The 250,845-nt window shown below is 48.4% G+C and overlaps 4 protein-coding genes across 12 annotated transcripts; all 4 read right to left on the reverse strand.

Annotated features, from left to right (window-relative positions):
• Nucleotides 1-19,422: 19,422 nt before the first annotated feature.
• Nucleotides 19,423-35,884, reverse strand: RCC1L (RCC1 like). Its single transcript, XM_067309643.1, has 11 exons — nt 35,600-35,884; nt 34,846-34,975; nt 32,397-32,525; nt 31,448-31,514; nt 30,138-30,189; nt 28,739-28,823; nt 27,493-27,674; nt 25,177-25,261; nt 23,929-24,102; nt 22,534-22,619; nt 19,423-20,851 (listed from the first exon to the last, which is right to left on the reverse strand). The coding sequence occupies exons 1-11, from the start codon at nt 35,882-35,884 to the stop codon at nt 20,774-20,776; spliced, it is 1,353 nt and encodes a 450-aa protein (XP_067165744.1). The 3' UTR covers nt 19,423-20,773.
• A 1,072-nt stretch (nt 35,885-36,956) lies between these two features.
• NCF1 (neutrophil cytosolic factor 1) lies at nt 36,957-46,733 on the reverse strand. The gene is made up of 11 exons (XM_067309724.1): nt 46,398-46,733; nt 45,557-45,637; nt 45,264-45,339; nt 44,309-44,474; nt 43,323-43,378; nt 42,825-42,947; nt 41,867-41,974; nt 40,863-40,980; nt 39,802-39,909; nt 37,971-38,113; nt 36,957-37,639 (listed from the first exon to the last, which is right to left on the reverse strand). Exons 1-11 carry the CDS (start codon nt 46,467-46,469, stop codon nt 37,521-37,523), a joined length of 1,170 nt encoding a protein of 389 aa, XP_067165825.1. The 5' UTR covers nt 46,470-46,733; the 3' UTR covers nt 36,957-37,520.
• A 4,408-nt stretch (nt 46,734-51,141) lies between these two features.
• GTF2I (general transcription factor IIi) lies at nt 51,142-133,463 on the reverse strand. 5 transcript variants are annotated; one of them, XM_067309962.1, is made up of 34 exons: nt 133,232-133,463; nt 123,513-123,618; nt 121,957-122,095; nt 108,151-108,285; nt 107,285-107,468; nt 107,068-107,096; nt 105,795-105,843; nt 104,991-105,034; nt 103,426-103,503; nt 96,574-96,630; nt 92,284-92,346; nt 90,267-90,368; nt 85,254-85,319; nt 81,488-81,671; nt 79,586-79,644; nt 76,173-76,244; nt 75,221-75,404; nt 74,841-74,899; nt 72,615-72,686; nt 71,913-72,096; nt 71,364-71,422; nt 70,579-70,662; nt 70,030-70,125; nt 68,325-68,390; nt 67,321-67,504; nt 66,642-66,694; nt 65,278-65,388; nt 64,440-64,523; nt 63,405-63,588; nt 62,275-62,303; nt 60,753-60,848; nt 59,540-59,578; nt 56,785-56,860; nt 51,142-53,580 (listed from the first exon to the last, which is right to left on the reverse strand). In XM_067309962.1, the coding sequence occupies exons 2-33, from the start codon at nt 123,609-123,611 to the stop codon at nt 56,802-56,804; spliced, it is 3,003 nt and encodes a 1,000-aa protein (XP_067166063.1). In that variant the 5' UTR covers nt 123,612-123,618; nt 133,232-133,463; the 3' UTR covers nt 51,142-53,580; nt 56,785-56,801. The 5 variants fall into 5 exon arrangements, 4 of the variants coding, with proteins under 4 accessions (XP_067166063.1, XP_067166064.1, XP_067166061.1 ...); XM_067309963.1 differs by having other exon boundaries at nt 60,789-60,848; nt 96,574-96,633; XM_067309960.1 differs by having other exon boundaries at nt 96,574-96,633.
• A 9,642-nt stretch (nt 133,464-143,105) lies between these two features.
• On the reverse strand, nt 143,106-240,933 carry GTF2IRD1 (GTF2I repeat domain containing 1). Of its 5 annotated transcripts, none has more exons than XM_067309958.1 (29): nt 240,862-240,933; nt 221,084-221,191; nt 203,035-203,163; nt 199,979-200,120; nt 193,396-193,542; nt 188,846-189,029; nt 187,159-187,435; nt 186,307-186,391; nt 185,347-185,430; nt 184,368-184,551; nt 182,102-182,127; nt 180,134-180,254; nt 174,508-174,545; nt 173,043-173,123; nt 171,032-171,121; nt 170,019-170,081; nt 167,949-168,014; nt 165,971-166,154; nt 164,427-164,485; nt 164,147-164,212; nt 162,731-162,814; nt 161,366-161,549; nt 160,509-160,537; nt 153,879-153,926; nt 149,651-149,728; nt 145,944-146,136; nt 145,233-145,270; nt 144,465-144,601; nt 143,106-143,846 (listed from the first exon to the last, which is right to left on the reverse strand). In XM_067309958.1, the coding sequence occupies exons 2-29, from the start codon at nt 221,171-221,173 to the stop codon at nt 143,778-143,780; spliced, it is 2,976 nt and encodes a 991-aa protein (XP_067166059.1). In that variant the 5' UTR covers nt 221,174-221,191; nt 240,862-240,933; the 3' UTR covers nt 143,106-143,777. The 5 variants fall into 5 exon arrangements, with proteins under 5 accessions (XP_067166059.1, XP_067166057.1, XP_067166058.1 ...); XM_067309956.1 differs by having other exon boundaries at nt 170,019-170,078; nt 186,307-186,396; nt 187,125-187,435; XM_067309957.1 differs by having other exon boundaries at nt 164,147-164,209; nt 186,307-186,396; nt 187,125-187,435.
• Between the last annotated feature and the right edge of the window lie 9,912 nt (nt 240,934-250,845).

Below are 250,845 nucleotides of genomic sequence, written 5' to 3' on the forward strand. Positions count from 1 at the left end.
GCAGCTGGAGAGGGCATCAGAGCATCCATAGGTAAACGCGTGGGTAGCTTCCCTTTGTAGGCCCTAACGGAGTTAAAGCATCGCTGCCCGGGAGCGCGTAGGCACACGCCGATGTACTTTCCTGAGCAGGATTTCTGCCGTTCCTTTCCAGGGGTTGTCAAAATTGCCCTGTGGTGTATTGTATCCGCTCCAGATTTCTGGAGTAAAGGTTTATCCCAGGTGCGGCACGGTGCATCTCCAGATGTTTGCTCGCAGCGATGCTTGGGTCCGCCGCTGCCTGCCGTCAGGCCGCGGGCGCCAGCTGGGCAGTGCAATAATCCGGAACGCACCCGGAGCGCGGCACCGCGGCGGCGGCTTGGCACGGCGTGAATCGCTGAAGGGTTTCTCCTCGGCACAGCAGCCTGCGGGTTTGTTTTGCGCCGATTTTTTGGAGGCAAAAACCAGTTTGCTCGTCAGCGTACGGCTGTGTCGCGGCCACCCAAGGTTTCGGATCAGCCGCGTTGAGTGTGCGCTGGCCCTGCGCGTGTGCATACGGTCTTGTTGGGACGGGGTCCGGCTGGTGCCTGTGGGTTTTAGCAGCTGCTGGGAAAGGATTATCAGCCACTGCTTGTGTCGGAGCGATGTTTGGTGCCCTCCCCACGTGCTGTTGCTGCTTTCTAAGGATCATGACATTTATGGTAAGGGATTACTTGAAACGAGCAACAACTTTACTGAGCCTTAAGAGAAAGAGAAAAACAATAATCTTTAAATTTTTTTCTTTTTGAACTTTGCACTCAGGCTGTTTTAGATGGTGATTCTTTGATTTAAATTTTCCTTTTATTTTTTATTTTTTTTCTCCCTGAGGGAGTCGGCCTTAAATTTGTGAAGCCTGTGGATGGCTCTGGGGTGCTTTAAAACTCTTCGCAAAGCCGGTTGATGCGCTGTCACTGAAAAGTTAGCCCGAAGAATTCACATGGGGTGAAACACTGTTGAGGGCCTCCGTGTCCCTGCCGTGTTCATCGGATTCACCTTTCTCTTTCCTCTCTCTTTTTGTCTCGATAACCGAGAAGGTTGTTTCAGACGACCGTGGAAGTGCAGCGCGCGGTTGGGGTCGTTGCAGCCTTGCGCAGTGGTGTCGCTTGGGGAGACCTTCGCTTGGTAAGAGGTCAAGGCAGGATGGGGCCTTTGGTGGCTTTGTAAAAATAAAAAATAAATAAATAAAGCACCGCAGCGCTTAACTGTGAGCCCAAACGAGCGTGCTCGGAGCTGGGCGAGGACGTGCGGATTTGGAGGAGGAGAGATGCGAGCTCCTGTGCTCGCTCTGCGGCTTCCCCCGGCTTAGAGCTGCCCCCGCTCTCCCAACACCTGGCTTTCGGGGTGGGGGAAAATTGAAGGATCCTTTTCTTTTTTTTCTTTTTTTTTTAATGCCTTACTATGATAATGTCTGTCTCCAAGCATCGGTGGCATCGCGCCCTTTCTGCAACACTGTGTAGATAAAAGGAGGAAAGTGTCTTACGGGGACTCTCCGCCCGCTGGGCGCTTGCACCCCTGCAAACGCGGTTTGCCTGCGGCCCGCCGGCGCGGTCCTGAGCCGCGCACGAGTCTCCTGGCGCGGCTCGTCGGAGAGTTGGGTTTGGCCACGGTTGCTGAGCTAATCAGGGATCACCTTCCCTCCGCAGGACCCTCTCCGTGCCCCCCCCCCCCTTGCTTCCTGTCTCTCGTTGCACAAAAATTCACCAAACACCGAAACGCGGCTCCATCCCTGCGAGGAGGGGTGGCCGGGGAAGGAGAAAACAGCTCTCAGTCTCCTTCCTTGTTTCTCCGAGGCCTTTGTTTTCTTAGAAATCTAAACCTTTGTCATGTTGTGTGTGTGTTACTATGTAGTTTTTCGTCCTTTTTTTTCCTTTTTTTTCTGATTAGATTTCGGCTGCAAATTCCTTTCTACTGTGCAAGTGTGTGCGTGTGCGTGTGTGTGTTCATATACTTGTATAGTGTTTACATAGAAATACTTAGTATGTATCTATTGTACACATATAAATACCTGTGTTTTATGTTCGTATGGCTATATACTGTACATAGCATATATACTTGAGCAATATAGGTTAATATATACTGTGTGAGTACATGTGTGTATACTCTAGGCACACGCTCTGTGTGTGTGTATATATGTAGTAAGTGCTGTATGCACACATGTACTCACCATATATTTTTAATTCAAGTATATAGGCAATATGAATACTGAGATACGCTGTCTGGATTTCTCTACGCATTTTTAACAGAGAGCAGCAGCAAAGCCAACTTGAAGCAAAGCTGTGGCTCTCCCACTCGCTGCAAGCAGGCAGAGACCTAGCACGATTTGCGGAGTAATGCATCTGCAACATCGTTTTTTCTTGTCTGCTTCAGAAGCACCCTGTTCCTCCTCAGTTTGGTGCACCGAGCACAGAGACTTTAGAAAAGTTGCGCCTTTTTCTCTGTTTTAGTTGCTGCCCTGAATTGCTTCAGCCTATATGCAGCGGTGGGTCGTTTGCAAGTGCCTGTTCGAACCCCAGGGACCAACTGGTTTGCAGCGGGGCTCCCCCTTCCCGCGAGCACAGAAGCGGGACGTGCGCGGGCCGGATTTCCCTGGCGTCCTTCGGCAGCGATTGCAATGCCGGGCGCTCGCCTGCCCAGGAGCACCACAGGGAAGCACCGCACAAAACCTTCCCCACGGCGACGTCTTTGGAGATGACGGGGCGCGTCTTCGTGGGTCCGAGGGTGCCGGGTCGGGGTGGACCTCCCCAGGCACGCTGGGTGCTGGTGTGCACTTGTCTTTTTGCTCGTGAGGGTGTGCTTTACTGGCTGCCTTTTACCAGCGTGGGTTTTCGCTTTTCCAGAGAGGTCTTTTTTTGGTGGCTGTTGGTGGTTTCATGGCCAGAAGACTAACCAGTGCTAATGCAGATGTTTGGTATTTATTGGAAGCCTAGCATTTGTCGGCCTGTTAGGAAGTTTAAATCAGTGGGTTATTTTTAAATAGATGAAAGTGCAGGAGGGGCTTTTTTCCGTTAAAAGTAACAGAGGCTATTTGAACTCAGTAATTGGAAATGTGTGGTCTTTGCATCTTGTTGTTGGAGTTTCCTGCTGAGCAGGAGTGCTGTTTGCTAGATTCCAGATGGGAAAAGGTTTCTACCCAAAATGTCACCTAGTCTGATATTTCAGTTACGCTTTATCATATGCAACAAGCGTGTTTGCTGGGGGTTGTTCCTTGCAGCTCATATTTCAACATTAAAAGTTGCTAATTTTCTGCCTGTCCCATAAACGCATCCTTTAATAGGTTTGTGCATCTTTCTTTTTCTTTCAGAAACTGAAGTCAGTTTGGTTTGCAGTTGATTGATAGCATTTCTGAAATATTCTGCTCTAAGTGATATGTGATGATCTTTCTGGCAGAGGGAGGTTTTAATGGACGTGTTCTGCTTTGACTGGAATGCAGAGATTGCGGAACCCACAGTGGATGACATTAGTATTAAGGCTGACTTAATGGCAAACCCATTTATAAAGAACATTCACCTTATAAACAACATGCTGCTGGTTCCAAATTTATTTTTAACGCCAAGTTTAGTGTTACCATTCCCACAGGCACAGGTAGAGATTGCTTTTGGGCAGAGATGAATCAATCCGTGTCTGTAACAAAAAGCATGTTGATGTCAGACCCTGCTTATGAGATTGCAAATGGAATTTAGCAGTAATTTAGTCTTTTAAGATGCGCCATGTGGAGCTGACGTGGATTTTCAGGGCTGACACTTAAAGAAAAACATTACTGGAAGGTCGTGATTGCTTTGTCCAAGAAAAGCATCCAACAAAAATTAATCGGGTTTAATTTTTCTGAAGCATTACGTTTTGTTCTGCCAACTCTGGAAGGAAAATAAGGCTGTGCAATGCAGGGGGCTTTTAGCGGAGGAGCTTACTCAAGCCCTAGCAGTAACTGATAGCACGTGGTTGTTTTCCTGACGCTCTTAATGCAAGCAGGGTGTAAACACCTGAGAGAGAGGCCAGGCAGAAAGCATCTCCGTTCAGAGGCTGCATGTGCAATGAATCTGCTGGCATCATCTGCACAGGGTGTGCGACACTCGCGTGTCCCTGCACCAGCCGGCCCAGGTCTTCAGCCCTTTGCCTATCCCTGTGTCCATCTCGGCTGTTTCCGCCGCGGGAGCAGCTGCTGGTACCGGTACCAAGCCAGGGCAGAGCTGCGGTGTGCGGGTGTTGCAGTTGGCATCGAGGGTTGCCACCGTCTGTCATCCGAAGGACGTCCCCGAGCACAGGGTGAGAGGTGCAGCAGCGAGGAAAGGCCAGGGGAAAGGAGAGGCTAGCAGGCGTACCGAATGATGCAAAGGGAAAATGTCAAGTTCCTTTTTTAGTTTTGCAAAAATGAATGCATGTGGTTAGTCACTGTGACTACAAAAGAATTTTCATTCCTCTTTTTCTTTTTTTTTAGTTAAACAGCCATCCCCTCCCTGCCCAGCCTCCCTGCTCGCTCCAGCGAAACCCCCTGGGATGCATTTGTCCTCTAGTGCCATCTTAGCAAAGGTGGCATGAGCCCTCGCAAACCCCAAGTGGTCGGAAGATCTCCTGCTGCTGCGATGTCTCCGGCAGGGAAAGCCTCGGGGTGGCTCCTTGTGTCGAGGTAACAGCTGTGCAGGGCTGTGACCTGAGGGGGTTGGTCGCATCCTCACATCCGTGTGGTTTCTCTGCCCATGAACCCCCATGAGCTTTAAGAAAGCACCAGGGCATTCGAACTTCTTACCTTAAAGATCAATGACCTGAGTAAAAGGGAGGTGCAGGAGAACACGGGTTCCCTCTCGGCGACAGCCTGCAGTGCGTTCCTCAGTGTTTCTGCCTCGCCACGGGAGCAATGGTATTTTCTGATAGTGATTAAGGGAGAAATTCATTGTTCAGCCCAAGCCTGAACATCAGCTGCTAGCTCCCAAGTGCGACTGCCTCACAGCAGCACGCGGCAGCGGACAAGAGATCATTTTTTGATGAGCATTTCTTTTTCCATGTTATTTTCATTATTTTTGTGGACCTCTCCAGGAAGCAGCTTAAGGCATCTCGCTTACCTGGTGCAGTCCTGCCTGCAAATGTTGGAATGGATTAAACTTCCATTACCTGCTGGAGAGTACAACCCAGTAATCCTTTTGCCAAATAGTATTTACATTTTACAGCATGCGCTGGGGAGTGTTTACATTGGCCGAGATGTGCAGATCTGCCCGACGGACTTGGACACCTCCTCACCCCGAGTGCAGGTGTGTCTGTCTGTCCGACATCCCTTGGGCATCTCTGCAGCCCTGGGCTGGTACAGAAACGCTCCGCGTGCATACGCCGACAGGGATTGTAGGAGCCTCCCGGTGCACCTGGGAGGGAGGTGCTAAACTGTGAATCTTGTGTTTTTCCTGCTGTTTCCAGCCCCCTCTTTTCCATTCCTCTGCCTCCTTCCTTACCTGATGCCCCAGAAGCACAGCCCGTGCAGCTGTGCTGGCGAGTGGTGTCTGTCCTCGGCCGCAAGCCGGCCGTCTAGCCGTCGCACCGCTTGTCCGCAGCAGCCGGAGGAGGCGGCCGGAGGCAGCGGCAGACCCAGAGCCCGGCCAGGCTGTTGCAACACCAGCTGCCAAGGCAAAGGTGCGAATGCGTGATGGGCAGCGCAGTGCTGCTCGTGCTTCCCACACGCCGCTGCAGGGCTCCAGGGGGACCGAACTCCTGCTGAGGAAGCACAAATTTAGGTGGTAGCGTCCCAGTTGGCACAGGGAAAGAAAAGAACTGTGTTCTGCAATACAGCACAAACTAATGTGCGCTTGAATTTAATCAGCAAATCCTTCTTGCTGCAGCGGGTGGTTTAACCCCTGCAGAAGCTATGGGGAACTTGGAGCAATGCACAGGCTCGGTTTTATACAGGGGAAATAAATGAAGCATGTCTCAAGCAAAGTACGTTACTCTTTTAGGGTGTGAATGTGCAAAGAAACATACCTCTTTGGAACGTGTATAGCCACAGCGTCCCTCACTTGGTCTCTCTAGACAGCACCAGCCATTGCTCCTTCTGCTTGAGTAGATAATTTATACATTGAGGGCTAGAACTGAAACACTACCTTGCAGATTACCCGTAATAGCTTTTCCCCACTCTGTAATTCCTTCTCGGAGATTACGGCTGCCCAGGGTGCAGTCGGGGCCGGGCTGCGAGGCAGCGGTAGCCCCGGGTATTCGTCTCCGTTTAGAAACCACCCTTTCAACAGCAGAAGTGTCAGGGAGCAGCGGGAGAGACGTCAGTCGCGTCGGCCCTGACTCCCCCGTCCCAGGGCGCCCAGCTGGAGGTGCGAACGCACGGTGCTGCGCTCCGCTCACCTCCGGCGCTATCCCAGGCAGGACGAATGTTGTTCTAGTTGCAAACCAGCTGTTTAATTCCCTAGTCTCTGTTGTTTTTATTTTCATCCTTTTTCAGCTTTCTGCAGAATTTTGTGCGTGAAACGTGGGTGGGTTTTGGATCTGGGAAGGCTGGAGTTGCCCAGCAGGAATCCAGTGGCACTTGAAGTTTTGAAATATCTGCGAGAGGGGAGAGGAAGCACTTTGCTTCCCTCTGTCCCCTCTATATTAGGTCTGTCCTCTGCATATACCATAGGAGAGCTGATCTATATGTCCCTTTCTAGCCAGGCCTGGTGGTTTTAGCTGTGTCCCCCCCAACCCTGAAAAATGATGCCAAAAAGTGGCTCCTTCCATTTTTCATTTTTGGGGGTGGTTTGTTTTTCTCCTCCCGGGATGCGACGCTGTGCTGATGTGGGAGAGGCAGTGTCTCTTTGCACTGCGCATTTGGAAAGACGCTTTCGGAGGGTGGTTGTAGTTCAGGGTGCCCCCTGCTCCCCCCAGCTTTCTGGCAGTATCTCAGGTCGTTGAGGATTGGAAACCAGCCTTCTGCATTTATAAGAATAAGCCTTTCTCCCAAAGGCTTCCTACCAGCTCTTTTGTAACCTGACAAATGTAATTTTGCAAGTACCTAGTTTCCTGCCACCGCCTTCGAAATAGAAACGTTGCTACCGTTTTCCAGGGCCTGGTGTGCAAGGAGCTGTCTCACTGTTGTGGCCACTCTGAGTATCCTTAAGGCCCTGAAAGAGGAATTCGTTTGTTCAGTCCTGTTCGTGTGCTTAAGCTTACGCTCATCCTGGCGGGAGGCTGGTTTGACTTGAGTTGATGGCTTGGAGGCTGGATGCCTCCCCGGGCGTGCTTCTCTTTTTGGGCAATTCAAATTTCTTTTTAACGGGCATTTAATTGCTTAGAGCACAAGGGTTGCTGGAAAACTCTTTAATTCAGGAATTCAGGCTCCTGTCTGAAAGTTGACGTCAGCTTTTGTTTCTCCGCTGTGCCTGTTGCCGCGGCTGGCGGCGCTCACTGGGTCCCGCCGGGCTGCAAAAGCCCCTGGAGCCGCGGGAGAAAGGGGCCGCGGGAAGCACCGGCTGCCTCCAGGTGCTGTGGGATGCCGGCTCGCACGCGGCGGGCGCTGGAGATGGCAGCGGTCTGGGCTCAGCCGTGGGGTGTCTGTGCAGTGATGGGGCCAGGCAGGAGGCTCTCGGGACCAGGCTCGAGTTCACCGTGCGCCGAGTGTCCGCAGACCCTCTTGCGCCGAGCAGGGCTTGGATGGGCTTGCTGCCTTCCCACCTGCGGCAGCCTGGGCTTGGACAGGCACGGGAGGCATCAGCAAAGCCCTTGCGTGGGCACAGTTTGGGTATCAACAGGGCCGAGCCTCGGACACAAAACCCCTTTTCCCAGGAGCTCGGGACATGCAGTTTAGTTCCCTGGGTGCCTTCATCGATGCGAGGTTCCCCTTTGCTGAAAAGACCAGTATCCCTCTGACCCTCGATCTATCACGGCTGCTGGGAAAAGCTAAGGAGCGTTAGCCACGTGTGAAGCTGACGGGAAGGGAAGAGGGGATTGCATTCATAAGGAAAAAAACAACAATTTCTTGTCCTTGCTTCTCGTAATTATTTTTGAATTACTGAGATCAGCAAAATTGAGACCATTGCCCAAAGAGTTGGCTCTCCTGGTACGCTTCAGGAAGTGCAAACCTTTCCGCGGAGAGCTTTACCTCCCGGCAGCGCTGGCCCATCCGCTGCAAGAGAGACCCTAAAAACAGCAGCGCGTCGTCTCGGGGACACGGGGGCGTCGCAGGGCCGCTCCGTCGAGCCCCTCAGCTAACCTGCAGCAATATGCCTGGCTAGTCCGTTCACCTGGTCTCGTTACTGAAGAAGGAATTGAATTTCGGCCGTCTCCTTCGTGGGAGCGGCTCTCAGTGTTTTCCGTTCGCTGTTCGTGCATGTGCGGTGCCGTTTTACCTGGGCTGCGGTCCGTCCTGAGGAGCCTCCGCGGTGGCTGCTCGGGCTCGGAGGCTCCCGGAGCGAGGAGCGAGGGGGGGAACGGGGCGCTTTGAGGGCTCCTCCGGAGGGGCCGGGGAGCCAGCTGGTTTTCCAGCAGATCCGAAAACCTTGCTGCTGCCGCTGCTGGAAATAATCACGCTGATGTAACAGCCGTGGGCAGCAGGAAGGCGCCCGCTGTGTGGAAGCGCTGTTGGCTGCGGGGCTGGAGGCGTGGGGTGCCGCCATGTCGGCCCGGCCTCCCGCCCACGAGGTGCTGCCGCCGCCGCCGCTGAGGCATGCCCAGCCGGGCTCCCGGCATCCGACGGCGCGGCAGGCTCCTCCGCCCCGCTTGTACCTCGCCTCCAGAGCGTGCGCTTTCCTTCGAGGTTCGTTAAGCGCTAGAAGCAGGCCGGTGTCTGGGCCGCTGCCCAGCAGCGTTTCCCCCTTGCCGTGGCGGCGGCCATTTCCCGCCCTGACGCATCGCCACGTCGTTAGCGCTTCGGCTCGCCCCAACCGCACAGTGGGCTTCTTCTCCCTCCCCCTTCTTGTGGACTGAAGAAGCCCGAATTTTCCCCAAACGCCCCGGGAGGTGGTCGTGTCACCCCGAATTTCTAGCGAGCTGCAGGCAGAGTGGCGGCTGCTGCGGTGCTCCTGCCCTGCCGCTCGCCCCTGGCTTTGGGCAGCCTGGCAGGGCGGCCGGTGTGTGTGTGTGTGTGTGGGGGGGGGGGGGGGGGCGCATATCTTCAGGACCTTCTTAAAAACCCCGTGTTTATCCGTCATTTTCTCTCTGAGCAAAGTACCGCTTACGGCCCCGAACAGGCTGGCCAGGGGGAGACGAGGGCAGAGAGCCGGGGGTGCCCCGGCAGCCATCCTCCTCCTGCTCAGAGACACAGCAGCAGCCTCGCCCGTGGCGGGAAGAGGGACGCTAGGGCAAAAAGCGATTTTTTTTTTTTTTTTCCCTCCCCACCTTTAATCACCGTACTAATGAAAACGAGGAGGGGGGCGCGGAGGAGGAGGCCGTGGGTCGCCCCACCGGGAGCCTTCGCGGCGGCCTCCGCACAGGGGGAGCAGCGGCGGCAGCCGGGAGTCACGCGCGGCACCGCAGGGTGGAGGCTTTGCTTTCCCGGCGAGCGCGCACGCTTCTTTTCTTTGCTGGTCTTATGCTGAAATCTGAGATTTATGTACTGTATGGGAAAAACAAAAAAAAACAACAAAAAAAACAAACAAAAAAAAACACAAAAAATCCTAATGTTCCAAAACAAATGACAGTATATTTTGTACTTTGTAAAGTGTTAATTAAAATGAAAAATGAGAAAAAAAAAAAAAAAAAAGTGACACACGCTGTCTGCTTTTGTACTGATCAAACTGATGAAAATAAAGCAGAGCTTGGCATTGTCTTTACAAGATGTGGCTCCTTTGCTCGCCCTCTCCGGGGCTGTAGGTCCGGGGCCGTGGCCCACGCAGCCGGCAGGGGCCTGGGGCGGCAGGCTCGAGGCCGCCGGGTTCAGCCCCGATGGCCGCAAAAGCCATTTTTGAGCGGAGCGGTGATGTGCCATTGCCGCACGCTCGGCTCTGCAAGGGAGAAGCATTGAGGAGTCAAGAACTGGGCCCAAATTTGCAAGAAACGACGGTGGAGTTAAACGGATCGGCCACTATCGCAGCCTGCGCGTGCTTGGCAGCCGGCTGTGCGAGTTAATAAACAACAGAAGTTGTTTTCTGCACATAAATATGAACAATTTATAATGGAAGCTTAAAGTGAAGCAGCCAGTCTGTATAAACTCTATGTGCATATTCAGGAAAAGTGTCTTTTCTTTAGGTTAACATAACCCAGTTTAGCCTCGTCTGTTGTAGTATAAGAGCATTCCCATAAGCTAACGTGGGATAGTTAATGTGGAAAATTTCCATCTGGAAACAAGCACTAAACATTTATAAAATGCATCCTTAATGCAGAGCTTTGAGTTGATAGTTTAATTCATTGGAAAAAAAAAAAAAAAATCCCCACATGAGCTGCCACGCTGCCTTCGCACTGCCTTTCACCGGCCTGCTTCCACCCTTGAAAGCAACCACAAATAAGACTCGAGCCTTAGGGTAAATATGCGGGATTTCAGTTGTTTTATTGGAGCTTAGACTCTGAAGCCAGTGGATACACTGACATTTTTATCGGGAGGCTTTTTCCTACATTTGCCCGAGCAGGCTCGCACGTGAGGCCAGCTGGGTGTGCAGTGATGCAAACCAGGCAGACACCTCTCCGCCTGCGCTTGCACGCTCCAGCAGTGTCGGCCCGCGGCTCGCTCGTGACGGTGCCTTCCTCCCCGTGCAGGAGGCCGAGCGTTTTGCAGTCATCCTCACTGCAAGCGGTACAAATTGCTGTCCAGGCCGCAACCCGCCGTCTCCTTGCCCGGGCTCAGGAGCCACTTTGGCCATATCATGTTGTTGGCACAGCGCTACAATTTCTGGGGTCTCATCCCAGCTGCAGCTTCAAGCAAACAGCCCCACACACACTTTTTTTTTTTATTTTTCCCTCCTACACTAAAAGGCCGTGGGGTTGGGAAACTGCATTTAAGCTTCAGTGACTGAGGTCATGTTCCCCACCTCTTCCCCTCACCCCAATCCCCCCCACACCCCCCGGCCAAATGCTGGGGCTCGGGATAGCGGTTGAATCCCTTTGCAATGCTATGAAAATAGATTCTGATGAGTCACGACGAAGTAATATTATTTCAGGAGTATTTTGAATGCTTCAGGCTAATTATTAGTTCTCTGAGTCATTTGTTTTTGAAGGATTCCTCAGGGAAAAGAGCCTTAATGTAGCAGGTGCCTAACATCATTGTTGTTTTAGAGCCGCTTACGCCCAGGTATGCAGTTTATGGCCATGCGAGAAGCGCCTTGCATTGCTGCACCCATCCTGCTCGCCCCGGGACGGGAACACCGGCCTCTCTGGCGCGGTTATTGCCTGCACCGAAGCTTTGCGTTAGCCAGTTCTCTGCAGCAGCCCTGCTCTGCCGCTGTGGGCTCGGAGCTGCACGGCTGCATGGCGCTACCTGTGTTTCTTGGCCTGAAGAGCTTTCAGGCTATTTTAAGCCAAAACTGAAAGCGCAATAGTGGTTGGAGGGCAAATTACTCTTGCTAATCAATGCAAAAATCAAGTAGGTTATTTTAGTTCTAATTTAAGCTGCTTTCCTGGCCTGTTTCTGCCCTCCCCACAACTGCAGGTATATTTATGGCTAATTTGCTACTTTGAAGGACAAGATGGTGCAAAGGTGCTTTCCACTGTATCGCGCTTGGGCTCCCTGCACTGGGGCTGCTTTGTTAATGGTGCTACCAGCAGTGCCCCTAAACAGCCCTAATCCATCAGCCAGCAGGCAGGGAAATAGAAACCTTTTAGTAGGTGGGCTGCTTAGGTTAAGGGGGAAAAAGTGTATCTATTATTTTTCTATTTTCCATGCCCCCTTTTTTTTTTTTAAGGCTTTTACGATGTGGAATTGCACAGGTGTTTAGCAGGGTCTTGAAAAAACATTTGTCTCAGTGATTTCCTAGCTAGAAAACCAGCATGGGGAAGGGCTCTGCCATTTTTTTTTGGGGGGGGGGGGCACTGCTAGGCAGGGCCAGGAGCTGCCCTGCCACAGCTGCACGCACACTGCTACGAGCTGGCACATTACTTTCTTGCACTGCTCAGCCTTTCACTGCTAATCCGTCCTTTCATAAATGCTCTGGCTCCTCACTGCTCGCCCGGCTTTATCAGCAGAATCCCTAAAAATGGGCTGGGAACCTGGGCTGGTGATGGGGAGGAGGGAGAAAAGGCTGAAGGCAGGTTTTTTTCCTGCTCTACTCCCAGCCATCGGGACTTTTCAGACCAGGTCCCCTCGCTGTGCTGCCCCCTCCTCTCCCAGCAGCGACGTGATTCATTCCTGCCTGCACAGGACTTAGAGGCTTTCCCTTAAGAGGAGCTGTGAAAGCAAGATCTCTCGCGCTGCTTTGTTTCTGTACAACACGCTGATACTCAGCGGAGAGGCAGTTTCAGTGCGTGTGCTGCCCTAGCGGCACGGTCCCCACGGGACGCCGCTTGCCAGCCCCCGGAGGAGATGGTGGCACCCGTCAGTCTGCAGCGAGGGCTGGACCGCCGCTGCTGTCCGGGCCAGCTCTTGCAGCTTGGCCATTTACAGCGCTGGCACGAGCCCCCGAGACAGCACTTCAAGAGGCTCAAGTTATACTTTGGTTTAACCAGACTCACTCTCCTCAGCCAAGGGAAATTTTTTTTTGAAGCTATTTTTATGTAGCTGCACTTAAAAAAAAAAAAAAAAAGAAAAGAAAAAAGAAAAAGCTCCCCCCCCCACACACACACACCATAAAAGAAACTTGCTTCTAATGGCATTTTACCATTTCTTTTTGAAGTACCACTGCCCAGATTTTATAGCAAGAGCCTGAGCGCATTGCCATGCCTTCCTTTGATCCCTGCATTAAAGCATTTGCCTTGGAGCCTGTGGGCTGCGAGCTTGGTGCACACTGCTAACGGTGCTGGGAAGCAAGCGCTCGGCTGAGCGACAGCAACGCGATGCCGTGCCCATAGCAGCACTACCAGCAATGCCTTATTGGCTTCCTTACTGGTAGAAAAGCCCTTAGCTTATGGCCCCAGTGCCAAGAGGTGAAATTAGAGGCAATCCATCTCTCAGGCACTTCATGGCGCAGGTAGGCAGCCCTGTGCCGTGCTGCACCTCCCCTCTTGCAGGAGAAGACCTGGGGTGCAGCGAGCCGGGGCTGCCCCGGGCTGGGGGCCGTCACCAAGCCCTTGGCAGGGCACACGCTGGCTGGCGTCAGGACACTCACATGGGACAGGCGTGAGCTCAGCCAGCGCGGGAGCGGGCAGTGGGTGCCTACCTGCTACTTAGAGCTGTAAACCCCTTGCTAGCCATGCCCACCGTTGCCTTTCCCTGCCTGCATGAGTAGCTCTCCTTCAGCTGCTCGTTGGTAGGAACGAGCTGTTTTTACAGATATCTAAGCTGCTCAAAAGGCGGGCTGGGATTTGTCAATCCCGTGTCTTTTGGCATTAACTAATGTGAACTAGCAGCTGCTCTTCCCCATTTCGACGCCTGGTCTTTAGCTAGAGTACCAACAGGGCATCACATGCCTGTTTTGTCCTCCTCCCCCCAATGTGACATCTCTGACAGTGACAGACAGCAAGTGGCCAGAGGCCCCTTGGCAGGCTCAGCCAACAAACCCTGGCCAAGGAGGAGCCGGGCAAAAGGCTTGCTCCATCCCGAACACCTCAGGCACAAAGGCAGCAATGGCCCGTGCTGGGGGGGGCCTGAGCCGTGGGAGAGGAGTTGTTGCTTTGAGTTGCACACGATCTGGCTGCACCTGCAGAAAACGCTGCGCTCCTGCACTGAGCAGGCAAGGGAAAGCCTGGTGGCCTCCCTGGAGACTATTTTAGTGGGGTTGAGGTCTGCTTGTACTGGTTTTATAAACAGCACAAAATGAAGCATATAACTGTCATCACTCTTGGGGGTTTTGTTTTGTTTGCATTCCAGCAGTTCTGGGGCCCTCCAGTGCAGGACCTGGATGCTGGTGCTCTAGCTATAGCCAAATATGGATGGAAAAAAACAGGCCAGGCACAACATCAGGGGCTTCTCCAGGAACCTTTTATGAAACTGTTTTGCTCCAGAAGGGGGAAAAAAAAAAAAAAAAAATCTCCCTGCTCTAGCTTTCAAGACCACCCTTGATCTTTTTTTTTTTTGCCCGATTCAGAGCGAAGAGCCAGGAGGAACGCATTCTCCCATCTAGTACGCATCCCACAGAGCCAGCTGCCTGAGCAATGCACACAAGACCGGGTGCCTTGTGCTCAGGACTGCTTTTGTTGGCTTTAGCAGAATAGTCTGTAGCCAAAAACCACAGCACACAAAATTCCTGCAGGCAGGCACAAGATAGATAGAGGCGCGATAGCAGCGCTGGGCCCCCTGCCCCAGAGTCGCAGCTCCACGGCTGAGCGTTGGCCACGCAGCTCTTCCTGCACTGGCTTAACCAAGGCCTTCAGTTCCAAGCACCTGGAAGAAAAGTCTTTTCCTCTTAGCATGGATGTTTTTTTAGCTGGCTGAAGGGTTCTGCCTCCTAACATGCTTCTGGTTGGGGGGGCTGCAAGCACCCAGAGAAGCCTCTGGTCCAGAGGACCTGAGCACCATGTACACCAGTGGGTGCTTTCTGCGAGCGCCTGGTGCACATGGCATGCAGCGCACCCTTAGTGACCAGAGAAATTAAAAAAAAAAAAGGTTGTTCTTCTTCAAGTGACCAGATTTAGTCATAAAGTTCCCTTCCTTTAATAAGAAATGAAAGCATTTTACTAATGGCAAGAAAGTCTGGTTTAGAAAGCTGGCAATAAAGGCAGCTTGACTGTGCCGTGGGAATGACCGTTTAATCCTACGGAATATCGGGTTTCTGGCCGTAATGCTCACGCTCTTCACAAGTCTGTAGCAAGCAGTTTCTCTAGGAGGAGCTTAACCAGAGTGGGAAGGAGCTGGTTAGCCGAGACAGTGGCTCGAAGGAGGTGGATGGCTGGAGATCTATAGCCTGACCCTGCTGTTAGCCCGTTCCCACTGCTTACTTTGAAGCTGGAAGCGGAGCTGAGCTAGCGAACTGGGAAGGCTAAACGGCTCCGTCTGCGTCCCGGCCTCTTCTGAACGAAGGAGGCCTGCGATCCCAGCCCCTCTGTAAGACGGAGCTCCTCGCTGTGCCTAGCATGTCAGCAAGGCGCTGTCAAGTCTCGCGCGCGCTTTCCCAAGCAGCTGGTCCTCTTGTGCTTTTGGAGCGGCTCCAGAAGAGGCGCTTCTGCTCTCCTGCCCCGAGCAGGCGCTGGGCCACGCGGTGCGGGCGGCAAGTTCTCTGGCTGAGATCTCGCAGCCTGCCTGGAGGGCGAGATCAGAAAAGAGGGCAGGTTGTCAGAGAGGCTCAAAAGAAAGACGTGAAAAATTGGGAGTTGGAAGCTGCCCCTCTTGCTCCCCCCTCACCCCGCTGCCTGCTCTTCCTCGTGCTCGATTTCAGCGAGACAGGGACTGACTGCAATGCCCATAAGGGCAACAGCATGCAGGCAGCCCACTGAAAAGGCTCCCTTTAACCCAGCGTGTTCCTGCTGCCCCCAAAGGAAACCCCTCCTTCTGTAAACATCTTGTTTTGTGGCAGCTCCTTGGAGCGGGCAGCCTGGAGCCCAGGCGTGGAGCCTGGTCTGCTGAGCCTCAGTTTCCTCTGCCGTAGGAGCTGGTGCTATGGGGCTGCTCGCGAGGTTGCGGACACGCACGCTGTGATGCCATGGGAGTACTGATTCTTGGCCACCGCCTGGACTCCCTGGTCCTTGCGCTATGGCAATTATTTTCTGTCCCCGCACACCTGACTGTGCAGGTGCCCAACCCCACAGAGAAGCTGATGTGGGCACTGCTTAGCTCCAGGTTCCTCATACACTGGTTTAGCGTGCACGTGCAGCTTGAATCTCTTCCTGCCTGGTTTCAAGAAAGGATTTTTCTCTAGCTTACACAGAGGAGCTGTTCTGGGCTCTCTCCTGTCCTTCTTCCCACTCCCGTTCTCAAACTTGCCTTGTGAAACAGTCAGGTCAGATGCATCAGGGTCAGCTAGCTACAAGCTGCTCTGCTCCGACAGCCAAGTAAGGTTTTGTCATTATCCCTCTTGCTGGCAGTCTTTTTTTTTGCTGGCCCAGGCCTGTGCGTATGGCAAGCCTCAGTGAGACAACAGTCCTTTGGCAAAGGGCAGCTCCCGACTGTGGAGCATCTCAGCGGCAGATCCCTGGTAGCCAGCTGAGCTTGGACACCGAAAACCTGTCCTCGTCAGCATGGCGTCAGTGGAACTGGTTGCACAACGCTGTATTTGCTCTGTGGGCAGAGGAGATCCCGATGCTGAAGTATTTATTTAAAAAAAAAAATCTAAATTTGTTGAAGTGATAGAGTGGGAACCATACGATATGGAACAGGTTGCATATATTAGAGGTGATGCTAGTAAACTTAAGAATATACCCTAAAAAAAAATCAGGACAGAAGTGTGAATGAAATTCACCCTCACTGACGTGGAAGGCACTGATGCTAGTGAAGCAGCTTCCTGGCACCACTGTCCCTGGCAGAGACATTTTTTGGACAATGCTTCCATTTAACAAACCTGTGGTTTCTGAAGGAAAGGCCTCCAGCTAAACCGCATCTCCCATTGGCTGCACGAGGTTGAGGCAAGCCAGTGCCACGGAGCGTGCCAGAGGGCTGTCAGAAGCCATGAAACGCGCTGGCTAAGACACTAGCACACTTGTGTATCTTCTGCCTCTGCACCGTTGTTTCTCCATGGCTTGCAGGCCAAAAGATTGAGCAGAGCAGAAAGCCTGGAGCATCCCACAGCGAGTCCTGTATGCTGCAGTGGTGCGGGGTTAAGGTGCACAAACTCTGCAATCACCATTCTGACTTCCAGAACTTTAAATCCTGGTAACAGCTCCTCCAATCTGCCTACTTGGAAGAACATCTCCCTGCATGCGTGCTGGCAGAAGGCTTAGAGGAGCCCTTTCAATTGAAACGCCTGTCAGTTGTCCAACATGGACTGGGACATATGGTTTCCATTCATTCTTTCTTTGTTCTTAGACAAATACCCTGCTGGCAGTGCAGCGAGTCTCCTCAGCTGAGCAGGATGCAAAGATGTTGGCCGAGCCCTCCCCTCCCTCTGACTGCTGTTTGCAAGGGCCTTCTGGTCTGTATGTTGACTTACTGCTTCACACCGAAGGCTTGCGGGGAACAGAGGCTTTCTTGACATGCCTTTGGATCGTACGGTTGTAGGAGACAAAGCTTTCAAGCTCCTGGGACCTCTACCCAAGCTATCAGCGTAGAAGTCAGCACTCCCTCTACCCCTGCAATGGGCTCTGTAGGGAGGGCAGCTGGGCCGATGAATGCCAGCCTTTTTCCACCTGCATTTCAACATTCTCAGTATGATGCTGCTAATTAGAAAACATGGTGTTGCAGACAAGAACCCCATTCTTCTTTCCATTATCAGTCAGAGTAACCTTCTGTCACTTAGATTTATTTCCCCAGCAACCAGAGGAAAAGGGCTCAGCTTTAGCCCAGCACAGCTGTCACTGCCGTTTCAAGCTCCCGTCAGTACAAGACAACAGCGCAATGAGCAAGCAACCCGGGACCTGCAGATCCCAGGTAATCACAAGGTCATCAGTTTCCCCTAACAATTCTGGTTTTGACATGAGACTTGCCAAAGTACCTGAAAGCAGGTCAGGAGAGTAACAAATACACAGTTTAGTGTTACTTCAGCCACAGACTACTGCTGCATGAGCATTATTGTATGAACTATGTATATGTAGTCCTTGCTTGCTGTCATGGCTATAGTCTAGTAGGATGATGTGGTTTGTTTGAGCTGGGTAGGAAAAGAAAGTATAGCTTATTTCTTAACTGAAGAGAGTACAACCTGCTGATAGATGGAGAGCATGAAAGCTGGGCTTTGAAGTTACAGGCAGTAAGCGCAGAGAGCGAGTGTTACAGAAGATGTTTTTCGCTAGCTAAGGTCTGCTGTACGGGTTTCTGCGCATTCTGCCCCTAACTGCACCCCTTGCATGGATGGAGGGCCCAGAAACAGTTCCAGAAAGGAGAAGTTCAGCTTTTGCTAGCCCCATCCTACCTGCACAGCCACCACAAACAGGACACTCTGTGCTGCCAACACACTTGCTGCAGAGGGAAAACCCCATTCCCCTTCCTACAGCCTCCAACACGTTTCTGCACAGCCAAGGCCACTCAAGGCAGCATCTTACACTTGCCACCAAGCTGGCAGCTATCACCTTCCACTTCAGTCACTGGCCTTGTAGCAAACTGCTGGGCAAACAGTATTACACTGACAACTACAACAGGAGCTTGGTGTTAGGCCTGGGTCTCCCAGGCCGTATCTAACTTAGCAAGCAGTGCAACACACTAGGAATAACCAAACAGCTGGCGTCACGTCCACACGAATGGCTCACAGGGTTAGTTCTGGACGAGCTCTAGTCTGGTCTTGTGGACCTCATGCGATGCCCACTCTAATCAAACCAAGGGCCAGTACAGATGTTTGGCAGACAGTAGGCTCTTTGCCACTACCCCTGTTCCCACTCAAAGAGTATGTTAGAGCCTGCCCAGCCCCTGTAATGAAAGTGCAAGCACTTCAAGTTCGTTAAGCCGTATAACACTTCTGTTTAGGGCTAAAGGCCTTGCTGGCACCTAATTAACACACAGACTTTGCAATTCATTGCACAGCAAGACTGCAACACAACCAGGTATGACATGGCATTAGTTGTCCTCACCCCAGCTCCCAAAAGGCCCTACTCCAAGTGGCATCAGGAATCACTGTGGTGAAAGACAGCAGCTAGAAGCCTGCAGTGGTCCCAAGCACTAGCCAGCAATTTTGTACAGCCCTTGTCAAACAGCAACATGCAGGAAAGGGTTTGTCAGAAACACCTTCTTACCATACTTTCTTACATTTGTTGTCCATGTTTTAATAAGCTTCCTCATTCTACTCCCCATGGGGCCAACAAGACATGTTTGGGCAGCTTAGGTTAACCAAGTCACATATAAAAGAAGGTATAAATTTAAGCTAATTTAATGGAAATTCACAACAGTAAAGGTCTGTCACAATTTAACACTAGCTTTCTGCTTTGGTCTACGTCTCAACCCACAACTAAAATACCAGTTACATAGTAATGTTAAAAGCAACTCATATATATAACTATTTCTGTAGACTTTGTTTAACCTTTCCTATACATTTTGCAAAGCCCTCCAAGAGATATTTCATCCAGGTAAAGCTTAGCCCTGAGTTTTGTCAGTTATGTAAGAACAGAATTGATACAGAGATTCAGCTGAAGGAGCCAAAAAAGGGAGAGTATGTGGTGTCCTCAGGGACCATGGATATATACCATGCCTACCACAGTATCAGTCCTGCAGGCACGGAGGCGTCTTAGTTGACAGAAGAGGTTTCCTGTCACATCACTTTGTACTGAAATGTTTAAATTTAAATGCAGAGTGCAAGACAGAGCAGCTTGTGTGTGAAGTCAAGCTCAAGAATATTTCCATTACTACTGATATAAAGGCTTTATAATCACTTTATTTGAAACATATTAGCTTGGATTTTGTCAAAGTAATTTACACAGTGCAAGTATCCAGTACAGAGAGGGAGAAGATACAACTCTGAGTGAGGTACGCAGTACATCACAGGAAACAATCAGTTTCCCACACTCCAGCGTGAGATTTGCTAAGCGGCTGCTACACCAAGAGTATGTACGGCTGCTGGATCCCATCTCCTTTAGATACTATGTCCTAAATGCACTTACCACAACTTCTCTCCTAGGAAGATACCAAGAAACAAGGCTTTGCTGTAATTCTGCTTTTTGCCCATTAAGTCCCCTTCCCCACTTAGGCACTACAGAAAAGGCTGACTAATTTAAAAGGGCTCTTTGTGACCGAGAGTCACTATACTGCCAAAGAGAGGAAAGAGTGCAGGGACTCCCAGAAATCAAAGGCAGTGGTTTGTGATCAGCATGCAAAGACAAAGGCAGTTGATGAGAAAAAAGCTCTGCTCATTTCCACTGCCCGATCACCAGCCGCGCATGTAGTTAAGAGGGAGCTTTGTTCCTGACCTCCGTCCACAAATAGGTTAGATTCGCTGCTGTCACTATCTATCAGTCTGTGCACACAGCAACAGCAGTGTGGACAGTATATGATTTATCCTTCCATGCTGTCTTATTTAACAGTAGCTTCCCCCTGCAGACAAGCCCTTCCTCTTCCAGTTTCAGGAATGCATTCCTTTGGTGTTCAGCCTTTAGAGTCCACGTGGAGAGCCTGCAAATGCCCATGATGAGAGCACACTATCTGCCTCCAGGCCACTAGCTGTGCGGCCAACATCCACACAGAACAACAGCCTGGGCAGAGCGCAGCTGGTGGCAGACGTCGAGGACAGCTCGGCTGGATTCCAGAAGCCAGTGCAACTTCCCTTCCACAATGAAAAATGGTAATTAAAAAGCTTTCCCTTGAGAAATAGTTTGTCTCAGTCCAACACTGACAGCAGAGAGCTGGTGACAGGGAGAGCCAGTCCATAAATGAACATTCTGTGCTATAGATTTCATCTCATTCCAGTCTTCCCTGAGAGATATGTTTGTCATCCTTTTGCACAGACTCACCTCTGAGTCTGGGCCTCACATTCTTCAGGAGCTCGTCATGAACCAGCCAGAGCACTCCCTGCATTCCCTCTCTCCTTGGGGAAAGCACTTCCTCCTGCAGCCAGCCAGCCTGGAGCATTTCAACGACGCAGAGGTGACAACACATCCACGCTGCCTCTGCTCAGTCACTTCTTGCCCGGTTCCACGGAAAAAGTCTTCCTTTCCAAGAAGCTCATCACCAAGTTCCCACATCTTCTAAGCACAGCGCTGAGCAATATTACTAGGTAAAAGACTTGACCAGGCTTACCATATGATCAACTCCGCATGCAACGTCCACCACCTCACCGGGTACAGTCACCTGTATCAGACACACAAGAGTGGATTATTTCTCAAGCTGGCACTCTGCACCTAACATTTGTTATTTCTCATCCTTCCTCTACTTAACATACATGCCAGTTCCTTTCGCAGAGATTTGCACCTAACAAAGTGCCATCTTGAACACCCAGAGAAAGCAAGATTCAGCACCAGGCATGCTTGTGCGTTGAGCTGTGAAATGCCATGAGCATACTAGTAGAATATTCCCTTTCTCCCCTCACAGAAGGGCATAAAGCTTTTTGAAGGACAGAAAGAGAGGTCTAACCAGCAGACAGTGAGGAGACTGTAGCTTCAATCCATCTGTTCAGCAGTAGAAACTGCATGACTGAACAGAGCATAATCCAGACAACATGAAGAGGATCTGCCCAAGCACCACAAGGATTAGCCTCTTCTCTCACAGCAAGGACAGGCAGAGCATAGTTGACGTTTTTGTCTCTGTCCAAAGGCAGTTTTTGCTTCGATGATAAGCAGACCCAGCACACTCACTAGTGTAATTATAGCTCTTTCACTTAAAGTTGACTTCAAACTAAAGGGAAACAGAGGCTACAAGCAGCAAGAGGCCAGTTCTTCCTTAGGCATAAGGAAGTGCAGAGATGGCTCATTCCAGAGTGGAAGGTTAAAGACAAGGAGCCTGGTGACCGCTCTTGTTTTGATACACTGCTGTAGTTATGCCAGAGAGGAGTTGGCCATTTGGGGGAACATACTCCTCACTGTCCACTCTTAGGAAAACCCAGGTGTGCCATGCATGGCGAGTCCAAAGAGAATCTACTCAGCCACAGCAGTGCAATTTTAGGCAAATGCTCCAGAATTGGTCTTTTTCGTTCCTTTTTAAAGGAAGGAGAGAGCATGCCAAAGAAACATCCACTGAAAGTTCAGACACGCAGAAGGGGACTCCAGGGTGGTCCAACTGATTGCCTGCCTCCTTTCCTACTTGGCCTTGGAGGAGACTGGGAACATCTGCTAGGCTGAGTGCTGAAACCTAGAGTCAAACACTCTTCTACACCCACAGAGTCTGGCTCTCAAAGCCATCTGAGAGAAGGGAGTGGAACCGGAAGCACTGCAAAACAGCTAAGAAAACAGCTCAGTGGCTAAGTATCTCCTACTGAAATGACACGCGGTCAGCCCAGTGACCCACCACCATAGCCACTTGATTTGCAAAAGGAGCAGGAGAAGGGAGCCCACTGCTATATGGACCCACTTCCACAGTGGTCTGACCACCACAACCGAAATGTTCACCTAATTTAAACGTGTAACTCAATTCTTATGGGTCACAGATGACCAATACTGGCTGTTTTCTTAGCAACACATACAAGAGCGAAATGCAGGCTAGAGGGAGAGGAAAGAAGCAGTAAAGAGTAGCTGGTAGGAGACTGGGGACAGCAGGCAAACGGAACTGTTCAGGAATGATGACATGGCACCAGCTTTGGCTTTTGGATCTGAAATTGTACTGAACAAGCAAAACCAGAAGATGCAGGAATTTACAGAACACCTCCATCCCTGAATAGGCTAGGCCAGGATCTCTGGTGAGGAAAGCATTTATATAGTCATTTTACTTCCACTTTCAAAGTTACTCACCAGAACTAGGCAGCAAATGAGGTTTCTTGCCCTTGTGATAACAAAGGCTAGCTAAAGAATATACTCTTGCCTTAATGCCACTGTCCTTACCCTCCATGGGAAGTACTGGTCTTCCATTCTTCCAATTCCCAGGCATCCTCTTAGATTCTTGCCCCACACAAAGAGTTCTCCTCTGTCTGTAGGGAAAAGGAAAAAAAAAAAAAAAAAAAAAGAGAAAACCAGGGCAGAGTCATTAAAAAGGAAGTATTTCGGTATTTCTATTTGCAATGCTGGCAAGTGTGGCTACAGGGCTTCTGGGGAGTATAAAAGGTTACATAATGCAGCATGGAAAGCCACCAAGTTCAGTTCCAAGTACAATAAATGAATTTGTGCATGGGGAAAATGATGCCTAACGAGCAGGAAAGCAAACTGTGGGCACAAGTCTTTGCTTCCCACTTTTACAACTTTTGCTTTGGAATTTGATTTGAAGGAAGAAGTGAAGTGAGTCATTTGTGTTGGAAGTTAGACAATTATAGTTAACCCATATCAGCTATCAGTACAGCAAACAGAGTAAGCAAGGTTTATTCTAATGATAACTGAGGAAAACAAAAGAAAAAAAAAAAACTTGTGTTCTACAGAGCTGGAGAGAAACCATTTCTTTTAAGCCCCTCAGTAAAACATGGAGATCTCAGAAGTGTTCAAATGAGCCCCATAGCAGAGAGACAACCAAAACAATCCAATAGCATAAGTACAATTTAAATGGAATACAGTTTGCAATGCTTCCTGAATAACAACAGGAGACCAGTTACAAGCACCCTCTAACCAGACTGACAGCGTCACGTATACTGCCTTCTCAACAAGGACCAAGGACACTGGTAAATTATTATTTTTGCTATCAGGTACATGGTTTTTCTGCGCTGCTGCCCTCTGCTGCCCGTTTTTAATGACCTTCAGATTCAAAACCTCCTTTAAAGGCTGGTATCAAATACACAGCGTACATACCGGAGTATCATGTCCTCTGCATGTTAAATGTGTATGTTTTCCCACCTCACATCACTTCTGAGTTGGCCAGAAGGACCAAGAAACCCTGACAATCTACCTCTGATTTAGACTCTCAGTTAAGTTTGTCCATTTACCACAAGAATTCCTAATGTTTCTAAAGTGCAACTAACTTAATTATTCTGTACAAGTAAGTGCAAAAACCTTCCTGGGTTTCCTGTTTGAGATCGTTGTCTTGTTATAGAAGTGCCACACCTTCTTAAATAAACCTGTGATTTTTAGAAGGTAAACTATGCAACAGAGCCATATATTCACATCGTAACAGGTTTTATCACAGCAGTACCTAGGTTTAGAGATCACCTAAATTCTTGCTGACACCTGTAAGTATCCCTTCCTGTTGCACTCCATCCGTGTGGTCTAAGTTTAAAAAATGAAAGATGGACTTTTAAGACTGCCCAATTAATGTGGCAATATGACTTCTCCATGACCTCAGGACTAGAAACTTACTTGTAAGTGCCGCAAACTGGCTGAGTCCACAGCGAACGTGAGCAACACGGACGTCCGGATTGAAGTCTGACCAGCCAAAGAGGCTGGGTGGGATCATCTCTGGCACTGCTGTTTCCATTAGGTTTGGTCCTTTCCCAAGGATTCCATATCCCCAGACAAAAACATTTCCTTCTTCTGCATTACAATAAGAACACATTCTGTAAGAAAGGCTGTGCTCGTGAAATTCATACCATGACCAAGAGTTAAGCAGACCTAAACAGATATTTTCCCTTCTCCTAAAGCAGTCTAGCACCTTTTGATTATTTAGAAGTAGCAAACAATACACTCCCATCCAAATTCCTTACTTTTTTCCCTAATCCATTTAAGCAGATCAAGCTTCACAGGCAAAGCTATCCTGGGGCGGAGGGGAAAGCACACACTGTGGGCTGCACAAAATACTTCAACCTACTGTCTGATGGACAGAGGTTGAATGTTTTATCATCATTACTTTTCCCTTTGATGTATGGCCAAACCAGTGGTAGGCTAGTTGCTCTGCCTGGCACTCCGCCTGAAGTCGGGTGCCTGGGAGAAACAGCAGTTGGACAGCATAAAACAGAAAAAATTGCTATGATTGCTAGCTCCCTTCATGCTAAAAGCTCAAGTGTCTTGTCATCACAGCAACTGCATCATATATACGGACCTCTTCTTCGAGAGGATCCTTCCTCACAGTAGTTACAATTCTACCCCTCACTCCTTTATTCGGTGACTTTCAAGCTGTGCTCCTCTGACCACTGGCAATCCAACAAAGGATTCAACAAGAAGCCCATTGCAGAGTTTCACTGTTCTCAGAACTCTCTACTTTCCTGTCCATTTAATCAAATTTATTTACATGTCAGATTTATATCAAGTCTGAAGGGCTCTTCAAGTGTTTCCTTTACTTCCTCCACACGTCCATCTTCATTATAGGCCACACATGCATTGTGTGATCAGAAAACAAGGGAACAGAACAGCAAGCAGCAAGCCTGCTCTTGTTTGCGTTAGACTCTCATGAGCACAAGTGATCACAATGGAACATACACAGCTTCCCAAAAACATATGCTGGGGAAAATACCTCTCCCAGTACATTCTTAAATCACAGCTTTTTCAGTCTCCTGACTGTCATACAGACGGTACTCCTTTGTTTCCAGTAAACAAGATGCTTGATCAAATACATTACGATCCACGTACTGCATGGCCTTGCACCGAAGAAGATTGTAAAAGTGAACTCACCAGTTAAAACAATATTGCCAGTCCCGCCACATGCAGCCTCCTTTATCTTCCCAATCTTGAATGGCAAGTGTCTGGGAACATTCACCTGTACAAGGTCGAAAGCGAGTCTTTAGAGACAAACTAATAAACTGGAACCAGACATACATTTTTAACTTGTTCTCAAGTTCTGTTTATACTTTACATGCACTGAACTTCTAACACGGATATCCTGCACTGCATGAACAACTCAAATAACACAAGATTGGGGGGAAAAAAAAACTGTGAGAAATTAATTAAGGTTGAGAGTGCCAACAAAGTTTAAAAAGTTACCAGGTAGGAAGCATACATGTAGGGCAACAAAGCTGGAAGTGCTTAAGACCTGCTTATATCCCAGGCGCTGTAAGCCAGACAGAACAGGTAAGTCAGTAAGACAACACATTTGCAAGTATTCACAACAGACAAGATCACTAAAATTTGCTCTGTGTTGGCATTACTTGAACATACCAGGGGAAAACGGAAGAAAATCTCTTCTTAATTGGTACGGTTCAATACAACATAAACCTACAGAGCATGACATATATAAATGCTGATCTCAGATTTCACAGCTAACATCCAGCTCTGCCATTCCGCAGTTTGGACATTATCTATATGGCACCTGAAACTCCAGCTTTGGCAAACATGCCAGTAACTTGTTTCAGGTCCCTCCAACCCCAAAAATACCCAGTCAGGAAGCTACTACACTACTTAACCTAATTGCTGTCTTCAGGCCTTGCTAGTCTAATCAGTAATTAGCCCTACATTAAGGATACATCAAAAGTAGCATGGAAAACAAAGTTACCTATTTTACCAAAACTGTACTAATGCAATGGTCTGTTCTTAGCTTTCTGCCAAGAACAGCTGAGTATTAATTAACTTTCTGACTCCATTTTCCACACTAATTCCAAGAGGAGACCATCTGCCTAATTACCTCAGTACTACAATGCTTAGTGTCTCTCTTCCTTTCTGGGGATCTTAGGAGTGCCTTATAAAAGAGCTCTCTGTTCTTATTTTACAAGTGGCAAAATTGTAGCCCCCCAGTCTACTAGCAAACAACAGTCCAATACTCTATCCTGTAGGTCACACTGACTGAAAAATCACAAGGTGATTCCCCTTGCATGCCTTGAATAGAAATTGTAAGTGTCCAAGAAGCTATAACAAACAGTTGCTATTCCTAGCAAGTGTGCATTAAACTTCAGAAGAGCCAGAAGTGAGATCCTTTCTCAGAGATTCTTGGAACATTCAGACTTTCTCCTACAGTATTTTCATTCAGTTTTCCTCCACACTGAAGCCTAACACTTAGAAAAGGGATATAATATATTACAGTACTACAAGAAACAGTATTACCTTTTACCAGTGCACCTGTCCACAGTATGAGCAATCTCTACTTATATAGAGTTTTAAAAAGCATACAACAAAGTTCTTTGGGGACTGCTCCAACAGGGGAAGAGCAGACAAGCCACTGAGAGCTTCTGTCATGCCACAGAATCAGTTTATAAACTGTCAAAGGAGGATTTTCCACTAAATGTTGCACATAAAGTGTCAACCAACCCACTTTCTGTGGGATTTTCACAAGGAACCTTGGGGAAAAAAACAAAACATCAAGCTATGAAATTGTTGGAGTTGGCTATTTTGAAAGCTAGCTTTGTAACCAGTCAGAAGTTGATCAGTACAGTTATCTTCTGCCTTAAAATAATGAGACATTGGAACTGAATGGCAATATCAAACAGAGATTCAAAAATTCTCACTCTATTGTTTTGGCATCTTTTTATCATCAGCTACCTTCTGGGATGGGGGAGAGGGTAAGGTGCTCTCACTGTCAGACTCTAAATAGAACCACAGATTCACACAACTGTTGGTTGGAAGGGAGTGCCAAAGATCATCTGACCAACATCCTCCTCAGAGCAGGACCACCTGAAATTCTCGATTAGCCAGATGAAGAGACTGATTCCTGTCGCAAAACCAGCACACTCAGGCACTCAAGCTGGACTCCGCTTTGTTCAAAATCCCTGGGCTGAGGGAAAGAGGACAGAGGGGTGCACCTCCTTTATAACAAACTAAAACCAGGAGAAGTGGCCCAACCCTTTGCCTATCAACAGCTGGGAATATATTATACTACAGCTATACAACTGTTTCAGACAGGCTGGCTTTGTAAGTATAGGGAAAAAACAGTCTGCTAGGGGTTTATATTGATCCATACCGTTGTTAAAGAACTCAGAGCAGGAAGGAGTGAGTAATTTTTAACTCAGTGCACTGCAGCTGAACTGAAACATGTAAAAACTCATTCCCAGGCCAGCTGACCTGTGTGGTCTCTGTGACAGATGCCAACTGCAGGTATTCCGAGTTTCCCCAGCCAAAGAGGTCTCCCTCATCCGAAACAGCCAGACAACAGTCCCCATAGGAAGTGACCTGGATAATGTTTACTCCGGCAATGTCGCCATGCAGCTTAGTAGGAACACTGGTGATATTGTAGTGTCCAAGACCTGAAAGGAAAAAAGGAGAGATGTGATCAAGACATTTTTTCCAGCGATACCATGAACTACTGCCTACACAGGACCATTTTTTGTGTAATAAACTGCTCACACTTTCACTCCAAGAGAACTATCTTTCTGTTCACATCTGACCGGCTTCAGTGGACAAACAGCCACAGACACCAGTTCTGCTAGCCAAAGTAGGCAAGATACCCCTCCGCAGTCTCAGTACCAACCTTACACAATCACACCGGGGAAACAGTCTAGGCCTATATCTCTCCTTTCCTGCATGGACAAAAGTGTTTGAGAGAGGAGTAACCCAAGCCAGGCAGACACCCTGACGGGGGGAACTTTCACAAACTAGCTGTATCCTGTCTTCTGCAAGGAGAGCCATAAGCCACAGCACACTTCACAAGCTATTTAGACAACAGCAGGTGAAGCGGCAAGAGATGCTGGGAAGCAAACGCATTACATGACAAACAGCTCCCTGAACAAGAGGCCAGAACGAAGATGACAAAAAACAAGAGAACCACTAGTCTACAGTACATCTGCGCAAGAGAACCAGAGGAAGAACCGAGCTTCAGGGGCAGCAGAAGGAATAAACAGTAGGAAGGGCTTAGAGGAAGTCCTCTGACAGCAGAACAGGGGCCTGGCCAAAGATCCAATGCTAACACAGCATTAGTAGTCAAAGGCCTCTGTAAGTTCAAAAGGAGAAGGAAGCAAAAGGGACCCTGAAACAAGAGAACCAGAAAGCAAAGTCTGTACAGAACAGAGGAATTTACTTTCACATGCCATCCCCACATGCCCTCACAAGCCTCACACAGTAAAACAAGGTCACATTCTCCTCAGATTGCATGCTTGGATTGCCAGCATGGCATCTTAAAGCTCCTCTAAAAAAGGAACTAGTTTGTCTCAGTTCAGCTACACAAGGGCATTGAGAACATCTGCACATAGCTGGAAACATAGTAGCCCCTTTCTGTCCACATGTGCAAGACAAGTCTCATCACCGGCTCCGAGTTAGGACAGCTTGCTATAGTTATCAATTCACTGAAAGGGAAGTTTAGCTGAGCGCCTACCTGTTTGTCCATCAGCTCCCCATCCACACGCATACACTGCACCTTTCTTTGTTCTAAACAGACTGTGGTCCTGCCCACACACAACCTGCACACAAACGAAAAGCCAGAGCTGGTCAAGAAACATGACATGTTCAGAACCGATTTAATGAAACGTTACTGGCAGACAAATTGAACCATGACCCTCTACTACGCCTATCAACTCAGGTTTTGACCCTTCCCTCCAGATCAAATGGCTCTATGCACCATGGGGAAGGCTAACAACAGCATGATGCAACACAAGAAACAGCAGAGTTTTCTTTCTGAAAAAAAATGCTGCACCTGATTTGTTCCGAGATCCAGAACAAGGCCTGGTTAACAAAAAACTCAATTCGGCAGCCCAACATAACAAAACAGCAGAGGGTAAATAAGATCTCCCTTGGCAGAGTGCTACCACATGGCTCTCAACTCCAGCTACAAACTGCGATTGATTCCTTGCCATGCAAGCGCTCTAGGAACACATCTGTTCTCAAATTGACGTTTGTGCTGAACTTCCAACCATGTCTGCCACAGGCTTGGCAGAAATTAAAGCCAAGATTTTCAAAAGCAGAGCCTAAAAATTAGCCAGAGATTAAAGGGATTTAACACACAAGATATTGATGATCCAAGAGTACTAAGCACTAAACTGCTTTCATCAGGGAAAGAACAGGTCTCAATTATTCAACCCCCTGGAAAAAACAGCCATGAAAAGTCTAAATAGAAGTTTAGGAGCCTACTTTCAAACACAGTTAGGATGGATCATGGCTCTCTCTCATCCCACTGGCCTAGCTCAGTGACCCTTGCTTTCTAGGATACCGCATGGAACAGGAACAATGTTTCCACACACACAGTACTGCTATAGGGGTATAGAGACACCAGCCGACTGCTCCTGCGCATGGGAATACTGCAGCTGTGGGCAGAACCACTGGCATTTATGCTGCTCTGGAGTCCCTTGCTCTCCCAGAAGCTTAGCTTAGGGAAGTGCTAGGTAGTCTAGGTGGGCGCTCTCAATAGCTCACTTTTGAAATGAGACAGACAAAATTCAAAATAAAACAGTTCCAAAGTGACAGAAAAGTACCCAAGGGGAACAAGAGCAAGAGAGAAGTACAGGAAAAGATGACATGTCAGAACAACCTCCCTGTCGTGCAGGTGTTAGCTAAGTAATCAAGCAAGTGCGTGCTGCACTGGCATTCCCATCAAATTCTTCAGTAAATTCGGACCCTGCGTTGCCATTTGCAACTACTCTGCAAAGCCACGGAACAAAAAGCCATCTTGTGCTTTATATAAGCAACCATAGAGTAGCTCACTCCTCACTTCAAAAGGCTTCAGCTAAGTGATCTGTATCCCAATTTTCTTTTTAATTAGATTCAGAAGATTCTCTTACCTGGACAACTCTGCTGTCAAACTCCTTCAGCTGATGAATTACAAGGCTTTCACTGGACACCATCAATAATGACCAGAAAGAGAAAAGGCAACACAAAGGATTTCAGAGGATTGCAACTGAAAAATGTGAAGGTAGATCTGCCTTTACTGAAAGCCACTTTGCCACTACAAGGAGAGGGAATTCTCTCATATATTCAGAGAACATAGTTTCACTGTACAAATACCACAGAAAGGAGGAAAGTAGTTTTTCATTATCTCATTTAAGAAATTGAAAACTCATTTTTTAAATATAACATTTCATGGGAATGGGGTGGGGGGGTGGTCCTCAAACACTTTCCCTAGTCTGGAATAAGCACAGACATTAGATAATACTGCATCACCTATCTAAAACACTACGCTTTACTAAAAATCTTTCTGCTTGTTGTTTCACAAAGGAAAAAAACATACGGTGAAGCAGAGTAAAGCAGCACCATGAATATCCACTGGGGAAAGCAGTAATGCACAACAGAAAACTGAACAGTCCTGAAAAGACTGAGGAGCCAGCTGACCGGACAGATTTCAATCCCAAAGAACAAACAGAATAACGTTAGTATCCATTTCATTCATTCATAAAAATATGAATTCTGAACAATCCAATGACTAACTTCAGCATAAAGATGAAAATGAACTAGCTAAATTACAGATATTTTCTTGCACTTTACAGGCTCCAAGTCTTGTGGATCACACATAGTATATTCACACAGCAATCAAGTTCTGTTTAGGCCCTATTCAGGGAATCAGTAACTTTCAACGTATTATTCCCATTCTCCACTTATATCACTACTGTGTTACAGAGCATTTTAAAACCTTGCTTTGGTGTGGCCCATGAAACCCTGTAAAGGAAAAGCATTGTTATAAATGTTTTCTCTCACTTACAGATTCAAAGGCATTAAAACTGATTCAGCACAAGGACATCTCTTTCACGATTAAATGGCATTTCTAACCCACCCTCATAAATAGCACTCGCACACCCCCTCTGAAAGGCTAAGGGGAGAAAGAGTGACTACTAATGCTGATTATCTCAGGCTATTTAGGAAGGTTGGGTTTGCTTACTATACTCTATGAAAACAGTCATGTGCTGATGTCTTTTTGTATTTTGCGAGCACGGCCAGAAGAGTGCTTGCGCCTTGCTTAGGTTTAAAGCCAGACCAACACCCTACAGGATGCCTGCATCATATTACCATCATATTTTTCCCTCTCCCAGGCTTTTCTGAAGGATTGTTTTAGCAACAATATTTTTCTTAAGAAGGTTTGGATTCTTTGGAGTCTCACCTGTAAATTTCATCTTCAACAACTTTCCTGCCACACTGTCCATACGAGTTGTTCCCCATGCTGAAGACTGAAAAACAATGATAAAATGCTCGTCTGATTAATGTTGAACCTCATAAGAGTCCCTGCACAGGTACACAAAATATTTTCATGAGGTCCTTGGTACAAAAGGTTGAACACAGTCCTGTAAAATAGATCTAAGCTTTCTTCAATCAAGTCCACTTAAATCCAAGAGACCGAATCCATTTTAGGCAACAATAACGAGGCGACATTGTTGCAGGCACTGCAGCAGTACCTGGAGCCCACTGGCCATTTCTGGGTAATTGCCTAGTTCATCCTGCCATTGCCAAGGAGACTCACAAATAGATCAGCATTCCCACAGGAGCATTAAATCAACCAGCCAACCAGCTCTCCCAGTGATAAGCAACACCGGATCGCTCAGGACAGCGCTGAAACGGCTGCACCAGAGAATTCCCAGCAAAGTCACGAGCCAATTCACAAAGAGGATCTTCTGTATAAAGGCCTATTAATTCACTGCTTTTATAAATGCTGCACTCTAGGGCTTCATGAGGGAAATAACACAGAAGTATTGGCATAGCCATCCAAAACGGAATTCAAAAACACATCTGACTGAACAGGACAAATAGCCCACACTTAAACAAGGCCTGGGGCTAGATAAACAAGCCATATTTTTCAATATTAGCAGTGAAAAAGCTTCCAACACATTTGCAGCTTGAGCCAAACAGAACATAGAGCTCAATGCAGAGTTATCAGCTCAGGGCTCTCCCTCTTGGAGCAATCCCACAAGGATTAACAGTTACCTGCATCACATTTACAGTACAGACAGACAATCTGGCATCCAGTTTTAAAGGACAGAAGACAATCTTCTTCAGAGTTTTTATGAAAACATAGATTCAGGTGTCCCTTGTCACCAGCAAAAAGGATACTATACCTCCTTCACTATCTGTCAGGATCAGGGAATGGGCTCTCCCACAGGACACCTGCAAGACCCGAGTCTGCTGCGGCTTCTCCAGTGGTAATGCAATTGGAGATGGTTCCAAGACATATTCGTAGCCTTTAGCTTAAAAAAAAAGAGAGAGAAGTTAAAAAGTCAGTACCTTCCACAATGCAGAGTAATCATATGTTGCAGGTTATTTTGTAGACATTGATTCCTATTTTGTTACAGAAGCAGACATATTTTAGAAAGCAGGGACACTAGTCCAAGTAAAAGGGTGGCCGGGATTCATCATGGGGAGGAATAGACTAAAAACAACAGTGATGCTTGAAACCAGCAATCACTGCATAGACAAAAATCCACTATACCCAGGAGCTGCATGGTATTAAGGCTTCAGGTGGCTGGAAGCAAGAAATCTAGGCTTTCAGCATATGTTTGACTACTTGGGTGAATTAGGCTCTATTACTAGGGAGCTTAATGCTAAGCACAAACTTAACTACTCTGTGGAACTGGGGATTTTGCGAACAAGGTACAATAGCAAATAATCACAAAAGGACAGCATGAAAGGTGAACAAAAAGTCTTAGAGCTTCATCTTTAAAGAACAGCAGAGTAAAGGCCCTATCTGAAAAGGGAATGCAAAAAGCAGAAGCTAGCATGGCTCCACCAGAGATCAGAGATCTAAGATTTGGGATAGAAAGTGAAAGGCTGTACTAGAAAAAGCAGATTTAGTAACACAAAAAGAATATGCAATCAGTTACGGTCAACAGGGGCGGGGGGGGGGGGGGGGGAAGAACAGCAAAATGCAATTAGCACTATGTAAAAGGTTAAGGAGAGATGAAGAGCTTTTATACGTATATCAAAGCAAGCCACTATAGCAAGTGCAAGCAAATCCCAGAGGGCCCAAGGCAGTATTCTGCTCACATGTAGCAGTACTTTAACTAGCTCTCACTGTCTTCAGTTGAAAACAAACAGAAACCCTGCACATTCCCTTTTGCAGTAAGACACTAGTTGATGTGAGGACACACATCACAACTGGCTGTCTGAAAACAGCGGGAGCCTGCAATGCAGTACAGCAGGAACTGAAAGGCAGCAAAGTTTGGATCTGCCTGAAGAGACGTAGAAGTCACAACACAAAAACCTCTTTCCTCTCTCTCTTTTCCTTAGAGTACAGCCACACAAGTTACTGAAGCCTGTGGTACTGAACTCAACCATATCATCGCAGATTGTATCAGCAGGATTTTAAAGTAAAAAAAAAAAAAAAAAAAGACAACAGTGTGACTAAGGCAGGGAAATATATGAGAACTAGTAGTAGTTTAGCTTAGAAACAGCTGAGTTTGGAGCATGAAACACAATCATCTACAAGTCAGAAGGCTGTAAATGCACCTGAAAATAAATCATCTGGCAGGGACACACTGTTAGAACTAGCAGGTAACAAAACGAGGCTGCAAAGCTGAGTAACAAGCATCATGTCCAACAGGATGCTTGTCTGCGGGAAGTCAAGTATGAAGCAGTAGCAATCCCACTGATGTGCTCACCACTTTCAACAGACCATGCAGAACACTGTACACTCCCTCACTTCCAAGGATTTGAACTGCATAACTATTTAACCTGTTTTCAGGTTCTCTGGCAAAACTAGATTTGTAGGTCAAGAAAGAGACAGAACACTCCCGAGACATCAGTAGTTACAGCAATAGGAGAGAGTTAAGTCGTCAAATCTTCAAAACCAAAAGGAAATAAAATAAATGGAAGCTTCTGTGCAGCTGCCGTTTAAGTACACACACACTTGCTGCACACACGAACCCTTGGAAATCTATACAGTATTCCGGCAGCAACGCACTACAATAGCACCACTGTAAACTGTAGCCTCCCGCACAGTAGCAGTAGTTTTCTTTTTGTTCTCCTCAAAGATATTTATTCTTTGGCTGGTACCAAATACACTATACCTTAGTGGATTATACTCTTTCCCTATAGAGGGAAATAACTGTTTTTAACATAGTTTTCCCTAAGTGGTTAGAGAGGCAATTTTTCAAAACATAACAAGCTTTTTACATTTAGAGACAAGAATTCTATATGGGAATGAATTTCATATTTTTCTTATCTGCCTTAAGAGGAAGGTGACAGCTTCCAGCGCAGAAAACATGTTCTAAAATGTGTATGACACACCATATGCAACAGACATTTGCAGAATAAACAGTTGTTTAAATTTCCGCTACATCTGGAGAAGAGTGCAGCACACAGAAGAGAATCATGTCTGGACCACATATTTACCCACCACAAACACAACTAAGTTCTGAAAAAGATTATTAAAAAAAAAAAAAAAAGCCAGCCCACAACCTGCACCAAAGCTTCTTGCATATTTTTCATTATCTCCTAACCCAAAGTTTCCCACACCACATGTATCCTGCCGTGCCATCCTGTAAGTCCTTACAACACCTCAATCCTTACTTCGATCTCTCATGCTTCTCTGAAATCCGAGCTGGGAATCCTTGTTGAGGCCCATGCCCCATACTTTGGTAATGTCAGTGGTAGTAGAGGACAGCAGCGTGAATCCATAACCACAGGCAGCAGAGGATATCTTTAAAGACAAACAACAGAAACAACAAAAAGAGCATTCAGTTATGAACTACTGCTTAGAAAACTGAGTCTTACACTACATTATTTGTTCATTGACATTCATCCTTATTTAGACCACGTCCAAATACGGCCCAAATTCATGACCAAGTAGCATCTTTACAAAGATGATCATAAACATTCTTTAGTGTTAAGCACAACGGTCTAAACACAAGTTTGGCAATGCTGCTTTGGGTTGTTGTTTTTGTAGGTGTACATCTTTAATCTACTTTTGGATTATTTTGGACCCATTCAAACACAACAGCAAGACCTATTTACTGATCCCCAGTAGCAGCGGATTAAGAAAAAAGAGAGACATTAAGGGAAAACCTTTAACCTGTTTTACTATCGCTCTGCTTAATAAAGCCCAGGATAAAAGCTCTGGCCTTCTTTGAGTCGAACTGCAGAGCATGATGTTTGAAACATGAAGAAGAGAGAAGCTAACAACGTTGTTTTCAACACGAGCTTCTAATTTTTCCAGGGCGAAAGGGGCCCTGCCCCCCGAGCCGCAGGTCTGACCCCGGTTCCCCCCCGGGGCCCGGGCAAAGCGGAGCCCGCACGGCCGCGGCGGCGGCACGGGCGGACCCACCTTCTCCTCCGTCTCCAGCCGGTAGGGCGTCGGCTGGATCCGCCGCGGCTTCTTCCAGCCCGCGTCCGGCTTCACGAAGCTGGGGACGCCCAGGGCGCCCGAGTGGCAGAAGCCCCACACGAAGACGCGGTCCTTCCGCTTGGCCGCCTTGCCCACGTACTGGAACACCGGGGCGGCCTCCTCGGCCTCCCGCACCTGGCGGATGCTGCGCGGGCCCGCCGCCTTGGCCAGGCCCCTGCAGAGGGGGGGCGGCGGCGGCCTCGCTCCCCGCAGCGCCCCCCACATCGCCGCCGCCTCCGCGCGCCCCGGCGGCCGCCCCCGCGCCGCTAGGGCCGGCAGCGCCGCCGCCGCCGCCATCTTGCCGACCTTTCCACTGCGACCCCGCATGCGCGCTGGGAGGTCACGTGGGGCGCGCGGCGCGGGACACCTCCCCCCGCCCGCCTCCGTGGCGGGAGAGGCGCGAGACCCTCCTCGGCCCCGCGAAGCGCGTTTCTTAAAGGGGCGATACCACCCGCACAGAGGGTGGGACCCCCCGCAACCAAACCTAACCCCCGACCCCAGCCCGCCCGCCGCAGCAATGGCCTCGGTGCCCAGCGGCCCCGGGGCTGGCTGCGGTGGCGTCCCAACACAGCCCTCATGACAGGCGCCCTAGGGCGGTGGCGAGGCTGCACTGTCCCGCCGGCCTGGCCTCGACGCAGCGGCGCTCGTAACATGGCGGCCTGCGCTCTCCCGTCATGGCGGCCGTCGGGGCGCGCGGCGCCGTGCTGCCCGCGCCGTGCCCCTGCGCCTCGGGGCCCTGCTGCCCTCGGGGCGCCGCTTCGCCTCGCTGCCAGCCGGTGCTGGAGCCGCCCGCGGGGCCGCGCAAGCCACGCTGCCCTGCCGCGGGGGCACCGGCCGGCTTGCGGCGCGCCGCTGCTCGCCGCCGCGTTACCACAGCGCGGGGGCCGCCGGCGGCCGGCACGGTCCCGCCGAGGCACGCACGCCAGGCCGCTGCCGTGGCCGCCCGCGCCTCGGCCCACTCGCGCCGCGCGCGGTGCCTTCAGCACAACGAGCGGCTTCCCCTCGCCGGGCCGCGGCTTCCAGCAGAGGGAGCGAGCAGGCCGCGTTTCGCGAGAGCCGTGTCGGTGCCCGCACGCTTTGCAAAACTCGCGCCGCCACCATTTAATCTCCCCGGCGAATTTCCTCTGCGATCAGCATCTCTTGTAAGAAGCCCTGGGTCAGGCCTCACGCAGTGACCTCCGCGAGAGGGACAAGGCGCCTGCCGTGTGCAGCACCGCAAGCCGTGCAAGCCCTGCAGCGCTTGTGTGCGCGCAGCTCTTACCCCGAGAAATAAGGCAGAAATGCAGCTGCTCTCCACTCATATGTTTATTAATCAGCCGTTTGGCTGAATTAATAAAAGCACTGGAAGCCTATAAAAAGCACCGAAATACATACATAAAGTGTCTTTTCTTGCTGCTTTTGTCTTTGTACAAATTATTTACATGTTAGCTTACAAGTGTTTTCTCACTGAAGACTTTCCCCAGTGTCTACAGAACACTTTCTATAGAAAGCTGGTAATTGGCGAACACCATAAAATCATTCAAAATACAAATGAGGGATAAAAAAAAAAAAAAGTAACCTATTGATTAAGAATATCTGCAACAGGCTCCGGGAATCTTCAGCCCCCAGAAAAGCCAACGGAGCAGTGCTCGCTCCGTTTCTCATGTTATATTTAGGACATCTCAGACTTCTTATGCTGTTGAGTTAATGTGGGGCCCTGGACTGCAGTCTCCCGAGTCCGCAGCTCCCCAAGGCTTGCAGCTATTTTCAGAGCCCTGTAGGTTCCCCAGCAGAGTTTCCTGGTCTGGCTCCGAGTCCCTTTTTGCACAGGAGCTGACAGAGATAAAGCATCTACTTGCTTGGTTTGGGGGGGCCAAGGGCCTCACATGATCTTTCTCCTGGTGCTCTCCGTACAGCGATTCATGATGAGGTCTTTGCTGGGCCGGGGGGGAACAGCAGGTTGAGCCTTGGACCTGTTTTCTTCCTGTTCGTTTTTCTCAACTGCAGGTAAAGCAGACATACAGACGGGTCAAGAGCTCTGTACCACCCCACGCCTTCGCGTCGCCATTTTCTGCTCCTTCTTTCTCAGACTTATACCCAGGGGTAAACAACCTCATCCAAATAGAAATACCTCCCTGCACATGCTTTCCCCACGGGAGAAGAGGGCTGCACAGGCAAGGTGTGACCTGTACGTGCAGTCCTACGGTGTCATCTCCCCTCCTGTGACGAGAGCAGAGCCGGAGTACCCCCTGCGGAGACTGCCGGTGGCTGTAGGGACAGCCTAAGCCTCGGGGCGTAAAACGCAGAGGGTTTTGAAGAAAAGCAGACTCACGGATAATGTTGGCCTTTTCCTTGAAATTGCCCTTCATATTTCTCCGGCTCTGGATATACTTCCTGCTGTTCCGCCTGTAGGTCTCCTGGCTGATCTGCTTCCGGCTGTGCTTGTGGATGCTCTTAGCATTTCGGATGGTGGATCTGCAGTGAGTCAATAATGAAACTTTCAATTTCCATTGTTGCAGCTGTCGCTCCACACACTTTCTCATGCAGGATTTCCCCGTCCCTGCCACTCGCAGAGACCTTGTGCAGATGGAGGCAGCGCTTCCTCTTTTGACTCCCCATACCCTAACATCTGCTTTCCATTTTTGCTTGGCAGAAGGCAGCAGGTTAATGCCAGCCCTTGTGGGCAGCCATAGGTGAGATGTTGTGTACAAAGTGTTAGCAAGCAGCTGGAGCAGTGCTTTGGAAACAAATACTGAAGGGTGAAACCCGAGCCCAAGCGTGGAAAGTAACGATGGGGTTGCCAAGGTAGATCAGGCATAGCTCTGAAAGGACGCGATAGGCCTGAGGTTTTCCAGCATCCGTACTGGCTGTAACGCACGCATCCCTGGGGTGGCAGTGACCTCCCCTGACTTCCAAGGATCAGTCCTTGAGCTAGGGGGAACGGAGTTTGGGGACATGCTTCAACGTGCAGCTCTTTGTGCCATGTTGAGCACGCAACAGAGAAACTACAGCAAGAAGTGAAAGCCCAAGATGCTGTACAGTGGCACGCTGCTGCTGGGAAACCCCCAGGCTGTGGGACTCTCCCCGGGCAGCCAGAGTGAGGCCACCACCTCCTTCTCATTATCAGAGCCTGAGAGAGGTGGTTTCTGCTGTCTGTCTCACGTCTTAGTCTTCCTTGGCTCAGGGGCACCTGCAGCCCTTCGCTGAGCCCATCTGCCTTCAGCCTCTCCCCAGTTTCAACATGAACGCGTGCCCAATTTCGTAGCAACGTGTCGTGGGAGAGCTCTTTCCCGCAGAGGCAGATCTCAACCCTGGCAACTGGGCTCAGCCTTGGGGGTGCTCTGAGCTTCAGGTTCTCCTTGGCTAGTGCCAGCTGAGTCTCCCTCCATTTCTCCTACATGCTGCCATGACCGGTGCTATAGAGACAACATCAACTGCTCTTCCCCGTGGAGGAGGCAAATCCTCCTGTCCTTGAAACAGGCCACGTCACCTCCCTCAAGGCTATCAGTAAGCATCATTGCACTCAAATAGGTGGATTTATGTCAGTTTACACTGGCTCACAATCAATCCATGCTCCAGCAGGGCTGGATTTTGAGAGATTTTGTAGCAAAGCTGCCCTGTTTTTTTGTAGGAAAGAAAAGATACAGGCAAGCTCTGCCCTTCCTAGCAGTTGTCATTGCATCAGCATTAATGAGTTATTATTGCTTTTTATCTTTTTAATCAAAATAAAATCCCTTCCATTAGCTCAAATCCTCCCATCAGATTAGGCCGTTTGGCAGCTCTGATTACTCAGATCTCTCCTCGCTCCTCAAAGGTTCAGGGAATGCACTTAGGAGGAAAAACGCAGTTTGAAAATTAAACAAGATTAGCCCAGAAAAGAAACTTTGCAGAAGGACAAAGAGAAATACGGCTGACTGGAGGCCCTGCACCAGAAGTGCTGGGCTGCCTCTCCTCCCAGGGAAGGCAGGGAACAGAGCTATTTTTGCTGGAATCCTGCAGGATCTGCTTCTTGGCCGTTCCTTCCTCTGCTCACGTCTCTCCTAGGCAGTTCCGTATTACCCAGATGGGCAAGGGATGTCTCAAACCACTGTCTGCTTTCATTTCATCACCCCCGAAAAAGAGCTTTCTTCTTCCTCCCTCCCTCCCTCCCGAGGCTTTCCTACCTCCGAGGAGGGGCACTTCGGTTCCTCAGCTCGCTCTTCACAGGGCTGTTCTCCTCCCCGGATTTCTGCAGGTACATGGAGGGGTAATAACCCGTGTTTTCATCCTTCCTGCAATACAGCACAAAGAAACATCACTTGCAGTCACAGCCCTTTGATCACCGCAGCTCTGCGCCTGTCCCAGGCAGGCTCGGTGATGCTGGGGGGGTTAGTTCTCATGGCCGTGATGTTGCTTGCAGCGATGGGAGTTTGCACTGTTCCCCCAGCCTGTCTCCTTGTGGCTCTCCCTGAAAGTGTGTTTTGAGTCCCAGAAGCAAGTAGGCAGCAGGATCAGACAGAGCAACAGCTCACACCATCAGGGCCTCACTGGCTTTAAGCATAGCTCAGGGCACTCTTGCCAGACAGCCGCTGTTTGCCCAAGGAATGCTTCCCAGCCTCTGTCCTAGCTGCCCCCTCCAGCCTCTCCACGGTCCCACCCTTCTGCATTCAAGTCAGCAGCTTCCTCCACTTCCCTGCTCAGCCCTGCAGCAGGTTGTACCTTGGGCTCCTGCTTTCGGTCGCTGCCTGATGCCAGCACACCTGCAAATGCTGTGAAATCCTTCCGGTGCCATTTGTGTGGGCACAGGCTGGGGTGGAAGGAATCACCTGGATTTGTAGCTGCTACTTGTCCCTGCTGCGAATGTGCAACTCGTGACTCTCCAGAGCACAAATGCAGCTGGGGTTCCCCTAGGGAAAGTCCAAGTCTGCAGGCCAAGGCTGGGGTGGAAGATGACATTTTGCAAAGCAAAACATGCCAGAATACTTAGAAGTACACAAAATAATAGACACATTTTTTCATCTGCCTCATTCTTGGATATATCTGAACCACTGGTAGAGGAAGCACCAGCCACAATGTCTAACATTTAGCAAAGCCACAAGACTGTTAGAAGCAGTTCTGCAAAAGGAAGCGTGAGCAGCGGCACCAAACAGTCCACACATTTCACAGCCCAGCTGTGGGGAACGACTGGTTTGTCCTTCCCTCTCCCCAGATCCCACTTGTCTGATTTATTTTTGGCATCTCTCACCTGATGACCCACCAGCCATCGAGTAGCTTGTGGATGACTTCTATAGTATCACCCTCTTTGAGAGTCAGCTCGTCCTCCTCAGCGGCTGTGTAGCTTTTCTGGACAATGTAGAGCTCACCTGTGCACACAAAATCGGGACAGCTTGATGGGAGGGTTGTGTGTTACCTCCACGCGGTGCTGCCCCCGCTGATGGGACTCAGCCTTTCCAGCCACTGAGGAGAGGAGGCACTGGAGCATCCACCCCAAATTTTATGCAAGACTAGAGTGCGTCAAGTCTCTGAGTTTGGATTGAGACTTCCCCTAGCCTTGTCTGTCCCTGTGGCTCTGTTCAGGCCCCTCTAGCACCTCGCCAGTAGAGAGCTGGGTAGTGGAAGTACCATCTCTCTGTGCTTGAAGAGTGTGTTTATAATTCAGGTTGTCAAATGAGGAACAAGGAAGTGTTGTGCTAATAGAGTCTGTTACAGTGTTTTGAAAACCACAAAGATAAAGTCATGAAAACAGTAAGCATGAGTTTGCAGGAACCTTCTTCCGTTCTGTGCAACAGGGACCCACTATCATGGTGGGATGACACAGAGGGTGGATAAGAAGAGTACAGAAGCTGAGTGCTAGAAAAACCCTGTGCCTCAGTTCGGATGCTGCTCTTCGCTCGTTTGCTGATGCAGCAACACAACATGCACCCAGCTAGCTCAAGACACCCACCGGCAGGAGCTGAAATGAAGAAGTGCATCTACGATGAAACAAAACAAGCATCTAATGCTGAGCTGCAGGTCAGGTCACAGGAAGCTCCTGAGGTTGAGAGTGAGGCACCAAACCGTTAGATTTATCCCTCCTGGCAGCTCCTACAGCAATATCTCCGTGCCCAACAGTCCTGCCCCAGACTGTCTGACTGGAGACCCTGCAATGAGTCACTTTTGCAGGTTTGGGCAGGAGTCGTGTGGAGTTGTGACTCCAGGCTGTGACTAGCTGGAGCTCTCATGGGTATTCTGGTTATCTGAACATTTTACCTGCATAGTTGGGCTCCTGCTCTTCAGATTCATCAGGACCATCTATCGGCTCCAGGTAGGCAGCTGGGACCCAGCCCCGCTTATTCTTTAACTGGCAAAACCACCAGCCTGTAATGAAAGCAGCCACGGGCAACAACCCAGTCAGTACCTCCCGCTGACGGGCCCTGCAGCCCCCACGCTGAGCCAGCGAGGAGCCTCCGTCCAGATGTCAGATGGGGGGGAGAAAGCGGTGCAGAGGGTGCAGCTGAGGGAGATGCGTGGAGCCCACAAGGAGCAGCCAGCCAGGTTGCGTCAGAAAGAGCAGAGAGGGAATGGTGCGCGGAGAAAACAACCCAGTGGCGTGGACGAGTGCAGAAACAGGCTCCAAAGCCACCCCGTTTGACCATGGGTTGAGGTGCTTCTGCTCGGGTGAGAAGCAGCTGGTATTTCCCTGGGTCTGTCCCCCGCAAGGCAGCACAGGAGCAGGCGTACGTGTGTCCGCCAGCCGGAGGGGAAGGCGCGGGGAGCAGATCTCTATTTACGTGCTGTAGCCAGGGGCACCGCTCGGTTCACGCTGTTTCCTCCTAGGGAGGAAACCTCACATGCTGAGGCATGCGAGGAGGCTGCAGGGTTTTCTAGGATTGCCTCACAGCCTTCCTGGCCGGCATGTACTGTCATGTGAATCCATGTGAATGTGAATGTGTCCCCCCAGCGGGACGGGAAGCTGTGAGAATTTTGTTGCTGTTGTTTACATTTGCTCTGAGCTTCTCCACTCCGTCGGGAGACCCCACACAACGCAGCCTGCCCCTGCTACCCCTTAACCAGTGCACCAGTGCACCTTCCTGGGGGTGCCACAGCCCCACACTGGGAGCAGAGCGGCACCGTGCCAGGCGTTCAAACGCCGGGCGGAAGGTAATCCTCGTCCCAGCCGAAAGACAGCCCAGTTTGAGGGTGATGCTCCAGAATGACAGACACATACCGCTCTCGCTCTTCTCCACGACGTCCACCATCTCCCCAGCTGTTAGAGCCATCTCGGACCTGGAGCTCTTCTCGTAGTCGGCAATCACTCGGTACGTTTGCAGGACGATGGGACCCGTGATGTCTGCGGGGGAGAAGCGAGAGACGTTCCTTTACCCGGCCCCCCAGAGCAGAAATACTCTTTTCCAGCCAGGCCAAAAGCAACTTCCGCAGCAGTCTAAAGCACTTTCCCATCCTCTTCTGGGCCCAAGCAAGTTGGATCCCAGGTTGCAGACTCAGTCGCCCCCAGGATGTGGTTTCCTCCCAGCTGTAGCATTGGCACAGGCAAGGCTGGCACTGCTCGGTGAGGGGACCTGCCTGGGGACAGCTCTCCTCCCACTCAGCACTGCCCCATCCTCCCCGGAGATGCCCCTCTCCCTGCTGGGCTCTGCTGCCGTGGAGGGAGCCACGTGCTCGCTGCACCACGGGCGGTCGCTCAAACCCCTCGGAGGCCTCTTACCGGTGGGGTTTTTCTTGGAGTCCTTGGGCAGGAGGAACACCTCGGGCTTCTTGATCCTAAATGGGTCAGAGCAGAGTCAGCGCAGTGCTACACACCCTTCCCTGCCGGCAGCAGGTTCCCCTCCCCACTTGCTGCAGGCTCCCGGGAGGCCGATAAGGGGTGGAGGTGCCCTTGGCGCTGCCGGTGCTGGGGGCACCTTCCCAAGGGGAGCAGGGCGCTGGGCACCAGCGGTGCTGGCCACCGTGGGCTGTGTGGCTGCAAAGCCCTGTGCCACGGCGTCACCCTCCGTGGGGGTGAAGTTCAGGCAGCAGGAGATGTCCTCAGCTTGCGCTGCTGGTTATTATTAGCGGCAGCACTCAAAGGGTTAAAAAAGCCTGCGGGTGCTGCAGCGTGGCCTGGCACCGCGCTTCCCCGCAGCTCAGTCTCGCTTTCCAGAGGAGCAGGCACTTCTCACCCGACCTGACCAGATCGTTTGCTTTAAATGTCCTCTCCACCACCGGGGCTGCCGCCAGACCCCCGGCAGCAGGGGTGGTACGGGGCACCGCAGGCTCCACGGCACCGCGACCCAGCACCCCGCGAGCCACCCCGCGGCACCAGAGCAGCGCTGCCAGCATCCAGCGCCCGGGACAGGGATGCTCCTCGCCGCCCGGGGCTGCTCCCCACCAGCGCCGCCTCCCTGCCTGCTCCTCCGCCCCGGCCGTGGGGCAGGCAGGGCAGGTTTCAGACATTTCCAGTGACTGGAAACAGGTATTTAGGCTGCAAACGCTCAAACCGCCTCTGCAGACAGCACCGCTGCAGTCTGTGCTCTCCCTGTATCTGCGTGCTGGTGCTGCCGGCAGTCTGCTCCCTCTCCTCGGGGTCCGGACCGCACCAGGAGCCCCTACCTCCACGCGTAGATGAGGGCAAGCAGCGGGCAGGGACGTGGGCAGGAGCCTCTGATGAACGTGCCCCCGAAGCGGCAGTGCTGGGGAGCTGCCCGTACTCACTGGCTGTCTGTGACGGGGCTCGTGTCGTCGGGCCTGACCTTGAAGAAGTTCATCACGTGCAGGCAGCGGGAGATCTTGTGCGGCAGGCTCACCAAGGTGTAGCAGTACTCGGCCAGCGTGCCCTGCCTGCTCTGCGTCGTCCGCTGGCCGTCAAACCACTTGGGGGCTGGAAAGGAGAGGAGAGGAGTCGCAGAAAGCAGACGGGGAGACTTGTTTTTGCACTGTGCTGAAAAAGAGCGGATTTGGCTGCGGAGCCATGAGGCGAAGGTCCCCGGGAGCAGAGCAGAGCCTCCCCCGTCACCGACGGACGGCGCTGAACGTGCTCCGGAGACGCTCCCCGCACGGCCACAGCCATTTTGCAGAAGTGCTGCAGCTGCAGCCTGCGGTTCCGCATTTTGCCCGCGCGGCCGAGGAGGCGAGCGCGACGCGCGGCCCGGAGCGGGCGCCACGGAGGAAGGCGGCAGACAGACGGCGGCTCGTGCGGAGCTCGTCCCCTCCGACCCGCAGCCCTTGCAGGGGTGGCGCCAGCTCCCGGGGAAAGACTGGCTGAGCCCTGTTTCTGTCGCCCAGTAGCGCCCAGACCAGCTGCTTCGGGGGCACCGTGGACGTCAGCTGCGGAGGGAAACCACCCTGCGAAGCCCTTCCTGGGGCATGAGACCTGGGGGAGCTTTGCTGCGCGTACAGGATGGGCCAAGATGGATGTGGGGCAACAGCAACAGCTGGCCACGTGCGCAGTGACTCCGCCGGTCCGAGGCGCATCGAGGGGTGCGGGGACCAGCCCGGCGGCTCCGGTCACATCTGGTGCCGTTCCCGGCTCGTGGAGGCCACGGTGTGTGCGTGCGTGTGCCCATGCGTAGGCGCCATGGGGACGGAGGCCGGCGCCTGGGGACACACGGACGCAGCCACACGAGCCCCCCACATCTCCCTGCGCCGCCCTGGCCGCCCGGCCGCTTACCGGGCAGGTGAGGGATGATCCGGTTCTCAGGGTTGATGTCGCCGGACTCGATGGGGAACATCTCCTTCAGCGCTTTCTGCGGGGCAGAGCCGGGCGCGGCGGTGAGGACGGGCCCGGGAGGCGCCGGCGGCGGAGCCGGCATCGCCCCACTGCCACCCGCGCGCGGGACGCCCCGAGCCTCCCCCGCGCTGGGCCTGGGCCTGGGCCGGGGCGATTTCGCCTTTCGCCTTTCGCCCCCGCCAGCCCGTGGCCCAGCGGGAGCCGGGCGCCGCGGCCGCCGCGCCGTCACTCACATGGAACTCGTAGATCTCGGTGAAGCGGCGGTAGACGAGCTTTTCGGAGAGGTCGTTCCACTTCACCAGGAACATATAGACCTGGCGGGCGAAGCGGAGGTTTGCGAGCGGCGGGGGGGACCCAGCCCCGCGTCACCCGCCCGCCCGTGCGGGACCCCCTGCGGCAGCCCGGGCGCCCAGCGCCTCGCGCATCCCTTTCCAAGGACGGTGTCTTCCGCGGGGCTGAAACCCAGATCGTCCCGCAGTCCCGCCACAGCTACAGAGGGCTCGCGGGAGAAGTCGGTGTTTATCCACTTACATGGAGTTCGATATATTTTTGCATATCAAAATTGTAAAAAAAAATTCACATTTATCGTCCTGTTTAAAATATTGTTATTCCATTAGTTTTCATTGGAGAATTGGAAGATTCATCGCCATTGAAGTGGTCTTTAGGAAGCTTCAATTTGAGAGAAATTGCTTGTTTTTTTAGAGCCCCCCCCCCGCAGTGAGAGCAGCTCTGCTATAGAGAGCGAGCCGGGAGCTAAGGAGGTTCGGCAGGGATGGAGGGGGGCAGAAACACTGACGCTGGTGGGAATCAAAGAGGGAAGAGCCGCAAAAAGCCCTTTCCAAGCCTGCGAAGTAACCAAGAGCTTGCAAAGGAGGTGCCCAAAATCTTGCCTCCAAATCTTACGGAATGGACATTTCACCCTCCAGCTGCCTCCAGCTCAAGCCATCAACCACAATCCCCCCCAAAAAGGGATGCTCTTAACCCCTCAGCCACATATATATAAAGAAATACGTTGGCTGGAAAATGTCTGCCCCAGCCAGTCCTCTCTCCGTCTGACGGTCGCTGGGTACTTACATAGTGTTGGCTGGGAAAAAACCTCTTCTCGTAGCCCAGCAGCTCTATGTGCCTGATGAACGCATCCCCCATGGCTGCTCCCGGCCACGGCGCCCAGCCCCAACCGTGCTCCTGCGCCGCTCGCCGCTCGCCCGGCCGTCCCCGCGCCCGCGTCTCCTCTCTGCCTTTGCATCACTCCGCTTTCCTTTTAAAGCCCCCCGAAAAGGGGAAGTCTCACTGCAATCGTGCCTGCAATTTTTTACCCGCTGTGGTTTGCGTTGACCCGGTGTTTCCTGCTGGGAGTCTCCAGGCCCGGCCCCTTCGGCGGCTCTGCGCTGCCTCCGGCCCCGGGGGCTGCACGGGACGGCGGAGCGGACACCCCTGGCAGAGGTGCGCTCGGCCGCGGGCGGCTTCGTGAGCCTTTTCCGGAGGCAGGGAGCCGCTGACTCAGCTGTACGGGGTGGCTGCCGCAGCAGAGGCAGCCCGGGGGCCACCGGACCGGCCGAGAAGGGGCCACCTGGGCACCGCGGGCAACTCGGCATGAGGCGGGTGCGGAGGATGCTCCCTGTCCGCTCCGAGGCTGCATCCGCAGCACCAGCCAGGCTGCTTTGGGGCAGAAACGGGCTTTTCACGCGATGGGATGCTCAGCTGGGGGGGGGGGGGTTGGCCGATGTGAGGACTTCAGGGCAGCGGATTTGGGTGGGGATGGCCAGCAGCGAGGCTTTGGGGCTGCCCGGGAGGCACCCATGAAATCAGAGGATCGAGATGGGGCATCAGGCCGGTTGCACCCCAGCCTGCGGATCCAGTCGAGCCTGAGCGTTTGCAGTGAGTCCTGCACGGATTTTCTGCCCACCCGCCTTGCACCGTGCCCGTAACTGCCTGATCCCAGCTCTCTCAGCCAGCTTTCCTGTAGAAATACCTGCGGGACTTTAAAACCATCTGTATCCGCAGAGATATCATAACAGCTCACCTGTTTCAACACCGCTTCTGAGAGGAAAGCGCGAGGCTCGTTTCTCAACCCCAGCAGCAGCCCCGAGGTTATCAGCAACATCCGCGATGATTGTACCATTTTCGGCCCTTCGCGGCGCCTCGCTGCCCGCCGCGAGAGCTGGGCCGTGGGGACGGCGGGGCGCCCTCGCCCCGGCACAGCGGGAAGGCGCCGGCCCGGGGGTGCTGCTCCCCGTCCAGCCCAGGCTCAGCCGTTACACGGCTCATGGCCGGGCAGTCCAAACCAGGATTATTTTCCCGCCTCGGGATAACGGTTTGGGACGGGGGCGGGATGGTGGACGGGGGCCACCCGCACTGTCGCCTCCGCAGGACCGTCCGCGCAGGCGCTGGCGCAGGGCAGGGTGTTTTCTCCTGGCAAACCCGCTGGGATTTCCCCCCGCGCTCCCCGGCGCAGGGGAAGGTCCCGGTAGCGTCTGCCTCGACTCCTGGCAGAAGCCCGGCAGACGGGATAACACCAAACCCAGCCGCGCAGCCATTTCCCTAGTGTTGCAATAGCCAGAAAAGCCACGGGAATGTCAGCAGCCCGGGGACGCTCACGGCATCCCTCCCTGCCGCGGCCCTTTTTTTCCCTTCCGGCCCCATGCCTGCGATTTGAAGCCAGGCCACGGCGCTCAGCGGGGAGAAGGTGGCAGGACTGGTCTTGCCGTTCCCCTTTGCTTTTGCAACGTCGGAGGCTGCAGACTCTGGGGAGCGAAGCCTGCCCGCGCCCTCTCTCGCAGCGCCGAAGGTGCTAAACACGGTGGTAACACGCTCCCGAGCCCGGGGAGACCAGCACCGGCCTCCTCCCTGCCCGGGCACCGTCCGCAGCTCGCACAAGAGGACAAGACAGCAGCTAGCCACGAACGCGAGGTCTCCAGCCCTTGCGCCACGGTTTCCTCCCAGTTACCTGAAGCTTCTCAAAAAAGCAGCCCCTGAAAAAGCTCTCGACTGTCCCTTGGGGGCCCGAGCCGGGTGCCGGGGCCGCGCGTGCTGAACCCAGTGCTTCTCGTGGGCCAAGGTGCCCCCGGGAGAGCAACGAACAGCCTCATCTCGTCACCCCCGAGGTGCGCGAGGATGAGCGCGTTGTGCCGACAGCAAGGGCTGGGCACGCTGCAGGGACTGGGCGCGAACACCAGGCAATAAGGAGCCCACGGGATCTGCTGCCACCCCCCTTTCTTGGGAAGGACAAGAAAGCTGTTTCGTCCCCAGCACGGGCACCCTCGGTTACAACAGGCGTCGGTGGTGTCCCGCTCCCGGAGACGGGGCTATCCTGCAAGGCCAATGCAGAGCCCGTCCCCCCTGCCCACGCGGCAGGCAAATAGCCCATTACAGCCCCGAGCCACAGGCCTGAGGGACGTTTGGGAAGAGCCCAGCTCCAGCTCCAGCTGGCTGCCCGGGTTGTGTCCACTCAGTCTCCTCCACCATCCGCCCTGCCGGATCCCGTGCAGGAGCCCTGTGCTTGGGCACAGTCGGTGTCTCAGGGCAGGCCCAGCACTTCACAACGCGTCTGGTCTTCACAGCGGGTCCAGTCCCATGCTTAACTGGGAGCGGAGACACTCTTGGCCATGGAGGCAACGCCTACGTCTTCGTTCCTGGCAGGTGGAGCTAGCGCAGACCCTCCTGACCGATGATCGACGGCAAACCGTGGCTCAGGGAATGGCCCCGGGGGCCTGGGGAACGAGGGGGAGGCAGAGCCGTAGACTAAGGCAATTACAGCTCTTGTAAAGGAAAGCCGTGGCTCTGAGTCCAGCATCAACAAAACGGGAATCCTCACGGAAGCCAAGCAGCTGAGCGAGAGGGAAGCAAGGACCGTCCTCCCCAGCACGCAACGCTGCCGGAGCGCTCAGCAGCCTGCGTGTGTCCGACCCCCCAGGTGCAGGCTCCTCCTTACACGGGTACGGAGGGCCTCGGGATACGGTACCGAGCATTTCGGGGTGATGCTACCTGCCACAGGAGCAGCGAGGCAGCACCTGCGGGGACAGCACGCCAGACCACGCCACCTTGCAGCATTACACGCCACAGACTTTGGATTACATTCAGGGGATATCAGAGAAAAACCTGAAATGACCGATTTTCTGACGCTGCAAGCAGTGACTTGCTGCTGTGAGTCTTGACCCAAGAGCTTTACCGCACTGCTGGATGGGCTCATACCCTCATTAGTGCAGAGACAAAAGCTGGCCTTGGCTGCAGTCAAAAGATTAAACACTAGCTACAGCTTTCCCCTGAATCTCGGGTACGGTGCGTTGCAGCTGTTGAGATACTGAAACACAAATATGGTAATTTAAAATTGGTTTCTTATTATTTTAGCATGCAGCAGACTTCCCTGTACAGGAAGAAAATTATGCAACAATGTAACATTAAAAAAAACCCAAAAACTCCAGGTCTATTCGGGTTCTGCTGTTAATAGCTGCACTGCTGCTTCATATGCAGAACTACCAGCGACTTTTTCATGAAAGCTAATTTCATAATTATCATTGTTTGTACTAAATTTAAAACCGAGTTACATAGTCCATTACTGGAAACCACTTCATTCACATGTTTCTTCCAGTTTCCTCATTCTTCATCTTGTGATGTGAGAAATGAAACAGCTTGTAGGCCTTGCTGTTGGCGATGGGTTAGTCTACCGTGACAGGCAACAGGCACCTCAGTATGATACACAGCTCCGTTACTCCACTATGTCCAGTAGTTACTAGATAGGAAGTAAGATAGTTTTAGAAGAAAACTCTCAGAGGCCCATCTGAAAAATAAGCTGTTCCTAGTACACTAAGCCCAAATGATTCATGTTTTGAAATCTGGGAAACTGAAGGTTGGCATCTGAATACAGATTTTGAGAGCTACTGAGAACTTCCATTGGTCTCAAGAGCTTTACATTGCTGCACTAGGAAGAAACAGGCTACTTCTCTAGGCGGCATGTCAGACTTGGTTTAAAATACTATTTCCTTCCTCGGTCTGGAGCACAGAATTAATAAAAGTGTTTTGCAGCAATGCACAACTGTTTTAGAGTGAGAACAGTGAATACAGGACTTAGGCTGACAGATTTCTGTACAATTAACAAGGTCACTGAAGACAAAGTGCCGGAGAGGTCCAAAATTTCTTAGAAAATGGGCTATCTTCTTTTTTGCAGTGCCACATCCCTAACTGGTACCAAAAACTCCTGGAAATTAAAAGCTGAAAAATGAAACACTACCCTAATTTTGTTCAACAAGTAGTTTTTGATTTTTAGTAGTTTAAGCTTTATTCAATCCAGAGTAAAGGGAAGTCTTGTTTATGTCACTGATGGCAAATTGTTCTGTGTATGGAAAGTATTAAATGCTCTAATAGCTGTTGCAAAATCACCAAAATGAGATGAAAGCCTGTTCTCTTCCTCAGCCACTGATGAGACAGATATAAAAAAAAAAAAGAGAGAGAGAGAGAGAGAGAGAGAGAGAGAGAGAGAGAGAGAGAAAAGAGTTCAAGTTTTGTGTATGGAAATCTTTAAATCTCAAAGGAAGAACATTGGCCAACAGCTGCACAGTCAAAGTGCTGGACCTCATCTGACACCTAGTGGTTATTCCTGTGACAAGCCCTGGGGAGGTGCCGTACACAAGAAAGGTCAAGCTCTGCTATAAAAACCTTGAATCCTACACTATTTGGAATCAAAACTCATTTAAGAGAAAGGAACTGGCCTAAGGAACATGACTGTCTTTTAGAGTTTGGTATTACTGGAGAATACATCCGTGACATCTACTCCATCACCACAAAGTTTCTCTACTGGAACAAAAAATATTCAGAGTTCTGGTAGGTTGTCGCAACTTTATTTATTTACGTGTTTATTAGTACAGCCAAGGCTTTTTAGGGCATGATCACTCAATACCCCAAAAGTGAAATACCTCACGTATTACTGGTTTGGAAATGAGTGTGATTTTCATGCATGGTCATATCTCAAAAGTTTGCTACCCGTTATGACTATATGTATAGATAGATAGATGGAGAGAGAGAGATTCTTTTATATAAAACTGATATTTGGAAGGTATAAATATCGGTGCAATTATTTTGTCAGTCTGATTTCCCTCTACTGGATATAACTCAAAATGTCTGAGACCAGAAAGAGATTCCAGTGTTGGATGCTGATGTGTACATCAGCCTTACCACAAATCCATCAGAGGGATGGACACAGTGCACCATTACTCTAACTCCCAATATTATGCAACTACTCCAGTACTTCCAGTAAAGCCATTGCATTGGTTTTCATTTCATTTTTTTTGGCTCTTGTATGCGAGTTACACGACAAACCTGCAGGATCCCCACGCTCTGCCATTATATACTGGACAAAGGCCTTAGTCCGAGTCACTAATTTTTACAGTTCTTTGGCTACGATGTCAGTCCCACATTTTGAGTTAGCACTAATGACTCTACTAGCAATATGCAGCCTTGCCGGGCAGACAGCTGTGCAAACGGTGCCTCCCAAAGCGAGCTGAAGGATGAAGAAGGGATGGACCATCCTTTCCCTTTTGAAAAAAGGCAAAGTCGAGCCAGCTCAAAACTCAGCGAGAGCTGTATTAACACCTCTCCCCATTCTAAAAACTTTTAGCAGCAATCATGAAACCGGCCTTTGCTCTGACAACAACATTTATCATGGTATGTTAACTGAGCATGTCTACGAAAGTAATCAGCAGTGAAATACTTCCGTGGTTATAATTTGGGACAGTACCCACATGGTTCAGAGTTAACAGTAAATTCAATGGGTGAATTCACCTGGGACAGGGATGGAGGCTGTCTGCCGGCTCAGAAAGGCAGCAGGCCCTTCAGCTGCCACTGATTCCCATCTGGAGAGCTTTCTTTGCAGACCTGCACCGAGCAATTTTGAAAAAGCGAGCACGTGTTTTATAGCAATCCCATGCCTTGTCCTGAATTCATTTGCAGAACTTCACGGTGCTTCTGCCGGATGTTCCCAGGGAACATACAGTATATCCTGTTGAATTCAAGGCTTCAAAAATTTTCCTTAAAGATGCAACAACCTCACCCACTCAGAGCTTGATTTTTGTCTGAAAGGCATGACTTTCTCTTGAATTAGTAACTATGCTAAAAGCATATTCTACCTGCCTACAAAATTACTGCCAGAATGTCATTCGTTGCAAAGTATATAAATGTATACTGCATGGACAGTCATGAAAACATCAGAAATGCCTTTATTTCTTTATCAGGGAACAAGGTTTACCATTTGTGCATAATGCAGTCATCCCAAACTCATGCCAATAAAAGAGAAACCTTTACAATAAACTGTATTTTCTCTATAGAGGTTATCATATAGCCAGAACTTTACATCTCTTACGGTTTGTGAAGCTTCAAAAAATGCTTACATTTGTCTCTTACATAATGTGGGGCGCAATCAGGACTATAGGGGACTTACTTTGACATAGTAGGACTTACAGCAGCTTAATTGCATAAGTTTCCATAACTAGTTCTAGATGAAAAGAAGGGCATTACCCCACAGTCTTCGGCAGAAAAGCTCTCACAGGTCCATGTGAGTTTTACCTACGTTAGGACTGCAAGACTAGACCCATCATACATAAACCATGTGATATTTTGATAAAACATGCACTTACTACTTTGAATTACGGAGCAAACTATAACAGGGTTTCATTTAAATTGGTTCCTAAACCACACACTGAAATACTGACCATTTCACAGTCCATTTCATTAATGCATACTAACGGTCAGGTGAACCAGTTTATCTTTTATTTATGAAAAACATATTAATTGTGATAGATATCATAGGAAAAATTAGTTCAAATATACAGATACTATTGTCCAATCAGCCATTAAAGGAGTAAGAACCAAAAATTAATTACTTTTTTCAAAGTAAAACTAACAAACTGAACTACTGCAGGAATTTTTCTTCATTATAAAAGCTGAGATGCATTCAGATACAGTAAAATTCAGCTTTATTGGGAAATGTAGACAGCCTCTGTTAAGTCCCTGTTGATTTCAATCCCTGTCATCTCTCCAGCAATGCTGCATCAAATTTAGTCCTTACAATATATTCCAAAGTAAAATCAGCCATTCCAAATCTACAGTCTTTCTTTGCTTTAAGTCAATTCACAGAACTGCTGAAAAAGTAGACATTTCTATCTAAAAGTACAAAAAGGGTTTGTATAGAAGGTACTTCTCTTATACAGTTATATTACACAGCTCAGGACAGTCCCAGCAAGCTCTTCTCAGAACTGGATGCTTCTGACTAGATAAGAAAAATTACAGAAGTGAGTTAGTTTCATTGCAGCTCTGCATCTTATTGCAAATACTAGTAGTTGGGACACTTTTTGAGTTCATTAGGCCTAGATTCGGAAAGCACCTAGAAGGTGAATATTGTCCTCAGTAAACATGAGATTAAATGTGTGTTTGAGTGCTCTCTGTAAGAATTTAAACCAACTACTTGCTTTGGTATAAATTTGCTAGGTAGCAGATAGCTTAGAGTATCCGGAAATCCAACGCACTGCAGCACCAAATTGTGCAGCCATTGCTCAAGACAAAATTTTGATAAAATTTAATGGTCAAGTCAGATAGCTTTATATTCCTCCACCCAATGAAGTACTTCCGATTACAAATAGAAAGTTTTTCTTTAATATATTTTCGAACGCCATGTTCAGATTTATGAAAAATATTTCCAAAGCAGGCTTCAACAATTTATTACAGAATCACAGAATCACAGAATCGCTGAGGTTGGAAGGGACCTCTGGAGATCATCTAGTCCAACCCCCCTGCTCAAGCAGGGTCACCTAGAGCACACTGCACAGGATTGCATCCAGGCGCGTTTTGAATATCTCCAGAGAAGGAGACTCCACCACCTCTCGGGGCAACCTGTTCCAGTGCTCTGTCACCCTCGCAGTGAAAAAGTTTTTCCTCATGTTCAGATGGAAGTGTCTGTGTTTCAGTTTGTGCCTGTTGCCTCGCGTCCTGTCGCTCGGCACCACTGAAAAGAGTCTGGTCCCATCCTCTCAACACCCTCCCTTCAGATACTTGTACACGTTGATAAGATCTCCTCTCAGCCTTCTCTTCTCCAGGCTAAACAGGCCAAGCTCTCTCAGCCTTTCCTCATAAGAGAGATGCTCCAGTCCCCTAATCATCTTTGTGGCCCTTCGCTGGACTTGCTCCAGTAGTGCCACATCCCTCTTGCACTGGGGAGCCCAGCACTGGACGCAGTACTCCAGATGTGGCCTCACCAGGGTTGAGTAGAGGGGGAGGATCACCTCCCTCGACCTGCTGGCAACACTCTTCCTGATGCACCCCAGGACACCATTGGCCTTCTTGGCCACAAGGGCACATTGCTGCCTCATACTTAACTTGGCGTCCACCAGCACTCCCAGGTCCTTCTCCGCAGAGCTGCTTTCCAGCAGGTCAACCCCCAACCTGTACTGGTGACTGGGGTTATTCCTCCCCAGGTGCAGGGCCCTGCACTTGCCTTTGTTGAACTTCATGAGGTTCCTCTCTGCCCACCTCTCCAGCCTGTCCAAGTCTCTCTGAATGGCAGCACAGCCCTCTGGCGTATCAGCCACTCCTCCCAGTTTTGTATCGTCAGCAAACTTGCTGAGGGTGCACTCTGTGCCTTCATCCAGGTCATTGATGAAGAAGTTGAACAAGACTGGACCCAGTACTGACCCCTGGGGGACACCGCTAGCTACAGGCCTCCAGCTAGACTCTGCGCCACTGATCACAACTCTCTGAGCTCTGCCATTCAGGCAGTTCTCAATCCACCTCACTGTCCACTCATCCAACCCACACTTCCTGAGCTTCCCTATGAGGATGCTATGGGAGACACTGATATTCGAAAGACACTGATGTGTTTACAATTCTCAGGGCACAGAGAGTCACCTCTTTGCCAGACTAAAATGACCAAACTCAACCTTTCCTCGCAGGTCACGTGCTCTAGCATCCTAACTGCTGATGTCTTATGTTCAGTCAGACTGTTTAGCTGACCCTGCTGATTTGACGTCCAGCTCATTCGTCCAGGCTGTTGAGATGTGCTGGGAGCACTTGAGAGTTGCTCTCTGGGAGCCCAGACACGTTGTTCCAAATCCCAAGGGAAGTGGAAGATCAGAGAGAACAAACTTGCTTTCCCCTAGCTGAAACCCATCAACTTGGATGTACCTAAGCATACTGCCTTCACCTGGGTGCTAGAAGCACCAAGAGCAGACAGAAGACATCTGCCAGGGAGCACCATATCCTGGAGGAGGCTGTGGTTATGCTGCACCTGACAGAGGACACGGCCTGGGCTGTCCTTGTCTCCAGAAAAGCCAGAAGGTGCCAGGAGCCCAAAAACACATGCTCCCCCAACCACTGCCTCAGGTGAGCTGGAAAGACCACTGCCTCAGGTGAGCTGGAAAATTGCAATATTAATGCCAAAATTAACGGTGAACCACTGCAGCTCGGTTTTGCTGAGTGCCTGTCTGTGCCCTCAGAACTGGAATAGGATTCAGAAGTTTTCTTCTCTGTGATGAATACAATCTTTGTGTCTTGCTATAGCTAGACAGATTACAGCTTGAACATACCAAACGAATGCATCCACTCTTACGTCAATCAAATCAAACCACTAAAGTATCAAAAAATAAACAAGGAGGAAAATATTTGTTCAGAGTATTATCAAAAAACTGAAATTGGAAAAACTAACAGAGATCTGCTACTGCTTAAAATTGCCATTTTTTCTGAACGAAGTACAGTTCTAAACTAACAACTGCATAGGTAAACCTCCTTATATTTGGTTACGTGCCAAAGACCCTTGCACTGTCTCTACCTCCACCAAAATTCCATTTTAGCAATGAGTGAAGGAAAAAACAGTTGAAGAGACAGAAAAGATTCAGCCACATTTTTGCACTGTAAGTTAAACTAAGCTTTTTGTAAAGTTAATAGAAAAGAAACAAAACTTTTAAAGCAAGTTGATTTTTCATCGCAGCTAGTTATTTTACCAAGTGTCCCAAGGTTAGACAATATTGAAATCCTAGTGAAGAGCTCTCCTGCACAGTTACAAGTTGGAAATATGTAGGCACTACCAAAAACAATGATAATACTCTTTCACACAAGCTTGTCACAGCTCTTCATAAACACTAATCCCCTAAGCTTTCATTTACTCTGCCTCTAAGGTATGTAATTACCATCATCCATTTTTATTTACAGGCTGTGTTACAGTCCTCATTTTCCTAAGACTGACTGTCTCGCAAATGCTAACACAGTATGCTTTACATTACATTTGGAGGATGCAGTTAAAATGTCCTACATTTTACAAATATGAGGACTGAGACAAATAAAATAATTCATAAGTCAAGTAAAGCGCTGACATTTTCTGGCATTCAGTCCTATATCTCAACCACCCCTCTTCTCCCCACCCCAAAATATAAAAATACTATTCTTTAACAAGTGTTGACTTCCAACAAGCAATAAATTATTTTACCCTAGTTTTGATGAGGTCTACCACGTTGGGTCCGGTTCTTGTTTTATTTGAGAATTTTCTTCTGTTTCTGTAACATCTGTTGAAAAAGCAGTAATGAATGAAGAAAAAAAAAATCTTTATCAGTTCTGTTGTTACTGTTGTACTTAATAGGAAAAAAATTACAGAACAAATATGAAAAGCATTCATTTACCATTTTATACTATTAATGATAAATTAATATCTATTCAAAATAATCTGATTCTATTGAAATTACCATGTTGACTTCAATGTAAAGCAGCCTGGAATCTAAGAGAACTCTATTTTTTAAAGAACAGAAATAAAAATCGGTATTAGAAGTGTATTGAAACTTAAAAAGGCTTTCTATGGAGCTGAAATACTCAGTGGGTGAGAAAGGAACTTAATCCAAAATAGAAACAAAACATAATCAGTTAAAAAACATCAGATATATCACAGTTTTGGTCTGCAAAGATATATTACAGTTTTTGTCTCCATCCTCACTGTTCTTCAGTCCTCCTTCTCTTCTTTGTCGCTCCCCAGGGTCGTTCTTTCTCCCATTCACCTCACTTGACATGCAATGTTTGGAGAAGCTTTGACAAATACTCACAGGTAAATCTATAGCCCATGACCACAAATATAATCTCATGTAGGGCTTCCTTTACTAGAAGCTTAGAGTATGAGCACTGCTTCACGTTTAAGATGCAGTCTTCCAAAGCTAGTAAACAGCATCTCAACCTAGCTGTGCTCCAGTTATGCCTTCTGCAACAGTGATCACATTAACATTCACTGCACAAACTCTTTTTCCCAGCATTGACCAATTTTCAGAAATTTTTTTCCATCTCCAGGACCACTTCTCTTCTCAAGTAGATACAGACTTCTTCGTTATTGTATTTCGATCTGTCCAAAACAAATTCTGGCTCCAGCTAATTTCTCTTCTTCAACACACAGTATCAAACAGACAGGCATTATCATATGCTTAAAAGAAAGAAAGAAAAAGAAAAAGAAATCTGGTCTTGTTGGCTACAGCATTCATCATCTTTTGATACGATTTTTTTCATTTCCAGGAGACTTCATTACAAAATCTTTGCCTTTTCTTGTTCACAGTGACACTTGGAGGTAAATCAAAGAAGTCCTGTGTCTGTATAGTGCTGCCTATGTGACTCAGAACTTAATTTTGTTCTTTTTATAAACAGAGAATATGATGCTGGAAGGAAATTGGCTTTTCACTGAAGCTGTTTGGAAGGTTTGGGGCTAGGCTAATTCATCACTACTAAGCCAAGCCACTTCATCACATGATTGTTTCATACCTCCCAGACTAGTTCTGAAGTGATTTTGAGTTCTTTAGCAATTGCATACCTTTTTTCAAGATCATTTCTCTGGTAACTGGATCTGAATCCAGTTTTGGATGACAAATTCAAAGACGTGTTTGTTTATTTCTTCAAAACTATTACTTCAAAGGCCCATAACCAGATTTCCTCTGCATGAGGGTACTCAGGAACAACTGTCTCACTCCATCACCTAACATTTTCTGTTTGATGTTTCAGCTTTTAATAACTGTGAGCTTAAAATCTGCATCTTAGCTGTTTTGTTACTAATGCTTGCCTCCTTTTCAACAGGTTCTTTTCTTCTTGATTACTGCAGCAAGATTAATCTATATTCAGAGAAAAAACTACTGAAAACACTCAGAGTGAACCTGTAGCTGAGCTTATAACGAGCTTTGGTTGAGCATGTTGGATTGACTCAGAGTTCAGTGACATTTTCAGGGAAACTGAAGCAATGGAGATGGGAAAGGGCATTTCCCTGGAAAAGGAGAAAGAATGGGAGTGCTAAGGCTTGCTATTTGCTTTTCTGGGGGAATTTAAGCAAGATTAGAGAGTGAACTCAAGTTGAGAGTTTTAAGAAGACAAGTACGGATGCCCAGCAGCCTCCAACCCACTGCTGCTGGCTATGATGCTGTCAAGCTGTTACAAAAACATCTGAGGGCTGTCAGATCTCAGCAGCCCTTCAAAGTGACACATTCAAAGTGACACAGCACTTTCTGATGACCAAAGCCCACCACTGCAGAGGCAGACACAGCCATCTAGGGCCACAAAGAAAAGTCGAGGTTAGCTAAGGCAGCATTTACAGGACCAGAGCGCACAGCAGACACCAGAATCCAAATTCTAAGATCAACTCAGTATTTTAATGCTCCAAGACTATATGCAAAGGCATAAAGGGAGTAGGAGTACTACACTCTATTTGGTCTCACATATATCAACATCTGAAAAAGAAACAACTCAAGTATATTCTTGGACAATAGGAAGGTCGGATATTTTTCAGAGCGTAAGTTCTAGAAGAACAACAATACCTCCTCTCCCGACAAACCCTCACAGTAAATTCAGGCCAATATGCCATTTAAACTTCCTGAGGATGCCAGTCATTCAGTTGCACAAACTGTGGAAACTACTGCTCTTAATAATAGCTAGATGCATCGCTCAGGATATGAACAATCACTCAAACCCTATATATAGTCATGATTCACCAACCAAGAATAACAATTTGTAAAACTCTTTTGTAAAATTATTTGAATAACAACTTTTGCTGCAGAGTTTTCTTCACATGATGCAGTATGATATTAATACAGATGAAAACATTTCCTGGGAACCAGTAAGTCCCTTCTTTTTGTTTTGATTGACCCTCCTCCTTTAAAAAAAGGATGCAGCTTTGTTCAAAGCAATTTAAAAATACTTGTTGATAGTAACTGAAGACAAAGACTTACCTCCTACAGATACTTCTATTTGGCTTGGTTCAGCTGGCTCTTAAATGAAAAAGTATACAGTCAAATGAATATGCATACAGTTTCAACGCTATGAATCAGATAAGCATCTTAGCAAAACTTAGAGAAAATAAGTTTTCTCTGAAAAAAAAATCATTGTTTTTCTCCGATAATCAGACTCAAATATGCTTGTCTGAGATACAGATCTGTAACTTGCTATACAGTCTACAGCAAAACATAAAAAGTTCAAACACTTATTATAATACAGTAAGTAACATTTCCTCTTCAGAGTATGATTCACTGTGGTAGGCACATAACTGAGTCCTAGCAGAACATAACATGTGCTTGTACAGAATATACAAAGTTTGGACCAGTTGTATTTAAACCTCTTAAATATAAATCTAGATTTCAAAAAACGTCACCACTTCTGGTTAATATTGTTAGGTGTTCGATGGTGATTGAGTGTGTTTTGGGGGAGAGTGGGAAGGTGAAGAACAGAGGGCAAAGAGTAAATTTTGATTCCATAATGTTTTTTCTATTACCTGCGTAGATGAACAGGTGTTGGGAAAGCTTTATAACTTATTAACTGCTGCAATTGAATTAACTACAGGTAGACTACAGGAAGTTCACTAATAATCAACAGCTGCTTTTTTCCCTCCCATCACTTCCAAATATAAGCAGAGGCAGCAGTAGCTTCCTTTAAATTATGTCTATCATACAAGTGGTCACTTGTTTCTTACTCTTAGAATGTTTATTGAATTGTTTTCGCTCTCTTAGTTCCTCAGTTTTGTTTGATAACAGTTTATTCGGCAAATTGCAGAAGTCTTTCCTTCACTACAGGCAACCTTATTTACTTATTTATTTTAACGGGCAAACTTAACTTGGCTGAACTTCTATCTGACACAGAGACAGACATGCGCGTACTTTTGAGTTAAACAGGTACTAATAAACAGATACTGAATTAGCTTTATGTTTTGCTTCTACTAATCCTTCTTTTCAGCTCACTCATCATCTGCAAAAATCACATCAAGAAAAACACCAATGATGCAGCTGGAAAGAAGCAATGTTTTTTTCTGTTAATCTACTAATATTTAATAGCTATAAAAGTCACCATTGCACAATCTTTCAAAATAAAACGGCTCATCATGAGCAGTGCATACCTAAGGCATGACTGCTAATACCATCTGTCAGTAAGATCTTGAATTCCATACCCTACCCGTTCTGAAAGGATGTGTGCTACACTCTGCATCACCTGGGAGTACTGGTGCCGGTGCCGTTGGTGGTGCTTCTGCTTCAACTTTCTCCATCAGCTCTAAGATTAGACATGATCACTGTTCAGCTTTACAATGAAAATGGTCCCACACATTCAACACAATGACAATTTTACTTCACTGTACATTCAGATCCTGAAACTGCTGCATGAACAGGTTACACTCACTGTAATGGAGCTTTTTTTTTTTTTTTTTTTTTTTTTTTTTTTTTTACAGAAAAAATATTCCATATCTTGCCTTCAAGCACCAAAAATTTCCTCACAAGCTCCCATATGTTCTTCAGAACAAGAATAATGCATTATAAGCAGTAGGCTCAGAGGCTTTCAATATTCACCTCACTGTCTATCAGTATCGGTTCATCTTGACCATAACGAATGGACATGGATACTGCACAAAAATCATTTGTTCCAATGACCAATCCCCCCACTCCAGCGATGGAAGACGAGCAGACATCCGTGTTGTTCTCGTTCAGCTAGCCTCAGTCCCATTGCCAATTACATGCTGACAGTCGGTTTTTCATAGATCCTTTCATTCCTAATTCAATTCTCTGGGAATGCTATGAACTATTTATCTGCCTGGAAGGTTCCCTCTACAAAGTGACATCTTCCCCACCTACGAAGGTGTGCCTAGGACTGATGAGCAGGTCGATGCAAGTTATTAACTAGAATATCTTCCTGAGAAAACGTCATACTTTCGGTTCACAGATCTCGGCACGTCAGCTGGAATATACTGGCGGCTGGATGCAAACCAATGAACGCTAAATCACTCAGGCTTAATCATGATAAGGCCAGACTAATGACACTACATTATTTGGCCTCTGACTCTCTAATCTCACATTGGCTCAGAAACAACATGACACAAGGGACACTGTAATGACTGTATTTTTCGGTTTGCTTTTTTTCTTTAAATAAGATCTAAAAAACAAGGCCACAACTATTTTAGGCAACTGAAAATACGAAGACATCATTTTTCCAAACAAGATTTGAGCAACAGGGCCAAATTCCACTTCAGCTAATTACACTCTGCCTCTCTAAACTCTTACTATTTCAGCAGAATGCAGAATTTTTCACTGGAACACGGTTGTGCAGCTACCGGAAAGTTCTTGCTTATTAACTGCTACTGCCATGGATCCAAACCTAAAATGTAGAGACTCCCATGCAAGTCAGTTGCTCAGTCAGGGTCCTAAATCTCTTTGGGACTCTGCAGCTGAAAAATACAAAATCACTATCTTGCATTTTCATATCAAAGTTAACGCTAATCTTACACCATTCTGCAAATTTATCACTCTGCTCTCGTGTTAACTGGGCATGCATGTTTAGTCAGGAAATTTTAATGAGATAGAAACAGAGAAGAGAGTTATACTTAGAACTTACTGCTGTGGAGCCTCTGCTACTAAGCCAAAATGTGGAAACTAATCTTGGTAAGTGACAAAAATGCATTTGACATCGATGTCTCATAAATACTTACGGTTGTTAATCACAAGTCCTGGAAATGGTCTGTAAAAAACAGAACACAACATCTACTTATTCTAAGATCTGTTGCATAAGGCCTCCCTCCCAAGGCAGCCTCACCTAACAGTTCCTAACAGAGGTCATACCGAAAGAAGGAACAGAAACTAGGCGAGAGCAGAAGGAACCATCAGAGTATCTCTTGGGCACTGTGGTTTGTTCGCTAGCGTTTTGAAAAGTGACACGCACGGAAAGATCTAAATCCTTCCCTCAGTCACAACTAATGAACAGGGGAGTCACCTCTTCTTCATAGCCCAATCAATCCCAAACTGAGGGTGAGCAAGAGTCCTTTCAGGTTGGAGCTCTTTAGAGATTAACAGTCAAGAGTTCAGACTTCTTAGTAAAATGGCATTTTAAAAATTTCTCTCTCTCTAATGGAAGTAAAGCTTTTAAACTCTTGTGAGGTGGTCTGTAATTTGAGGAGTTACAAAAATTGAGGAATTTTTGCTTTCAACTCCTGAACTCCTTTTTAGTGTGGTTCCAAAGTGCTTTCTATTCTGCTTCATGAATGAAAATATCTCTTGATAAAATTCACTTACACTGTAATTGGACAATATCAGATTGTTCAAATACTGTAGATAAATTGATTTTAGAGGAGAAAACATTTAACAAAAAGATTACGTTAATTCAAGTATCTTAACACAACTGAAATACTTTAAAAATATTATTAGGAATACCACCACAAACATACTATTCACTGTCAAAAGCCAACAAGTTCTGGACCACTGAACTGTCTTGTACGAAGCAAAGTCAAAGCTTGATTGAGGCTGTGGGACAGCAAGGCCCACTGCATGTCAGGACTGTGTTATACAATACAAATAAATTGCAACTCAAATGATAGCTTGCTGTAATATGCAATATTAATACTATGACTTTTGTCATACCTAATTGGGCACGTCCTCCAAAGAGTTACCATCTTCATTCACGCTATGGATATCTGGGCTTCATTTGACCTGCTTTAGTTATCCAAAACAGTCAACTTCTTCCACTAGATGCATTGAAATTTCTGTTCTTTTGAATCTTCATTTATTCAAGTTACAGGGCTGTCCTCACAACATGTGTACAATCTAACCAATGATAACTACATACCGAATGACAGTAAACTTGATAAACTCTGCTGATTCCAAAATCTTCCTCATTGAGCTGATTTCCAGATAACTGGGAGCTTTAAATGCCACACCAGGAGGCATTCCATCCACCACCACACAGCCAGGGTTGATGGTGATTTTTCTGTATGGGACTTTCACAGGGAAATTCATACCAATTGCTTCACCTAAGTGAGAAAATTAGGTCATGTTTATTTTCAAGTCTACATATTCATGATTACATTGAGGAAAAAATTCTCAGACAATTAAGAAACTAAATGCAAAACTAAGCCATTTTATCAGATCGGTAACTATAAAAATCTACTTGAAGATTAAATAATTACAGTGGTATTTTTCAAACAAATAGATGTTTTGGATTACACTCATGAATACCACTAAGAGATCCCTAGCTCCAACTCCAATTCTAACATGTTCACCGTATAAAGAACCAAGATCCTGTTTTTACTAAAAAAGGTATAGAACAGGATATCTAAGGAAATAACTACAAGAAAGGAAAGCAAAGCACTTCCTGTAATGCACACAAAAATGCACACATAGCACTAGTGAAGGAATTCCAGATATAGAATCTCACTAAATCGTTATTGGTGTCCAATGCAAATACACAGTGAAATTAAAAAAAAAAACTATACACAGGAAAAAGATAAGTTGGATTTAAAAAATTACTCCAGTCTCGAGTATTAACAGGTCAGGACTACATAGCCCTAAGAAGAATCATAGTTTACAAGCAAAATAAACATTTCATCCATGTTTACACAGAAAGAGGGAGGAACTGGAAGGGAAGGAACACAAAGCAGTCTATATGCACGCGACATTCTCTGTTTAAAACACCAAGCAACCTACATCCCTTATAAAAGATTCTTTTTGAAGTCAAAACACAACATTCATACGCAATTCTCACATTTGCTCATTTTAATGATTGCATATATTGTTCACCATAAGTGACAATTCAGTAACATCAACATGAACAACATTAGTTACATTCACATCTGTGTAAAAATGGGGGGTAAAAAACAATTACCAAATTTCCGGCTAAACAGATCATTTACTTGTTCTCTCAACTGTCTGGCCTTTTCTACTTTTGACAATCGCTCACTTTCATCATCTGAAAGAAATTGTTAGAATAGCATCAGAATTAAGAACATTACTTTTTCCTGAAGGTTTAGCAATGCATGAATGAGTACTTGAAGCAGGTATACCTGAATGCTTTGAAACAGGGACTTTGTTCTTAGTTTTATCATTAACGCAGAATTGCATAAATAAGCAAAAATGCACAGCTGTTAAGAAATCTGTAAAAGGCTTCAAATTATTTACATGATGCACATTAGATATATTATCTAAAGATGACTTTCTAAACTTATGTAAAAACACAAAGTACATCTAATGGTGGAGAAAGGTAAGAGTAAACTGACATTCAATAGATAGACATAGTGTGCAAGGTTCCCCAGTCTCTAATGAACATCACATACGCCCAAGTAAGTAGTAATCAGTATTGTTTAAGACAAAGCAGTTCAGCCTGCATGGTTATTAAATTCAGTCCGAGTCCTGGTCTCCTGAAGTTGCCATGCAAGTTGCAAATCAATATTTACTTTATTACATGAGGAAAAAATGGAAAAAATAAGGATATTTCTTAACTTGGGACTGGACCAAGAATATTCTGGAGATGTCACTGAATTGATATTCATAAAAGTTAGAAAATATTTAACTTATCAGGAAAAGCAGACCACTAAATTATGCTCTTTGTATATTGTACTTGTATTTCAGCAAACCAACCAGACTGTAGGAAAAAAACTTCAGCAGACAAAATATACAGAATAAGAGCACAAAAGGTAAGAGGTGTAACCGGACAGCATACGTACCTGGTATAGTTACTTGAATGATGTTAAGATCTTCAACACCTGCAGCCGTGTTCACCACTGTATTGGTTGTGGTGCTTGCTGTAATGGCCATATTGGACGAGTTATTTTTTCCTAGATGTAAGAGAATGAATTTAAAAGACAATTGTGGAGAGCCCAAAATCTTGAATGCTATATATAAAGAAAATATTGCGAAGTTAACAGATACGAGGCAACATTTTCAAAACAGACCCATTCCCATTTTCAAAATGGGACCAGCTTTCAATGAGACATACTATACCTGCTGCAGGTGCTCAATACTATATCTTTCCCATTACACACTCAGGAGAAAGGACTAGATTAAAGATTATGTTAATCATTATCTAGCAGGTTTTCTAAAAAGACTTTAAAAAACAGGAAAAAAGACTATGTGAAACACATATTTTGTTCTTTTTATTGAAGAGGAAAAAATCATAGCACTTGTGGTTAATTTAGTTACATCTACTGATCCATTTATTCACTGCACGCATTCACAAAATAAATCCTTTAGAGCTGCATTTGTGAGCCGCACTGTCCAGGGGCATAAACCAGCATAGTTCAACTAACTCAGTGGAGTTCTGCCAACCCTTAATAACAGATAATAATATGACTCAATTCATTTAATCCATGACATGCCTTTTGCTGACACAATTTTCTGCTGGCTATCTTCACTCATTTCTATGGAGCACTTCTCACTAGAATCACCTAGGCATCAGGAGTAATTAATTCATCTATAGACCTGAATTACTTCTGCAAATCACACGCCATTTGTCACATTTTGATAAAAGGCAGTAAAACACAGATTAGAGATAAGATTATTTTATTGAGAATAACTCAAAAATTTTACTACTCCCTTGCCAAAGCTATATTCAAACTGGCAATGGCTATTATCTTCCCCATCTCATCAGTGCAATTCAGAAGCTACGATTTTTGATATACCACATTCTTTTGTTAGAGTAAAAGCACTGTAACATCTATATAAAACATAAGCAGTGTATCTAATACTGTTATATTCAATTACAAAAAGCTGCTCAGAAAACTAGAAAGATGTATCAGAAGATAGAATAATGCAAGAGTTAGGGAACTATGCAGAAGACAAGAAAATACAGCAGTCTTACAGTCCTGAAAGTAGATAGATCTACTAGACATATGGACCAGCGACACAGTACTTAAGACTGTGCCTCAAATTCAGCTTGTTAACACTTTTCTTTCATCTAAAAAACCCCTAAATCAACCACAATATGGAATGAAATTTTCAGGAATTCATTAACACCAAGCAGCACTTCTCATTTGTATTTAATCCTTGAAAGAGACTATTATCTAGAATGTTAAGCAGTTGTAAAACTCACTTTGGGGGCTTCTAGCAGAACTTTCCTTAACGGCTGCCTCAAACATCTCAGGCCTGCAAACAAACAGATTGAAGATTTCACGTACAACAACAAAATTACACTCGCTTCATCAACAGTAAAGAAAATGCAATATTCAAATATTTATATTTTAAACACAGGAACCAACACTGTACACACAGCATTCTTCTAAGCCAAACAGACAATCTAGGATGCAATGGCTAAGCCTCCAGAACTTCTCTTGCCACTTCATCTACACTGGGACACAGATATTTAAGCCTATGCTAGATGAGAAACATCAGTTCTTACAATCCCAAATATACAAATCTACATTTCTCCACCCTTAATATATTGCTGCCAAGTCTTAGCTAAGAGTAACCTATACGCACTCCATGTAATAGGAACTAAAACAGTGATGTGATAAGTGCAATGAACTCAGAAATCTGGACTGGCTCTTCCCCACTAAACAGGCTGTGACTATCTTTCAGAACAAGAGAGATGAATGTGTCTTGCTCCACATATATAAATGCTTTCTGAGCATTTCCTGGGTTACCAAAAATATTCCAGTGTGTATTTTAGACTGTTGAGAGAGGAATTTAGCAATTCAGCAAATGAATTTTATTTCTCAGGCTACAGTTCAGTTCCGATAGAAGAGATTACCAGAGACACATGGGAGTCTTACTTTTTAATAATGAATTTTATCTTAGATTTGTTTCTCAGGATCTTCTCTAGTCTTGGAATTCCAAAGGTAGAAGGCCGACGGAATGGCACTCCCTCTGGTAGGCCTTCCACAAAGAAATCTTCTGGGTAGGATTCAAACAATGCAAACGGGACCTTCACTGGTTCAGTCAGCCCCAGTGCTTCCCCTGAAATGCAACAGAGCAAATAAGCTACCAGCTAGACCACTGATGTGTTTATAAACAAAACATATCAGGTATAAACTGTATATAATAGTTGGCACATACATACTAGATTAGGAGGAAGCAGCAGGCTTTGGTTTTTTTGGTGATAGCTATGAATAGGCAGGAAGAAAATACACATGTAGTACCTCGAACGTAACTCATTCTCTTGTGATAAATTAGACCATAATTTGCATTTCAAAATATTAATATTTATAGACAGCTTATGCCACTGGCTTGCTCTACGTTCAAGACTCTCCCATTTGTATTCTGCTTTGTTACAGACAAGGTATCCTGTCTCTGTGATACGGGATTGCACCAAAACCAAGTGGCATTAGTGCTACTGTTCCAACAACCGCACTCAGAAGAGTAAAGACCTTAGTTTCCAAACAGCCCGCAGCAGAAAGAGACTGAATACGATGGGTTACATGTTTCTCCAGATAGCATCCATGATGAACGAAGTCATGCAGCAGCTGAAATCATGCAAATTCTCATTCGTAAGTAGAATGAAGAATGCTTAGAGAGATGTGCCAGGACGTGCAATGACTAGGTCTCTGGGTCATTAAAAAAGTAGCAATCAAACCACAACTTCTCCATTTCCAAGCCCAAATAAAGCAAGTGGAAATTTGACACAGAACTTCAAGCAAGCTGTGTAAGAATGACAGAACACAACCTAGACTATGCAAGGATTGTAGGACTTTTGAAATAAGTGTATGAACATATCCATGACACATCTAACTGCGTGTTCATAAGAAAGGCATCTCGGTAAAGGAACTGGTAAACTTACCGCATTTTTCATTAAAAAGGTTTTCAACTTTCTGCTTTAGGTCAGTAATTTTGGCATTCCAAGCCTCTGGCAGGAGAAAATGGGAAGAAGTAAATCAACATTCACAGAGTGAATCTGTCCTCAAATAATGTTTTTATAAATGTTTAATAAATTACTTATTATGCTTGATAACAGATTATCATTAAATTAAAATGAACAAAATGGCTATCATTCTGCAAACAGCATAGAAACATTCTGCCCCAGTCTAAACCTATATCCATATAAAGCTTCATTTCCCTAAAGCTTTGAAAAATACTAACAGATAAGGAAGGGCATTTACTGAAATTAATCCAAATGCAATTCAAATTTACAGCATCAGGAGACATACAAATTACTTACCCAAATGAGCACCCAAATTACTGACAGAAAGCTCTTCATTTATTCAATGACATAACCCTGAGACACATGCTTCCCCTTTGCAAACTAAGCTCTAGAATAATTTCAGCCACAGTTGGTAAGAGTAACCATCTGGCTAGCTAGACATTTTGCTGCTGACACTGGTCAGCAGCAATTCCTAAACTGGTTGTCTTGTGCCTGCAGCAAGCGGTCCACAGCTGTTCTACAAAACTAAAAATTCATTTGAAAGTTTAAAATGATTGCAGAATAATACTTTAAAAATCTTAAGTTTGACAATGATGAGAAAACTGGAAACAACTGTGAACAGTAATATTGTCCATGCCAACAGAAATAATCATTCCAAATCAATATCTTACATGCATTCTAAACTCTGGCTGAGTATGAGTAAGGAATTCTTCTATGACCATAGGGTCAAAAAGAAAATGTGGGGGACAAAACAAAGAATGACAACAAATTCCTATATATGATTCAGGTGATGAATTCAGGATGTAAGCATGCTGAAAAAAAAAGATTTGATGACACTTGTGAACTAATTACAATTGCTCTGAATACAGTGATTTTGTTTAACCATGGGGAAGTCACAGGTGTGGCAAATTAATCTTGCTGTAGCTGTAAAGATCTCTGGGCTAGACCAGTGCGCAAACAGATCTGGTCCTGCACAGTGAAAAACCTCAGACCCAATGCTCATGAACACAACTATATGGCTTCCGGCGCTATCTGGCTGCTCCTTGACTGATTTTCTGGAATTAGCAGCAAAGGAGAGGTGTAATGGTGATCTCCCCAAATCATCTCTAATAGATCATGGCTTATTAATGTTAGTTCAGATCATCTGACTTCCCACATAGCTACTCGGCTATCCCTACACAGGGATCCTTAATATTCAGGTTTGGGGAGGGCTTAAGCTTATGCACAGCATCAGATCTGGGCTGGGTGTCTGCACTCTGGTGGTACTGCGCACCAGACAACAAAACCTCGAGGAATTCGAAGCATTGTGAAATAACATAGCAGCCACCCACATATTTGCCAGGAGACAGCAAAAGCCTGGAAGGGGAGATTCTGAACGGTAGATAAGACCTCATGGACCTGTGCCGCATTTGTACAGCATTTTCTGTACATCACCCCGGACTTCTCAGATGTACATTATTCTAAATGATTGAGAACTGAATGTACATGAAAACAAGAACTTCAGTCATTCACTAACTGTAGAATAAAACATAAATGCAAATAATCTCTGACATTACAAAATGGCCAAAATTGTCAATGCTGACATTAATAGAATGTATGCATGCTAAATCCCGTAAGTATTTACCAAAAGAAAACTCTCTTCCTCGTGGCTTGAAACCCATATTGGATCCATTGGTTTGAGAATTAGTTCGAACATCTGTTGTTTGTGGTTTATTAGGACCTGTAGAAACACATTACATACATTCATGCAGAGAGCAGAAGCAAGCCATCATATGAAAAGGATAATATATCACACTACTAGAGAGAACTCAAGTTCTACACTAAGAGTGGAATAAAAGCCTTTTCAAAAATTCTTTTAGGGTTGAAATTAAGCATGTCATATTATTCCTCACATCTGTCATTCTCTGCTCAGGACTTCATCAGTTCCCACATCACTACTTGGAATGAAAGGCCCAAGAAAGCTGTCAAACTTGAACATTTTACATAACCATCACTTTCTCAGAATCCAATATTATTCAGAAATGAGAAAAAAACTGTATCTAAATTGGAGTGTATCTGGAGTCCTGAAATGAAAGTCTGCTACATGAGGTAAAGATTAGAACTTGCATAAGTTAATCATGGGGTATGAAAACTTCTTCCACTAAAACAGTATTTATTAATATTTGTTCCATACCTTCTTCAACAGTAACTTCAATCTCTGGGACCTTTGAATTGCTTGCAGGACTTCGTGACCTTTTTGAACTCTTTGGACTCATTGCTAAAAATGAATACAATACAAGCTGTAATGAACAAACTTTCTATAAAGTATACCCTACACAGCCAACAAAAAACATCTGTACTCTGAAAATTTCATCAGACTGAATAACTTGTGCCTGTACTTAGTATAGTCTGCACTGTAAAATCTGAACAACACAGTGAAGCTCACAGCCTTAAAAAGTGCCTTCAGTGTTCATCAAACAGGCAGGTATCATACTCCCTTAAATTTTCACCCCATTAATTTAGAGCAGAAGACATCAGGAAGGTTGTTTTTAAGTGTAAGGGACAGCTTTAGTACATTCTATTATCTAAAAAATTCAGAAGTTAATAATTTTGTTATTATTACAGAGAACCTAATTTAAAAGACTTTTTTATTATTTTTTAAAAAACATCACTGTTATTTACTTCAGTTCACAGGTAAGTTAAATGATGCTTTTAATAAGCAAAACAGAAGTTGTAGAAATTGTATAAATTCCAGTTTCTGCATTTGAATAGTCTCAAGTTAAAAATTCCAAATAAATTGTTTTGAGTAAATTTTTTTGGTAATAGTTAGTAGAGAGGCTACTCTGCAAGTTCATCTTAAGTAAGGCCTTTTGTCTGCAATCCCCATATTTTCCAACCATAAAGATCCCTCAGTTTGCTAAGAAAGCAGAAGGTGTGTATTCATGAAGTGACAGCAGCAAATAACATTTAAGCATTTACCTTTAGTGTTTATTTTACTAGCCAATCCTGGAGGCAAATAGGAAGTGACAAGCTCAGGCCTAGAAGTTGAACAGAATACAATCCAATCAATTACATAGGCAAGAAAAATACAGCATAATACTATATATTTACTGGAATTCAGATGAGTTCAAATTTATATAATACCAACTGTCTATAAATTCCTACTAGAAGTAGAATGGTGACTCTCCATATACTATAACCAGAAGAAGTTAGAAAATATTAAGCTATGTATTCTACTCTACAATTTTGAGCTTTTTTCAGGCAAAAAAAAAAGGAAAAAAAGAAGGAAAAAAAAGCTTCCAAGTACAGGCCATTTTTTTCTCCTAGATCCATGATTCATGCACACAAATTATGCATTTATCTAAATTTATAAGGAGGGTATATCCTTTCATGAGATAAAACATATGCAAAATGTTTTTTCTGTTTCATGGAAACAGAATTTTGGTAGCATTTAAAACTTAAAATTGCTGAGAAGAAAATCAAATCATTTGAAAATCAGGAGTAAAAATAACTGAATTACAAACATACTTTTTAACAACAAATTTGATTTTGCCACTCCCACGGACAATTCTTTCAAGGCGTGGAATTCCAAACCATGTGGGACTCCGGAAGGGGATTCCTTCTGGCAAGCCTTCGACGTACAAGTACTCAGGGTTTGACTCAAATACAGGATAGGGAACTTTCACTGCCTCTGAAAGCCCCAGAGCTTGGGCTGAAAATAAAGATTTAATGATAGTTTACACACTCAAATGGGTGGTATTTTATAGTAAGTGATTTTAAGAAGCCTGGCTTACAGAAGCTCTTCTACTCAGAGACAACAAAAAACCCCCGAGAGAAACGTTTAAACAGATTTTCCACCATTTGCTGTAGAATCACTGCAAATGGGGACTTTGTCCATCTTGTTACAGAGTCTCCTTACAGCTGTCTAAATCTGCAGTATATAGTATTTTCCTCATTGAGGACTTCTTTGATCCAAAATCCTTTTGTACACATAACACTATCATTGTCCTACCGTTGAAAAACTATGGCCTAGGATGTTGTTATAAAGTCATTAAAGTCAGTTTATAGGGAAGAGTCAGTAAAGAGTAGGTAAGAGGAGCCAAGATTTCCTTTCTCTCATTCTAGCACACTTTTAATCTTTAATTATGTACAGTAAAATTTAAAACTCTTTTACAGAAGAGTTTTAATCAAAGCAGCATTATAATGTAGTTAATTTAATATTTAACTTACCAAATTTCATATTAAATATCTCTTCTACTTGCTTTCTTAGTTTTGTGATTCTGACATTCCAATCTTCTTTCACTGAGAACAAGAAATGGACACATGTTATAGAGTATTATCCCATTTCTAGATAAAGTAGTACATTTGAACACATTTCTTTCAATTCAAGAACTTGGAAACTTTCAACACAGCCACATCTGAGTAGACAAGGACATGCAGTGAGTAATGATTATTAACAGAAGCTTAAATGATGTACATAATTCCCTATACATAATGGAAGATCTGTCTAAATGTAGTTACAAATTTCAATCATCATCCCAAGTGGGAGAACTTGCTCTTCAGAGCCTTTCGATGAAGGGAAGAATTATGCTAGTAGCTCTGATACAGTTGGAATTATTAATGAATTCCGGTGCATAATAAAAACAGTCTTTAGAACAGAACGTGAAGATTTAAGGAGTGCTTTGCTAAACATTTTGATTAACATTAAAAAAATCATTTTCAATCCTGTTTTCTGCTATAAATAGAAGTCAATTACAGGAGTGCCAGCCAGAGTAATTTGTAGCTCAGGTGGAGAATGAAGCAAAAGACACACTAGCAGAAATAAAAGGCACTTCTTTCCCGAGAAACAGCATTAAGCTCATTACTTGTTGTCATCAGCCACTGATAACAATTAACTGGTATTGAGCTAATACCACTCCGAGCTGTAAAAAACATAAATGAAGGAAGGTATATGGAATTTTTTTAGGTTCCAAATCATATTTTCAACTAACAAATTACATGATCTGGTTTATTTCTAGCTTTTCATATTATCAAGGCAAGTAGCATTAATACTTTTTGCAGTCTGCTCTGCTTATTTCATAGATTTCACATGAGTCCCCGTCCTGCAAGTGTTTAACATTTGCATGTGTGTTTATACTTACTCACTGGTTGAAGTCTAACTGGCAATGGAATTACACTGAATAAGTTACTTAAAAAATAAAAATGTTGTTTGTAAGCTATCTGTTGGGGGCACCAGATTATTACTTTGCAACAGAACAATATTTTGCTTTAAAAAAGGCTAATATTATTCTTTAGCCAGATAAGGTTTGCATTCAGCAAATAATAAGATCCCTGGCCTTTGCCTGAGGAAATGACTTGCACTGGGTTCTAAGCCTAAGGGAACATTTGCTGTGTTTACCTGTCTGACATCAAACCCTAGACCCTGATAAGGTTTGTGGGCACTGGTAATACCGAACTTACCTAAAAGTTAATGAAAAATATGATAACGAGTATGAAATATGAAAGTTATTCTGAACATTCAAATAGTTTGGATTTTAAGAACCATAACCACTGCATGTCAGTTCTTTCAGAAAGAAGATTTTGCTTTTTTTACTGCTATCATGTCTACTTACTGCTATCGCTATATTGTCAGACTGTCAGTTACACCGTCATATTTGACAATATTCAGGGCTTTAGAGAGCTGAAAAAACAGGTGCTGCTTTTCCCTTCTGCTCCACATTTAACACAGCCTTTTCTACTGAGCTACCCTCTTGCTGAATATGAACCTTTTCCTGAGGTCCAAACAAAATCCACAATATGCTGTGGTGGTATAAGGAGACTACTGATTGCATGATTATATCATATTCTTTCCTTTTTCTTCTGCAGAAAACTCACAGTTATCTCTTGAAATCACACTTTGTTTATCCAGTGGTGGGAAAAAGCTAGGAAGCCCTGGATCTTGGTTCGTTATTACCATAAGCAGATTCATTCTCTTAAAAAAATAACAAGATCTGGGTTAAACATTTCTATAGTAAGAGAATATCAATAAACTAAGTCATAGCACTCTCTTGTGCCAGGAAATAAAAGGAAGCATTAATCGGATTCTTTTCCTATTTTAAAAGCACTTCATGTTTTTAGAAGTCATTATAATTCCTTACCAACAGAGGCCTCAAAATGCCCAACACAATCAGCGGTAAAATGCTACAGGGCTTCAGAGCTTTAGACGAGGCCACAGTAGTAACTCTAGTTCTCTTAGGTTGCAAATGTGATCCGTTCTAGTTATTCAAAGATGTTGGACTGTATCATAATTCAGAAAGCCATTCATCTGCATAATGATCAATTTAGGCTTTTAAAACCTCAGGAAGAGCATGGCGTACACTCATCACGGAAGGATTACTTTAAAAAATGATTTACTGATCCACATTTGTTTTCCAACCAATCCCTTATATTCCCCCTTGGAGACAATATCTGTCTTACCTGGTGTGTTTGACCTTGGCTGAGGAACTTCGGTTGGACTGACAGTTAGCAGTTCCGGTCTGTAATGAAAGTACATAATCTATCCACTCTTAACACAAATTAAATAATACATACTTTTTATGTCAGTAATTGAAAAGTTTGGATTTTTCTATTATATATTTCACCCTCTTGTAAAAATGCTATAAGGATCGTTTGGGAGATTCTTTTTTGGATTGCAAATATCCATTTCCTTTATTACGCGGAACATTTAATCTGCCCATCTGGTAGCCAAAGACTGAATGCTTTAGGACTTAATGAAAGCAAGTGCCTGATTAACCAAAAGGAAGGTTGTTTGCCCCCCCCCCCTTTTTTTAAGTTTAGACATTAAACCAAACACTTACCTTTTGATTACAAATTTGATTCTGTTGCCCACTTGAATTATTTTTTCAAGGCGAGGGATCCCATACCAGGATGGGCTCCTAAATGGAATGTTCTCCGGCAGACCTTCGACATAGAGGTCAGTAGGATGTGCCTCAAATTTCTGGTATGGAACCGCTTTAGGCTCAGTGCTCCCCAAGGCCTCAGCTGTTAAAAGAGAATAAATCCAATAACTGGACGGTTTGGCCATCTATCTTTATTAAAAGTCAGCTAAACTGCAAAACCTCCAGGCTATTACAGTCATAATATTAGAACGTGGAACAATACAGAATAGCAAAATCCAACAGACTCCAAGCTTCAGCACATCAAAACCATAAAGAGTTATCACAGTGTATGATGTTATATTGGGCAGTCACAAAGCCAGACTGAAGATTAATAGGTTCTTCACTGGGGCATAATGCAGTGGTTTTATCCAAAGTTTTAAATCTATTATACAGCATCATGAAAAGTTTTATTCTAGCTCTTATGAAGCTGTCCATTTTTTATACTGCAGAGGGCATAAAAATTCAACAAACCCAGAAATGTTCCAATTCTAATTTTAATTTTACTGCAATGGATATAGATAAGTAAATGGTCCTTTTATTCATCAGAGAAAAAAAATCCAAATAAGAAGGAATTGAAAGCAATTAGAAGAACTTTACGTATGAGATTTAGAAATCTTTCTTTTACTATGAATTTAGCTTGTTGTATAAACTGTAGGGTAATACTTTTTTTTTTTCTCCACTCAACTGCCAGGATTTTAAATATCTGGAAATCACTGGATCAACTGGATATTTGATCACTGGATCAAATTGGATATTTGAAAATATTTGGATCAAAGGTCTCATTCATGCTGATGTTCAAGGGAAATAAGTAAAGCAACCTTCAAGAAATACAAAGCCATGAAAGAGAAGAAAAGAATAGTATTGTGCTCACCAAACTTTTTACAGAAGAGTTGATCTACCATCTTTCTCAGTTTGGTGATTCTGGCATACCACTCCTCTTTCACTATATTTGAGAATGACACAGAAGAGAGACAACATTCCCTTATTATTCTGGTTATCATTTTCAGTCCTGCAGTTTATATCAGGCCTATGCAACCTCCTTTAAAATACTCCTTTTTGAACACAAATACTCTCAATAAACTACATTTGCAGGTAACCCAAGTAATACTATACTAAAGTACAGATTTAATTAGGAACCAGAAAAAATGAACATAATTCTGTCAAAGATGACTGAGCTTTAAAACTGTAGAAAAATTTCAATCAAATCCATCAAACCAGAGACATCACTCTTGTTGCAAAACACACCCTGCACATTGGCATCCAGCACTGCAGTGCTTTCACCATCGCCTCCGATCTGCAGGTCCCACTTGGAGCCGAAATTAGTTTTTTGCCAGTTTCATTTTCTAAACATTTATCTTGATATTCGATGCAGAATTTGGCATGCATACGTGATGGAAAGTCGCTTTCATGCAATTTTCACTATGCACCGACAACCCAAATGCAAGCTTTTACAAGAGCAGCACATTCCACCTTGCTTCTTGCTGTATATTCATATTGAACTTCCTGCATCCATTTCTCTCATTTTTTGTGGATAGTGTTTTTAAAACAGCTATTAAAAGCTACATCAAATGACTGTAGTAATTTTGTTGTTCTCCCCTGGATGACAAAAAGCGTGTTCTAACTCTCTGAAATGTTTCCCTGACACTACCTAAGACATGAGTTAAGACATAAATGTGACACCTTTGTAGATTAGCATGTCCTGGGTGAATAAAACAACAAGTTTAAATCCAGGTTGTCACCATTTAATCCCTTGACCATTTCTGCTCATTGGCTCAGCATCTTCAGTAGAGTTCCTGAGACAACGCTTTGCACCTGAAGAGACTCACAGCTCTGAGTTTTGCTCCTCCAGCAGAACAGAACACAGAGATAAAGTTAGCTTTGTCATATTCAGTATTAGGGATGGTAACGGCTTTTGTTCCTGTTTTGTCAAGTGTGCTGTCAGTTGGGATCAAAGCACCGGGAGGTTGATCCATATCATACAAATTGCTTTCTTCTTCTGAATAGGTGTTTGTGACTAACAAGTGGAAGCCCATCAGTCTTTCTAACAAGCTACCAGAGAGCTGCCATGCTATGGGTTTTAATTAGCATGCACATGCAACAGCTTCTGCTCCAGAAATGCATTGCACCAGCCTAGGTCATCTTTATAGTCACCCGCTTGCACTTCCTCAGCCATTTCCTGAGCCTTCAGCCAAATCATGACTGGTTTGTCTTGGAGCTAGTATCGCTCTTCTCAGGGCTTCGGGGCTGAGGCTATTTAACAGAACCATCTTGATCATCTTTCTCCTGCCAGTCACAAACACAACTTTCATCCCCACGGCATTGCCCTCCCATTAGGAGGTGAGAGCTAGCCAAGGCTACCAAGAAAGCAGGACCTTGGACAACCAGCTGAGAGCAGGGGCTCGTGCTTCACGGCTCTCCCTCTCCTGAGATGGCCATGGGACCTGTTCTCCCCAGCAGGGATGAGGAGCAGCAGAGGAGACGACGAACTACGGGGAAATAGGGAATCCAAATAGGGAGAAAACTGAGGGAAAGGAAGCTCTGAGCCAGCTGCTGGGTTCTGAGATGGGTTCCCGAACTGTTATCAACAGCTTTCACACATTTTCTTTTCTCTCAGAAATAACCCACGGGTTACACATGAAAATACAGTCGTTCCAAATTTGTAAAGACAGGCAACATGAAGTGACTGTTCATAACACAGTGCAATCTAAATGGGTTATCACTAGTTTTCTTAGCTGCAGGGGTTTTATGGGATATGTAATGTACCTGTTTTGTCTTCATAATCAGTATAACCATACTAAATATGGCACAAACAACAGAAGAGGACTAATTTAAAAACCCACATAAGAAGACAGTTAAGTATAGGACTCAGTCATTAACCTAGCTACTATTTTTACAGTCAAATTTGGTGCTCTAAGGAACGGTAGGTTATTAAGATTTAAAACAGTAGGTTAACTTATACAGCAGGAAAACCTTAATTCCTGCACACACATTAAAGACAGACATAATTTCTTTGCTTAACTTAGATCCTAATGTTCACTTTAAGTACAGTCTTTGATAAACTTTTTATAACAGAAGATTATGAGTATATAATACAACATAACGGTGCTGCAGTAATACAGATACTACCATTTATATGCTCTTGTATCCCCACCTGAACTAAGAATTTCTCGGATATTACTGAAAATTCACAATTCCATCAGGTCAAGCTTGCCAATTAACATTTTGGGTTGGGAGCGATTTGTTTTTTACCACAACTTTAGACAAACAAGCTTTCAACACTCAGCTTACTTGGACAATCAACAAAATGCAGCCCAGAAGGGCTGAGAACAAAACTGTCAGTAGAATAAAACTGAAGAGGAAAACAAGGCCAGGGAAGTAATTTACCAACTACGGCCCATGAAAAGCCACAATTCCTTCAAAACTTGATTTTTTTCCATACTAAATGTTTTTTATTCCAGCTGGAGGCAAAATGAATTTATGCATGGCAACTGTAACAAAAATCAGTTCTTGTGGTCTTGTTTTCACTTGGTGATTTTTGTTGCCTTTGGATGCACACTAAGTGGAGTCAGAAAAACGTAAGAGCGTGCATCTGCTGAAAAGCATTACTTTCAGCAGTAAAGTGGTCAGAAAGCACTGCCTTTGCACTAGTGCATGAAAATACAGTCCCGTCATCCAAGCAAGTCACATCCTACAACAATAAATGTCACTATAACCAGAATGTTCATTACTGCATTTCAGCTAATCTAATTTTAGCAAATACTAAACATAAGCAAATGGTACAGACGTGTCTCCACGGTACAGACAGTTCCCTACCACCCAGTAAACTTTGTCAACCATGGAAACTATTGCCTTTTCTCAGTATCTCAACAGCTCATTGGTTTTCCTTCTGGCCTGCTGAGTCAAGTCAGCTGGTGGAGTGTTAGTATTAGTACAGTACTTTTAAAGACAAAAAGACAGGACAGCCAATATAACTTTTCACATCCTACTTGACCTTCCTCACTTTCCTTTAAACATTTCTAAGTCACCGTAATTATATTAATTTAGAAAAATGTACTCTTGAATAAAGAACAAACATTGAGAATAACTGCTAGACTTTCAAAATATTTCCAGGATTTGGGAATTTTACTGGAAAATTGCTGCTAAGTTGTACCTAAAGAAAATTCAAAACAAGAGGAATTATTTGCAATGTGTTATTAGTAAAAGCAGATAGTAGCCACCACTAAGACCCACAGACAAGTAGGAAACCACACTGCATTCACACAGCTCACACATTTGAAGACCTACCTCCTGCAACTGGCTTGTCCAACGGTACATCTTCACGTGTTGAATTCAAAAGCTCATGCCTACAAGATTTAAGATACATGCTTCAACAGTGACATATGTTTTTATAAACCACAGTCACAGTCTATAGTTCTTTAGCAAAAAGAACTAGCAAATACAACTTATCACCACAGGATTAAAAAAAAAAGGGGGGGGGGCTATTGATCCCCAACATTAAATTCCTAATCACACCAAGAAATTATCAGCGCTGGTTGGAATCCTTCTGACAAAAACATTTTTTATTCCTGAGATACCCATATCTGTCTGAGCCATAATATTCCTTGAAAACATACAGATTTCAGTAAAGTTACCTCTGAGGTTCAAGATGCACTCCCCAGTCAAAACTACCATCAGAAATTCAGATCCAAATTGAAAATTTAACCTTTAAAAATAAAAATCTAATAGCAGATATTTCTGTTTTGCAAATACATACAGTTTTATCCACACTAGAATTAAGAAAAGTTTAGAAACTGGCATTTCTCACAGAGCTGAACTGGTTTTTGACATGGTCTGGTTACCACCAATCACTGAACTGATGAACAGCATAAATGAATTACTGTTAATAACTAAGACAAATTTGACAGGAACAGGCACCGGCATTACATAACTACCTAAATCTGTGCATATTGTCTGATTTTAAGTGAGACAAAAAGTGGCAGATTAACATCTCTTCCTCTCTTCTGGTTATCTGCAAGCTTTAGAATTCAGACAGAAATCAAACATACAAGCTTTGAAATTTGAAAAATTAACATCAGTGCTAAAGGTGACGTGCCCAGAGGCAAAGGCCCACTGATTCAGGGCTTGACCACTGCAATCAGCAAATTCCCATCTACTTCAGAAACTTTGGGATTAGGCCCTACACCACTGAACAGCAGTAAAGTGTCAGCTGTTACTCACAGTAGCTTCATTAAACTGTAAATACATACCTGTGGTATGTAACACCATGTTCGCCTGAAGCGAAGCACCAAACTGTAAAAGGTAAATATCTGTACACTATCAAATTTGCATACCAGAGTCTAGGCCAAAGTTGCACCTGCTATGCTGGACCTTCAAGTGCTCCGCAGCCCAGGCTACCACTGAGATCACTCAGCATCCATATAATCTCTCCCTGTGTACCCTGAAGCCAAGATGGTTTCAGGTTCCCTTCAAATTCCATCTGCCTTTGTAGCAAACAAAGTCAGAGATCTTCTAGGAAAAACACCAGGGCGAGAAAGGAGAAAAAGATAAAGAAAGAAGCCCAGATATCACATAAGCTGGATGTCCTCACTTCAAAGGCAGATGATGCACTGTCTGGCCAGACATGGCAGGCAAGCAAGCCCTCAAGCAGTCTCTACACACATATAAGGTCTACCTTCACATATACTATCTGACATACCTCATGATGACCCCAAAGATGCATATGCAACTAAACCATAAGGACCAGTAGCTGTTTTGGCCTCCAGCCTGCCCTGAGCAATACTCTACATAGATATGAACATAGACACCTTGAAACAACATACTAGCCAGAGAAAGATAAAAGCACAAGTGAAAAATTAGGCCAGGATCCCCAGCTAGCATAAAATGGGACAGTCCCAAAGTCAATGGCTTTCAGCGCATATTACAGCAGCTGAAACGAGATATTACAAAGAGATCTGCCCATGATGTAAAGTCCCTAATATTCAAGAGATCTGCCCAGATCTCAGCCACCACTGTGGTGCTTTAGTGATGTGATAAGCTGAATTTATCAGAGTGAACCTGAACAAAAAATTACTCATCAGTACTGCAAAAGAATGAAATCAATCTGGAATTCTTGAAGACCAAATGAAGCAGAGTAGAACCAGAAGAAAATAATGTGTAAAATAGGGACAAAAATGCAAAACTCCTTACTTCTTAATCACAAAGCGGATCCGCTCCTTTGCTAAAAGTATCCTCTCAAGACGGGGAATCCCATAGGTGGATGGCCTTCTGAAGGGAATTCCTTCTGGCAGTCCTTCCACATATAAGTCTTCCACGTGTGACTGGAAGAGCGGGTATGGGATGGACACCGGCCCTTTTGCTTTTATAGCTTGAGCTTTAAGAGGAAAGGAAAATAAGAATGTTAGATGAGCTTGTAACCTTACCCAAACTCTGTTTGATACCACTCTGAAAGGCATTAAAACTAGCAGATGGACAATAACCATCTCATCATTTTTAAACACTGATATTTGGGTTTTCTTTCTTTCTTTTTTTTAAGCAAAATCACTCTAATTCACAGTAAACAAGGTGCAGGTCTGCATACATATGAACCCAAATATATATATATATACACACAGATTCTCCTCTTCTCCCTTTAGTCTGTAAATGTTGACTAACAGGCTGCAACTGTTACAGTGAAGTTTCACACTATTTTGGTTTTGTTTAATAAAACATTTTGAAACATGGAATTATCAAAATCTAATTACAAACCAAAGAGGTTTCAATTCAATAGCTCTGATTATTGTTATTTATTACAATTATTGTTTTACAAGACTCATTAATGCCTTGGGGGAGGCGTGCACATCCATTCTCCTGGGTGAATTCTAAAGCTTTGGTGTATTTTAGAAATTCCAGCATAGTAAATTCAATGTATTTGAGAAACTCAAATCGCTAATGAAGAAAAACAACACACTTAAACACCATCACAAAAAGCATGGCCCTACTAATAAAATCTTCAAAGTAAAAGAAGAGCAAACTATGGATTCACCCACAGAAAGAAAGCAACCTCAATGTATTTTTCTTCTAAATTAGAGGACCACATCAATACACCTATCATAATGGCAAATACTGGAGGATGGCATGATGGTTTGTAAATATTAGGAGGGCTAATTTCTTTATACTTGCAAGGGTACATTAATTTTGCAGGGCATGCAAGGACAATTCTCTACGACCATCTGACTGATCTGCAAGTGGTTGGGTATGTTCTGCTTTTTTGTCACAAAAATTAGATGCAAGAAATTAACTGAAGAGGAAAAGACTTTAACAGACCAAAAAGATGCCCTTTGATAACTAAATACAACTTGTTGAATTCAATTATGCATCCAAGGGGCAGCATTTGACCTTTAAAATGCACAGCAGCATGGCTATTGAAGTAACCATCCCTTCAAGATATTAAGCCAACTAAAAAACAAACCATAAGGTTTCTCAAGGATTTCTAAATTAACAAGGACAGTGCACTCACAACTAGGTGTGTAGTGATTTATTCCAAGTGGCTAACTCAGCACTTCAGGGCTCCCATGACTTGTCAGGAAGGCCAGATTCTTACAGCAGAGAAGTCGGCAAGGGCAAGACAACACGAACAGGCTACGCTCTTCCCTTCAGTCCTTGCATTGCCTCTCTACAGCAGAACTTCACACGAAGCAATTTTGTTACACTGGACATTTTGCCAGTAATTTGAAGAGAGCCTAGATGAGGTCTAATATCTGATAACAGCGTTAACTACAAAGTGAAGCAATCCAAGCAAATGCCAGATTAAAGTACGGTGATGCTGCGGCAGCATTTCTGAAAGCAAACCTACTCAGGACACCTTTTCAAGCAACATAATTCAATGTGGAAATAGCCAGTGGTTCAGACATTGGTATATAGAAAATGTTCACAGTAACTCACCAATTCTCAAGAGCAATAAAACAATTTAGGTTTTAAAAGCATTTGGCTAACATTGTTTCAATCACTGGGAAGCAAAATGGTTCTTGGTATGTTTATCAAACGAAAGAGGAAGCTTTTATTTTATATATCTTAGTCTTATATTACAATGAGCACAGAATATAACAATGTTAGAAAATTGCAATGTTAGAAAATTGTTATAAAAATGTTAGAAAATTGGTTCCAACTGCTAAGCATGAGATGGTTAAAACTATTGACAGAGAATATATATGTACAAAGAGAGGAACATGAACCTGAAGATGTATCTTAGCAAACAGACTAAAAAAAGCTATTAAACATGACTGTCGGAGCAACTTGCAGGACAATCACCAAATGCGTTGTTGTGTATGATACTAGTTCTTCATTATAGTACATTTTTATTACAGTCATTTATCTCTTCCAAGAAATTTAAAAAAAAAATAAAGACCATCACAATGCCCAGGAGGCTGTTGGGGAGAGCAGAGATAACAAATCCAGCAGACAAGCTTCAGATGGAAACAAGTGTTTGTGAACAACCGCTGGCCACAGGGAAAAAAAAAAAATCAGTACATCACTAAAATCTAAATCACTACACAGCATCAAGTAAAAACAGCTTTAGAGTAACAAAAATCCCATTTGTTTAAATAAATAACTAACAACAGGTAAGTTTTTACAAGTGAAAGTCTTTATTTTTCTTAAATCAGCAAATACTCTTCAGACAGACTAAAGACACAAGCAGCATTACAGTCTGCAGTGAAGCTTCTTAAATTTGGAAACTTAAAAGAGTTTGTATAGAAATCCTAATGTATATAGGTTTTGTTTTTATAAACTAGTCTATGTTAGTGAGCCAATATCTTGTATTTGCACTATAAAACATAATTTCTTTTATTTGACGTCTAAACACAAAAATAAAAGTATTTTCAGACACGTCAGTACTCAGGGGTGATAATGACTCACACTGGTAAAACACATTGCAGCTCCAGAAGTTCACAAGTCTGAGGAGCATTCTGGGAATTTTGGATATCCATAACTCATTGCAATAAATGAGAAATGCGTGCCCATACAGATAGAAACAAACTGAAATCTGAAATGGAATCAGTTTATGAATCAATGAAATGTTGTCACCCACAGGAAAAAGGGGGTGATTTAATACTAGACAGCCTGCTATGGGAAGCCAGGAAACAGCTCTGTGTTCAACAGGCGCTACAGGAGATTCTTCAGGGTGGTTATGTGCAAACAACAAATTCAAAATTACGGCATTTCATCGAGACTGATGCTCCTTTCTAAAGCAAAAATGTACTAAGAATCATATTCTGAGCTGTTTTTATTTGGTGTAGATTGCTTTCAATGGGCTGCTTAAATGCCACCTGATAGTGAAGGCCAAAATATGTAACAATAACAGATCAGGAGTTCAGTTTTGAAGACATCTCCGCTTTTTATGACAGAAAAGCTGTCATAAAGTATTTATTATGAAATTTTAACTAATGCTGTTTGATTCTGTGTTATGTTATGTGGACACAAAATACATCTAGATGCAACATCTGGAGACAAATTCCAAACTCTAACACGTGTGCTTCTTTTTCTCTCCAAGTATCACTAATATATAAATGTTTCTTCACTGCAAATCAATCATGATCAGAAACGGAATCAATCAGTGGTAACCTCTCCCCAAAGACATCTGAAAAAACTATTTCACTTAAGGACTCAGTGTAATGAGAGAAAAAAGGCCAACTCTCTTAAAAGTGGGTGCCCAAGACGTGAGCACATTGGAGCTCTTGGAAACTGAGCACAACTGAAAAAGAAATTCAAGGTTCAAACTTAGGTGCCAAATGTAGGCACCCAATTTTGAAAATACTCTCTGCTCATCGAAGAGGCTACTCTCCCTTGTTTCTGTGATATTTAACCCTTTGGTGCTGTCGGTCCTGCTCTGCTCCAGAGCCAACAACAAGATGCATGCCAAAATGCTGTGATTTCCAGTGTCAAAGAACTAGATTGATTGGAAGAGTGTAACACATACCATATTTTTTTTCAAAAAGTTCTTCAACTTGCTTTCTCAAGTCTGTAATTCGTGCATTCCATTTCTCTGCAAGGAAAAGAAGAGGATATGTCAGATTACAGATGAAACTGAGAACCTCTTGCAAAATGGATGTTACTACTAACCGAAATATGCAGTGTGCTTTTACTGTTCACATGCATACAGATACCTGCAGGGTATGGTATAAGCTATACCTCAAAATATATGCATACATTGAGAAAGAAAAAGGATAGAATAAAATGTTTAAGATTACCTCCAAGACTTGTGCAGGTGTTAAATCAAGTTTAAAAAAAATAAAAGGACAAAAAACAGGCTAAAATAAGTCCAAAAATGGTTTTTCTTCAACAGCTCAGTCAGCACCATCAGGGGTAAAGTCAATTTGCAGCCGCTGTTGATAGTTATCTAAATCCAGGGCCTGAAAAGCTTAATTAGGGAAGCTTGATAAAGCTTACAGGGAGCACATGAAGTTGTTCTGGCGCAAATCTGTACAACTATATGAGTCAGGAGGCATCATGCCATCCTCTTCCTTAACCCAGTATTTCCCCAAGTCCTGATGTTGCAAGACATGCACATAATTCCTACTTCTGAAAGAAGATGCAGGTTGCAAGACAGAAGTTATCCAAATCCAGCTGTGTTCCATGGAGAACTGGATTTAATGATAGTATTTTAACATCTTATTTTCTGCCTGTGACACCTTCTTCTCACAGCTTTCAGTACCATCTGAATTCCTTTAGGAAAATGTCACAATTCTTCTGTAGACTGTACCACATGCTGGCTGGCCTTTAAGAACAAGTTAATAAGCAAGCATACTTGCAGCTTATTTCTTACAGCAAGATTTTAGTCTAGTAACTGAAAAGTTCAAAGTGAGGCCATTCAAGCTATTACACTTCCTGTTGTCAAAAAATTCTTGTATCAGACAAGACAGAATATTGAATTTTGAGTCCATATCAAAAGGGTTTTAAATATTTATTTTCAGACCAATGTATACAACTTTGGTCACCATTTTTAAGCTTAAAACTTTCTAATGCAATTTTGTGGATATCAAGAGGACAGTGTGCTTCAGATGTGGGAAAGAATAAGGCCTTGTCTACAGGGAAAAGGTTTTTTGGCATGCTGCCTTGCATCCACACATAAATCCCTTATTCTAGTTACCTGGCGTACCTCCTACATCAATTAAGCTGTTTGGAGAGTGAAATTATTCTATTCCAGAAACGATTTTATATTTTAAAATAACACTTTTGTGGATAAATCTATCTACTTGCTTCTGACACCCTTTCTAATGCTATCCTACATTGCATGGCTTCTTAGCTGATAAACATGTCTTCAGCTGAATATTTTCTACTCCAGTGCCACTGTGACCACACAATATTGTAGTCTTTAACTGCAGATGCACAGCCAAATGAACTTCTTTCTGATTCTAGCAGAACCACAGACTGCATTTTGGGTTGACCTATAGAACAAAGCATTAAAGGCAGCTCTACCAGTAAGAGTCAGGAAAATGGGAGCTAGAGTTTACTGAGCTAAAGGGTAAACCCTGCTTTAACCAACAGGGCTGGTGAACGCACACGGACAGTCCTGGGACAGGGTTTGGAAAAGCATCCGTGCAACGCCAGACTGCAACCCAGGGGAAACTGCCCCAGAGCTGAGATCTCTTCAGTTCATCAAGCTCTGAGGCAGGCTCAGCAGAAGACCCCCTCTAAAACACAGGTTGGTTTTCTTCAGAGGGAGAACAGCCAGAAAGAATGTCATGCCCTACTACAATCCAACCATATAGAAGTATTTAAAATAATATTGTTCTCAATAGTGGTTGTTGCTACAGTTTTGGGAGAGGTTGCTCATACCCAGCTTCTCTCCTCTGGTCATGTTAGCATGCTCAAGAGAGCATTCCTGCATGAACCATTAAGTTGTCAAGGGTTTATTTTTCTCAGTTGTTATATTCTACAACCATGGATCAAATATTCAACACCCCCTCCCCTGATGAAAACATTACATGGGTTAACAGTCAAACACACTGCAATGCAAGCATTTTTATTTGTAATGGTGGATACAGAGAGAATAGGCAACTGAAAAAAATCAGAATTTTGCTCACATTTTGATCAGCACCCTATCTTCTAGCTACTTTTGTATTTTACGAATAAACTGCCAAAACTAGGGTAGAGAGACATTACAAAATTGAGAGGTGTTATAGGTAACTAGGGTTATTTTTAAACAAACTGTCAGCATTATTAACCCCTTGGATTCAGACCAATTACTGAAAAAAAACCACTCTTTTGTCACACACTTTTTGCCTGTGTAACACAATTGAAGACCTAACAAAAAGCTTAGCTGAAATTCTGTTTTGGTAATCACTCTGTAAAGCAATTTAGCTTTCCTGTAGACACCAAGATAAGTGGTGTTTTTGTTCCACTCCTATACCTTCTGATACCTGGGAAACACCCTCCTAGTTTAACATCAGTCCTGAACTATTCGCCAGCCCGTCCAGGATCTTTTTGAGCTAGACCATTATCTGCCACTTGAGGGCATGCTCCAGATAACACCCCTAGAGCAAGGGCAACCTGCACAGTGCATACAAAATTACACACAGTTACCAAGCATGTTCCTATTCCCCTTGACATGCCACTGGATACTGCTGCAGGGAAATAAAACAGAAAACACACACCAAGTCTAAATACACTGCCAGACTGGAAAAAAAAAGTGTTCAAATGAATTTCAAAATGGGGAAGAACTATACAGACTTTCCATCACTCTTCTCACATTGCCCTCAGAGAGATCACCTTGAGACTACAGCTAAGGGGACTTCTTTCCTCTAAAATGCCATGACACAAGCAATCAGAGGTTTTGGTCCCTGAAGCTTCTGAGCTTTTGACAAAGTCTTTAAGTAAAGCAAAAAAAGTTGTACGGAGAGATTTTCATTGACAATGTTAGCACCTTTCAGAAAAGATATTTTTCACCATAAATGGTTGGTTCAGAAATATATTTGAAATTCAACCCCCTTTCCAAAGATTATCAATTTCTATCATGCATTTTACCAGACATTTTTCATTCCTTCGCCTGGTTACAATATTTTTGTTTTCCACTGACTCCCTGTTTGCACAAAACGAAGAGCACAGCTCATCATTGGCCTGCTTCACTCACCACTTGGGGTTCCTGATCTCTGACTCCATCAAGACAAACAGGAAGTCTCTGCAACTCACAGCTATCAAACATCTGGGTCACATTAATGTTATTTAAAATCCTGAAATCATCTATCAGATGAGACAGGATTTTTCTCTCAGGCATCTATACATCCTTTTCAGTCTTTTATGTGCACACGCTATTGTCATTCTGCAGCTACTCATGATATAATTAAACATCTCCTTACTCCTGTCTAATTGTCTAAGGAAAGACTTCATTAGACGGGCATGCAAGGTCTTCTAAAATGTCCAAACAGCAGCACTGTAACCACTAAAAGTTGCTTTTTTTATTACAGCAAATGAAGTCTATTTCTCCAAACCATCTCAAGTTGATTTTGTGGTTTAACCAGACTTGCTGCACCACAGAGAAATAACACTTTCTGTAGAAGCCCAGAAGTTAATAGGAGGTGCAATAACCTCAATGCAATTTAGGAGACCTGGTCATAAAGATCTGCAAATAGACTTCTGTGAGCTGCAAAACATTAAAATTTGACCGCATAGTGGTTAAAAGCAAAATTTTCCCGAGAACAACACAGAGAGGTAACCTACCAAAGTCAACCTGGAAGCAACAGCGAGTAGGTAATCTGGGAGACAGCAAATAGCCGTGCTGCTCTTTAACTGGTGTTCTAACACTGCAAGCTCAGCACAAGCTTCTACCACCCTAACATTTATTACCTTTGCTCTTCATGTTTAGTCAACATCATGATCTATTCCCTTCAAACACTGCTGGCCTGCCAAGCTTAGATGCTGTGTTCTACTAATACATTCTAGGAAAAGCTCCTGAAGTATTAACTACTCCTCTACTATTCTCCTCTACTAATGTTGCTGTAATGTCTTCCTGACCCAGCCAAAACTAATTAATGCTACATGTGGACCTGCCTATTCATATTAATGATGTCTTGAGAATACAGCTCTCAGCAATGTTTTATTCATGTTTGCTGAAATTTGCATGAAATTGCACATGGCTCACACAAAACAGATGTCAGAGTAGGTTCCATGAGGATTATTCATTTGACCCCAAATTCCAGAATTCCTAATAAGCATATCCCAAACACTGTGGCAAAGGACAGATTCCTGATTGCACAGGACCTTACAGAAGAACACAGATCCATGGGATATCTGCCCAGAAACCAGTCCAAAAAAAGACCAAAAGGAGAGATATGGGTTTGCAACAATTCACATGGGAAATGTCTTAAACCAGAATACCTACAGCATGTGGATGCGTTTCTGCAGTGAGAACGCTACATAAGCTACTATGAAAGAACACTGCCAAAATACTCCAACTTTTTTGTGCCCACAGGGATCAACCAGGCTACCGGGTCTAATGGAGTTCTTTGATTACTTTCCCAAATGTGGTTCCCCGCAGCATATCTTTATTGTTCACAGGATGTATCAAGAAAAAACAGCTAAAACAGGCAGCTGACCTAGGGTCTGCTGTAATTCAGTATGCTAGTGATCTCAGTCTGATTTTTCCGTCCAAGAAATCAGTTGACAAAATTCTAAACTTATTTTTATTTTAGCATATTATCCTGTTTCTAACCTTTAAATTGTTTCTTCTTCATTTACAGCAACTTCTAAATGGCTCACACGCTACAACATTGATTAGTTTGCAGTGTCTATGTTAGATGGTCACTCACTTTGACTAATGAGAATCAAAAGAGGTAGCCTAAAGATCATTCTACTGCTGCAATACATCTACAAAGAGCCCTGGGCTCTTAAATGAATACTCCCACTGATGTGTCTCACTGCTGCAGTGTGAAGTTGTCCAATACCATTTTAGAAAACAAGAGAGGGACAAAATAAGCTTTAATTTTAACCTTACCAAAATTGAACTCTCTCACTTTTCTTCTCCCAGTATTGGCCGCTTCATTTGCTGACTCAGTGTTCTTCGGTCTCTTGTTAGGGGGCAAGTAGTCTTCATCATCTTAAAGAGACATAAAAGACATCACTGTTTTAATGTCCAGACAACTGATGTGCAATGTTGGAACTGTTTAGAACTTCCAAGCTCTAATGCAAGCGTTGATCTGTGCTTCATTAGAGGGCCAAATTTTGCAACAAATTACTTATCTAAGTAGCTTTTGAAAACTACTGGCCTGTGTATGAACAATTTGTGTAAGTCGGGGAATCAGCACAAGGCACAAGTTGGCAAAAGCAAGGATTTGTCTCTATCTCCTAAGGAAGACAGTAATGTGTTCTGAAACACAAGTGGTCATTTCATGATGACAAAATGACCATACAACAGCAAAAGAAACTGGAAGAGAATTGTGCAGATGTAGATTTGATTTTTTATCTAATTGGAAGTATCATTCCACCAACAAGTCTTGAAACACACTACCTACGTTTGATCTTGAAGAGCTCAAGAGCTATAAAAACAGTTTCAAACCAATATAACTCTGATGGACATAAATCAAATTCATTTAACCAAAGGTCAGCCCTACCCCAAATGCACAAAAGAGAGGGAGGGGAGAACTTCTCTGTAATTCTTAATTCCTGAAGATTTACAATATTACTGCAACAAAGCAGCAATGCAAGATTCTGACCTTCTCCTTTGTGTGTGATAGAGCTCCCTTCTGGGAGACTGGTTTTGATCCTCAGGCCAAATTCACCTATCAAACAAAAATGTGGTCAATTCAAGCAGCTGAAGAAAGATTTCAAATCTTTTAGCTGTAATGAAAACCAAGCAGACATAGAAATGTTGGTTGGAAGAGATCTCTGGAAGACATCTACTCCAATCTTTCATTTAAGGTAGCATCATTACCAATGCTATTTTAGGTCAGCTGTAGCTTTGTCCAGCCAAATTTTGACACCTGCCATGGATGGAAATTCCACCACTTTTCTGGACAACTTGTTTCAGTGCCTCACTGCCCTCCTGGTGAAGAACCTTCTCCTAATGTCCAGTCTGCACCTCCTAATACACAAGGGACCATTGCCCCTTGTCATATCATATGCCACCACGAAAAAGAGTTTGTTCTTTCACCTAACTCCCTTTCAAGTAGCCATAGGCTAGACCACTCCCTGCATCCTCTTCACTCCACTAAACAAGCCCAGCTTCCTTAACCTGTCCTCACAGGTCCTATACTCTAGGCTCGACACTGCTTTCGTAGCCTTCTGCTGACCTTCATGGTTCTCAACATCCATGTTGAACTGGGGAGCCCAAAACTGGACACAGTATTCCAGATGTGACCTCACCAGTGCCAAGTAGAGGGGCACAATAACTTCTCTCAGTCTGGCCATGCTTCTTCTAATGTAGCACAGTTACATGGTTTGCCTTATAAATGATCAGAGCACACGGTTGGCTGATATTCAACTTGGCATCCACTGTAACTAAGCCTATCCACTGCAACCCCCCCCATCAGTATCAGACAAATAAACTGAAGCTTCACTTATACCCCCTGCAGCACATCATTTCTGTTACAGTATGATTCTTCCCAGAAGCTAGTGTTAACTAGAAATTTTACATAACTACAGTGTGTTTATAAAATGACATGTTCTTCAGAATGCATGTTGTAAAAGCTTTTTAAAATCTAAATTAATGGCTTTTAAATAATGAGTATTCTTCAATACTAATGCTTGAAAAATATGTGAAAGATGAACATCTGTCAGTCATCATTTCAAAACTGGCCCAAAGAGTCCAATATGTTTTCAGTATGCCGTGGTTTTCTAAAACTTCTGGACTAGATATTTTTATGAAGCAGTGCACACTTCAGACTGCAGTCAACTTTGGCACATAATCCTATTCATTCGGTGCCAAGAAATAAAGACATGGGTGGGTGATTGTGAAATACTTCTTTGACATAAAAATGCCCAACAGACTGAAATCAAGGGACCAGAGAACTAACCTTCAATGGTGACTTCAACTTCAGGATCCTCACTTGTTTCTGAAGGCACATGCTGGGAAGAGTCTGAAAGGAGAAAAACAGTACCGTTGAGTGCTGGACACAGAAAAGATTTTTAACCAACCGTTCAGTGATTTTGTATTTAAACTTACACTTGTCAAAGAAGCCCACAGGCTCAGTGAAGTATTCTGCATTCACAGCATGCAACAAAAACAGGAGCAAAGATACTTTACCATAAGCCTTTAAGCAATTCTAGACGAGGCTAAGGAGATGAGGATTATACATGCTAAATTGCGTGTGCAGCAGTGCAGAGTTGGCGTTAATGGCAACAGGAAATTCCTTAGTCCTGACTTAATAGCATTAATAGAATCATAAATATTTTTCTCTTTGTTATCAAGAATTGTTGAAAATATAAACAAAGGCTGTGTGCCATTGCCAGATGAAGTATTTCTTTATCATTTATAGCAACTCAGAGTGGTAACAATGATTTTCATGACAGGCTGCAAGGCCAACAGTCAAAAATGACAGGGAAATTCATAGCTACAGTGCTTTTGTTGGGGCAGTGTGCACCAATATAATAAGCAGGATTAGGCCTATCAATACTCAGTGGGAGAAGGAGTGATCTAAATTTAATTTCAGTAAGGTTAAAACAGTGAAGCTGATTATATTGGAAACTAAACTAAGTATGAGTATATAAAAGAATACTTGCTAATTTTTCTGGCAGAGTAATGCTCTGTTTGTGTACTTGGAGGAATATTTTCTTTCAGATCTCTAAGCTGGTAGTTTAGTGTCACTCTGGTAGCAAGGCTGAAGGAATCTCCCTTTTTCACTGCTCTTCACATGACACCATGTATGGCAGAGAATCAGCAGTATCTACTGAGATTATCTTAATTGGAGTACATTTGAACTATGTCAAATATATCATCTAGTTCTTGAAAAGCATAGCATGATGTTTTGATCTCATTCAGATTGAGCACAGAGTAGGTAACTCAACAAATGCAAAGCAGAACAAAAGAAAAGAATTATGAAGTAATGGTCTTGTAGCACGTATGAACAGAAAGTATGCTCACAGAAATAACTATCACATCGACTGATCATTTAGAGCCTTTTTTGAGAGCATTAGAAAAGTTTCCTATTTTTTATATAGGTATATATAAAAGAAATATGATTTTGGTAAATTTTGTGGAAATTTAAGAACGGCCACAAAGACTGACAAATAGTCCATCTAGCCAATACCACATCCCTGATGAATGGTCATAATTCAGAGAAATATGCAAAAAAAGTCAAAGCAGATGGTAACAAAGTTCAGGAATAAAGTTCCCAGATAGGACATTTCTTCTTAAACCATATCCAATTGACTGGTTTTAACACCGAAGTAAATCTTTTCTAACATAGCAGTATCATCACTAGATTTTTTTTGACCTCGTAGTACTTCATGTGACCAGCAAAAAGTTATGGCAATAATTTAAATACACCAATTCTAAGCAGCAGCCTTTTTTACAGTTCTAAATGTTGTCATTCACTGGCATTGCCTCCTCTTACTCGCATGATTATAAGGAAAGAAAAAACACACAAATGTAATCACTGAGTTTACTTCTCCCGTATCCTTCATTGCTTTGTCTCCTACCTAAACTAAAGAACAGCAGAGCTTTCAATTTTTGATCATACAGAAGCTCTGCAGCTTTCTAATCATTTTTGTTGCCTCTCCATATTCTGCTGCAGACAGGCCACCACTGAACATAATCTTCCAAGCGAAGACACACTACCTATTAATATCATATTAGCACCATATCTCCATTCCCAGGCTTTATGCATGCAAAAACTGGGGTCTGTCTGTTCATTCTTTTGGGGGACGAGAAGAAAGAGGACAATCACTGCCAGCCAGACACATCCGCCAAGGGATCTATAATGATACTACAGTGTCTCCAATGTGATTTCATTCAGTTTAAAACAACTATTTTTGATGCACATAACCATGATTTTGTGAAGACTGAATTTCGACCGCATCTTTCTGCCCGCTCATCCAGCCTTACTAAGACCTCAGAAGCCTGCATCAGCTACAGCTAACCTGGGGAATCCCGTCTACATGTGAATTTTGCCACTTCCCTGTTCACCATCTTGTCAAGATTACTGGAGGGAAAAAACAGTGAAAACCACCATTGACATGCATCAAAAGATACTTTATTATATCCCTCTAACATTTTTCTATGCTGTCTACACAGAAGAATGTTACAGGGATATAATAAGGTATCTGCAAATCTTCTGCATCATACTCTGTAACCTTCAGAGCAACCTTCGGAAGAACTTTAAATATCTATTAGATACATTTCTTTAATAACAGTTAAAAGGATATTTGTCAAAGACTACATAAAATCCAAACACCATCAAAAGCTTTTTCTTCCTCAGCCATTTTTGTGAGGATCAGCAATAAATAATTTCATTTTACAGAATCCAGGCAAGACTGTCCACACTGTATGCCAATTTAAACAACAAATGAAATTTAAGTTAGACTGTTGCCTGCAATTTTTAGAACTGCCTGTAGACCTTTTCACAAATACTAACTTTCAGAAACAACAGATTTTTTTCTATTTAGCAAAAACATTCAGTATTTCTTTTGCAGAAAATCATAAAAGAGAACAGATTTATGAAAAGTACACATAAAAAAATCATATTCTGACACAAAGGGCCATACTCAGCATCTGTACCCATAAAATTCTAGATAGCCAAAAATAAAGCAAAGTCAGAGCCTTGGTCCTTTCATATCACTCTTTCCTTTCCTCAGGCTCTCTCTTCATAACTGGGCACGAACAGGTCATGACATTATGCTTAGGAAAGCAAAGTACTTAGATTCTTTCTTTTCAAATAAAGAGTGTTAATAATGCAGTCAGAAAGAGCAGAAAACCTTATTCTCCTTTATCAAGAGACATACCTCTAAATTTCATATAATGGTACCCTTAACTCTTGTGATTATTTACCTTCAAAGTGAAAACAGTGAGATTTGCAAGAATGAGTATTGCTGCTACCACAACTTGCCTTAACCCCCCCAAAATACTCATGAATCAGCTTTGAGAGTCAGGTGCTTAGAATGAAACTAGCTGGAGTATGATGCACGTTTGACGTCATGTAAAAGCATTAAATGCTGGGTGACAGGCACCTTACAAATGCAATTCATGGTTTAAAAGAATGACCGCTCCCATCACAACTTGCCTACAACAAGCCACAGGGTGTCATGATTTAGGAGATTAAAAAAAACAAAACCAAAGTAAAGCCTGAAAAAACCAACCATGTGGAAACGTGGAAAGCGAATGGTTGGAAGAGGAGATAAATGTATAACTTTAATTAAGGCATCACTTTTTCTTTAAAAATATTTCTTTAAATAAATAATATTTCCTTAAAAAAAAATCCAGTGGTGTTAATTCATTTTCAAGAAAAACGTTTCATATCTCTAACCTTCTACTGGTATTTCCACATCTGTTCCTTCACTGCAATTGGAACCCTGGTGGCTTCCTTTAGACAAATATAAAGTAAAAAACATACCGTAATAAAAATACAAAAGGAACTTCTTTTAACATCGACTATTCAAAGCAAGAATTTTCAAAAGCCAAAAATCTAGAACTATAATGTTCTCATGAACAACATGAAAAAGGCTCAAATTCTGAATCTTAAAAATGCATGACAGCAGGACCACTCTGACCTTATCAAGTAATTCACAGCTTGAAATGCAGATTAGTATTTTCCAACGCTTGCAAATGGGCAAAATAGTATTTTTTTAATACAAATAGGAAAAGTCTGGAAAAAAATGTAGAATTTTTAAGCAAATTCATTTCAGATGTTGTTCAGATCCTGTAAAGAACTCCTTCCACTAAACACAAACTCCCCATACACTTGTGTTCTGTATGCGCCCGTTCATCTCACACAAAGCTAAATGAAAGAAATTATCAAGTTGTAGTCAAAACACATAAGCAGAGGTTTATTAAAGTTTATAATCAATTACGAAACAGACTGAATTTCACGGGAAACATATAGACTTGCACTTTCAAGAATCACCAGTGCTTTAAAGTAATCAACCTGATGATCCAGAGATCTTTTCTAATTTAGCAAAGAAAGTAATTAGGTTTCCTTCTGTATGTCTCTTTAATTGGAAATTCGAAAATTAAGGCAAATGAAATTTCCAATTCTGTTTTAAAATTTAAGTTGCAGTACCCTAACTCAAACAAGCAGAGCTCTGAAAAGTAAAACTCACATATGCAACTTCCAAAACAGATGTGAGAAAAATACAACTAAAAGATCTACCTGTGTAAGTTTTCGCAAGAGCAATTTTTTCATCAATCTCTGATGTTTCTGAAGGGCCTGCTTGGGAACAAAGAGAACGTCTTTTAAATTGCGTCCCACAACAAACACACTTTCCCAGTCCATAAAGGAATTTGTCAAATAACTCTTAACTTCGTATACCATGTGCTCATTTCATACTTTCCATAAAGGTGGACTGGGGGAAGACTCTGCGAAAAACAACCTATAAATCCTTACGCAGTTCAACAAAATACAAATTTTGAGGGGCTAACGTAAGAAGGTGTGCACATTTTTTGGACTACTGAACAGTCAGAGAGACTCACGTAGAACAGCAGGTTTTAGATTTTTTATGTGTTAATAAATAAACTAAAACTTCTTTTCAAACATGAAACATTGATAGTTATACCTTTTTAATGAATTTTTAATCAGCCAAGTCTTTCTCCTGCGATTTGTTAAAATCTGCATTTCTAGGGAGTCCCTTTCAACTAATTTGTAGCTACATTAAAAAGACAAATTCTCAGAGATTAAAATCATTTACAACACTGCAAATTTATTTGCTTTTAATCATAACAGCTCCTTCATTGGCTATGTATGAACTGCTTTAAAAAGGCTTCTACAGAAACCAGCACGCGACCATTCACATGACACTTAAAAGATTAAATTAACACCACTAAAATGCTATTGTTTAATGCTATGGCACTACAGCAGTTAAACTGAAAGACTGAGCGACTTACAGCACAAACGGCTTCACGCTGAGCAAAAGATCATTTTATACTACAGAAAGAGCATAAGCGTATCAAACTAGCGTTGTGTGCGGCGTATGGGAAGATCATTCTAGAACTAACTAGAACTGAAGGATTTGGACTAATCGTTCCGGATAAATTGCACCATTTCTGTGATCATCTGCGAATACAATCTCATACAGCTCCCCAGAAATTATGGCCATATAGAGGCAGGTTTAAAAGCAAATTAACAATGGATATTAATAGTTTCACAATAGGAAAAAACTACTATTAACTCATAAGGCAAACAAAATATTTTAGACTATTTCATATACGTACTATATACATACATACAAAATAATAGAGCAGAAAACTGCTGCCATGAACAGGCTTAATGAATATTTCATTTAACTGAACAACACATGAAGCGCATCAAATATTGTGCGCTGTTCAAAAAAACCAAAGTACTTAGTGTTTACATTTTTTAAAGGAAGATAGCTCTGCTTAATTCAACTGGTCAGATTTTCAAAGGGATTTTAAATGAACGGGATTTCAAGCGAGGAACCTAGACACGGTTCTTCTGTTGGTGCAAACCCAACATTACTATGCCTGAAGTTTTACATGCATTTCTTTCAGTAAGTGCTGCTTTAAGCAGCTCCGGCCACTTCTTTGCTGGGTGCAGGGCTTGGGGTGATTTTTGGTTTGTTTAACCCAAAGGAGCTCCTCGATTTGGTTCAAAACATGGCTCCACCAAGAGCTGTAGTGGCACCACTCAGATGCAAGTCCATATAGGAGAAAAGGCAGAGGGAGGAAAAGGAACAAGGCAGATGCCGGAGTATATTGGCACTGTTATAAGACACAAGGTAAGAAGGTCTTATCAAACTAGACTGTGATTTCCAACTATTATGGGTGAGCAGGAGTATAACACAACCCCGTTAGATGTCCTGGAAAATGTTTCCATGGCCTAAATTTGCTTTTATTTAAATAAATATATTCAGTGCATGCAGCTGGACAATCTAACAACATTTCTATAACATGCAGTCGTTATAATTCATAATGCACTGAGACATAGAAGCATGCATCCCCTTATAAGCAAATATCCTATTGTAAGCATGTATTTTTGTGACGTATTCCTTAATTCAGAAATCTTGACAGGTCTGTTTTACCCAAGTATTCTGCAATAGTCTCTATATTGCATTATCTTTGCAGCAAATACATGTTTCAACACAAATAAAAATGGCAAAATAAGAATCTTCATCTTGTTCCTGACTTGAAAAAAGATTGATTTCATTTAAAAGAAACACTTACTAGGCTAACAGCCCCTGGAATTAAGCACAGAACATTCAATCCTCTCAGCTTTAATGTCAGTAGACGTATATGTAGTAAATCCATCAGATTTCAAAAAGTGACCCAGGTAGATTGTTTTATGGAACTTGAAACAACAGCTCTTTTTTCATATTATGAAGCACAGTATGAAAGAATTGTTTCAGAAAAATGATACTCTGGTAGCTTAACTTAATAAAAACTAGATGACAATATTTACAAAGAACCCTGAAATGTCTATGACCAGGAGACGTTAAAAAATCCGATACATTTCAACTTTAAAGCATTTATTTGCATGACAGGCAGATACACATGCATCACATTTTCTTACCAATAAAAAAAAGCTAAAACCAAGTAAGGTGCTGATTAGCTCCAGAAAAAAGAGCTCCATCCAGGACTAAAACTATGCAGGAAATCATAAAAATGAAATCTTAGTAAAAAAAACCCAACCCAACAACAACAACAGAAAACTCGAGAGATGAGAACTTCACGCCTCTGCAGTAAGTACAGTGGAGGAAGGATGGTGACAAAGCTGGGAAATCTAGTTACTAAAAAACCCCAAGTCTCTCACATCAGAAGTAAAATCTTCCAGTAGGGTTAAGCCTTAGAGCCTAAGCTAGAAGATCTGAAGGCAGAGCAAAGCAGCAATACTTCATACCAAAGAAAGAACCAGGCACAGTTTGCATGTAATACCCAATTTTCCTAGGCAACACAGACCCACTTAGAAGTTCTGTAACATTCAGTTAGATTAAAATTTTACCTTTCGTGAGTAGATAAAATACCCAACAGACCAGGATGCCCAAGTCATATACTTGGGCTGAGATTCTATATTGAAGTTAAATCTTTCTAATGAATAGCTACCGCCATAAATGGCAAACCTCTGAAATGCAGCCACTATTTTAGCATTTTAAATTTATTTTAAATTATATTCTCATACATATTAAATAGAAATTTTAATAATATATTTAACTTTTCATCCTGCAATTTATTTTTCTCTGTGCCAATTTTATTTTTAAGACCAGTAGGAAAAAAAAAACGCAAGAGAGATTTTACAAATTCCTTTTGTGTAGCATGCTTGTAAGGCAGTACTGCAGACTGGCACTCACGTCAATATTTTTTGTTCTCAAATGGAAGGTAGCAATGATTTTTTTTGTTCAGATGTTGTTCCTTCTAGTGTTGATTATACTTTTGAACATATGCAAATTTTTACAGTGAAAATTACAGCTGTGATACTCTTATTGTTTTGCAGCTATTGATCTCGGAATAAAAACTTTTTTTTTTTTTTAAGGAAAAATATTCTTTCTGGCTTGAAATACTCTGTATTCATTTACATATATCTTGCCAGAAAGTACGGATATTTGATAGTTATTTAATTTCCTTCTTACAACATTGTGGTTTGTTGTTTCTTCTCTACATATGCCAGCTTTCTGGATTTTTTTTTAAGATAGTATCTGCAGGCTGAGTCTTACACTACTGTGGTTTAGGTGTTGCCAACTTGGATTTGCAGTTTTCGTTGCTTTAAAATGGACATGACTTCTACTATTTTGCGCGATCTCCAGTGGGGAAATATTTTGTTGTCAGAGACATACTAAAAGATGTTCACAACTTTCAGTGCTCCTGAGTGAGAATAAAAGCACAGTTTATATTCCAAAGTTGGGCTGTTTTTCAAACTGAAGATATTTTCATCCAATCTCATCTGGTTTTGGACGAATGTCCCATATTTTAACTGGCTCACTCTAGCATTCCCTGAAATTCCCAAACTGACAGTCCTATTCGATCACACAGTGTTTTAAATGCAGTCATTTACTCATTTCTAACTGGTTTATAAACTGAACTGGTAAGTTCATTAGACGCCGGTTTATAAGCTGAACCAGTCAGTTCCCAGGACACATTGTTTACAGCCCTTTTCTTTTTGCTTCCAGTTCTCTGTACTAATTTCAAGGCATCACTGGTAACTTTGAAGACTAGCATCCATAAAATTGATGGGATAACCTGCTTCTTTCAGATAGTGCTTGGTACTTCGTCAGCAAACTACTCAGTTCTACAAGCGGCATGACTCCAAAATCCTTGTTTTACTCTGTGCTGAGGAGAAGGAATGAAGATGGTACATATCCCTGAGGAGTTTTCTTAACATATTCCTGCTTCCTTGTAAAATGAAAAAAACCCAACAACTATGCATAGCTCTTAATTCTATTCTGTTAACTGATACAGAATTGATTCAGAACTGTTCTCATTTTGGCACTGATTTTTGCCAGGAAAAGTCTTCATCAGGATAGCCTGGGTCTTGTGGACAGCCTTCTGGTAAGAAGCCAAGATGTGTGTTTGTTACTGGTCCAACAGTAACTTTTTTTCCAAAACAGGTTGCCTTTGGTGTCATCCAAAGCATTTAATATTGCAGTGACCTTCTAACACGCTGGAAAGGACACCCACTGCCAGACTGCTAATATCCATGGACAGAAAACTGCTCCGATACTCTATCAAAACACCCACCTGGAGTTTCTATGGACAAAATTCCTATTTCCCAGTCTTCTTACTGTGAACTGGTAGAACATTCCCAAATTTAGTAATTCACTATTAATTCCTGACAACATGTAAATGCTGCAGCCTACCAGACATTCATTTAATCTCCTCTCACCTCCCATCTGCAGTTGTAATTCTCCTCCTGTTTGATTAACTGAGGAATTTTATGTGCTACCATGGCGCGCACAATTTTGGTTAGCATTACAGATTTGTGAGAGGAAGCAAACGTTCATAGAAAAAAAAAAAAGTTGTGAAATGTCATTGGTATATCATATTATCCAGCAAGCCTCGAACACGTTGCTCTACTCTAACAGTTAAGTTCTTTCTTCTCATAAACCAAAGCACAGCCACAGCTGGCTTTGAACTCTCTTGGTAAGGTACCTTTAGTAGGAACAATCACCCTAGTCGTTGCTTTCTGCAGCAGGTCTCTACAAAGACAACGCCTGCACATACTCATGTCACCCCTCAAAACCACAGCTCAGTCTAACTTTTCTAAAGTTTGCTTCTCAGCCCAACACCATACACACTTGAACTCCCTACATGCCTCTTGAATTTATAACCGAATGCACTTTGTACAACCTTTGCTTCAAATCTTAGTGGTAGCATCTCCAAGAAATGAAGAGGAAGGTGAGCTGACGTGACAACTTGTCCTTTTGGCTCACAGCACCCCATCCCTTCTACCAGTATGCTCAGTTTGGTTTCACTCTAAATGCAAATCTGGAAGACTAAACTGGGAGTGGGGAAAGGGATAGCTGTTAATCAAGTATTGACTTAATCTGAAAAAATACACATTTAACTCTTCACCAATCAGAAGATTTAAATTTAGAAGTCTCTAAAGAAAGACAACAACAAAAAAAAACCCAGCAAAAATCTACATTACTTAGACTTTAGCTCACTGTGTAGATGGATTTTTTTAGCTCAGACAAACGTGCTGCATTCAGATTACACTTCAGGCTATCGGCCAAATTCTGACATTGTTACTGGGCATGAAATGGAAACCCGCGAGGGGCTGAAAGGCAGAAAGATGACAGGAGTTGGGACTTGGCTTTGGAAAGCAACGCTGATTCAGATGTCTTCAAAATATTATCTATTTTTATTACATTATATTATACCTGTAAACCCATGGCCCCTGAGGCTAGGCAATGTACAAATATGAAGAAAAGATAATCCTAACCCCAGAGAATTTACCTTTCAAATTATGAACATGGATAGTGTCATTTTGCAATACTGTATGGTTAAGATCTCATGGCACAATGTTCATATATTACAGAAAATTTGTCAGTAACAGACTATTCATTCTACAATCCTGTAGTTAGCTATTAAAATACATACGTTGGAAAATCACCTTGACAATATTTGTGTCTAAATATGCACAGAAATGTTATTTTGATAATATAGACCATTACGAAAACAAAGAAAGTGGCGGTTTGCACTTCTCTGGTGAACATACAGCTATCCCCGAGAGATTTGTGGCAGCTTCCCTGTGTTCTTTTGTATTGCTCAGAGAATTAACCTAATGACAAATGCAAACAGGCTGAAATAATAAATTTAGGATTTTAGTTATTTTATATTACCATTTGCTGTCAGTCCTTCTTAATTACTGTTCATTTCTGCCTACAGAAATAATGATTTGTTTTTTTTTCAGTCCTAGTTGAGGTTAAAGTGCAGTATTTTAGCCGGATATATAGAGCTGAGGCCAAGTTCTAAGTAACCAAAAGATACTTTAAATCATACACAGAGCCTGAACCACAGACATCACGAATGTTGCTATGTTTTGTCTATATAAATATGCCTTTCAAAACAACTTTGACACATACTGGTCATTCCATACAGGGAAAGGGATTGATACACTATGAAATTTATTGAAACTCTAAACTAAAGAAAAGATCCAACTGGCTCTAGCTAGCATCATTTGAAAGTTGTCTTCCCTGTTTAAACGGGTCTTTGGAATTGCAGTCTGCATATTGGACCCTCAGAAAAAAACAAACAGATTTCAAAGACTTTTGCCACACATCTACCAGGGTAGATGGGTCTACTAGAGTAAGTTCACCTGCAATTTCTCCTTCAACCTAAACACACACACACGGGTCTGCTGAAGTTGTACCTTGGATCTCTTCCTGTTCTTCAGATTAACTTTAATGGTAGCCAGCATGGAAATTTTGTATCCAAATAGAGTTAAGCAGTTACATTTTTAACAGAACAGGAGAAAGCAAAGAGAGGTACAGCGAGAATAACACTTAGCAATCAAGGATTTTGTGAGATAACCACATACAACAGTTAGTATCTTTACCTGGAATATTGTATTGATAGTAGTCAGGATCCTCCGATTCCTCCTTCACTGTTACTGTTGCCATTTCCAAAGAAATTCCTGTAAAAGCAACAGAGGAATCAAATATGGACACTAACGAGAACTGGATTCTTAAACACACACACGGACCCCCAAGATTCCAGCTGGTCTCTATTCCAAAAAAGAAGAAATGATTTGCAAGTGCTGAGATGAACGGCTACAACAACAAAAGCAAAGTGACATTCTGGTGTTTGTGTTTTCATGTCCGGTCCACATCAGAAGGGACTCAGACTTAAACATTTCCCAGCAAACTAGGCATCCTTGCAAACACTATCTCAGGTCTGAGGAATTAAAACCCTCTTCTTCCTTTTTGCCCACCATCACAGCCAAAAAAAGAAAGATTTTATCACCTTTTGTGCTAAAAGCACTACTTGACCTACTCCTGCTCACTTCTCTATGCATCCAAGCTCAAATACAGTCTAGACCAAATTGCACTGCTGAAGGCAGCAACACTATGGGCCTTAAACTGATCTTGGTTTCCTTAAGCTGAGCTATTCTCTCCATATGCCTTCACAGCATTCCCTAAACATTTGAAAACATTTTGACAAAAGAAGAATTACTTAAAGTGTCTACAAAGCAGCACTGGAAAGAGTTTACCTATCAACACAGACAGTAAAGAGTTGATTCCTCAGAATCTTTTTTGATGGACTTCGCAAAAAGCTAAAGTTACTTCTTTGTATATATGTTAAGCTAAAGCACGTAAGTGGGGTACGTGTGAAGGCTTACCCTATTAAAGATAACCATTAAGGGTTATCAGACCACAAGTTTAAAGTTATGAAGCGCTAAGAACTAAGGCAGAAAACCTTAACATTAAGAAACATTAAGAGCTTAGTTCTGCAAGTGCTGAGGAGTGTAGCCCAACCCAACAAAATACAAAGTCAGAAGCTTATCTTTAAGCACACCTGCAGTCTCATTGGCTTTAATGGGATTATTCACGCATTTATTTTAAAGCAAACACTTTAATATTGCTCTGCTACAGACCGTAGCGCCTTGCAGGATCACGTCCTAACTGCGTAGGAACTTATGAATGCCTGATCATTTTTTTTTACAGTAAACAACACATTTTATTATTTATTTCCATTTTAGCTACAAAATGGTATTCAGAGTTCTGGCATTTACTGTATTTTAGTAATATTAAATAAATCAAAATTTTCTCTCCACATCGGGGATAAAATCATCTTGAATTAAAACAAATACAATAAAAATCAGGATTTTCCTTTTATCACTTAAAACTTAATTATTTACAAGGATAAAATTATTTTAGTCTACAAAATTTTACAAATCTTCTCCATCCAGAAAATGGATCCTTTTGGCTAAGCTTAAATACTTGATAAAGTCTGCAACTCAAAAGTGGCCTTTTGTTAGGACAGAAAAGCTTTTCTTTCTCACAAAGGATGGCTTTTTGCTGCTTTTTTTGTTGGTGCTTCCTATCCTTGCTTAAATAGAGCCTTCTGAACAGAAACTGATTATTCAGTGTTTTGCAAAGAAGGACAAAATATTGAACATACCAGAATCCTCATTTGGTTCCGTTTTTACTTGAATAGGAGGGCAACTACAAAAACAGACAAACAAATCAAACACATTTACAATATAAAGAGCAAATGCCACACTGGGGGAAGGTTCCTCAGCTCTATGTGCTGTCTAGTAACACCAAACTTGCTGTATTGCTTCAAAACTAGGAAAACAAAAGTAAAAGATATTACATTTTGGCTTATCTGAACTAACTGAAGGGAATTGCCAGGAATGTCCTTAGCCCGCATTCTTGGGACGTGCACAATATTCTGAGCGTGTTTACCATTTCATGAGAAGCGCACTCAGAAGCACGGAAACATTTGCCATTTTCTCCCTGTTTTCACATCGATTTCTGATTTATTCCAGACATAATCTGTTCATTTGCTAAAAAAAATTTTCTTTTTTTTTTTTTAAACTGAAGGGGAAGGAAGGAACATTACATCTGTTCCCCATCACTGCTCTATCATAAAAGATCACAAACTTATCACTGACTAACAGACTTGAATTAAGAACGCTCACTGGGCTAATTAAACTGAGGGGAAACTTTGCCATCTGTTTAACTCATAACCGTGTCCCTACAAACAACGGACAAAAAAAGAAAATTCAGCTCCATGTTTTTTTATGATCCCAGGCAAGCAAAAGTTATCCAAAAGTCAGTTGGACAAAAAAAAGCACATTACAAGAAAGATGCTATATGAAAATACACAGCTGATACCAACTCACACTACACAAACTCATCTGGTTTTCAATAGATGAAATACTTGAAGACAGGCAAAAAAACTACATTATTTTAAATTCACCTTCCGCCTGGAGGTATAATTGAATGTGAAGGATCTGCCACATGAGCTCCTAAAAAATTAAAAGACAATCTGTGAGTTTCCTGTACTCCATTTACCTTAAATACAAATTAAAAAACATCGATTTCCTGAAGAAGTAAACCTGTTCACATTTGACAAGTACCTGTGCATATTTTCTGTATTTACCTAACTAAAGTATACATCTCTCATTAAATTGCTTTATTAATCTACAAAACAACTCCACTTAAAAATTATTTCAAATGTGCACAATCACTATATGCTTTTCACCACTCTGTCATGATGCTAAGTGAAAAATCTTTGGAAAAAATCTAAAGAAATCCTTCATCTAAACTCTGCTAAAAGACAGTGGATGGTTTAATATTCCTTATCTCTATGTTACAGCTAGAAACAAGTAGATTATGTTTTTGTAAAGTCATTTAGCACACTGAAACCCAGCCTTGTCTTTTCAATATGAATATTATATTACTGGAAACTCTGTAATTTCCCATTCTCTAGTCTTCTTATTGGGCACAGACAACACATTTCTAATTTCATGAATTCAGCAACAACTGCTGGCTACCTGTTTCATCTCAGAAAGCAGAACTTTTCTCTTTTGACTGTATTTCTACAGAGATTCTGGTAACCAGCATGCTTCATCCTCTTCATAAAACAAAATCTCGTATTTATGAATGTTGCAAGCAAAGCAATGTCATAAAAGGAACATAAAGGGATTTCTTCTAAGCTAGAAGTGAATCTTTGCAGTTTCATAAAAGTCACTCTAGCTCAGACTTTTGTAAATATATAAGCTTTCAGAGGCACTGTAACACCTAACCACTTTAGAAGATTAAATCAATTTTTAAAATGAGACATAAACACCAACATTAGCTACGTATTGGAACACTGAGCACAGCAAAGTCTATGCATCTTCTAAAAATGCAATGTACAGTCTTTCATCAGTTCAATTCTCCTTTCCCTAAAATGAGGATACTATTTAATTCATACTAAGTTTAAATTCTGTAAAAGGACAAAGAATGCAATAGAATAATTTTTCTTTCCAATTAACTATTCATGGCAGAATGCATAAAGGAAAAGGTTATAGTTCCACAAGTAAGGCAAACCACAGTCCAAGAATTTCTGCAAAGTTTGGCACCCTATGCAAACGTTCACATCTTGTGTCACTATTGCTACCCTGCTAAGTACTGGACATGATGTTAATGTATATTTAAAAGCAAAATTCTAATCTGTTTCTGTTTAGTCCAAATAAGTGGTAACTTACCTAGGTGTTTCTTCGGCTCTAGGAAAGGCCTGTATTGAAACAAAAGAGAAAAATCTATAGCTTTAGCAAAGATATCATCGCTTACTTGGAAGTATAACATTAAACAGGTGGCACTCCTGTTCAAGTAAAACAGGCTGCACTGTATTTAATTAAAAAAGAAGTAGAATTTAAGTCCAAAAATGTAAGTGAACAGGCCAGTAGAAGGGTGAGTAATAACCTTTTGATGATAAATGAGATCCCTGACTTATTTTCCAAAATCCATTTCAGGGTCGAAACATCGTAATTTGCTGGATGTTTAAATGCAAGTCCTTCAGGCAGGCCCTGCACTACCACAGCAGATTGGTCCCGCTGAATCTTCTCATATGGCACAGGGACTACTGTTGACTTTCCTAAAGCTTTACCTAGAAACAAAAGGAAATTTGTGAGAGGTCAAAAGTACGCAACTTACCAAAAGTTTGTGTTTAATCTCCCCCCACTGTTATTTCCAAGCCCTACAGTTTAGGAGCACTGCAAAAGAAGTGCTCCTTGTCTAGCAGAACTTGTTTTCTGCTTCAGTGGGGAAGACATGAAGCTTTGCCTTTAGAGCCATTGACCAAAGGTAGGATCCATGGAAGAACAAAACAAAACACACCCAATGCACACCTGTAATTACATGACTTCTTTGCTAGAAGATGAATCCTTCAAAAAAACCTTACTTTGGAGAGGAAACAAGCTTCCTCTTCAGCAAACCAAAACCCTGACATCTGTGCTAAAAAGAAAAAGAAAAGACGCAGATCTGTACAAGAAACCAAGTATTGCAGGGGTTAACATGCAGTGGAACCAACTGAGGTACACAGACTTTCTTAAAAGAAAACTGAATACGCTGTTCTGTGCAATATCCTCAAAGTTCACATCCTGCTAAACACATAGAAGAACAAAAACTATCCAAGATATAGGTATGTTTTAGAATTGATATTAAACGTTAAGCTTATCACATTGATAGCAGTAGAGTTGGAAGGCCAAAATCATACAGTACTTTCCCTCCAACTCAAGGGAAAATTTAGAAATCTAGAACAGCTATTCCAAAGACTTAAAAGCACTCACCATAGCAAAAGCAGAAAAAGTCCTCCACAGACTTTCTGAGAGCTTCCAGTTCCACAATATCCACTGTCAGTCTGTTTACAGGTGATATAGTCTTTGTTTTCTGCAGCTCTGCAGCCCTCTCCTCTTCTGTAACACCTGGAAGTTATTTATAAAAATAAAATAAAATAAAATAAAATAAAAATAATTAAAAACCCCAGTACCAAGTCATTTGAATTTGGAATGGACACTTTACAGGGTTTCCTGCTGAAGATCCGTAAGAACTTATTTGCCTTAGGGGCAAATGTACTGATCTATGCCGATAATATATGGGCAAAGGGTAAATTTACATTTACACCATAATTATTATATGCTGTTTATGACCTTCATAAATATCACCCTCTGAGGTATAAAAATGATGATGAATTAAGGGACACATTCAAGTAGATTGTTTTTGCATGAAGAGGTAGAAAAGACTGTATTAATCCCAAGAAGGCATAATACAGCAGGAAAAAAATGCAAAGCTGACAAGAAACAAGGACTGAGACAGCCACCGGGGAAAAGTTAAAATGCCTGAATAGAGGGTCTCGGAGCTCTCTAGCGCTATTCCTGATGTCTTACTCAGCAGTTATGTTATATCCTGTTCTGTTTATGCTGTATGTGCTTAACTGAATTTTTTTATGCAAGGGATCTGACTTCTGGTACAAACAGCTCTTTCATCTTTCAAAAGACATTTTTAAGTACATATCTCTCAAGGCTGAACAGGAGGAGTTGTAATCAAGCCTTAGCACACAGCACAGATAATGAGGAGATCTAAGCCCCCTATACCTTTTTCTTTCAGCAAAAGTCATTGCAAAAGGAGTGAACGAATAACAACTCTTTCAATCTTAAATAGCAAAAGGAAGCGATCCATTTCAGACCAGCCTTTGCTTTGTATCACTCAGCTCTTGAAAAGATTTACTGAGAATCACCCAGCAAAAATGGGCAAAAATAACCCAGATATATTCTGCATATGAAAGAAAAAGCAAGGAAGATCCATGTTCATATACATACGCAACAGAATGCTCAATGTTTAAGTTGTGTCATGTTTTCACAGTGAGCAACACAGTGATAAGTTTGAAATACTGCAATTTTGCATTGCAAACACTGCTAGCATAGTAATTTAGGCTAATACAAGAAAATAAACATTAATTTGAACAACCAATAATAAATACAGTGTGAAATGAGTTGAAGAAGCAATACACTCAGTAAAAATGCATTTATCATTTTAAAAACTCATGTCTTCAATAAAAGTATCTATTCTTTCCTCTATGGATCACATGCCTGCTTTGTGCCCCGGAAATCCACCTCCGAATGACTGTTAAATCTCCAGCTCTTTGAGCCTGAAACTATTGCCCTCCCTGGGGATAAAGTACATGGGATTTGGCAGGGCCTACCATGACACCAAAAATGACGCAAAAGGGAAATATTATTTACCCACGACACAGGGGCTTAATTAATGACAGTTCATAAGATTTGCCTGTAGACTCAAGGATAAACTATCAAAATTTCCACATATTGTAACATCCAATATTGCTTTATGTTTTTTCACATAAAAGGCTGATGCACTGAAAAAGCCTTTATTGTCAGTAACTTTTCAAAAGCATACCAACGTTTTCTAAAAAATAAGCAAAACAAAATCAAGAAGATGACACTGCTCGTGTGCCATTAAAAATGAAAAAAAAACAAAGATGAGACATGGGAACTTTCCTGCTTATCTAGAAAAAGACATTATTGTTGATTTTTATTACATGATCTTTATCTAATTTCCTGAGCTCACACGGTGCATCTGTTTGCCCCCCTAATCTCTATTAAATTTGTCAGCCGGTTGCAGTCAAATTTGACAAATGAGATCAAGTCCCAAAGATAATAAGTTCGTATAAGAGCTCTGCACAACAGATCAAACCCAGGAGCCGTTTGTTTCCTCCTCGTCTCTCCAGCAGCAAAATTCAGTTCAATCAACGTGGCCCACTTGCCAGCTAAGGGACAGTGGCTAGCTGGCCAACAGCAACGCAGGTGACACTCAGCCATCTAAGCATGTTCCTACAGGTGAGTCGACCACCATACAAAAAGCCTAGGAGTAGCCAAAGATCACGCTGCCTCTTGTCTAGCTGGAGGCCAAAACCGATAGCAAGCATTGAAATATTATTCAGTTTGGTAGGCAACCTCTTTCAGAATCGTAAAAGAGGATTATCGATATATTATTGAATGCACAGATTTAATAATGGTGGTAAAATTTTAAGGTGACTAAGTTCAGATGCTTTTGTTGTAGACAGATGTTCTGCTGGAGCCTCACAGCCCAAATCTGATCTAGAAGGTCATTTTATTCAGTCCCAAGATCATCAGTTTAAGCAAACATACACAAAGATCCTGCCAGTCAAACAGCACACAAAGTTGGCAGCATGGACAGGGACCAGCAACTGCTCTTCTGCCATGGCTTCCCTCATTTCTTACTGGAGGATGCACAACTTACAGGCTCTATAGAAGCTCTTGCCACAATGACTAGGGCACCAAGAGGAGATTCCTGAAGCAGGATTCAGGTTAGACTTGGGAGACGGGACCCCTGGGGCATGTGTTTAGTCAACCACACCAGGAAGTTAACTAAGGTTGGAGCATCTGTGCTTTACAACAGCTGCCTAAAAGAGCTAAGCCACAGCCCTATGGTGGTGATACCAGGGCAGGATAGAGGATTTGGAGACACCGTCAAGCCCAGGGCAGCTGCCCCCTTCCTCTTCTCCTGCAACCCAAGAGAGTCATGGCAAAGAGTGGGATGGAAAGAGTAAAGGACATAAATATTCCTGCAAAAAGAGCTGGAGGGGAAGTAGGGGAGGGCTATCCTAAGTGGGGGCTGTATTTATAGGGTATATGGTTTGATAAGGGGGGAAGGTTTTATGGTGAAAGAACCACGTTGTACACAGCTGGGAGCATACTGTGGTGCTAGTCCAATTGCTCTGCAAAAGCTATTCCAGAACCAGCAGGATTACAATGACCCAACTAGTAACTGTCCTCGATTTGCAGTTTGAGGCCCTAGATGGTTGAGTGTCTCTTGTCTTCTTGTATTACCCAGGGGTTTTGGTTTTGGTACCCTCTTACCTGTCTTGAACAGCAGCAGACTGGTTTTGCTAGTCCAGCCCACCATTTGGCTAGGAAAAGAATCACTCAAGCAGCATGCAGCTTTTGCCAGCCTTATGAAAAGGATATGCTTTTTTTTAAAGCCTGAAGAGGCTGTTTTAAAAGGAAAAAAAGTCCTCTTACAAAAATTCTAGGGTATCATTTGTGATAGCACAGAAAATTGAATACTTGAAGTGATAAAATTTCAATTTACCATTCTTTCTTGTAGTATGGCAGCAATTAGATAGCTGCACATTGACCTCCGCACCGTCAGACTCTAACTTCCTGTCTTAAATAGTGGCTATTATGCTTATATCTCAATGAAGAGATTTACAGCTCAGAAACATTATAAGAAACCTATTTCGAAGGTCCACTAAAGCAAAAGACATGCTCTGAGTACAGCAGAGTAAGCCAGACTCTAAAGTGCGCACATCTTCAAAACACAAGGGAGAAGCTGCTGGTTGGAGGGGGAATGCTGCATTTCTCCTACGGAGCAAAGCATGCCGAACAGGATATGCTGTAGACAGACAACGTAAAAGGAGCACCGTCCACATCGCACCAAAGAATCCGAGACAAAAAACTCAAGTGTTAGCAGATGAAGAGTTTAATTAACTGAAAAGCTCCTCAAGAATGCAACCCGATGATGAGGTGCCTCACAAACTACAGAGAAAAGGTGGCAGGATTGAGTAGCTGAAGTTTACAGAGTTCCCCACTCCTCTAACAAAAGAGGTAGTCCCACACTATTACAAGATGCCTTGCATACTATCAGAAGGTTTTTAATCTCCCAGGTGCAAGTCCAGAAAACCTGAAAGTGATTATAAGAATATGAGTGTCATTTATGTGGAGATGCTCTTGGAAGGAAATTCAGGATTTTTTTTTTTTTTTTTTTTTTTAAACAACACTCACGCATATACATTTTATCATTTGCACTTAAGAAAAACTACTCCCCGAAAATAAATATCAACAATCAAAGAGAGAAAGTGTGTGTACGTATGTAAAATAGTGTTTTGCTTTGTTTTGTAACACGTCAACCCAGGTCATCTACAAACTTTATAGGCCATCCAAGTCTGCAGCTACGGAAATTGGACATTAACCTCAAATTAAAGAAAAATCATGTTATGATTATCAAAGGTTCACTTAAACCACAAGCAAAGCAAAACTCCTGAGGCAGATATAGGAGCCAGAGATCAGCTATCTACAATAATTTTCTGTTTGTTTGCAACTCGGAGAAGGAACAAGATGGGTGGTCTCCACTGAAATATTAGTGAACTTCCTTAGCAGCCTTCCTAAACTCTTAGCTTCACAACCCTTCACTGGCTAGCCAGAGACAGAAACATGGAAGGTTTCTACTAACCAACTCAAGCGACCCATCTCCAATAAGGTCTCAGAGCCTTCCCTTGCAAGAGAGGTCAGGTACCCAGATCTGAAACAAACCTACAGAGTGCAGAGCCTTGAGCAAGCCAGGGCATGGCTAAAGCCAAAGGCACCAGAAAGAAAAGGAGAGTGAACTGGCACATGAACAAGAGGAATCGCTGTTTCTGACAAAGCCACGTATCTAGAGATACAGAAAATGTCCAAATTGTCAATGCTTGATTGGTTTTATAGGTCAAAAAGGCGGGCTGGCATTCAAAGGCAGTGAAACCTGCACCCTTGTTACAGCAAAGTAAGAACTCTTGAGAAAGGCAGGCAGAAAATGATCTTTTGAAATTCTTTAAATATAACTTGTGTCCACCCTATACAACAGAAATCTTGAAAAATGCTTTTTTCTTTTTCTTTTGAACACTTGGGAGAAGAGGTAAACTTAGTTGTAAGACAAAGCAAACTACTGGTAAAACTTAACAGATTAATTCAACCCTAATACCATGAAGAGGGCTGCAAAGGAAACTGCGGACTGACCATCACCCACTTCAGGTAAAGCCCTTTTACCAACTTGGGAAGTGAGGGGAGGAGGGGAAAACAGCTTAAAAACTACATTATGTTTCAAGCTGACCCATTTAAGTGATGGAGACAACAAGGTGGGGGGAGAGGGAAGCACAGATCTAGCTCAATAACAAAGACAACAGATATTTGTTTTGGATTTTATTGTTACTAATTGTAACTACAACTATTGGGCAAGTACTAGCAACGTTATCTTATGTCTCATCTAGGCTACCTCTTTAAATAAACATAAGCTGTGATTTATTTTGAAAAAACTGACCCAGTCTTTAAGGTTAGATGTACTAATAGCTACATTCTGCAAACAGGAAACAAAGTGGTTGAAACACAAATCTTAAATAATATAAAGTCTTGTGGATTTGAAGACTAAACACAGCTCATTTTATCAAGCAGTTAGGACTGCAACAGGAAAAAACAAACAAATAACTCCCCTCCAAACTAGGGGAAGGGGTGGAAACAGAGGCCAAATGTGAACTAATGCTTCTGCTAAACAAAGTGATGTAAATGCTTCAAGGCTGGAACAGCAGTGCTGGAGGTGGTTGTGATGCTTGCAGAAAAAGTCTAAGCTTTCCAGTAGTAACATCGGAAACTGCATACTTTCTATTAAATAAAAAGGTGGAGAAGGTACCTTGTGAACTTGAGCAATGAGGACACTCCATACATCTTTGTAATGTCCTAGGAATATAGGAACTCCCACAACTAAATCACAGCGCTAGGAATTTAATCACGTAGAGGCCTAGGCACAAACGCTAAAGGACACCTTACGCAGATAGCTGCAGAAGAGCAGGAAAGGAGATACGCAAGAGAGCCTGCAGTTACCATGCCCACAACTTTCCAAAGCAAAAAGGATTATGAAAGCGTGCCCTAATCAACTCTAGGCAGAGTCAACCAGGTTAGCGTAACACCTCACTAAACAGGCATGATGCAACCCAGTGGACAACATAAAACAGACATGGGAACACTTATGTGATCCTTCCACTAAAAGGGGATGCAAGGTCTTAACTCCTAAATGACAAGCACGGTAGGAGCAAATGCCTTATGTTAACCAGCACAGTAAGTCTGGGAAAGGGTGATGGGCTGCAGTCAGGAGGCCAGGAGCAGCTGGCTACCTCTTCTCTTCCTGCAATTTGCAGAAGTGCAAATTTTTCCAAGCCATCTGCTGCAAAAAGGGAAGTGAAACTAAGGAACATAACTGAGAGCCAGAGCTGAATAAGCTCCCATTAAAACTGACTGGGAAAGGCTTGTTCCAGCAGATACTCAAAACAAAATAAGCATTCAGCAGAGGTTGTTTTAAAGAGGCCGCTCCCAAATAGCTGAAAGGAAATCTGGCATGAAGAGTCTGAGAGTTAGAGGTGCAAAACCGCTGTGGTTTGGCAATATTAAAGCATCTAGATAGTTTCACTTTTAAAAAAAAACACTATTCCAACATCTTTTCTTTTTGGGATGTATTGTTAAACTGTCCCCATTTTAAACTGCACTGGAATACCAAAGCTGAAACAAGAGGCACAGTAGATTCAGCCCCCAATCTTCATTTAAAATAGGTAACATTAGTGATGGCACACGTGCCAACTCCACTAGTATTTGGTCAGGATTAGTTTTCAGCCTGACTCATACTGTTTCTTTCACAGATGATGCATGTCTAGTGATTTAATGAATCCTTTCTCTTCCAAAATATTCTGTAGCTTCAGGAGCAGCAAAGCCACAGAAGTCTCAGCTGACCACAAAATAGTTTATGGGCCAACCAAGTGACTGTGGGAAACCCTTTTCCCCACTGATACATCAAAGAGAACCAGTATTTTTAACTAGCTACATTAGTATCAAGGGATTAGCCTCCAAGTGACATAAAGAAAGAAGGAGGGGGAGGGAGAAAAAAAAAAAAAAAAAGGTTGACTAGTTACAGAACGGCATTTTCACTATTTGCTCTGGCATATAATCAAAGACAGAAGTGAAGATGAAGATTGTCCTTTAGGTATTATAACAAGGACAAACAAATACAAATCAATAGCAATTAGACCCACTAACAACTTCTACTATTAAAATATTGAAGAGTTTTTCATGCAGGTCAGTGGATCTGTTGTGCACTTGATTTCAAGTCAGACACATCCCACTTTATAGCTGAAAGGCTAAACATGCCATTTATTTATCTTTGTTTCTGAATTAACACAGGCAAGACAAGCAAGACCTATAGAACAGAGCTAGTCACAATTGTTAGGAAGAAGCAGATCAGCTGTTCTAATGCTTTATTTACATCATTGTTACAGCATGCAAATAAAGTATCATAAAAGGACTCTGTACAGACTAGCAGTGTGGTGCACACAGTAAGTAGCAAGCTGCAGTGTTAGGGACTATCTTAGCAGACTTAATCAAAGACATTTTTAAGCACAAGTCTAAAATTAACCTGATGCTACTGAGTCAATAAAAATATTTCACACCGCTGTAGCTCGACTCCCACCTATCATCTTCCAAACACATAAGGTATGCGCGTGACACCCTCAGGCCTGCAGTATCAGTCTGTTCAGTTTTGCATATGGCCAAAGTACACAGACAATACACAGCTAGGATCAAACACAAATAAATTCATCCATTAGAAAAAAAGAAAAAAGCAGCAAACCATGCCAATCAGAGCTTTAGCATCTTAAAACTGTATATTTATTAACAACACAGTATGAGGATGTAAAGTTTACTGAGCTCTAGTTAAAAAAAGTAATCATCTGCACCTACACCATGCTTTTTGCATTCCACCAGCTGCAAGGGCAGGTTGGGAGAGGAACACTACAGTTCAAGACAAAATACAGGATTTATGAGCTATTTAGATGCTTACAGATAAGTGTCATGGAGACTTTCAGAAGTATTGCTCTATATTTTTTAGGCACCTAAATAGCTTTGTAAATCTGGCCCTGTTGGCTAGCATTGCTTTTTTTATTGCCAATACTGGAAGTATTTGCAGCTGTGGTCATGCAGTGGAGAATATTAACACCTTTTAAACCTCAACTGCAAGAGAAGCATCAACTGGATTTCACACAATACATATAGTTTAAAAGAGAAAAAAAAACAATAACAAAAAACACAAGACCAACACTTATTATCCAGGCTATTTGGAGTACATGTACCTTTTGTCACTAATAGATGGCATATGAGAGATTGTGACAAGCAAACAACAGAAAGAAGCTGCATACAGACAACTGGAGTTTCGGGGTGTACTATCCATATGTACTTTTCCATTGGGGATGACTCCAGCTAGTGTCAAATATTCCTCCAGAAGAAAGTCATCATGCAGACAGCAACCACAGAGCTTGTACTCACTGCTGCCGAGATCTCTTGAAGGAAGCAATGCCATCACTGCTGATGAAAGCACATCCGGAGTGTTAAAAAACTGCCTCGCAGCTGTCCAGGATCTAGACATTATATATGTGATACCACCAAGCTGGCCCAAGCCCTGGTGGAGTGCACTCTGTTCACTGGTGACAGTTCCCCTCTACCTGTGGATATTATCACTAGAGACAGAAGACCACCTCTTAGAACATCTGAACAGCTTTGTCCTGTGCAGTTGTATTTTAAACATTAATTTTTAATGTAAGGGCAAGCCAGTTCTGTCACTCAAAGAACAGCAAGAGTAAGATTTCATGAGAAGAACCCCTAGAAACAGGGAAAGCAAGCAAGAGAGGAAAACTGAGATAAAGAAATGATACATTCTGTTTTCAGTGTCCAGTACAGACAGCACCCAGTCTAGCAAAATTCTAGCACTGAAGCAAACAAAGAAAGCAAAGACAAAAGAAGTGAGTTATACCCCTCTGGCATAGCTGGGAAGATGCTGCCTGGAAGACAAAAGCAGAAGAGGAAGTCAAGGTAGTAACAGACTTGCATCTAGTCCTATATAGGCACCCTCCAGGCTATGGGGATGAACAAATGGGATGAAGTCGACAGACTCTCCAGTGTAGCTGACAGATCTACATACTGACTATTCAAAAGCCAGTACACACATCTTTAAGTTTAAAGGATTGCTCTAGAGTCCTTCTGTGCATTAGAAGCCTTATTAGAGCTAAAAAAGCTCATTCTCTACTGAGAAGAAATCCTGCACAGTGAAGAGCAGCTTCTGTAGAAACCAAAACCTGAAGTCCAGATTGTCACTGCATAGCCATAAAGACAGGAATGGAGCAGGAAGCCAGCATCCACCAGAGCAAGACCCTGGACATTATGTGACCCTCTGCCAGAGAGATGCTTAATTCTCTCGGGAACCTAGTGGATGCTACTACATAGACCAAGAATGCCAGCTTCAGAAATTACAGGAGGCTCCATGAAGTTCAACAGTCGGCAAACCAAATGAAGACTTGCTACGTTTTGTTTATTTGTTTGCTTTCTACACCAGTAAGATCCTGTCTTTCAGAGTTCTGTTTTGTTTGCTTTTTGTCCTCTAAACTGCTGAAGCTTTTTGTTAGCTACAAAATCAGAGAGATAAGGAAACAATGTCAGGATGAGAGAGAGAAAAAAAAAAAAAAAAAGGCAAAATCCACTCTAATCCCCAGAGAACCTGATACTTTATACTTGCTCAGAGACCAGGAGGAATCAAGGAGACAGAAGCCTAGCCACAGATCTTCAAGCAGGTCCACAATAGCCTAATTTATGGGAAGAGTCATTTTACTTGCCTGAACAAGATGGTAGAAGATATCCAAAAGGGAACAGTAATCCAGTGACCAAAGATATTAGGGAGCCAAAGCTGAGTAATCTTTTCCATAAGGTCTTTGGAGCATCTTGTGTCATTCATTCATCATTAGCAGGAGGAATGGCTGTGCCCATTAAAAACATTCGGATTCTGATCATTCTTGAAGCTACAAGGAATTCTTGCAACCTGTGGCTGGATGGACATGGAGGTACAGATGAGAAAAATGAAAGACTCTGGGCCAAAGTCTCTAGCTGGACTTGGAGCAGAACTCTGGCCCATACCAGATGCATTGCTAAAAATCAGCATGGAACCCTGAGTCCATCAGAAGGAAAACCAAGGCTCCTTAAATAAAGGACTTATCATCCAGGATGAATAGCCTACAGATGCAAGATGGCCCCACCTCAGGCAAGTGAGCCCAGAACCCTGACACCAAAGAAGAAAGAAACAGCGTGACTGGAAGAGGTGAGAGAAAGCTGCAGAACCAGCAGGACTATGCTTCAGTGTGGCCTACATACCGATGGTGCAACAGCTGGTGCCAGTGGAAATGCTGGCAGAGGCAACCACGACTCCTGGAGAATAATGAGGTCCTTAGCAGATGTGATGGAATGCACAGTGCTGGGCAATCTCTTTCAAAGTCCAGAGCAGATGATCAAAGACGTGTTTCCATGTCAGAAAGCCCTTCCAAAAGTCCATTTCTGACAGGCAAATATGACCAGGGGATGAGCTGATGCCTCTTTTGCTTTATCATCACCTCCAGCTCCATCTGAATGACAGCCAGTTCCACAGAGCCAGTATCAACTTTGACCAAACCTCAAGGGAAACTGCCAGGATGACAAAGATGAAGACATGAAGGGAACAGTGCTCTTGAGGCATCCCAGGCACAAGCCTCCTGTTCAGGATGGCTCATAACCCACAACTCCACAGCAATCCAAAGACAGCAACAAGGCATTTCATCTTGCTGCAGGCCACCAAGGAACTGAGGACCGAGCAATACACTTCAGCATGGAACAGCAGCTAAAACAAAGAGGTACTGGTAGGGCAAGAGGTGTATGACCTTGATAGCTTACAGTGCTCAAATATCCATGCTTGTTCATATTCTGTATACGAACAGGCACTCAAAGAATATATTCTTTTTATGTACAAGAGAAACTTATACAGTCTTAATGTAACTTGCATGGTCAGTTATACATCATGCATACAAGTACAAACATAGTTTTATACTATGAGGCATGACTGAAACGCACCATTTCACTGTAGCATAGTGTTCACAGCCATCTTAATCGAGCACAATTCAAAATATATTGTCTGACCTTGTTTTAATCATTAATGCCTATTGTCTGGTTCTTCCACATTCCATACATGGCAGACACTAATGTTAAAAATTCATATATGTGTCATATTTATATATATAAATTTATTTATTTTTTATATATATAAAAAATAAAAAACCTGCATGATTTTAAGGTAAAAGGTACACGAGATGCGTGCGAGTCTCCTTCCTCCCCATGCAACTAGGCATTAAAGAATCCATGTGGGAGAAAGTCGTTATGAATGAAAGCCACAGGAAAACAGACTTCAGTTCCGCTGCTCACTGAACTGCTGTTATTTTTAATCAGACCTATACTGCTAGAAAATGCATATGCTACTTCCTTCACAAACCTGCTTCGCAATATATATTCTACCAATTTAGCCCACTAAGTTATACTCATTACTAAAAAAACCAGCATGTCTGAAACCTTAGCCCTCCAAGTTCTGAAAACTCTTCATATTTGCATGAAATATAAGAAGGGGCTATGAGAAAAGTAGAAACAAAGACTGAAAAGGCTTTTCACAAAAGGGAGAAAGTCAGACATTACCAGAGGAACGCTTAGTAAATACACTCCAGTTTACATACTTAAGAGAGATCCACACAAGTGCTCTACGCATAGATAATTCTCAATTTTGTCAGCAGCACAACACATATGTTTCAAATGAGGTCGCAGCTCAACTTTTAAAAATTTAACTTTAACAGCAATGGTAAGAATCTCTTGGAGGCCGTTATTAATCATAAAGGAACAAAAAGGGCACAATTCCAGCTTATAAAAAACAACACAGAACTGACTTTCCTGATTTTTCTGAAAAACCTAATAAAATGGCAGCTGACATCATCTATTGCTAACTTTCACATTTAAGCGAAGAAACAACGCGTGAGGGAAAAGGACCTGTTGCCTCCACAGTTCTGAACTTTAGATCAGATGTTAAACTATAAACTTCATGACCTGCTCAAAATTGCCAGAAGTGGTGATGGAATCAACATTCCCAGAAATATATGACACTATTATTCCTAAAAATTGATGTTCTGAAATCAAATTTTCTGGAATATCAACATCACAGTGAGCAACATCTTTGCTAGCAGCAGGGGAAAACTGGAACTCCAGCATCACAGTTCCCCAGGAACTATGGGCGATATGCACTTAATGGAACGCAAATGCATTGAATCTGAAGTTAGGCAGCTTTATTCACACAGATCTATACCGTAACGGTGTTCTGGGGAAAGTATAATGAAAATACTGTTTTTAAAGTGAATGTTGTTTAATCTGGTCTACCTGACAGTATAAAAACACTTTCCAAGCATGAATATCTTGTAACTGGAGTAACACAAAGGATCTGGATTATCAGAACTAACATAAGATTTAAACATATGCATGTATCTGTAGAAACCACCACTGATACAGTCAAACGCAAGCATAGATAGGATGCCAGGGCATCCCGGGGTGCAGAACCAGAACTAAGACTGCTCTCTCTCCTTTAATTACAGACCTGCCAGGGAGATCAAACACGAGTTACCAGATCTTCCAGATTTCCGGTCTATAGAAGATGTCCCCAGTTTCACCATGTAAGTATACAGAGCCCCTGGTATATCAGGGTCTAGGAAGTGCCACCAAACTGTCAATAAAACAGTATCTCTAGGCTTTCAGGGAAGCCCTTTAGGAAATAAAGCCAGGTGAAAACCTGAAATCCCCAGAATTCAGAAAGTCACTATCCAAGCATGTATGACACTGGCAAAATCCAGAGCCTCACCATGAACATGTGAACCCTTCAGACAAACTCTGCAGGACAATTTTAGCTAGCAGCAAAAACATTTTTAGGAGCAAATTGCTGTTACAGACTAAACACAGTTGCTTTTCAAGCAGTGCTCAATTAGTCAAGGCACAACATCTTACAGCTACTGTTTTTAAATCCCCTCACAGACTGAATCCTCCCTCATACCGTGCTCTTGACCTATATCTTCTCCCTTCCCTTAGGCAGGTAAACATACATTTCTTTAATGAATAAGCAGTGTCCCTCAGCAACACTTTCCTAAATGAGCACATCAGCACTGCCCCAAAGAGTCACTAAATCTGTGAAAGCTAACTCTTAAATTGTCTTGTACTCAGTGCACCATGTTTTATATGCACAAAAACTTCACCATTTTACTGTAGCAATGCATTTAAAAAGTTGTTAAAACAGTACAAACATTATACAGATGTAATTTTAGGTATCCATACCACAATGGCTTATTTCTGTCTACTAAACTACAGAGACAGAAAAAGAAAAACCCCAAGGCAAAAGATAATAATAGTAATGCCAATAATAGGTCCAAAATATGCATCTGCTTTAAAGGAAACATGAAGCAATCTGAAGAGCAAGGACCATTCGAGCTTAGAGAAGTCATCCACTACCTATTCAGTGCCCTGCCTAACCTTAATGAGAGGAAGAAAGGGTGGGGAGACTGGAAGAGAGGATGCAAAGGTGAATTAACATGCACTAGCAAACACAGAAAATATCGTTAGGGTGGACAGTCTAACACTTACTGTTATAGTTTTTCATGTTCTTTAAAAAAAATAAAAGAAAAACCAAAAACATTGTCAGCCACAGTTGAAATAACACTCTAAACAAGACCACTGTTAATCACAGTTTCTGTTCTTGAACAGCTGGTTTTCCACAGCTAACATACTTATAGTATGTAGCTACGATACACTGAACCGTGCTCCCAAAAGATATTAGTATTATGCAATATACATGAGGTAGCTTGTGAAATACAAAAATGCAATGTTGAAACTTACAGTATTTAACAAAATCCTTCTGAAAATCTTTCCTAGAATTGACAAAGGCTCTTCCTCTCTCAGTTCCAACTACAAACACATCTGTTTCATATACAGCAATACAGGCAACTTCTGCCTTGGACTTGGCAAGTTCTTTACACTATAAAGAGAAAGAACAAAAAAGCTTTTATTACCACAATTAAGAGTGTAGTTAATGGAAACGTACGTAGAATTAAGTAAAACAGTTTATTACTTCTGCAGCCACCATCCACCCCTCAGAAGGTGCTGCAAGTAACACAACATCACCCATTAGGCGAAGGATAATTTATACCTCTGGAGTGCTTTTCATCAAGAATCTCACAGCATTTCAGAAGCATTACTGAAATTAAGGCCTCGTCTAGACCCAGCAATTGTACTGGTTTTAATTAAAATTATTTATTAAGTCAATCCATTGGAAATTATCACTTCCCCTTTGCACAGTCATATTGAGTGCTTTATACCAATTTCAGCTTTCAACAGAGCCTATATGAGTTTCTCATTCACAGCACACTGTGTTAATACAAGTTGTGGTCTGTTTGGAAAGGTGTGGTTGCAAGCAAGAAGGCTGCCTGCAGTCTGCCTTACCCTGCCTGCTGCACGCTGGCTCAAGTGAAGTCTCTAGAAGAAGGGAAAGATTGCACCTTCCCTATAAACAACGAGGTGTGTTCTGCTGGGAGAAACATCCAGCAGGCAAGTAAGGCAGGAAGCCTGCAGTGCAAGGGTCAGACAGGAAGATCCTGAGAAAGACAGCGAGATCATCAAGAAGTGACCACAGAAAGTCCACTTCTCCTAGGAACTCAGATGATCAGCGTTTGCTGCAGCCTAGAAAGACACCAACAGCTGCTGCACCGTGAGAAAAGCCTGACACACAAAGGCTGTAGGAACAGAACATACCCGTTGGGAAAAAGAGTCTGAAGCCAATTTTCTTATTTTATAACCATACCACTCAAAGTTTCACTGCTAAAAAGAAAGGCTTGTTTTTGTTTATCGTTGAATACAACAATTACAGAGAATGAAGTCTTTGACAGTGTCTCAACTTTATGGAAGCAGTGCAGGCATTTCCCCCTCAAAGTTCTGACCAACCTGAAGTCCCACCACACAGTGGGACTAAATTTCCACAAAACAGGGGATATGCCAACTTAAACACAAGCGTTTTCTGAACAAGCTTTGTGGAAATGTTAGAGCATCTGCAGATAAGGCATAAGCCCCAAGACCGACTGTGTGCAAGATCACACCAGAATACATTCTTGCCTTTTAACTATCCTCTAATCAATCAAGAAGTATTTCCAGTTTGTTTATTTGACAAAAGAATTGTTAAAACAATCACAGCACAATGAGAAACAAGGCGGCTGTTAAGATCACTCTTAGCACGGATCTCCACAAGCAGAGAGTCAATAACAGGCAATTAAGTAGCACACCCTAAGGTACAGGTATAACATCACACTTTTTCCCCTCCCCAGCAGGAGGCAAGACACTGGTGTAATCTTGCATGTGCCAAGACAGGGGTGCGACACAGTTGCTTAACTGTCTCTACTAACCATTGACTCGAGCGCCGACATGAGGAATGTAACCACCATCCTGCTTTCAGAGGAGTCCTCATCGTGGATGGACATTGCTGGTGCAGTAGCTTGGGCCATTTTCCCCCTATAAAATGAAATATAAAATCTGTTCAGATATACACAACAGTGCAAGAAAACTAAATCCTCCCTTACACAAATAAACAAAGGGGATAAAAAAAAAAAAAACACTTTAAAAATCCAGAATACCCCCACATGAGCAAACATACACAGAGAAAGTAACAGAAAGAACTGTTCACTTTTCTATTCTTTTATACTTCCTGCTGTTTCATCCAAAGCTGGAAGCGGGTGTTCAAAAGTTGTAACGTCGGACCATGATGAGACCACAAACCCTTTGTGCCTAGAAAGATGCATACTAATCGATTAGGTGAATTTATATTGATTTTTCTTTCTAAGCATGCTTGAAACTTCAGCAGTCTAGAAAAGCACAGCAAAAAAATTTTTTAAAAAAGGTCAATGGTATAGTAATGGTATACCATTACAAGAAGAATAACAAAAAAAATGCAGTTATGACATAGGTATTAGAACAACCCTCCCTATAATTTACAGCATATATTTATCACAGTGTGGCAAAAAATTATGGCATCAGAGACTACAGTATCAGCAACCAGAACGTGACATTTTTATCTGCACGTTATTCAGTTGTGGGATTAGTTTCAAAGCTAAGTAGTCCCAATTAAAGCGCTAAAATTAAAAACTGAGTTTCAGAAGCGATACAAAAAAAAAAAAAAAAAGAGAGATTTAAACCTATTTTCTTTATGTCATTCAGGAGACTTTCAGCTTATTTAAGATATAAGTAATAATCAGGACTTGTTTACGCTTTTGCTGGCAGAATTATCTATAGAAAAGAATGAATATAATGAGAATTAAGTTTGAACAGCTGCTAAGAGCACATTTTTCTTTTGGAGTGTTGCAACTTGTTATGTTCACATGTATTTAATGCAATATCCTAACATGCCTGGAGGATGAAAGAACTGGTAGAGATTTAGCTGTTACAACTCCATGTGCAAGTCTTAAGAAAATCCCCTCAAAATTCAAGATAGCTCAGACAAATAAGACATTTCACAACAGGTCTCAAACACCTTGCAGCTCCCGTAGCATTCGGACCCACAGCGTGGCTCAAGATTTTAAAGGTGTATCCTGCGAAACGCGCAGACAAGTCAGGGCAGCACAAATAACCATTGCATGTGGTAATACACGCATACTTTGGAGAAAAATGGTACTTTGCTGTTTGAAAGGATTTAGAGCACTTCAGATTGCATTAGGAAAAAAAATACTAGCACTCGTGAAGGAGTGAAAGAGCCCCATTTCAAATGGATTAAGCCTTGCAGCATTTTTTTCTTCATTACTGACCCTGCAAGCTGACAACAACAGACATCCAGAAGCCTTCCGACTCGCTAGACACAGGTCAGCGAGGTTTAAACACCTTTAAAAGCACATTATGGATAAATTGGCAGTGACACAACCAGCAGCCATCTGAAGATGCAGGCAATAAAAGGTTTAATAAGCAGTAGAGTAGATGCACAAGTCCCTCTTCAGGTCTGAAAAAGAAGCTACTAAGACAGAGTATAAAGGGAAGAACAGATGTTGAACAAAGTTGATCATTTCGATGACCTGCAACAAGGTTAGTTGGCAGCTGTGGCCAAGTCACTTGGGGATGGGGAGGTAGAGGATGATGGGATTATCCTCCAGAGGGAGGGGGGCAGGTAATTTACTGCCTGCAGAATATCAGAGGTGAAACAGATGATGTGACAAAAGAAAAAACAAAAAACACCACCTTCATTGAGCCATGTCTTTTGGTTTCTAATAGTGTTCCCAAGACCATCTTTGGAAAGCGTTTCATCAGTCTCCTTTGAGGGTTAGGATGTTGACAGTGGCTTTTAACATTACAGCTTTTTGACTAAGATAGCACCTTAGTAATCCGAAATTAAAGGTGAAATTGGAGTGTAACTACATATTTCTTCCCAATCTCCCCCTTTCCTCCTGTGCCTCTCTACTCACCATCTGATGCAGTCCTTCTGGTCACTTTAATACCTCCTAAGCTAGTGGTGGCTGGAAAATATGCCCCATTTCCGAGAGACCTTGTTCCCATTCCTGGAAGGTTGTTTCTGCTCCGCAGATGCACAGTTAATCAAGTCCGGGAGCTTATCCAGGAAACAGGGGAGGAGAAGGGCTCTGCAGGAGCAGGCCCTGATCTCATTCACTGCACAGCCGCACACACAACTGTCCTGGCACAGCAGAGGACGGCACATCCTAAGCAGCCCTGCTGTTGACCATGAGACCTCAACCTCAGCATCTGGGACTTTCTTTTGGATCAGAAGTTGGGTAAAGGACTAATTTTCTAATGCAAATGGGAAGGCTCTTTCCAAAAAAATTATGAAGTCTAGTGCACTGCATGTTTAGGATACTCATTCTTGAGTAACCAGATTGCACAGTGACAGATGAATATTGAATCTAGAGACATCCCGTTGCCCTGTGCCAGCATGAGAATATTTATTCCTACTTGCTTAACAGCAAGTCACATGTGAACGATTTTTCAAATTTCACCAGTTTCTCCCTTTCAAACTTAAGTTTTCTCCATTATCCCCATCTATAGCATCGGGACACCGTTTATTTTTAGAAAGAGTAGGATACAGTTCAGTAGGTCTAATGAACCTGGCTGTTTCTCCAAGATTAGGCCCTTAAAATGTGCGTGACAACACGATTGCCCAATGCAAACCCCCAGTGCAAAGCTATGAAAAAGCATAATACCTTATCCATTATCAAAGTACTACACAAAAAGAGCAATTTAAATCCATTCTTTGAACAATTAAAAGCTGGCTGCCACTCATGATGCATCTATTAGCCTTAATCACGTATTGCCAAAAAAGAACTTCCAGATCAGTTAATATTTGTTATAAATATCCATAAATCCTTTGGTGCGACTGTGCCAAGATCAGCCTTTGCCCAAGTAAAGGCTTGTAACAAAGAATAAACCATTACAAAAAACACTGGTAGACTACCAAGGACGTAGCACTTAACTCCGTGGCATGGTGACCACCTCATCAGGCAGGAATGGTTAACAAATCTGTGTTTTTCCTTTTACAAGGGGTAAAATAATGACAAAAAAAGTAGCTCTCGGAATGTTAAATCAAACCAAGCTGTATCTCATTCCACATGCTGATTGCTTGCTTCTACTTTTGGGAGCCAAGAAATAAAAATATTTGAGGCAAGCAAAAACTAAACCACAAGACAGTTACTTTCCATCTTCCTTACGCTCATACAAGAGCACACGTGCCAATCTTGATAAACCCACCAGTAACAGATACCCTCTAACAGTCGCTCGGCAGCACGCATGGAAGCAAAAGAAAGATATCAGCTTCATGAAGAAAAGTTATTTAAGCATATAGAAAACATGGATGGAAAAACTAGGGAGAAAAAAAAAAGAAGGAATATGCTCCTCTTAGAAAGAAGTTTTAACATGCAATAGCAAAATATTTTTACCCTTCATCAGATATAATGCAAATGAGTATTCCCAAAATGACAAACTGTCTCTCTGCTGTCTGCTACTCTCCAGAAAACTCGCTGTTTAACCACAAAGCACATCTCCCTCTACTAACCCACCACCTCACATTGCACACACTGAAACAAACCCTGCCACACTCGTAGAAAGGATGCAATTCCCGAGAACGCCAAGATACATCTGGATGCGAGTCTGAGTTCATTCTTACACACCACTGCAAGATCTGCTGCTCCTTGGGAGACAGAAATGCAGCCTCTGCTAGACCACCACGGACTAGTTTTGCTGCTGGGGGGGGTGGGGGGGGAAGGGGAGTATGCACTTCATTACAAAACTGCAACAACAAGCAATATAACAAAATATAGCATTAAAAATATAACTGGAAGCCAGACTGCTTCTTGGCTGGTACAGATTTCATCCCTCAACTTCGTCTTCTGCGTCTAAACATCCTTTCAGTGTATTTACTCTGCCCAAATATTGCCCCTCTGATGAAGGACTGAAGTTTGTTCTTTCCCATAACTGCACAGATCAACACTCACAAGCTAACCGTTGAGTGCAAATGAGTCTTGTTAACAGACCTTGGCTCTGAATTTGTATTTTTCCTGCAGTTTAGATCAGTGATACTATGCTTCAATAAGAGTTAAATCTGACATTTCTTAGCTAACCTAGCACAGCAGCTTTGTTGGGGTGTGAACCTACTACCACTGTTTTTTCTGGTTTCACCTAGCACATGCGCTCCAGCTGCAGGGAGAACAGGGTTAGAACGTTCTCACCTTCGCCCCCAGAGCTTGTTCATAGCTGACCCACGCAGCCTCGGTAAAATGATGTCTTTTTGCTTGTCATGAGATTTCGGGAATCATTTTAAAATTACACAAATCTCATAGGCAGTTTTCAGTTCATTCCTAGCACTAGTGAGCTCATGCATAGCACAAAGACAGCAAACTTGATGACAACGGTGCTTAGACCGAGTGACAACACCACCTCCAAATATACACAACTTTTTTGAAAGAAAAATATTCTCACTAGCCATAACCCAAGAGAAATAAAAGCAAAGTATCTGGGATTTCCTTCACAAACACACTGCCAATTCTTCACTATCTGCATTCAGCTCATCTGGATTATGAATCAACTTGGATGAGCAATGTCCCAGTTGCCTCTGTAGAGAGCCAGCCTGGTCCGAAATATAAATCCCACTGGACTACACCAAACAAAAGCAGCTACAGATGTTCCAGAGGCAGCTCACAGCCAAAGCAAAGAAGCAGAAGCAGGTCTGGCAAGGTTTAACTCTGCCTACAGCCTACACCAAAAACGAGAGGGAGAATCAGGAACAGGAAGGAGAGGCAATATGGAGATACCAGGCAGCATGTAGTCAGCTCAGATCCATCAGGGTTTATCTCCTCCAGTTTAGTGTCAACCATTCCAGGTGTATGCTGGCTCATCTGGTGGTACCGGGGTGTCTCTGCAGCACATACCCCAAGAGCCCAGGCCCATCGGCTGAAGAGCAGCGTCACTTAAGGCACAGGGCCAGCTCCTAGCTAGTACCGCTCCCAGGCTACTAAGCCCTCCCGCAAAGCCCCACGCTCAGGGAGAGCGGAGCAGCCCTGAACAAGGGCTACTGTGCTGGGGAGGCTCCGCACTGCCCCACTCCACACTGCTCCCTGAAGCATCTATGTTGGCTTTTTTCTTCCAGCCTCCGTTATCAGGAACGGCAGAGAGTGGCTTATTCAGGAAAAGTCTACAAATCACAATTAAAGTCAATCTTCTTGCTTTTTTGCTAAAAATTATGCATCTCTCTCTAATCTTAAGCTGTGTTGCTTTCTATACTGTGATACCAGGAATACGGCGCCAGTATTCACCAATTTCACCCGAGTAGCAGGTTTCTTGGTAAGCATGCTCTTACCACTCATATATGACACCGTTACAAGCTCAGCAACGGTGACCCATTAAACGCAGCAGCTGGGACATTTGCTGTCGCCATTTCAATCCAGCTCCCGCTGCAGGGATTTAACCAGCAGCAGCAGAGTCGACAAGACGCAGTACTGCACGTTCCACACGAAGGTGGCTTACCCAAACAAAGCTAACCAGCTGCGCTACCTACAATACCGGGTCCTGATGAAATTAATGAAGCCATTCGCGGGATTGTGCCAGTCACAGAAATATGATCTTTCTGTAAACCAATACACTGCCCTAAATCCCTGCTGTAGCCTTCACAGATTGAGACTTTTGGTTTTTTTCTCCTAGGGCAGTCAAGCAGAAGGGTAGTAACCAAAGACAATCAGGAAAGAACAAGGGCCCCTAATGTCTCAAGATCCTGGGGGAGACACCTGGTGCTCAGCACACCCAATAATGCAAAAATAGCACAAAATTGCACTAAAACAGCAGCAGTTTGGGGGGGGGGGGTTTGACACGGTTCATTACATAGCTCCAAGACTCACCTAAAAAGAAAAAAATAAGAATTAGATCCCATTCTGCTAGGTACTCTTAGGATACTCAGTAGCATGCAATGACCTTTTAGCCAGCTTAGATGATTCCTATCTTTGCTACCCTTAAGAAGCATTAAAAGGGTAAAATGCAACTCCAACAACGGTTACTTTAAAAGCACCTCTGATTTCTCTCATTCATAAGCCTGCAGAATCATGTTTGCAAAGAGATACTTAAATTTGATTTTCACTATTTCTAGATGCTCCGATACAAACAAACGTCATAATCACAACGTTTCAGATAAAATTCAATATCTAACTGATACCTCACTAGGCAATTATGTAAAAATGGATGCATCACCTAATTTGGAGTAACTAAGACGTTAGCCATTAAGATAGAACTTCATTTCTCTATTAAAGCCAGACAGGCTCAGAGAACAAATCCACTTATTTTTTAAGTATGCAGAGTGTCCTACAGCAGCACCCACATATTCATGAATTGTAGTTAAACCATGTAAACAAAATGAAATATTAATCACAGCAGTCTTGACCATCTGATAATTTCTGTCTTTACCAGTATAATTATATTTACTTAGTCAACATGATGATCATGTTAAATAATTATTAGTTTAGTTCTTTGTGTCCATCATCACTAACACATAATATTTGAGAAGTGAACTAGTCTAAACTCTACCGTTATTTTTCCAATTACAACGAAATTGTTTCTGGCACCTTTCGCAGCACGAGAAGTTTTTGTCCTCACCAGTGCAAGCCAGTCCTTCAGATTTCTATGTCACACTGCAACGTTCACAGGAAACAAAGGCTCCATCAGCTTAAGGGAAAACTGAAAATCCCTTTAATTCCTCTGGGGTTCTCACAAAGAGCAAATCAACACTAAACAGCCAGTTGTGTTTTAATGCCTCAGATAAAAGAAGAAAAACAACCTTCCAAACAGTTTTTAGCCAACATCTGAACAGCACACCTTTGCACAAAAGCTTCGTCTAGTTCAGCTCACGTGCCCATACCACGCTGTGCTGTCTATCACTGCACGTATTAATGCACTCTGGGAAAATCTGTGAAACCAGTATTCCTACCGCTCTCCAGCAGTAACCAGTCCCCTCTGTTTGGTCATTCAGTTCCTTCTGCATCTCTCTCCTCTTTTCCTATCATTGTGCATTTAAGCAAATGAACCAGAACACCAATTCCCATGGCATCAATTACACGTGTTCTTCCTTGAATCACAGCATTTATCTCGGTCCTATTAGGAATCTCTCTCCCACCTTGCTAATAGGATCCCAGACACACACAAAGGCAACTTCATAAGCAACAGTTTGAGAATTTGTCAATAATTTTTTGTCAGCAAAATACAAATTCACACCCTTTCCGGAAGGATGCAAGTTGCAACCAAACTTCTCCGAAAAGGTTCTCATGTCCAAATGATAAGATAGAGTGGCCAATAGCCTATTACCAGGCCATATACTCAGGTGATAAGAAATCCTGGACCAAGACACCGAGCTGAGTGAAGCAGAGAAAGGATGTAATGTCTGTGATTTTCCAAGCTGTAGAAGCACCAAGACTGCCATGTTGGCTAGTCTGAAGTGCTACACTACGTTTTGGATCTTTAAAAGATCTCGATTTTGAACTGATGCACAACAAGAGTTTTGCTGTCTCTCTCTCTCTCCTTTTTATTTGGGGTGGGGGGGGAAGTGTTTGCAATTGCATAGGTAAATAAAACATTGTTGCTAAACTCCAAAAATCCAAACTGCAACATTTTACTACTTTTCAACAAAAGGCTCAAGCAGTTTTGTAAAAAGATAAGCTTTTTCAAAATTTGTACACAATATTCTCAAAGCAGTAGAATTTAAACACACAGCAAATACTAGAAATATCTTTCCCCACCCCTGTTAAATTGCCAAATTTACTTAACGGATTCACAAGCTCTCTTTTTCTATATATTTTATGGAGTTCTATTATTTTAATTGCATAGTGAAGTTTAGACAAGCAGAAACAAAAATTAAGCACGTTTAAAATTACAGCCTAAAGCTCCTCCTTATTATGAGATATTAACTCAAAGATTTATACACACTGACAACGACACTGCTGCAAGATTAGCTTATGAAGGGGTAGGCACATTCATTAAACAATCACCGTGCAGGTGTTTCATGCGACTTACGCACCAAACCTTTGGTGGAAGCCTGCAAACAAAGAACTGGAACACAAAAGGTGATACCCAAAAAAACGACGATGCTTAAATCCCAGAGAGGTAGATAATATAACACATCCAGACAGGTGCACGACTGGTATATTGACCTCCCTCAGACATCAGGTTGAGAGATTTCGGTACCAGCTCTTCGCTGCTGGCTATGGAAGTCCTTGCTGCTGGCTACTTCGCTGCACATAGACTCTTTGCTGGATTTCTGCCTCAAACACTCCAGTTCCCAGAGGTGAACTCTCAGGTCTCCTAGCAGAGCTCTCCTGCCCTAATATTTTTCCCCTGGGCATCTGCTCCCCCTGACAGTTTACTTGAACATAAGTTTCACCTCGCAGGTGGCAAATCTAAGTGCTAGACTGAATTCACAGTTAAGCTGCCTTGCGTATAGAAAGTTAGAAGATAAACAGCTCTAGATTTTAAAGTGAGGGGGAGAAAGAAAAAAATAAAACCCTCTAGGTACTACCGGTAATAGCACGTACTTCATACCTTATATGATTGCACTTCTTCTATCAATATAGCCTAAGTAATTTGCACTTTCCCAGGGGAGGGGGCTCAGTTTTCATCCATGTGCTCACACGCACAAACACACTTTTCCCCTCCCCTAAGCGACATCATTTGAACCACCACAGTCAGAAACCAGAGGATAGAGATATTACAATAAACAGGTCAGCACACTCTACACGTCCAATCCCAGCTGCAACTGGCATTAACACTAACAGCATCTGATGACTTCATGCTTTAAGCGTCTGTCCAAAGGAACAACTTGAATTTTGAGTGTTTCGGGGGTATTTTGTTGTTTTTTTTTTCCCCCAATTGGGAAAGCCAGGAACTGACCGGTCCTCAGGAGGCCGGAGGACGGCAGCCAGCTCCAGGGAGGCGAGGAGAAGCCTGCGCCCCGCTCGGTGAGGCCGGGCCCCCCGGCGAGGCCTGCTCCCCCAGCGGCCCCCGCACCACCGAGGCCGCCGCTCCGGGGCGCGGCTGCCCCAGCCGGGCACCCCGGGGGGTCCTGCCGCCCCGCCCCCCGGCTGCTTTGCATACTCCGCCCCGCCCCTCCCCGCCCGCACCCAATCGCCGCCGCCACGCGCCAGGATTCCGCACGTGCGCGGCCCCCCACCCCCCCCCCTTCCAGCCAATGGGAGGCGGCAGCACCCTGGTAGCGCCCCGTCCTCCCAACGGCTGGGGACCCGCGGGGGCGGGGCGCGCCCCGGGGGAGCCCGAGGAGCTCCGCCCCCGCGCGCGGCGCTGAGGGAAGGGGGTGCCCCGTCCCCCCCCCCAGCCCCGCGCACAAAGTGGCGGGGAAGGGCCGGAGAGGCAGGAACACCCGGCCCGGGCGCGAGGGGCGGAGGACGAGGGAGCGCCCGGGGCTGCGGGCCCCCACCGCGCGCGGTGCCCGGGGCGGATGTCTGCCCCCGCCCCGCACGGACCCCTCTCCGCGCTCCCGGGAGCGACTAACGGCCGGGGAGGGGGGAGCCGCGCCTGGACAACAGCCCCCCGCCCGTCCCCCGCCCCGGCGTGCGCAGGGCTCGGCCCCAGCCCGCGCTCCACTCACTCGCTGCCGGGAGCGGACAGCCCGCGTCCTGCTGGCTCGAGGCGAGAAGGCGCCGCGGCCGGGCTGAGAAAGAGGCCGAGCGCAGCGGAGCCGCTCTCGGAAGGCGCTTTCCCCTCGCGCCCCGCGGCCTCTCAGCGGCTCACCGGGCGCCAGGCGAGGCGCTGGGATCGGCCCGGCCCGCACACGGCCCCCTTTTCCCCCTCGCAGCCTCTCAACCTGAACCCAGCACCGCTCCGGGGGAGGGAAGGGGGGAGGTTTTTTGTTCGAGGAGCCCCAACTGCGCACGCGCCCCCCTCGCGGTGCCTGCCGGGAGCCGTAGTCCGGCGGGGGCGGCCGCGCCGCGCTGCGGAGGGGCCGGCGGGCGGGGTGGTGGACTACAGCTCCCGTGGTGCCCTGCGCGGGCAGGGGAGGCGGGGGCGGCCCGAGCCGTGCGCCGCGCAGGGGAGCGCGGCGAGAGCGGCGCTGGCCTCTCGGGCGGGCGCAGGCGAGGGGGCCTGGGCGGAAGATGGCCGTGCGCGGGGGGGCCGCCGCCGCCGCCGCCGCCGCGGGCCCCGGCGGCCCGGGCGCTGTCCTCCGCCCCCGGACCCCCGCCCTTCCCTGCGGAGGGGCCCGGCCGCTGCGTCCCCCGGGAGGGAGGACGGGGCCTGGCGCCGCTGGGCCTCGGCGGAGGCCATTTCCCTGCCTCCTTCCCTCCGGCCTGGCCCGAGGCGGCGGCGGGGCTTGTGGCCGCTGCTCGGGGCGCGGCGGAGGAGCGGGCTGGGCTCCCGGCGGCCCCGCGCAGCCGCCTCCCCGGCCGCAGCTCGGCCTCTCGCAGGCGCTGCCTGGCGGGGCGGGCGCGTGGTCCCCCGAGCGCACCCTCCATCTCCGAACGTGTCTCCGCGTTTAAGCATAAAATGCCGCTTTCCGCCCCGCTCTGCTGGACCTCACTGCGCAAGCTGCACCCAGGCCGCGCCGTGTGGGGGAACCTTGTGCGGCCCGAGCTCCGTTGACCCATAACGTTCGTTCCCTCTATTTACTACTGCGAAAATTGGCCACGTTTAACATAAAAAATTGTTCCCAAATACAGCTCTCTCGGGAATCAACACTGGCGGCAAAAATTTCCCTTCAAGTGCAAAGCCTGGCTTTGGTTAGAATAAACTCTAATAACACAGAAATAATTTTGCAATTACTGCAAGTTATGCTATTACTGTTCCCCAAAGGTGCTAAGCATAATTGATACCATCTATTTTTATAGGTCATTCATAACCAGGCACATGTTTTAGCTGACATCACTTCTGTTTGCCTGGGGATTTAGGTTTGGTGTGGTAATTTTGGATGGAAAATGAGGTTTCCATTCAAAGGGAAATGTTGCATTTCAAATTTTTTTCTGAATCGAAAAGCTGAATGCTATTAAAAATAGCAACCCCCCCCCAATATTAAACTATTATTTTGATAAATGTCAAATTTCTGTTTAGATTCTTGTTTTAGTTTCGATTGTGTTTATTCATTTTATTTGGACTGTTACAATGTATAGAAAACCATTAACTCTATTTTGGGAATGTTAACAATTTGTTGACAGTTGGTCGAGAGTAACCACAAAACATTAAGATTTTCAAGTTGAAAAGAGTTCAACTGAAAGCATTTAGCTTCCTCCTCATTAAAATAAATAAAGATAAATCAAACCAGGGAATAAAACTCAGAAACCGTCTATCTGCTGCGAAAGTACCTCTGCAGGAGAAGTTACAGATTTTCACTGTTTTGGGTCATTTTGAATGTTAGTTTCCATACCGTCACTGTTACGGCAATAGACTTTGTGCAAAATGAATGCCTAGCCGCAAACCTCACAGCTGGGGTGGTTTAAGACATTGTGGCACTCTCGGTGGTTCCTTAACAATTTTCTGCTGGACATAGCTGCTGGATTTAAACAGTGAGAAAGAAAACACAAGTGTTCAGCAGTGGCCTAGCATAAAACCCACTTTCATCACCACCTTAAACTAACCCAGAAGCTTTTGCCCTGCAGCATGCGAGTGGTTCCTTTTTCCAGACCTTCTGCAGGGCAAGGCAAAACCTCTGGTGAAGGACTACCATAAGTAGGGACCATAACTTCCTAAGCTGCCGCCACTGTTTTCTAAGTAAATATGTCAGTGCCCCAAATCCCAACATCATTGCCAGGATTTTGTTTGGGGCTGTGCCCTGACCCTTATCCCGCAGGTACGGGCTGCTCCCGGTCGCAGGGCAGATATGTTTTTTGTCACACAGCATCATGTCATGATTTATAATGAGCGTGATATGTTGCAGCTGCTTCCTGCTGGCAAGCCCAGAGTCACCATGGCTCATTTGCTCCCATGTGGATCTTCCGAAGAGTAGAAATTTGGTATTTTGGGGGCAGAAGATTCTTCCTACTCTTCCATATCCTTCTCCACCACCTGACCCAGCCACACGAGCTGTGGAACTGGTTACTGCTTAGGAAAAAAAGATACATAATGAGAGTTAAGTCATGCTTTATTTGGAATAATGTTTACCCATTGTGGTTACAAGATGACTAACTGAAAAATTAGTTCCTTAAGGCTTCTGACTCCATCAGAGACATCCACTTCCAGCCACTGGATGTTGTAAATCAATGCTCAGACTAGTAATAACTTGTATGTTTTTAGTAGCTAGAGTAATTAACAACTGCAACATATTACCATGGACCCAGAGAATTTCTCCATCAGTTAAAAGCTTGGAAATACAAGCAGCTTCCTTCTAAAAGAGACACTTGACTTGTTGCAGAGCCTGCATGGAATTTTAGCAGCAGATTTCTGAACAGACTGTTATATTTAACATCAGACTAGCTAATCCTGATGTTCTTTCTCAGTTTAAATGTTAAGGAGCAGTTTCTGGAGGAAAATACTTTCATCTAAATTCCTTGGGCTAAAGTATTTTGTATCATATCACTTTTCCCTCTACTAGTTAACCAGCTGGGCTTCAACTACAGATTGAACAAGATTTTCACATAGCTACAAGGCAAGCAAAACATTTCTCTTAAACAAGGAAGCCAGACTGTAAAACCACAAACATTGGAAAAGAGGAGTAGACTTCAGAGTTATTTTTATCATCATTAAAAAAAGACAAATTCCATTTCAAGTTCATACTCTCCTTCTGAAAACGAATTGAATCCAAAACATACAATTTTTTTCACTTACTCATTAGTTTTGGAAATTATTCTGTTTCATCCCCAGAAACATGTATTATTCTCTTTAGAATTAAAACGTTTTAGGCTGTCTTTATCAGAAGGTTTAGCTGCAATACATGCAATGAGTTATAAATGTAACCTCAAGCTAAGCATAGCGTACAGGATTTCAATCAACTCATATTTAAAGTTTCTGTGGGTAAATCTAAAGATTCTTGACAGCTTACATCTAAACATATAACATCTAAGAGTCCTAAAACCTTAACAAATGCCAATTGAAACTATTGGAGTCCTTAAAAATTTGTGAAGGGGAGTTATGCCTGAAGGCAGTGATAGCGAGTAGAAAGCAGTGGGTCTTTCCTTGATCACCATGGACCTGCTTCTCCAAGCAGTCACCTCTTCCCCTGAAAAACTTCTGGGGGGGGGGGGGGATCAGATCCTAACTCTTTTCCCCTTGTGTTGCCTTATCTTTGTGCAGCACAGGGTACCTGCCTCAGTTTGCCAGCCTTTACCTGGTGTTTTGCCACCTCTTTCTCTAAGGGGTTTGGTTTCGGGATTCACTGCATAACCTTTGAATAGAGGAAGTGGGGGAGGAAGGAGGGCGGAAGCCCCAACCTCTCAGAAAGGAACAGTACAGAACTATATTGTGCTTTGCATTTTGTGCAGAAACCAAACTTCAGTGTCTGGAAGCCACGTGCAAATCTAACAGACCCTTAGAGCACGGAGTTCATAGTTCCCTGATGTACATTGATTCTTTTACATGCCGATATAAACGCTTCCTTTCTCCCAAATTATGCTTAAATTTCAACTCTGCAAACAGTACAGCTCCACTATGCCCCAGGAGCAGCAAAGTACTCTTTGTATCGAAGAACGTTAGTAATGATGGACTAAGTAAGACTGTGCCTTGATGGACTATGCAACCCACGTTTTTCCAGAGCAAACCTCCAGATAAGCTTATTTCATGCTCCTTCATCAAATTTTCCTGTGCTCCAGTTGTCGAGATTCCTCTGCAGTTTTCTTTCACTAAGCTTTTCCTCTGTTAAAAAGTAAATAGAGGCATCCTTTATTTCTACTTTGAGCACGGTACTCGTAATAAGGCTGGTGAACACCTGTACAGTACAAGTATTTGGAAAGTAAAAGCACAGGCACTGTTTTCTCCTATTATTTACTCCTCTGTCCTCACTTAATGATGTTCTGGGAAGTTTAACACGAATGGCTCTACTGTCCCTAAACACCCGAATGCTCTTGGTTCCCCACCACTACCAAATGTTTGCCCCGCTCTTTCCTCCTCATCCTCCCAAAGTGATGGTCTTAAATCAGGAGCCTTCGCTTATTATTATTTTTATATGACTACATAAATTCTACAGAGCAGGCAAAAATTCTGCACCTGCTTGCGTACTGCGTTTTTTCAGGAGAATGAGGAAACATTTAAAAATAATTCACCTCCTGTGATAGAGGATTACAGCGGTAGTAAATATACATTGTCCCAAATATCAGGATTTAAAGAAAAAAAACTTCATGCTCTCCAAAATGACAGGCGCCGGCAATAGGTCATGGGCGCTCTCCTCGATGCATTTATTTACAGCCCAGAAGAAGTTGCCTTTTTGAAAATACTTGGCAAATCTGCAACGAGATGCTTTGACGAGCGCAGCGGTTAATACGGGCGCTAAAAGTGTCGGTGGCTGCTGAGCGATTGCCGCTGTCTCCAAACAATCGCTGCGCTTGCGGGCTTGTAGGGACCCTGTGCTTCCCAAACTTTCCGCCGGCCGTAAGAGGCAGCGAGCGAGCGTTTCTAAAATGAAAGCCGAGGCCGCTGCGCGCAAGATGGCAGCGCGGGCGAGGCGCCAGCGTCCCGCCGCGCTCGCCTGGTGCCCCTGCGAGCCGCGGGTTCGGCCCCGCGTTGTGGCCGAGGCCGAGGCAGCACGAAGTACGGAGTGACCAAACCCGAAACCTGACGCTCGGATCTGGCACGGGCGCACGATGACAAAGTCGTTCAGCTGGAGAACGAGTAGCTGCGCGTAAGGCAGAGGCCGGCAGCACCTCTGCCTCGTGTGTTCAGCCAGCTCCTCGAACAAACCCAGGTAGGCAAAATTACTTTTTTTGCTATTAGGGGGAAATCAGGAGCCAGGAGCCCCCAAAGCGGAGGCGCCGGAGGTCGGCGCGGGGCGGCGGCGTGAGGCGGGAGCAGCTGAGCGGGAGAGGCAGCTTGCGCCTGGCGCATCGGCGCCGGCCTCCCCGGGGACTCCCTGAGCCCCAGCCCTCCTGATTTATTAAATTTGGGGGGGGGGGTGAACCCCATTAGCTCTCACTGCTACTCACCCGGCTGCAGCTCTGTCAGACGCTAATTATTCCACGCCCGGGTCTGTCCGCATTCGGGCCCGAAGCGGAGGGTTGCCACGGAGGGCTGGAGACGACAACCTGCGCGGTGGCTTTGCGGCAGCGGAAGAATCCCCGCGCGACGGTGCGACACGCAGCGGCCGTTTTCTCTGTTTTAAGACGGGTCTTGTTGCTTTAGATTCGGAGATTTTTTTCCTCCCGCCTGGGCCCTCCGGGGGGAGCGTGTTTCGGGGAACGCGCCGAAGCGGGACGGGAGGCGAGGTGGGCGTCACGGGCCGCGCGTCCGGAGGGCTGAGGAGAGCAGGCGCCCGCCCGGCAGGGCTGTGCCTCTCCGAGAGCCGCTAAGCGGAAGGCGACAGGGATCGGGCCTCCCTTGGGAGCACAGGGCTCACCCCGGGAGAGACCCCCCCTCCCAGGCGAACACGCCGGGGGGGGGGGCTCAGCCTGCCCACTTTCGGGGTGCCCATTTCGTAAGCTGACTGGGGGAAAAAAATGAATAAATAACTGTAATGAGGGGTCACAGAAGTTCCTTCCATGCTTAAACACTACCAAAAAGGAAAAAAGAATTACCACTCGAGAAAAGATGTTAATCGTAGTAGGAGAGCGTGCCAGTTCGGTTCAGCTACATCAGTCTGCCCTTATCCCCCGCGGATCTGTTAATCTGAGCCCGAGACAGCTGCTTAATATATTCGTTTAACAAAAGATTTAGACGCTCCACTGGCAGAGTCCTCAGGAGACACCGGAAAACCTCTCCCCCTCGGCGCCGGGATCGGGTCTCCCCTCCCGGCAGCACGCTCGCACAAACATCCCTGCTTTTTTTTCCCCCCTCTGGATGAATCCATAGGATTCACTTCTCAAGGGAGCAGAACATGTTTGGGCCATTAACTGGTGGAAATAATCGGGGGGGGGGGGCGGGAGGCTCCAACCGTCCTGCGGGGTCCGAGGCGCAGGGAAGCGCCTTGCCCGGGGGCCGCCTGGGCCCAGCCGGGCTGTCGGCTGGCGGACCTGGACCCATCCTCGTCCTCGTCCTTGTCCTCGCAGCTCGCGGGGAGAAGCGAGCCATGTCTGACCATCCCAAAGCTTGCAGCGTGCGAAGCAAATACGGTCCCTGAAAAAAAAAGCACATCGCTGCCGAGCTGCTGCCACCCCCTGGAAAGGCTCCGGATGTGCTCCCTGCCGGAGAAGCAGCCGCCACGAAAGCCTGTGCCCGTTTCCCCACTGTGACCGTGGGCATTTTGGCACGGAAAAGCGTCCTCGGGGCCTTCCTCCCCCTTGCGCTGCCCTTCACACCGGCACAAAGCAGCCTGAAACACCGCCACGGCCCGGAGAGATGCCCAAGTCCTGATGCACAGAGCTACCGAGGTACCAAATCCCTCCGACATCCACGGAGCTGCCAAGTCGGCCCATCCCCGGCAAACCCGCTCGGGTCTGGCTCGGCAGAAACGCCACGGCCCAGCCTCGAGCCAGTCCGAAATGCCCTGGGGGCTGCCGCTCGGCACACGCGATTACATGCGATGGAGACGCTAGGCACGTCGCTCCACACGGGGCCGGACAGCGCGAGTCCCTGCGGGAGGAACGCGGTGTGACAGAATGGGACTTGATTGCACTGGTGCCTCAAATGAAAGCTCCCTCTCTTTGGCATCAGCTGAAGTCTTCAAAACAAAACAAAACAAAACAAACTCAAAAAGCTGCTGCACTCAGCTGAGGAACCAACGTGAACTCTCTTGGTTGCGTTATTAGTTTTCTACCACGCGGGGGGAGCAGGCCGGCTGCCTGCCGCCCCGCCGACAGCTCCAGCCTGGCGAGTCGTGGCTGACAAACTCGTGGTTTTGCGGAAACGTTTTGCAAAGTGTTTCCTCACAAATGGGTTCTGGGGTCTAAATAAAAGCACAGATGCTGTTTATGCTGTTCTCTAGCATCTCGGTGCACTTTATTTTAAAAAAAATGATTTGAATCAAAGCTCTCATTCTTTAATTAAACTTCATTTAGATGCCATCTGCCTGGGATCAAGATGGCTTCATGTTTTGCAACTCTTAATGAGGATTGTTATTGGATTTGTAAACACATAAACAACACCCCCCCCCCCCCCGACAAACTCTTTGAAAAGTAATAAATGAGAAATGTGGCTTAAGTGTTAAGATCTGCTTCTTCAGGCTTCTAATTGTAACGGAACAGTCTCCATTCAGCGGATAATCACGTTATATACAAAAACTGGGTATAAAAATACCCTGCAACTGAAGGATCAAGATTAGGGAAAGTGCTAGAATTGCAGCTGAGTGAAAACAGTAATAAAGCAGTAATTGTCATTTTTTTCCAAAGCAGGAAGGGTCCGAACTCCTGTGGCACGGACCTGCGTCTCCCACAACTATGCAACGGTGGGAATTTTCTATGCTGGCTCTGGAAACCGGAAAGTGGAAGTTGCAGCCCTGTAACTCCCAGAAATGACAGAGGGAATTACTGCTGTCCACTTCAGAAAATAAAACTCTTATGAGAGAAGGGAAAAGGAGAAGGAAGAAGGGAGTTTGGCAGAGGAGGGCCAGGGTGCAGGGCAGGGGCACCTGCCGCCCCCCCCGGCAGGGACAGAGCAAAGGCAGAGCAGGGAAACGGCCGCGTGCTCCGTCCTTTCTTAACTTCCTTCTCCCCCCCCCCCCCCACCTTTTACAGCCTTTATGATTCCATTAGGCTTTCTGAACTAAATCATTAGTCCCTGGTGTAGCTCTGATGCCCTAATTTAACTCAATGCCTGACTTCACCCTCGCCTTTCAGAGCAAGTAATTAGGGCCCTGTGTACTAGGCAGCGCATCAGATCTGTATCCTGCAAGAAGCCTCCCGCCCACCGCGCGTTCAAGGGAGTGCTGAAACCTGGAGCAGACCTAGGGCAACATCAAAGAGCTTCACTCATTACCAAGCCACTGCACTGCCTTCAGTGTTACCCTATCAGATCTTTTTTTTTTCTGAGGAAAAAAAAAAGTCAAAATATAATGAATGTGCCCTATTAGGAGACACCTATGTGTGGCTTGATCTGTGAATAAGCCCATTTCAGACATTTCAGAAAGGAAAATTGTATTTTTACCTCTGAATCGCGTTTCTTTGTTTCGTAATTGGAGATGCCATGGGTTTGAACATCAGGCAGAAACATGAAAGACTAGATTTTGATGCCATCTGTTCAGACGTCAAACTATTTCTAATTGGGGCCACTGATACAGATTTCTGCCCTTCCTTTGGCTGCCAGCTTTGTGCCTTCTCTTACATTTATTTGGGCTTTTATTACCTCATGTGATCGTTGGCATCTAACTCGACGGCAAATGGAAGTTAAGAACATGGAAATAAAATTGCAGCTGCTTTGAAAAGTTCTGCCCATGATCAAAATCCTCTCGTGGATGAAAAGACAAGGACTCAAGCAGATCGAAAACCCATAAAACGAATGAAGAAGTGCATTACACTAGGAAGAGCTGCCACAAGTGACTTTGATCCCTGCATCTGCTACTGTCTCCTTCCTCGCCGAGTACACGCAGAAGCCCCAATGACCGAGGCAGCTGCTGCTCAAGGCTGCAGACCTGCTTGGTGGAAAAAGCTGTAACTTGTCCTGAAGCCCGCAAGGATGCCTGGTGAGCAGAGCCCAAGCTGAGCAATGGTTACCCCAAAGTAACTCAGCGTTTTGCCATTTGGGCAAAGAAGCAAGCCAGAGGCATCTTGCTTTACCGGGCGGTACCAGATTTAGCGGGGAAGGTGTCTGCTGGATGTGCTACCTTTCCTCATCTTCCTCATCACAACTGATCCTCAGGCTAAGACACAACCCATAACTGCTGTTTCGGAGAGGGCCACGTCGTTCCTACTGTGCTTGCTCCGAGTGTGGGCACCACTTCTTTCGGCGCCACATTCAGCATTTACTTCCTTTGTTCGAGTTGGCTTCTTATACCACCATCGTGCCTGAAGTGCCTGAGCACTAGCTACCACGCTACCTTACCTGCGCGCAGATCTCCTTGGATGTAAAATACAAGTTAAAGATGCATGGGGATGAGTAATAGCGGTTGGCTGCATTAGCTTCTGCTGCCAAAATCCACTAGTGAAATTAAAGTATAACTGCAGAAATCGTAAATCAATTTACAAATTAAAATAACTTACAATTATTTATTTTCTTCAGTTTACTGGGTTGCTTCATTTTGTTCTTACAGGACGAACTGGGCCCAGGCGTGCAAAGGACACGCTGGGGCTGCAGGAAGCACGTTCCCGCATGTCTTTCAGGAACAACATGAGCAACTTTTGGTCCAGTGTTACTGAACTAGTCTAGCATCAAAGAAGACAATCTGTATTTACTCTGCTAGTTCTCCTCACTCCTTAAGGCACCAAAATCTTTTGGAAAATCACAGATGGTGAAGAACATCATGAAATGAAAATCTTTTACTGTTTCAGAGGATGGTTAAATGCACATAACAAATTGCTTCTGAGTTTCTAAGGCGGGTGGGCACTAGACACGACACCAAACAGGGAGCCTGTGGCATCTCTCTCCTTGGTGGGGATAATGTGGCCTTAAACCTTCCTTCTGCTCAAAACCTTTCTGCTAAAACCACTTCTGTGCTGCTCACGGGCCCAGGTCTTCGATGCTTGTAAGCATTCGGTCCCTCATCTTCCACAGTGGTGCAATTTTGCACCAATCCTCTTGCATCTCTGTAAGCAAATTTTTACGGAAGACATCAGTAGCAAAGGAAGCATTAAAGCGTGTCAAACCTCTTTGTTTCAAACACTGATGACACTAAAGACTTTATTGAGCAGCCAAAGTATGACAAGAAGGTTTGTCAGTCCAGAGATGCCCTCCTGTACTTACTCTTACCTACAAATGCAATTCATAGTTCAGTAATATGCGTAATAAAATAAGTACTTTTAAGAGCAAGGCAACACTTTTTATTTTTATTTAAAAAGGCCTTGATGGCAGGAATATAGTGTAAAAATCATTGGAAAAACTAAAAGGCATTGATACATATTGGAATATACACTTTTTACATAAATTACATTTATTTATTTATTCTTTCATTTGAGGTTCTTATTCGGTATTGAGGTCTAATAGTTAATAGGTCCTGGGATCTGGACGTTTAGACCACCATAGTCTAACATGTACATGGGCCATTGCTGAAAGAGAGGGAGAGAAAAGAAGGCAAAAGTCTCTGTTAGGACACAACACAAAAACATGCATACATCAAATCTCTGACATGTTCAGACACGGGCTGATGCTCCCACTTTCCAAATAAGATTAAAGAACCAACCCAAAATCAAAACACCACCAGGAAACCCAACAAAAACCTTTAAGTTGATATTTCTCTCTCTCCTCTTTTTTTTTTAGCGTTTGGTATCACACACGACTGCAGCCAAACCCTGAGGGACAACAGGTTGCACGTCCACTGATTTCACTGTTTTTACAGTTGTGATCCGCTACCTGACGCAAGGGTTAGCTCTGCATCTCTCCCAGGACAACGTGAGCCCGAGCGCCGCCGCGGCCAGGCCGCGGGGGCCCCTGCTCGCCGGAGACTGCTCCGCTGACAACCCCCTAGAAACCCAGAGAGAAAAGGCAGCTCCAAAGCTGCGTCCCCCTCCTTCGCCAAACCTGGTCGGGCCATTTTACATCGCACTTTACGGCGTTTGTCAGGTCAAGTGAAGGGAAGTGGCGCTGGTTCGTAGAGAGCAGAGAGCAGCATCCTGAAGCGGAAAGATAGGTAGGCAGTAACCCGCTTAATATTTGGAAGGCTTTACCACAAGTGAGATCTGATTTGTGGATGACGTAGACTCCATATTGGAAGAGGAGGAGGAGGAAGAGGAGGAAGAGGAAGACACGGAGTTCCCTTCGGAGATCCTCTTCCGCTTCCGCTTGGGAACGCTGCTGTCTTTGTCTGAAGGGAAAGAGGAGAGACATGGGACATCCGAATGCCGAGAAAGCGCTGCAGGTGGGTGGGCTGTTTCCATGGCCCCCTACGGAAGCGCACCCAAATCTTTGCAAAGCCTGGCCGTTAGCCACCTCACCGCCTCCACTTGTAGGATCTTACTTATCTGTAGGGGATGCTAATTCTGACACATTTGGTTAAAACGGGCTGAAATTTATTGGGGAGGATGGGACAGACAGAGAAACGCACATACAGAGATCACAGAAACCTTGTTTCCTCAGAAGCTCAACTGATAAATGAAGAGTCAAATTAAGGGGTTTATCCAGTGAATAAACTGCTAATGGGACAAGGACAACCAAATCCTCCAGAATATGGTGAAAATTTTAGTCGAACCATACATGTCTCTCCCCAACCGACAAAACCACAATCATCTATGAGGACGATTCGTGCCTGAACAGATGCTGAGTCGGTGAGGGTTTTTTTTCCCCCAGGTAGGATCTTTCTCCTAGCCTTGGCTGGTGATGCTGGAGAGACAAACACCTCCGCGCAGTGCCGTCTGCCGCCCCGCGCATTTCGTGGCCCTATATTCTCCCTGCCTGCCACAGCAGGGCCACCAGTACTTTTTTAGCACCCCGCTTACCTGTTTGTTTGGCCTCAGTGCAGATTTCGGCAAAGGGTCTGCGAGAGGAACGAAGGGAGGATTAGAGCATGCATGTGGCCAGGCAGATGCCTGCACTTCTCCTGGCCACGTCTCTGCGGGAGGTTTCTGCTGCCCAAATGCGGGGACGCAGCCCAGACCCCGGACTTTGAGCTTGGACGCGGGGCTGCCTCCCTGTGCGGTGATGGGAAACAGGAGCTTCCCCCACTGCCCAGGACAACCTGCAGTAGCTCCGCAGGTCTCTGAGTCTGGGCAAGCTGCCTCGTGGCCGCCCCAGCTCTCCCATCTCCCCCGGGCTGCTCTGAGCCTGTTTCTGCTGTTCCTCACTCCCGCTCAGGCCAGTCTGCAGGTCCTGTGGCAACCCCAGGTCAGCAGGAGCAAAAAGACTCCTTCTCTCAGACTCCTGGACTACCTCAAGTAATCTACAAAATGCCTCAGCACTACGTCCACACAGGTCCACCTTCTCTGAATCGAAACAGGGCTATCGCATTCGCAACGGCAGTACAGCCCTGCCCAAGCTCTGAGCTCCTTAGCAACGTGGTCATCTCGAACTGCAGGAAGAAACTCACTGGGCCCCACATCCCAAGGGGATAAATTGGGACCGCAGTGGCTTACTGGACTAGTGGCTGGAGAAACAAGGGTGACATTTAACAAAGAGAAAACTTCCCGAGTCCCAAAACTAGAGAAACTTACTGGAGCTGGTTTATAACCACCATCCGAATGTTCTCGCGGGCCTTCAGGATCTTCTCCAGCCGATGGATGTCGTAGGTGTTGGGGTTTCTAAACGGGATGTCGTCTGGCAGGCCAGTAACCTCCACGGCATCAGGACTGTCCCGGATGAGTTTATAGGGCACCATGACGGGCCGGTTCAACCCCAGAGCTTCTCCTATAAGGGCAGAGCAGAGGACAGCAAACCAGTGACCATGGGCCGACCAGCTGACCTGCCCTGAAGCTTACCACACTCTTCTCAACACCAGATACCCTGCTCCATGAACTTTCCTTGAAATTTAAATAGCAAAGCACTTGCTAGAGAGCACAGACGTATCACACAGAACAAGACCTGCCATCAGTGGCTGGAAAGCCTTCCCACGTTTCAGCTATTTCCGCAGATATTCAGCCTTCCCACAATGAATCCCCTCCCAACGACCACTGCAGGGCTCGGGATCAAGCCGACTGCAGGAGTGAGGCCTGGGACAAGGCTGGGAAGCCAAGGCTGCCTTCACCACGTGCTCCCAGCTCTGCTGGGGCTTTGCCCTGGTGACTGCAGCCCTGTTGTGCTGCTGAATTGCCAAGGCTGACCTTTGCTGCAGTACACCGATTTATTGCCTGCTCCATTAATCCTTATTTAAAACCTTGCTATGAAGCTCACATAAGGACTGTTTTACAGGACCTATAGTCTAGTATTTATACACTCATCTCTGCTCTGTAAAAGAGCACCATTGCCATGCATGGGCCAGCCCAGCAAGCCCAGCGCCCTGCCTTGTGGCTGAGGTCAGGAGCCAGACCTTGGAAAAGAGCATAGGAAATAAGGCAAATGAGAGACACCTGCTTATCCCTTGCTTGTCTCATCTTGGCTTCCAGCTAGCGGCACTTTGGGGGTCCTCGGGAGGGATCGCACCCCGCATGCTGCATTCGACAGCCCCCGAGAGCCCTGTGCTGCAGAAATCTGTCTCACCTGCTTTTTCACCCCCTTTATCCCTTTGGCCTCCGCAGCATCCTGCAGCAATGCAACACCACAATTTAATTACGTGCTGCATAAAAAGTGCTTCCTTTGGCACGCCACTGCTGATTCTCTGGGTGCCCCGTGTAATTCCTGCACGGTGGGAAATAGCAAATTCTCTCATATGAGGAAAGGCCAAGAGAGCTGGGCCTGTTCAGCCTGGAGAGAAGACTGAGGGGGGATCTTATCAATGTGTATAGTATCTGAAGGGAGGGTGTAGAGAGGTTGGGGCCAGACTCTTCTCAGTGGTGCCCAGCGATAGGACGAGAGGCAACGGGCACAAACTGAAACACGGGAAGCTCTGTCTGAACATGAGGAAAAACTTCTTTACTGTGAGGGTGACAGAGCACTGGAACAGGTTGCCCAGAGAGGTTGTGGAGTCTCCATCCTTGGAGATGTTTAAAAGCCGACTGGACACAATCCTGTGCAACAAGCTCTAGGTGACCCTGCTTGAGCAGGGGGGGTTGGACCAGATGATCTCCAGAGGTCCCTTCCAACCTCCACCATTATGTGATTCTGTGACTCCCACCCTCCTTGCACTCTCTGGGCCATCTGTGATTTTAAAGACCTGTCATCTCCAAGCATGCACACACCTACAGGTGCTACCAACACGCCCTGCTGCCAACGCTGTCCCTCCGCCAGAGCCACGAGGCTGGATTCGGGCCCCAACCCAACCCCTTGGTGGAGCAAAGCTTTCCAGTCCGCCTCATTTCCCACTAATGTTCCCAGCCTTCCCTGGAGCCTGCGGTGAAGCAGAAAGGGAAGGGGAGTAGTTAGACCTGCTCTTGCCTCACGTTTTTGCAAGCCCCAAACCTACGCGCTGAAGGTGTGAGCTGCTGCTCTGACAGATTTCTTTACAGAGAGTTCATCTCTGATCTCCATCTAGCATGAGCCCACCTGGCACTTCGTGTTCGATCAGCACATTTGCGCAAGGCACAGCTGCAGGTTCAGAAGCATTTGGATTAGACTCATAACCCATCTGACGGGTATCACGTCTCTGACGCTTGTCAGTAAAAACGACTTGGGAAAAAAAAGATGCAAAAAACTCCGCAAAGCGGCCACTTTGAAATAACCTGGCCACCGGAGGCTAAAGCAAGCCTGCAGGGATTGCTAAGCAGGACCCAGACTCTCAGAGCCGCGTTTTGACCTTAAACACCCACCGCGCGTGAGCACAGCCCCTAGCGACTTCGGTGCAGTTACTTCCCCTTCGCACTTCTGCAGCTGGGGCATGACTCAAGTCCTGTGCCTCAGTCCCTTAACATGCGATAAACACATTATACAGATAGATTATGAGCAATAAATAGAGAGCGGGACAGCGATTATTTAGCAAACAGCTGTTGATTTTTCAGCTGGAAGGCTTCCAGCAGCAGCCAGATTGTATGTGCGTGCGCACGTAGGGGGAGCGGGGCTCTCCCACGGCTCTTGCTGGGAGAGCACACCCTTCCCATCACACCCCGTCTTTCTCAGCAGACACAAGCGCTCGAAACGAGAGCCTGCCTGCTCCCCTCCCTGGCCCCCAGCTCCTCATGCTTCACTTCTTTTCTTATTCGTTTTTTCTCCGCAGCTGTTGCAAACCAACATGCTGGGTCAGAGCTCTGTTACTCCACATGCAACCTCAGTCCAAGGTTTGTTCTCCATTAGGACAACCCCAAGGTTGTGCAAGAGGTTACAGAGGGGCAGCTGGGAAGAGCCTACACAGCCTGGTCACTGGGACACATTGGGTGTAGCATTAAGCCAGGGCAATGGCACAAGGCACATGTTTTCCCTGTACTTTTACAAGCCTATGGATGTAAGGAAAAGTTCTCGCAGGAGTAACTGTGCTTATCGGAAGCTAAAACCAGCACAACCTGAGTTGAATGTTTTGAAGCCAACAGCAGAAGGAGACCATTTCCAAGTTAGGAGGGCTAGTTAGACCAGAAGTCACGAGTTACTTCTTCCCCAAGGGCCTCTAGAATAAAAAGCTAAGCTTGGGCCATGTGCAGTGCCAGGACCCATATGGAAATGCAGGCTCCTCTGAAACGCAGGACAATCACTGCCCAGACAGGCTGGTCGGGATGTCCGATTGGGACGAGTCAAGCTCAGGAGATGACATCAACGTTTCACCAACAACTGGTGAGGAAGGGCTTTTTTTTTTAACTAGGCACGCGGGGAGCCTGAGAATTGCATTTTCAAATCTTCTTCAGTGTCTTGACCTGCTTTTCTGCTGCGGCTCCAGCAGACACCACGCTCCATCTCTGCACGCACTGTGCTGGGCTTTATCCTGCTCTGCAGCCAAGAGGCAGAGCAGGTGGGAGAAGCTGCCTGCCGGGAGCTCCGTGCACGGCCAGCACGTTCAGTGCACACACCACTGCTTGCGCTGGCTCAGGGCACGTTAAAAATGCATTCAAGGTTGATGCCAGACTGAACAAATCCTATTCTTTGGATGCATTTTTTCTTCCTCCCTCCCCTCTTCAAGGAGGAGATGTCAACGAGAAGGTCACAGTCTCAACTGTCAGCACTGAGACATGGGAACATCCCTAGGGACAAGCTGTAACGTGAAGCAGTGAGAAGATACCTGTGCTGCAGCAGGCTGCCGTGCGCTTGTCCTATAAATAGAGGCCTTCGGTGTAATTAATTTTAACTACGGCTGCTGTCAGCAAAAACAAACTCACTTTGCTATGTGTGCAGATGGGAGACTCACCGTATTTTTCGTTGAAAAGCTCTTTCACTTGTTCCCGGAGAATCACCTTCTCTCCAAGCCTGTTTGCATCGTCCTCATCTGCAAAGCAAAAAGGGGTAAGGACTAAAATATCCTGCTTCATTTTGACCCCTGCAAGACCCATCCCGCTGTCGCACAGAAGAACGCGTTGCTGCACTTCAAGGCTCCTCTGCCCCAGTGCAATGTGGAGGCTCCTCAGATGCGGCTGTTCTTTGCCTGCACCTTGTGTCACCTTTCAGAGCTGTGCAAAGTAGCTATAAAATGCTGCCAAATCTGCATTTGCCACGCGCTTACATAGTTGATAGCATTTTACATCCACTTTGCGGTGCTGTAAATGACTGCAAAATATGCAAAGCAACAGAGACTCAGGCCCTCGGTGCCACAAATGCTCCCACAAGTGATATCAAGGAATGAGATAGCAGTTTTATAGCTAGGCTCCTAAGTACAGTATTGTTTTATAATATGCCATATAATCAGCTTGGCTTTACTAGCTTTTTTAATTATCCTCATCATGCCAAACAGTTTCTTCTCTATTCTCTCATTTTAAACGATGTGACTGTGTCAGTAGATTTCTCCCCAGCTCTTCAGCATCCTCGGGGAGGCTCCAGGAAAAAACGACTGCATTCAATACCTGCCCCCAGTAAAGCTTTTCCACCCCACAGATAGAAAGGACCCACTGGAACAATCTTTTCCATCTCTCCTTGCGGTTCACCTATGCAGCTCTGAGACGCACGGCTATATCCAGCACCCCAGGCGTGCCAGCGTGCAGACACGCGCGGGCTTTTGGGCAGCACCACAAGTGAGCTCCTGCTGCTGGGAAGCAGAGGCCGGTGAACCGGGATGTGCATCTGGCAAGATTACACGGGCTTTTAATTTGGCTACTTATTTACGGTCTGCTCGGCGGAGAGCGCAGTCCAGCAGCCGCGCAGGGCAGTGGTGCCGCAGCGAACCTCGCTGCACCCAACGCAAGCATTTTGGGGGCTACTCTGCAGCCAAGGCAAGCATTTTGGGGGATACTCTTCCTCCCTGTTTACTCCTGCATCCTTGGTGCAGCTGCAACCGCGGCGCTGGCTGGGCAGTCGTGCTGCAGGCGGTGCAAAATAAGCTTTTAACGGGGGCCCTTTGCACCGGACCGCAGGCGTTGGGGTAAGCTGGGCTTGTGGCAGGGGATGGCTCGGGGACGGCCACCCTGCAGCGGGACGGGCGAGCGGAGCCACGGGACGCCGCGGCCCTGCGCCCCCCCGGGCGGCAGCCGAGCCCACGCCGGCGCCCCGCGACGGCACCGCTGCCCAGGCCGCTCAGAGAGGCCGGGGGGTCTCCAGCCGCCGTGCTGCAACGGCAGAAAGCCGGGTGCCTCCCTGCCGCGGGGCGGCTTTCCGGATTGCTCTCAAAGGAGAGGCGAGTTCAGTCCTTCCAAATCCCTCCATTTCAGTGCTGCACCGGTGCGATTAATAATAACAGCAATAACAGTAACAACAATAACAGACGTGATTTAAATCTTTTTGCCTTGCCTTAATGCTGCCCTAGACTCCGTTTTTAAGGTCGCTGAACAACCCTACGGCTTGAAATTTTGCTTTAAATACAAGCTGGCAACCTTGCACGAGTCCCTGCCTCGCGGAGCTGGGCTTTCGAGCAGCACACTAATACCAGCGGCCTCGCGACACAAATCCCGCGGTGTGGCAACGCCGTGGCTCGCGCTCCTGCGAAGAAGGGGGACATCCCTCCTGCAGGGTCCGGCCTCCCAAAAGCTGCTTTTCTGAGTGGCCTGGAAAATAGTAGTTCGGTAGGTCGGCGTGTAGCAAGGAGAAAGGGAGACGTGTCTGCGAAGGAACCTCAAGGCCGAGTAGCACTGCAAATCCAGAAACTGCAGCAAAGGAACTGGGAAGGGCTCTAGCAAAAAACCAAATAGAGCAGAACGAAATAAAATAAAGCAAAACCAAGGTCCCTGAGCAGCTCTGATCTCAAGAAAGAGGCAAGACTCTCCTCTCCGCCGCCCGCGTACGGGTGCTGCTCCGGGGCTGCCGGCCCCTGCGGGCTCCCTCTGCGACCTCCTCGGCATTTGGGCTCGGTCCCTTGCAGGCGTATATGCAGCCGTATGGATGTATAGATGGTAGCAGACAAAGAAAGAAACATCAGAACCAGGTGTTGTCACTTGCTTAATTTTGCAGTGGTTCTGTTTCCCCAGGGCTCTTTCCTTGCCGCTAACGCTCCAAGCGACCCAACTACCTTTTTTCCTGCCGCGCGGCGGGGCAGGACTCCCACCTTCCCACCTCCCGACACCGGCGCGCGCTCTCGCAGCCCGGGGGACACCCCGAGCGAGCACGCACAGCGGAGCAGGCGGAGAGGGAGCCCGGAGGAGCACGCCGAGGCCGCTCCCAGCACAGCCGCTCCGGTGATGCTCCAGCATCCCGGCACTGCACCGCCTCCGTCCTCGGACATCTTCGGGCGAGAGAGATCTCGCGTTTTAGACATCTGACACTGTGAAACGGTTGACGTAAGGAGGCCGCCAGCACCCTTGGTTGTGCCGAGTCCCCTCCGTAGAGCAGGGTGACGCAGGCTTTCGGGTTCGGTTCTGTGCTATCAGCTTTTCTTTTATTTTTATTTTTTTAATTAAAATAAAATGCCTGTTTGCTGGGTTTCTTTGATCCTGCTTGCCTGGACTGAGGAGCCCCATTCCCTCCATATACACTTATATTTAAGCAATCGCACTTTTAAATCACCATTTGCCATTTTTCAGTAGGGCTTGTCGGAGCTCAACATTTCTTCTAGAAACGCCAAGTCCTACCCAGTGGGCACTAAAAAATGGATTTTAGGTGTCTGTTATTAGACAACAGGATCCAAAACGTAACCTATTTTTCTAGCGACTTTAAGAAAACCCAACAAAACCAAATCCAGCGCGTTCCACGTGTAAATAAGGTCTCCGTGCGTGACGTCTGCTGATGCCCCGTGCAGAGACCTGCTCTCCACGGTGAAACCTCAGCACGGCCAAACCAAGAGCACCTGCGACACGGGGCGTTGCGCGGGTCGAGCCGCCCCGCTCCCGCTCCCGTTCCCGCGTCTCGGCCAGGCCCGCCTCGCGCTGCCGTAACCCCTCGCCTCGCTCCCGTTACGCGCTGGGGGGAGGCGGTTCGGAAAGACTTGCCCGTTGCGCTTTTCTCAGCGGATCGACACGTCTCTCCTCTAACGCTGCACTCAGCGACTCGTGCTTGCGCCCGCACTCAGCGCGGCCCCAAACGGTCTTCCCGACGCTCCAAACGACCATCCACCGCCGGCCGCGCGGCTGGGCCGCCCGCGCTTCATAAACCTCCGTCAACTAAATAACTACCGCCAGCGTAGCTTGCAGCGCAAGCGGCTCAGCTTTTGCTACCGGCGCTCGCAAGGCAGCGATCCCCTTCGTTTCCGAGAAACACGGGGCCGAGCCAGGCAACCGGCGGGCTTCAGGGTATCGCAATTCGGCCCCGAATTGTAAGAGGATAAACACGCGCCTCGTCTTCCAGCGTCTTGTCAGAGCGCAAATGCAATTACACCGGTGTGAATCTGGAACGAACCCGCCAACCGCAACGAGGCTATTCCACAGTGACACAGCTTTAAATACAATTAGAATTAGCCTGACATACGCATGTTTTCTACGTGTAACTATAAACTTGTAGGAGCATGCAATTAACATCCAGACACGGGGCCAGAAGCGCAGCTGAGACGAATAAGCCCGGCTCTGCCAAAGCCGGCTGCGCTGATATACCTTGCCGTGCAAGAGCTGCAAAGCAGGCAAGCTCTTCTCTCCTCCTGCAAATTATTACATACATTAAATGCATGGAGCCTGCCCTACTGCACGCCAGCTCCAGCCCACTGTATGCATTAAAGCAAAGCAAAGAATCCCCCAAAGTGCTTGCTGTGAATTGCAGATGGACTTTTTAACAAATTAATTGCTTAGATGCGCGGAGGAGCTAAGCGTGACTCGTCAGGGCAGTTTGTCCGGAGCAGAGCTGGGGCCTGCAGCAAGGGGGGCTCAGAAACGCAGGTAGGATTAATAACAACAACCAGACACTGTTAAACACATGCTGCATCGTTCAGTTCTTGGTATCACTGGGAAACAGCGGGGAGGAAAAAATACCTGGAATCGGGGCGTTTTAAGATATTTTCTTTCCCACATTAAAACACAAGCGCATTTCTTGTCTGCTACCATCTACGATGCATCAGCTGAGCTACGTACCATTCAAGGCAGCGTATGCTTTTTCCAATGACGTTATCCGTCTAGGGGCTACAGCACGAGTTAAAAGAAGAAAAAAAAAAAAAAGGAGAGAAAGAAAAAGAGAGCAATGAGTGCTACAGCTTGGTTTTCTTGTTCACAAATAAAAGCAAAACCCAGGGCGACCCTGTCCTTAACCGCTCAGAACTGCTCTGGTCCTGAGGCCCTTTGGCATCCAGACCGCCTCAGTTGTCCCACTGGTTTTCACTGAGCTATTTTCGCTGCTCGTCCGCGCGCCAGCCCCGTGGGCACCCCGGGCGCCCACCCCGCTGGGCAGGGAGAGGTGAGCGGCAGTGAGGGCTGGGAGCCACCGAGCACGTGTCACCCCGTCCCGTCCCCGCAGTCGCTCGGGGACCAGGGCTCCCCGCGCTCCGGACAAACCCGCTGCGGGTGCTCAGGGGAACCGCGCGGCCCCCTGCCCGGCGCCCGAATCGCGCCACGAGAGCGAGGAGAGCGCTCCCGTCGGCAGATGCAGTATCCCGAGCGAAGCCTCCAAGGGGGGATTGCCAAAAAAACCAGAGGGAAATTTGCAGGTTAAAGCGGGTGCAGAGTAAACAGGGAAATTGCGTTAGTTCTGCAGCAGCGGGGAGGAAAACGGAGAAAACGGGACCCCTGCGGCGAGGCTGGCTCCAGCCCCCGGCTATGAAACGACGAGGGATATCAGAAGCGAACCGAAGAACAGGAGAAGACACCGGCTCCTGGCCCAGCTCTCGGCGTCGAGGGACTTGACGCCAACGTCCCAGACGGGGAGCGGGGCTGGTTCCCGCGCGCAGGGCGCCCGCAGCAACGTCCCGCACGAGCTCTCTGCCAAACCGCGTTTGTCCTTCGCCGAGCAGATCCCTTCCTTGCACCAGATCCCTTCCTTGCACCGTCCGTCCAGACGGGGTCCGATCGCAGAAGGGCTGCAAAAACCTGGGTGTGACGCATCGACCAGAGGCCACAACGTGAACAAGGACGGATCGACCAGGAAAACACAAAACGCCGATGCTACGGGCTGCAGGAAGGAGCAGCCAGGCTGCCGGGGCGGCCGGCGCGCTGCGCAGGGGACGCGGCACTGCCCTGCGTACGGCCGGTGTTTAGGAGCGCTAGTCAGAAGGTTTAGAAGGGGCAGGGGCAGCATCTCCGGTGGTGCAAAGGAGCTTGGACACAGGCATTTTCATCAGTCCTGGTGAAAACTTCAAGGTGCTTCTATTAAAGCAAGCTGATTAAGAAAGATAATTGAATTTTTTGTCCTGGTAACCCACATGTGCTGCACCTTAAGCCTGGGAGTCGTCTCACCAAAGTGGCTGCAGATGCTCCTGGCAGCCAGGGAGAGCGTGTGCACAGGCAGGAGCACGGTCCCACCGCCACACACGTGGGCAGGAGCACGGTCCCACCGCCATGTGTGGGCAGGAGCACGGTCCCACCACCACGTAAGGGCAGGAGCATGGTCCCACCACCTCGCACGGGCAGGAGCACGGTCCCACCACCCCACAAGGGCAGGAGCACGGCCCCACCACCACACACATGGGCAGGAGCACGGCCCCACCACCACATATGGGCAGGAGCACGGTCCCACCACTCCAGGCAGGCAGGAGCATGGTCTCATCATCACGCACAACAGTAGCACGGGAGAAAAAGGGCTTTCGGGGTTCTCCAAAGGACACGGAGAATCAGGAAGAGCAAAGGGACCGTGACACCTTGGACCGGCTGGCGTTACCCTCCGACGCAGGTGAAGAGGTAGCGCAGGCACGCGAAAGAGAAAAGGAGAAGCAACGGCACAGAAAATGGTGATTTGAATTGCAGAGCACGAGCGCTAGGTGCTTAAAAAAAGGCTTTGGAGGCTTTACACAACTCTTCACACTCGCTGTTTGACTTTCCACCTTCAGACTAAAACCAGTAATCGATCACCTTAGCACTACAAAAAAAAAAATTCATCCCGGATAAAAGGAATGCAGATAAGAAGGAACAATAATCCGACTGCCCTCGCACGGGTTAAATATCGGGACGGAGGGATGAAGGAAGCCTGGGGGTTTGGACTTCAGACAGCAAACAGGCGAAGGAACGAAGCCCGCTCCGCTCGGGTCGCTGTCGGATCAAGTGCTTTTCCCTTTTTTGTTAGAAGTTTCAAACATGAGGCACGGCTCATCCAAGTCTTGCGGAGGATTGTGCTCTTGTGATTAAAAGAAAAAAAAAAAGGATGCCTGGATGTGTGGTTTTTTAATTAAAGAACACTGCCTGCCCTACTTTATTAATTGGAGTATGGGAAATAATCTATCAGTGCGGTAGGGAGTTTTGGGAATAGGACAGATGGAGCTGGTGTACATTTTCAATCAAAGCACATAAAAATTAACATACAGAAAGATTTTTTTTTTTTTTGCTAGATTACTTATGCTTGATATTTTTTTTCCAAAGGCTCAAATTAAGCCTGTTTTGTATCTCCGCGCCTCGGGAAAGAAGAAAAGAAAGGAGAAGCGTGCATTTACAGCGCCGGAGCTGCAGCCCCGCTCTCCTACTGCTGTTTTGGCGCTGGAAGCTCGTGCCAATTGAAAAAGCATTTTGAAGGTCTTTTGCGCAGAGCCGATAGCATCGGCGGAGAGAAGAAAAACTGGAAAACGGAATGAAAATCTCTAAAGGCCAAGGGGGCTGTGCTCGCTCGGAGGGCTTTGCGCAGCCCGCGGGGACCCTGCGTCCCGCGTGCCAGTCCCACCACTCTGCACGGGACTCTGCACCCCACAGCTCCTAAATCGCTTATTTGCAGTGTTTTTCCCCAGAAATGGCCTCACTCTCAAAACCACCTTCTTCTGAAGGCAGATAACACAGGCTACGCGCACAAGCTCTCCCTCCAGTCGTCTCGGAGCTGATAGGACTTGGATCTCACCCAGGCGACTGCGACCCATTAGGGGAGAGATATCATCTTGACAGCAAAATTACAGATAATCTCGAGAAAAAGAACGCGAGGCGCTCGAGATTGCGTTGCAATCCTGCCATCCGCCGCTGCAGTATTTAAAAAAATTGCTGCGCCCCAAAGACGCGGCGAACGAGCCCGGTTCTGCGCGGTCCCGCAGCTACTGGTACCGCTGCAAAAGCAGCCGCCGCCGCCGCAGCCGCCCCCGCGCCGGCCGAAATTTTCTTTCCCCTTTACAACGCGTGTTATTCACGCAATGTTTAGCTGAACCACAAAGGTATAAACTCCGGGTGCATTTATAAAGAAGCCTCCTGGACTTTCTAGCTCTTACTGGCTTTTGCAAGCCGTAAGTAAATATCGCTTTTATTTTAACGTTCTTTTGCAAAATAAAATGATTTCCGTAGATTTTCTTTTAATGCCAAGGATGCACTTCTGTTGGGCTTGATTTTACCTAGCAGGGTTTTAATACAAAAGATGCAGGTAAAAAGAACATGACAACTTCTCTTATATTTCATTTTTTATGCTCTATGGCTATTTTGAAATTATTAATTTTGTTAAGGCAGATGAAAAGCGATCAAAGCAAAAGTGACGTATGTACCACTGTGTTGCTACCATCAACTCAGGTGTAACAGGATGGTACAACGGAAGAGAGGTTATTGCTGTCAACGGGTTTTTTTGGGGGAAGATAAAAATAGCCTTTTTATTGAAGAGACATTCCAGTGGTAGCCCTGTTATAAAATAATTTCAAGTTCCTGCATTGCCTCCTAAGATTTAGCAAAAATATGGAATAGTCTATAACAAATTGAGGTGTCGGGTAAGAAAAAACAAAAAGAAATCACTCGTCTGTAACAGTTCTTACTTAAAATGTGCCGCCTACACCTAGGAACTGCGAGGAAGGGACGCGAAGCCGGCGCTGCCTGGCTGAGCCCAGGGTGGGGAGAGAGGAGCAGGGATTGCGTGACCTCTTCCAGGGGCTGCTCCGGTAATGCAATAGCGTGGAATAAAATATTTCTGTGCTTTTCTCCTAGTATGGGCAGACACACGGCGCGAAGGTACATCTGGACAATCACTCCGAGGGAAAGGGGAAAAAAAAAAAAAAGTTCTCCGTAGAAAATAAAATCAATTTCCTCTACATCTCTATTTATCATGTTGCGTTTCCAGCTGAGCTGGCAGGCTGAAATATTTGCCTTCTGATGTGCTCCTTGTTAATGGCATGATTTGTGTCAGATCAGCGTCCCTTAATGTAATTATACGGATTACTGCAGAGGAACGGAAAGACAAGATGGGGCTGGAGGATTGGATACATCGTTGGGTTACTCCAAAAGTGTATCCCTATAATTCCATGGAAAACTGGAGCTCTGCAACACTCGCACTTTACCCCAGTCTCATCTGAGATCCAGCTGATGTGAACTGTCTGGGAACGTGGTGCTCGGGAACCAAAAACATGGAGTTTAATCCAAAGCCTGTGGATGTCTCTGGGAACCTCTCCAGAGTCTTGGCTGGGCAATAAATCGGGTTCCACAGGATCAACCTGTGGACCATGCCCTGGACTGAATTTCCCAGACAGATCATCTTCTGTCAGAGCTGCCTCTGGAGTCTAACACCTTTTTTGCAGTTCCCAATAACAGTATATAAATGTTTTCCTGTCCGCCGTATTTTTCTTCCCTAAATTGTGCCATCTCCATGGAGGCTGGCCAAGGAAATGGAAAGCCATCAATAAAGAAGACAACATTTTTTGCACCCATCTGGGCTCTTCCAACAGTTGTAATTACACACATTTAGAATGGAGACAGGTTTTAAACCACATTTCTAACAGCAAGATATCTTTTCCGGGGAGTCGGGAAGCAAGAGCCTGAGTTATTGCAATGGTGCACGGGCAAGGAGAAGTTCCCTGCAAGGCCATTTCCGCAGTTCGGCTTCTGCAGCCTGGCATGAGTTTTGCTCAGCTTGTCAGGGGTAAAATCTGAGGATGGGCTCAAAGTCAGGGCGACCGGAAAAATGGGGCCGTAAGTCCCATTGCACCAAGGGAAGGCACCAGCGCGGCAGCACCGCAAAGGGCAAGGCTGACCTGGGGGAAGCCAACTCCTTGTCTCCTTCTCTGGAGGTATTCAAAACCCGCCTAGACATGCTCCTGGGCAACGTGCTCTAGGTGACCCTGCTTGAGCAGCGGGGTTGGACCAGATGATCTCCAGAGGTCCCTTCCAACCTCAACCCTTCTGTGATTCTGTGAACTCCTGGGACAAGCTGAAATTAGCTGAGCTGGGAACTTCACAACCCAGGGCGTAGGGACTGCAATCCATTTACAGGTTGAAACGGGGAAAGCACTGAATTCAGAGAGGCAGGAGTCAATGGGTGACCGGACGAGTGAAGATAACCTGCATGTTCCTGAAAACGGGGCAGAGGATTCCCACAAAGCTTCAGAGGAGCTTTAGCTCCGCACACGCCAGCCCCCCTTTTCCCTCTCTGAGCACAAGTTCAGCATCCACCCTGCTGCCCTTCAATATGCCTTCACCGACCCTACGGAGCCGGGAGAAAAGAGCCCAGGAAACCCTCGGTTCATGCGACGTTTCAGCACGACCTGCCAGCAGGACCCATCTCTGGCCAGCACCTCGCGCCCGCGGCTCCGCGCTCACCCGCTTCTCCCACCGCAGCAGAGGGACGAAGGGGACAAGTCCAGCGACAAAAATTCAGGAGATAGCGATGACGGCGCAATACGCAGCCGAGCCACGAGAGCGGCAGCGACGGGGGCCCATGGTGGGAAACGCCACCAGGATAAGGGAGCAGCAGATGGGACAGTGATGGGGAACCCCGTTCTGCAGGCTTCAGGGGAGATTTGAGGCCTCTTGCTACCTTTCACTGGACATTCGTACAGCGTGAGCACGGAAATGCAGGCAGAAGCTTCAAATTTTAGCGGTCAGTGCTTTCCCCCCCCCCCGCCCCTTAACACCTGCATTTCATTTTTTCCATCCAGTTTTAAAACCCAGCAAGAAACAGCTCACAGAAAGCGGAGCAGGAGAACCGAGCTCCTTGCTGCGCGGCCGACATCCCCTCCGGGCGCGCTCGACCTGCCCCTGCTCCCCGGCGCCCGTTCCAGCGACGTCTCGCGCTCACCCGGGGCGGCAGAGGAGAAACGGGCACTTACAGAGCCCGCCCAGGTCCCAGCGCCTCCTCCCTGCCCCTCGCCCCGCTCCCCCGGGCACGGGATGCTCATAACTTGGAGGGGGTTTTCATTTCCACGTCGCTGCTCCGCGCTTCCCGCGGCTTGATAAACAGCCCTGCCGCACGCGCAAGCAACCTGCTGCTTTTTATAACGCAGCTCCGCTGGTTAATCAAGCGGCAACGCTCATCGCCGCCCCCGGCCCGCCGGCGAACCTCCCTCTCCGGTGAACCTGCCAGCTAACTGCAACCGATATTTATTTTTAAGAGCATGCACTTTCTTAAATGCAGAACGCAGATTCCTGCCCTACATCAGCTCTTGAAAAATGCAAGGAAATAGCAACAGGACGCATGTGGGAAGCAAAGGCCAGCTGTCTCGGTCAGGGGAAGCTTCAGCAAGCGCACGGAACGCGCGGACCGGGCAGCACGGAGAGGTGCGGCGAGGGCAGCTTTCCCCCAGGTGATAAAGCGAGCACGCCGCGCGAATCCTGCGACTCCCTCACCGCCCATCAACACCGACTCGGTGCATCGCTTAGGCAAAAAACGCTTACCGGGTTTGGGGATGAGTCCTTGAAAAGGCCTGTAAAAAAATAAGGAAAAAGGAAGATTTAAAATGAAACGCCAGGAAGAGGATGCATCCGGAGCGAGCACCCTCCCGGGGGGCTGCGTGCCAAGGTCCCCCGCGGGATCCGTGGGAGCCTTGCGCAGGCGGCTCGCCCCCTGCACCGGGGAGCCCAGCCGAAATCGCGATGGATTCGCACTTAAAACCCCTGGTTTCCACTCCCAGCTCCGGCAGCGACCTGTTTGGATCATCCCTCGCAAGCACCTTCCCGCCCGTCTTCCCTCCCCGCTGGCACCCACCCGGGTTGGCTGCAAACCCTCGGGGACGGCGAGCGTCTCCCCTCCGCTGCGAGCGGACGCTGCACGGCCCCGCACGTCTCCGAGCTCGGGGGCAGCTCCGCACCGCTCAGACAAGCGACGTTTCGGTTTTAATCTCGAGCCTCTTACAAAAGAGGCAGACCACGGCTGCGTTTCCCTCCTCTAACCCCCCTCCCGGGGGGCTGCGGCCCCGCCGCGCCGCTCTCGGCGCCTTCCCCGACGGGGCGAGCGGGGCTTCCCGGGCCCCGCGCCGGTGCCGTCTCCTCCACCCCAGGCAGCGGCGCGGCCCAAGAGCGAAAAGCAGCAGGACCCTCTGTCTTACAGCTCACTCCTGGCCGGCAAATCATTAGCTTCCAACCTAGCTGGTGCCTCTCGGCAGGCTGCAAGGCCGTGCCGTTACGGAGCATTTATAACCCTTCTCCGACAGGGCTGGCAGAGCCGGCGGCGCGTTTAGCCCTGGAGCGAGCACGGGCATGGACAACCTGCCCTGGCGCCTCCCGCTTCCCGCTGCTGCCCGGCAGGAACGCACCTCGTCACGGTGAACTTGATTTTATCGGCCACGGCCAATATCCTCTCCAGGTTCTGCGAGCCGAAGGTGCACGGCTTCCGGAAGGGGATCCCAGGGGGCAGCCCCTCGATGATCACCGAGCCCGGGTTGCTCTTGATCCGCTTGTAGGGCACTTGCACGGGGTACTTAATTCCCAAGGCCTCCCCTGGAAGAGAAGCGAGGCGCGAGCGCGTGTGACGCTCGGCGGCGGCGGCGGCTCGTGTCCCCGAGGCGCTCACCCATTCCCCAAAGCGCCACGCTGAACCGAACGAGCCGGCTGCTCGACGGGGCATGTCAGGCTTTGGGTCACGGACCAACGTTTTCGGGCCGTTGCCCCGGGGACGATGGGAATGGAGGGGTCGAAGGCAACCGCGAGGGTGCAGAGCAGCAGCGCGGCCAAGAGCAGATGGGGCGGAGGAGAGGCACCATCGGCTCCCGGGGCCGGAGGGGCCCCGTAGGACAGCGACCCTGACACATGGCAGGAGGGATGGAGAGGTGGGTGCTGCACGCTTCAGGACATTATCTGGACATAGTTTCCACTCCATATGCCCTCTCTGACGCTTGGCTGCAGGACTAAGGGCAGACATTTCCTTGCAAGGAAATGCTCTTGCTTGTTGGCTGGTGGGAGCAGACACCTGGGAACCAGGGCAAGAGTCAGTCTCACTCCTGTCTATAAAATGAGGATAACAGCATCTCCCTACCTTGCTTAACAAATACCAGATACTCTTGAAGGAGGCCATACGAACGCCTTGCAGAGCCCAAGCAGGGTCCCTAAGAAACCTCCAGGCGAGTTGGAAGCACGTTATCTACCCATCTCCGAAGGCTCCTCCGAGCGCTTGCCACGGTCCCTCTTTATTCTCCTTCCAACCTCCTCCGCCTCCTTCCCCTCCACCCCCTCTTCCAGGCATTCAGACAAATCTCGCTGGCTCTACAATGCTCCGCTAATGAAATTAGCATCTTTGTTCTTCATGGAAGGGGAGGAAAAAAAAAAAAAGAAAGAACCTGTCTAGGAACGGCAGGCAGCATTAACAAATGCCGCATGCTCCTAATCACGAGAATCTTCCTTGCTGTGCAAGAGCCACCTACGCAGCAAGAGCCTTCGACAAAAGGCTCTTGTTTCCCACCTCGGGAAAGAGACACGTCATCGGCTCCTAATCCCCAACCGGGGCACCGCGTCCCGCGTGCGCCCCACAAAACAGCCGCCGCTCTGGATGGGAAGGGGAGGACGATGAAACCACCTGGCCAGCAGTTATCAAAAAGAAACTGAGGGGATGGGGACAAAAAGGGAGGGAGGAAATAGATTCAGGGAAGAGGGGAATAAAAACAACTCCCACCCTGCTTTCTCACCGTATTTCTTGTTGAACAGGTCCTGGACTTGTTCCCTTAGTGTGTTAGCAATGTCTATTCTGGAAAGCCTGGCATCATAATTTTCTGTAAAATAAAGAAACAATTATGGACTTCTGCTGTTAAATTAAAAGGCACTCTGTGACTTTTAAGTAATACAATTTTCTAATTATAGGAAAGTCCTTATCTTGCAATTAGCTAATCTCTGGAGTAGGCCATTCAAAGTCCTTAAAAATAATCTAAACAGAAATATGTCTCCCCCCCCCCCATTTGCTATGAATAAAAGCTGCATGAAATCGAAGATTCAGTTGCGATAATTGCTGACATTAAAACAAAACAAAATCAAAAGCATATCCAAAAATCCTTTGCAGGCCAGGGCCACTGGTGCTCTCCGCCAACCCTGGCAATGGCCGTTCGGCGCCCGCGGGACAGCAGATCACCACGGTGCTGGCTGGGGAAAGGGAAAAGGTGCTGGGAAAAGGGGCGCTCGAGCCCTGAGGCACTCATCTTTCCCAAGTTCCTTCCCAAACTATGTGCTTTAAATCCCCAGGTCTTCCTCCTTTATGTTTTTGAAGAAGCAACAGCTTCGAAAGCAAAGCTGTGGTGGGGGAAGGCGAGGAGCGCGCTTTGTGCGACAGGTCCGCAAGATCTGTGCTGGGCTGAGCATGTGCCGCAGATGGGATTTATACAAACATCATCTGGCTGGAAAAGCCATAAAAAGGCAAACTGTGAGGCTTAGAAGACTTAATTATGTGTGTCGCAAGGTCAGATGGCAAGATAACCAAAGCTGTTTAATTAGGGCACCACGCAGAGCGCTTCTCCAGTCGCCGGTCTGGACCCATGAGACTGCCCACCCCGGCAGCGTCTGGCTCCGTCTTGACTTTTGGCTGTCGGGTCTCTCCTATCCTCTCACCCTGTCTCTTCCTTTTCATTTCTTCTTCCCATCCTTGCCTTGAGTTTCTCCTCTACCAACCCACCAAGCCCCAAGATCTCACGACTGCTCCTTTTCCGCATTTGTGCTGTTTTAGGCAGCACTGCCCCGGCCCGCACCCAAACGGCACGGGCGTCAACTGCAGATGACTGCAGCTGCGTCACCAGTGCCTGCGATGGGCGCAGATACCAGGCGTGATCTGGGTGTACGTCCGTGCACCTGTAGTGGGACTAGCTCTTGTTCTGCAAATGCCACTGCTTGATCACTCCGTAAAAACCAAACGATGACATACCAACTCTTTCACTCACTTTTTTCCCCACTAGAAAAACAAAAACTTCCTACTTATGGTTCAATTTTTCTGTTTGTTCAACAAGAACTCCATGGGCTAACTCTGACCAAGCGTCCTCTGCAGCCAGGCCATGGTGGCTCTGCAGCAGTCGGCACACGGGGCCGTGATCCGCCGGCTCGCAGACCCTGCCCGTCCTCACCTTGAAAGCCCTGTCTCTTCACAGCGTCGTCCACGAGCGAGTCGCTGGTGTCTCTCTCGCCGGCTGCTGAGAGGGGGACATAACAGGAATTAGGGTTTGCTGCACAACCAAAGGAGATGAAGCAAGGAAGTGATTTCCAGAGGCCCCAAATACCAGGGCTGTCTTTGCACAGGCCAAAAATGACGTGGCAAGGGAAGGAATGACGGGCTGCAGCAAATGCTTTCATTCCTGTTGCAGCTCGTTATTAATGGCCTGGCGGCTGCACGTTTCAGGAGCCTACCTTTAGCTCCTGGGCTGTCAGAAGAGGTCTCCTTAATCCCCTCAGCCAGAAGTTCCGGCCTGGAAAACAGCAAAAAGCAGACGAAGCGCCAGTGAGGTTCCATTACAGTAAACCATCAACATTTTACTGCTCCATCTATCACCTAGGATAACGCTCCTCCATCCACAAACCCACTAAACATATCTGGCTAATGCAATTTTAAAGCTGCTGCAATATAGCAGGGGAACTTTGGAAATAATTTTCATGCTGACAGACTCTTTAGCGAGCCAACGTAACACTCTACGGGATAAGATTAAGCTCCCGACAGCTGAGTATCTTAAATCATCAGCCAGGAACGGTTACAAGATGCGGCCTCCCCTGCCAGGGAGCGCGGTTTTCCCAGCCGGCGCTGCCCGGAGTGGCCGATAGCGCCCAGCGGCACCCGCAAGCCCGTGCCTGGCCGAGGAGCAGCCTGCACCTATGGGCACTGCTTTTCAACACACTTTAGGCACAAAAAAACGTCTCTTGGGTATCTAAAGATAAAAACACGCAGAGATCTGATACCAGGACTGGTTGCAAGCCCTTCAAAGCCATGTTAGAAGCTACGCTGCAAAGAAACAGCTTTGGGAACAGGAGAGGATGGGGAGAAATCCCAAACGCACTGTTGGTCTCACATGTGAATTACTGGTCTGATGCCACAAAATCTCCACATTCCCACTTTTATTTTCTGTTTCAGCTGCCAGCCAGAGCTGATTACATTGCTTCTCTCCTCTGTAAGGGAGAAGTTTTTTCCGACATTGCTGCTGGCCAGAACTGAATCTATGTTCATGAGCCAGAGGACACAGAACTGAATCTATGTTCATGAGCCAGAGGACACAGAGCCTGGAATTACTCAAAGCAACAGCAGAAAGCATCTGAGACATAAATGCCAATCCACACCTGAAGTCTGCGAGGCCAGGGAACTTGTTCCTTCTCACCTAATCAAGTTTCGGTGCCTTAGCGGCTTTAAATTAAACCCACGAAGAAGAGCAGATCAGACTGCTCAAGCATAACAGGGTTGGACTGAGGTAGCTTTTGGGCGAGAAATCTCCACAAAATACCTAAAGGTATTTTGAAATCCAGGTCACTTGTGCTGGATACTTTTCCTCTACCTGGACAATAGCAGGGAACTGTCTAGGGACTGCACTCAACTCTTCTCTCCACACAACGATGCTTTATTGAGATACCAAAGACGTAAGTGCCAGGTGAGACCTGAAGGCTAAAGGTTTGCACCCTATTACCCGTCCTTTGCTACGCCCTTCTGTTAAGGCCATGCCTTTGCAAAGGCAGGTTCAAAAACAAAAAGATGAAGAGAGAGAGAGAGACTGACAGTAACACCGCTCCCTGTTGGGAACAGCTCCAACAAGGTAAGTCATCTGATCGCTTTTAATCAAGCAAATTTATTGAAGGTGACCACCTGATGGATGTTTTCCAGGATGCTTACTCAACAGCTGTTGCAGCCCCAGAAGCAAAAGCTCAAAACAGTAAGTCCTCACCAGAGGTTTCGGCTAATCGGCTCATCTTACCTTTTAATGACAAACTGGATGTTGTTGCTAGCTTGTAGGATCTTCTTCAGCTTTGCAATACCAAAGCAGTTTGGGCGCCGCAGTAGGATGCCTTCCGGCAAGCCCACGACAAACAGGTCCTCGGGGTACATCAGGAACTTGGAGTAGGGAACTTTGACCGGCTCTGAAATTCCTATGGCTTTCGCTGAGGGAGGACCAAATCTCGTTAGTTTGTTAAGCCTCTGAGTTGGGTGAAAGCAAAACAGTCACGATACATTGTGGCTGAGTTTCTTTACTCTATCCACGGATGCAGAGTGCCCTAAGGATTTGAGGGAAAATCTATGCAGGAATCGGGAGCTGTCTTTGAATTTGCTGGTTTAATGTAACCTGCCTTTCAGTGACATTCTTGTCAAAAGGACTTTCTCAAAACACTGCATGTGTCTCTTCACAAGAAAGAGGTGACCCCCATGTCTAAAGCTTCACGGATGTCCCTCTGCAGCTGCCAGACTTGGACACAACAGGCAGAAGATGGGGGAAATCAGCTGCGCTGCCATGGTGCCGCGACACCTGAGCAATCACTGCTGGGTCATTAGACCTACCTGCTGTGGGAACTTGCTGATGAGGACATTCATCTCTTAGAGACTGGCCTGAAAACATGCAAACTCATTGCATGTAAGGCTGGACTTTCAATAGCAGTGCTTGGCATTGACAGCTCCCGGTCCCCATCCCTGCGGACACATCTGGGCTTCCCCACTGGTCACTCAACAGAGCTTTTGCTTGCTCTTCTAAACTTTGTCAATGGGCAAATGGACAGCCACTGTCAAGTAACAATTTTTGGTCAAAGATGAAAAAACAGGACCAAAACCCATGCTGAATTTGGACAAAGACTCCCAGTCTATCACTAAACTGGGAACGAGCAAGTACTGGGTAGCAGCCCATCGCCCAGCCTGCAGCTTTTAGCTTGTACCACCGGAGCACAGCTCTGCCCAGGGAGCATCTCGGCCGTTCCTGAGGACAGCAAACCCAAGGTGCTTCTGCCCATCTTTCCAACGGGTCCACTTATTTTGAAGATTTCTTCTGATTTGAAGCTACAGTATTCAAAATCAAATGAAACGCTTCTAAATTTAGGAAAAAACCTTCTCCTCTTGGACAAATCACCTCCAAATCCAATCCGATTATAACTCCTCAGAGAAATGCAGGGCTTAACATTTGCAAAAAACATTTTCTCATTCAACATAACCAAAGCCCTCGCTGCCACGAAGAGCAATTCTGCTTTTAAAGAAAAGTCCAGAGCAGCTCATGCAGCCTGAGGACCACAGCTCTCAGCTCTGCCTCCGGCGTTTCTGGTGTCGTCAGCCCTGGGGATGGACGAACAGAGCCTCATCCTGGCTCCCGACAGGCTGAGAAAACTTTCTGCCAGCTCTCAAAATGCATGTGTAACTTCCCTTGCATTTCTTCTGGGTTAAGCAAGCTTTATAAAAAAGGGGGGGACATTATATATACATATTTTTAACTGCACTCTCCAACTCAATCCTCCTGAACTCAATTAAGGCATGAGACAAATCCTTAGGCAATAAAAGCAGGTAACACCTCGGGGGTTGTTAGGTGGCCTGACAGCATATGCTCCCCTCCCACGCCACGACACCAGCCGGGTCCGTCGAATGGGAAAAAACCCTCTCTGCTATTTCAAACAACTGGAGGGGAAACCAGCTTCAGCCCTTTCCCTCTGCAGGAGAAGAACTGAAGGTCACCGAGGCAGTTCCTGGCCAGTAGCCAGCTACAAGGCATCGAGGAAGCCAAGAGGAAGAGCTGCAATAACAAGGCCCGGTGAGACTTCAGATGCATTTGTAAGCCCGGCAGACAGCAAATGAACAAATTAGATTGCACCTTTAGTCAGCAACGGTTTGGAAATAGTAGGTGACGGTTCTCAGCAATTAGAAGCTCCCTAAGGCAGAGACCAGCACTCAGCTTTAAGAGCATTTGTTAACGACAATCTTACCATATCTGGTGTTGAACAAAATCTCAACTTGTTTCCTCAGATGACTTAAAACGTCCCCTACACCATCTGCAAAAAAGAGAGAAATACACTGAGAAATCAGCTGCCTCCAAGGCAAGAAGCACACAGACGAGGATTGCCTTGGCAGAGCCGGTGACATGTTCTTCGCTCCCTCTCGGGGCCTACGAAATCAGTGCCGGCCCTTGGGCAGCTGCCTCCAGACTCATCGCCCCAACATCGGCCATGCCCCACACTTGATAAAGGAGCAGAAAAATCGGAAGGCTTTTGAAGGCAGCAAAGCTTCCAGGACCTCCCAGGCCAGACAGCCCTTTCCAGCCTTCCTCCATCCTCTGCCGACATCCGAGTTCCTGCAGGGTGCTGTGAGACCGGCAGGATGGTAAGTTATAGGTGCCGCCTTCGGTGCTGCACCGGACAAAGCAGAAAGCCCAGGGTGTCAACAGGCACACGGAGGGGCAGAACAGATTTCTTAATGAAATGTTTCACATCTGAATCAATCTTGGTGGTAATATGACTTATTTCCCTTCTCATGCTCTATTTTATAAGCCTAGCAGTGGACATAAACATGTATTGATATCCTTTTATCTCCCCGTCAAATCGTATGACAGAGGTCTAATAAATAGGCAAGGTCCTGCCTCTCTCTGGAGATCCTTCGTATTTTCTGCCCACGCTGCTGCTGTTTAAGTGGCCTGTCTCCGCCGCTGTGTGCCACCGGTCGATATTTCTGGGACAAGGACCGGTGGCTGTTATTATTCATCCAGCACGGTGCTGTTAGTCACGCTGCTGTCCTCTGGCTCACTAAAGGCAGAGAAAACCCTTCCACGGAGCAACACTAGCAACTGTCTACGAACCCCTCCACTGCCCAGCAGCAAGGCAGGAAAAAAAAAGCACAGAAAATCCAGATAAAAGTCACCAGCAGTTGGACAGAGGCAAAGACATAGACCTCCCCCTCTCGCGGTTAGCCTTAGAGTCCTGTACGGAAATAGTTTTTTAAGACAATTAGTAAGGGACAATGGGCAGATGGAAAATAATTGGGAAGAGACAATGGGATTGGAGCAGCTCTGCTACCGAGGTGCAGCGAGTATTTTTTCCCCTGGATTTGCTTTGTATTGCACAGCATCTTCAGGCCCTCTGGGCTCCAGGGCCACGAGCCACACGGTGCCCAAGGACCTCCCCGCAGCCCGGGGAGGCAGTCACAGGTGGCGGAGGTGCAAGCATCCCCACTCCAATATCAGTGCTCTGGGGTGCTGACAGCACGGAGCGATGCGCGTTCCTGCGGATGGTGGTCCCCACGCAGGCGTTCATCAGCCTCCGTAGGGATTCACCAAAAGCACGGGAGGGGGAAGGAAGGGCTCAGTTACAGATTTCACATGACCTCAATCAAAGTTTGCAATTTTATCACATTCTTCTCTAATCTCGCTTCTTTCTTCCCACGTGACCATGTTTCAAAGCGAGAAGACTTCACTCTTTGACCCACTTAGGAGTGAAAAGGCCAGGGATGATCTGAGCAAAGCTGAGGCGTTTCGTTCCAAGCCATAAACAGATGTTCACGCTTTTGTCGCTCATTTAATCTGCATGCAGCAGCGGTGAAGAACGCATCCCCGGTGCTGCAGCTAGCCCTGGGCCCTCCTTGGCCACGGGTGAGCCTCCTCCTCCAAAGGGCTGGGCAGCGCTGCTCACTCGGAGCTGGCTCCCACTTAGGGGCAGCTCCACCACCGAAAGGAGCAGGCACAGGATCGGGGAAACATCCCAGACTCATCCACAAAAGGAAACCGCTTCATGAAAAACACAGTCCTACCTCTGGCACCAGCGCTGGGGGTGTGAACGCACTGGGACCCTCTCCCAGCTTGGTTGCACGTGCCACCAACAGGCATCAGCTGAGCATCAGGCCCCCGAAATACAGAGGTGCCCCTCTGCACTGAGCTCTTTGGTGGCTGAATATTTTGCAAACCATCAGAAAGCCCACCAGCCTCAACTCAAGGCACATCTGTGTTCCTCAGGCTTTTAACACCCCCGTGGAGTATCAGATGATATTTGGGCTCCTTGCAGACTCACCTGATCCTTCCATCTGCTTTTCTTCATGCCGTGAATCCTCGCCGGGCCCTTTCTCTGTACCTGCTGGGGAAGAGGAGGGTTGGCAGTGGCCACAGCAGAGTGTGTCAGAGCCGGCAAAACACCTCCTGGCGCGCGCGGGAACCTGCCCAAGCAGGGAGGGAAGGGGAAGGTGCCGCCACGGCACTTCCCAGCACAGGCAAGTTTGGGGACAGTGCTTGCCTGTTGGCAACGCAAAGCTGGAAGACACAGGCCACACTCTTGGAAATGTTTTTGCCTGATCTCCAGCAAGTGCCTTGTCAACCAGCTCAGGACCAGGTGCATAGAAGTGGGACCAGATGCGAAAAGTCACTGTTTTGGGGGAAAAGCTCATGAATCTACTTCCCCTTGGACCATCTGGTATCCCATTCCTCTCCCCCCGTCACCCAGCCATCACCCAACTCTCCCCCTTCCCCATGTTAAACTCTCAACACCCATCGCCCAAACGCAGGCTCGGGCTCTCGCAATGCCGTGCTTGCTCCCGTTGAGGATCCTCTGCCCAGCAGCACTTGACATTGCTATTGCTATAATCCGCATTGTGGCAGCACCTGGGTTGCAGAAGAGTTTCCCGGTGTGTTTGGAGTGGCATAAACGTAATAAAAACATGGCCTATATCCACAAGATCTGCCTCATGCGGGAGCCAGCCACAGCACACTGGGAGAGGCATGCAGGCGAGGACCGGCTGTACCACAAATAGCAGCAGAAAACACCTTACTAGGGAGAAAAACACATTTCTGACAAGTATTTTGTGCAGATTCTCAGACTGGGCTACCAGCGCTCCTGGTTTGAACGCGGCTGTCCACCCTTAGGTGATAAAAGCTTAGAGAACATGGAGATGTTGGAGCACTTATTGGGACCACAACTTGGGAACAGGGCTCCTGCCTCGGAAATCGTGGCTTATAACAGATACTCTTCTCACTAATACACACGCGAATGCAGTGTCTCTGCAGTCTCCTGGATGCCTTAATTTTTATTACCTGTTACTGTTTCTAGGATGTAGTTCGACTCCTCTGAAGCCATGTGCGTGGCCACCGGGTCATGCATTTCATCCGAACTGGGCGATCGGTCTGTGGACAAAGCACCAAAGGCAGTTTGTGCTTTGCTGCTGGGGGCACCAACCCTTGCAATCCATCTCAGAGGGAGCTGGCCCATCAGCAGGGAGCGCGTGAGCACCACCCCACCGGCAGGCCTGCCCGCGCGGTGCTTGGGCGAGGGACGCCACGCAGCCTCGCAGGCATGGGACACCAGACGCTGGTCCACGGGCCAAGCGTCTGGCTAGCAAATCTGCCCGCTTCCTCTCAAATGCCTATGAAGCAACACCAGGAGCTCTTCCTAAAACACATCCAAACTCCCAGACTGAGGGAAAAGCGCATCATCTGCAAAAGCTTGCTCCTAAACTCCACAGAAGGTGAAGGGCAAAAATAGTTCAAAATGACTTAATTGGCTTAATTCCATCTAGCTACTCAATTCTGGCTTAAAAAGTTAATGCTACTTGACTTAACTACTCCACCTTGGGAAGACCATTCTACTAATTTGCTGCCTTCCTCCACAAAATAACACCTCCTTAAATTTCTCTTGCGTATATATGTAGGCCCTCTTAATTTAAACCTGTATCCCCTAATGCTGGACTCTCCAGCGCCCTCAAAGAGATGTCCAAATTTAGTTTTAAATAAACCTTTAGCTAGTTTAAATACTTCAATCAGGTCACTTCTTAATCACCTTCTCACAGGATAAATAATCCAAATTTCATCAATTTCTCCTTGTACGTTAGCACCTCTTCTCTATTAATCATCTTCAGTGCCCTAAGCTGTACTCACTCTGATTTAACTATATCTATCTTCACATAAGGTAATAAAAAGTGGACTCTGGACTTCAAGTGCGATCTAAGCAGCCCCAGAAAAGTGATAACACCTCTTCCTTACACGTCCTGCCAGCTTGCCGCATATTGACTTTCCCCTCTCTCATTACCTGCCAAGACGAAAATTAAAATGTTTGATCTAACAATATGCCCAGCTCCTTCTCCCTCCTCTGTATTAACTATATGTTAAGTCCATTCTAGTGTAATTCCAGCGCGACTCCCCAGATATCGTCATATTAACATCAGCGCAACGGAGAGTGGTGCAATTTGGCCGCAGTTCAGATCCGCACAGGCTCCGGTCGGGCTGGGTATCATTCCTAGCCCGAGCGTCGCTTGGCGCTCCAACACACTCAGAGTCATGTTCCCACTTGAATTCTAGCGAGATTATTAATTAATGTTTGTAAAGCACACTGAAAATGCAAAGAGCTAACTAACCAGGCGTTAAATCCGTACGATCGTCCTACCGTTCGGCATGCTATCCTGCTCAGGTAACGGCAGCCCAAAGGTGGCTGGGTCTCAGGAAAACTAATCTCTCAGCTGGCCCGCAGGAACCCAACCGCTTCCATGCTCCATCTCCGTTACACCCTACCACCACGGACCACTCGTGGGAAGAAACTGGGGGGAAATGCCTCAGTGTCACTGATTCCAAAACATTTTCAGCATATGCTTAACATTAAACCCCTTCTTACGAACTCTTCATAAACAGGTTGTTTTTCTAAACTGGGGACCTCATCAAAATACCGTGTGCTTGCTATCTGAGATCCTCCAAACCCATACATCAAGGAAAGCCACTGACCACCCTCACTGTCTCTAGCTTCCAGCTGGGGGAAAGACAACATTAAAAAGCAGCCAAGGAGAGAAAAAGAACAATTCAGAGCTGAGAGAGAACGAAACAACCAACAACCCTGAAAACACCCTTCATTATCCCCAAGAAACCAGCTGACTATTGATGTGCCTCTTGAATTCACTTTCAGAGCAGAAAGATCAGTGCGTCCACACGGGGGGATCTTTAGCACAGGGAGAAACCCTGCAAACGTGTCTTTTCAACGTTCAGATGCCATGATATACAAGGCCAGGCATCCTCTGCTTAGCGATTGCTCAGGTGCCAGACGAGTGCAACATCTACCTACCTGGAACAGTGATTTGAATGATGTCTAACTCATCCGGCTCTATTTTGATCTGTCTGATCCCACTCAGTTCTCCTGAGGTACCTAATGGGGAAAGAAAAAGAAAGATAAACTCAGACACGAATGGGGCTGCAGCATCTGCCCATGAACCCTCCCAGCTCGCGGGCGGCGAGAGCTTCGCTGCCAGTGATCGAAATTCTCGACAGCGGCCGGTAACAGCGCAGAGCGTTTCTGATCTCAGGCCGTTTGGCAGCGGCACAGCGGCACCGTTAAGCCCGTGGCACAGAGGGAGAAACACGGGGCGGCCGCGGCATGGGATCTGACGCAGCCGGGCAGAATCCAGCAGGATTTACAGCCACGCGCGAGGGTGCTGGCGACCTTCTCCCCAGTGCAGGAACCCAGCGGGTGCCGCGGCTGCATGTCCAAGGGATATTAAACGCGGTGATAAGGCAAGCTGTCGCTTATCGCAAGGCAAATTTCCTCCGCTTAGGGTGGCACAAATTCACTCCAAGGGGCTGAATCACGCCTTGCCGCTGTTATGCTCGGCTTGCCCTGGCTTTATCTATTCAGGCATCCGGCCGGCATTTAACCCAGGATCATTTCTCAGGCCCAGACCCCCGAGTGAATTAGTCAGCTGTGTGACAATCTTATCCTAAAGGAAAACATGTTAATTTGAACCTCGGGGCATTGACTGCTCATTTGCTGTGGTCAGAGCATTCACACAGTTGATTTCTACAGTTCAGCTGACGTGCGGTAATGCAATCATGTGTCCGCTTTTAGGTAGAAGGGAATTTAGAGATTAAAGACTTCATTTAGCATCACATTTAAGCACATGCTTAAGCCCCTAGTCTCATTCTTTTCAATTTATGCATTTTTTTTGGACCCAACTGGAGGGTCATATGATAAGAACCTTTATCTCTGTATCTATCAGACAGGGATAAAATACTGAAAACCGCCCTGGGGGATACCATATAACTAATGTCACTCTTTCAAGTTACGTTTATAGGCCACTTGCTCTTATGGCTCTTCATTACAAATTTATTCTGGCTGCCAATACAACCAAGCTATCAGACCACCCAGACACAGAAAAGGTTTAGCCTGTTTTCCCCGGCTTTCACCCCCATTTATTTTGCTGCCTTAGCAGGCGGGCGATCGCTTTGTTGCTGCCATTCGCCTTTGTTTTGTTAATATTTTTTTAAACCGATACCTTCTCGCACAGTGGGCCGTCAGATGACTACATGTGACCAAGCACGTGCTTTACATCAGCGCGGGCGTGCAGCCCTGTCTGGTTTTGGGTGCGTTTGCTTGGGAGCAGGGATAACACACCGCACACGCGCAACCAGCTGAGCTGGTTTATCCGAGAGCTCATCCGCTCCCCGGGAATCTGATATTCGCAGGGAAGGTATAAAAGCCTCCCCTACTCCGCGTTACTGTTTTCCAGCAGAAAAAGGAGTAATTCTTTGCTCACCTGGTTCACAGCTTTCAGAAACGCTACACTTCTCAGCCCTGCAAGGGAAAGGCAGACAGGAGACATGGTCATGGAGCGAGTCAATGAAGCTTAAAACTGCCGTGCATGTGCGCAGCGCTGCCGGCTGAGCCCGCAGGCACCGTCACCGTAGCACAGCTGGCTGAGCCCCCCTTCCCAATGTGTCCGCCCAGGAAGTCTGGGCTGGGACGGTTTTATGAGCGTGGAAACCACAGAGGCAATTTTTGGAAATGCTCTCAAGGTAGGTAGGTCGTAAACTGAGCTTGGTTTTCTCCCGTAATGTGTTACTTTACGCTCGAGCCCCCAGAAGGACAGGGCTATCTCCACTCCCCACGTCCAAAACGTTGCAGGCGCCCAGGTCCTGTCTGAAGGTAATCTTCCAGGCGTTGCCTGCTCCCGACTCTTCCCTCGGTCGCGCACCAACACTAATCACAGCCAAATCCCTAGAGACCAATGGATATAACCTCAGCAAAAGGCTCCTGAAAGCAAGAGGAGCTTTAACAACAGCCTGAAACCTTGCAGGCTCCATCACTTTGTGGTAGGGAGAAGTGCACAAAGTATCATTACAATGTGGTTACTCATGCAGCTAAAGCAAATACAGAGAAAGGAAAAAAGTCAATTGATTTGGTAAATATTTACTCTACCCAAAGCTTTTCTCCCCTGAATACTGGGCACCATCCCAAACTTGTGTCTACAGTTAACTTAGCACACTTAGAAATTTATACAAGGTAGTCAGCATCCAAATTAGATTACTTTGCATGCTCGGGACTGATTTTCTCTCTCTCTTTCTTCTTAAATAACAACTATGGCACTTCGGCAATATAGGAACCAAGGAACGGCACTGGAAAACGCAGCCCACCATGATGCCGGTCCTTCAAGGGCAAGGGAAAAACGTTTGAGTAGCTAAACATCCACATTTTTTCAGGGGGATTTTCAAAGCACTCCTCGCTTGCATAAACCCACTCTCAACAGCAGAACGAACTACTGCCAAGGTTACATTAACACGAAGCGCTCTTGAAATTTTCTTCCTGAAGGTCCTGTAAGGACAGATCTTTACATGGGCAAAAAGGAACTCTAGGCTAACAAATACTACGTGCGTGCAAAACAGGAGCTATGGGAAAGGTTTTCAACTCTCACACTTCGGGTCAAAGTCAACCTTTCACTATGGAAATTTGGGAGTAGATCGTCCCCGAGGAATAGATTACCCCTCTGCAATATCCAGCACCTTTCCCTTGAGTATTTGGTCCTGCCCTTTCTCTGAAAGTGGACTCTGAACTGGGTGGACCACTGGTATGGAAATTGGTGCGTTCCTATCAGGGAACAGAAGTTTCCTCATTTACAGGAAGGACAAACAAAATGGGATTTGAATAGCTTTCAAGTAGAGGTATTTTTTTCGTGCAGATATGTGTTATCAACACATTTGGAGGTTTAACTTACACATGCAAAAGAGCAGAGCAAGTTTTGCACCGCGACTGCACTTTGTAATTCCCTTTGTAACATGCCAAAAGTTAACCACGGTGCACACAAAATTCAGGATATGCAGCCCGATTCGTGCACACAGCATAAGTCAGGACCAACGTAAGCCAACTAATCGAAATTCAAAAGTGACCTTTTTCGGTTCTTCTTCGTTGAGTTGTGCCAGATTTGCGCAGGCGGAAGGAGGGGACAGCCCAGCGGGGCCCACACCAGAGCAGCAGCACGGGACACGAGATCCGACTCAGGCTTGGCACAAACCACCCCCACAAAATCTATTTGTCCTCCACGGGCTCTTCTAAAGTGGTTTTACTGTTTCGCGTTACCCCTAAGCGGCTCCTGGCAGGGCCGAGATGGCGACCGCGCCGCACCGGCAAGGGCTGTCCCCGGACTGCAAGCCTCCCGCTGCCCTCGACGCTCCCGGCAGCACATCCCGGGCCGGGCACCAGCCCCGACACCGCCGGCACGCTCCGACAGACACGCGGCCGCAGGTTTTCTATCTATTGCTTTGCGCAAATTAACGCAGCTTCCCTCATATCCTCTCTGCCTGCTTGTTTTCAGTCGCGCCCATTTAAGTGCACGGTGGTATTTTCTGTGGCAAAAATTAAAACGCGCTAATTGCAAATGTTAACAAATGAAACGAGGACCCACAGGCCAGATTTGAGACCTGCGGCAGGCTTCGAGGCCGGCGGTCTTTGAGACCTTAGGTTTTCCCCTGGCATCAGCAGCGCAGCGGATGCTCTGCTGTGCCGCAAGCCCAACCGCTTCCGGCACTCAGCAATACGGCGAGGTGCGGAGAGAAACCCAGAGCAGGCTGAGAGACGGTTTCACGGCTAAGCCCCAGCTCAGGTTTCTGGAGATCTGGGTTCGGTTCCCATTCTGCCACCGGCTCCTGTAACTTCAGCCAGGTAATTCAGGCCTGGCTTCGCTCCAGCCGAGTTTCGGTCTCTGCAATGCAGATGTGTCCGGCTGAAGCTGCCAGCTGGACTCCCTCTGTCATCAGTGGAGAGGAACGGGCGCTTTGGGGTGCGACTCCTCTACCTGGACCTCAGTGCCTACCTGGGAGAGAGATGACACCCTCGGGGCACTCAGCTCTCTCTGCTGATGATAGAAGGAGGCTCAGTGACTCACTCAAACCCACAGATGCCTCCACGGAGCTGCAGTGAGCCCCCTTCCCGCCCCTCAGCACGAATCCCTGTGTACGGGGCTTCATCTCCTCTGGCAAAGCTCAGTCCCAGGGCGGCTTGTCCCAGCCGCCAACGTGCAGCCGCTGGATCAGGCTCCACGTGCAATGGTGCAATAAAGCAGGGCCGGCATCCGCGAAGTGCAGGGAGCGGCACTGCAGCACTGCACGGGGCACGAGTGACACCCGCCACGGTGCCACCAGAACCCTGTCCCTGCCAGCCCCACGCAGAGCGGGGTGCAGAGGCCCAGGGGAGCACTGGAAGGATTTGGCTTGTTTCGTCTGGCAAAATGAAGCCTGAGAGGGGACATGGCTGGTGTCCCTCAGCAGGAGGGTGGCAAAGTTGGGAAGAGCCATCAATCCAGCGGGGAAAAATACCCACGTAGGATAGATATGAGCTCCAGCGGCAAGGTGGGGGCTTCACAACGTGAGAGGTCTCAGCCATCCCGGCTGCTTTCCTATGGGGCAGGAGAAGTCCTAACCTGGGGGTGAAGGCAGCACTCGAAACACCCACACTCTTGAAGAAGGGCTGTGGCGTCCCCTCCTGCTGCTTGTAAACTGCCATCTGCGACCACACAACTCTATTTAGATGCTGGACGTCAACCAAGTTCTCATTCCTCGAACGACAGCAAGGACCCAGACAGCCTGCTGAGGCCCAGGAAAGCTGCGGTTGCCTTGCCTCGCTCCTGGGACCCGTCCGTGTCCTGCGAGAGCAGCCGCAGGAGGGGGATCCCTTCCACCCCGGCGCATAAAACGGCTGGGCAAGGGCCACCCAGCTCCGCCAGCGCCGCAGCACCTCCCGCAGCCAGCGCAATACTGTCAGACAAATCTCCTCCTCAGCCTCCAGTGCCACAACACTCGGCGAGATTCCAGCGCTCAGCATGTGACAGCAACCCCTGACCACGAGGCAGTGACTGAGCGGCAGACATCACGCTCACGCCGTCCACACGTTCGCTTGCTTGCTGTTAGCTCCTTGCTCAAACGCTGCCTTTAGCGACGTGGTGGGTTCACCCACCTTGGGCAAGCGTGACTCTGGGTGCGTGTGCTAACCACATCCAAGGAGACGTACCTGAAACGCAACCGGGGAATCCCAGATCCCGAAGCACACTTGAATCTGTCATGGATTCATTTCAATTAAAAAACAAGGAGAGAGGGGAATCAAACATGCCATGGAAAAGACTGGGGCAAAGTTAAGACATCTCCCCTAGCCGGCTTGCAGAAGTTTCTGACCCAACAGCAGTCAGTCTGGCAGCCCTGGCCAAAACGGCTGAGGAAGGTGTCAATGCTGTGCTGCGAGACTGCACGCTGCAGAAGCTGAGGAGCACCCCTACATCCCACTTCACTAACCCTCCTTGGAGATGGCGACCTCCAGCGCAGGGGTAGGAAGGACAGCAGAGGAAGCCAATTTCTTAAACTGCTCCCCTCTGTCTGCCAAAGTTGTGTCTATAAATAATACCTACACTGCACATTTATCTTGGGTTGAACCCAAGTTTAACCTGGGACTCGCAGCAAAGCATCTGGATAATGTCAGAAGAGCACCCAACTTCACCCTGGCTTTATGCTCATGGTTTTGGCATTTGCCTGCACGTGTCCTGCCCCTGTTTGGGCTCGCAGGCTCCAGGGGTCTTCCCCTCAAATGTCCCCATTAGAGCAGAGCTGGTCTGTCCCATGATGGGAAGCCGGGGAAGAGCTTTGGAGGATTATCAGCCTTCAAGTAATTTAGTCCGCAGCCTCACAAAAGCTAGCAGGGAAATGCAGCCCGAGTTGAAGCAGCCTGGCTCCTGACCAACTGAAGCAAAAACGAAGGAAATTGGGTTGCTGTCTTCTGGCTCTCCCTTCTGCAACCAAGCAGGATTTCTAGTCTTGGCCAGCAGGTCCGGCGTGAGGGCTACGGGAAGGCGAGCTCCACAGGCATTGCAAGCACGGTACAGACCTGCCCTGCTCGTGGCGCGGCCGGCTCCTAACTGCGCCAGAAACGAGTACTCTCATAAAAAGCGTCCTGACCTGCTGAACTCCGTAACCCTGCCCTTTATTAAAACATCAGTCAATCTGCTATTAGTCTCCCTGCGAGCTCTTTATAAACAAATAACGCTTAATTAGCAGGGTGTTTTGTTATGATGCCGGCTGGGGGTGAATCCTTAGGCCACGCTTTAAACACCTAGATCACTCCTGCAGATAATCGCATCCCAGCTTGTCTGGGCATGGCATCGATTTCATCATTTCTGTACAAAATCAGCGATCCCAAACTTTGTAATTTTGGCATAAGCTTGCTGAAGGATGGGAATGCTCTGTCCTCTCCTGCGCCTGCTAATCGTACAATCAAAGCCGGTTTTTACCGAGGCAGTGAAGCAACGCCCTTACGGCAGCCAGCTTTTGCGCCACGTTATCTGCACCATCTTTCTGACGCTGCATCTTTCTGAGCTGCACCCGTTGCAACGCCTTAGTCATCCGTCCTTCCGAGCGCACGGGTCCGCTGCCACGAAGCAGCCCCGCGCGCCGGGACGCCGGCCCATCCGCGGCGTTTGCAATGCCGGCGGAGCAGGCGGCTAAGCGCGGACCCACCGCTCCTCGCCTCCCCGGCCCGGTGGGTGACGACGGGTCCCGCGATGGGCAGGAGGGCGGCCCAAGCTGCCGCCGGCGTCCCTCGCCCCGCGTGAACCATCGCGCCTAGGAGGACGGCCGAGGTGCCGCCAGCGAGGCTCCCGCAGCTCGTCCCGCGGGAAAAGGCGCCGACGGGGCTCGCGAGACGGCGTTTCTCCCCAGCGTCGCTGCAGGACGAAGGCAACTACGCTCGCCCGAAAGGGGAGGGTTTCTCCGGCGTTTAAATTCATGAGAAACGAAGATATTTCAGGAGGGCCCGGGCGCAGGCTCGCAGGGAACTGAGGAGCCGCCGCGCAGCCCCCAGCGGGAGAGCGGCCCGGGGAGCCGGCGCGGGGCGAGGAGCGCCGTTACCTGCTGTTCGCCTGCGACGTCCCCGCCAGGTCCAGGGCGGCCGTGCGGTGCGGCTCCGGAGAGATCTCCCCAGGCGGGCTGGCGGGCTCCAGCTTGGTTGGATCTTTGGTAAATTTGCTTCCTGGTCCCCGGCGCGCAGCGAGGATGCGTAAGTAAAAGCAAAGCCAGAATTAACGGCCCGGCAACTCTAGCGCGAGCAATGCGGCTTCTCCGCCGCCGTTTCGCCCCGCTCCTCGCCGCGGCCCCGAGGAGTTAAGCGGGGAGGGGACGAGCTGTGGAGGAAGGGGCTCCCGGGATGGAGGCGCCGGCACTGAGCCCCCAAACCAGCCCTCTGCGCCCGCAGCGGGAGAAAGGATGTGATAAAGTGACAAGGAGAGGGGAAAATAAGCATTTAGTCACCATGAAAAACCTCCTCTTTCCCTTCCCTGTCCCTCAGCAACCTGAAACGTGCTGTAATGAAGCCTCGGCAATGACCTTGGAGATGAAAAGAGTGATCTGAAGACAGCGTAGGAAATGAAAATCAGGCAGGGAAGGTGAGCGGAGAGCTGAAGGATTAGTGCTAGGGGAAGGTGGGAATGAAATTGGGCTGCGAGGCTGCACTAACCACATGGATGCCTTGTTAAACATCTGCGCCAGGCCCTTCGCTGGCCTCAAAGCCCCTTCGTGACATCCCACCCTTCTTGCGAAAGGTCCCACCCATGGGAACGCGAAGCCCTTTCGCCTTTGGGCTCCAGCCTGCGAGGAAGGGCAGAGCCCTGGCACTAGTGACAGCAGCAATATAAAGCCTTAAAGACACTATTTATCTGCTGACAGGCAAAAGGCTCCTTTTAATTTGTGCTTTCTATGGACCAAATCTTCTTCCTGCAGCAACGAAGCCTGCCTGCAGCAGCTACCCAGGGGAGCAGCAAAAATAGGTTTCCCAGCAGTGGTGGGGATTTTAATTAAAGGGTGAACAAAACTGCACGGCGAAGCTTTGGGATACGTCGGAGACGGCAACGGGAACTGCGGCTCCGCGCCGAAAAAGCGTCTGTGCAAAAATGGCACCTCCCGACTCAGCAGATGTTCCTTCTGCGGCGTCAGATCTGCTGACTCCAGGCACAAAAACACGGTTTTTAACGCGCCGTCCCCCAGGCGGAGGGGCTGGGCTGCGGCTTGAAAAGCCTTTTCCCAGGCCAGGCGGCAGTAAGGGGGCTGCAAGGGGAGAAGCCACCCAGCCAAGCCCCGAAGATCGGGGATCAGTGATGGGTGATAAATTTAGGAGCCGGGGGTGCCGTCTCTGCAGTCACTTCTTGGCTAGGGGTCAGCAGATGGGGACGGGAGAAGCTGCGGGAGCGAGCGTTTCTCGGCGTCCGAAAGGCAGGGTCAGGGCTTTCCAATATCTGCCTCATTTTATTTGCTAAGACCCGCTTCAGATGGCTTCTCTTCAGCTTAGAACGGAAGGATGAAATGTGCGTGGGGGGGAAAAAAAAAAAAGAAAAAGAAAGGCAGAAGAAAACCCCCAGGATTTTGTCCCTGATAACATTGATTCTTGTTCTTTTATTTTAAAAACAGTAAGTAGCTGGATAATGTTAGCACTTTCTACCAAAAAAAATTAAAAAAAGAGACTAATTTACCAGTGAGGAACCCAGCAGTGATTTTTCTTCCTCATAAAAGCGCAGAAATATGTCATGTGTTTCCCGTAGATGAAATTCGCCCTGGCGCAGAGAGCCAGCCCAGCCTCACGCACCATGTATTTCTCACTTAAACCTTCAAAACGCTATTTAAGTGGTGCGCAGCGCTTGCGCTGATCCTAGGCAAAGGCAATCTTACCCTGCCTGCGTGTGACGCACAGACGAGGCTTCTCCTCGCTGAGCGTCATTACGTTATGTCCTGCACTTTTCCTATTTACAGGCAACATTATTTCAACTCTACTTCTCTGGGCAATCTGTCAATTTGCAGGCAAGAAATCAAAGAACGTGAAGAACGTACCTGTAAAAATTCTCTCATCAAACATCCTAGAAGGGAAGAAGAAAAAAAAAAAGGAAAGAAATAGGTGCTTCTAATGACTCAGTTTTAGATTTTATTTATGAACAGCATTAAACCAAGTCAAAATAGCGTTATTTCACTCATCCCATAAAAACAAACCCTTCTAGCTTGTTGTGCAACCAAGCAATCTTACAGCATGTGCTTTTTAACTAAAGTACCTTTACATCTGCTTATAAGTCATTCTCTTCATTTAATTAACTTATTAAATGAGGCTGTTAGAGGCTGGCTTTACCAAAAAGGGAACCAGAGTAGCTGTTGCTGGATTGTAATTCAGCTATTCATTGTAGACTATTTACCAACTTCCATTAGAGCAAAGCAGGAATATTCACGCTCTCTTCCCTCTTTGGTACATACACTATTTTGGACATCAAGTTTCTCCTGAAGGTGGTATTTTAGAGCCACCCAGGAAGTCCCGCGCAAAAGTGCTCAGAAGGGCAAAGCGTGTTCAGATAGGAGCTGGCAGCAGAAGCAGGAAGGAATCAGATCCCAATCAAGTATACAGGTCACTTGAAACACTTTGCAAAAACAAAAGGTACGTTTTTGCCAAAATTTCTTTTTTTTTGAGAAAAAACAAGATTTCTGCAATGAGATGTTTTGTTTTTTCCATGCAAAATTGCAGCCCCCAATACAAAGTAGTCATCGCTTTTTAAAGTTGACCGACAGAAAGCATTTCTGCTTTCCTTAAAAAAACAAAACAAAACAAAAAAAAAAAAACCACGCACCACACCCTACAAATTTCCAAGTTCACCACAAAGGAGCTTTGCTGCTTGTTTCCCTGTCCGGAACAAAGCCAAATGCTGACAACCCTCCTGGAAAGGATGGTCCCATCCAGCCCATCTCTTGCTGCGGGGACCTGCCTCGGTGCTTTAAACCGAGGAGCAGCCCCCGAACTTCGGGCAGGCCATGGGACAAGCGAAGCGAGCTCGGGGAACGCAAGCGGGCATCTGCGCTGCAACGTTCAAGCGTGAATTTTAGCAGCGGGGCTGGCACCGGACCTGCCTCTTGGGCGGTGGGACCTTGCCTCGTGCACGTCTTCTGCGTGGGCAAACCTTGTGGGACGCGGGGATCCTCGGGCAAGCCAAGACAGCAAGAACGTGGCACTGCTCAGCACCGCTGCTCGCCCCAGCTGGGGTCGGAATCCAGGCTTTCCTCTAAATCTTCCCAACATTTAGAAACCTATTTGCTTTCAGGATGCCTAATTCCTGTTGATTGCAGTGATTTTAGCACCCTTGAGAACCTTCGCCGTGTTTTTTCCATGCCTTAGTTGCACACCTCTAACATGGGAAGAACGCGACTTCGGCACAGGCGGGGACCAATTAAGTATATTACGAAACAGGTCTCTCTGATGGAGAAGCAGAGGGATTGCACGTTGCACTCATAATCAAGAAAGCTCCCACTCTCTTCCTATTCCAGTGCAAAAGTAGAAACGAGGATACAACGCGCTACACATACATAATGAAAAACATCCAAAATGCGGGAAAATATCACCCCACAGAAATACAAGGTGGAGGGGAATTCACTCTACGTGCTTCCGTCCGGAGGCCGAATGTCAGCTGACGGCACAGGCTGTGCTGCGGTCGAAGGGTCCTGTGGCCACCCGCAACGCTCAGGGTGGCAAAATCATTGTCTGCCCAGCCTTACAACCGCGTTACCGCGTCCGCGGCTGTCACTGCAGGGGCAACTGCGCTCACGGGGCTTCTGGCAGCCGTGTGATTTGGCTGGATCGTTAACCAAAAGGGAAAGAGAGATGGAAAACCAGAGGTCCAGGGGAAAAAAAAAATTAGTCCCCTCTTTACATCTGCATAACAGCCATTTAACTCTTTCCCATAAAGAAGGGTAGAACAAGTTTTGGGTGGAAAAAACAAACTCTCTGAGCAGAGGGGGAATAGAGTTTGCATTCCCATGCCGTCCCGAGGCCTGGGCAATTCCCACCCCGGGCTGAGGAAACGGGTCCTTCTCCCGGGGAGTTGTTCCTCGGGTGTCTGAGCAGCAAGTTGGCTAAGCCAAAGCCTGACAGCCAAATGGAGGGGAAGAACTAGACAAAGTGAGCCAAATGTGCTGTAATTGTGACATTAATGTTGAATATATCACCACCTAGCTAATGCCTAGAGACTACATTCAGAACAGATTACTTGTGACAGACAACGGCTAATGCAGAGGACAGTGTTTCCCGCGCCGCTGCCTGCGGCGTGTCTGGCTCGCCACGTACCTTTTGATGACAAAATGGATGTTGTGCCTCTCCTCCAGGATCCGTTTGAGCTTGGGGACACCGTAGGTACAAGGTCTTTTGAACGGTATTTTATCAGGGATCCCAATGATTTCTACTGCCTCTGGGTCGCACGCAATCTTCCGGTACGGCACGGGAACCATGTGGTCTAAGCCCAAGGCTTCAGCTGCAAGGTGAACACACGGCTTTAGCTTAAACATGCGCTTTTTCTTTTGCGGATGATAAAGAGAAGGTGAAAAAGCTTGAATTCAACTAGGTCTGAAAAGCAGAGCAAACGCCTGCTGCCCTGTTATCCCTTTGCTCGTCCCAGAAACGGAGCCCCGGGGGACGCGAAGAGCAGCACGGCCTGCCTCACCTTCCCCGCTCCGCACGGGAGAGCCCGGACGGGGAAAGCAAGCGCTGCCAAACCGCGCATGCTCCGACACCCCTCGAATGCACCCCGGGGTGCTCAGCCCAGGCGAGAGCCGGCCCCGCAGCCCCACCGGCACCCTTGGGCTCCCCGCGGCTCGGAGCAGCCTCCGTGAATCAAACCGCCCCGGCCAGGCAGCGCCTTCGCGACAGATTTCCCGTGCTTACAGGTGAAAAGCAAGCAGCTGGGATAATTACAATCTCCTGGTTTTCTGCCACGTTAATTTAAAATGGTGGCAGCAAAGCCTCCCCCTCGGCCGCGCGCGCTGGCGGAGCTCGGGCGCGCTGACCCCGCGCGCCGCGTTTCGGACCCGGGCCATTTTACAGCCGAGTTATAAATTCCTCGACATGGGGGATTCCAAAGGGAAATATTGACATAACCCTAAATAGAAAGGCAAAGATTGGGAGCTGCTGGGCTAAAAGTGTTAAAAAGAGAAGGGAGTTCTAGCATATGGCTTCTGCTGCTGTGTTAGGGAACAAAAATGATTGCTATATAATGATATGCAAACCACAAGCACTGCAGATGCATAATGGGATATTAACTCCTACTCACCATATCTGCTGTTAAACAGAATTTGCACGCACTCCCTAAGGGTGTTGATATCTTCAGTTTCTTTTATAAAACTGTCCCACTTATCTATCAAAACAAAATATAAGAAATAAGGAACTTCCATATGGTTCATACACAGCAGATGCACTTTTCTCTTGCGAGGTGTTAAGAACCAGGAACAAGACTTTGCAGCTTTAAAAATAATTATTTCCCCCTTCCTGCGCAAACTCTGCCAGCCTGGCAGATAAGGTCCGGGCTTCCCCATCCCCGGCCCGAAGCCACCTCCTCTGCAGCCGCGCATGGGCCGAGCAGATTCCTGAGAAATGACCCCGCAAAGCATTTCAACCCTGAAGCGAAAGACCCTTCGGGAGAGAACAAACTCAAGCTGCAACGCACCCTCGAAGCGCCCAGCGATTTCACAAAGCAGCTTTTTCGTGCCTTCTCTTTCTCAACTTTCCCACTCGTTTTTTTTCTTTCCTTATTATTTTTTTAAGCGCAGAGGCGAGGGTTTTGATGTAAACACGTCAGCGTTTTCAGACTGCATGTTCCTCGGGTGGGGCCGAGGTGGGCAAGTGGAACAGTCCCCTCCTCCTGGGAAATTGCTAACCATCCTCTAGGCGCTGCCGTGGACTAACACCTGGGGTCAGTGGGTTTCTATTATTTTGAAATAACGCCAAGGTTGCGGCCGGTATTTGCCGTTTTGCAGAGCCAGGCAGACCCTGGGCAAAAGCCCCTGTTCCTCGTGTAGGGAGCAGGGATGGCATCTCCCTACCTCCTCGGAGCAACAGGAGAAATTAACGCTGGGAGACACTCGGCATCGAGGCGAGGAAGGGCACCTGAGCAGAGAGAGATGTCTCAGCTGCTCGGCTGAGATGGCGTGAGAAGGAAAGGGAAATTCCCTGCTGCAACACCTACAACCCTCCCGGCCCCCGGCTCATGCCCCAGCGCCCGCAGGACACGTACCTGTTTTGTCGTGGACGATGGAGAAGAGGATGCGCTTCGAGGAGTGCACATTCTGGATGAGGGGGCCCCCGGAGCCGGCTGCTTTCTGTCCTGGACACAAGGAGAGACAAGGCCAAAGGCACGATAAGAGGTGAATCACAGAGGGTGCATGGGACAAAAGGTGCTCTGGGATCCCTAAGCATCACCCAAGGGTGATGCCAACCACTGGCAGCACACAGGGTGGCCACAGTGCAGCATCCCTCAACCTGCACATCATTTGAGAGGGACACCAAGCCCAGGAGTCCCACCAAACACCCCTCCCCCCTGCCATGTGCCTCCAACCTCCATAACCAGCTCCCCTCTCCTCACAGGGCAGCACCCATCACTTTAAAGTGAGGTATGCATGCACCCATGTGCCTCCCATTAGGACCTCAAGTGCTGCTAGGAAACAGCTGAGGACCTCAAGAGGAAGCAGCCCAAGGCCATGTCTTGGTGGTCTGCTCACCTCCAGGTGAGCATTTGGCTGTGTGAGGGGTAAAGGCCAATCTTTTGCACCCCAGGAGACCAGGGGAATGGCCCAACACCCATTCCCCTTGCCCTCCCAGACAGGGGCGAGGTGGAAGAGAAAACTGCTTAAACCACTCCGCGGGGTCGGGGTGGTCAGGCTGTGCCCTCAGACCAGCAGGAGCTTCCCCCGCCATCTGCAGCCTACTCCGGTGTTACGGCGGGCCGGTCTTTGGACTGATCCAAAGGCCACCAAAACACACGGGTCTTTCCCCTTTCAGCTTCGGTGGGCTTTGCACCAGGCCCTCCTCTGAGAGCAAACTTAAGGCTATTACCACAGCAGTCGCTGTACTCCTGTGAGGAAGGCACCTTCAGGTCTCCTGAGGGCCTGGCCATCAGCACCTCGTTGGCCGCATTCACCCCGTGCAGACTGGAGGACACCTCTTGCTTTAGGTCCATGGCAATCTGCGTAGGCAGCGAGACACCGTATAAGAAATTGGTCATGGCTACAGTGGATGGAGTGTCTTGGCTGGCGGATTTAGCGATCTGGTTATTTGCACCAGACTCCCGGCTGCCCTTGGACGCTAGGGAGGTACAATTCAACTCTACACTAGGGTTCGGCTCTCTGCTGGGTTCATCCGCTGGCCTGAATGGGAGAGAAAGAAAAGAAGAGGAAAACACAGGTTCCTTTGGGTCCACACACTGCAACCAACTCAGGCAGTACACGCTGTGACCCACACACATACCGAGAACCACCATTCTGCCTAGCTCCTGCTGCCAGCAGGGCAAGGTTTGTTTGCCACCAAGATGCCCTGCAAGTTGGAAGCAGAAAACTTCTTCACACAAGGGTGAAAGATTTGGCTAGAAACCTGGGGGGACAGCAAGCTGGGCTTAATCAAAGCTGCTCACATTGTCTACCTTCTTGGGTCAACATTCGGGGCAGATTCAAGTAGGACAAACAAGCCAGACAAGCAAAGATGTGGAAGGGGAAAGGACAGCCTTCAAATGAGTCATGTCCAGGAGGATGGGAAGTTCACGCTGCACTGATGGCTGCCTTGCTCTTTTTTGCTTGGTGTTTCCAAAACTACAGCTGCCTCCTAACCTCTTCCAACTTCTCCTTCAGGCATCTGCACCATTTTCTCCTAGGGCAGGTAGGTCTCACGACAGTTCAAAAGGGTTATTAGCTGGGGCAAACCAGTCTAGCTCCATAGCTTGGTGCATTTAAGGAGTAAAACGATCAACGGGACCTTATCGATTGACATTATGGCCATTCTCAGCTCTGAGGACTCATGACAAGATCAACAAGGACCTCAGTCAATCCAAGGATGAATTTCATACCAAGGACACACATGCTTTACATGAGACATGCAGCCATCATTTCAAAAATAGCTCAAATCATGTGTGTCCTACTTTTAGCTATCTCCGCCTGATTTTTCAGAAGTGCTGAGCCTTCAAAGCGAGTATTTGCTGGTGCTCAGCATTTCTCTGAATTGAACCAAGGTGCCGGAAGACAAGCAAACTCCAAAGAACAGCATCCAAATCTGACAGCCCCTTGTGAAAACATGGCCAAAATAGCCTGGAGAGTTCATCCCCTCCATTATCCCAACCTTTCCTTGTCATCTGGTGTAAAATATTCATTTCAGCCTAGAAAGAGGTTTAAGATGTTTACACTGGAAATCTCTTTGGTGACGAGAAAGCACTTAGCTTAACGCAGATGAAATTCTGGCGGAGACACGTAAAGTAATGTGGTTAACCTTGTACATTTAGATGCACTTATTAGGTATCCTTCCTGTTTTCACTTCATAGAAATAAACAATCTCAAGCCCACCAGACACCGATAGATCTCTCTCTGCAAGGCTGGATTTTGCAAGGCTGGACCTGCGTTTCAGGGTTTGGGAGGTGTGCAGCCTCTCAGACGGGGGGAAAACAGTAGCAGGCGGCTAGAGGCCAAAACGCTGTGCACGCAGCGGTGGCTTTGCTGCAGACCGCGGCGAGAGGAGGCACATATCCGAGCGCCTCCCTGCCCTCCATCCCCTCAGGGCGCTCCCAAAGTTACCTTTTTAGCCTGAACCGGATACTGTGGCTGTGCTCTAAAATGGCCATCAGGGATTTCACGTCGTACTCCATGGGTTTCTTAAAGCTGATCCCCTCGGGCAAGCCAGCGACCACCAGCAATCCTGGCTCTTTCAGGAACCTCTCATAGGGCAAGGGTACCACGCTGCTCTTCCCTATGGCTTCACCTGGGGAACGGGCACAATGACACACTGCGTAAAATCATTGGCTTTTCCAGACAAAGTTTGCTACCTCTTACAGCCAACAGGACTTCAGGAGTAGATGTGACAGCAAAAAAACGTGACAGCACCAGCAGCAGCAGACCACAACCATTCTTTCCGATGATGACATTATTAGAACGAAACCATTTCCTACATCAGCATTTAGCATTTAAGGATCTGCAAGCATTTTATAAACATTAATTAATAAAAATTTCACCAAATCCAATAAGCAGAAGTCCCTGGGTTTCACCATAAAATCCTTAGCTGGGCCACTTGGCCCAAGCCCACCCCCCTTGGAGCTGAGCTGGTTTATGCCAGCAAAGGAGCGGGCCAACACCGGCGGGAGCTGAGATCTGACAAGGGGAGGATGAAGGGTTTGCACAGATTTGTATCTCGTGTTTACTGAAACATTCTGGGGATCTTACTTTCAGTAGTTTTTCTTATTTTACTTCCTGGAAGAAAGGAAAGTACTTTCATTCCTATTGCTGCTACGTAGCCTCGATGCACTTTTAAAAGCAAGAAAAATACCCGACAGTTTCCTCCCATTTGACAATTCGAAAGCATTGCAAACATTGATACATTCGAACGCAAAACACCCTTCAGTAGTCAAGAAATCTCACCATTTCCCCTTGGCAGATGGGCACATAGTTCATCCACATACAAGAACCCCTATCCCCGAATACATGGTACTGGCTCAGCAACACAAGAAAAGCACAAGTATCTGTGCACCTTTCACAGCAAAATCACCCCGAGGAATGGGGAACAAGCTGCTTCCACTTCCCCCGGCAGCGGAAGATGACCATTCCCAAGAGAATCACAGCTGCACGGAGATTTTCTAAAACGACTAGAGGCTGGGTGCCCAAATCTGGCGTGCTTAAGGGAGCCTGATTTCCAGACAAGACACTTCCTGAAAATCAGCCCCCTCTAAAGTGCTTCGAGAGGAAGAGCCAAAACCCTTGAACTGCTCTCCTTTAAAAAAATTACTTTGGAAACCAACCCAAACCACTGCAACCAATAAACCCAGTGCACAAAGCATGAAGCAGAAGAGAAGAAATAGCCGTGCATGAATGTGACCTGTCTGCCAAATCAACATCCAGATGCAGAACATCTGGCTACATGGCAAGGTTTGCGCTCCTTTATCTCCAGTCCTTTGGGGATCTCAATCCATGCTGCAGCACTGTGGTGAGGGGCATGCAGAAGAGAACATGGGACCTTGAAATAGCTGTGGGATTTTATACTGCTGATTTTCTTTAACGTCTTTTTTTTCTTTGCTTTGCTTTTTTTCTTTTTTTTTTTACCTGCAAAAGATCTTACAGAAATCCTCGAAATCTTGTGGCACTGTCAGCAAGTCCTTATTAAAAGTGATTTCTTCAACATGTTCTTTGAAGCAATGCACTATAACTAATGATGTGTGACTTACACAAGCCATCAAGGTTCCTTATAGCTGGGATGGATAATGTTTTAATTAAGCCAATAACAGAAGTTTCAAAACAAACCTTTGAACCACAACACTGCAAGTACACTTTCTGCAAGCTTGGAAGGTACTAATTGATTCCTTGCCTCAACGCACTGGCTCGAGCGGGTTTTCATTTCCCACCATCACCCCTCTTGGCCTCCCTGGCACTCGTGAGGGGGGAAGCAGCGTGCAGTGCCCACAGCGACTCCTTATCTAGTCGATGCGCGGCAACTCCCTGAATATATTTTTATGGGGAATGTGTTACTGTCAAAGTGACCTTCAGCAAGCCTTGCGCTGCCATGCAGAGGCTCACGGTTTAGCTAAGGAGAGACAATAATCATCATTAATGCCTGTTTAATAGAACTCGGCGGTAATCAGTCATTCTGTTGGTGTGGAGATTACGGGGCTCTAGAGGGAATACGCGATCTTTTTGCCTGAGCATTTTCTAAGATTTTTGTTTCCAATCCCTGTTGATGGGAGGCAACTGAAAGGATAAAAAAAGAAAAAAAGAAAACAGAAGAAAGATAACTGTTAATTTCTAACAGCCCTATCGGTATTGAAAACAGAATCACCCTGAGGAACCTATCTTCAGCGTTAGTTCTCCGGAGTCAACAAGGAGACAGGCTTTTCCACGAGAGCAGCACGGCCTCGTTGCGCCCGCAGGGCAAAACGTGACTCAGGGCACATGAAGCAGTAGCCCCCAGAGGCAGACGTGCAAACCCACGGCTCGATTTTCGGGAAAGCCACGTTGTCCTCTAAAATCAATGGAAGATGCTATTGCTCAGCACCTAAAAACCTCCAGGCTAATGTTACTTAAGTTAAGCCAGAGACTCCTTTGGATAAGTGAGGAGATGCCTGCCAAAGGTGAGCCTCTGCCCAGCAAATTTCACCCTGTAAAGACTCAACAAACGTGGAAACGGCTTTTCCTTTTGAATTAGTAGGAAAGCACCAATGCCAGGATGTGAACCTACATCTTCTGGTGGCAATGCCAGGGCCCTAACCACCGGCCCAGGGACCTCCAACCTTCCTCTACTCTGTCCTGCAGCTAAGAGGCATCTGATACTACCGTCAGCAGTGGCAATATCCAGCAGCATGAGGCAAGGCATAGTGGTGGGCCTTGGACATCCCTGCTGGAAAGGGATGCTCCACTTGGGACCCCGTCCAGCTAGTCCCCGCTCTGCATTAAAAGGCACCCACAGATCCATCATGCCTCAAAAACGCAAAGAGTTTCTCCAAACTGCTCCTAATATGAGGGTTTTCTATTCCATACGTTCACACGCAAATGCCCCCGGTCAGGTTTTTTATATAATTAAATATTTATATGATATAATATAAGAATAATTCACGTATTCTCAAGAGGCCTTTAAATCTTAGCTCTCTCTCAGTAGAAGGATAACAAAAACTCCTGTTCAGCGTGAGGATCTAACTGGCTCTGTAATGAAATTCCTAGCTCATTCATTTGGCTTTTCTGCACTTCCCTTTCCTTGTGACTTGGGCTGAACCTTTCAAAGGCAGAGAGAGGATTTGATTACTCCCTTTAATGGGAATATCACATCCAAGTCCTTTAAGTGGTTTTAGAAAACCTCAGCTTCCGATCATTACTGTCCTTCCCCGGGGGGAAGAAATGCCGTCTCCCCTGCCTGTCTGCAAAACCCACAGCGCACATTCGCTGGGCGATCTTTAAAAAGCAAATAACGCCAGCAAAACCTGCCCCGATGCTGGGTAGGAGACCAGGAGATGACTGCTGAAACGCAAAGCTATAAAACAATAAGAAACCTGAGCTTCGAGGTTAACGGCTGAAACGCAGCGATCGGTCACTGCTCCTCTTTGGGCAGGCAACCCATTTTCTTTTTAAACAAGCCCGGAGTGGCTCGGTGGATGATCCATTACCTCCTCCCGCCTGGCTGCAGGGAAGCTGCTTTGGAGGTGACAGCCCACCCCGGAGCCAGGCTGTTTAAGGGAACCTGCGCCCAGGAAAGCGAAACCCCCGCGGCGAAGCGGGAGCCGCGTGTCGCTCTCGGGGAGCGCGGCCGCTGCGGCGAGCCGCTCCGCGGGGCGCCCGAGCGAGGCGCTCGCGAGCGCAAGGCAGGCGCTGCCGCAGCTCGAGCTCGAAGCCAAGCCAGGGCTGTAACGGGCTCGTAACCTCTGCAGATTGGGCCCGGAGGGAGCTCTGCAACCCAGTGGGTTACATATCAACAACCATATGGTCATCTACATTTTAATTGCAGAATCTTTATTGCTAGGGATGATGCATGTGCTGGAATGGGCCCAGCTTGCCTCTCGGAGCCGAAGCTGCGGGGCCGCCTGCTAGAAAATCATCTTTTTCCTTTTAAATAGACTTGCTGTTGAAATAAGTGAGGGAGACACTGCAGAGCCCCGCCACAGTGCTTGTAAAAGAGGTGCTGTAGAAGCAGCGTCAGGGATAAAGGCGCATTTAAAAATTACACTTGGAGCACAGCAGAGGCTTCAGACTGCTGCGGGAGACGAAGCGTGCTTCCCCCGCAAGGTAATTTAGTTTTTGGCACTTAATTACCAGTTTGGGGAATAGCTTCTTTCATTGTCCGCCTGGAAAGGAAAAGGCCACAGCCGGACCCAATTTCCACGCAACGTTAATGTTATAGCCCGCTTCTACATCGCTCCTGAGCAAGAGCCGGGTACAGCGCCGCTAAAAAGCACGCGCCGAGCTCGACTCCTGTTCAGCAGCTCACCTCGACCTGGGGGGCGCCCGGGGCTGCAGGGCCTTTGCACCGGGCAGGGGACGGAGCCACGCCGGCGCCCCAGCACACGGCGGCCGGCTCCTCGGCATCGCGGCTGTTGGAGAGACCGGTCGCTGCGGCTGAAAGCAAAATCCCCAAATGGAATCGTGAAGGTTCTTACTATAAAGCACATCAAACACTTCCTCTACCATCTTCCTGAGGAGGTAAACGTCTGATCCCTGGTCCGGGGAGACCCTGAGCACGTTCCGCCCACAGTCCTTGGCCTTCCTCGGCACGTCCGCGTCCTGCTCCTTCCTCTGCTGGACCCCTGCGGGAGAGAGAGGACAACGTGGGAGACGCTACAAGGACAGCGGGTGCAACTGGGGATGTTACACGTATTTCTGAGCGGCTGCAAGGTGCTCAGCGGTGAATTCCTGAAATGATGCAACCTTAAAGCTACTAGAGCCCAGGCCTTCGGCGGGCTGAGCGCCACGTCAGCCAGCCAGGGCCGCGGCGGCGGTGCATCGAGCCCTGGCGTCGGCACCTCTCCTTCGGCACGCGGAGCCCGTGTCTGCCGCAGCGGCGTGGGAGCCGCAGGTCCAGCAGCCCCGCTCGGAGCAGCCCCACTCGGAGCTCCGCGGCTCAATCCACGCCAAGGCCTCCTGCAACGCGTTAAAAACAGCCCCCGGTATGGCACAGACCAAAGTTTGCCCCCCGCCGCCTAGTAGACACGGCGCTACTCACACTTCGAGGAAGGTGCCCCTCTCCGGGGGCCGCATGCCCCCTATTTAATTAAGGTTTACTCCCTCCATCCCCACCCCCAAAAAATCCCACCGGAGACGGAGGAAAAGCACCCCCAAGGAAGAGGCTCTCGCTGAGCCTGCGGGAAGAGGATCGGCCCTGCAAAGCTGCCGTCTTGCGCCCCGTCGCCTGCCCACAGCCTGGGCAGAGCCCTGCGCTCGCGGTCCTCCCCGTGAGCGGCGAAGGTCCCGCAGCCGCGCTCCGGCCCTGCACGCGTCTCCTGCCCCGGATTTTACACACTCAGCTCCACTGAAACTATTGCGATTAATTGGCCAGTGTATTTCTCTTCTCTGGTTTCAATCTGCTTAGCCTTCAATCTCTCTGAAAAGAAAATCCGCCTTTCTGGGAGGCTTTTTTACCCTTCAGTGTCACGTAGCTCAGTAATACTAGCTATTTCCTGCTAATTTCCCCCATTAAACCTCAAATAAAGCATATCTTCAGCAACGACTTCCTTGCATCTCTAAATACACAGAAAATTAAACACTACAAGTGCATTATTGCCATTCTAGCTAAACCTATTCACAAGGGATTTTCAGTGGCAAAGGACTAATTCTTTCATCATACTCTACAGACTCTCACCAGCGATCCGCCTGGATGCTGCTCGATTGCTTAAGGAGGAACTCGCAGATCCCTTCTGCCGGCGTCGGAAACAATCCCCCGTGCACAGAGGAAACCCAGTTACTGCTCTTTAAATGTAGCTGTGGTTAAAAACCAGCTGGATGATGTAGGAGGGCAATAACCAGATGGTGCTTTGCTGAATAAAGCTCCCATTTCGGTGCAGCATCGGAGATGTTGAGCTGCAAAAAGCGCACGAGGCTTGGGAGGGTGAAACAGGCAGCGAGACCAGACCTGCTTAACCCAGCAAACATCGCAAACATCTCAAAACCAGAGACAACTCCGCTTGGGATGATTAAGCTGGACTTTGGCCCAGACAACAGACCAAGCTGCTCTGGTTGGGTCAGAGGTGCGATCTCGCAGGGACGCACCCGTGGCCCCGCAGATGTGGTCTGCACACCGTCAGCTTGCCCGGGGCTGCAGATGTGCAGCCCGCAAACAGCTGGGCTGGCCGGAGCCCGGCTCCCGGCCAGGCGCTGCTGTCCTGCGTCGCGGACGGCACGGCCGTCTGCCGAGCGCTCCTTCATCTGCTTCCAAGCAAGCTCACCTGGATTAGCTTAAATGTAAATAGGTCTGGGGAGCCAAGCTGGTTGGCTTGGACTGAAGGGAACCGGTGTGCTCGCTGGAGCTGCTGCGGCCAGCAGGACGGCAGGGATGTTGCCGGCCACTGGATGGATGGCGAGTGACCAGGTGGTCCCGTCACCAGCCAGTGCAACCGGACACGGAAAAGGGGACGTCAATCCCCATCTATCCAGGCAGTCCACACAACACACACCCTCTGGGCACGGCTTGTTAAGGCATCTCAGATGCTTTGTAGCAACCGCTTGGATGCAAAGAGGATGGGAAACCCCTCTGGAGGTGGCTGCCCCACGTTTCGAAGCCCTTCCAGCTGCCTGTGAAATCAGGACACCTCCACCGACTGCAGGAGCGGTAACGCAGACAGGGTCAGGCAGATCTGGACAACAGCACACCGAAAAGGCAGGTGACCCCTTAGTGTGCCCAGGCTAGGAGCTGGCCCATGGCCCATTTCTCCTGACCAGAGATAAGATCCACACTGGAAAAGACTTAAAAATAAATAAATAAGTCCCTGCATGTGTTTCTCTGCCAATGCGGGACTGCTCTTTGCAGACAACTGATGCTCTTGCGGTTATGGCTTCGCTGTGGGATTTGAAAGCGCTGGGCAGACTCTGCTGTAGCATCTCGCCGTGGTGTCTGGCAAGACCATCCACCACTGCAAACCAGTGCCTGGCTCTCCGCTTTCACCCCTTGCTTGCACTGGCCCGGTCAGTCTGCTGGCTCGTGGGCCGGGAAGCGCTCAGTGTTTTGAAGTCCTGCTTCTAGCTGAGACCTCCGGGCGGCCCTGCGACACGGATGGCATCGATCAGCGCCGCAGAGCGCAGCGCAGGGGAGGAGGCACACCAGCACGGCTTCCTCAGGACGCGCGGCAGGGGGAATCAATAGCTGTCAAGTGCAGGGCAAAGAGGAGGCCCACAGAAAGAGAAATACAAATTTCCAGATTCTTATGAGATATTAAAACAAGAGAAAATGAAAAATAAAATAATGCACAGCTATACACGGGGAGAGCAAGCGAGCCAACAGTCAGCACTGCTTTTGCACGTCTTCATCGCCATTTGATTTTCGAGACTTTATTGTTTAAAAAAAAGAAAGCTTCTCATGACGTTAACTCAGAACAGACTTCAATGGTCCCAGCTGCATTTTACAGCTCTCCCAGTTGTCCGTTATCTCTCCGATCAAGCTGTGTCGAGCCTCAGAACGCACGGCAGCAGCGCGGCCCAGGCCCCGAGCAGCACAGCACCTCCGCGGCCGCGCGGGCAGGAATCTCCTTCGGTATATCATTGCAAGCTCTCCATCGTTTCTCAGCGGCGTGGGGAAACGGTCCCTCGAAAACTCTCCTGACCTTTCTGCAAAGGCTGCGAAATCCATCCAAATTCACACCCTTCCACGAGTCTCCCCTTCTGGCCAGGCACAAACTCTCTCCTCTTCACATTCATCTTTATAATCGCCAAGTCCCCTAGTGTGTCAGGAAAGGCTGGGCTAGGGTTGCAGATAAATGAGCCTGCTCGAGTGAGGTCTGTGTGCCGAGAAACACGGCTCGCTAGATAAGAGGCTTCTTATATCTTCCAGTGATGTCTGGTTTAGATTATTTTAGATTCTCTCTAAAGGGGCAGCGCGACTATAAATCAGAGGCATTTCCAGGGATGCTTTACAACGCACGCCAGTTGTAAGAGCTTTATGCACTGGAGTCGAGCCTTGGCCATCTATAATTCAAGACAGAGTTATCGCATTTCGCCCTGTCTCACGTATCAGCTGCTTTGTCAGAGCCCCGTCATCAAAATTGTGTGTTTGGTACCAAATGTTACAATTTCATTTTTACAATGGTGTAAATTAAACCAAAGGAGAGGAAATTCGGATTTAACTGCAAGTGCCTTGGTACATTTAGGCTTGCCCCAATACAGTGGTACGTCACTGTCCACAATATATGTACACCCACAAATATATATATACACACAAACACGTACATATTTCTAAATGTGAGATTTGCAGGCAGTCATCAGGTAACGTGAGCTCCGGAGTGACACAGTTAGCCTTTTACGTATTAGATTTAGCTTCCCCATACTGACTATCCCCTTGCAGTCGAACCACTAAGTTGCTTTTCTGCCTTCTGTACATGGTAGGAGGTGGTAAGAGAATGAGACAGAATCACCCACGAACGTAGGAAACTTTCTTGAGATGTCTCCCGTCCAAAGAAATCCACTTGCAAAATTAAATGCATCAAGGCGTATTTCTCGGACCTAAATAGAGTAGGACAAATCTCAGCTTTTCCACCCCGGAAAAGAGAGGACGAACAGCAACTGAAAGAGCTGATACACGCAGGGAAGCTCTTCTGCAAAGCCGACTGCAGAGGCTGGATGAGACTCCAGGCGAGCCTCGCTGGTGCTCCCAGCACATATGCAGTGAATAATCCAAGCAGACAGTGACCCTGGCAGCTTTACAGGGCTAATGTTTTCACTACAATGAACTGTGCTTGAGCAATTTCTCCAACGGATTAAGCACAAATATGGTTTCCATCAACAGCAGGCCACGCATGCACACACAGCCGCAGTTTGTTTCCTTCCACCTAGGTCCCACCACGCAAGGCTGTAGCGGTTAGTGCAGCCAGTGTGTACAAACAAATCTGCTCTCCATTTGGGTCCTGCTTCCTGCAGCCCTCTCGAACCGCTCCGCTTCTGATGCAAAAGCACAGAAGCTGTTTCTGACCTACGCGGCCTCCTCTGCGAACCCAGCTGCCAAGGCACAAACCGCGTGAACTCGGGGCTGCTCTCTAACGTACAGCTCGTCTAATAAGATCAAGCCTTTCCTCCCCTCCTAGCTCATGACCGTAGGGGGGACGCTGGGGGCAGAGCAAGACGCCAGGGCCAAAGGGCTGCGGCATCAGGCTTTGAGCATGGAACAAACTGAAGCTGGCAACGTGCTGCCCTTTTAATGCCCTGACCCGGAGATGGGCAGGCGTCCCACCGCGCGACACCTCCGCGGCGCCTCGTCTCTCCTGCTGGTTCACCCTTACGGGCCTGGGCTCGTTGGCGAAAAGCAAACATATCGCCTCTCCCGGGCGCTGCAAGGAGAGGGGAAAGCCGGAGGAAAGCACCCATCCGCATGCCGGGGATGCTGCCACCAAAGAAATGCGGGTCGTCCCTTGCAACGTCTCTCTTCCTCCGGCCTGACCAACCGCACGGTGCGGCACAGCCTCTCGCGGGGGGCTGCACGGGATGGAGGTGTCTGCAGGAGACAGCATGAGAAACAGAAACAACCAGCTGGCCAGAAAAGTACGCTGCCTCTGAAACCTGCTGGATCTTGCCCAGCTTGGGGGAGAAAGCTTTGACCTTGCTCCTCCGCCAGGGATACACTGTTCAGCAAAGCGCTGCAGTTTCTTCTCCTCTCCGCGACTGCAAGAGCAAGGGATAATGTCTCTTACCTGTCAATTTGTTTTCGGAGAGACTGCAGATCCACCGAGCTGGCACCGATGGGTCAGGTCCCTTCCCGCAGAGCACGGAGGCAGGAGGGCCGGCAGTCACCCGCTGCCCTCCGCGCGGGCTTGCCCGCTTCTGCACACGGGGGTCCTCCAAAAGCCAAAATGCCAGTCATAATGTTAACCCCCAAACTCTGGCTTAATTAGCTGGGCAGGCAGCTAAAAACAGTCCATGCGATTTGGTCTGATTAGAAGGGACAATATCCAAAACACTACACAGTAATGGGTGCGGATCAGTGGACTTGCAGTCGCGGAGGAAAGAGACTGACAGGTAAGAGAAACGTTCCCCTCTTACTTAAGACATGTTCTCTGATGTGGCACCGATGGGATGTGACTAGCAGAGCAAATTCTGAGTTTGCAGGGAGAAGACAACACCGATGGAGCAAAATCCTGCTATCCTCTTCCCACGGGAGCAAACTCCGCTCACGTCCCAGAGGACACAGCAACGTCCCTCCGGAAGCACTGCTATTAAGCACTTGCTGCACTCCTCTGCCTCTCTGACCACCAGAGAGCAGTTCCCAGGAGACCCGTTTTTACACCTAACTGCAAAGCTGGGAGTCTTCCACCCTTCTAAGAGGAAACCCAGCCCAGCACCAGGCGGAGGAGCCCTCAGCTATTGCCACACCAGAGCACGCGTCCGGGCCGCCGGGCATCGAGCCGAGAGGTGCGCGAGTCGGTAACGCTGTTCTGAGACCTGAAGCCTGTGGTTTCTGTTCAAAGTTTCCCTTCCCGCACGTTGGCCCAGAAAGAGCTCACAACCCCGCAACCGACACCGCTGTTCCTAAATCTGCTCCCGATCTTTCTGTGAAGGTGCAGAACCTGATAAAACTCTCAGCCCCAAACTCCCTGCTCCTGACTAATCACTAGGACAAACTATTTTGGGTAATTCCTGAAAATCTATCCCGTTGGCACCAGCGGTTTTGCCCGTACACTGACAGCTCTCCAGGGGAACGGCCACGAGTGCTTCTGGATGTCCTTTTAGCAGGGTCTGTCCAGCCCCAAACCCTGCAGCGTCCAACAGGGAAAGGTTCCTCTCCGGTCTGTCACCTGGGAGGTCTCAGTGCCACCTGAGTGATGGTTTTGCTCCAAGGTCCTCGGGAAGGACCTCCGCAGACAGAAGTGACATTTTGGATCCAGCTGGATATCTCTAGCTACGCTATCTCTGCCACCGCATGAGCAGAGACACGCACGCCCCGACTCCAGGAAAGAAACCCCATCCGCTAGCAGGCACGGCCCGTGAAACGCGCACGTCTTAAGACCTACTGAACCCGAGCAGATCACTTGGCGCAGGGACACTCACGGCAGAACTTCTGGAAATCCGCCTGCAGCTCCTTCCGCGTGCCCATGAAGATCCTCCCCTTCTCCGTGCCCACCACGAAGGTGCTCTCGTCGTGCACGGCGATGCAGGCGACCTCGGCGTTCAGCTTGGAGAGCGCTGAGCACTGCGGGGAGAAGCACCCGGGTTAGAGCGGGGCCCGCGTAAAGCCAGCGCGGGGGGGGGGTTGCAGGTAAAAAGGCTTTTCCATCAAAAGAGATGTTGTTTTGCCCAGAATTTTCTGTTTTTTTATAACATCTCAAACTGTTTAAATACTTGGGCCACTTTACTTTAGGACACCATAAAGTCTTAGATACATGAAAGGAAGTTTTAGCTGAAAACTAGAAGTTTTTACCAACCATTTTGCTTCAATTTTTCCCATCATAACAGTAACCATTTTATACATTTTTTTTTTAAAGAACACACTTCTTTAAAGAAATAATTTGTATTTTTTCCACCAGTTTTACTAAAATAAGGAGCACAGGAATCTCATTTCAGCTGCAGAACACTAATGGTTCTATGGTCGAAATCTGGATTAGGCAAATGATTCTTCTTGTACGGTTATGCAAAACATTCAGGCGCTGGAAGAGACTTCCTTCATTAATCTGCTTTACGTAACGTGTGCTTCCTGCTATATATAATATACATGGATATGCATTTTTATTATTATTTTTATAATTGTTACGTAGCGCCTGCAGTGAGTCATATTCCCATAGCTACAGCACCGACACTAGGCAGGGAGCATCCAGGGCGCGCGCTGGGAAGAGACGAAGCAGCGGCAAGCAGCAGCTCCCCCTTTACAGACCCGCCAGGGCACCGAGGGGAGCGAGGCAGGACCCGAACGGGAACCCCCGCTCGACGCCGCGGGGTCTGGCTCTCCCCGCGGGGCTTCCGCCCGCCTCAAGAGGGAAGGGGGTTTCTTTTCCCGAGAGGAGATGAAAAAAGGCAACACCGGTGAGCAAAAGCGCGGCAGACCCGCAGCGCGGAGGAGCCTGCAGGGAGTCCTGGCTCTCCCCGGCTTTGACTCCGGAGGAGCTGCACGAAATCGCACGGGGGATTTGGCTGTGGGAGCAGAAGTTTGGCTGGGGGAGCCCCCGCCGCGGCCGGCGAGCCTGCCCGCGCAGCACCCGGGATTTCCCGGCCCCGCGGAGGTCCGGCCCCACTGCGGCGCCTGCGCGTTGCCTCCCAGCGAACCCTTTCCCCTCCTGGAAGCGCCGGCTATAATTAATATCAGCGTTTAACCCGCGGTCAGCCGGCCCCTCCATCCCCACGCCAGGCGCAGGGCTCGCTCCGGTGCGGTGGGGACTTCGGCTGCAGTGGGATTTGGGCTTTTTGGGGCCATTTTTGCCCCATTTTCTTGCGCTTGCAGGTTTGACTGCAGCACGGAGCGGCCCAAACTCCCAGCGATGCCTGCGGACGCCTTTCCAGATTTTAACCTGCAGGAACGTGGACTCCCGCGGACTCGCCCCTGGCACTTCCGCAGGCGACGGCGGCAGCTGAGCGGCCGGAGGACGCCCTAATTTACGACGGGCAGACAAGGACATCGCATAGATCAAACCCGAGCGGAGCTAACAGCTTCTTTCAGCTCCTCAGCATGTATTTACAGTGATTTTGATTTGCTTGGGCTTCAAAGCGTCTCTTGCGTCTGGTCACTTTACCTTCGGCTCAGCTTCTCGGGGAAGAGGGCTGTTAATCTCATCACCGACACAGGTATTTTAAGAACCCTCCTTTCAAGAGCCCAGCAGTAAGCTGAAGTGTTTTGGACAAAATACTGAACAACCATGCAAAAAAAAAAAAAGAAAAAAAAATCTAATAATGGAAGTGAGATCTGTAGGAAGAACAAATGCAAAAACTAAACCCACTTTTTAACGTGCATGTGGTGTGTTTCTGCTATATTTATTATGTGCACGTACGCAAACACGTTTCAGAAGAACAAGAGAAAGGTTGCAAAGCCAACAACTCGGAAATCAGAAAATGCTGCAATAAAGGCATTTCAAGAGCAACTTGGCCTCCTGGTCCTTTTGTCAACATATAATTAGGACTGCAGCATAACATATAGCCATAAAGAAGCCAAACTAAGATAACGTGATTTGCTCTATGTGACAGTACATATATAAACTGTCAAAACCATGTTGAGTGCTTCAGCTCTGGGCAACCGCCTCCTTAGTAGGGTGCAGATTTTCAAAAAAGAAGGAAATTGTGAAAAATACATACGTGCATAGAGAATAGGATGCATCCGAGAGAAATACTTTGAATAAGACTTGGCTTTAAAAGGGAGGGCTATTTAGCACATCACATTTTATTATACGTTTGTAACTACACACACATTTTCCCTTCTTTATCACATTCGCAGTTAAAAATAAGATTAGCTCGGGTCCAGGAGACTTAATCCAGACAGTTATCTTGTTTATGTAAGCAAGGCTGACTTATGCAAGATTTCCACTGGGAATTCTGCGTCAAAAGATATGAAAGTTATTTTCTTTGTTCTCCGAGATAAAAGCCATTGTTCTCCTGTTCTGTAAAAGCTCCCAATAACATTGGTAAAACATCACGAAAAGAAAAAAAAAAAACACACCCTACATTCAGTTGATACCAACATAAATATTAATGGAAAAACAATACACATCTGAGATTAACTTCAGCTGACTTTATGATCCTTATGACTGTCAGTATGGGGATACGATTTGCATTTCCCAGCTCCAGCAGCTTGATGGGCTTTACTGCAGCGGGGGAGAGGGTGAGGAAGGCAATATCCCTCCCGCTTAAATCCTGCTCTTATTCAACCCAATTAAACCCGTGGAAAGCGAGCTGTCGGGCGGCAGGATGGTTTCCCGACGGGCACCGAGCTTCTGCATCCCTCGGCCTCTCCCGCGAACTCGGGGCCGTCCAACCTCCTCAGGTTGCAGCTATATTGCCATTAAGGTGCTCAAAACGAAGGTGCGGAGTTTGCTGGAGCCGAGCGCCGGGGTTTCGGATCTGGTGGCGCCCGGGGACGGGGGGGACGGACAAAGCAACCCGCCGGCGCAAACGGCCCCGCTTACCATGGAGTCTAAGGCGGACACTAAGCTGGTGACGATTTCATCCTTCTGCGGAAAAACCATGTTCCACTGCTCAGGTCTGGAGCTGCTGAGGGTCACGTCTAAAGGCTTCCCTGTCAGGGCCATGTTCACCTGAAAATAGAAGAAAAACGTCAAAAAAGCCCCAAGATGCGTATTGGTGCTGTTACTCAGGGGGACCTGCAGCACCCACCTCCCGGCTGGGGGTGCAGCCGATTCGGCCGCGGGAGCAAAACCCGGTGCCGGCTCGCGGAGCCGCAGCAGGCCCACACGCGGCATCTTTCGGGAGCGCCGCCAGCACGCGCCTGCAGCCGAAAACCAGGTAGAAACAACCCAAACCAGAAAAAACGAGACAGCCTTTAACAGACGGCCCAGCAGCCACGGCCCCGGGGGGGAAACGGAGGCACGGAGCAGGGCCCGGGCTGCCCCGAGCAGGGAGCAAGCCCCGGCGTCCCGCGCTGCAGAGCGAGGGGACGGCAAACGCTGCAAATAAAGCTCCTGGAAACTGCGTGCACGTGTGCGTGCACCCACGTTGCTGGCGGTTATTTGAGCAATTCAGCGAGCCCGGCCGTTGCACCGACAGAAGCGGCCAGTGGAAAAGGAAATAACGCCGCATTAAAAGCCGCGTGAGCTCTGGTTATCCGGCAGGGGGGAGAAGGCAGGAGGGCGAGCTGCCGCGATCCCCAAAAGCCCGACGGAGCTGCGGGAATGCCGCTCCCCTCCAGCGGGAAGCGCCAGCGAGCAGCTTGGTGGCAGTGGGACGCAGCCCGAAGGAGTCAGTTAAACTCGGCAAAAATGGGTCACCGCGCTCGGCGCGCCAGACGCGCGCATCGGCGCTCCGCGCGGCTCCGTGCGCTCGCCGCGAACCCCCCACGGCCGCCCCGTCCCTCGCTTTCCTACGAATTCGAGCCACCCCGGTGCGTAGGCGGGGAAAAGCGAAAAGGCGAGGAGGAAAAAAAGAAAAAAAAGGAAAGAAAAAAAAAATCAACCCCGTGCGGCGAGACACCCAACATGCAAATGATTTCATTTCTGCCAGAAACAGGAAAAATAAAATAATAATAAAAAAAAATCGGGTTAATTGCAAACGCCGCACAGCTGTAACGAACCCCCCAGGCCCCCGCGGTGGGCCGGGGCTGTCACCGGGCCGCCCCATCCCGTCGTGCCCAGCCGCGGAGCAAGGTCCCCTTTCCGCTCCCAAAAGGGGGTTTCACAAAGTTTCGAACCCGGGGCAGCCGCAAGCAGCTTCGGCCGCCCCGAAAAGGGGCTGGTGGCAGCTGAGCCCCTCGAACGTCTCAGCGGGGCAACGTTCGCTTGCTCCCGAGCGTCGGTAGCGCCGGGTCAGGGCGGAGAGGCCGCGGGGCCTCGACGGGAGCGTGGCGCCGATCCAAGGCGCTGCCCGGACGCTCCCCGGCACTGGCACAGCCGGGAGCCGCCGCTGGCTGCACAGGAGCGCTACGAGCTCTCCGGATGCGTGCCAAGGAAGGGACGGGATGGCACCGCATGGTGGGAAGAACGCACCCGGCTCCAACCCAGCCAGGCTCACGGGTCCGCTCGGAAAACCCCCGAAGCATAAGCAGCACGTCCCGGCCTCTAAAACACCCCTGGATGCAGCCGGTGTGGGAATAAATCCTTCCTCCTTGCAAGCCAGGAGCTGCTCCAGGCCTTTCGCCCCCCGCCGGCTTTGGCGGAGCGGCAGCGATGCTCCCGCAGCCCCTTTCCTTGCGCCGAGGAAGTTGCGGCTCCGAGCAGGAGAGGCAGCCGCCCGCCAGGACGATACGGCCGCACGCCAATTTACGAAGGCGCTGCTTAAATACTTCGATAAATCAATCACAGCCGACGCGGAGCCCCGCTCCCCGCTCCCTCCCCCGGCACCCATCGCTTCCCGCTCCCCTGCCCTCTCCGCACGCTCCGAGGGCCGGGCGACCCGTCGGCCCTCCCCGTGCCGCGGGGGCTCTCCTACCGGCTCGCGGCACGCGCCATCCCCTCCGACGGCTCGGCGAGCGCCGGCGCGCCCCGGCCCCGCGCGCTGCTCGCTTCCCCGGCGCAAAGCGGGGTCGGGGGCACGGCGGGAGCCGCCACGTGCCTCCATCCGCGCCTGCCCGCCGGAGCGGAGCGGCGGCGGATATTATCTGACGGCAGCTGCAGGGGAGAGACACGGTCAGCTCCGGCCCTGCTGTCAAATCTCTCGCGAGGGGCAGCGCAACGCTACTGAGCTTTAATTTCGCAAATAAAGGGTGGCAAATTAGACAGTAATGATTCCGAGCCATTCAAACCAGATTGTAAATCATGTGCTTGAAGCTGCAAGCAGATAAAAGGGGCCAGAGAATTTCTAATGAAACAAGATTAGAAACCAGCTGAGACTCGGAGGGCCTGCCTGAAGAATATGAATGAAGCTAGCTGCACTTAACTCGATTTGCTGCTCAGACAATAACCGCAGAAGGCAGAGACTCAGCAGAGCCGAGAGCAAAGCCGGCTGCCGTCCCGCAGGCCCCGGCACCGGCCTCTCCCCAAAGAGAGCCGGGAAGGGCACGCAAAGGCGATCTGTCCAGAGGCACGGCCGGGAGAAGCCACGCGGAGCCGGGCTGCCCATGCGATAGGGTGAACAGAGCCCGTTTGGGCCGGAGACGACAAGTTCTCCAGCAGGTGCAACTCTGCGGGTGCTCGAGCACACACACAGACTCGCGCTCGGTGCTCCAGGAGGATCACCTGCCTCCGACGCTGCTGTCTAAGCGGGACGGATGAAGTTGTACTCAGCCACGCAAAGCCGAGCTGTTGTTTGGGCATGAAATAAGTTAATGAGGGTGGAGACAACTCCTTATTAGATAAATGATAACGACAGAATTTCACAAATTATACCCGCGCGCTCTTGCGGGGACCTCTGTGCCTGCTGTCCCCACATGCCAACTGCTGCCCATGGAGCATCTCCATCAGCAGAGCGGCACGGCGCCGAGATAACCCTATGGCATAGGCTCGGCCAGAAATCGCCTCTTTTCTGCCAGGCTGTTTGCCTGGTCCCGCAGGGCCACGTGGGGGTGAGGACCCCGGATCGGCATCCTCGGGCAGGAGCGGGGCGTCCTCGAGCCTGCGCAGAGGCGGCAGCCCGGCTGACGGTGCAATCGCTGCGCAGCACAAGCGGCCGTCAGGCCGACCGGGGGGGCGCTCCCCCTCTTTAATTCCTAATCCACACCGAGGAAAAGAAAAAGCAACCGGTTTATCCCCCGGGGCTGCAGAGCTGGGTCCGCGGTGCTCCCTGCACGGGCTGCACTAACGCCGAGCCAGCCGAGTTTGCTGGCTGCCAGGAGGAGCAAGGCGGCACGGCGGAGGCTGCAGCGCAGGATTTTCCTCTGGTTTTACAAGAACAGCTGCATTCAGCTCAAAAATTGGACCAGAACAACGGTGACCCCATCTGAAAGGTTACAGAGGATTTCCGGCTGGAGAGGCAGAGCTCGGCTGGGAGCAGGCGAGCGGAGGGACGGTGCCTTTCCGACACACGGCAGAAGGAAGAGGGCTTCCGCTGCAGCTTTTGGAAGGCAGAGATATAATTGCAGCCGCGCCAGCACTTCTGCTGTGCCACGCCAACTCTGACCCAGAAAAATCCTCTTAAAACCATCTGACATTTCTTAACAGCGCTGACTGCCCAAACTAAGCTGATGGCTGAGTTTTCTCCCCCAGGACGATCTTGGGGAAAAAAGAAAAGGCGCATCAGTCTGTAAAACGAAGCAGGAGACCAAGCGCACCTTCTGCCGACCACCTCGGTGAGCAAAGCACGGCCGCCTCCGATCCGAGGGCCACGCGCGGCCCGTGCTCGCAGGGTGGCCTGCCCCCATCCCAACCACCCCGCGCAGGCTGGCTACACGGGCAAGCGACATCGAAAACAAAGGGGAAACTCCTCATTTCTGCTTCACAGTCAAATCACTGGGCTTAACAAGGCATCTCCAGCTCTTCTGGTCAAGAAGGCTTGCAGAGATCCCACCGTAACATGGTCCAGCTTGCTCCAGCCTAGCAATTCTCAGATGGACGGACGGACGGACAGATGCAGTACCACGTCATGCACGAGCTCTGGAGAGCTGGCAGATGGAGCAGTTCCCTGGGCAAAGTTCAGCTGCATCTGGTTTGGACGTGCTGAGGTCAAGACCGATTCTTTTAATCAAATTAGAAAAATCCCATATTAAGAAGAGCCGCCTAGTTAGAGGCAGCACTTACCAGCAAGGCCGCGGCAGATAGCGGCACCCGGCTTCGCGCGTGCCCCGCCAGCCCCTGCCGTTTAAAAGCTCATGGCTGACCTCTCGTTGCCCGGAGAAATCGCATCCCCGCCGGAGCGGGCAGCGACCCTTAGCTGGCAAAGCCACCGCGAGGCTCGTCAGCCGCTTCAGCAGCGGAACGAGGGGGTCCCCAGACACCAGGGCTGCCGGGGTTATCCCTGCTGCAAAACAACGAGCCGAGAGGCGGATCCAGACACAGAGGGGGAATCGTAAGGACGCGGATAAGAGCAGGGACCGAGTGGGGCAGCGCCTCTGTACACCAGCTCCCTCCTCCCTGCCGCCAGCCACTCCTCGGCTCTGCTCGCTCTGCGGGAGGCCGGCACAGAAGAAATTCCTTTCACCTGGCTAATCATTTAATAGGGAGAAGGGAGAGTCACTTAAAAAAACCCAACAACATAACAGAATATGACCCAAATAATGCAACTGGACTTTCGAAACTGATGGGGGGGGGAAATATTCTTATAAAGCTTTTAATCATTTATGGTCGCAAACAGCAGTGACAGCACACTTAGAAGGGGGGGAAAAAAAGGCAGGAAAAAAACCTTTATGGCAGGCAATAGGCTTATTCAAATCAAATTAAGACGTACAGCTTGAAGGTGTTTGCCTAATCAAAGGGAAAGTAATCTTTAGGAGAACTGGGGTAAACCGTCCTTACGCTAGCTAAGGCCGGCTCGCAGGGAGGGCGGCACTCGCAGCGCGGGAACGCGGCGGCGGCAAGGCACCAGGGCGCTTAACCCTGCCTCCTCCCCGCGCCGCCAGCTCGGCTGCTCGCGGAAGAGCATGACGCACGCTTGCTATTTAAAACAGCCGCGGTGGCACCGGCCAGCGGGTTTATTTAGCAGGTCCTAAGATCTGCTGTGAACGAACGCGCTCTCCCCCCGCCGTGCAGGGGGGCTCGAGTTTCGCAGGGGCGACCCCGCCGCACGGCCGGGGCACGCGTTCCCGGGCGCTTTGCAGCCCCGCGGCGCGACGAGGACCCGGGGTCCGAGGGCGCCAGCTCCGCGTGCCCGGCTGGCGCAGGAGGATGCGGCTGTCCACCACCACCGGGAGATGCAGCCCGTCCGTCAGTCCGCAGACGTTAGGCGCCCGAATACCTCGCTCAACTCCTGAGATGATGCATCCCGGCACGAGCCTCGCGGTAAAAGCCCTCCGGCTACGCCGCGCAGGCGCCTGCACCTCTTCCCCCGGCCGGGTGCCAGGAGGCTCCAACTCACCAGCACCCGCCGGGCTTTGCAAAAAGGTGCAACCTTATTCACAGAAGGGCTGTTCTCGGGTTTCCTTTGCCTCCCGAAGGCGCCTCTGAGGGATCCGGGTGGGAAGGTCTCCGTCCGCGGGGGCCCCGCGACGCCCCGGACCCAGGTACGCCACCCACACAGCCCTGTGCGCAGCTCCTCTCTTACAACATCCTCCTCTCTCACTTCACTTCAAGAAGTCTGGAAAGGATTATAAATTTGGCCCTGGGGAGTTTCACTTGTGAATCACTGGGGCCATGGACAAGGAAAACCAGGCGCCTATAGAGGAAAGCGCTGCTGAGCTGCCAGCTACAGCCGACTCGGGCTACCAAAGGCATGTGGAGGTTGTGAACCTGGCCCCCAAAACTCTCCAGTTTGCAACGGCTACCGATCCTGACGGCCCCGATCGCAATACCGCGCTGTCTGGTGGCTCGCTGAGCAAGATGCATCACCTTTCCACCATGTGGATAATTACAGCAAACTAGTATCTCTCCCCGAAATAAACATCCTCAAGTTTTGCATGCTGCGTCACTATTTCCAAACTGCTCAGAGCAAACAAAACAGAAGGGGGAAAAAAAAAACCCAAAGGAAATTTCCATGCAGAAAGCAGCGTTATTATAAAATTCAAATTATAAACAGGTAGCTGTCAAATTACGACAAAATGAGTAGAATTTATGTAAGCCAACATCTGAAAGATCAAGCATAGCCTTAACTCCTTTCCCCGCAAAGTTTCATACCGCGCAGCCAGACCTGGATAGCTCAGCTCACGTCTCCGGGCCAGGCCCTATCCTGCACAGGTAGAAACAATTTCCACTTTCACAAGACACTTCCATTCTGCAGGCACAGTTTGTGTCTGCAAATCAAGTTTCTGCATGCCTTATTAATTGCTTGTCAGCGCAGATAAGGTGGCGAGAGATGCAGCTATTCCAATTTCTTCCCACAGCTCCTGCAGCAGTCACCAAAATAGGTTCTCCAGCTGTGCACGCAGGCAGACGCGCCAGCAGCGACACACCTCCTCGCGCCCCGCGGACGCCGAGCAGGGCTCGTGTTACAAGACGCGGCAGCAATGCCTGCTTCCGAGGCCACCCTGGGTTGATTCCAGCTCCTGTTTGATCTTGCTCGGGTGTTCATGACAAAGGCTATAGGACAGGCTCTCCGTAACGCCAAAAATGAGTGCTTAAAGCTCACAACGTTGACTTAAAGACTGGAGGACTCTTCTATCCACCACCTTTTTGCTCTTCTTTTTACGCCTTAGAGCAATTTCCAGCTCTCCTCCACAACCAGAAGCAACATTTTATTTTTAAGCAGGAGCTGGGTTTTGCCACACTCCCACAAATCCAGGAGATGAAGCCCAGTGAAGGACATGAGCTGCTGCCACATCTGCTCCAACGGGGAGAGCCAGCACCACGCAGGACCTGCCGCCCTCTGCCCAGGCGCCTGCTCGGAGCAGCACTGGGCAGACTGGGGGACCTGCCACATCTCTCAGCACACACGTGTGCTCCCACAGACGCTGGTGGGCCGACCACGTGTTTCAAGACCTCACTGAGAGCATGCTTAGTCGTTGCCCACCCTGCACTACTACAATGTCTCCAAGGAGGAAGGCATTATTTAATGTAAGACCAAAAATCCAGTTTATCAAACATACCTGGGCCCTCCTTCGGGCGCCAGCCTAGGACTCGTACAAGTTGGCTCAACTTCTCGCCATGCCTCAGACTCTCTATGTGCTCTTGGGCATGTCCTTCAGCTTCTCCTTGCCACACTTTCCACCAGAAAAAAGGAAGTAACCTCTTCATGGAAATTACACATGGCTAAATCCATTAAAGACTGGGAGAAGTGTGGGTCCACACAAGAACCCAGAACAGATTTGTACACACCACGTACCTGTAAATACTTGCACACAGGGAGATAAAAGCAGCTGAAGGCTCAGGAGTGACAGAAGAAATTCTAGATTGGCTTCTTTTTGGCTTCATAAGTACAGTTTTCTAACAATACAGGTTTTAAACTGAATTGACTGATTTTTTTTCCCCTACACTTCTACTCTATCTTCAAAACGTAACCCCGGCAATTTCCACTGCATTAAGTATCTTCCATAATGCTAATCCAAAGATGACACCAGACCACTTAAAAATATTTCAGGGGGAAGTACCTGATGCCCTGCGCTCACTAGCCTCTGAAAGGCCCAGATCAAAAACGTCTGAAGCTCAGGTGGGCGAGACACTGAGCCAAGCGACAAGCACATCTTCCGACTTGTCCTTTAAACCGGTGACTTTATCAAGTGGCAACAAAACGGAGAAGAACGGCCCACCTCAGCAACAACAGAAATCTTATTAACAAAGAGTTTATTTGAACTTGTGATGAGCAGCAAGGTAGAGCGAAAGATCAAATCCGGCTCCTGCTGAAGGCAGTGCCAAAGCTATTGATTTCCAAGATGTCAAATTTAGCTCTCGCTTCGCAGATGCTGGGGACCAGGGAGCACTCACGCGGTTGCCACCATTCGAAACGGATCGCCACGCTGTCGCTACTAAATGGCACGTCTCTCTGCCTGTTACGCAATTAGCTTTTTCAACTGTGCTTAATACCCATGACTCATAGATCTATGTCCATGTATCAAATCTCATCCCTCTCACGAGTCAAAGTGCCTTTCAGAAAAAGCACAGAAGCAGGAAGAGCAGCCAGGGAACACATTTTGCCAGTTTCCCCCTCATTGCTTCCCAAAGATTTTGACTCATTTCTCGAATTCAATTGAAAGAGTGGACTTTGCACTGAGACTTCCACTACAGCACAGTCCCCAAATTAGAACCAGCCTCTGTATCTCCAGGCAGAAGCAGGACATTGTCTTCATCCATGTTCACAGAAGGTCGTCTATCACAACAGCCTCAGTTTGCCCTGCAGCCATCGGAGAAGGGACCGATTTTGGCAGGGCTGCCCACATGCTCTGAATTCAGACGCACATCCTGTGCCGTACGGACCTGGGCATCACGTAACGCCACCACGGAAATCACCCCCAGATCCAGGGTGTTTACAAAGCATCCAGCAGAGCTCAGAATCACGTTCACATTGGCTGGTGACACCTTGCAAATGGTGCCAGGAACAACTAATCCTGTTTTCAAACCCATTTGCCCATTCAGGGAGAAGCAGAGGGAGCACGAAGCGACCCGTCGCAGCCATGCAGAGCCGAAACGTGGCCAGAACCAGGAGTCCAACACAGGCGCAGGTGGGAATCCAAACCACACTGCCTCTTGTAGCTCATCTACACTCAACAAGGATTTAAATTAATGAGATTTTTGACTGTTCATCACATCGGGGGAGGGTGGGGAGATACCATCAAATTTTCCAGTTACAAGTTTTGCCAGGAAAATTCTTCCTGTCTCTTCACCAATCACTGTCAGCCCCAGTTGCTACAGAAAACCAAACAAGCTAGCCCCAATTCCAGCAGCTCATTTCTTAATCCAGACAGCTCTACATCTGGAAAAGCGGGAGATCTATGTGGAAAAGGGCTATTTACCCATCCTGGGGAGGGGAAAGGCCACCTTGTGCATGCATTAGAGCAGGAGAAGGGACTGCCAGGGAGGTTTAGGCTACTAGGCATTGAAAGCACTATCGGAAGTGGTATTTGGGCTTCTTGGTCATTGAGGCTGTTTGACCCAAAATACTTGATAAGTCAGTGGAAGTCAGGTACCACAGTCAACCACCTTCATCCCTGCTCTTCGGAGGAAGCAACACCTGAGAGCATCAGCTCCTCTAATTATGTCACTGGAACAAGAGCAGACCTTAATCCTGCACGGCCGGAGAGAAGGAACGTAACACTCATGGCCAAAGTATACCACGTATAACGACGAGATGACAGTGATTTTATTTGTAATTGCCTTTTACTCCAGGCAAGCATATTCAAAGGAGATTTTAAAAAATGACAGAAGCCCTGGAGGACACTTAAGTAATTAGCCCTGTCTATCATTAAACACACTTTAAAACTTGCAACGAGCCATCCCGAGAAGAGCCGAGGGGACCAATAGCGCCATGCACTACGCAGACTGTCCACCCAGCGTCCCGGGACGCGGTGGGAGCACAAAGCCCTCGGAGTCCCCGCACGGTGCACCCAGCCGTGCACCCAATCATGCTCCCGCAGCTCGCTTGCCGACCGAGGCCGGTTCCAGCGCCGCCCCGCGTGCCAGCTGTGGGCACGAGGCACACGAAGGGCAACGCTCGAGTTGCATCTCTGGCAGCTTTGCAATAAAGGGAAGTCAACTCTGAAGGCATTTTATACCACTGACGCATCTTTGGGACTTTTGAGGGAGCTTCTTCAGTGGCTGGCCATTAGCACGCTAATAATAACAGCTAGGTGTCAAACAAACTGGCATCTCTTGAGGAAAAAGCCCTGGAAACCACATAAAATAGACCAATAAGAAAGCACGCATTAGAGACCAGACTTGAATTTCAACTTGTGGTTTTTCTAATCGCTTAAGCAAACACCGGTATCAGCAAAGCTGACGGATGCAACTGAAGCCGACTGCCCCAACGAGCGCCGGAGCGCCACGAGCCAGCCGAGCCGCAGCAGCTCGCTCCGGCAGAGCGGGCGCTGTCCCGCCGGCGACCGAGTAACCGGCCCCGGGTTTTCAGCCCACAGCAGAGGCAGCAGCGGTGGAGATTTCTGCTTTAAGCTGCAATCGGAGCAGAGGGCAGAAAGGCTTCAAAACGCACAATTTGCCGCTTCACAGCCGCACTGCTTGGCAAGCAAGGCGGACACGTAAATGCTCCGCGTGGCCGGCCAGCTTGAAAAGGTCCCCGAACGCTCCTGGCACGGCACGGCTAAAATGAAATCCCTCGCGCTGCAGTCGGCGTCCTCGTCCCCGACATGCCAGTGAGCCCTTCAGAGCTGCAGCGCTTCTGGCCCTTAGAGCCGCGTCCTTTCCTTCCTCGCTGTCGCAGGGAAAAAAGGGGCTTAAATTAAATCAGGATCAGAGCGGTTTATTGATTTATTAACGGCACATTGTTAACGTGAGCTCCACGTTCTAGGTCGCTATCAGCAGCACAGCGGATAAACTGCAAGACCAGGCATTTGCAAAACGTCCATAAACACCTTCAAATTCCTAAACCCGACAACTAATCCCCCCAAACTAATCCCTGCCGCTTGGCTGCTCCCCATCACCACGTCCCTGCTGCTGGCACTCGCCCTGCGACCGCTGGCTCCTTTTTGCAAAAGCCTCTCGGCAGTCCCCTGGTCACCGTTCAAACCAGCCAAGGGTCAGCTAAAGCAAACGTCGTCGTTATTAATTTCAGCGTGAGGAGGTTTGGGGCAAACCTCCTCCCGGCACGGTTTGGGGTGCCCCGGCCACGCACACGGTTTGCACGCGCCTCCCGGCCGTACGCCGGCGGCGCTGCCCAAGGCGGGTTGCTCTACACCAAAGCGCTCTTCTTTCAGCTGGGAAATATTCGGTGAAACAGGTTCACGCTTCTCTTGCTGTTTTGTTTTACTGACAAAAATCAGGGCACCTGCTGGAAAAGCTCCTCGCGTACACGCCAGCGAGAAAATGAAAATATCCACAGGCGCTGTAGGCTGAGCTCTGCTTTCCCAGACGAGCCACTGGAAACCACGCTTGGTGCAGTTTAGCTCCTCTTAGAAAACCGGCGAAGAACAAACTAGACCTTCTTGCAAACGTCCCACCCTCCCTCGCACTCTTTAAGACGAACGCACTGCCAGCTCTCCAGGAGCCGTTCAACTCAGAAGACGTTTCCACAGCAGGAATTTCGCTTTTTCCTCCAGCCTATGGAAATCAAGAGCACAGTATTTCATTCTTCTGTTACCTTTCTATTCAAAAGCTTGGTCTACACACAAATAAATTACCGTATGCTCTTTTTATACTGCAGGGTTATATCACTGTAAAACGCCCTTTAGAAGTCTAGTTTCATCTCCCCCCGGATAAACGCTTTTATATCATCATGACGGCTAGACAGGTTCCCCCTTTTGCAATTCCACCACGTATTTCAAGCAGCGCGACTCTCGACAGCACGACTTGCAAACGCAGATGAGTTTCCGCACCGCAGTCTCATGACGGGCAGGCTCAGAAAGCTCTCGCTTTAAGCGACTGCCTCTTCGTTTATTAAAAAAAAAAAAAAAGACTGCAAGTCTTAATCGGAGCGTTCCCAGCGTCGCAGGGAAGAGCTACGCTGAGCATTGTGCATGGAAACCAGCTGTCGGCAGAGCCGGATCCTGCCTCTGGCTTCGCTCCCCTGCGGCTGCGCACGGTGACGGCGCCCGAGCAAAGTGGGAGACGAGCGCAGCGGCACCCGAAGGATTAGCACCCAGGTGGGCTCGAAAGGTGCACGGCCAAAGAGGCCGGGGCGCTCGCTGAGCTGCCTGTCGAAAGCCTCTCCCTCTCCCGCCCGCGTCGTTCCGGGGAGGAGACCCCCGTCCCGCAGCAGAGGCAGAGCTCGGACGGCAACGCCATGTCCGGAGAGCGCGGATCCCCTTGTGCACCGATACTGGGAGGAGAACACAAAGTGTCCCCCAAGGCCACTAGGACCATGTCGCCGAGCTGTTCGGGAATCCCAGCTTCTTCCTTTGCGGTTGGAAACTGAGCCTTCGGGATGGCCGGAACCGGCTGGAAAAGCCAGCCCTAGGAGGGCGCGCTAAGGACACCTGGCAGGAGGTCGGGATGACAGAGACACAAGAGGAGGGACCTGCGGATGCTGAGCACAGAAGCGGAGCCTTTCCACAGGATCTGCTTAACCATCGGCTCAGGCGACTTCCCAGAGCTCCAGCTCCAGGATAAAAAGCACCAAGGAGCTCTCAGTGGGAAGTATCTGGTGAGGGTTATCCACAACGCAGCAGCACCCTGAAGCCTTACTGGAAATTCAGAGCTCCGCTAAGCTTGGCACTGCGGGCGATGGAGACCGAAGACCTCGCAGGCTAAATACCCAGGCTCCGTAACGCGGGGGCAGAGGAACATCCCGGCCAGGGCACCCGGCCCCCGAGCAGGAACCCGACACCCGTCCTGCCCGCCGGAGCACAAGGCCGAGACACGAGGAAGACCGCAAGGGAGGCAGAGAAAAGTCCTTTTAGGCAGGTGCCCAAGGCGAAGGGACCTGGGCACGGGGCGACGCCATCCTGCCCGGCGCGCGCTGCTCAGAGGGACCGGCCCTGCCGGTCTGCCGCCGGGCAGACGTCTCCCATCCGGGGCAGCGCGCTGGAAGTCACCGCCTGGCTCATCGCAGCTCAAAAAGGTGCCGGGTGTCTCCCGTCCCTCCTAGAGCGGTGGGAGCAAGCGAAAAAAGGCACTTTGCAGTTCCTGGAAAAAAAGAGACGGGCAGAGACAGCGCAGTGCGGCGTCATGATCCTCCCGCGCCGCAGAGGGATTAAAGCGTCCCGGATGGCGGCACGGCGCAGCGCGAGGACTCGGGTTGCACTTCCCAGAACCAGGCGGCCCGGGAAACTAAAATTAGTAGGAGGTGTTAGGAGACAAGTTCTGCCCCTCTGCGCACGGCTGCCTGTCCCCGGCACCGCTTCGGTCACCAATCAGGAATATTTATTGCTGGTTATCACAAGAAGATAATAAAAATCCTTGTGTTGAAACAAAATAAAACAGCCTCCCAAGCCACGGGCCTCTTCCAGGGCTCCCAAAAAGGCAGGTATTTTGGCCGTGCATCAGCGCGGTTAGAGCAGAAACACAGACCGGCAAATGGGTTGTTCCAAGGGGCTCCACTTTGGTTAGCCACCTCTTCCCCAAAACCAGCGCTTTCCGCAGGGTTTCTTTTTTTAAAGCAATGCAGGACCAAAACCCTGCATACGTGCAACTCCCCAACAGCCTACCAGCTTCGGCTCAGCGGCAGGGATTTCCGTGGGTGCAACCAAAAGCAGGATTCGAGCCACGTGTGCTGGGCTCCAGGAAAGCCCGCTGCTGGCGCCGAAACTTCCCGAGCCTGGAAAATAACATCGGGGCGACAAGGCTGGTACCGACCCTTTCCATGCGCCCAAACGCGGCAGCACCCATCTCTGGTGGCTTGCGGGGGGCTCGCAAAGCCCGAAGCATCCCACGTGACCCGCCGGGGTGCAGGGCCACCGCGGGGACCCGGGCGCTGCCCCGCGTGGGGCCGAGGAGCGGGGCTCCCGGCGGAGGGGAAAGGGCGACGGGGAGGGGGGGGAAGGACGAGAGATACAGTTTCCAGACGCTGGTTTCTTGGTATGTAAGCTAACACTCGTGTTATTTAAAGCCAGAGTTTTAGCAGCGTTCAGCTACTGTTTGCGTGATCAGGATAAAAAATCGCAATCCTAATTCCTGGCCCCCCGGTGCCTATGGCAACTGGTATCCGTCTCCTTGGAAACTAATCTCGTGGTATTTGAACAATGTAACAAGGGCCTTTAATCTCCCAAACACTGTAAATCTTTATTCTAGCCTGCTTTCCTAGGACCAGAAGAGCCAACATAAAAAGCCCGTTGTTTTCTGGGCAGCTACAGAGATCCGAACGCGAATTTTATATTACACAAACGCACGCTTTTTTTTTTCCCTCTCCTTCCTTTCTCTTTTCTCTTTTTTCCCCCCTTCTAAATTAAAGAGGAATCGATGTCCCTGGGGCGCACAAGCCCTACAGGAAAATGATTTCTCCGTCTTTGCTCAAGGAGGACGCCCCTCCGGCAGCGGCGGGGACACGGGGCCATGGCGGGATGAGGCCGGGGCGCCCCGGCGGCGCATCCCCCTCCCGCCCTGCCAAAACATTAAAATCATCGTCCAAAGGACGGCGGCTCCCGCGAGGGCCGCAACGGGGGGGGTGTGAGCCAGTCCCGGCGTTACGGACCCAGAGGCTGCGGGGGGTCTCTGCGACACCGGGGACCGAACGACACCTCGGCGCCACAAGGGTTAATCCAGATATTCTCCCCACTCGAAAACTTCCCCGGGGCCGTTTGGCAGCGGAGCAGCGCGTCCAGCCCGAACAGCGCGTTTTATTTCGTCGCAGCCCTCGGTCGAACGCCACCGTTGCGGGGTCCTTGGCGCCGCTGTTGGTCAGTGCTGTTTACACATCCCCGTACGCTGTTTGCTTTTTTCGCAACAGCCCGACATGGTTGACTCACGTTCGGCTCCTGACCCCCAGGTCCTCTTTCTGCACGGCTGCAGCTTCAGCAGCTACTCGCCGTCCTCGCTCCGCGCAGCTGAGCCTCCCTGCCCGACTGTAGCGTTCGGTGCTTGTCCTTACCGAACTGCGTCCTATTTCCCCGTCCTGACTATTCCTCCAATTTGTCAAGATCATTTTCAATTCCAGCCTCGTCTTCCAACGGGCTTGCGGCTCCTCCCAACTTGATGTTGCCTGCAGATTTAATAAGCACACGCTCTTCTCCATCATCCGAGCCATTAATGAAAATATTGACTAGCGCCGGACCCGAGACCAGCCTCTACGGACCCCTGGCGCATACATCTTGCCAGTTTGACAGTGAACCATTGATAACTAGCATCTGAATTTGGTTCTCCAACCAGTTCTGTGCCCACCTCAGTATTTCCATCTAAATCAATGCTTCCCAACCTTGCCTTGTACAATTTTCTAAAAGAACAGGAAAAAAAAAAAATCCCCCAAACTGCAAACATACAAAGAAACAAACACAGCAGGAAAGATTAAAGTAATAGAGGAATATAGCAGATGAATAAACGCAGGACTTGCCAACAGCCTTATTGCTCAAGCATCCCCAGCCAGGCTGGGGCGGACCGAGTTTGCAAGGCTCAGCCGAGCCGAGCAGGGTCCGCTCCAGGTGAACAGCGGCGGGAGACAGGCGGGAGACACGAGTCTCTGCCTTCACGGCTGGAGAGGGAGCCGGCCCCTTGCCTCTCGTTCCCATCCCTCCCCCTGACCTGCTTTCGGGACGCAGAGAGGGGACCGGGGAGCCACGTCTTGGCTCCTGCAGGAACTGCCGGGCTCCCTCCCTCCGGGTCTCACCAACTCACTCTGGCCTTGTAAAGACACTACCGAGGATCAAGCCAGTGCCGTTCTAAAGGCACCAGATGGCATGTTGCTTTTTAGAAAGCTCCCAACAGAGAAAATCCCCAGGCCTGCTTCTGCCAACGGCTCCAGCTGAACAACGCCAGAGCGCAAGCGAGCGCGGCGGCTGCGTTCAGGGAGCCCGCCACGGGGAACAGGTGCGCCGAAAGGAAGGATTCTTCCTTCGCCAGCTAAAACAAACGCAGCTCTCTCACGGAAAAAAATAACACCGAGAGCCTGGATCTGGTCGTGCCCCTCTGCTCTCTGGGCTTCGCCTCTGTAAGAGGCCCAACTGCCCCACTTCAGTGACGCTCCTTTCCACAGGCAGCTGTTTGCCACGGCAAAGGGGGAAGGTGTCTCTCTGCACTGCATTAAAAAGGAGACGTATATAACTTGGGTGATACCACTAACAGAGGGAAGCATGGCAATGCAGGGAACAGTTGCGTGCACGCAGGGAGGTGTCTGAAGCTGTCCCTCTCTCTGTCCCCCTCTGCTGGGGGCTGCTTGATGCCCCCATGAGGAGGGTGCAAGGTCCTTTGCTCTGAAACGGTGGTCCTGTTGCAGCTCTCTGACTGTACATCTCGCCAAGCCCTTTTCCTTCCGCCTCCCCTTGGTGATCTCGCTTTGCCAGCATCCTTCTCCCTCTGCAGATCTGCATTAGATTTGGCTGGGCACTACATCCTAAACGTCCTCCTGACATCACCTTGTTTTAGTCCTCCGAGGCTCAATGCTGACCTCTCTTTTGCAAAACTACTGTTTATGGGCAGATGCCAACCAAAGTCGCATCTAAGTGTGGACAGGAGGATGAGGTCCTACCTCTTACCTGCTTAAGAGCAGACTTTGTTCCCCCCTTCACTCTCCCCCAGACGGTCATTGCACGGGTCAGCTCTCCTCCTATGGAGGCAGCAGCACCTGCAGAGTGGAGCATGATGCCCACGGCACAGCCTGGTCCTTGCACAGAGGTATCATCCTCCCCATCCCCACCATTCATCCATTCATAGGATCTGCCAACAACACATCACAACTGCGCAGTATCTCAAGGAAAGCATCTCTCCATGGGACCCTGGTGGGGCAGAGCCCTTCCCGAGCAGCTGGTGAGGAGATGGCAAGCCAGGCATTGCCTGCTCAACGCCTGATCCCCAAAGCACCAAAAGAGCTCATCAGATGAGGCCCAGGGCACCCAGGCCGATAGGAGGGTGGAAGCACAGCCGGGAGTGGGAAGGGGAAAGCCCCGGGCTCGGGGAGGCAGGTATCGGATGTGTGCCAACCAATTTCACGGGGCAGTTCCTAACTATCAGCAGCCGTGACCCACTCCTGAAGACAGGCCACGGACAGACCGGATGCAGCACGTGCCTTTCCCAGGTGCTGAGAGTCACTAACCCGTCTGCCCCCGGCAAGGACAGCTCTCCGCACTCCTGCACCCAGGCAGGGGCTCAGGCTGGCACCGCACCTCCCGTGCTGATCCCAGCCTGCCGCGGAGGTGCTGCGCTGCCACCGCTGCTAATAACGTGCTTTCTGCTCTTCCCAGGTAATTATCTCTGCATAAGGAGGTCTCTGATAGAAAAGCCACTACCTAATCTCATTACATTTTAATTTTATCTCTAATATTTCAATTCTCTGGTTATTGTTGTTTCAGTAACAAGCCTTCCCCGTGTTAGAGGGCATGCTATTTGCTAACCCGGCGCCTGATTCTACTCCACACAAATAAGCTCAATAAAGCAAGCTTTCCAAAGGGATTAAAGAAAGCTCAGAGGCTCCACAGTCCCCATGCATGGCCGCCAGCGTAACCAGCACCACACAGGACACATAAAAGCAAAGCACTTTCCTGCTGCTTCAAACCAGATGTGACAGAGCAGCAATGGCTGCACCTCTAAAGCTTCCAGCACCTTGAAAGCCGGAGCCATGGGCCCTTGTTATTAATCTAGGAGATGCTGTAGCACAGATCCCAGAGTGATTAGCTAGATTTCTGCTCCTCTTGCGGAGGTCGGCACTGCTGTCTGTGCTCTTTGCGAGCTGCTGGGGACTAGCCACCTACATCAGCTGGCACAGGAGAAGAGTTATCAGCTAAATGTGGTAGCATTTGATTGCACTGAGCTCCTAAATCCTGCTGGCTTTCTTCCCCCCTCTTATTTAACAGGAGGAGCTAGAAAGGCGAGTGCAGACCCCACACAGGCCCGGATTCCCAGCATCCAGCCGGGGTCAGGGAATGGCCCTGCAGCACGGACCCCTCTGCCTTTTCAGTGCAATCTTGAGGGATGCTGCCGCACTACCAGCGAGTCATTAGCAGTCAGCTCAGGGCTACGGAGGCTGCACTGGAATATCTGCGGGGCGAGCACTGGCACCGCATGCCTAATGCGGGAGGCTGCAAAGAGGCAGCAGAGCTAAGGCCTGAGACGCAGCAGCAGACCAACACGCAGGGTTTTGCCCCGGCCTGCGAAGAGGCCCCCCATAACGTTTCAGAGCGCCGGCTCTCTTCCCCTTTCAGCAACAAGCTTCCTGCTCTTTCCAGGACGCTCGGGAACCCGCGACGCTGGCTGCGCTGCCCCCGTCAACGCGGATCACCCCAGCCCTCGCACTTGCCTTGTATTTAGACTGCGAGCTGAGCGGCGCTGGGAGCGTCTTCTTGTTCCATGCTTCTACCGTGTCCAGCACAATGGGGTCCTGGTCCATGTCTGAAACGCCTCGGCACTACAACAGACAGAGAGAAAGCATAAGAACAGCTAATTCAGCCAACCGAGAGCCCCGCCAGGCTGTGGCCACGCTTGTTCTGGTGACTCTGGCCAGTAAACTTCCTAATTATAGAAGAGATGCAACGACCTTTCTTACAGCCCAATTTATATAATCAGAAAAAACAGACAAGCTTTGGAACTATGACACCACCACCCCTAGGCAGGCAGTGCTTTACTGCATCCTGATTTAAGGAAGGTTGCTGATACCCTCCCAAAAGAAAGCAGAGAGGTTTCATTTGGGGAACATCCGCCAGTTACACGTCCACCTCTCCGTGCTTTGCACTTGCAGAACTGCCCCCAGCAGCAAACACATGGGCTGAAAGGCATTAACAGCTTTCATGTGTGATCTCTGCAAGAGCACAGCAACCGCTGAGCGTGCAGCTCCACACGTTGTCACTTGCAACCTCAACGCTTCTTCAGAAATGGGAATCCTGCGTGACCAGAGGGACTCGGAGAGGAAGGGTCCTGCGCAGAGCCCCCTCCCAAGCCTGCCCCGGCACCTGCGACGAGCCAGAGCCCTGATCCTGCCCCGGAGCACAGCAGATGCTAGAGACGGGGCATTTGGAGAACATCTGCAGGTACCCTGGACCAGCACACACAACCTCCCATCCCTTATAAAGCACGGCATGAATCTGCAAGGGACTAAGAGTGACGCAGCCCACAGCTCAGCACCTCACACCACCAGCCCACCCGCGCTGGGAGCTCCTCCCAGAGGCAGAGCTGCCCTGGCCAGGAGCAACAAGGAAGGCTCCAAGCGATTCCCTGCTGCAGAGAAGTCCTCGGCCAGGCTCCTGCAACATGCCCTGGCGGGCTGGGATCACCATTTCCTTCTCCCTAGTCCCGGGCAATGTCTGAATGTGGCACCAACCCCTAATCTGCTGTTTCTCATGCAAAACCCAACCATTATCAGGGCTCTGCATCACCACTAGCTGCCAGACAGAAACAGCCTGAGGTACAGCTCTGCCCCCACCCACCACACCAAGAAATTATCCTCTTCATTAAAATTACACACCACGGCCTGCTTGGGAGCCTTTGGGACTGGCTGCAAAAGGCGTTGGTTCTCCAGACCCCAGCATCACTATGGGGTCCCAACACCAGACCCTGCGGAGACACATTTGCATCCCAGGAACAGCGGCTCCATGACCATGCACGCTAAGGACACTTGCTTTCCTGGGGATCGCTGGCCCACAGTTGAGCTCTCCAGCATCTAATAAAGGCATGCACCTTCAGCAGAGATCTCCCCGCAGACAAGACAGTCGCAACAGCTCTTATGGAGATTCTCTGGCATCTAATATGGCTTAAGCTCATGTTGCAACTTCTTGCCCCTCTCTATTAAGAGGGTCTTGGCTTCTTTACACTGCAACGTTTTGTCATGACCTTTCCATACGCTGAATACCTTGAGCCGTGCTACACCTCTGCCTTGTCTGGTGGATGTTGGCCAGCAGGCTAAAAATTACTAGGGACAGACAGGCAGACGGTTAGGGACAAACACACACCCAGAGACCATGATTACATAAACTTAATTTCCAAATTATTGATTCCAAGCCAATGGTTTTCCTCCTTGGGGCTACACGGAAAACCTTACAAGCTTGAACCGAATGTAAACCAACGCAGTCGCAGTCTGCCTGTCTGCAGCGGGAGCTCCTGGGGCGAACTGCCCACGACCACGCTGCACCCACCCATCCAGCTCACCGCCGGGGCCCGCGAAGCTGGGATTTCACTTCACATGCAAACATTTATCACAGCTGATTTGAAAACAAAACAAAAACCCCAAAACAGGTTGGGGCAAACTATATAAAAAAGAACCCTTCCCCCACACACCCCCAAAACTGAAGCATCTCATGGAAACACCCTGATTTCAACACAGATGTTGCTGCCCCAGCTCAGGAAAGGTCTCGAGCCTCAAGGTCCCAGCAAGGTCCCCACAAGGTCCCCTCCCAGCAAGCTGCGTGCAGGGTGCTAGGGTGAGTTGATCTCTCCCCACTGGCAGAGGAAAGAGCCCCCGCAGCCCCCTGCTTGCTGGCCAGCCTGGACGTGCTCTTGTGCAGGCAACACCAGGCATCACCAAGGAGCAGAAAGCAAGAGATGCTCCATGGGAAGAGACAGGGTGGAGGATGGGGAGGAAAAGGATCTCAGGGCGGAGGCTCCAGCAGGCTGCTTTGATAGCTGGAGATTTAAGCCATGACTCAAAGGTTTGTAGTCCATGCTCGTGTCTGGGCAGACCTGTGGGCATCACTGCAAGGGCTGCCCCAGGTCCAGGGACAGAGGCGGTGAGGATCTGGCCCTAAAATAGAGCCAGGGCCTCTCCCAGACGCTTCTGCTCAAAGTCACCAAGACAAGGTGACCTGAAGATTGCTGCCTCCTCTCTCCTGGCCCCAAGGGACACAGTGATGCTGAGGCTATAAAGTGATGGCCTGGGCCAAAAACTCCCTTCCTCTCTTCTCTAAGATGTCTCTTTTGACACCTTCACACTTCAGCTCACATCAAGAGCTCCTTTAACAGGGAAAAGTCCTCTCCTTTATTGGCTGTTTAACCTTAGCGTGAAGCCTCCACACTTCTCCATCCTGCGTGAGCAGTGCTGGCCGGCTCCCTCTCAGATAAGCATCCACCCCCGTGCACAGAGAAACCCCAGAGTGCTGCCGACCACCGCCACGGCGGGCACAACCCCATGGCACGGGAGGGTGCCCAGGCTGGGCCACCATTGTCACATGCGCCGCAACCCCTCGTCGGCGAGCACCTCGCGCCGTTTCTCTGCTCCCCCCCAGCTCTCCCAGGTGGGGACTCCCCCGGGGGGCTTCTCCAGCCTCCAGACTGACCTGCCGAAGGTGGCGGACCTCCTGCCCCGTGCAGACGCTGCGTGGACCTGCGTGCAAGCCCAACTCGGGCTTCCCATCGATTTAAAGCCCACAGCAGCGATCCGCGAGAATCCCTTGAACTCAGAGGCCTCCAGACAAAGGGAGCCCGGGGAGCGCAACGCAGAGCCAGCCGCAAGCACCATCCAGGCGAAAAGCACAACGGGGAGGGGAGCGCTGGAGCTCCTCGCCCACACTCGCGCTTCCCGTGCGGTTCGGCTTTCTCGCTCTTCTGTGTTAATGAATTTATCTCGGCTATTAAACGCAGCAGCGCAGGGTTGCAGAGAGAACGGCTCCGCGGACTCAGGGCAATGCCGCACGGCTCGGCCCCGAGCGACGCCGCGGTGGCCCCACCGCCTCGCGCCCCTCCGCGGCCGAGCAGGGGGTAAGGGGGCACCCGCCGGCGAGCATCGCCCCGCACCGCGGCACGGGGAGGCGGCAAAAGCCGCCATCGGAGCGGAGGGGGCCTCGATCCGAGCCGCAGGTCCTGCGGAGACAGGCACCCCGCGCTAAATTCCAGATTAATCCCAATTTCCATTGTGTTATGAAACACATTATCTGTTGAAACTAAGTCAACAGTTGTTTGCATTTACGTGTAAACACACTGAATATTAGGAACTGGGCCAGCATTATATTTGCATACGAAATGCAGCCCACACTGCCCTCTCTCCCTGGCTTTTTTCCATCCCTGCAGTTAAAGATATGGGGAAGTATGGAGATCAGGAAACCTAAGACCAGAGCGGTTCAAGAAGCAAAGGCTGGTTTTTTTCCTTTCCATTTCTATTTTTGCAAAGAAGGAGAAAAGCATCTCTTTAAAACTATATAATGTACCAACACGCACACCCCTTAATCTTGCACCCAAAACTAAACCGCTTCAAATTCTCAATGATATGCATATCTTATCGAGCCCACTTTGCATACCGTATAAATATTTATTTGCTTTTAATCCTGCAAAGCAAACCTGCCTTGTGGCACATTTCCCTTCCAAGCAGCGAGGGAAGAGTTTTAATGGGGAGTCGCAGCGCCCGGCGCGGTGAAAACAGAGGTGGCGTCTCGGAGGCAGAGCCTCCCCGAGGTGCGAGGGCGGGAGGAGGTAAACAACAGATTAGCCGCCACGGCCCAACGTTAAACACGGCCCGTCTGGCGCCGGGCGCCGCGGTCCCACTCCGAGGCCGCCCTCGGCGCCCTCTTCGCCGGCTCCGGGCTCCTCCTGGTTGCCTGAATCGAGGGCAGGCCCGTGGGTCTGGCCCCGTGACAGGGGCCGCCATCGCCGCCGAGGAGAGCACGAGCCCTCAAGATGGCGGCGGCGGCGGCCCGCGACCTCGCGCCCGCCCGGGGGCTGCAGCGTTTGGGTTTCCTGCCCCCGTAAGGCGAATCCGCCCCCTCCCCAGAGCCGGCGGGGGGCCACGGCACCCTGCCACCCCCGGGACGAACGATGGAGGGGGAGGCCCGGGGCGGCCGCGCGGTAAGCCGCCACGCTGCTTGCTTCCCCCTCGACGCAGCGCGGCGGGGCAGAGTTCGGGTGCCCGGCCCGACGCCTTCTCGCTCGCCTTCAGCCGTCACCCCGGCTCCGGCTTTCCCCCCTCGCAAGGGCCGCTCGAAGCCTGCCGCTTCCTCGGCGCCGCGAAGGGCGACTTGGGAGCCGGCGGCGTCCCTCCCCGCGAGCAGCGCCGCGGGCTCGCCCGCGCTAACCAAGGGCGTCTCGGCCCTTTTCTAGGGGGAATCCAGCCCAAAAGGGCCAACCTGAACACAAACACGTCCGCCTATGTAAATCCGAGCGCCGGAGCCTCGATCACCCAAACATCAGAAGCACCTTAATTACCTCTCGCTTCAGACAGATGGATGGGAAGCGCCATGTTTGCCCGCATCCGTCCCTGCTCCGCAGCGATCAAAGCATTCAAATCGGAATCTACGTAGCCCAAGATTGTGAATTAATTTCTTAATCAGTTCCCCTTAAATGGGTTGCAAGCAATTAGGTAATCTGAGCGAGGCACCCATCAGCGACGTTGCCAACGTGCTCGCGGAGCCGAGCGAGCGCCTCGGGGAGCCGTTCCAGGGGAAGCTGGAGAGCTCTCTGCTAAGCTCTTCACACACCGCGCACAGCCGCAGAGTGGGTAAACACAAAGCTACTTTATAACGTTAAAGTAAATATTTAAATAGGCGTTTATTTCATCTGCTCGGCTGCAGTACCTCGTCCCCTGCAAAATCTCCATCGTGGGTGACGTGGTGGCCCCCGGGGCTCACCCTCCCCTCCGCCCACCTTCGCCCCGGCGGCGGCGGTGGGCAGCAGCGCAAAAGCCTTATCGGAGACAAAACGCAGTCCGGCACCCAGAGCACGGGCAGGTCACGGCCTCCGGCAGAGTTTAAAGCTGGGCTCCCCGTACAAACTACACAGGCTGGGACCAGGGAAGGGCAGGAGGGCCGGAATCCCGGAGGGGCCTGGAGATGGATCCAGTCCAAAATAAAGTGTCTGACACGTCATCCAACACGAGCAAAAACAGAGGGAAGAGCGAGCCCCGCCAGCTCCTGCTGGGGCGAAGGCGAGGGTGCTGGAGACCTGCTCACGCAGCATCGCTGCCCAGCGGGACCAGCAACGGGGCTCCCGCCGTTTGCCTTGAGAAACTTGTCTAGACAGCCATAAGAAAGGTCTTCCCTCGTAATTAGGCTACACTTGCCTTGGCTGATGTTATTCTACTACTCCGAGCCACCTTCTTACCCACTGAGAGAATAAGCTTTTTGCAGCAGGAACTAGTTGGCAGTGTAGGACTCCAAGGCGCTACAGAAAGACACCTGGAGTTAAGAGCCAAAAAAAGGCCACCGCAGCCTCTCGTACTTTCTGCTCTTACAAAACAGAGCTTGGCCTCCCCTTCTCCCCTCCACTACAGAGATAACAGGATGCTCCTGCATTTTGCAAGCACCAGCATCTAAATACAACCTAGCAACATTACGTTTCTGCACCTAAAGCCACCACTACAGTAGGAGAAGGGCATATGCAGGTAGGGACACCTGGGCCAAGATACAAGAAGCACTCCTTCCCCTCAGTCCAAAATAGGAAAAAATAAGGTTCCCACACTGTACTGGAGCTAAGTTCCTGTTTAAGAACAAAAAAGAGTTGCTGGGTTTTCCAGGAAGCTCACCCAACCGTAACACAAGCTCCTCTGAAGATTTTGCCGAAGGTGCAGCTGGTCATTTCTGGTCCTGATGTGCCTGAGCCTTTGAAAATCTCTCCTTGCATCTTAACTTCCCAACATCAAGCAAAAAGAACAAAGGGGCAAGTTTTGTCAGGAGGCTTAATGTTTTTGGATTAGATACACCGATAGAAAAGGTGGGGGACAGAAGCTTCTGGGCACACAAGGAGATATGTGGTTTTCCGAGGATATCAGCATGCCTAATGAAAGGTATTCTCCCAAACCTTGCCTCTGTTATCTCCTTAGACCATCATGGCTCCATTACAGGCTGCAACAAGGAACAGAGATGTTTTTGAACAGCAATACCCCGTGAATTTTCCCTCAACCCCTATGTCCAACATCTCTCCGTCAATAACACAAAACTCTTAAAAAAGAGTCAATCCAGCCCTCTCTGTCCTCTTTTCAGATACTGAGAGTACCAAGGGCAATAAAGTGAGATTCAAGCAGAAAGCAAAATCAATACCAAGAACGAACATTCTGGGCTTAAATGCCTTTTGTAACATCACAGCTAAAAGCAGGTTAGTAAAGGAGGGAGGGGGGAAAAAAGGAAAAAAAAAACCCAACTCTCCGCAAACCGACAACACATCAGTTTAAGAACAACTGCATTTGCTGTAAGGCTTTTCATAGATATAGCTAACAATTTCTAGGCTAGGAGCACACACAGGTCTACAGACGCATGAAGCCACAGCCACCCAGCCCATCATTCCCCCTCGAGTGAGAAATAACCTCGGCTGAGCTGTCACGGAGGGAGGGAGGAAGAAAACCCCCCGGCACCCGGATCCTCCTGCAGCACCCGCCAAAATGCCGGCTCCTCCCCGGGGCAATGCCGGCTTGCATGCACGCTGCGTAGGGCTGCGATTTCAGTGTTGAGGGGTGCAGGGGCTCCGGCCAGGGCCCAAAGCGAGGAAGCTGAGAGCAGAGGGGGAGGCAGCACTCAGGGAAATGCTCTTCATCCCTCAACTGGTGCAGATGCCGGGAGGGAAAACCATCCGCCAAGCGCTCTCCACACCCACGGGCTTGCTGCGGCCGCCCGATGGTAGCTATTTTCTTTCCTGTTCTTCTGGTCTCTCCCTTCCGTGCATCTCTTTAACACCTCCGAAGGGCTTGCTCCGGCTGCTGATGGACATCTGCGCTCCTCCTCTAATAAGCAGCTACCGAGGCATCAGCTTCCCTGCCTAAAAAGAAAAAAATCAATGCTGCCCGGCTCCGTGGCAGAGCTGCAAATGCAGCACAAAGCAAGCTGGCCCGCGCCAGCGCCTTCCCAACGCACGCCAGGCAGCGGGGTCCCCCTGCCAGGGACAAGCACCGGGGCCGGACACGCTCGGCACCCACGAGTGCCCCTGCAGTGCCTACCAGCGACGTGGCAGCAGCCCCAAAGTGACGAGAGCTTTGGAAGAAAGCTGATTTAAGTGTGAAAATGAGAGCAGAGCACCTTGGAAAAGCCGTCCCCCCCACCACCACCACGGAGCCTCGATAGCCTGGCTTGCCTCCACCACATCAAAACAACCAGTATCCAAAGCAGAGACAATCTCCATGTTATTTTTAATTATTAGATTTAAAATAATAAAGGAGGCCTACGTGCTCTAATACATCAATGACAACACAGTAAAATCCCAGCTGCATTAAAAATAGTCATTTCTACAAGAACACGGCTGCCAGCCAGCCACCTACAGAAACTCCTTTCACCCCTTCCAGCATTACGGGAAGCATATTCTCAGCTCCCTCTGAAGACACTGTCAACTGAGATCTTTTGCAGCATGCCAGAAGGTCATCAAGCTAGGAAATATGTATTTCGCGCACACAAAAATCAAGCAGGAACAAAAAAGATATTCCAACAGCAGAAATAACAGGATCTATGATCTTAAGGGAGAACGAAAGAAATGACAAGTAAGAAAATTTAACGGCAACGAGGCAATAAAACAACCAGTTGGCTTTCAAAGAGCATTTAAAGATCAGGGGATTTGCGCACTACGAGGTGCGGAGCAGAGGAAATCTTTGCTCTAGCTGGTAGCTAACGTAGAGTAAACTTTTGTCGCGCTACCACGGCACAGAAGTCGGCTTTTATCATGGAGTGCCTCGCGCATGTATCCATTGATATGGCTGTATTTATGCAGGTGTAATTCCCACGGAGATAAAGACCTTGTTTTTCAACAAGCAGCAGCATCATACATAAATTACAATAGCAAACATCAGAAAACAAAGACATTTTCAAGAGAGCACATAATCCTCAGAGTAGCAGCTTGGGAAAACCTGAAGGATAGCACTGTCTGCAAGAAGGCTGCAGGAAGACAACATGAAAGAGATGCTGGCAGTTTACCCAAAGGCCAAGGAATAATCTCATCTTCTCCCCACACCCCAGCCCCCCTAAAGGAAATACCTTTGGGCAGGTGGAAAAATCAGTCTGAGCAATATGCAATCATGGGGCTCAGGAAGCCATCGGGATTTTCAAGTATCACAAACTCCAGAAAAAACAAACAGTGTTTCCATAGCACTTTTCATTTTCCCTCATGTCATCAGGTGCTTCTTGCTCCGTGCAGCTGCTCGGCACCAGGCCCCCCCTCGCTCGCCTTCAGCAGCACGGGACCTCGCCGTGGCACTATGCAGCACAACCGAGGAATCCCGGTTTCCTGGGCAGGTGGATCTCACACTGCCTTTTGCTCTTGCCTGGCCTTAACTCCAGCTAAGAGATGGGAGGAAGGAGGGAACGGCACACGCGGGCAACGCAGTTGTCCCTGGGGCCAGGCCTTTGCCCTGGCTGCGCCAGCTTGGCTGCAACAAGCTGCTCGGCAGCAAGTGCGACCAGCGCAGGTAGGACCAAAGAGCAACGGGCAAGAGCATCCCAGAGGCTCACTCCCACAAGCCCTCTGTGCTCCCGTCAATGACACTTGCCCCTTCTCAGGGATCTTGGATGTGGCGTTTTAGCAAAACCATTCATTGGAAACGGGCTGGATTTGACCGCATTTGGGTGGACAGCAGGACAGCCACCCCTCATCTCCTGACACAGTGGAGCATGAGACCGCCAAGCCTCCCACCGTGGTGGAGGCCCCACCGGGGTTGCGGAGGCTTTGAGAACAGACAGGTGCAGACACCCTCCTTCACTCCAGGCTAGGGACACCCAGTAATTTCCACAGCCACTCCAACGCGCACGCACATACTCCCTGCTGCTCCGGGCAAGAGCTTCCCCAGCGTTTTCCCCTGCTCCTCTACCTGGGAGTTCCCCAACCCACACGAGACCAGAGGTGCAAAGGGACAGGGGAGACTTCCAAGGTCCCCAGGGAGCTTTTCCACCGCACCCAAGAAACACGTCCCAGCTGCGGCGGGGAGGCCAGGCGCTCCCACCCACCCGGCAAGAGGCGCTGGCTCAGCACAGCTGTAGCTATCGGCTTCCAGCGCGCCCCAGCGCCGTCAGCCCTCCAGCCGGGCTGTTGCACCGGGGACTCGCGCAGGGCGATCCGAGGGCACTCGGCACCTTGGACAGGACCCAGCGTCGGCAAGGAGCCCCCTCCATCCCTTCCTGTCCAAGCACGGGATGCCAGCAGCCCGGCACGCGGACAGACGGAGGGGATGCAGGCAGGGGGAAAGGAATTAAACCGATTCAATCATCTCACAAGGCCGTCGGTCCTCACTCGCCTTTCCTGCGCTAGCCGAGGCGGCCTTAAAATAAATAAATAAAAACATACAACCTGACACTAATTCTAATGGTTTTAATAAATGTTTAATGTCTTGTTAAAGGTCGCCCGCCTCCTGTTCTCACTGCAGATTTGTATTAATAGCACATGGGCCACTTGGTTTTAACTGTGTTGTTTCATCAGGATTTCAAATGTTTGGCATACTCTTCTCCCAAGTGATGTATTTAAAAAAGAAACACACAATGCACTACATAATAAACTGTCAGAGAGAACAGTGGCACCCAGCCAGCTCGCACGCTGGCAGGGGAAGGAGCAGATTAGCATGGACGCGGGCAGGGAGACGGGCCGCTCGGCCCGCGCGCCGCCAGCCAGCTCCCCACCTCGCCTCCCGAAAAACCTGCAGCGAATCCCAGCTCATCCCCGCGCGGCGTTCCCAATGCACGCTCGGCTCCTCCGGCCAAACTTCGTGGTGGGGAGGACGCACGTGCCGCTTGGCTTTTTCTTGGGAAGGGGGCAAAACAGGATTAAACTACAAATCAGGACAAAACACCCCTTTTGGAGGGCTGGGGGGGGGGGGGGGGAATTTCATCCAGGGGGTTTCTAGGCATTCGCCCCTAGGAAGGCGAGATGAAATTACAGCACAGCCATGCCCCTAAAGGGTACGGAGTAATTTATTTCCAGCGATCCTCTTCTAATGAAGCTAATTCATAACCTTGTCAGAACGTACACGCAGATGCCGGGTCCCAAAGCAGCGACGTGCCCTCCCCGTCCCCCCCAGCCTGCGTCTTGCACAGCGAAAAACTCCAACCCGAACCCCAACCAGGATGTTTATTTAAGGCCCCAAACCCCGAAGGCTGGTTGAGCAAGCAGAGTTCCTCACACATTTCCCCGGCTGGGAGCCTCCTTCCTCCCAGCCATCGCCAAAGGGCTCCCGTCGGGGCCCGCTCGCATGCGGCATCACCCCCGGGGATGCTCCCATCCTCAACAGACCACCTGTCCCCCACAACCAGCTTTTGAGGAGAGAGGACCAAAAAAAGGCGATGAATGGCACTTATTAAAGAGCAAGTGTTACATTACAAGAGGTCCAGGACCAAATACGAGCTGCGCGGGAGGAAGCGTGACCTTGTGGTTACAGCAGGGCTGTGTATCTGCAATCACTGCCAAGCTCTTCAACGGACCCCAACACACTTTCTGGCATCTCAGCAGTCCCTCCAGAGCAGGTTGCACTTCTTCAGCCAGAGCTGCAGGTCTTCAGCAAGTCTTGGAGCTACAGCTGCTGCAAAGAGCTTGGGTCATCAAATCTCTTTGTAGCAAAACCGGAGATCTTTGACTCAGGAAACTTGGACTCTTACTCAGGCTCACCTGATTTCTGGGGGACTTGCTAATGACCCTAATGAAATACCAGTCTTGCCCGCAAAGCAAGTAACCGACTGGATTGAACCAAATCCCTGCCCTGATCCTTCGCACAGCGACGTGTCTGCCTCAGCTGCTGCTCCAGCTGCGGGAGGGGAGATGGCTGCTTCCACCCAACCATGATGGAAAACCTCGTGAATTAGAAAACCAGAAGAAGTTCCCTAGCACAATCCTGGTCTGGTGAAAAGGAAGGAGGTTATTAGAAAAATCCTTTCTCCTTTTGACTATAAAGCCAACTCTTGTTTCTACTGGGACGTGCAAGATGAGAATCTGACATCGTTTCCTCCAGTCCTACATCTAGGGTTTGGTCCCTCTTCACTGGCAAGAAAGAGGAGCTGCAAAACTGTGCAGCAAGCCAGTTACCATCACTCTGTGCACCATAAGTAATAACTCTGCACTCGGCAGTGCTTCAGCAGATGGTGTATTGTAGCATCATTATATTTACCTAACAAGATTGTTTTATTGTATTCCTGTAACAATAAAGAAATAGTGCCTGAAGACAGAAGCCAACTCTTGGGCTTCAACAACCCAGTTGCCAAGAAAAAACCCCACAGACAAGGGCCTACAGAAATATAAATAATAATTTCAGAGGTGGCATTAATACGCTTAATTTTTTTATATTAAAACCCATGTGATTTGTATGCACCAACAAAGACGTGCAATCACATTCCTTAACTGCCAGATCTTCAAAACACTGAAGAAGGAGCTCCAGTAGCTGCGAGGGCCATGCTACAGACACGGTGTTCAGCTCCACGTTAAACCGGCTCAGGACGCACTGCGGGCACACTGAAGACTGCAAACTCTTCTGGGCAAAGACCATCTTCTGCTGTTTGTGCAGCACTTGGCACAACAGGGTTCAAGCCCAGGACCGGTTCTACCCAATACTAATGCAATACAAATAATAAAGATAATTCCCACATACTTAATCATTACCAGAGCTTGGGAAGAGCTCTGCATAGAAATGATAATCAGGCCCCTTCTAATTAGATAGAGAGACATAATCCTTCCTTTCCTACAGGTTTTTCCATCTCTGCCTTGTACTCTACAACAACACATGCAAGAGGAGCATTACTTTAAGGGGAGCCTAAAATAGGTTCAAAAAAATGAAGTGCTGTGGACCCAGTGGTGACCTCAGCACTGCGGTGACCCTGCTCAGAGCACCCAGCCAGGGAGCCACATCCTGCACACAGCGGCGTGCATAGGTCTAAATCACCGTCCCTGCAGGCTCAACACCAAAACCCATTCCAGCCTCCAAATGCAAACCATCAACACCCCTTTTGGAGTCGGTTTCGGCAAGGTCAGTGCAACAGCATCCAAACAGGAAAATCAGATTACAATACATTTGCATTGCAATGCATTTCCCTCTCCAGTCTCCACATTGCAATGGGGATAGGAGCAGGCAGCACAGAAGCTCGTTTCAGGCCTCATCCCAAATCTACTGACATCCTGGAGGCTTTCCATGCCCGCTCATAGCGTCGGATCACGTCCTTTGCAGGGCAAGGGAAGAGCGCAGCGCTCCAGCCCCAGAAGCTGGAATTACCAGCACTGGTATGTGAGCGAGTGGGTGGGAACGGCTGCTCCTAGGTGCAGTCATCGATGCTATGTGTCACAAGTGCTCTTGGCTCCTGAAAGCTTTAGAAGTTCCCAAGTGCAGAGCCCTTGCATACTTTGAACTCTGTGCAGGGCCTTTATAAGTGGCTGGGCTTAATTTCAAAAGCAAGGATTGCCATTAATTAGAAGCAATACTTGGTTTGCCTCTTTCATCTGCACATCACCGCGCTGGGGTCAATATTCCCTCTGCTGCCCGGACACTGCCCATCTCCGGCCTCTCCTAGAAACCATCTCCATCCCAAGTATGGGCCGCACGAACCACCCAGACCCTTTCCTGCTCCACCTAGGGCAAGCCCCTTTATGCCATTAGGGCTGGATTTGAGACAACAGACAAGCAACCTAGTGCTCACTGTCACAAGATGTCTCCTCCACATGAGCAAGGTCATATAATACAAAAACAGTACTACGGAGTGGGTGGTTTCCTAGGGGATGCTGGCAAGTAAACACAACCAGAGGTAAAAAAAAACAAAAAGCAAGCTTTTCTGAAACGCAGGCACAGAGCTATATCTACCCCCTCACTTCATCCTTTAAGGATGGGCAAGGTATGTTTTTCCACCACGACCATAATAAAAATCAAGAAAGTCTTTCTTATCCACTGCCATGATTTTAGTTTCCCAAAGCTATCTTGCTCCAGCTGACATGCTCTCCACCCATCATGAGTTTTTCTTACGCCAAATAGACCATCTTTAAATTCTTTTAACCATCAGTGAGAAGCAGATGTTGGTTAACGCCTGGGACTGCCCTGGCTGCAGCGTGCAGGAAAGTACATGCCTGCATGCTATGGGTTTCTTATGTTTGCACACAAGTGGATGACTATTAGCAGAGGGAAAGCTTTGAGTATTTTAGTTTTCTCTTCTTTTTAGTGGAAAACATTGATGGCAGCTCTTCATCGCTGAGGTCATTATTCTTTGCAGCCATTGCTGTGTAGGTGAGGGAAGAAGGAAGCACAGTGCTCCTTGATCATCTGTTTTTCGAGTGACGCTATTTGTGGATGTAATCCCATCCACTCATCCCCTACCTCAGCTAGAGAAAAAGTTATACTTCCCCACAAGAAGGAGGTGAGAAGAAATCTGTCTACAAAACACCTTTTCTCATTTAAAGGGCATTCTCAGCCACCCCTTCAAATAACACCCTAAAACGCCTAGTTGTTATTATGGTCCAGCCACATCATGCCTCTCTTGGAACTGTGCAAGTCCCTCCAACCTCTTTCACGCATCAAAGGGGGAAGATTTTTCCTCAAGGAACATCAAAACCACCCAGCTAAGTAGGATGTACAATATCTGACAGCAACCAGCACTCTCACGTGTCACAAGAAAGTGCAAGAAATGCTCAAAAGGAGTTATGAAATGTCCTGCCCACAGGTTTTTCCATCCCTTTCGTCAGACTCATTTATGCCCCAAAGCACCTTCCAAACATCTTGGTTTTATTCTCTGCTAACATAGCTACGGGAGCAGATCTTTAACAGGTTTGTGGTATCCACCGTGAGCCTTTTACACACACACACACACACACACACACACACACACCCCCACACACCCTTCCCTGCTTAAAATCTGGCCGCTCGGATAGCTCTGGCTAATTGTCAGACTGTTGCAAATCTCGCACAGGACATAACCGACGGGCAAGGGACAGACAAGTTGGTTGATTTTGTCCCTTTCAAGCTTCTAGGCTAAACGGTTAGAGAGTTCCTGGGAGTGTCAGGAGGCCACAACTCGCAGGTGGGCTCTGGACTACACATTTTTAGAATCCGGTCAGTCCCTTCCAGGTTTGCATCAGTCTCCAAGCAGGTATTTTCTCCTTTTGATGTTGCAGATTTAAAGAAAACGAAGATAGAGCAATCTCATAATTCAAGTGAAAGGTGGAGATTAGCTTTGAGGGAGAAGGTCCTGGCAAAGGATGATTATATCTTTGTGAATTTGCAAAGGCAGAGCAATAGCGTTTGCTGGTCTCCTATTCATCTAGCTGAAGTTAATTCTCTTCTTAAAACAGTCATAATAGCACTGAGCAGAGACAAAGCAACACAAAGCCACAAAATTCAAACAGAAGCTGTTTGTACATATAAATGTAAATCCCACCAAGGTGCAATCTGCTTTTAAGATGGCGATTCTTGCGCTGAGCACTTAATAACATTTTACCTATGGGAAAAGCCTTACTGACGGAGTAGGAACAGTCCCTCCGAAATCGCTACCAAAGCATTCAAGAAACAGCGTTTGACTGCTCCTTGAACTAAGACTGCTCCGGAAACAAAAAGCAGTAGATATTTTCATCTGTATCACACAAGAATATATTATAAGACCTCCACAGCTGATGAAGTCTAAGCTTCTTTGAGACATTCTTAGACAGCTGCCCACCTTCCCACACACCAGCAGTCCCACGCGATTAGGCCCCAACCATATGCTCCAGTCTTGGCAGATGCCTCAGCACCCAGCTGATCGAGGACCCCAGCCGGAGGGGTACGTCTCTATCAGACACTGGCTTCGGACCAAGTCCCGTGTGGGAAGGGAGATGGGAACCTCAGCCACCCAACAAAACAGAGCTTCCGCAGCCTCCACAGCCTACGTGAAAGCACTCAACATTTTTCTCTTGGACTAGAAACAAAATGAATGAATCGGGTTGTGTTAAGTAACGCAGAAGAAACCATTAAGCCGGTTCCTGCATCCTCACTAAAAACAAACAGCAAAAAAAACCCAAACCCACAATCTATAAAGTCCATCTGAATCACTTCCATTGCGCCCATCACTGTGAAACCCAGAGTCTCCCGCAGGTTTTGGCCATACCAAGGGCTCCTGACCTCTTTTTAAAGATAATGTTTCGAGAAATTAAAAAAAAACAGCAGCACTGTAAAGTGAAAGGCTACAACTTCCACTGGATAGAGAAATGTCTCTGGGGATCCTTGCTCTTGTCTGCAAAGACCTACCACCTTCTGAGGGCTTTCAGCTGAAGCCCAAGTTCACCTTGAGGCCTCAGGAAGCCCCCTCCCTTTGCAAACAAGGTGCTGCACAAAAGCATCCATGGCAGATCATCCCGAGCCCGGCACGAGGAGCAGTGCCGCTGCCAGCTCAGCCTGTCCCCAGAGCCATCGGCCACCGCCTCACGCCCAAGCGTTGCTGTCCTGGCCAGCACAGGGCAGCAGACCCCCAAGAAAAGCCTCCTTTTTCTTGAGAAAGGCCACTCGCAAGAGCATTTCCATGCGGCACCGGTATTCAGAACCTGTGTTCCAGCAGCAGAAGAAATAAATAGCCTCTGCTTTCCAACTCAGAGGTTGCTAGCACCAAAATTCATGCCAACGCTAAGGGCCAAACCTGTAGATGGTTACAGAGAACGAGGCCGGGCGCTTGGATGAAGACCCTCCATGGCAGCACCGAGCATGGAGTGGGGCCACATGGGTGCAGCCGATGAAATTCCCAGAGGAAGTACACTGCATCGATAATTGCCTAAAAAAATCTTAGCTATTTCCTGTGGGAACAGCATATGGGAATCCCCATTAGCTTCCACCATAAAAGATTATTTAAACCACAATTTTGGTCTGTTTTTTTTTTTCCCTGATGTAAGTGCAGCGTTGCTTGAGGCATCTCACGCAGGTGCCAGCTGAGGACAGCCAGAGCTGCCCCTTCCGCGCCGGGAAAAGGGCAGTGTTTCAAATCTGACGTGCTTCTCGCTGTTTCAGCCAGCAAGTTTCAAGACTAAACTTGGGATCTGGATTAGCCTTTTAAACACAGCGCCAAGCAAGCCTCCCTTCCCAAAACAGGCTCCGGCGCAGGCCAGGCACCTCCTTCCTCCGCCTGCCAAGCGCCAGGCAGCGCCCGCCGCGGTGCCGCGCACCCACGGGTGCCCCGGCAAGGCCGGCACTTGGCAAAGTCTGCCGAATCGGCAGTGCCGCCAGAGGGATCAGATAAGGCTGCAGGCTGAAGAAGGATTAGCTTAAATAGTATTCCCCCCCCACCAATCCTTTTGAAGAGATTTAACTACATATGCTACATATATGGGATGCTTTCAGGGATAAGCAGCCGGCTCCGCAAATTCTCAGGGCATGAGCGGTGCATGAAAGCTAGCAACGTTCAGTCGGCAAGAGCGCAGCTAGCAACCCTCGCCGGGTGATGGGCGAGACGCCCCGTCACGGCGTCCCAGGCGTCGGGATCATCTCATGGCCCTGGCTGCGATCCTGCACCTCCTAGGCCTGCGCAAAGCTCCCAGGATACCCATCAGAGCGAGCAAGGGCAAACCACCTCTCGCATCGGGCTTGTAGGGCAAGTTGCTAAATATGTCCCCAAGCAGGTTCTTTCCCTCCTTTCCTGGCTTTTCATTAGCAAACCTAAGCAAGCCAGGGATGTCGGAGCCTCTGATCCCTGGCACAGGGGACAGCAGCAGAGCCAGAAGTGGAAGAAGTGGCAAAAGCCACAGGATTGCTTTCCCTAAATAACCTCAGAAGCAACAGACGGCTTGGAAGGAAGCAGGTGACAACACCTGGACAAGGAGCACATTGACGAGCGCTCCACATCCAGCCTCCGCAGGGACACATGGACACATTTTCTAGTGGGGCATGCTCTGGAGATGGCAACCAATTCAACTCAAAATAGCTCAGCTCCCCTTAGGAAAAGGTTTTCTCCCTCTCCCCACAAACAGGCTTGAGTTGAGGTAGGGAGATCTGCTTCTCCTTACCCAACATTTCCCAGGGCACCGTTTTCCATGATATCAAACAGGCCTGGTGGGAACCCAAAAAACAGCAGCAATTATCAACTTGGGAATCAGAATCAACTTTGCACCAGTGCTCAGAACACCTTGAAGGACACAAGAATATCCACTAACAGAAGCCAACGTGCTGGGTGTGGGAGGATTTCCACGAGGCTGAGCACTTCTTTTGGTCACCCTTCCGATTTTGCCACGTGGGCAGAGACCCCACGATGGAAAGGGCTGGGAGCCACCAGCTCACGGAGCCCAAACAGACTTTGCCACTTCATTCGCTAACCAGCCCCTACTCTCGGCTCAGCAGTACAGGAGAAACCCCGCGCAGCCCAGACGCGCTCACCCGGCGAGCCTGAGCGCCTGTGCAGCGACAGACGCCCAAGGAAAACCACCCCCGGGCCCGGTAGCAGCACGGCCCAGACACGCTTCATGCGGAAAACGCGGCGTTTGGAGGAAACGCCAACTCAGACATCAGGCGGAGGCAGAGATATGGTGATAAATCAGCAATATAGCAGCAAATCAGGCTGCAAACATGATGCTGACAGGCAGGCACAACTTCGTATACAAGTAGCCCCACCGAGGCCAAAGCAGATGGTGACTCCTGACTTTCCGACCTGCATTGCGCTTGCGGGCGCAATCCGGGGCAGCACGAGCGATGCTCTGCAGCAGCTGAAAGTTTTTAGAAAGTCGGTGTTATCCTGCCACCGCGTCAGGAGCTTGATCTGGCTCTAGGTGCAGCTCCGCAGCGGGGCGGCCACGCAGGGCCTCGTGCTGCGGCCGCGGGGCGAGGGAGCGCGGGGTTCCCGCGCCCGAGCCCACCGGGGCTCACCGTGCCGGCGCGAAGGGGCAGAGCGGGGCACAGGAGAGGCGCTGCCGGGGCCGTGTCTTTTACCACCCTCGGCACTTCTGAGGAGCCTCCTCGGCAGCCATCAAGGGCTGAGCCGAAAATGGGAGTTCCCGCACCGCTTTCTAATTCTGGAGCAAGCGCTGCAGCGATTTACCCAGAACTAGGAGATTCTGTGAGCTAATGAAGCTGACGCTGGCCCAGCCAGACCAGGCAAGGGCATAAGGACCTGGCTCCGACTAAATTAAAGGTGCTTCACGTCTGCAGGGTTATTCTCCAGCTGCATTTGCATGCAGCTCGTCTGTCAGAAGTAGTACAGTGGCTAGATACCTCGAAGATCAGGGATCCCATTACGCTAGGCTCCATACAGACATCCCGGGAGACAGCCCATATGTCCTGGAGCTTGCACGCCAACCGGGCAGGGGAGACGGCGGGGAGGAAAGGCAGGAGGCGGCAGAGCAACTTACCCCGAGCCGTGCAGGAGGTCGCGGCAGTCGGGAGAAACGGCCGCGACACCCAGCCCTCAACAGACGCGCTGCCCGTAACACGCAGCTTGGCCAGCGATTCGGGGGTCAGCTCCCGGCAATGCATGACCCTCCTGCCACCCTGCCCCAGACGACCCCCCCCTCCCTCCCCAAAACGCTTTCGCAAAGGCCTGCCCGCCACGAGCGCCCGGGGATTACCCGCAAAGCTCCCACTTCCAACGAGAGGCGCCGCCGGGGACGAGTCTCGCTCCAGCGCGAGGCGCAATAATGGGATCGCTCTGATTTATAGCTGATCCTGGATAAATCCAGCACCATCGCTCCGCGCTGGAGGGACAAGGGCGCCCAGCTCCCCAGGGAGGAACTTTCTCTCCGCCGTGCCGGCGGCGCTGGGCTTTGCTCCCCTTCTCCCCAGCCCACCTCCTCCATCCCGCGGCGGCACCGGGGACCCGCACCGCCAGCTTCGCCCCGCAAGAGCGACCGAGCCCCGAGCGCCGCCGCTCGGCGCCGCTTTCGCCGAAGCCCCGCGCGCGTCTCCGTCCAACCGCGCCGCCTCCCAGCGCCGGCGGGGGCGAGCGGCCGACAAATCCCTTCTCCAGGGCCGCTTCCAGCCGGGCGCGGCGGCCGCGCAGAGCGGGGCAGGTGGCGGCCCGGAGCTTCGCTGGGAGAAGGGCCGGGAGGAGGGACAGCACCGCCGCGGCAGGCGCCCAGGGCCAACGCGCAACGCGACGCGGCAGCCCCCGGCACCCTCAGGCCTCCCCCCCCCCCGCCCCAGCATCCCCCCCCCCCCAAACCCGCCGCACCCCGCCCGGCCCGGCGCGCCGGGGCCGCTGGGCGCGCGGAGGCCCCACGCGTGTGCGCGGCGCCCCTCGCGGGGGCGGCTGCCCGCGGCGGCCGGCGGGAGGGTGGCATAAAAGTTTGTCTTACCGCAGGGCTCGGCTGCTCCGGCGCGGAGCGCGGCGCTCCCGCCGCCCTTTAATTAACGTGCGCGGGGGCGGGAGGCGGCGGGAGGCGGCGGGGAAGGGGCGACTCCCTCGCCGCGCGGGCGGGGCGGCCGGGCCGGGCCGGGCCGTGCCGGGCCGGGGGTGCTGCCGCCGTGCCGGGCCGTGCCGGGCCGGGCCGTGCCGGGCCGGGCAGGGCGCCCTGCTCCCGGGGGCTGCGGAGAGGCTCTTTGTTCTGTAATCCCAGTAAGATTGCAAGCCATTCGCCCCGGCTCTAATCCCAGCCCCGCTCAACAACAACATCCATTGGCTGCCATTTACATACAGGATTAACCAGCCCGCAGCCCGGCCGGGGGAGGGGACCCGCCACGGGCCGCCACGGGCCGAGCCGGGCCGGGCCGAGCCGAGCCGAGCCGAGCAGGGCCGAGCCGGGCCCGCCCGCGCGGAGGGGGCGGCGGGGGCGCGGGGCGGCTCGGCTCGGCTCGGCTCGGCTCGGCTCGGCTCGGCTCGGATCGGATCGGCCCGGCTCGGCTCGTTTCGGCCCGTTTCGGCCCGGCCCGGCTCGTTTCGGCTCGGCCCGCCGCGCCCCGCCCGGGCCCCTCTCGGCGGGCGGCGCGGCCCCGCTGCGCGGCGGGGGCGGCAAAGGGCGCCGGTGCCGCCGGGGGGCCGTTCCCGGGCGCCTGTCGCCACCTGTTGGTGCCCGCTCGGCTCGGCCCGGCTCGGCTCGGCCCGGCCCGGCCCGGCTCGGCCCGGCTCGGCTCGGCTCGGCCCGGCTCGGCTCGGCCCGGCTCGGCCCGGCTCGGCCCGGCTCGGCTCGGCTCGGCCCGGCTCGGCTCGGCTCGGCCCGGCTCGGCCCGGCTCGGCTCGGCCCGGCCCGGCCCGGCTCGGCCCGGCTCGGCTCGGCTCGGCTCGGCTCGGCTCGGCTCGGCCCGGCTCGGCCCGGCTCGGCTCGGCTCGGCTCGGCTCGGCTCGGCCCGGCCCGGCAGGGCCTGCCTCGGCATGGCACGTCGGGGCACGTCCGTGGGGACACGGCCCGGCTCGGCCCGACGTGGCTGTGCTGAGCACGGCGTGGTCCGGCTTGGCTCGATGTAGCCCTACCGGGCATGGCACAGTCCGGCACGGCGTGGCCTGCACAGCTTTTCACAGCATGACCCCGTTTGGCTCGGCTCGGCTTGGCTCAGCTCGGCACAGCGCGGCTCGGCCCCGCTTGGCAAGGCTCGGCTCTGCCTGGCGGCACCCGGCGGACCGACCCTGGGAGGCTCCCGAGGCAGGGCTGGGAGCCGGCTCCTCCGAAGCAAACTTCCCTCCTCCTCCGCCAGCTTGTCTAGTAGTTTCTGGCTTTTCCCACAAAACTTGCCCAGTGTGTCCCCAGGCCATCGCTTCTGCCACACTTCATTGGCTTTGAAATGGCCCCTCCGTGGCCAGCTGACACATTGCCGCAGCCACGAGCGCCTTCCGCATCCGCTTGATCGTTCGGCGTAAATCCCAAACCTCTTCCTCTTGCAAAGCGTTCGTGATCGAAAGCACAGGGCTGGGCGAGGTGATGGGGAGCCCCAAACCTGGCAAATTGTCACCCCGGTCAGGTCAGAGCCCTCCCGCCCCGGCTCACAGCTGGGGCAGGCGCAGCGTGCTCAGCAGCTTGGGGTCTTCCCGACCAGAAATGGTCCTAGACCATCGCGGCTGCAGCCTCCGTGGAGCTGTCCTTCAGATCCTCCAGGAAAGCGCATCAAACCCCAAACCCCTCTTTTCCCTTATATTAAAAAAAAAAAATTTGGGGGGCAGCACAATCTGAATCCTCAGGACCCCGTGTCCAACGAAAGCAGCAAGGCCACAACATGTAGGGCTGTGACAGCCGCTAGCTGCCCACCCACCATCTCCTCCAGCGTTTGGACCTCAGTGGGCTCTGGTCTGAGCGCGCTGGGGACACCTGGCTTTATTTGCTGCCACAGGGAAGGCGGAAGTGAGCAGAGAGGCAGGGGAGCTGCTAAACCTGGCATCGTAAGGGCTGTTTCCCCATGCCCAATGGCGCAAGCGCGTGTTTTTTGCTAGTGGCTGCACGGCGGTTCCCGTGGCCGGAGGAGATGCCATTGTTCCCACGGCCCTCGGGGACAGCCGTGTCCTGCTGGGCGCCTGCGGGGCCGGCACCAGCAAACGGTGGGAGAAAGGCAGCACTTTTTGGTGCAGCTGAAAAGGTGACTGTTAAAATCCCTCAAAAGCGTGTGGCTTCAATGACTTGGGGCCAAGGAGCACCCAGAGATCGTGTGCGAGAGCGTGCCGAGATGGATGATGAGCTCCTCACCATTCCCACAGGAGGGCTGCAGGGAATTTGTGAAGGAGCAGCTGCTTTGCGCGTGCTCGCGCTAGCGGACCCGAACCGTACCGCCGATGCCACAACCCAGCTCCCTCCCCAGCCAGAAATGTCCACCCCGCGGCATGGCAGGTCTCCCTCTCGGGACAGGCAAGACGCTTCCTTTTGACCAAGCAGCAAATAGTTTCCAGCAGCCTGGGAAAGTTGAAATCTTGTTTCGTAACAGCCCTTAATTCTGGGCAGAGTTTTACGCAGCTAAACGAGGGGGCTGCAGAGACCTGAGCCTCGAAGAGCTCCTTTTCCCAGGCAGGAGGATGGGGAGGAATCGCCACCTGCACGAGGAGCAGCTCCACAGCCGATAGCTCTCCAAACCCTTGGGGAAGCCCATGAACATGGCTTTTGCCACCTGCTCCAAGCCTCCCTATCTGGTTTCGGACCCTGGTCGTTTTTGAGGGGCCCCTCTAACACAGCCAGGCGTCCCTGGCCAGAGCGCTGCAGAGAGCGAGGATGGGAGAGGACAGCCGACTTCATCCCAGTGGGTAACCAGGAGCCAGGAGCAGCAAGGAGCAGGCAACAAATGACTCCACGAAGCAAAGAAGCACCAGTCCTGGCACCCCTGATATGTCAAGGAGAAACTTCTTGCGAACAACAGACTCACTTTTTTATAGCGAGGCTGATCAACCACTAGAAGACCTTCCCCAAGGCTGTGGGGGCTTCTCCATAACTCATAGCCTTCAAAGGCAGCTAGATAGCTTTCTAGAAAGGAGTGCTGTAGAGTTATTGGCTGGATGCAGAAATTAAGGGGTGAGGAACCCGGGCAGCATGGAGATCACGACAACCCCACGTGCATTTGAACGCCGTGGCTCTTCCCAGCTCTGCCACTGACGCATCACCTGCCCTTGACCAAGTCATTTCCCCGCCGGCGATGGTGCTGCCGCCTGCACGTGCCCCTTGGGGAGCTCGTCTCCTGCGGCGCACGCGTTGAACGCGCGCCCGGCACCCCGACCGCTGCCGAAACGCGAGTGTTCTCAGAGCTTGGGGTGAAAATGCTAGTTTTTAAGCAGCGTGTTTCCGTGAACGGGGCGGGAGGGGGAGCCGGTCCTCTTCCAAATGCGCCGGGAGGTCCCGGCTGATCTGCTGCTGCGTTCGATTAGCCTTACGTGACAGAGGAAGAAAGGAAAAGGAGAAACGTATGTATTTGCCAACTGGGAAAACAGTCTACGAAGAGGAAATTATTATTTTCCAAGTTCCGCGGTGCATAATAAGGAACGGCAAATTAAAACAAATGAAAAACTATTAAAAATAACTTGACAACATTTTAACCTCTGAAGTTTTAAAACTGCTGACATGTTTTTTTTTCCTTTTGAGCATATATTATGCAGCTGCTCCGTTAGCTGGATTTTGTTTTAAATAAGTGATGATCTATTACAGCTCCAGGGCCAAAGGGAGAAGAAAACATTTTGAGAGAAAACACTTTTTGGAGTTTCTGGAGGAGCGCGGAGGGTTTTTAGCCTCCACCAAGCTGTTAACCACCCTACGCCGCTATGAGCGCAGGGACCGCAAGGCAGCGAGCGGCGACCGGGCCGGTCTCCGTCCCATCGGCGCCGGCACTGCGGCTCCGGACCTCGGCCGCCCCGGCTGCACCCTTCGCTCGCCGCCGTGGGGGCGCGGGGGCCGCGGCTTGAGAAACCGCAGCCGGGCTCCCGGGCGCTGGCCTTGCCTCGGCCCGTGCCCGTGCTCAGCCCCGGCGTGGGGCTCCGGCAGGACGTTTTCCGGAAGGGTCCCGCGCCTTGCCCTCCGCCTGCCCACGCCGGCCGCCTCAGCCCCCTTTATAAAACACCCCCCCCCCGGGGATTTTTTTTTTTTTGGAAAATCGGCTCGGTTAAGCCTGGCTCTGCGGCCGAGTCCAGGTGCCCAGATTTATTGCTCCTCGCAAGGACGGCGTTGGAAGCACGTGCCAGAACCGCCCAGGGCCGTCGCAGAGCTGGCTGTTAATGGGCTCGGCGTCACCTTGAGTAATGCTGTTAAAACAAACAGGCGAAAAGGCAAATCCCGGAGACCCGGGCGGATAACTGCGCCGGCAACGGGGAGCTGCGACAAGCCGGCAGGGGCTGATTGAAATCAGGTGGCCGAAGGCGCTGCCTTCCCCCGGCCTCACGCCCCAGCCGCCGCGGCTGCAGCCCTGCTCCCGCATGGGCTTTCGCCCGCTCCCGGATGGATTTGCAGGAAAAACTGGGAATTTGTGACGCACAGGGGGCCAGCAAGGGGCATTTAATCGGTTAGCTAAGGACGTAGGTGCTGGATGACCCCACTGGGGCTCGTTCCTGCCTCCCAGTGCATCGCCCCGCGGGAGGGCTCTGGCTCCGGCTCCAGCTCCGGAGCAGGCACAGCCCTCTGCCTCCTTCCCGGCATCGTTCCGGGGAAAATCCAGGCTGCTTTCCCTTTTTTCTTCCAACAACGCGCAGAGTCGTCTTTGGCCTGGCCTCTCCAAGGCGCAACGGCGGCGGGAATCCAAGTCGCCAGCGGCTCCCGCTGGCCCCGACCCACTTGGGAAATCGCTGGCCGGGAACGTTCCCAAAGGCCCCACGGGGAACCGGGACGGAGGGACGGAGGGGAGCCGTGAGGGCACCCGGCAGCGGCTGCGCCCGGCCGGCCCCGGCGGGAGGACGTCGGAAGCGGGGCAGACGTTTCCGCCAGCGGGGAAACGCGGCGCCGGCGGTGACACGAGGGGTGTCCCCTGTCGGCTCCCGGAAACCCAGCTCCCTGCCCAGCCCCTGCGCATTTTAACCCCTCCGGCTCGCGGGTTTTCCCACGCTGGATGCAGGTATTTTCCATCAGGGAAGGAAACGCTGTGGCCACGCGCGGCGTAACGAACGTCAGCGCACGAGGAGCACCGCGGCCCTCGTGCATCTCCGGGCGCATCCGGGAGACGGCCGCGAACAGAAACGGCGGCTAGGGGAGGCGTTCATGGGATGGACTTGGGATATCCGACGCGGCACACCGGTCTGCCTGGCTCCGGTTCTTGGAAAAGCTGGGGATTCACCGGCAAAGCCCCGCGGAGGCGACGGGCTCGGCGGGCTCGCGCGCCCCGGGACGGGATGCATCCTGCCGGGATGCACGCACGCGCCTGCAGGTCGGCGAGGGGCGGATCAGCTGCCCCTGGGGCCTAAATAAAATAAACGACAGCTGAAAAGACAAGTCTTTCCGAATAATTAAATGAAAGATCTTACTCAGAAGAAAGAAATCAGGGCATCTTTTGGCTAATTATCTTTAAGCCAGACCAAAAAAAAATAAAAAAAATCAAAATTCATTTAATTAGGTCATCTGAGCGCAGGAGCCAAACAGCAGAGAGTTGCCGGCAGAGGCGGCTCGGAGCTCTGCTCTGCTTCGCACCGCTCCCGTCTTTGACTTTCTGCATTAATTCTCCCAGCCCTCCGCAGCTCTGCTCCGCTGCCGCCTCCCTCGCGCGGCCGCGGCACCGAGGGGCCCGAAATCCAGGGCACTTGACCAGGGAAACCTTGTGCAAAAAAAAAAAAAGGGGGGGGGGAACTGGGTTGGTGCACGGGGCTGGTCTGGCTTTGCTAGAGCAGGTCTCGCAGATGGTCCCCGACGTCCCGCGAGGGGCTGCGTGTCCGAGGTGCCCTCCGCACCGGGCAGCGAGGAAGCGCCCGGGGCCGCGAGCTCAGGTCCCGCCTGCAGCAGGACTCAGTTCGCTCCCATGCTCCTCCGTGCTTTTAAAATGAGTTTTAAACCTCAGTTTTAGCGTAGGGTGCTGCACCCCGGCCTGGCTTAAGGCATCGCGTTCCTCCCCGGCGCTAACGGAAGCGCGAGGACGTTTAGGAGGTAAAAGCAGTCCTAAGTAAACATTTATGTACTAGTTGGACAAACAAGACGTCGTCGGTATTTCTGGTATTAAGCAAACTCCCACGTGCGTTTGCCTCATCACCAGCACAAATATCCTGCAGGGTCGCGCTCCTTCGAGTGCTTCGAGGAGCACCGGCATTTAGAAAGGACCTTTGCAAAGAATATTTTGAAGCCCTTTTGCCAAAAGGCCCAAATCTGACTTACTCTGGAGGCATCTTCCACAACGAGAAGTCCTTTTTTGCCTCGAGCCAAGAGAGGTCTGGAGAAGTGGCTGCGCGGTGGAGACCTCGGAGGGCGAGCTCCCTCCTTGGGGCAGGCTCTGTGCTGGTTGGCTTTGGGTTTCGTTGCTTTTCTTGCCGTGATGCACCTTACCAGAGGCACTATGAACCCCCCAAACCCCTTCCGTCTGTGAAATAACGTCAGCGCTCTGCAGTTGCCTTCTCCTGCCATCGGTGGCTGAGGAGACCCCAGCCACCACGGCAGAAGCCTGATAGAAGTCACTGCTTTACGCTCCCGCTTGGCTACAGTCGATGATGCATAAAATACTGCTATATATTTTGCTATAGCATTTAAAAGCCTCAGAGTGAGATCAGAGCCCTCCAGAGCCGGGCTTTAAACATATACGGTCCATTCCTTAATGTCCACAGGTGGCTTTTGGGGGTTTCAGGTGAACTGAGTCACTGCCCAGGCACACGCACGCTGGCTCCTGGCTCCCGGCCCAGCGCGGGTCCGGAGAAGGGTGGCTGCCTTCATGGCCCTGCAGCTGATACCCCGAAAGACAGAAATCCCGGGGCCAGGATGCGCCGAGAGCGAGCGTGGAGGCTGTCCATGCTCCGTGTTGCTGTAGATGCAACCCCAAAACGGGGTCGGTTAAGCGCAGCCCAGTAAGGCCAGGTCTAAGCTGCAGGCTGACTCCACGTGGTCGGGTGTCTGGGTCCCCTGCGAAGACGGCGGGATGCAGCCGGCGAAATTCCTCCGGGCTCCGGCCTCTGTTCAGTGTGTTCATTGGCACCTCGGGAAGGGACGTTGCGGACGGCCCCAAGCAGGGCCACGAGTGTCTGGAGGGTGAGAAGCCAACATGATCCTGAAAAACCAGAGAAGTAGCCTGGAAATTCAGTGCGGATGAGGGCAGGCAAGAAAATTGAACTGCACGAATACAGCATGGGACAGGCTGAGCAGCAGCTTTGGTGAGCTGGTACGGTCTCAGCTGGGAGGCTGCTTCCAGTTTTGGGCTCCATGCCTCAAGAAGGATGTAGCCCACCTGGAGGGAAGCCAGGGAGAGCAAGGAGAAGGACAGGAGAGCCAATGAATTGGCTGTTTAACCTGAAAAAGGTGGTACAAGAGATCCCCGAGTCTGCAAAAGGCTGTTGCAAAAGGCAGTAGCGCGTGTGCAACGTCTGCAGTGGACAAGGTGAGAAGAACCAGACCTAAAACAGCAGGAGGGGAGCGTCGGGGTGGATGGTGGGGAAGAAATCCCTACGGCGGGGGCAGGCGAGGCTGGGAGGGGTCGGAGACGCCAGCCCTGGACGTCTCTTGGAAATGCTCAGGCCAGAAGGGCGAGGGGAGGGCCGGGCAAGCGCCGGGGCCCAGATGTTCTCCAGATGTTCTGCAGACGGAGGCACCAGATACTTCGGTTTGGACTCGGCCCCTCACCCCGAGCACCCAGCCAGGTCTGTGACAAGGTGATCGGTCCTCTAGGGGTTTCCATGCTTGTTCAGAGGATTCCCGATATACCCAGGGGCCGAACGCGATGCCTTAAATACCCTTTTGCAATTTTAACATCTATGAAAGTCTCTGAAGAAAAAACCCCCACCACAACAGGATAAAAGTATGTAGGCAAGAAATTTTATTTGGGGGCTAAAACAATGAGCCGTACAAAAACATGCACCGAGAAGAATGCTGTCTGATAGGGATGTTTTAATCTGGTCTATCTGTAGAAATAAAGAACTTCCTTGTCACAGCGCTGACAAAAGAAAAGGCAACATAGCCAGAAAACAATTATATCTGCATAAAGATTTCTTCTTCTTTTTTTTTTTAATTTGTTAATTAGTGACTGCTGGGCATCACAGGAATCGTTGTTTTCTCTGATATGCTGATTTATTCTGTCTCTCGGTGGAATCGGAGATCACAAAAAGAAAAAAAAAGCCGCTTTTTTAGAACAGGGAATAGGAAAAAAGTTTTAGTAAGGTCACGAGGAATTTAATTGAAAGAGCGAGTTTATTTTTTTCTTTCCTAAAGGGGAGTTGGATTCTTTTGCTATAGCAAATTGCTGGTAAAAAACTACTGAGGCGAAACAAAATGGTTTCTAAATTATATATCAGGAGCGGGACATTTTCAAAAACACCCTGGATCTCGTAGCCCCTGGACTCGTGCACGGGCCGCGCAGCGCGGGGGCTTCGCCGGGCTGCGCCGAGGAGCAGGCGGCGGCTGGCGCGGCGGGAGGAAGCAAAACGCCGAGCAAGAAACCGCGCGAGAAAAAGCCACCGGCGAGCGGGGCTCTGGGTGGAAAGCGGTGAGTTCCACCACTGTTAAAAAAAAGACCCCAAAAAGATCAAAAAAGACAAAAAAAGAAAAAAAAATCCCCAAACGCAGCGCTCTGCAACGCATCTCTCATACCTGGAGAAACGAGACTTTGCCCGCTCCTGGCACAGGAACAGGGATGTATCCAAATACTCACCCACGCCCCACAGTCCGGCGCTCTGGGATGCGGGGGGGCACGTGCCAGAGCGTGTCCCATCCCGAAAGCCTTTTTCCAAAGGGATGTTCAGGCAGGGCGCCAGCCCGGCCGCTCGGAGGCCGCCCGCCCCGGCACGCGCCGCCCCGGCTCGCCCCGACGGCGGCGGCACCCTCCGCGCCTGCCGCTGCGGCGCCCCGGCCGGCTCGCCTGCTGGAGAGCCCCGGTCAGCTCTCCGCAATTACACCGAGGGTAACGTCACCCGGAGCCAAAATTATTATTGCTTTTTTACTTTACTATTGAGCACAAATTGGCAAGGAGTCCTGCAAAAACAGAGCTGATGCCTCTGGGTCCCAAATGCACTGGAAAGATCAAAACCCAAAAGCGTCTCCCTTCCCCTGCCTGCTGGGGCAGAGACGCTTGCTTGTATTGAATATTGACTATATCTACGTGCATTTAAGCTCTCCATCCGCGCTGCTGGCTGCGCGCGTTTGTGCAGGTCTTTGAACGCCGCGCTGCGAGGATAGCTCGCTTCCGCGCAACGGATAAGATGGTTTTCCGGTTGCGTTGCGTTGGCTCCCTCAACTTATTTCCACGCTCGTGGAAAGCAGCGGCTCGCGGAGGGGTCTCGGCCGCTGGTGCCTGATGCGATCTAACCCCGTCCAGCTCTAAATCCCCCTGGATGCCGGGTGGGGGGGGGAAATCAGGCGGTGCCCAAGCTCGGGATAATATCGATGCATTTGTAATCGAGCCTGGGGCTAAGGCTGCGGCCAGCGCCTCCTCCCAGCCTGCAAAAGCGCCGCGTTATAAAATAACAGCGAGGCCGCGGAGAGCCGCGGGGGCAGTGCGTCCCTGTCCCCGTCCCCCCCCCCCGCCTCTGCCTCTGCCTCTGCCTCGCCGTGTCCAGGAGCCGTCCGGCACCCGGCGCCTCGCTTGAACGAGACGCTTCCCAGTCCCTGAAATATTGGGAGCGCGGCGTTTTCCGGGGCTCCGGCGGGGCCGCGGTGACGGCAGCGGAGGGGCCCAAAGCCCCACGCCGTTGGATTTCGCTCCGAAACTGCTGTATCTTTAGTCGATCCCGCTGCTATTTTTAATCCAGATGCCTTATTGAGATTCAAATGAAC

The sequence above is a fragment of the Apteryx mantelli genome, chromosome 22 (assembly GCF_036417845.1).
Source record: "Apteryx mantelli isolate bAptMan1 chromosome 22, bAptMan1.hap1, whole genome shotgun sequence".
In the NCBI taxonomy this organism is placed as follows: Eukaryota; Metazoa; Chordata; class Aves; order Apterygiformes; family Apterygidae; genus Apteryx; species Apteryx mantelli.

Coding starts and splice junctions, on each gene's coding strand:
- RCC1L (XM_067309643.1), bottom strand. CDS start 35,884: ATGTGGGGGGCGCTGCGGGGAGCGAGGCCGCCGCCGCCCCCCCTCTGC. Junction 32,526..34,845: donor GAGAAGCATGAGAGATCGAA/GTAAGGATTGAG, acceptor TTTTTTTTTAAG/CTAAAGGCTACGAATATGTC. Junction 27,675..28,738: donor GGGAGCTGATGGACAAACAG/GTAGGCGCTCAG, acceptor TTTTCCTTTCAG/GTCTTGGACACTACAATATC.
- NCF1 (XM_067309724.1), bottom strand. CDS start 46,469: ATGGGGGATGCGTTCATCAGGCACATAGAGCTGCTGGGCTACGAGAAG. Junction 39,910..40,862: donor GATGGCTGGTGGGTCATCAG/GTGAGAGATGCC, acceptor GCTGTATTGCAG/GAAGGATGAAAACACGGGTT. Junction 38,114..39,801: donor CGAAGTGCCCCTCCTCGGAG/GTAGGAAAGCCT, acceptor GACTCACTGCAG/ATCCACCATCCGAAATGCTA.
- GTF2I (XM_067309960.1), bottom strand. CDS start 123,611: ATGGCCCAAGCTACTGCACCAGCAATGTCCATCCACGATGAGGACTCC. Junction 96,634..103,425: donor CTATCAATACAATATTCCAG/GTAAAGATACTA, acceptor TTTGTTCCCAAG/CAGGCCCTTCAGAAACATCA. Junction 75,405..76,172: donor ACTCTTCTGTAAAAAGTTTG/GTGAGCACAATA, acceptor CTCTTTTAACAG/CTGAGGCCTTGGGGAGCACT.
- GTF2IRD1 (XM_067309955.1), bottom strand. CDS start 221,173: ATGGACCAGGACCCCATTGTGCTGGACACGGTAGAAGCATGGAACAAG. Junction 200,121..203,034: donor TGTCCGCCTTAGACTCCATG/GTAAGCGGGGCC, acceptor TTCTCCCCGCAG/TGCTCAGCGCTCTCCAAGCT. Junction 149,729..153,878: donor AGCATACGCTGCCTTGAATG/GTACGTAGCTCA, acceptor TTTGCTTTGCAG/ATGAGGACGATGCAAACAGG.